Source organism: Equus caballus, chromosome 14, assembly GCF_041296265.1.
Source record: "Equus caballus isolate H_3958 breed thoroughbred chromosome 14, TB-T2T, whole genome shotgun sequence".
In the NCBI taxonomy this organism is placed as follows: Eukaryota; Metazoa; Chordata; class Mammalia; order Perissodactyla; family Equidae; genus Equus; species Equus caballus.
The window spans coordinates 77,158,903-77,447,260 of record NC_091697.1 but is presented as its reverse complement, the minus strand read 5'-3'; the positions used below and the strand labels follow the sequence as shown (position 1 = coordinate 77,447,260).

At 38.1% G+C, this 288,358-nt stretch overlaps 1 protein-coding gene across 2 annotated transcripts; it reads left to right on the top strand.

Annotated features, from left to right (window-relative positions):
- Positions 1–85,926: 85,926 nt before the first annotated feature.
- On the top strand, positions 85,927–256,163 carry MAN2A1 (mannosidase alpha class 2A member 1). Of its 2 annotated transcripts, XM_001504585.5 has the most exons (22): positions 85,927–87,121; positions 114,364–114,618; positions 116,922–117,066; positions 135,897–136,068; positions 154,943–155,070; positions 162,093–162,266; positions 165,030–165,216; positions 169,070–169,247; positions 175,030–175,229; positions 178,298–178,480; positions 182,555–182,663; positions 183,953–184,020; positions 212,359–212,524; positions 213,847–214,065; positions 214,810–214,932; positions 218,325–218,439; positions 232,685–232,818; positions 235,610–235,751; positions 237,331–237,464; positions 242,642–242,836; positions 251,669–251,779; positions 253,427–256,163. In XM_001504585.5, the coding sequence occupies exons 1-22, from the start codon at positions 86,987–86,989 to the stop codon at positions 253,577–253,579; spliced, it is 3,426 nt and encodes a 1,141-aa protein (XP_001504635.1). In that variant the 5' UTR covers positions 85,927–86,986; the 3' UTR covers positions 253,580–256,163. The 2 variants fall into 2 exon arrangements, 1 of the variants encoding a protein (XP_001504635.1); XR_001378333.3 differs by lacking the exon at positions 237,331–237,464 and having other exon boundaries at positions 85,962–87,121.
- The last annotated feature ends 32,195 nt before the right edge of the window (positions 256,164–288,358 follow it).

The window sequence follows — 288,358 nt, the reverse complement described above, 5'->3', positions numbered from 1 at the left end:
ATTTGTCAACCTGGAAACATTAAAGAAAGTTTGTTCTTTTGTGCAATCATTTAGCAATAAGGTAAGGCTTGCCAGCTAGATTTATTGGGATATTGGATTTTATGTTTCTTGTATCGAATAATATTTTTTACATTGTTTATGTCTAAATAAATCTGTCTTCTATTTTACATTGCCCTGTTGTATTGCTGCTTACAGATAAAGGGTTCAGGTAGCATAATTTGCTCTGCCCTTGGGACATGCTGCCATACATTAAAACCCAGTCACATGGTGACTACAGCAGAGAATTTCAATGCGCTCTGAAAAGTTGCACAGAAATAGTGAAGGAATAATGCCCAATGAGAAGATGTGGCTTCTGATCTTGATCTCTCTAGTCTGTGCCTGGCAGACACTGATTATCAGCAGAATTACCACCACACCACCTAGCCAGTCCCTAAACCCAAAGATGATAATTTCAAAGTAAAAATTATGCCCTAAAAACCCCACATACAATCTAGTCCTTTCAATGGCTGTTTTGTAACACCCATGGCTTTATGCCCATCAATACCTACATTATTTTAATTATTTTTATGGTATATATATATATATATATTGATTTGAACTAGTAAGCAATAGCAAAAAGAAAAAATATGATGAGTTTAAAAATAACAAAATTTTGCAAAGGAAATAATGATTACTATGAGACAAATTAATGTAGACCCTTCTTTGTGCTTATAAAAGGACTAGAAATGTGCTCTCATTTTGAACAGACAGGATAAAATATGTCCATTTGTGTTATAGTCTTTATCTGTTAGTCTGCTTTATGATTTGATTTCGTGTTTTCATTGTTCCAAAGCAATTTTCCAGATTGAATCTTAAAAGGATTATAAACCACAAAAGTCATTTTAAATTCTACATGGAGTTAATACACCTACTGCAATTCTGTGCATTTGTCTTTTAAATTTTATAAAGAAATTTGTTGACACTTTCCCTTTTGTTTCTTACAATATATTTTGTGCAAAAATTTGTCAAACACTGATGCCTGTATTATTGATATGTTTTAAAATATGCCAGCCAATCAGCATAATTTCAAATGTCAAATATGCTAGTTTTAAATTTTTTTCTATATTAAAATACTACCCCAAACTGAAATCATTTGGTGATGCAACAGAAGTAAATAAAAGCCTAAGTTCAGAAAAACAGTCGTTGAAGATTGCTTTTTTTCCTCTCTCTCTCTCCTATGTCTTCTTATGCCAAGAGGATGGTTATGTCTTTCTTTTTCACTCTAAAATGGAGTCACTCTTGATAGCATTGAGGAACTTAACGGATCAGTCTTCTTGAACACCTTTGAAAGACAATTTGTGTTTGAAATGGAAAGGGGAAAATAGAAAAGCAATGAATCCTTCTATCTGGAGAAATAAGAGCAAGTGTAATAGTTCTTCAACAGACTGAGAACGTTTAAGCAAGTAGGCTAACAGGGGCATAATTTTTCAATCATAAATTTCACCTTTTCAAAATAAGTAGCCAGTATCTCCCTGAATTATTCTCTTCTTCATAATTCAAGCACAGGAGATGGTTCTTACTGTTTGTCTGAGATCCCAGTGTAAGAACCCAGGCCAGGGATACCTGGGGGATTCGGCCATGTCCAGGAGGTGGGTGGGCCTTCCAGAAGGAATAGAGGAGCTTCACGGGAATAATTTCATTGGGAACAGACAAAGGATAGAAGCTTCATGGGATGAAATTTACTCAAGGAAGTCAGAATTGAGGGAGACACATCACCTCTAAAGACAATGAAATAGAGCATGTACGCCATCCAGCTTGTCCTCTGGCCTTTCTAGCTCCTACCTCCACCTCTTTCTATTCTTGGGATTTGTTCCTCAGGTCAAGAAAGGAAAGGCCCAGAGAGTACAAGGCAGCCCCACCCCTGGCCCAGGAAACAGAGGGGCACACAAATGGGTGCGAGGAATTTCATCCCTTTCAGTGAAGCCTGTGTTGGGGGATAGTGAAGTAAGAAACAGAGCATTGGCTATGAGTTCAAAGCAGCAACAAACTATGTCTTTGTAGTGGCCAAAGGTCCACAGAGCCAGTGTCAGAGGTAGAGCAGGCCCACAGAGCCTCTGTTTCATTTTAGAGCTACCTATTTACATCTCCTACTCGATTGTCAGCTTGGTGGTCACAGAGAAGTAGTAAATTAGACAAGTATTCAACCCGCACTCTGCAGTTCTCCAAGCCAATATCTCACAGGAGGAATAAGTGGGCTTTGGGCATGGCTAGTCCATTATAGATTTCTGTTGTACTCTATTACCCTTGGAAAGAAACCTATCAGGAATAGTGTTGGTTTATTTGTGATTTTATTGGCCTTTATTCAGCCTTTAGCTCAAAAGACAGCAATCAGCTTTAGGCATAACATTGATGCCTGATTACTGACACAATATCTGCATGTTAATACTGCTGTGAGAGTCAGGGTTGGGAGAAATAATCTGTACATGAAACAATTAAAATTTTCCAATAGACTAGAACAGACTTGTGTTTTATCCTCCTGCCTCCCCTTCTTTTTTAGCTTTTAATTATCTAACACCACTTTTGAATGGTGGTGTTACTGCAGCCCATGTGAGAGAGTGCACTTCTCTGATAGTGGGGGCAGGCAGTCATCAACTTCCGAACTGACACTCCAGTCCCCCAACACAGGCCGGAAGTGGGCTTTCATCCTTTCTTGGAACAGGTGATTCCAATTCTTCCAGCCTCTTTGATGGTCATTTTTCATACCACTGCTACTAATGGTATCCAAACAAATTCCAAGAGATTTGCACAACTGGAGAGGCAGGGGTCAGAATATGATAACCCCATATGTGTTTTTAATCAGTGCTGTTTCTGTACTTTGAATTTGTACCTACTGATAAACATATTGGTGGTTTTTTTCTGCTTTTTTCCTCCCCAAATCGCCCCAGTACATAGTTGTATATATATATTTTTTAGTTGTGGGTCCTTCTAGTTGTGGTATGTGAGATGCCACCTCATTGTGGCCTGATGAGTGGTGCCATATCCACGCCCAGGATCTGAACCGGCGAAACCCTGGGCCGCTGAAGCGGAGCACGCAAACTTAACCACTCGCCTACGGGGCTGGCCCCCAAACATATTGTTTTTGTCAGATACTAATCCAGCGACAGATCATACCTCTGTTGCTTTAAAAATAAAAAGTTAAAAAGACAATTGTAAGAGTAACCTTTTTGCTAAGTTTTCATAAAAGATAAAATTTTTCTAGAAATGTGAATATGCAATCAAAATCTTGAATTAACTACTTGCTTTCCTATACTCCTGCACTATTCCACACATGTTCACAACTTAAACTTGTCCTTTCTCCACAGGGCAGAACGAAGGGCACTCAGTAATCTTTGTACACTCCCTGGTACAGACGATGAGTGAACCAAAAGTGAAGATATGCTGGGGGCATGCAATTGCCTCTTGGTTGGTTTTGTGTCACTTCCCTCATTCTCCATTGCCCAGCTGCCAGTGTGAAAGCTGACACTTGCAACATTGCAGTCCCAGGACTACTGGGAGGCAAGCCTCTGTGCAAATGGGGAGACAATGAAGAGAGTTGTTCCTGCTACAGTTAGACACTGAGGAGAGCATGTGGCTGGTATCTCCTGCGCAGTTAGGAGACCTGAGCTCACTCTGCTTTAGACGTGGGCTACAGAAGGAAACCAGTTCACCTTAATGTAAGAAAGTCATTCTTCACCAATTAGCAGTGGTCTCATTTCATTTAACATTTGAGAACAAGTTTGTGAATATTTTCCAGGAGGCAGAATCATGCCCTGTGGAGTTTCCATGGTAGAAACCACATGAATAGACAATAATTTGATCGTCCAACTCCCAGAGGCATCATCATGCTTAGCCTTTTCCAGGGCTAGATGGCTATCAAAAAAGTATCTTAGGGGCCGGCTTGGTGGCGCAGTGGTTAAGTTCGCATGTTCCACTGCTTGGCAGCACAGGGTTCACTAGTTTGGATCCCGGGTGTGGACATGGCACTGCTTGGCAAAAGCTGTGGCAGGCGTCCCACGTATAAAGTAGAGGAAGATGGGCATGGATGTTAGCTAAGGGCCAGTCCTCCTCAGCAAAAAGAGGAGGATTGGCAGTAGTTAGCTCAGGGCTAATCTTCCTCAAAAAAAAAAAAAAAACAGTATCTTAGTATAGGTAGTGTTTCAGAGCCAGGATGTGTGAACAAAACTGGGACAACTCTCCCTGGTCTAACAGGTGAATCTAGTAAGCGAGCTGCATAGGCATAAAGTCAGTACAAAAACTCATGCTATCCTGTGAAGCAGCCACGCAGGCCATTCTAAGCCTTATAATCCTACACCTCATGACTGAAGACGCCAGCTGGACAGATCCACAACAGGAGAAAATAAAGGGTATCTTGCTCTCCCATTTCCTAGCTGCATTTCTTAGAGATTGATGGAAAAAGTAACAACCCTGGTCCTTGCCTCCTTCCATACATAGATAACACCAACATTACAAACCTTGTTTGATGTATAACCAAAAAGCTTTTGCTTATGGTATCTTTAAAGTATATGAGTATCAGATGTGTAAGCCCTTTCCTGCACGTACATTGCTTTGACTAAAAAACAAACTAAATAAACTGCACCCAGATCTGCAGACCTTGGAGCAGTTCCTCAGCATACTCAGTTGGACTGTTTCCCAGGATTCAAGCTCCTCACACTGATTATTGAATAAACTCCTTTATTTAACTGTTACCTAGACTCTTTATGTCAGTCAATAGATGGAAGGATCTTAGAGCTTATCTGGTCCTATCTCCTTATCTCACATCTGAAGAACCTGAAGTCCATAGAGGCTATATATATATTGATGATTAAATAATTTATGTAGCTTACTTGCCACACTGCCTAACAAATAAGTGTTCAACAAATATTAGTTATTATTATGCTGTTCTTCAATTTGCTCTCTCTTTAAATATATACTCAAGAATACATATCACAGACTTATTTTTAGATCTATTTCATTCAGTTATATGGATATATCACTATTTTTCTATGTAGTTGATGAGCATTTAGGTTATTTCTAATGTTTTTAATTTCAAGCAAGGTGCAATGAACGTCCTTAATGATGTATCTTTCCATACCAAGGTATTATTTCTGTAGGCTAGATTCCTAGAAGTGGAATTGCTGAACGTGCATATTTAAAGTTTAAAAACTATTGCCAAGTATTTTTCTAGGGCTATTCTACTAATTTCTATTCCATCAACCATGTGTATAAAGATTTCCCAACAACCTTGGCTGCATTGGATGTGATCAGTCATTTAAACATTTTTTCCAATCTGGAAGGTTAAAAAAAAGATACTTTGGTATTGTTTTAATTTGCATTTCTATTATTATTGAGATTGAGCCCCTTTCCATGTATTTGCAAAGATTTGCATTTTTCTGTGTATTTCATATCAAATCCTTTGCTTATTCTTCTATGGGATATCTTTTTCATATTGATTTATAGAAGTTATTATTTTTTGTTTGTTTTTGAGTAAGATTGGCTCTGAGCTAACATTTGTTGCCAATCTTCCTCATTTTTTTCTTTTTTCCTCCCCAAAGTCCCAGTACATAGTTGTATATCCTAGTTGTAGGTCATTCTAGTTCTTCTATGTGAGATATTGTCACAGCATGGCTTGATGAGTGGTGTGTAGGTCTGCACCCAGGATCCGAACTGGCGAACCACAGGCCACCAAAGTGGAGCATGCAAACTTAACCACTCGGCCACGGGGCCAACCCCACGATTTATAGAAGTTATTTATTAATTCAAAAAATAGGTACTGAGCATCTTTATGTACCAGATGCTGTCCTTGCACTGAGGACGTAACAGTGAGCAATGGCTACAATTTATTGAACATTTACTAGAAATCAAAGACAATGCTAAGTGATTCTCACAAAAATGTTATGAACTGAGTACTATTGATATCGCCATGGGCCACTAAACTGAGATTTATAGAGGCTACGTGACTTGCCCAGTGTCACGTAGCTTGTAAATGGCAGAGCCAGATCTTCAACCCAGACTTGGTTAACTCTCTTCATGATACTAGGAACTGTGGAGAAGGATAGACCCAAGAACTCAACCAGAGGGATGATGGCCTGAGAGACAAAGATCCCTGAAGCAAGTGCCTCAGTTTGAAATTAATGCTGGGAACCATTAGGGAGTCATGCCAAGGATAGTCCAATTAAGAACATTAACTCTATGTTTGTTACAAGTGTCACAAGTATTTCCTCACAGTTCTATTGCTTGAGAGGTTTTTTGCAGTTTTGGAATATTTTTGGTACAGGTGTAAATTAAAAAATTGTCATCATGTCTATCAGATATTTTCCTTTATGGCTTCTGGATTTTGTTTCTTATTTAGAAAGGCATCTCCCCAATCCAGATTTTCAAAATTTATCTAACATTTCATTTTAATACCTTATTACTTTGTTTTTTTAATGCTTAGATATTTAATTTATATGGCATTTATTTTGGGGCTGACTCTAACTTCAGATAATTCAAATAAACCTTTTCTAAGTAGAAATGAGTTTCATCTCATTCACTGCCTTTATTACTTGTAGTCATTAAGTTATTTGTAAATCCACCTTATAAGGTAAAGGATAAGTAAGATAATGTGGGGGGTAAATCTAGCTCAGTACTTGGCCAATAACAGATTCTCAATAAATATTAGTTTTGGCTATGTTTACCATGTTTATTGTCATGTTACATATAATTCAGAAATTTTTGTCTCCTAATTTTACCAGATGTCCTCGTCAATTAGACAAGGACATCAGCTGTTCCACACTTAATCAAATAAATGGTTTCATACATATATTTCTTATTTAAATGACAAAAAAAATCAATAACAACTTAAAAGCTCTGGTGCTGTGAACAATTAGCCTAGTTGACACATATGTAACAGATGTAAGGGAGGAACCCATTAGGAGAGAGGCATCAGCTAAGTGGTGAGGGAAGGAAACAAAGACTTTAGGGAAATAAAACACATTCCAAATCATATTGTTAATTTCTAAAGTAACTTCCAGAGATTCATACAAAAGCTAGATGCAAATGACCATATCCCCAGGCATTCAACAGACTGTACCTAATGGTGAGAGGCTAGATAATTTGTCAACTAAATGGAAATAGAGTACATTTAAAGAGAAACAGTTGGGGCTTCCACTTTCACCCAGTATAAAGTAACAGGAACCAGATTCTCTCCCACATGAAACAACCAAAAAAAGGAACAAAAATACATGAACTGATGGCTTGCAAGACACTGGAAGTAAGGCAATAAAGGACAATAATCCTGGAGAGATGGGAAGCAAATAGGTGAGCCCTACAATTGACTCAGCTTACTGGCTTGAGGCTGTTTTCAGGCTGTGGTGCAGGCAGAGAAAACCCAGATTGATCCCAGTGGCCTCCTAGAGTTGAAGAGATAGAGCTGGGTTTCCAGGGACATCAAGGTGGTTAGTGGTCACAGGACAGAGTATCAGAGAGGGAAGAGTTGCACAGAGTGAGAAGTCCAGAGATCTGCAGAGGGTCGGCCTCAGTTGAGGTCTGAGAAGAGCACGTGTGTGCAAAACTACTTAAGTCAAGAGAAACATTCAAACAGATTAGGAGGGGGCCAGCCTGGTGGCATAGTGGTCAAGTTCACGCACTCCGCTTCAGCGGCCTGGGGTTCACTGGTTCAGATCCTGGGCACAGACCTGCACACCACACATCAAGCTATGCTGTGGCAGCGTCCCACATACAAAATAGAGAAAGATTGGCACAGACGTTAGCTCAGGGCAAATCTTCTTCAAGCAAAAAGAGGAATATTGGCAACAGATGTTAGCTCAGGGCCAATCTTCCTTACCAAAAAAATAAACAAAAAATAAAACAGCACTTAAAAAAAAAAAGATTAGAAGTAACACTGTCTGTTGCTCACACCTGGCTTGGAATAGTGTCCGTTCTTCCAGCCAGATTGGAAAACCTCCAGATTCACGGGGAACTAAATACAGTACACAGAAAAGTACTGCCTCAGTAGTGGGGAATAAATACCCTTAGAATGAACATTACTCTAGTTCTGTCTAACAAATCTTAAAAAAAAGATCCAAAAGGATCAAACTATTTCCAAATAGCTACATTCAGGAGTAAAGCTCAAGTATACTTGTAGGCATACAAAAATACACCTTTTACCACAAATGTAAAATTCACAAGGTCTGGTGTATATATAAAAAAATTACCAGGGGCGCTGGCCCCGTGGCTGAGTGGTTAAGTTCACAAGCTCTGCTGTAGGTGGCCCAGTGTTTCATTGGTTCGAATCCTGGGCGCGGACATGGCACTGCTCATCAAACCATGCTGAGGCAGTGTCCCACATGCCATAACTAGAAGGACCTACAATGAAGAATATACAACTATGTACCTGGGGGCCTTTAGGGAGAAAAAAATAAAAAAATAAAATAAAATCTTAAAAAAAAAATTACCAGGCATGCCCCTGGGCACTTGAAAAGATGTTCAACATCACTAGATATTAAGGAAATGCAAATCAAAACTACAATGAGATATCACCTTACACCTGTCAGAATGGCTATAATTAATAAGACACACAAAACAAATGTTGGAGAGGATGTGGAGAAAAGGGAATCCTCATACACTGCTGGTGGGAATGCAAACTGGTGCAGCCAGTATGAAGAGTTCTTAAAAGATTAAAAATAGAAATACCATATGATCCAGCTATCCCACTACTGGGTATTTATCCAAAGAATATGAAATCCACAATTCAAAGAGATTTATGCATCCCTATGTTCACTGCAGCATTATTCACAATAGCCAAGATGTGGAAGCAACCCAAGTACCCATTAAGGGAGGAATGGATAAAGAAGATGTGGTATATATATATATATATATATATATATATATATATACACACACACACACACAATGGATTACTACTCAGTCATAGAAAAGACAAAATTGTGCCATTTGCAACAACATGGATGGACCATGAGGGTATTATGCTAAGTGAAATAAGCCACACAAGAAAGACAAACACTGGATGATTTCACTCATATGTGGAAGATAAACAAACACATGGATAAGGAGAATAGATTAGTGGTTACCAGAGGGGAATGGGGGGAGGGCACATGGGATAAAGAGGCACATAAGTATGGTGATGGATAAAAACTAGACTACTGGTGGTGAACATGATGCATTCTATACAGAAACTGATAATATAGTAATGTACACCTAAAATTACACAATGTTATAAGACAATATGACCTCAATAAAATAATTAAATTTAAAAAATACCAGTCATACAAGGAAACAGGAAAATATGACTCATAATAAGGAGAAAAATCAATCCACCTAAACTGAACAGGTATTGGAATTAGCAGATAAGGACATTAAAACAGGTATAACTGTATCCCACATGTTCAGAAAGTTAAGCTATAAAAAAAGAGCCAAATCAAATTTCAAGAGATTATAACTACAGTGTGTAAGACGGAAAATATGCTGGATGGAATTATTGGCAGATTAGACATTGCAGAAGAAAAGATTAGTAAACTTAAAGACACAGCAATAGAAACTATCCAAAATGAAATACAGAGAAAAGATAACTTTTTAAAAAATGAGCAGAGCATCAGTGAGCCATGGAACAACTTCAAGTAGACTAATATATGTGTAATTGGAGTCCTGAAGGTGTTGGAGGATAAAAATATTTGATGAAAACTATAAATCCATAGATTCAGGAAGTTCAATGAAGCTCATACACAAGAAACATGAAGAAAACAACACCAACGCACATCATAACTGACTTGCTCAAAAGCAGTAATAAAGAGAAAATATTAAAGTTAGCTAGAGAAAGAAGTTACATTACATAAAGAGGAACACAGATAAAGATGACAGAGTTGTCACTGGAGACAATGCAAGTGAGAAAACAGTGGAGCAATATATTTAAAGTACTGAAAGAAAAAAAAAACTATCAACTTAGAATTCTATACTCAGTGAAAACACCTTTCAGAAATAAAGGCAAAATAACATTATTTCCAGATGTACAAATGCTAAAAGGATTCACCAGTAGATGTACCCTAACTAAAATTTTAAAGATAGTGTTCAGGCAGAAAACAAATGATACCAGATGGAAATAAAGATATACAAAAGGAATGAAGAATACCAGAAATGGTAATTACATGGGTAAATATATAAAATGTATTTCTTTATTATTTAAATCTCTTTAAAAGAAAAAAAAACTTTCCCAGATAAACAAAAGTTAAGGGAGTTCATTGCCACAAAACCTCCTCTTCAAGAAATGCTCAGGAAGAACCTCATACCTGAAAAATCAAAACAAGGAAAGGGGTTACAAAACCCAGAAGAAAGGAGATAAGCAGAAGGACAATAACAGAAAGTAGCAGCTCTCCATCAGAACAGGTTAGCAAAAGTTAAATAAAACATTAAAGATAAACGGAAGGGAAACACCAAGAATAAATACAACCTTGTCATTTTAACCACAAACTCACAACACAAGAAGGAAGAGAAAAAAAAATCTGACAACAACAACCTAGAAGGGGAAGAGAAAACGGATGGAACGTTTTAATTTAAGGAAATAAGAGGCTATCAGAAAAAGGACTATCTCATCTACGAGATATGTTATACAAACCACCTGGTAACCACTAAACAAATAACAAGAATAAAGGCACAAATTACAAATAAGAAGAAAGCCAATACAGAAATTTACCTACCTGAATTAGGAATCCAAAAATCATGGGCCGAGAAACAAAGGAAATGCAAAAGAACCGGAAAGCAAGAGATAAAATGGCAGCAGTAGGCCCCCACGTTTCAATAATCACTCTAAATGCAAATGGATTGAACTCTCCAGTCAAAAGACACAGAGTGGCAGGATGGATCAAAGAACAAGATCCAACAATATGCTGCCTCCAGGAAACACACCTCAGCCCCAAAGACAAACACAGACTCTGAGTGAAGGGATGGAAGACAATACTCCAAGCTAATAATGAACAAAAGAAAGCAGGTATTGCCATACTTACATCAGACAAAGTAGACTTCAAAGCCAAGATAAAGAAAGACAAAGAGGGGCAGTATTTAATGATAAAAGCGACACTCCACGAAGATGATATAGCACTTATAAATACATATGCACCAAACACAGGAGCACCAAAATTTGTAAAGCAACTATTAACAAAACTAAAAGGAGACATCAGCAACAATACAATAATAGTAGGGTACGTCAATACCCCATTAACACCAATGGATAGATCATCCAGACAGAAAATCAACAAGGAAATTATAGAATTAAATGAAAAATTAGACCAGATGGACTTAATAGATATATATAGAACACTTCATCCACAAACAGCAGGTTACACATTCTCCTCAAGTGCACATGGAACATTCTCAAGGATAGACCATATCTTGGGAAACAAAGCAAGCACCAATAAATTCAAGAGGGTTGAAATAATATTGAGCATCTGTTCAGATCATAATGCTATGAAACTAGAAATCAACTACAAGAATAAAGCTGGGAAAGGGGCAAAAATGTGGAGACTAAACAACATGCTACTGAACAAACAATGGATTATTGAAGAAATTAAAGAAATCAAATATTATCTGGAGACAAATGAAAATGAAAACACGACATACTAACTTACTTGGGACGCAGCAAAAGCACTCCTAAGAGGGAAATTCATTGCAATACAGGCTCATCTCAATAAGCAAGAAAAATCTTACATAAACAACCTCAAACGACACCTAACAGACTTAGAAAAAGAAGAACAAACAAAGCCCAAAGTCAGTAGAAGGAGGAAAATAATAAAAATTAGAGCAGAAATAAACGATATTGAAACAAAAAATACAGTAGAAAGGATCAATGAACCAAACAGTTGGTTCTTCGAAAAAATTAACAAAATAGATAAACCCTTAGCCAGACTCACCAAGAAAAAAAGGGAGAAGTCTCAAATAAATAAAATTAGAAATGAGAGAGGAGAAATCACAACAGATACCGAAGAAATACAAGGGATCTTAAGAGAATACTATGAAGAACTATGACAACAAATCAAATGACCTAGAAGAAATGGATAAATTCCTAGACTCTTACAACCTCCCCAAACTGAATCAGGAAGAAATAGAGAATCTGAATAGACCAATCACAAGTAAAGAAATAGAAACAGTAATCAAAAACCTCCCCAAAAATAAGAGTCCAGGACCAGACGGCTTCTCTGGAGAATTCTACCAAACATTCAAAGAAGATTTAATACCTATCTTCTCAAACTATTCCAGAAAATTGAGGAAGATGGAGCACTCCCTAACACATTCTATGAAGCCAACATCACCCTGATCCCCAAACTGGATAAGGACAACACAAAGAAGGAAAACTACGGGCCAATATCACTGATGAACATAGATGCAAAATTCCTCAACAAAATTTTGGCAAACTGAATACAGCAGTACATCAAAAAGATTATACACCATGATCAAGTGGGATTTATACCAGGGACACAGGGATGGTTCAACATCTGCAAGTCAATCAACGTGATTCACTACATTAACAAAATGAGAAACAAAAACCACATGATCATCTCAATAGATGCAGAGAAAGCATTCAACAAGATCCAACATCCATTTATGATAAAAACCCTCAATAAAATAGGTATAGAAGGAAAGTACCTCAACATAATAAAAGCCATATATGACAAACCCACAGCCAACATCATACTCAATGGACAAAAACTGAAACCCATCCTTCTGAGAACAGGAACAAGACAAGGGTGCCCACTTTCACCACTCTTATTCAACATAGTACTGGGGGTGTTGGCCAGAGCAACTCGGCAGGAAAAAGAAATAAAAGGAATCCAAATAGGCAATGAAGAAGTAAAACTCTCGCTGTTTGCAGACGACATGATCTTATATATAGAAAACCCCAAAGAATCCATAGGAAAACTATTAGAAACAATCAACAGCTACAGCAAAGTAGCAGGGCATAAAATCAACATACATAAATCAGTAGCATTTCTATATGCTAACAATGAACTAACAGAAAAAGAACTCAAGAACTCAATCCCATTCACGATCGCAACAAAAAGAATAAAATACCTTGGGATAAATTTAACCAAGGAAGTGAAAGATCTATACAACAAAAACTACAAGACTTTCTCAAAAGAAATCGATGATGACATAAAGAGATGGAAAGACATTCCATGCACATGGATTGGAAGAACAAACATAGTTAAAATGTCCATAGTACCTAAAGCAATCTACAGATCCAACGCTATCCCAATCAGAATCCCAATGACATTCTTTACAGAAATTGAACAAAGAATCCTAAAATTCATATGGCGCAAGAAAAGACCCCAAATTGCTACAGCAATCCTGAGAAAGAAGAACAAAGCCGGAGGCATCACAATCCCTAACTTCAAAGCATACTACAAAGCTACAGTAATCAAAACAGCATGGTACTGGTACAAAAACAGGTGCACAGAGCAATGGAACAGAATTGAAAGCCCAGAAATAAAACCACACATCTATGGACAGCTAATCTTTCACAAAGGAGCTGAGGGCCTACAATGGAGAAAAGAAAGTCTCTTCAACAAATGGTGCTGGGAAAACTGGAAAGCCACATGTAAAAGAATGAAAATTGACCATTCTTTTTCACTATTCACCAAAATAAACTCAAAATGGATCAAAGACCTAAAGATTAGGCCTGAAACAATAAGTATTCTAGAAGAGAATATAGGCAGTACACTCTTTGACATCAGTTTCAAAAGAATCTTTTCAGACACCATAACCCCTCAGACGAGGGAAACAATAGAAAGAACGAACAAATGGGACTTCATCAGACTAAAGAGCTTCTTCAAGGCAAGGGAAAACAGGATTGAAACAAAAAAACAGCCCACTAATTGGGAAAAAATATTTACAGGTTATTTATCCGACAAAGGGTTAATCTCCATAATATATAAAGAACTCACACAGCTCAACAACAAAACATCAAACAATCCAATCAAAAAATGGGCAGGGGACATGAACAGACATTTCATGACAGAAGATATATGGATGGCCAATAGACACATGAACAGTTGCTCATCGTCACTAATCATCAGGGAAATGCAAATCAAAACTACACTAAGATATCACCTTACACCTGCTGGAATGGCAAAAAGATCCAGAACCAAGAGTGACAAATATTGGAGAGGTTGTGGAGAAAAAGGAACCCTCATATACTGTTGGTGGGAATGCAAACTGGTGCAGCCACTATGGAAAACAGTATGGAGATTTCTCAAAAAGTTAAAAATAGAAATACCTTATGACCCAGCCATCCCACTACTGGGTATCTATCCCAAGAACCTGAAATCAGCAATTCCAAAAATCCTATGCACCCCTATGTTCATTGCAGCATTATTCACAATAACCAAGACATGGAACCAACCTAAGTGCCCAGCAACTGATGATTGGATAAAGAAGATATGGTATATATATACAATGGAATACTACTCAGCCATAAAAAAGGACGAAGTCGTCCCATTCACAACAACATGGATGGACCTTGAGGGTATTATGTTGAGTGAACTCCAGACAGAGAAAGATGAACTCTGTATGACTCCACTCATAGGTGGTAGTTAACATATAGACAAAGAGAACTGATTGGTGGTTACCAGGGGAAAGGAGGGGGTGGGGGGAGGGCACAAAGGGTGAAGTGGTGTACCTAAAACATGACTAACAATAATGTACAACTGTAACTTCACAAGGTTGTTAACTATCATAATCTTAATTTTTTAAGAAAAGATAATTGAATGTTTAAACAAAAATAATTACAATGTAATGTGTAGCTTATAACATACGAGAAGTAAAATGTGTGACTTTAGCACAAAGACCAGAAAGGAAGAAACGGAAGTATGTTGCTGAAAGGTTCTCATATGATATGTGAAGTGGTATAATGTCAACTGAAAGTAGACTGTGACAAGTTGAAGATGCATACTATAAACACTAAAGCAACCACTAAAATAAAAAAATAGGGAGTTATAGCTAATAATCCAACTAACGAGATAAATTGGAATCATAAAAATTTTAAATAATCCACAATAAGACAGAAAAAAGGAAAAAGAACAAAGATATGGGAAAAATAGGAAACAAATAGCAAGATGATATATATAAACCTAATCATACCAATAATCACATTAAGTGCAAATAATCTAAATATTCCAATTAAAAGGCAAAGATTGTTGGACCCAAATAGTCTACAAGAAACTTACTTTAAGCATAAAAATACACATGGATTCAATTTAAAAGGACAGAAAAAGACATACCAAGATAAAACTATATAAGGGAAAGTTGGAGTAACTACTATTAAGAGAAAAAGATTTCAGAGTAAAAAATACTACACTGGATAAGAAGATCACTTTGTAATAATAAAAGGGTCAATTTACTGAGATGACATAACAATCAAACATTAATGAACCTAATAACAGAGAATCAAAATACATGAATCAAAAACCATAGAACTTCAAGGAGAAATAGAAAAATTCACAGTTATAGTGGATATTTCAATACCCCTCTTTCACTAATTGATGAAGCAAGATGACAAAATTCAGTGAGCATTCAAAAGATTTGAAAAACAGTATTAACCAACTTGACCAACTTGAGTGACATTTGTAAAACAGCAGAACAAACATTCTTTTCAAGTGCACACGGGACATGTAAACCACATTCTGGGCCATAAAATAAGTCTCAATAAAGTTAGGAAGTATTCCAGGCATATGAAGTACATTCTTTGACCACAGTGTAATTAATATTAGAAAACAATGACAGAAATACCTCTGGAAACTCCCCCAAATATTTGGAAATTAAATAAGACACTTCTAAATAACCTATGGGCCAAAGAAGAAATCAAAAAGAAATCAGGAAGAATTCTGAACAGAACGAAAAGGAAAAAAAACACATTTTAACTTGTACAATGCCACTTATGGGGAAATTTATACCACGAATCATCTATGTTATAAGAGAGAAAGGATTTCAAATTAATGACTTCAAATTCTATCTTGAGAAACTAGACAAGGAAGACAAATTGAAACTCAAAATCACAGAAGAAATAACAAAGATTAGAGCAGAAATCAATGGAAAAGAAAATAAGAAACAATAGAAAAAATCACTGAAATCATAAACCGTTTCTTAGAGGGTATCAATAAAATTGATAAACCTCTAACTCAATTAATTAGGATAAAAAGAGATTAATCAGTGAGTAGCAATTACCAATATTAGAAATGAAAGAGGTGACATCACTACATATTCTACAAATATTAAAAGAATAATAAGGTAATACTATAAACAACTTTATGCCAATAAAGTAAGAAACTTAGATAAGACAAATTCCTTGAAAGACAAGGTATTCCTTTACCCAAGGAAAAAGATAACCTGTACAGCCCTATATTTATTAAAGAAATGAAGAAATAGATTTGGTAATTAAAAGCCTTCCCTCACCCCACCCCCTAAATCTTCAGTTCCAAATGGCTTCACTGGTAAATTCTACCAAACATTTAAGGAAGAAATGATGCTGATTCTATGAAAACTTTTTCAGAAAACTGAAGAGGAGGTAATACTTGCCAACTCATTCTAGGAGGCCAGCACATTATTTTGATTCTAAAACCAAAGATATTGCAGGAAAACAAAACTACAAACCCATATCCTTCACGAATATGATGCAAAAATTCTAAACAGAGAAAATCAAATCCAACAACAGATAGACCTAAAATGCATCATGATCAAGGGAAGTTTACTCAGGAATGCAAGCTTGGTTTAGCACACAAAAGTACTTATCTTTTTAATGAACTTTATCTGGGTCACCTCAATAATGTAGAAAAAGTATATGATACAATGCTGCATCTATTCCTGATAAAAAAAACTCTTATGAAACAGGAGTAAAAGGGAACTTCTTTAAAGGGTATCTATGAAAAAATCCACAGCTAAGGGTGAAAGACTGAATGCTTCCCCTCTAAGATCAAAAGAGAAACAAGGATACCCTCTCTCACCATTTCTATTCAACATCCTACCAGAGGTCCTGGCCAGTGTAATAAGGCAAAAATAAAAAAGCATATACTGCATGATTCTGTTTTTTAAAGGTTCTAAAAAAATACAAACTAATCCCTGGTGGCAGAAAGCACATCAGTGATTGCCCAGGATTCTGCCTGGGACCATGACAGCTAGGAAAGAGGGACTACCAAGGAGCATAAGGAAAATTTATGGGGTGACGGACATGACAAGTTCATTAACTTGATTGTGGTCATGGTTTCAAAGATGTCTATATATGTCAAAACTTATCAAATTGTATGCTTAAAATATATTCAGTTTACTGTATGTCAATTATACCTCAATCAAGTTGTTAACAAATAAAGAGATGGACGAAGAAGGAAAAAAGAGAAAGGATTATAAATTCAAGGATCAGTGTATGGGGTAAATTACTCATAGTCTGGATGAGGAAACACAGAAATGAACTTATTTATTAATGACTTATAGATTGTCTCCAGGGTCTAAGTAATTTTCTAATAGGAAGTTAGGTGTATAGAGTTGAACATTATCTTTTTTCTAGTCATCAGGGTGCCATTTAGTGGCTCTCTAGAAAACCAGCTATAATTGCAGCAATGCACTAATTTCCCAGAGTGGAGTCAGTGACTCCCCGGGGATTTAGTACAGCTCTCAAGACTCAAAGCATCTGATGCTGAGCCAGAGGTCTCAGCAGCATGCAGAGGGAGTGACAGGAAATCCTCAATGTCCTGTGCTAGGGAGAACCTGTCCTAACTCAAAAATACCACCAATTTCCCAGGTTTTCCACGTGTACCTGAGGCCATTTCTAAGAACGCCCACCAGGCAGAACTAGCAATAGTGAGAGAGTGGGCAACAGCAGTCTTCACTGATCAACACTTACTGAACACCTGTTCTGGCCCTGTGCTGTGCTCAGAGCTCAGAGCGCAGCCCCTTCTGCATACGCACAGGACCACAGATAAAAGTCTCTGCTGCAGCTTCCAAGCAGAATATACTCCTTATCACAGTAGGTTCCGGGTACCTTGCAAAACTTTTCCCAGCCAGGTCTTTCTCAAGGTTAAAATATGGGAGTACCAAGCTTATCTCCTTATCTCAATATACCTTCCCCACTAAATTTGACTTTAACTTTTTTAAGTTTTAACACAAACTTAAACTTTGTGGCTGTTTCTATATGTGCATTTTAGACAATATCTACTGAGTTTTTTCCATGAGTCAGACACTGTTCTAAGAACCTCATGTGGATTAACACATTCAATCCACGTAAGAACATTGTGGGTAGATAGTATTATTATCATTATTTAAAGATGAGGAAACTGAATAGCCAACATCATACTCAATGGGCAAAAATTGAATGCCATCCCCCTGAAAACAGGAACGAGACAAGGATGCCCTCTATCACTACTCTTATTTAACATAGTACTGGAGGTTCTGGCCAGAGCAATAAGACAAGAAAAAGGAATAAAAGGAATCCAAATAGGGAGGGAAGAAGTGAAACTCTTGCTGTTTGCAGACAACATGATCTTATATATAGAAAACCCCAAAGAATCCATTGGAAAACTCTTAGAAGTAATCAACAACTACAGCAAAGTTGCAGGGTATAAAATCAATTTGCATAAATCAGTAGCATTTCTATACTCCAATAATGAACTAACAGAAAAAGAACTCAAGAACACAATACCATTCACAATCGCAACAAAAAGAATAAAATACCTTGGGGTAAATTTAACTAAGGAAGTGAAGGACCTATATAATGAAAATTACAAGGCCTTTCTGAGAGAATTGGATGATGACATAAGGAGATGGAAAGACATTCCATGCACATGGATTGGAAGAACAAACATAGTTAAAATGTCCGTTCTACCTAAAGCAACCTACAGATTCAACGCCATCCCAATCAGAATCCCAATGACATTCTTTACAGAATTAGAACAAAGAATCCTAAAATTCATATGGGGCAACAAAAGACCCCGAATTTCTAAAGCAATCCTGAGAAAAAAGAACAAAACGGGAGGCATCACAATCCCTGACTTCAAAACATACTATAAAGCTACAGTAATCAAAACAGCATGGTACTGGTACAAAAACAGGTGCACAGATCAATGGAACAGAATTGAAAGCCCAGAAATAAAACCACACATCTATGGACAACTAATCTTTCACAAAGGAGCTGAGAGCATACAATGGAGAAAAGAAAGTCTTTTCAACAAATGGTGCTGGGAAAACTGGAAAGCCACATGTAAAAGAATGAAAATTGACCATTCTTTTTCACCATTCACCAAAATAAACTCAAAATGGATCAAAGACCTAAAGGTGAGACCTGAAACCATAAGGCTTCTGGAAGAAAACGTAGGCAGTACACTCTTTGACATCAGTATTAAAAGGATCTTTTCAGACACCATGCCTTCTCAGAGAAGGGAAACAACAGAAAGAATAAACAAATGGTACTTCATCAGACTAAAGAGCTTCTTCAAGGCAAATGAAAACAGGATTGAAACAAAAAAACAACCCACTAACTGGGAAAAAATATTTGCAAGTCATATATCTGACAAAGGCTTAATATCCATAATATATAAAGAACTCTCACAACTCAACAACAAAATATCAAACAACCCAATCAAAAAATGGGCTGGAGACATGAACAGACATTTCTCCAAAGAAGATATACGGATGGCCTATAGGCACATGAAAAGATGCTCATCATTGCTGATCATCAGGGAAATGCAAATCAAAACTACACTAAGATATCACCTTACACCCATTAGAATGACAAAAATATCTAAAACTAATAGTAACAAACGTTGGAGAGGTTGTGGAGAAAAAGGAACCCTCATACACTGCTGGTGGGAATGCAAACTGGTGCAGCCACTATGGAAAACAGTATAGAGATTCCTCAAAAAATTAAAGATAGAACTACCATACGATCCAGCCATCCCACTACTGGGTATTTATCCAAAGACTTGAATTCAGCAATCCCAAAAGTCCTATGCACCCCAATGTTCATTGCAGCATTATTTACAATAGCCAAGACATGGAAGCAACCTAAGTGCCCATCAACAGATGAATGGATAAAGATGTGGTACATATATACAATGGAATACTACTCAGCTGTAAAACAGAACAAAATCATTCCATTTGCAATAACATGGATGGACCTTGAGGGAATTATGTTAAGTGAAATAAGCCAGCGAGAGAAGGATAATCTGTGTATGACTCCACTCATATGAGGAATTTAAAATTATGGACTAAGAACAGTTTAGTGGATACCAGGGGAAAGGTGGGGTGGGGGGTGGGCGCAAAGGGTGAAGTGGTGCACCTACAACACGACTGACAAACATTAATGTACAACTGAAATTTCACAAGATTGTAACCTATCATTAACTCAATAAAAAGAAAAAAAATAAAAATAAAGATGAGGAAACTGAGGCCTACAGGGCTAAGTAACTTGTCCAGCTTTTCAGAGTTAGTAAGAAGTGATAGAGGCAGGATTTGAACCCAGATGTTTCAACTCATGAGCCCACACTCAGTCGATCATAAGACTAATGAAACTGAGTGAGGGTGAGGATATGATTGGCTGTGAGCCAATCTGCTTTGCCAAGTGAAAAACATTCTGTTCTGCGGTCACAGATTCCTTAAAATGTTTGTTTACTGGTGACAAGCGGTAACAAGCGAAAGAAATAGAATAAATAGAATAGCTCATTGTAAAACCATTCTGATGATTTGAAAAGCAGCCCACAGCTCAGTGAGTGCCAGCAATGTCATCTCACTCAGAGTGCTTGAGTTTTCCTCCCTCTCATCTCTGCCCAGACTTGGCTCTTGTGAGGAGTATGGGCCAAAGCGTCAGTGAGAAAGGAAGGTATGGGAGCACAGGCCAGTGGAGAATTGCTGCCCATTTCCCAAAGCTGTCAGAGACAAACGGGATAGGGCTGACTCTTGCTCTCTGAGCTTCTAAACGAGAAAGACACAGGAATCAGATTTCAAAATATGATAAGGAAGAACTTGAAGTGGTACCTGGAAGACCTTGAATAGACAAATGTCCAGATGACAACTATATTCTTCCTTATTTTTAAATACCAACTAACATCCTTGTTCTGCATGCTTATTAGACCAATACCAAGAGTTTCCAATATAGGGACTGAAACTGTTTTCTCTTGGACACTAGGTCTCAGCTTCCCTGTTGTCCGTGCTGGTGTCCATTCTACAGAAGAGCTAATTTAGTCCAGCTGCGGCCAAACTCTGGTCTGTAGGTCTTGTACTCTCATCCATGTTGTCTCTAGTGACCCACAATGTCTTGAGCCCAAAAATCAAGCATGTGACAAGAACTCTCATTCTTCTCTGACTTTTGTCTTGGTCCAGTGGGTCTGAATGATGGCCTGTCTGCCTGGTCTTTTCTGCCCACAGCCTGTACTACACAGTACTCCTAGGGCTCAGGGGCAAGGGCTGCAGATCTCTGCTCACTTGTCTTCCTCTCACGTCATAATCATCACTGCATCAGGCATGCCCATCCCCAGCCTGTGAGTGGCCCAAGGCTGGTGCTTCCCTTTCATATTTCTCTCACTTTCTGTGTATAAACATAGCATGTGCTCAGTAAACAGGCTGACCAAGGAGATGTTTGATCGCTCTAATTTTTAAAGACCTATAGAGTAGCAGTTGTTTTCACATAACGTGACTCTAGGTAGGTAGATCCTGAAGGGAGAGTGGAAGCTCTAAATTTCCTTAGTTATGCCTCTGCATAATTTTTGTGCTATCAAGTTTTTTTCTGCACCAAAGATTCCACTTTCATTTAAATTCAGTGAAACCTCAGTAAAAAACAAAGGCATACAGAGACACACACCAGAGAAGACTAGAAACAGTCCATGACTGTAAAAAAGAAATTATCTTTTTTTCTTCTCATATTCTATATCAGAGGTAAACAGGGATGACAAGCAATAGCAATGTTAATGAGATTGGGTATACATGATTAACTATTATGAACTATTATTGTGATTTGCATGGTTTTACTATTGATGTATTAAGTAATGTTTAGCAATTAAGAGATTCAAACTAGATCTCAACGATAAGGTACTGGGTATTAAGGAAAAAATCACATACAGGAAAGCAGTAGAGAGCAACTAAGTTTTAAAATTGTGGGGGGTCTTTGAAAAGGTGTGCTTGCTAAGGAGTTATGTACAACTCATACGTGGGTAGGTGCAGGATTCTAGGAAGAGAGACAACGTGGTAGAGAGTCTTGGTGATGCTAAACTGTAGAGTGCATTGAACACTACTCTTCCCATCGCAGGAACAGAAGTGAGAGGTTCCTGTCCTCAGCCTGCATCATCCTCATCCTCCATCTTTTGGCATCCTGTGACCACCTTGAAATGCTCTCTTCCTAATTCACTTTTTCCTTCTCGAATCATACCCCTTCCTATCCCCATTTCCTGCTGTCTGCTTTCCTTTCTCTTATCCTTGAAATACAGCTCCTCACCATGCTGCTATTCTCAGCTCTCTGCTGTTTTCTTTCTCTACTTTCCCTCAAAGAGCTTATTCACTATCACAGGGTCAACTACCACTTCTAAGCTGTTAACTCCCAAATCTTTATTTCCTCCCCTAGATCCTCCTTCCAGGCAAGGGCACACATTGCCTACATGACTTCCTACTTCATTTCCACCTGTTGAATCACTTAAAGTTCAGGATGCTTCCAATTACACTCTGCCCAAACTACCTCCTTTTCCCAGTCTCTCTAAGTCAGTCATCAATATTCCCTTAATTCCCAGCTGTCCCTCACACTTCATAACCAATCAGCCCTCAAGTCACATGCCTTTGATCATCACACTTCTCTCATCTATCCCATATTTCCATGCTCATTTGCCACTGCCAAAGGTCAGGATTTTATCCTTATTTATACCATTAAAACTGCCTCCTAATTGATCCCCCTGCCCCTAATCTCACATGGCCTCATTCCATCCTAAAATCTGCTATCAAATTAACTTTTCTTGAATGCTGCTGGGATTGTTTCATTCCTTTACTCAAAAATTCTTATGGCTCCTCATTATCTACTGACTACAGAACAGCTCATCCAATCATTCATCGAACAAATATTCATCGAGCACCTACTATGTGCCATGCACTTGCACGATGTTAGGGATTCAGCAGCGAGCAAGATAGAAAAGATTCCAGCTTTCATGGCCTTTGCCTTCTACTGGGAAGACAGGCAGTAAACAAGTAAGCAAAAGAACAAGATAATTCAGTGGTATGAGGGAAAGGAGATGTAGTAATGAGAGTGAGTTGCTGGGTAAAGAGGGAACTACTTTAACAAGTTGTATAAGGTAGACATTTTGGAAGAAATGACTTTGATTGAAGACCTGAATAATGAGCAGGACCTGATCATCTGGAGATCTTGGGGGAGGGCATTCCAAGCAAGGAGAACAGCAAGTGCAAAGGCCCTAAGGAGGGAAAGTGAATTATTTGTCATTCTTGGCCCTCTACCATGTTGACCCAACTAGCTATTTAATCTAATTTCACATAACTCCTCCATACAATACTCAGATTCCAGCCAAATTATTATTCTTACTGTTCTCTAAACATGCCTTCGTGTTCCTGCTGCCATGTTTTTCTCCATTTTTTCCTTTCATAAGGAAAGTCCTCCTCTTGCCTATCTATAACTATGGAAATCCAGCAAAACCCAGTTCAGAGGTCACCCTTTCTGTGAAAGCATCACTGATAACCTCCAGCAAAAGTTCACCTTTTCCTCACTGAAATCTGATTACATATGTTGGGACCTCTCGTCTTACTTGCCACAACGAGATAGTTATAGAGGGGGCTGCGTTCCTGGAACAGGCATTGTAATGTGAAATACATAAGCCAAATCAGAACTTTCTTACGGAGACTGTGTCATGATGATGGTTATCCTCCCAGTTAAGGACCTGGTCTCTGAAGTACAGAGAAATGTTTTGAAACAAAAAATTTAAGAATCTCTGTCTAATATTTTATCTCGGAACTATTCAAACTTTATTTTTAAGCAGTAGCACCTTGCCCACCAATAATATATACCTATATTGTCCACTATATAAAGCATAAAAGCAGAGCTGGTCTGGTTGAATCAGGGAAAGGAGATCCAAGAATCTCCCTGTTCAGCTTCTTTGCCCTTCACAAGGGACAGATCCTCCATCTCCAACTCACACCTTCACTCCCTGAGCCCCTGAGATGTGGAACCCTGTAGCTTCAGGAACATGATTTAATAATGAACAGCCTTACCCAATGCACAGCATATGTAAATCAATTCGATTAACCTCGTATTTTTTATTTCTTTAGAAGAATGCTGATGGAGGCTTTGAGGACAATGGGGACTGGGAGAGGCCATTGCTATAGGACTCACAGAAAAGAGCCAGCTAGAGTATTCACAGGACAGAATGTCTGTGGTCCCATCTCCATCCACCTTTGTTTAGCCAACTCCTTCTTTTCCTTTGAGTCTCAAATTAGGTGTCATTTCTTCCAGGAAACCTCCCCTGACCCCAAGCTTGGGCTAGATCTGTTATGGACTTGTACCTCACCCTGCACTTTCTTAACCACAGCTCCCTATTATACCTGCTTGTTCTACAGTAATTGCAACAGTGGCTCCTCCACTGGTCTGTGAGCTCTGTGTGAGCAGCAACTGTGCCCATCTTGTACACTCCAGAACTCCCAGTGCCTTCAATGCATGGCACAAGGTAGGTGCTCTGGTATCTGTTGAATGAATGTATGGATGGATGAAAATAGGTAAGGTGCAATTCAGGGCAGGAGAAGACAGGAATGGGGCCTTACCAGCCAGAGTTCACCTGCAAGCACCCTGATGCCATGTAGACAATGAAGAACCTGCTGTAGTGCTGTAAGGAAGTGGTTGGGTGCCTCACATGGTGGCCCTACACACCCGTTTTGCTTTCTTTTGAAATTGTAAGCTTATTGGGAGGCTCCAACTATGGTTTACATCCATACCCCTTTAGGGAAAATTTGATGTTTGCTGCCTAGCATCCATCCCCTCTTAACAGTCCCTTTTGGCAAGTACTCCTGCACCCTCCTCAGACAGGTGCTGTCAATGGCTGACCAAACTCCCAGTTCAAGAATGGGTCTGAATCACTTTAAGACAATCAGCATATCATGTCCCCAGCAGCCCACAGTAATTGGTTCAAGAAGAGGCATGTAACCCAGTCAGAGTCAATGAGCCCTCAGTAGCTTTTAGCTGGGGCTTCTTGGGAAGGGGGAGTTCTGCAAAGAAAGTACAAGCACAAAATTTAGCTCCAGACTGGGTTGGAGTCCCAACTACATGGCCAGCTAGCTAAAAGACCTTGGAGATATTACTTAACCTCTCTTCGTCTCTGTTTCTTCCTATGTAAAATAGGCATGAGATTATAGTAGGGAGTATATATACACACATACTTAATTGTAGTGAATATTTTACAAAGTATACATACATCAAATCACCAACTTGTACATCTTAAATATATACAAGAAAACAAAGAAAAGAAAGGCACCTGACACACAGATCAACATATAGTAGCCGCTGTTGCTTCCATTGTTGTCATTGTTGTTATTATTCCACGGGATATGGTGGTATGTAGATATGAGGCTTTGGTCTGCAGCCATCTTGCTGCCTCAAGGGAAGCCGGTCAGAGGGTGAGGCCAGCACAGAGGGCAACGGTGCCTAAGACACAGAGAAATGAGCTCAAAGACATGAGTTGAGTCTTTGGATTAAGCCATGCCCGAAATCAACCTTATCCCCAGACTTTCAGAGATGTGAACTGATGAATTCCCTTTCTTGTGTAAGCCACTCAAAGTTGTATTTGCTATTATTTGGAGTGAAAAGATTCCCTGCTGGCTCACTGTTCTTTGGTGGCAGGGACCTTACCAGCCAGAGCTCATCTGCAGGCAACAGAAATCCAATTTTTTGAGTACAAATGTCGGCAACCAAGTGATCTGTTACCCTCTGTTAGTCAGTTTTACACGTGTTATATCACTTACCCTTCATTATGACCTTTAAGATAGATATATAGGATACTTCTTTCCCCTTTGTATGAACGTGGAAGCAGAGGCTTAGATGGATTAAGTGATTTGCCCAAGGCCTTAGAGCCAGTCAGGGGTGGATCTGAATCCTCTACCCTCTTCTACCAAGGCCTGTGTTCTTTCCACCTCATCCTTTACCTATTCCCAAGGGACGAAGAACAGATAGGGCCCCAAATGATAAGTACTCCATATTTAGGTACTTGAAAAAAACTTGGAGTGAAATTCAGTTCTTCCTAATTTTGATACCACCTCAGTATCATATAATGACTCAATCTCAGGGACAAGTGCTAGTTAGCAACCAAATGTTTAGAGAATCAATAATCCAATTTTTAAAAAGGGAATTAATGCCATACTTAAATTTGTAGGCTATAGATCTCATTTCTTAGAGCCACTTTAAGCTGGCTGAGCATTAAAAATAGAAAAGATCATGAAATTAGTGTGCAGAGGTTTTTTTTTTTTCTTTCCTACTTTTTAACCTCAGGCTCTAGATGGGTGGCAATCCTAATTAGGAAATTATTTCCTTTCAATTAATTGTAGACGGCAACAGTCATACTAAAGACTGCAATCCACAGCTCAATATTAGTACCTTGGGCCAAAATTTTATGTTGGCAAATGTTCCTGTGGTGAATTGTGATTGTCCTGTTTTCAATAGTTATTTCCCTCCTGTTCTCTGTAGAATTAACCTCTTGTGAATCCACTTATAAACTGTTAGCAAGAAATTTTAATTGCGAAGAAAATTACATGGATTCTGGGCTACTTCCTGACACCTACTCTGCACACACAGTTCTTTGCACGGTGATGTAGGGCCCTCACTGGTTCGCAAAGCTCTCACTCACACAGTGGGTTGAAGGCTGCTAGTGATAAAGAGGGAAGTTTGCAGTAATTCTAACTCTCCCATGAAAAATCTCCAGGATTTCTCCCACTACTGTTTTGCAATTCATTATTCCTGATGTCATCTGTAATGTTTCATTTTTGCCAAAGCACAAGTTGCAAAACACTCATTTATTGCTAGTATAAGTTCTTTATCCTACGATATCCCTAGCAAAGGAAAGATTATTAATTAAAAGTTGCTTTCTGAAATGAAAACACTATGAAAGAAAACATAAAGATAATTTTTAAAGTAATAATTTATAAGAAGGAGTATTGATATGTGCATCTTTTCAAGGATGTACAATTAATTCAGCACACTTTTTCTGATTATATTTTATTTTTAATTTTATCTATGTTTGTGGTTTAAAATAATTGATTTGTACAAAAAGGCAATGGGAGAGGAAGAACTCTGTCCCTGAAGTCTCTTTGAGGTATTTATTTGGAGATAAATTGGATGATACTTTTAGGAAATAATGTTTTTTGTTTTTGTTTTTTGCCATAATCAGAATTCTTATCTAGTCCAGTGCAAGGCAGTGAAGGTTTATCAGGCAAGGTTTGTATGGAAACTTGTTGGAGAGGGTTCACAGATATTTTATATCACTTTCTCACCTAGAGTCTAGGACAAAGAATATCACTTCACAGTGAAGCCTTGGGAAGAAGGAGACCCATAGCGTGAGGAATCAGGCCTTCCTCCTCCACGTTTGAAACTTATACCTGGGGGATTGTGCCCTGGATGAAGCATCATGTTTAGGAAGCAATTCCAATGCAAATAAAAATTGCATGGTTTTATCATAATCTGCTGTTTGTTCATTGAAAGCCAGCTTGTTATGCAAACTATGTAGAAAGGTACTGGAGCAATACACCAGAAAAGGTAACGAAAGGTAAATTTGTTAAGTTGTGCTCCCTGTGCCCTGCAAGCATCCCTTATCTGGCCAACTTCTCCCTCTGTCAGACACCTTACACTTACATATGCCCACAGCTCTGTAATCTGGGCTTTCCACCTCATCCAAGGAGGGAAGCACATGGGATGGTCAGATGGCCTTCTTTACTGGACAGTGGATTGGTTAATCCTTCATGGCTTGTCTTCCTCCAATTTCTAATCTGGAAGAATTGAGTGTGTCTATAGACCAGGAATAGGTGTGGGAGGGTCTATAACAACAGAGTGGTTTATCCTATCCCCCAGCCAGGCAAATGTGACAAAGGATCCCTAAAATTATTATAAATTCTTTACCTTAGATTCAAGTAATGTAATCTACTGGACAGAATCCAACATGTGGTAGGGGTCTCTAGTCTGGCCAACTCGTTCCTTTGCCCTGTCTGTAGGCATGAGGACACATTTCTAGCCTTTTGGAGACTGCACATGTCCACCCTATCAATTTCTGGCACATTCTCCATGGAGCCCCTCCTTTACATTCTTTTAACCTTTTCTCCACCCCCATTCTAAGCATCTGCCCCCTCTCCTATTGTGTTTTTCTGGTATAGGGTCTGGTCATTCTCAACAACAGAGCAGAAGTAGGTACATAGGATTCAGAGCCTGGAGAGGGAGTGGGTCATCAAGTTAGGATGAAATATCTTTTTAAAAATCATATTTTTCAGATGTTTTTTCCAGCCATTCCAGGCTGTTTTAGCACACAAGCATATTTATCTTTGTACACGTCCAATTAGCAGTGACCGTCTTCGCATGTTTCTGCTGCTATCCTGTAAGTGTTCCTATTTATTTTCATTTGTAACTGTCCCATTTTCTTGCCTGTGTATTTTATTCCTTCCATTAGATTTCACGGTCTTAAAAGGAAGGGGCCATATCTTCCATTTCATTTTAATTCTCTAAATTCTCTACAAACAGCACTTAATAGATGCTCCTGGCTTCCTTACATGCCTTAACAAATAGCTTTGATTCTGCTGGTGCCCTGGGCTCTTCAAAGGAAGCCTGTCACGTGGAGGTGCCCCTTTCGACCTTGACCAAAGCTCTAAATCCTAGTCATCTGCGTTTTCCTTACATCATAAAAATGCTGCTGCCAAGAAGGTGTGGTCCAAAACAGACTCAGGAATCAAACTCCAAATTTAACCCTAATGTCGATATTGAGGACAAGGGGACAGCAAGTCACACCCTGGACACTGGTATTTTGGCTCTAAGGAAATTGTGTGTAACTAATAGTTATGCTGATACAGATTCAACCACTCTCTTCCTCTGAGAACAGTTTGCCTGACAGGCTTGTGATGAAATTCTTTTTGTCCCTTTCTTGTATTCTAAAAGATAAAAACAAGGCCATCCGCATAATAATGACACCAAAATAATACGAAGCTTGTGAATGAGCATAATGAATGCAGAGAAAATTGCTGGCAATTAAGGCTGAAACAACGTCCCTGTCTTTCTAAGCACAGCAACGCCTTTCCCAAACTGCTTTCTTCCTCCTCCATCCTGCCTAGGGTTTTTGAGGACATTTAGACATTTGGTCATTTTAGCCTTTGCTGTGTTTTGGGATTTTCAAAGAGGATGTGAATGATCCCATAAAGACAATGTTTCAAAAGCTCCTAAATTGACAGATAATGATGACTTTAGGTGAGCTGGTAAACAAAGAAAGCAAAAATTAAGCCCAGGGTCTGGGGAAAATTGACATTTAAAGCTTGATAGAGAAATCAGAGGTCATTCGATCAGGCACTCAGAAACCCAATATGGGTTATAGTGCCAAATGATGAGGACTACAGGTCAAGATACAAATGGCATCATGCTTGAATGACAATTGGGAATATATATTGGGTCGGATGTTTTTATTTTGACAGATTACACCTTGTGGCCAAAGTGGCAAATGATGGACCTTACTGGTTAGCAGATAAACACTGTCAAAGAAAGTTGGAGACCACGTTCCTTTAACTCTGACTTTGCCTTCAGATTATGCTCCTGAGCTTCACTGGCTGTTAATCCACTGGAAAGTGATAGACACCCAAAGTTTTAATTTTCTAATTTGTTTAGAAGAGCTTTGCTTTCTTTCTATACCTCACTTCCAAATTCTCCTTTTCATTGTAGTATAATTAGCTTCCCCTTGTTTATGTATAATCATAAAGGGAAATTTAGCATATATTTATGAGAATCAGTTCCCCCAGTAAGGAGGAAATGCACACTTTATGTTATTCCAGGCCAGAGAGAAGGAACCTTGAATCAACTTCAAATCTCATTGCTCTTTTTTTCAATGTATGCTGATACTCTTTGACCCACTTCAAATTCTTTTTTTCTTTCCATGCCCTTATCTGCTTTGACATGACAAGTTACGCTTTTGATTTCTTTTGATGCCCCTAAAGTTTAACATTATGCTGAGAATCTTTACAATTTAATAAACAGAGAAATATGATGCTTTTACCCTGTATCTGTAGATGTGCAGGTCTGTCTCACAAAGAAAATTAATTCATCTCTAAGGTTCAGGGCTTCCCAAATTTCAAAGTCATGAGTTCATATGCACTGATGTGACTATGTACACAAATATCCAGGACTTAAGAAACAAAGTCTCCTGCGCATCACTCCAGCTGGGATTGGGGACTAGTGAAAATGCAGCTGGGAATTCTTTTCAATTCATAATGGGCTCTACTCCAAGCTTCAACCGTCACACTGCTTGTTCTGAAATACTTATTCAACTCCTAGGGAACATAGAAATGCCTGCAGTGGTAGTGAGGAAAGAAGAAGGTACAGTTCTGCTGGCCGAGGTCTAGAGGGCATAAGCCATTCTCTCCTGAGGGATGAGTTAGGGCAGAGGAAAGAGGGAGGCATTTTCTTCATTTGTCCCACATTTACCCTCTGGCAGTTGCTAAAGGCAATACTGCAAGTTGGTTGAAAGTAAGGAGGAGGGTTGGAGAAAGTAAAGTTGGTTGAAAAAAACATAGTTTTGAGTATTTGGTATTAATAAAGACATCCCAAATCTTTTCCACTGCATTTCCATTGCAAAGAAATGAGTCAACCAAGAAAGGACAGTTAAGTTAGTTTGAAAAGTTCCCTTCTAAGGGAACAGAAATTTCAGACAATGAGAGTGAAGTAAATCCCACTCTTAAATTGAAGCACCAAACTATAGGGCTTTTGAAGTTACTCTGTTCTTAGGATGGGAAGATGTTCTCAGTATGGCAAAGGATTCATCCACAAAATGTCCTTCCCCTCCCTAATACATTTGGGTTACTTATAAAAGTAGATGTCAGAAAGGGTTTATGAATGTTATTTTTTGCTCTGAGTACTATAGCTTCTATCTGCCCAGGCCTCTCTTCTTTTCTGACCATGCCTAGAGTCATTGGTCAGGAATGCCTCACCAGCTTTTTAGGGAACAGCAGCCAAATTGGGCAGTGTCTATGTGTATATGAACATAAAATTCAAGTATTATTGTTAGCACTAAAGTTTGAAAGGATGAGAAACTGGCTCCATGCCCTTTCATGACTTGCAATTGGTCTGTTGATGCATAAACTTCGGATGGAGGAAAACAGGTCCTCTGATAATAATTCTGAATGTTAATTTTAAGCGCTGTTCCATAGATTTATTTAACTTCCAAAAATACCATGCTTCAAATTAATGGTCCATTTATTTGAACAGAAAGGATCCAAAAATGGTGAGGATAATACTCCAACTGTCAGCTCAGAGACAGGGCTCCTGGTTACCTGTCTAGGTTATCCTGGGAAGTGGGGAGAGTATAAGCAGATATCAGTCCATATTCTTCCCCCTAGAAACAGAGAAATGCAAGTGCCTGAATCAAGACAAGTGATAACATTTTTTAAGACATAAAAGAAAGATGTGTTTAGAGTTATCTTTATTTTTAAATTTTTTAAATTTTTAATTTTTTTGGTGAGGAAGATTGGCCCTGAGCTAACATCTGTGCCAGTCTTCCTCTCTTTTGTATGTGAGATGCCACCACAGCATGGCCTGATGAGCAGTGTGTAGGTCCGCACCTAGGAGCCTAACCTGTGAACTCCAGGCTGCCAAAGCAGAGCACATGAACTTAACCACTACTCCACCCAGCCAGTCCCAAGAGTGATCTTTAAATAAACTTACATTACAATAGCTTTACAGGGCTTATTTTATTTTTTGAGAAATTCAGTGTCTCCCCACCTATTCTCCCTGTTCTCCAAATTGAATATAAGAGTTTATGCTAAGAACATGATTTTCTTATCCTGATTTAGGAGTGATCTTTGATGACAAAACTGTTCCTCATTCTTTCATTCAATAAATATTTATTGAATGCAAATTACTGGGCAGTTTCTGTGACAGGCAGGTAGGCAGGGTAAGGATATAGCAGTGAGTAAGACTCAGTCCTTGCCCCACAGGGAACTTAGAGTCTTGGGGGAGAAAGACAAGTTAACAGGTGACTGCAATACTGAAAGATAAGAACCACTCTGAAGATTAATAAGGGACACTTGGGAGCACATGGAAGGGAAATCCAACCAAGCACGCTTGGGGAAGGGGTCAGGAAATACTCTCTGGAGGAATAGATGTGTAGGCTAAGACTAGAAGAATCAGGAGTTAGGGGAAAGGAGTGAGAAGTTGGGGCATGTGGGAAAACTTTTCAGGAAGACAATGTGTTCAATCCTGGCCGACGGGGAGGGATGAGTTTCTCATTAACTAGAGCAGCCAAACTCCAATCATTGTCTTTGCTCACATTCTCCAATGTCAGAAGAGGTCAATAATTAATATTTCCACATAGTTGGTAAATGTGCAAGGGGGCCATTTTGCCTTAAGATGGGATTTCATGCAGGGTTCTTACTTGCTTGTTATTGTGACTATTTTTGACAACTGGCAACAATAATGTGAAAGATTATTTTTTCATTTATTTATTTATTTTTTTGAAGATGGCCGACTAATGTCTGAAAGAACCATATATATATATATTTTTTTATTTTTCCTTCTTCTTCCCAAAGCCCCCTAGTACATAGTTGTATATTTTAGTTGTGGGTCCTTCTAGTTGTAGCATGTGGGATGCTGCCTCAGCATGGCTTGATGAGCGGTGCTAGGTCTGCACCCAGGATCTGAACCAGCAAAATTCTGGGCCACCGAAACAGAGCGCATGAACTTAACCACTCAGCCACAGGGCCAGCCCTTCATTTATTTTTTGAGTGTTATATACATTCACGTGATTGAAAATTCAGAAAGAACCAAAGGGCAACATATCACATATATACCTTGTTTTATTTCCTTAATAATATATCTGAAGATCACCCCTAATCAGTAGGTTAAATAGTCCCCTATGCTTTTTAATGGCTTCATGGTGTTGTTTTATGGACGTACCATATATTGGTGCTACTATAAAGACATTTAGGTTTATCCAAATTTTGATCTTACAAATAATTCTATAGCAGTAACCTTGTATATTCCTGCAGGTTAAATTTCTAGAAGGCAAATTGCTGAATCAAATGCTATGTGCACTGTAACTTTGTTAGATATTGACAAACTGTCTTCCATAGAGGTATGTCAGCTTACACTCCCATCAGTAATGCATAAGAGTTCATGTTTCCCCACAGTCTGAAAATTTTTAGATTTTTACCAATCTGATAGATTTAAAAAATGATATATCAGATTAATTTTTATTTGCATTTTCCTTATTATAAGTGAAGTTAAGCATTTTCCATCTTTTCTAAAGAGCCATTTATTTGTATGTCTTTTTTTTGTGAACTGCCTGCACATGACCTTTGACTGTATATCTATTGTGTTTTTACTTTTTTATTGGTTTGAAGGGGCTCTTTACATAGAGAGTTATGATATGTATGACAAATAGTTTTCTTATACTCTGCTTAGTGTGGGCCTGAATACTTTTGAGGCCCAAACTTAGTTTATGCTCCAGTGTCGAAAATGGGGTCTTAAGCACTGGTTCAAGTGATACAAGGAATTCAGAACTGCTTCCTACTAAATATCTTGACTAGGATTTCAAATTCTCCTGCCCTTTTACATAGATGAGAATATGCCTTATTTTCATCCTTATCCCCTACTCACCTACATGGTTTCCAAAGCCAATGAATTAGCAGTGACAAGATGATTTCATCCAAGCCCTCTTTAGAGAGCAGAACTTGGTGCAGCTAATTCCAGCTTCTAGAAAGAGCTGTTTGAAGGTAATATCCTCAAGGTCTGAGGTGCGATGAGGTGCAGGGATAATCCTACCTGTTTACTCCCCTAGTATTGCATTCTGAGTTCTGTCTCTGCATCATTTGAAGACCTCAGGGCTACACACTAAAACCACAGCACTGCAATCTCTTAAAGAACAGCCTTCATTGTAGTGACGGTTTCAAGGATGTACATGTATCTCCAAACACATCAAGTTGTATACATTAAATACGTATGGCTTTTTGCAAGTCAATCATATCTCAGTAAAGCCTCAATAAAGTTTCTTTTAAAAAAAGAATTGCCTTTACTTTGTCATCAAGCATGAGAATTTCAGAATTTGTGCCAGGAATAACTCTGTTTCCCAAAGCACTAATTTGTTTCCTCCCCTTAGGGAATAAAGTTTGAATTCTACCACCCCAACTCCTTCTATTTAAATTCCTTTAATTATTATTATTTCTGTTTTTGATTAATTTTTTTGGAGAGGGATGATCAGGCTAATTAATAGCCAACCAATTCAATCAGCATTTTTCAGCACAATCTGCACATTAAAATCACCTGGAGAGATTGAACCCTCTCTAAGTCCCAGACAATTCAGTTAGAATCTCTGGGGGGTGGGTGGATTTAGAAGCTGCCCAGGTGATTCTGATGCTCTGTGAGGATTGAGGACAAGTGAGCTAAGCAAACAGTTAGGTGAAATTGCAGCAGCAGAGCAGAAACTGCCCAATGAAATCATTATTTCCATTCTCTGTGTGATTAGTAAAAATAATAATAGCAATTAGGTACTGTATTAACAGTGATAAGTTTGAAATGGCATTGGAGGTGGAGAGCTGGCCTCTCTCTCTCATTCATCTTGGAATGAGGAATGGTGAAATTCTGGAAAGGAAGAGTCGTGCAGTACTTTCCTATAAACAAGAAAATTTCCTAGAAAGTTTGACCAAAGAGCTAATATTGTCCTGGACTTTTTTGAGGTGAGATTTTGGCATTTCATCACCCGTCTACTCGGTAGAACTCATTAAGGGCAAGGATAGTGTCTTAACAGCTTTGTATGCCCAGTGTCCTACATGTTGCCAGACATACAGTTGGTACTTAATGCATGCTTGTGAAGGGAAAGAAGAAACTAAGTGTAAAATTGTTTCAATTACCCAGGAATATATTGAATATTCTATAACTGTTTTGTCATTTTATACTGCATTTAATCACTCAACTGGAAAGTCTGTTATGAAAATGATCTGCTCTTTAAAAAGAAATCACCTAAATAAATATCGTATGAAACAAGCATTAAAGTATACACAAAATAAAGACAGGATCAGTAATTGTGTTGCATATTCCATGATGCCCCATATATGTATTTATCCATTCTATCTCTTTCTCATCTCTTTGATGTTCATCTCCGTAGAAAGAAAGTGAATCAGTGTGGGAGGAAGGGTTTCAGAAAGAGAAAGAGATCAGGGTGGAAAGAGAGATGGGGAAAGAAAGAACAAAAGGAGAGGGATAAAGAGAAAGAAACAAAAGTAGAAAGTGAGGATTAGTTCTACACCACACGCATTTAATAGTTTAAAGGTTGAAAATAACATGCATGAGATTTTTCTATAGGAATTGATCCTTCAGATGGAGATCAGGGAGGAGGTGAAGACAGCAGGAGAGTGCAGTAAAGGGCTCTTGCCGTATAGAAAGGGTGCCCAAACCAACTACACAGATAGCATATCATTAAAAGCTAGTTCCACCAGTGTCCCTTCCATTATGGTTCCACAGCCCACCCCAACTCCATTAATTCAGTAGAAGTTCATTGAGTATTTAGTACTTTCAAGACATGGTGCTTACTTGAATATGAGGAATATATCAAGATGATTGCAATAGGAATCCTGCCCTCGGGGATCTTATGTCTGACCTACAGCTATAATTTAAAATAGAAAGTAATATTTGCCATAAAAAGGTACAAATATTATGGAATTTTATAAGAGGGATAGATTCTCACACTGATTCCCATTAGCAGCCCTTTGGATGTTTCCTTTTCAAAATAGTATCATCTCCAAATATCTTAACTTCCTAGAGTCAACCTATTGTGCCTAAAAGGAACTAACTTGTTATTCTGAAGTTATGGCCAAGGTACCTTCCAATTCTTGAATTCCACATCATTATCATTAAATGGTGATTTCTAAGTGGCCAGATACATACATCATAGCTCTAGACTGTTAAACACAGACAGTCCTTGTCTTTAAGGAGTGGAAAATCTCGGCAGGACATCACACAACATGTGAACACACATAGGCAGTGTATATATGATGAAGCTCCTTGATTATTTACAGGAATGAAGAAGTGACATAGACATCTCTAGAAGTTCTTCTATTATTAGGACCAATCATTTGGAGTAAAATAGGAGAGAGTTAGAGCCAGGTTTGATACCAAAGAATATCTTATGAAAGAGCTTGGGTTTCTGTTGCTACACAGGGTGGGCCAGAGCTAACTCTGAAGTGCCAGAGGACCCCAGTTAAGTAAGATGTGAAGGTTCATGTTTGGGGGAGATGGGAGAGAAGGACCCCTAGTTCAATACCTAGATTGAAATGACATCCAATATATTTGTAGAATGTACAATTTGTATTTTATGATTAATGATGGATTTGAAAAGGGCTTCTCCTGGGCTTGTCTTAGGAATGCACTGTCTAAGAGAAACTTGGGAAATGAGTGGCACCAATTACCTTGATGTACGGCAATCATCTTTTCACATTATCCAAAGAAACAGATCTCTGTGGCCAGTCCAATAGGAAACACTAATTCTGAAGCGGAAAAGGCCGGACAAAGGTCTTAAACTTGTCAGGTTCTGTGCTTTGGTACTTGTCTGCTCTTCACTTGGTTTTCAAGTGAAAAATTCCTTTTGAAAAAAAAAAAAAAGGATCAATCTGTTCCAGCAAACCAATGGCCTAGGGATGGACTGATTGATCTCATTTCAATTAGCGCAGTCAGGGAGCATTATGGTGCTCAAGGTGGATGTAGTGGTGGCAGCAGCGGCTGCCTCGGCTCAGCCTCTCAGAGTCTACAGGGCATGGATAGAACTAGAAGTGATAAACACACTGGCTGAATGCAGGAAGAAGTAAGGACACTGACTTCTCTTTACCTGGGTCTATTCTTTGTCAAATGGCCAACACTAAGCTGACCTGGGCTAGGAGAGTGAAGAAAGCCTTAAGAAGAGCAATTAGAGGTGGTTAGTTAATCAGAGCATCTTGGTCAAGGACTTAACACTGATGTAGAACCAGGGTGACGGTGAGCTCTAGGGAGCTGTTGTTAAGGAGAAAAGCAACTTGGTCAAGGAGGGGAGAGAAATCCTCTTGGCAGCAGCATGAACCTTTATGAAGCAATCTCCTAAGGCAGAGCGTGCAAATCCTGTGAACTGCTGCTGTGAAGCCAGTTGAGCTCGCTCCTAGCACTTCATATTGTACATGTCATTGTCAATTTGGTAAACCAGGCAGTGACTGTAGCCACCATTTCAGGAGTCTCATAAAGTGAAACGCCATTATAATTTCAGCCGTGTTAAGAGAAACTGAAGGTTTCAACAAAATGAAACTCTGTAACTATAGACATGAAGCTCTGTCTTCCCTGAAAGCAGCTTTATAGCATATAAAACCAACCTTCCTTTCTGCAATTAAATCAGAACAAGATAGATGTGTCTCATTCGTTGATGTAATGGCCTTGAAGCATCTTAATGGAAACACTCTAATAAAAGTTTATCTCAAACACTGACCAAAACCTTAGCACTGGCTGCTGTGAGAATGGTGAGCAACATCCCTGAGCATTCAGGCTTATCGAAAAAGAAACTTCTATGTCAAAACTTGGCAATGAAGAAATAAGGATGAATTGTGAGAACTGTGAGGATGAGAAAAATACAATTACTTCCGGACCAAGCCCCTCACCTCACAATCTCAGAGAAGTAATTTCTGATCTCTCAGTCACAAGGTCTTCGAAAGACCTTCTCATACCTCCATCAACTCATCTCTAGTGGCTGGGAGATGAATAGAATGGCCTCCCAGCTCTCTTTGCTCTGACAGCCATGTGAAAGAGAACAGGGTGTCACTGTACTTCTCACACTGGAACTGAGCTCTTTAAAAATAATATCCCTTTTTAATCTCTAAAAGAGAGGAAAAGAAAATCTCTGAGCAGCCATAAAGAAAATCCTATGGCGTGTTGACAGAGAAAAGCATTCCTAAGAAATCCACCTCTTGGCACTAATAATGACACTTTCAACATGGATGGGAACCTGAATTGCATTTCCCTCACAGGGTTTACCATTTCCATGGGAATCATGATGTTTCCAAGCTTTGTCTCCCAAATGACTGTATTTCACAAACTTGAGGACCAATTCTCGTGTATATTCCACTCCCCAAAACCTGTCCCTCTGCAGGGTAGCTAGAGATGGACTGATCCTCATTTCAGTCAGTGCAGTCAGGGGACTAGATGGTGCTCAAGATACAGAAACAAACGATAACCAAGCCCCCTTAGTCTAAAGGAAGCTATGAAGTTCGGATATGCTGGGTAGTTATTTTCATGTCCATGAAGGTCACTTAATATCTTAACTTTATTTACTAAAGGGGAAAGCAGGCACAGTTCACACTGAAATTTAGGAGCCACAAATGGAATTCAACCACTAAGTTCATTTCCTGTTGTTCACCTTTGCTTGGAAATACCACCTTGTACTAGTGCTGTGATCTGACCAGAGTGCTGGGAAGAGCCATCTCTATTTAAATGACAGCCACTATTCTTGCTCTTTAAGTCAATGGTATGGACTTTCCAGTTAGCCCCGTGTGAGTTGTTCTGCGTTTGAGTTTCTGTCTCACAAGCTACTAGCTATGTGACCTTGGGCAAGTTATACATCTCCCAGCATCTCAGTCTTTTCATCTGTAAAAAGGCAGCTACTTCATAAGTGTGTTGGGAGGAAAAATTCAGATAATGGTTATAGACAGTGGTGTCTGGTATCTGGTAAGAGCTCCATAAATGGTAGATGTTATTAGTAGTAACAGCATTGCTATTATTCAGTTTCTCAGGCCAAAGATGGATAAACTAGGCAGAATAAGCTGGGGCTGAAATATTCAATGTGTCTTTAGTTTTGTTTTGCTTCTTCTACTTTCTGGCCATGAAAGGACATCAGCGAAGCTTTTGAGAAAGTAGATCCAATGTTTCTTTTTTCTGTATTCAACTGGTGCCCTCTTTGTTTGGCCATGAACACACTGCCACTGTGAATAATTAAAATTCTATAATGTTTTCACTCAACTTCTGCCTCTTGGCAGCCATGACCAAAATCACCCTGCAGCTGTCATTTACAACAGGGATCCCTAGCCAGTCGCTTGCAGCCACCCTGCTGTGAGGGGCAGCTGCTCAAGAGTATTTCAAGCAGGAAAGTGACAGAGCCAGATGCTATCAGGAATCCCTCAATGAGGTCAGGGTATTAGAAAACAGTAAGCCCCCGGCCCCCCGAAAAAGGATGAGAACTCCTGTTTCCAACCCATGCTGGCCAACCAACCATACGATTTTCCTGAGATCTTGTTAATTACAACAAAACCCTAGATACCTTACCTCGCTTGGAGACCTACAAAATTAGGAGGAAACGAGTGGAGCACAGTGATAGTTTCATGGAAAGGTGGTCTGTTACGACAATCCTTTAAACTTTTCTTGTAGGATTTCAGAATTTTAAAATTCAATTATATAAGAAGTGATAATAATGCATAACTTTAACTTACATACAACTCTTTCAAATATAGAAGACACATTCTCTCCTTAAAATGCTCTGAATTCAATAACCTATTTGGGAAATCTAAGATCTTAAGGTTTTCCTTGAATTCTTCCTCCAGTAGAATAGGAAAGATGTTCAGAAAAGCATTTTTCATTGTTTGTTTGAGAAATGCTAGTTTTTTGGACTGTTAACAGGTGTTACACAAAAGGTATGTCTAAATTTATCTGAGCGAAATAAAATTAAACAGGATTCTTCATCAGCAAACACCCAGAGCTTTTAATGCTGATGTACCCTATGTATAGCATTTTCCAAATATATTTGATTAGAGAGAGAAGCAACTAGGAACTAACTACAGGAATATGTTTTCTCTGCAAGACAGTTTGGGAAATACAGTCCCAGACTATAAGCAACTGAGAACAGGGACAATATTTTATTTTTCTTAATTTCTCCTTAACCCTAGCATAATGCCTGGAATGAAGTTATGTTCATTGAATGAATTAATAAAGGCTAAGTCAATTCCTCAAATTTATTGATAAATGCTTACGCAGCACGGAGGAGAAAACAGTTTCTAGTCAGCCCAAAAGAATGGATGCTAAGATGTGTCATCTGATGAAGGCCACAATTAATCATAGTAAAATTTAGAATAATTCAGAAAAGAAAAAAATTGAGATGTCATGGAATGAGAACATAGTAAATCACATGTCTAGTAGAACAGAGAAATTATTTTAATACAGGAAATTCAATAAATGATGCTTTTGCAAATGAATTCTATAGAATATTGTCTTCTACCTGCCTTGTGCTCTGGTAATGGGAAAGAGTAACCTGAGGCCAGCCTTGCCCCAGGGCAGAGTATCTCCTTGTTCATCTTCTCTTATTTCACCTGTAGCACATAAGAAAGGTACAGCAGTTTCTGCAGGTGTGGTTGCCCTATAATTCTGTAGGGATTAGATGAATACATGCTGGTGGGAGGAGAGAAAACAGTCTGAAGTAGGTACATTTCCCCACCTGAGCCTCCCTTTTATGGCCCTGACACACCACAGGTCCGACACCACACACCCAGCCACTGCTGAACCATCCCCAGCCCTCCCCTAACCCACATAGCAGTGGGATGACCATCTGGACCACTGCTTGAAGGCAGTGTGGATAATGAGTGCCCCACAGAGTAGCTGCAGACATGATAAGGAACCCCACATCAGCTGCCAGGATGCTGGTTGCCAAGTCTAGCACCTGCCTCCCATGGAGACTTACAGGGATGCTGGAGAGGAGAGCTGAGGACCTGTTCACACCTGGCAGGGTAGTTGATACAAGGAGATAATGATTTTTCACCTATCAGACAGGAAAAGATCAAACAGTTTGCTCATCAACTGTGCTCACTCATTTTCTCAAAGCCTCATATTATTTATTCTGAGAAAACTAGTCTGGTCAAGAATTTTTGGTAGACTGGTAAATTATCTGCATTTTGTGTTGAAGGCAAAGAAGGTGCTATTTGCATAGAGAAAGATAATTCAGTTGCAATTCTTCAGTGTACAAAAATACTTTGAAATCTCTGCCAGAATATCTATAATCAAGCAAAGTCTCCTCTTCCTATGCCAGTAGCTGCTGCATTTTAAGTGCTTTCCTAGGGATTCTATGTTGCCAAAAAATACAATTACTTTTCAGTTACTTAAGAAAACTTTTAAACAAACTGTAGGAAAATGTCAGAATCTGAAATAAGAATCTGCAAAAAAACTTGTTTCAATCACATCCATTTTGGCTATGAGGTGCAAGCTTGGTGATTCTATCTTGATAGATTGTGTTTCATTTGCCTTGTAAGCACCGTGTAATTTATGTCTTGGGTTGAATTCTATCAGTGGAAATCTGAGCTCTGCAGGATTTTCTGTCAGGTTGCTCTGTGTGTAAGTTACCGTGTAAGGCCTCAGATCTGTCTTCTGGTTGAGCCCAGCGTTCTGTTAGATCGGCTGCACACAGGGCGGTAAGGACAGTCAAGTCTCCAAATTGATCTCATATAATTAAAAAGTGACAGTGGCCATTAGGGACTTCTAGCAAACTTTTAAAATTTCTGAAATGGCTATAGACTTCTATTTTCTATGACTATTTTAAAACTAGAAGACCACTGTCCCTAATAAAGCAAAGGGCTGTGCTTAAGGACCAGACTGTCCCAGGGCCTTAGCTGATCTCTGGAAAGGAGGGGAAGCTCAGATTGATTGAGGGCCTACTACATGCTATTAACATTACTTCAAAGGATGACATCTACAATCTTTTTATTTTTATTTTTTTAAAGATTTTATTTTTTCCTTTTTCTCCCCAAAGCCCCCCGGTACATAGTTGTGTATTCTTCGTTGTGGGTTCTTCTAGTTGTGGCATGTGGGATGCTGCCTCAGCGTGGTCTGATGAGCAGTGCCATGTCCGCGCCCAGGATTCGAACTAGCGAAACACTGGGCCGCGTGCTGCGGAGCGCGCGAACTTAACCACTCGGCCACGGGGCCAGCCCCTGACATCTACAATCTTATTTAATACTGGCAAACCCCCGCAATGTTGGCATTTTTCTCCCCATTTTCCAAGATGGGGCACTCTGGTACTAAGAAATTCATTTGTGTCATACAACCAATGTATTACGTGGCAAGCTAGAATTTGTCTAAATCCAAATTCCAGGCTCTTTCCACTAAATAACCAAGAGAGACTACATTAACTTGGTCAGTCCATTAAGGTGGTATTTGAGATGCTCCTGAGCTACTCTGTTCAATACAAAGTTATCAGAACAGTTTACTGACTCTCTTACTACGCACATCCCTATCTGTGGGCCAGGCAAGAGGAGAAAGTGTACAGGGCTGTTCTTGTGCACGTGATTCTAGTACTCATACACCTTGCAATGCAGGGGCTGGAATTTAGGCAGCCTCCACAAGAGACCACCTTGAAGCAGAGAGTTACATTGGCACTGAGAAAATGTGACCCATTCACGTGAAGCTCATCTTTGTATTCCATGCAATACCCCATTGAAATGGGACGGATTTCTCTCAGCCCAGCTGGTCCTCACCATGACCTGCCTCTCCCATCAACTGTCCTGTTCAGCTGCCAGGAGTATGGACTGCTTAATCTCACTATCAGAGGAAAGCAAACACTAGTTGCAAATGAAGAACGTGTCTTCCTTGTCCCCTTGGAGCCATGGAGATCAATGGCATGCATAGTCTTCAATAACAAGCACACGGCCACAGTGGCAGAACCCGAAGCTCATGTCAGGCCTGAGGCTGGGGCATCCTTCCAGAGGAGAGACTTGAAACATCTCAGAAGAAAGTGAAAAGGATGGAGGGATTCATTAACACATACTTTGTCTCCCCAACAACAACTGCTACTCTGCTTTACCTGGAATCAGAGGGGATCCAGTTTAGCATAAAACATAGTCCCTCCTGCCTTTTAAAGAGCATCTGGGCACTTTGATATTTCTGCTACCCTTTATTAAAGTATTTATTTATTACAAATACTATGTGCCAGGTGCTGTTTGAGGTACTTAGTGGATATTTGACAATGAACAAAACAACAACCAACCACTAAAAGACATTCATGAAAATAATCAAAGTAATACAAATTTGGGTATATGTTTCAATTGCAACTATGTAACATGTGTATGCCTCAGGCTGAAGAATGCAACAGCAAATGCACCATTCAAAATAATTACACTGGTATCCAGGATCACAGTTGATTTTCTTATTTTTCCAAAATTTTCTTTAATATTGGTTTTATATTAATTTTATAATTTAAAGAAAGTAAAAAAATAGGAAAATAGTTAGACAGTAGAGTTAACTTGTTTGAGCTGTATTTTTTTGTGGGTCTCTGATTCTTTAGTGTAGGGTTTTTTCCCCCTAATGTTAATTAGGAACTTAGATTCCTTGAGTATTGAAACTCAGTGTCATTTGGGATAGGAGTTGGGGATGGTGTGGCAATAAATATATAAAGAAAAGAAAAATCTAGCTTCTAAAAGAAGCACCTACTAAATCTTGATATCTACTTGTTATATTGTCAAATTCTAATTCCCAAGAATAGGAAGAGGAAAAAGAAAAGGAAGTAGGTCCTATAAGTAAGAATTAGAAAATAGGGTTATGCATTGAAGTATATTCACATACATTTTGTCCAAATTAATTTATTTGAGAAATTATTTTAGAAACCATCACAGTTTGCCCCAAATTTCCTACAATGTATTGTTTCAGAAGAGCCTGTGCGTTATATGTTAGTTGTACCATTTATCCAGGTGAACATTTTATGTGGATGCTACTGGCAAGTAGATGGTGACAAACTATTGTAATGAAATGTTAATACCATTAACGTCACAGTGAAACTGCTCTTTCCCTCCTTCACCACCATCTTTTCACCTGTGTGAAGAGCAATTTCTGTTACAGATGGGGGATCATCCATGAGGTGACCAGGTTAAATCCAATCACATCCACGTTGCTGGTCTTTTTTTTTTTTTGGCCATTATTTATCAAGTCGAAGTCTTAAAGTACTGAGTCATGTTTATACATTCTGCATTAATGAAATAATTAAATATATCATCACAACCAACTCATTTGACCAATTTCTCATTATAAATTTGCAGCATTTTCTGATTACCAAAAGCCTTCAAGCATTACATAAATAATTTCCAATTGAGCAGGTCTTCAGGAACTTTGATGTTATACCAAACATCTCTTATAATGTTTTTTCTTCCTTAGGTGGCCAGAAAGTTTTGTACTATCACTGAAAGGCAATCTGGTGGTTCACTTCACTGCAGCTAGAAAGAATTCAGTCTCATACCGTGGTTAAAAAAATAAAAAATAAATAAAATGCACAAAATGAGAAGCATTTCCATGAGTAATTTCACATATGCTGCTAAGTACTACAGAGTATTGCCAAGACTAGCCTTTAATCTCTATGGGAGCCATAACAGCTGTAAACTCTTATTTGCTGTCAAATGTCTTCTGTGAGGTTATTAGAAAACATAGGAGGTAAGAAATCCTTCCAAGTTACCTTGCTTTATTTTTTGACCTGCTTTTATTATCCTTAACACTTTATATCTGTTGATAGCTCAAAATGCACATATCTCACCAGCCCCAGGCAAAATTATGAAGGATTCATGAAGCTTTGGTGTTTTCCCCACTCTGCTTTCTGGGTTCTCACCTATGTTCTCTCCCAGCAGGTTTCTTGCCCCCTGAACCCAGTTCCTGATCTCTGTCCAAACCACTTATTAACAGTTAATTTTAAGGCCATATTCTCAGCAAAATACAGACCAGAGCAAACTACTGACCCGTGTTCATGGATCACAGTGCTATATCTCTCAGGTAAGGATCTTCCATGAGAAAATGGGCCTGAAAGGATAAAGGCTAAGCTGTGAGGGAGTCAGACTTACGAAATTGTCCATGTCCTAGAATGGGGGTACACTTCTAGATCATTAGCAGGCTCTGAATGTGCTCCAGCTTTTCTTCCTGGAGAGCTCCACAGATATGCCTTGCAGATATCAGTATTACTGGATTTCCCTGTCTTCACTTATGTCACTCTAGGTGAAAACCCAAGCTACCCTATAGTTTCCCAACTTTGATGGTACCGTCCTAGTGCTAGAAACACACTCCTAGTTCTGGAACCCTTTGGAATTTGTAAGAAATAATAATTCTTACTGTTAACTATACGAGGGTAGGGTGGGTGAGGTGGGGGTAGTTTCAGCAGTGTGCTGGGCCTGGAGAGCTTACTGTTACATTTTCAGGAATTTTGTGAGCCAATTGACATCACTGTGGCAGTTTACAATCAGCCATAGGTAGGAGTACTTACACCATGAATTAGCAAGCAACTGCTTACAAATTGGCTGTCCCCCACCCCCAGCTGGTGTGGAAAGAGCCAGGATTGGCATGATTAATAAGCAGTGGTGGTATTCCCCCACGATACGATGAGCTCCACGTGTCCAGGTGCCCTGTATCTGTATTGTTCACTCTTGTATCCTCCTTGCTTGGCGCTGCTAGGTATTCACTAAGTACTTGTTAAATGAATGAATGAATGAGTTGGAGACAGGAGAAATTTTTTTACACAGATGTACAGTTTGTTCTGGTTTTTGTTCAAATGTCAAAAAAGTCTAGCCTATTCCCTCCTGGCCCCTCTTTGACTACCTATTTAGAAGTTCCTACAATAATTGCCTCCTAGTCTATTGATTCTGTCATTTTTATTCCTGGAACTGGAGCTCACATTTGCTCCACCCCCTACCTTACACCTATTACATCACCCATTTCTTTTTGTCACATAGGTTCATGGATGTCCCACAGAATAGATTCTTTAAAAAGTTAGGAAGAAAGAATAAAAGAACATTAAAGAATATAGAGATTTATATAGAGATTTTTATAGAGAACATTAAAGAATAAAGAAACATTTAAAGAATAAAAGAACATTAACTGTCTTAGTCCATTTGGGCTGCTATAACAAATTACCACAGATTAAATGACTTATAAACAATGGACATTTATTTCTCACAGTTCCGGCGGCTGGTAAGTATAAGATAAAGGCACCACTAGATTCAGTGTCTTATGAGACCTCATTTCCTGGTTCATAGACTGCTGTCTTCTCACCGTGTCTTCACATGGTGGAAGGGGCGAGAGACCTCTCTGGGGTCTCTTTTACGAAGGCACTAATCCTACTCATGAGGGCTCCTCCCTTATGACCTAAGCACCTCCTAAAGGCCCCATCTCCTACTCCATCACATTGGAGATTAGATTTCAACAAATGAATTTAGGGGAAACATTCACTCCATAACATTAATTTTTCAGAAAACCTGGCTTCTAGTCTCAGTTTGGCCACATAATATCTGTGTGACCTTGGAAAACATGTCACCCCTCAGATCTTTGGTGTCTTCACGTGTCGGTGAGAATGTTGTTACTGGCTACGCCCACCTCAGTGAGTTCATGAGGATCAGAGAAATTGGTACATGTGACAAGGCTTTGTAAACTGTAAAGTGCTCCATAAATGTAAATTTTTGTTAGAGGTAGTCAGATTCAATAAAATAACCATTGATTTCAGAGACAACAAGAATTAGATTTGAAATCCATCTCTGCTCTTCCTACTTCTGTGACCTTAAGAAGACTGTTAACTTTCCTGAGCCCCTGTTTCTTCATTCATAAAATGGGAATAATGATACCTAACAGGGTTGTTGTGAAGATTAAATGAAATCATGTAAACCAAGGGCCTGCCTGGAACAGTGTCCCAATGTCTCTTCCCTTTTCCAATTTCCCAGCTCAAACGTCTTGGGATTATATTGTTATCAGTGCTATTAGTCCATCACTAATGGTCCCCTTTTCTCAAGAAAGAGTCATTTATATCATATCGGTTAAGAGTGAGGGCTCTGGAGCCAGATCACCTGGCTTCAAATCCTGACTCTGTTACTTGGTGAGTCTGTCATCTTGAGCAAGTCACCTAACTTCTTTGTTGTTTTTCATTTGTAATAGTACCTACCTGGGTACTGGCCAACCATCCCAGTTTCCCCGGGACTAAGGATGTTCCTGGGATGCAAGACTTTCAGTGCACAAACCAAGAACTTCCAAGCAAATGGGGGTGAGCTGGTCACCTCTGTAGCTACCTCACAGGACTGGAAAGAGGGTGAAGGGAGCTGTGTATGCAAAGTGCTTAGAACAGCGGCCTGTAGTTGGTGAGTATCACTTAGGACTTAGTTCTCACTATTTTTTCTCTAGATACATTTCTTTGGTTCAAAGGTTGAGTAAAGAGATTTAAGGGCACAATGACAAACTGTGGTAGGGATACTCACAGATAGAGGGGCCTCCTCAGAATCACTTACCTAGGCTGGACTCAGCTGCCTACCCAGGGCCTGCTGCTGACAATGCTCTGAAACGTCCTCAGCTTCACAGAATGATAGGCAGAGGAGAGCCTCCTCAACCACTACCCCTGTCTGCTACTGTGACTCTCCTTCTGGTCACTTTGAATCTACTGCTTGAAGGGAAGAGAGAGGCTGGAGAAGAAAAGAAAACTACCTGATTGTTTGATGCTTCTTGTGAGGACTGACTAAGGCCTGGCAGGGAGGAGAAGGGAAGTAGGATTTCAACTCCCTGCCTTTTCTATCCTTCCTCTGAACAGGCTCCAGCAGGGGCCCTGGACTATTTTTTGGTTTTTTTTTTCCCTGTGGAAGATTCACCCTATGCTAACATCCGTGACAATCTTCCTCTATTTTTTTAGTATGTGGGCTGCCAGCACACCATGGCCACTAACAGAACAGTGTAGGTCCGTGCCTGGGAACCCAGGCCGCTGAAGCAGAGTGTGCTGAACTTAACTACTAGGCCACTGGGACTGGCCCCTTGGACTGTACTTTTGATGTTGTACATTGAACATTATTGTGGGATTTGATGTATCAAATCTGAACATCTCTCTGGGCCTGAAATCAGACTGCCTGGGTTCCAGTCCTGCCCTTGTTAGGTGGGTGACTTTGGATAAGTTATTTAACTTCTCAGTTCCTTCACCTGTGAAACAGGAATGATAGTAACAAGACCAACACTATGAAAGTGTTGTGAGAATCAAATGAGATAAGCTTTGTAATAAACTTTTCTCAGAGCCTGGCCTGGCATATAGGAAACTCTCAACAGCTGTTCCTCTCAGCACCCATTTACATATGGGGGTACTCAGGGGAAATGATGACTCAATGATGTTGTTTCATGCTATGCTTATATTTCCAAATACTAAAATCTTATTTTTAGCTAACTAAACTTATACATGATTTATTCACTCACTTTTAGCACACCTCTGAAATTAGAATGTTCAAATTAAGACTAAATATTTTTCTAGGCCTAATGCTAGTTGGAATGGAGATCATGTGTGGTTTCTCAGCTTTATGAAGAGTTTTTTGCTTATTGTCAATAACCAGTAAGAATTTAAGATCTGAGCTTCCAAAAACTTGTTCTGGAAGTTAGGTTTTAATCTGTCATCAGTTCTCCCAGAAAGAATGCCAGAAATGAACATCAAGCAATAAAGTTATATCTTGCCTGTTTAGTTGCTTACATGTTTACCAAAATCACTCCTTCATACTGATAAAATTCCCAATCCTCCCTCTTATCAATGTTTCAGAGGCAATTTTAATTGTGATTAAAAAACCAAACAATGCCTTAAATTCCTGGTTCCATTTTTCCTTCCTTAATGCTCTCTGGGTTTGCCTTTTTGGTATTCTTTGGTAATTTTCCATGCAGAGGATCCTACTCTTGGAAACATGGCACAAGGCAAGTCTTTTTCCTTTAGACACACTGGTGCTGGCAGAATTCCCTGTGCTGCTCCCTCTGCTATTCCCTCTGTATATGACAGGACTAACTAAGGATCTCTATTAAAGCTTTGGGGCCTAGATCACACCACTGAGAGCAGCCCCCTGCACTCACTCTTATACAATCCTAGTCCTCCATAACAGGCCTTCAGGACATATCAGTGGAGGGGATGAATCACAAAAGGAAAAACTCTTCTGGTCTCATGATGCATGGTCTTCCCAGAGTTCACTGATGTGCATAATTAATCCAATGTTCCAGCACATACAATCAAAAAAGAAAATTAAAAAAATTATATATTGTGACCCTTGCTTAAACTCTGTCAATGTAGCTCAAAATATATTTTAAAGGTAATTTTAATAATCATGCCTATTTATGCCAAGTCTGAACTTCTTCTAGTCCTGTAGATGCTCAACTTGCCACTTGAAGGTCAATGACTGTGCATCTCTGAAGTTTATGGCATCTTAATTTTAAGAACTGGATGCACTCATCAGACTATAGACCAAAAATCTGTATGTGCTACCCTATGTAAATTTAACCTAGTTTTTAAAATAGGAAAAAAAAATGTCCCAGAGAAATTAATTCAGGACCTCTTGGTGATGGGGCCTGGATATGGGTATAGTTTTCAAAACTTCAGACGATTTTAATGTGCAATCAGCAGAGAGAAACATTACCCTTTAATATAGGAAAATTAAGAATGGTTTGGGTGCAGAGTTTGGGCACTCCTGCAATATCTGTGCATATCTGCATCTCCTAGCACTCAATTCCTACCCTCAACTTCTAATAGTATGCTACTGAAGCTTCAATAATGCAATTCCCTTCTAAGCTGGCTGTGACCCCTTTCCCTTCCCCACCTAAAATTTGTATTACTATGAGTTTCTGAAGGGTATTTATGAAGTAGCAATGACACCAGCATCTCTTCTCTCATTTATCACCCCAGAAAGGACATTTGCCTTATTGTGAGATATCAAAAGGTACAAAAAAGTTGCTTATTCTGTTCTTTTGATCAGGGAGTAAAATTCTTATCTTCATTACAGTATAATGAGTTTGGATGTCCCCTTTTTCTTGCCCTGCTCCCCTTTCTTGTCAGCCACAGAAGCATTATTCCATGACACACTTAGAACTAAGAAGAAATTGTGAGTCTTACACAGGAAGGGATGAACATGTCCACCACAGACCACAAAGAGCATGACTGGCAGCTTCCGGTGCCAACCGAGAAACCTGAAGTGTGGCTTGCACTGGGAATGACAGAATAGCTTATATTTCTTCCCTCTGTACCCTACTGGCAGAATGTTTTTCTAAAAGATGACACTGATCATCCCATGCCCTTGATCAGAATTTTCCAGTGGTCCTATTGGTTGCAGGATAAAGTACAGCCTCCACAGTCTGCCACTAAATGGCCTTACTCTCAGGTCCACAGCTGCTAATTCTAGCCTCATTTTCCACTGCTTATCAGCACTACTCTTTGTTGTTCCCCAAGCAAATATTTCCCTTTCCACCCAACTTCCTTCCCTGTGCCTTATCCCTGGAACATCCTCTCTCCTATTCAACCAAACCTTGAAGTGACCTTTTCCTCTGCTGAAAGTGTAAGACTGTGTTCCTGTTAGAATGAATATGGGCTTTGGACTCAGACAGATCCACTTTAAAACCCCTTGACCTTCAGCAAGTTTCTTCACTTTTTATCTAAACAAAAAAAAACAAGGACTGATAATAATACCCTTGGGGGAAGATTGCTCTAAGAATTATATGAGATCATACGTGAATGCACTTAGATGATCAATACATATTTCCCTTCCCTTTACCACTCAAATAGCATTGCTCTCTATTGTGGGTTTGTGAGAGCATGTCTTACTGTCTCCACACAGCCTAGGGTCCTTGAAAGCGAGAGTCTTTTCTTAAACTTATTTGAATATTCTCTAACATTAAGAAGAGTGCCTTGCACATAGATGTTCTCCATAAATATTTCTGATGGCTGAATAAATAAATAAATAAATTTTCTGACCCTCTGTTAAATAAAAGATAATGGCACAGGAGGAGATGTGAAGGAAAGAGCCAGCCTACTTAAAACAGAATGCCTTGACAAAATGTTACAATGATTAGCATTAACGTTAATCATGGAAAATGCATTAAATAACTTATCCAGTCAGATTGCAGCCTATGTAGGCTACCTGGGCATGGACACGAGGATTATAACTTCACAAAGAATCATTGAGCTTATGTTCCACACAACAGCATAGAGGTACCCAGGATCACACAAAAATACATTCATTGACATTTGATGTTCTTACACTTGCACTATAAAGAATAAAATTGGCTCTTACAGTTTCCTATTTAAAACTTCCCTTTAATAAACTGCCCACTACTGTATAGTCCAGATGGCTGTTTAGTATATCAATGTAAAAGAATGCTTTAAATTCCATGGAAATAGGGAAGAAGCACACAAAAGTGATGCTTTATGGACCGACTAGGCAAGGATAGTTTCTCTTTCACAACAGAGACATAAGACATCTTTTTAAAAGATTCTGTATATAGAAAGGTTATTGCTTCATTATGAGGTGAACTGTTTGACAAAGAGATGATAACAGAGTTTCCATTCCTTAGGAGGAGATATCTTTGTCTTGTCTCAAGAGAGAAAGAAAAGAGAACTAGATGTGATGCTTTTGAGTGTTTACTGCTAACACTGCTAAAAAAGCACTCAAGGTCTTATTAGATGACACAAGAACAGATTCAGTTTTATATTGCAAGGTAGGAATGAGCCACTTATTCATGTTTAAGATCCATCAAGACTTGCAGGTAAATTGAGACTCTTGACAGATGACCTTGAAACAAAGCAGTGCAATGTGATATTTCTCTACCACCAGAAAGAAAAGACATTTTTGACAGCTGAGAAATGGTGACCAGATCTTGAAGTCATTTTTTCCGCTTAAAGAAATTTGAAATATAAAACTTAGGACAGAGTTCACGTCTTTGCTAGGCTCTACAAGAGCTTAAGGTAATATCAAGATCCCATAGATAAACAATGATTTCTAATCAAGTTTTTAAGGAAAAATAAGTGATATGATTTAGGGAGAATTAAATTTAGAGCATAGTTTAACAAACACCTCACAATTTCACAAGGACAGATATTTATTCAGTTGAACCTTCATTGCCCTATCTAATATTGGTGGAAAAAATATTATGTTAACCTTAACATAAAAACTACTTGATGTAAATGCATAATAATAGTAATGTGGCTATTTCCCCAGTTAACATTCTCTTGGGTAATAAATATGACCAAAAGTTAACAATGTTGCGTTTTATTAGCACCTTCAAGCCTTTTTTAAATCTGACTTATTCTTTCAGGTCTCATAAAACCACTTTAAAGGAGGGAAAAATCACTTTTCACATTAATGATTGATATTATAGCTAGTGGATAATCGATGGCATGTGATTATTTTTCTAATAGGTTAGATTTAAAGCCAGAAAGAAAGTTGAAGGGAAACAAAAGAATGAAATTTAGGATCTATTACTTTCACCAACATACAAAAGAATTAACAAGAATCAAGTTATAAACAGTAATGTTATTGTCATCTTCATTATCAAATATGTTAATGTTAGAGATTTTTTTCTACTTTCTTTCTAATGTAAGTCTGACTATGAAATATAAGTGAAGAAAAATATCCCACAATTATTTATTTTACTTTCTTATTGGAAGAAAGCTTTTGCTGACACCATTTCTGAAATGGATACCCTTTTTGCAGCATAAGCTATGCTTCTGAACTTTTACCTTATGATGTGCAAGCATAGTAGACTTAGTGAAAAGATAGAATACAAAATGGGAATTCATATTTTAATGTATGCGCTTTGTCATATTTTTCTTCAATGACATAACTGTCATTTTGAGACCATATTTTTTCCCTAATCAATAAAAGTGCAGGTGGAAGAATTTTCAAAAAATGTTCTACCCAGAACTGATCAAAATGTATTAGTCTCTGTTTCACCCTAATTATCCTAAATCAATACCTTTGTCTAGAAGTTTTTATCTTTTTTTTCCTTTTAATCTCCCAACTACTCTCTAATTGCTTCCTCATTGTAAAGAATGTGAATATTGTCATGACAACTAAGAGGAAACTTTCCACCAGAAGTTATTCAAAATACAATAAAACACCTACTGTTGGGCTTTCTAGTGTTGGCTGCGATTATAAAAATGTGCTTTGTGCCTCCCACCTCAATCTAGATCAAAGTATTTTGGTCTAATTTGTCTGCTTACATCAGGAAAAAAGTGTTTGCTTTTAATTTTTGTGTGGGTTTAGTTGAATATATTTTAGTTATAGTAATGATACACTGAAGAAAAGAATGTTTAAAGCAACAAAACAATAACTTTTCATTAGGGGAAGGTAGTGAAAATTAAGTGGGGTAAGCATGCGGCCTATCTTAAACGACATACGGCTTCAAAAACATATACCAAGTTAAAAAAAAATGGGCAAGGCTAAACTACAGGGTCTAGGTTTGCACTCTTGGGTGATAAAACTATAAAGCAAAGCAGGCAGGGGACAATTATAAAGGTCAGGTAGTCGTTGCTCTTAGGGGACGGAATGGGTGAGGTTGAGACAATTCACATGGAGAGGCTTTTGAGATGACCTGGGAGGTGGTTACTAGGATGTTAGCCTTGTAATAATTCATTAAGCCATACATTTATCTAGCTTTCTGTATCTGTTTTATTGTAAATAAAGAGGTTTTTAAAATGTTAATGCTATGTAGCTTTAGATTACAAGCATAACTCTGTAGGCTATTTATAATCTGGAGAAGGTTTCTTGGGCTTTGAGCAATGCCTCTTTCTTTGTTTGTCTCAATATTGTACAAAGAGAGTTAGAGATCAAAGAGAAAGATCAAGAAGAAATGTCATAAAGAGAAGAAAAAGAATAATTATTTGAAAATAAGATTTTTATTTAGAATTGCCTTAAATTATTACTAAATTATTCAATGTAATAACAGTATTTTTCCAAATAGACACATGCTGAAGTATTTACAAATGAAATGATATAATATCTGAGATTTCCCTCAAAAATAATCCAGTGGGGATGGGGTATGAAAAAGTGGGGTTATAGGCAAAATCAGAGTGCCCATATGTCCATAATTGTTAAAGCTATGTGATAGGTGCATGGGGATCATTATATAATGCTCTCTACTTTTGTACATGTGTGAACACTTCTATAATAAAAAAAGTTTAAAAGTAAAATAAATTCTAAAGTATATAGTGAGAGTATACGTATTTTATAAAATGCTTTTAGATGTTGTAGTCTTTAGGGGTTTGTAGCATTCCAATCAATTTTAAGTATCTGAATACGACTATTTTAAAAATTCTAACAGAACTATCTTAAAGAATAGCACTTCATTTGGGACTAGTTCAATTACAAATTAGTGGCTTAAAATAATTGCAATGAAATGGCCCTATAACTGAAAGAAAACAAATCCAGGTATATGAGTAGGTGGGGAGGTTTGCTGTTCCTGGCGTTCAGAGAATCTCTGCATTATTGCTAACCCACAGGGAGGAGAAACAGGGAGACACAAGCAGAGCAGACTGTGCACAAGCAAAATGGAGTAGAGAACTGAATTAATTCCTCAGATAACTCAAAGGGGAAAGGACTAGAGGACAGCAATTGTTTCTGAAGAAGCATTGTAATTCTTGTTTTTTTTCTTCTTGAGATACTATACCTGTTCTACGGAAAGTGAACTAGTTAGTTTCCTCTTACATACTGTCATTTATTTAACGTAAAATGTTAAAGCTATAAATAAATTTGCTATAACTCACAATCTTATATTCTTCCTGTTAAAATTTTGGTCATTCTTGAGCTAACAATTCATCAGTGTAAGAAAAAATATCTTCTCCCGAATCAAAATAGTACTCATAACTAGCTTCCTTAGCTGCTTTCCTAATTTCTGCCATCTTGTGCACAGATCAGTGTCCTCTGAAAGACAAGGGAACAGTTCACTAAAAGAACACTGATTCCCAGACAGGAACCTTTCCAGATGAAAAAGCCCTTTTCTTAGAGCATCTTTTCCAGACATACAAGAGACACAAACAGGTCCCAGCAAACAAACAAACAAAAATATCCTTTTTATTTGGAAATAATTTCAAACTTAAACAAAGATGCAAGAACAAGATTATGGAAAATACCAATATTCACTTTGTCCAGATTCACCATTGTTAATATTTTATCCCATTTGCTTTATTATTTGTGCATTCTGTCACCTATCTATGTACAGTGTGTATATATATATATATATATATAATATTTTTCTGTGAACCATTTGAGAGTAACATGTATGCATCATGCTCTTTACCCCTAAATATTTTAGTGTACATTTCATAATGTTAGGGATTTTCTTTTACATAAATAATCACAATATAGTTTGTCAACTTCAGTAAAGATAACAATGAAACAATACTTTTATCTAGTCCACTATCTATATGTCAATTTTGTCCATTAACACAACATGTTTATAGCATTTCTTTCCCTCCAGTATGAGATCCAGTCTAGGATCAAATATTGCATTTAGTTATCAGTCTTTCATTGGAATATTTTCACAGGCTTTCTTTGTCTTTCATGTTATTGATTTTTTTTTTTTGAAATATACAAAAATATACAACAATATGCCTTATTTCTAGCTGTCTGATATTTCCTCGTTATTTAATTCAGGTTATACACTACTGGCCAGAATATCACAAGAGCAATGTTGTGTCCTTTTCAAGGTATCACATCTGGAAGCACGTGATATCCCTCATTGGTGATGTTAATTTTGTTTACATGGTGAAGGTGTTGTACTACACATTTGTTCACTATATAGTTATTATATTTCAACAATAACTAATAAACAACCTACGGGGATTGTTTGAAGACCATAAAAATATCCTGCTCTCCATCAAAATTACCCCTTTATTTAGAATCCATTGGTGACTCTTGCCTGGACGAAGCTTTGCAAATTGGTATTTATCCAAGGCTAGCCCTCCCTCTACATTTGCCATTTGACTCTCAGCCTTCCACCCTCCTTCTCCTCTATAGATTTATCTATGTATTATCTGTACAAATATATGGATTCCTATCTTATAATTGGTTTATAATTCATTACTGTACTCAGTTATTTTGGCACTAAAATTGTCCCTGATTTGGCCAGTATCAGCCCCTTCAAGCTGGCTTCCATCATTTTTTTTTTTATCACTTCTTTTATTTCTGGCACAGCAAAATATTGTAGGCTCCTCTTTTTTCTATGCTGCATCAGTCTTGGAAGCAGCCATTTCTCTAAGAAGCCCTGGTTCCTTTTTGTAAAAGTATATTAGACACCAAAATAGGCTTGCTAGGTGTGCTCATTGCTACTGTGGTCTCTTTATTTCCAGGTGCTTTCAGTGGCCAGGGCAAGGAAATATATGCATGTATGTAGACATAATCAGATACACATTTGTATACATATATGCATATACACATGCACTTAGATATGCCTAGGCACGCAAATACACATATTTTAGAAATCATGAACTCACACTGATGCCTCCAATTCTAATTCATCACCATGGGGTTCTTTCCTGTCTTTCTCAGTTCTATATTTGTGGCTCTCTTCTTTCGTAGGAAGAACCCTGGCTCTCAACAACATCAATACATCTATTTACTTGCTTAATTCTATAATGACTCTAAAATGGTTCCACATTACTTTGCCCATATTACTACAAAACAAATAAAACTAATAAAGAGAGGTGAGGATTTGCTTTCAGTACTCTCCCCATCCCATCCTCCAACAAAGTCTGGGGGTATATAGTTAAATACAGAGTTTATAAATTACTTGGATTAGAATTTCCCCCCTTTAGTATAGTTATGGCATATATTTGAAATATAATTGCATTTGTTTGTTGTAGTTTGCTTGACATTTTAATTTTTTCTCCCTTTCTGCTATGGTTGAATTAATTTTGTTTTCAATTTATAGAACATTAACATCCTTCTAAAAGTCAAAACTATGCAAAAAGCTATACTGTAATGAGAAAAGTGAAACTTCTTCTCGTATCCCTCCCACTCCATTTCCCCTCCCCATTATAAGTAAGCAACTTCATTGTTCTCTGGTTTATCCTTCTGGGTTAGCTTCTAGGGCTGCCCTAACAAAATACCACAGACTGGGTGGCTTAAACAACAGAAAAGTATTTTCTCACAGTTCCGGAGGCTGCAAGTCCAAGATCAAGGTGCCATCAGTGTTGTTTTCCTATGAGGCCTCTCTGCTTGCCACTCTCTTGCTGCCTCTTCGTATGGGCACCCACCCCTCTGTGCTCAATTGCTCCTGGTGTCTCTCTGTATGTACTCATTGCTTCTTCCTATAAGGACTCCAGTCAGATTGGATTAGGGCCCACCCTAATGGCCTCATTTTAACTTAATTACTTCCCTAAAGGTCCTATCTCCAAATATGGCCACATTTTAGGTACTGTGGGGTCAAGGCTTCAACATATGAATTTTGGTGAGAGAGAATTCAGTTCAAATACCTTCTTACGTCTCTTTTTGTAACGATAAGGAGATACATGAATGTTTTCTTATTTCCCTTCTTTCTTACACAAATGGTAGCATAGTATTTATATTCTATTGTACTTTCTGGCTGACTTTTGTCAGAGGCATTTTTGTTAAACACGGTTTTGAATTTTAGTATCCATTATGTAACATCTGTTGCATATGTTCAATAGAATTTCAAGATTCAAGAATTTTTATGCATTCTTAATACCTGCATGGGTCTCAGCCTCATGGAAATTGTGTTTGGACAAGACATGAGGAGTCATTTTGGATTTGGGGCCTACCAAGGGGTCCTGAAAAACAGTAATTTCTAGGTACAGTGGCTTAATCCATTAAGATGGATATGAAATAATTAAATAGTAAAATTACAAGTGACCGGAGCCAGGAGGTATTTGATGTATGACATAAGAAAAAGTATTATAGCCAATAATTCTTGCTCAGAAGGAGAATCTTTTTCAAGTATGAATTAATATGTTCTCTCCAAAAGCTAGAGTGGTCTGAATAATCCTTCTCACTGTCACAGCACAGCAAAGAGAGAAAGCTCAGAAATATAAAAGACATCTCTCACCCCTCCCCACAATACCTAAAAGCAATTATGCTGCAGATTAAGTTTGGATCTATACAATAGCAAATTAGGAACAGCAGTAGCTAATGCAATAGAAATATACCTGCTAAAGACCCTATACCTAAAGCCTGAACATACATCATTGAAACAGAGAGACTGAATTTCTGTGCCAGTAAAACAACCTGGAATAGTGAAAAGTATGCATAGGTTTTGGAGTCAGACATCTGCATATTTGTCAAGTGTCTTTAGCCATCCAGCCAAACCACCTTTAGGTGTTTGGAGAATCTGCCTCTGTGTGTATGAGACTATCGGAAGTCAGGACCTAGACTCCCATGAAGGAAGAAAAAATAAAGAAGCTGATTCACCACTATGGACTGAATTACGTGCCCCCCAAATTCACATTATGAAGCCCTAGCCCCACTGTAATTGTATTTTGAGATAGGATCTTTAGGAAGTAAATAAGGTTAAATTAGATGATAAGGGTGGGGCTCTAATCTAATAGTACTGGTGGCTTTATAAGAACAGGAAGAGAGAGAAGAGTGTGTTCTCTTTGTTGGCACACAAAGAAGAGGTCATGTAAGGACATGGTGAGATGGTGGCCATCTGGAACCCAGGAAGAGAGGTCTCACTGGAACCTGACTTGGCCAAACCTTGATCTTGGACTTCGAGCCTCCAGAACTGTGAGAAGCAAATTTCTGTTGTTTAAGCCACCCAGCCTGTAGTAATTTGGTATGCAGCTGAGCTAACCAGTACACTAGCCCAGACCCAGGCAGATGCTTTCCATCCTTAGCTGCTTTCTTTCTGGAGCAAAGGATGCAGAGAAGGCACAGAGGCACAGAGCTCATGTTGATTGTGGCAGCAGAAGCAGTGACAGAACCCTAACCAGACTCTTCCTCTGGCATTTAAAAAATTGTGATTTACTACAGGTACCACACATAGACACAACTTCAGATAAATGCAGCAATGTAATCATATGCACATGGTGTGTTTTATCAGTTTTTTTTCTTTTTCCCTTTTTATTTTATTCCATCAATCCTCATCCTGCCTCCTACTCTCACCCGAGCCAATCACTTCTGGTGACAGCCTAGAATATATTCTTCTATGATTTTCTCCATATCATATATTCATATGTGAACACACACATATTCATATATGTATATACAAATATGTAGGTTTTGTCACATTTTACAAAAATGGGATTTTATTACAAAAACTTTTCTGCATATCTTGCTTTTCCTACTCAGCAATTCCCTTGTGGAAATCTATCCAAGGTACCAGGGAGAGCTCTATTCATCTTAATTAACAGCTGCATTATATTCCATTAATTCCCTCGTAATTTATTCAGCCATTCTCCTTGATAGCCATTCACTGTCTCCTTTTTTTTCTATTATGAACAAGTGGCATGACTTGGGCTGAGCTCCTGATAATACCCTTTTTAAAGGGAAAAAATACATATATATAATTTCTGGAAGGATACACATGGAGGTTCTGATCTCTCTGATATCCTTCCAATAAAATACCGTTCTGCTTTATGTTAACCAGAATCTATAGTTTGCAACCCAGAACCCTAAATGGTATACCAGAGTTTTCATCTTAGCTTTGACAACTATTAATCATGCGCCTTGTGTAGTTATAAGAATTTGGAAAATACATGCAATGTAGTTAGTACATGCTTGACATATACTAGGTTCCAAATAAATGGTAACAAGAATCATCATCAATAATAATAGCTCCTTAACCATTAAAGGACATGTATGAGGATCAGTGGAATGCATGAAAGAAAGTGAGGATCCAAACGGGACCAGGGTCAAGGCTTCATCAACCCTTTAATGAGAAGGATTTGGGTTTACTGTAGAACCATACCATGTAGTATTTGCATATCTATTTATAATCCTGTATATTCAATTCCCAGTGTGGATTCAGACACTCTTATTTTGCCCTTTCCATTGTCATTACAAAGTTTGGCATTACAAGAATCCCCTGTGATATTAACATGAATACTGAAAGGAGTGAGGCAGTAGACACATCTGATAATAAAAGGCATGATTTGGCCCAGAATTGGTAAAGCAAGGAAGCAACTCTTCTTACCCCAAAGTCTATCCTTTGCAAGTTCCACATGTTAAATTACCATTTGACACACTCCAAAAATGTATATATCTCTTTGAGTTTTTCTTTATCACAAAAAGATATGGTTGCAACAGCTATTGCAATGAAAAGAATCTCTACATTTAGATGTTGATATTTTAGGTGGGTCATGAATTAAATTTCCCTTCAGTAGTGAACATATGTTGACAGTGCATGGCAGAGCTGTGTGCGTGTGTGAGTGTGGTTAGGAAGAAGGGAAGAGGCCTTCTGTCTTTAAGATGCATATTCATGAGGAAACTTATAAAATTCTTTGAGAAAAGTTTCATTTATATATTTTATTTTTGAAAATTAAAGCAATGGACTGAAAGGTAACCCTTAGCTTCACAGTTTTGTTTGTAATTTAGTGCTCTTAACACGTGGCAACTAATGTGTTTAATGTATTGTTTAGTATTTATTTTCTGGTTATTTTATTTTAGAATCATGAGATAAATTTATTTCCATTGAAAATTATTTATCTCAGTTTTTTTGACCAAATAATCATTTCCCTTTATTAAGTTATCAATTTTTTCTTTGAGATTCTGTGTATCCTTCCAGAACTAATTATATACACATGTAACTTCTCTTAAAAAAGATATGCCTATGACGCCATTATGTAACTAGAATTTTTTACTTAATAGCTATCTTGAATATCTTTCCATATCTTGAGTATCTTTATATATATTTCTTATTGTTCATGGGATTTCTGTAAAATATTTAAATACATTTTTGTGTGTATATGTTATTTTAATCACTGACTAGTATTCCATTGCATTGGATGTACCTAATTTTTAGTCTTCAATTCATGAACATTTAAGACATTTTGAGGTGTGTTTTTTGCTAGATTACTTTTAATAAAATGAGCGACATCAATTAAATTGTCCATTCTATTATTGAGTAATGGACATCAACTGACCAGAGGACAGACTTGAAATTCACCAATATCCAACCTATGCCAGCCCCTGTCCCAACAATGATTCATATTCTGCAACTCTAGCAGTATTCTGGAAACCAGTTAGCTAAAGCAATAACCTTCCTAGAAGCATTACTTTTGTCAGTAAAATTCACTCACACTTTCATTTCTGGGTGAGAGTTTGCTAAGATTTAAGAAAGTTGATTATTTGATGGTCAAATATATAATTTTCTTTTTGAAGACAATCAATGCTTACCAGAAAGATAGTGTATCAGTAAGATCTTGGTTGAGCCTGTGCACATTGCTTAATCGTTTGTGTGGTTCTCATAGGAAATGCAATCATAGCAGCAAGAAAATTCAAAGTGAAAAAGAGGATTCAAAAATTCTCCTACACATGTGCCAAGTGCTTCCCAATTATCTCCTATATTTTTGTAGAGTTTTTTGTTGTTGTTGCTTTTGAGTGTTTAACAATTTTTTTTAAAAGATTGCAATTGATTTCTTACTTTTCTATTCATGGGTAGATTTCTCTTTTTTTTACTTGACACCTCCCATTTTGTGGTATCTATCAGCACTAAGTTAATAGTCAAAACAAACAACTTTTTAAGTTTCTGAGTTTTCTTTTTTCTTCTCTCTCATTTTCTTAATGGCTTCAATTTCATAAACAGTCCCTTTTTCATATTTTTATTGTTTCTTTATTTCTATTTATTTCTAAGTCATCACTATGGCACATAGCCCATGATACATGTGTTACATGCACTCCTTTCATTCTTTTCTTGTTTTCGGTGAGGAAGATTGTCCTTGAGCTAACATCTGTGCCAATCTTCCTCTACTTTGTACGTGGGGTGCTGCCACAGTATGGCCTGATTGGCGGTGTGTAGGTCTGCGCCTGGGATCAGAACCCACAAACCCTGCACCGCCAAAGTGCAGTATACAAACTTAACCACTACACCACCAGGCCGGCCCCCATTCTTTTCTTTTATATTATTCTCATCTTTACCTTTTCTATAAAATAAATGATTCCTAATGCAGGATATTCCTATGCCTCTTGGAATGGGCCCAGCTATTAAACATGGATTGGTCAGGTATTCTCCAGTCACTTCTCTATTTTACCATGAGCTCTGAAAAATGCATTATCTTCTGTTTCTTAACTATTCCTCTATTCCTCTGCAGCAACATGTGAAAATCCTCATGCTGTGGAAAAAAAAGTACCCTATCAAAACAAAACCCAATATTTTATTTAAACTGACTGTAAATTTTCAAGGTGTTTTCTTCTTTGTGCTCCCCGTACCTTCAAATAGTGCCTGGTACTTAGTAGGCAGTCGATAATTGTGCATAAGGGGATTTATTTACTTTTTGAATGTATCCAAACTGCTATAACTGCAAAATTACATTTGATGATGGACAAAATCAAAAAAGAACATAGAAAAATAAGAATTGATTTGTTAGGGTGTGGGAGTAGTAGGTGCTTTGCTGCCATTTTTATCATTTGGTATTATTACGCTGCTGATTGAACAATAAAAATTTCCATTAGAGTTCATCTGTTACAGGTCTGTGCCTGAATTCAGCGTTTCCTCTTCTTTTACTGAGCACATTGTGGCCTTCCTCTGACTCACCCCCAACATTTTTCGACACAGTAAATTTGAACTGAAAAGAGCATCCAGATCAGTGTTAGGAATAATAAAAACAAAATCCAACATTGCTTATTCACCCATGGGCCAAGCACAGTATTTAGCACCTAGCTTGCAGTACCTCATTTAATCCTCCAGAGAGCCTTAGGAGGTATGATTATTATTGTCTTTCTTTAGAAATAAGGACGCAGAGACTCTGAGAAGTTAAGTAACTTATTTGGGAACTCTCAGCATTTTAGGTTGGTGTCCAAAGTCCTTGCTAGTAACAGTAACAGAGCCTGAAATAAGCAGTTTAGAACAGACAGCTGGCAAGCATATCTACTTTGCTCCAACAGCGATTAATGGATTGATTGACTATTATTCTTTGTTCAAGGATTGTGGTTGCTGCCTCAGCTTTGTTTACCCAAGACTCAGATAAATCAGAATATAACTGAAGAACAAACAGGGTGGACCCATCGAGGGCATTATTTGCCTCTAAGACAAAGGTGTGGGCTAGGAAAAAGAAAAAAAATACGGAAAACAACGATAATGACAACAACAAAAACCACATTCTTCTTCTTAGTAATGAGATAGTCAAGACTCCAGGTTTGATCTAAGGGTAATGACTCAGGCTCAGAGGAAGGTACCTGCCCAGACCCATAACAGTCAGTCCCTGGATCTGAGGCCAATGATGCTATAAGCAAGGAACGAAGGGGCTCTTTCACACCATCTCTCTGAGTCTTTGAGAGCACCACTTTCTGAGCCACAAAACAGATCACATACAGACCAAGGAGTAGAGAGTTGGGTGAGGGACCCATTATACTGCAGCCTTAAGAGTTTGGGCTGCAGGAAGCCAAAGCAAGCAAGAAAAAAAAAATGGAGATGACTCCATTCATGCATTCATGTGAGACAGACCTAGTGTTTATCCTTGGGCTGCCCTCCAGTGTTCAGAACTACCTTCTTTCCCTCCTTGGCCTTCTGACTACTTCCGTGAGTCATGCCCTACTGCATGAAGGTCAGCTCTTACCAGAATTCACTATACCCAAGGGACAGAAACATTTTATTGTTTTTGTTATTAAATATTGTTGTTCTAAGAAGATGGTGAACTCTTCAAGGGCAAGGAAAATATTTTTTGTCTCTCCTGTAGGGCTTAGAACAATGTTGGGCAGAGCAAGCAGTTGATAACTCCTGATTAACTTGATTTGACGTTAGTTTAGTTCTTATTGTTAGCAGCTGTAAACCGTACAAGGTTGGGAAAAGGTATAAATGAAAACAAAAAATCCCTCCTTCCTGGCTATCACCAAGGACAACACTGCTTGGAAAGGATTAAAACATTTTATATCTCTACCAACCATTTCCCTGGGAAGCAAAGCAAAGCCTGTAATGCTGATTAACAATGTTAATGTTCTTCTGTAGGCGGACAGGCAGCTCAGAAGCTTGCTTCTCACCTTCCCCCTCTTCCTTAGATAGAATGACTTAACTCCTCTAATTTTCAGGGAGAGAGGAAGAGAGAGACTGAGACTTATTTACAGCTATGTAGACTCCACCTGGTATACATATATCCTACAGGAATTCAGGAAGCAGTGAACTTTAAACTACAACAACACAAATACTCTATGCTTGACCCCCTCTACTGTACCAGAATAAATTAGAAACCAAGAACTGAGAAGAGACTTGATGCTTTAGGCCATTTAAGGGTGTTCTCGCTGAAGCCAGTGGAGGTTTCAGTGTCAGAAATAGCTGCAGTCTCTAGATCTCAGTGACTGTGAGAAAAATAAAATACCACAACACACCTGGCAGATTACAGTCTTTCAGTTCAGTTGTTTATTTATACTTCACCATGCACGTACTTGACTAAGAGACTCCATTTCTCTCAAAAATTTCATTGCCAGACATCATACATGGCCAGATTTCCCTCACAATGATTGGGTGCTTGTTAGTTTGTTTGGCCTTTGACAGAAATTAAGTGGTGGAATGACTTGTGGTTACAACTAAGTTTGATACAGCATGTTTATCCACAGCAACAAGGAGTGAGCACTGGTCCATAAGTCAACAAATTTTAGCCTATTCCTTTCTGACCATCAGTAAGAAGCTCATTTTTCTGGGCCCCATTTCCTTACCTGTAAATGAGCAGAGTGGACTAGATGATTTAAAGGATCCTTCCCAACTCTAATGTCCTGTGCTATTGTCTATGAGAGAGCAGGGTATGAGAGAGAGATAAAACCAGAAGAGGTGGCTTTAGGTCCCTGCCTTGCCATTTAACAACTCATTAAACCTTTCTGAGCCTTGGTTTCTTTTGTCTGTAAGATCTATGATTTTTATGATATTGCTTATTGAGTCTGAAAATATCATAAACATAAGGTCTCAGAAATTACCTTTAAGATTTTCCTACTACACAGATTGTATCACATAAACAACTCAATTTGATTATCAACCACCAGCATTTATTGTGCAAGCAAATGGTTTATCTGTACAACTGTGCAGGGGTGAGAGGATGCATATTTTACAAACACTATTCAGTAGCAATGGTTTTACTTGCCATATTGTAACTGAATTTAAAATCACTAATAATTTTTAGCACTAATTACCACCATGCTATCTGGTTTTTATGAGGTTAAACACAGTTAAGTTGACAAGTTCTATATTCTTAACACTCTGGATTGCCTGCTTTCTATATAGAATGGTGCCACTCACAAACAGCCAAACAAACAGATTGACACCTTCATACAATTGACCATTGGAAAACTACATGCCCACTGAGGTGCTTACATAGCCTGCTTCCTGTAGTAGATTCCACTTTAGGGTTTAACCAACTCATCTCCTTCCTCCTCCAGAGAATAAAGTGTCATTTTTTGTACCAGCTTGATTATGGCTGGGTGGTTGTCTGAGCTGTGAGAGTGCACTGAGCAAAGAATGGCTGCTTCCAAAGAGTTGGCTGGAAGATGCAGAGGGAGCTTGCACTGCTCTGGGGCACTGAATTTGTGCTCATCATTTTCCATTCTGTCTTACTAGCTTTCCTCTAAAAGCCAGAAACAAGTGCTGGCTGCCAAAGACGGTTTGAATCTTTGTCTGGCAGCTGCCACAGTCAAAGAAGGAGGAAAAGAGGTGGAAAATAACATTTATTGAACACCTCCTGTGTTGCTGGACACTGCTTAGCTCATTCAATGCTCATGAAGTGACATCAGACATGACAGAAGCCAGGGGCCCAAACAATGTGGTGAGGACTCTGATTGTCTCCATCCACCAGTTCTGCTTTTCCCTGCTTGATTGTTCTCATAGTCTCTTCATACAGTGGCAAGATGACCGGCAGCAGCCCCACTCTCACATCCTCCTAGCTTAGCAAGACCATGGGTGGAAGATTTCTCCTTCCCATGTCTGTAGAGCAATCCCAAGGAAGATTCAGATTTGCCTTACTATAGCATGTGTTCATGATTGAACCAACCCAGACCATAGCGAGCCGTTCAGGAGTCAGGGTGGCACAGTGGTGGACAACCCCAGCGTGGAGTCAGGGAAGAATTTCTTTAAGGCATCAAAAGGAGATAGGTGGTGACCCTTGCTAGACAGACAAAACCTCTGTCTGTCCAAATAGCTACCCTAGTCCCTTGCAATGAGATACTTAAGAATAACGGTGTTTTGAGTTGTCAGTTTGAATGTATTCTCCAGTAGAACTGAATCAAGAACCCAAAGTGAAAGTTAACGGCAGTTTACCAAGTCTCAGTGGACATATATATATCAATATACACTTATCAGACAAGCTACATAAATCTGTCTTTTCTCATCTTTTGATGACTCTTCTGCAGAAATGGCAGTTAACTTTCTCTTGGATACGTATGCAGTCATCTAGATTTAAAGGCATATGGCCTTTCTTGGATTGCTTACAGATTGCAAGATGGCTCTGAAGCCAAACTTGCTGCTTATTTCATGCCCTGCACATTTAATTACTGCTTGATGTGAATGAAGCGTTTTATCAGAAGATATGCGCTGCTTAAATTTTAGCTGGGTTGAGTCATAAAACAGTTTCCGACAGATTGAGGCAATCTTAGAGGAAAGTTCGTGAAGAAAGTTGGCTTGAACTATCTCACTGTAAGTCGTAAATGTTTTGAATCAGTCTGATCACTGCTGGCTAAGACGACAAATTCAAGTGTTCCTAGTTTGGTACTCCCTAGCTACTTGTTTCTTTTTGGGGTTATACTTTACTTTTAGATGGGTGAAAACTAATTTCTCTGCAGCACAAGTTTTCTTAGTTCCACTCTTTATGCCTTTATGTCAGTTAAACCATCCCTCTGGCTAGTCATTTTAGGTAGTATTAGCCTGGGTCAGAGAAGAAGCAATCACTGGGGAGACTGTGTAACCTGCTGTTTCAGCAGATAGATAAAGAGCTCATGAGTTCATCTTGTTCGTCTCATGGGTTGCTCTACTATGTCTAATTATGTAAATACAAATGTAGGGAAATAAAATAATGCTAGTAAACTGCCAAGCATGGTATCTGGCATATCCCCTTCATCTAAACTGCCTTCCATATTGTTGTTATCATTCCAAAGCTGCTGTCCATGTACATTCTTCACATTGGAGCATTTGGTGGGGAGGTGAGGGGTAGCTACCAGACACTTCCGGCTCCTGCATATCTACTCTGAACTATCCTCTGCTTTTTCCTTCTCTACTGCCTTCCCTCTGTGCTGAGTACTTGGACGAAATGCAATAAAACAAACAAAAATTACCCAAGCTCTGATTCTAAGAAACAGAATGGAGAAAGTAATTTTACTGACTTCTTTAAAGTCCTTCAAAGCACGGCATGATCTCTCCCCTTGTGCGTCTTCACACAGGCTCTTCCTTCAGTCAGGAGTATTTTTCCTCTTATATTTATTTCACAGATCTTCTCACAATCGAAGCCTTAGTTTAGATTCCTCTTTCTCCAGGAAACTGCCTGACCCCTGCCCTGAAGCCGGGGTTAGATGTTGCGTCTTCTAGGTCTTCTACGCCTCCTCGCATGTTAAACCTCCCTTATCACAGCAGTGCTCACTCTGGTGACTGGCTTGGGCAGATACTGTGAGTTCTGAGAAGGGCAGAGATCATATCTCGCTCATTGATCTGTACGGATCATTGTACCCTCAGCACCTAGCACAGGACCTGGCTGAGAGTAGGCATTCAATAAATGTCCTTCCTTGGAAACACGTCAGTTCCTTTTCTGGAAGGGATTCAAGGATCATTTACCCTTCTTCTATATCTCCTCAGTTATCTGTCTCCTGGAACAGCACTGCTATTATGGTAGGCATGTCCCATAGCTGTGCTGGCTACCAGAGCAAACACTAGCCCCTACAGCTCTTGAGCATTTGAAATGTGGCTGGTGCAACTGAGGGGCTTACATTAATCTAATTTAAGTAGCCACATATGCTATCATATTGGCCAGCACAGTTCAAAAGCCCGAGGCTTAAATTTGTTTCCAGGAACTGCAACTCTAGGAAGTTTCACTTTTTGGAGGGATACAGTTATCACAAAATCTAGAAGTTTGGCAGTAACACTCAAGTTTAGTCAATGTTTGGAACCAAGTTCCCCAATAACACATACATTGTGTCCCCTGTTGGGTGATGTAGAGCATCTCAGTTTTAGGCAGAGGAGTGAAGTGCCTGGGTTAGCACGCCTACTCTAATACCTTCTAGCTGTGTGACCTTGGGCAAGTCACTTAACATCTGTGTGTCTCAGTTTTCTTATCTATATAATGGAGCTGATAATAGTTTCCTACCTCACATTGTTCAAGGAGAATGGGTATGCTTATGAGAGAGAGAGCATGAGTGTAAAAAAGGGCTTAGTGTCTAGTACATAGTATGGTCTCAAAAATGTTAATCGCTATGGTTAATTATTCCATTCTTCCACGTTTCTAAGTCAACATGGTATTTAGATATATACACACACACATACACCTCTCCCCCCAATATATCCACTAACTCTGCTTCATAAGTTTTGATCAGGCAGATAAGAATGTGAGTGTGAGGTGCTAGGAGAAGGTTAGAGGACAAGTGAAACAGAATGTTAAACTGGACCATTATTAGGGAAGGTGACTTATTTTAGAAAGATGAAGTATCTTTAGATGTTATTTTAAAGAGAAGCAATGTTTGAGGGAGGGAGTAGAATTCTTGCTTGCAGGAAGGCTTCGCTGCAAACGTTTCTATTCTCCTTCCCCATTTGTGTCACCTGTCCTTGCCACCCTTTTGCCATCCTTTCAATAAGGAAAATGTTTATTGGGCAGGTGCCTTGTACCACCCACCAAGGGGGATGAAGCAAGCTGAAGCAATGAGTCTAAAATCCAACCTTTGAGTTTTGCTATTCAAATCAATGTGCTGCATAATGTTTGTGTATTCTTTGTGGCTCCTTAGCCCCATCAGGAAACTGTGGTGAGTAAGGGCGGGAGACAAGGAGATTGTTCCCAGAATCAGTAGCTGATTTGCAAGCCTGAGGAGTTTGCATGAAAGGAAGCAGTAAAAGTCAGTCATCAGCTCTGATATTTATAGTGAGAGGAAGGAAAGAAAAAAGAGAAAGCCATGAAATGTTATTAGGAAGTCAGAGAAATAGAGCTACTCAATATAACTCATACCTTACTACCTGTTCTTCATTTAAAAAAAGTTTTTTATGACATATATGTGGGGTCTTTTATTAAGAAATGGAAACAAGAAACTGTTCTCCCTCTGATCAATGATGTATGGTAAGTTACTATATTTTTTTGACGAAAGAAATTTGTCTTACCACAAATGAAGAAGATGACATCTAAAAAGCAATATGAGGTTTCCTTTATCTTTTCCCCCTTTTTTAGTGTTAGAAATTGGGAATCATGCTGAATTTCAAATAATCTGCCTGGTCCCAATACCAAACTGTTGCATATTTCGCAAATTGAGATGCATTCTAAAAAACATTTTATAAGATACATTTTGTACAGTGAGAAAGAAGGAAAAAGCAATTCTCACATGATATTAGACGAACATCTAGTGGCTTGCAAATAAGCAACAATACAGTATTATACAAACAGCAGGCATTTGTTTTATTGTCAATACTCACAAATAAATAGTAATAATAGGGAGTCTCAGATGCTTTGAAAACTGTTGGAACTACTGAAATGCCATAGAATTAGGCATTTTAACATGCCCTAATAAACTGTCACTATTGTGTGTCCAGAATTATCTAGACTCATCATTTGTTTTCATAACTGATTTATTATTATCCTGAGGAGATCAGACAATGGTGCTTGGAATTCTAAATGACCCTCCACACCTGAAGATTACTCCCTACAGTATCTAGGAACTGAAAAGTAGGCAGGCATTTTAGGGGAGAACATGCTCAAATATAGAGTAAAGTGAAAAACCCATTCTTTAAATGTCTTCTTGGGTCTTTGAAAGGCATTCATCTTAGCACTGCAACTGCTCCTTGGATTAGAATTAGGACCCTTTGGGAAGACATAAAAGCATTCACCTTTGTGAGGCCACTGGGTTTCCACTGCAGTGAGTTAAACAAACCGGCAGCAATCACAGAATGTTACATTCTAAAGGAAGAGCGGCTCTTTCCACCTCTTATTTTGCATGTGAGAAAACTGGAACCCCAGAGGCTGATGGCTCTGCCCACCCTACACACTAGTCAGGGGTAAGGCTGGTCCTATAATGGCACCTCCTGACCCTCATCTAGTGCTCCTTCGACCACAGCATGCTCCCTGGAATTCTATGGTACCCAGCACCTACTCCAATGCCTGGCACATAGTAGGCCCACAATAAATGTGTATTGAATAACTGAATGGCTTGAGAACCTTAATATTTTTAAGAAATCACTTTAAATTAATTAAAAACACTGAACAAATCTGGTCTTTGGAGAGGCTAGCCAATTGCTAACAAGACCATTATGAACAAGAAGAGGGGCTACTGAATAATATAAAAACAGGAAGAAAGAATTCAACTACAGCCTACAGTAACAAGCTGAAGTTTATCTCAAGATGGGGAAGAGCTGGAAAAGCTGGTAATCTGTGACTACATCCAAAGTACTAAAACATCCTTGGCAGTGATGGAGAAAAACATAGCATGAGATTCCTTTGCTTTCTGCTGCTATTCAAACAGCAGGTGTACGTTCAGAATGGTTCTTTTAGGGAAAATAGGGTAAAATTTTGACATCAAAAGGTCTTGAGATAACCATAGTAATGAGAATGACCACTGGGGGAAGAGCTTTTTTATATTGAGTTAGAATATAGCTATTTTGAGCATTTTTATTCAAAAAAATATGGAAATTTTACTTAATTTCCATTTATCCTGTTCTACGTCTACCAACCCTGCAAAGCAGAGGCATGATTGATCTTAAAATGTCAATCTCTCACCTAAGGAGAGGAAGAAAAGATTTATTTAAAGAATAAAATGTCATAGGGATTCTTAGGAGAAAAGCTTCTGGGTTTGGATTTTCTCTAGACAGCCAGGCTTCCAGGTGGGTAATTTTCCCTCTCCATCCATCTTGCAGCAGCTCCCCAGATAGCTATGAGTGCAGACATCCAGACTGGCAAATGTTTCCATGTTTTAGGCTCCTTTTTGGCAGTTCATCCACTTGGGCACTGACTTTCAGTAAAGAGTTCTCAGTACTGAAAGAAAAAAGTCCTCAGGACTTTGGGGAGATGATAAAATCCTACTTCTGAATATACTCATCCCAGTAAAAATGCCTCTACTAGGCTGGGGTTGGGGATGAAGGAGCTGGAATTCAGTGTCTTTGATTTAGTCTTAGGATCAAGGAGGCAAGTGAAACCCATGATTTAAAGAGCTTATTTGAGTACAGTTTAAAGTATGAGTGGGTACAGAAAATGTGAATGGATTCATCAGAGGACCCAAAGAATTCTCAGCATCTGTATGCAGTCTGCACATTGAAGGTTTAATGTCCACGTTATGTTGTATTTCCAGCATCTACAGCAGGACCTGCCTGGCACGTAGTAGATGTCTAATGATTATTTGTTAAGATAATTCTGTGTTAAAATTAGAGAAAATCTCCCACTGGTTTGGGATGTGGACATACATTTATATTGTTAGTGAAAATTTATCCCTTGTTTTATGACCCTGAGAATTACAAAACAAACAAAAACATGAGTTTAAAGACACCTTGAGGTGTTATCTAAATTAGCCTCCTGTTTCAGAAAGAATCTTATTCAAATCACCCTAGATTAATGAATTCTGTTTCTAAAGACCTTTAGATAAAGAATGGCTGTATACAAAAGTCCACTGATTGGTGTCTCGGTTTTCTTTGTATGATGGTAAATAATTCCTGTTCTTCAGGTTTTCTGTATTTTCCAGATGATGGGGAGGATTAATGGTGCCTTTGCCTTTGCTGTGGACTAGCTGGAGGGATGTCTAGTCATCCTGACAACATGGAAAACTAAGTCCCTCACCACATCCTTCCTGTCATTACCAAGGAGCAAAAGGCAGAGAGGGAAATCCCTGTCATTGCAGAAAACCAGACTAAGGAAGGACCACTCTAAAGGTAGGAATCTGCTTTCACACTTAGGGAGCCTGAGGAATGAGTCAGACTCTACAAGGACCACCAGGCTGCCAGAAATGAAAAAGTCTTATTTGTCCTCTTAAGGATGGGGAGGGACAGAGGTGACAGGTGAGAACACAGCCATAGTTGGCCATTCTGAAACTCTTTGGAGAGCTTGGCCCCAAGCAGAAAGAACAAAAGGGGAAGGGGGCCTCCTATGGTCTGAATGTCTGTGTCTACCCAAAACTCATACGCTGAAATCCTAATTCCCAAAGGTGATAGTATTAGGGGGTGGGGCCTTTGGGAGGTGCTTAGGTAATCAGGATGGAGCCCTCACAAATGGGATTCGTGACCTTATAAAAGAGACCCTCACAGAGCTCTTTAGCTCCACCTGCCATGTAAGGACACAACAAAGAGTTTGCGACCCAGAAGAGGGCCCTCACCCAACCATGCTGGCACCTTGATCATCTGGCACCCAGATTTCTGGCCTCCAGATGTGTGAGCAATAAATTTCTGTTGTTTATAAGCCACTTACTCTATAGTTTTTGTTATAGCAGCCTAAACTAAGACAGGGCCAAACTGAGAATGTTCCTAGCTAATTCTTTAAAGAGTGAGTCCACCAGGAAATCACCTATTCCTAGTTTCCAGATAATACAAGGTTCATTCATTTATTTATTCATTCAACAAATAGAGCAGCTCAGAGTAATATTATGGATTGACTTGGTAAATATTTTTGTTTCTTGCCAGACAATCAAGCAAGAAACTTGTATGTGATTTTGGATTGTTCTTCTAAATTTCTGTGGGTTACACAGTTACATGCTTATGGTTCAAACATACCAAGGACAAAAGGAATGCTCTCAAAATAAAATCACCCTTCAAAAATTACTAAAAAGGCCTGGAAGATTTTAAATTGAAGAGAGAGCTTAGAATCAAGTCAGAATCTGAATGTACCAGAACTGCTATGTCTTAGCAAATTTACTCCCCGAGGGGTAGCATAATATACATGAAACTGAAAATGCAAGGCCTTCAGTTCCCCAATGGCTGTAGGGAAATACTCTAATTTATTTGGAATATGCCAAGAAAACAGTTTACCCTTTCAGTTATGTCTCATTTTATGTTTTTGAAATTTTAATAAGTTTTATTGATTCTCGTTGACCATTTTCCTATGACACACTGAGAAAAGTAAATTAAGTGTTTCAGAATTTTCTCTCTAAACACCCTCTAAAAAATTTAATTATATTGCTTTCATTTATATAATTCTTGGAAGCTGTTTTCCCCTCTTCATGTCAATGACTCACCATAGGAAAAAAAAGTTTCCCACCCATTCCTTACTTGGTATCTATATGGCTGTAAGTGAAGTCATTGGCTTTATCCACAAACTGCTGTAGTCAGATTGTTGCAGAAATATGAATTAATTACTGCAGAACCAACAAAATGCTGTTACCAGGAACCAGAGAGTTAAATTCAGGATCCAAAGCAATACTCATAAGTGAAAGCCGTTGGGATTTGTATCTGAATCATGGTGGCGTATTAAGGTGTAAGAGGGAGGGTGGGGTGGAGAGAGAGAAAACCTCACTACAGCGCGAGGAAGCTTCTCCTTAGGAGAGCCTTGTGGCTCATTGTGCCTGTCAAGTAGGCTAATGTGCCTGTAAATTTCCTCTGACACAAAACACATCACAGCAGCAGCACCAGAAAACAACACAACCAAACTGTGGCAGACTGAAAGCCCAGTGCTTTCAAGGGTGATCAGAATATAACAGAGCAAAAAAAGACAAGGCATTGAAAATAAACAAAGGCTAGGAAGAAATGAGATCACTTTCTAAGAAAAAAGCATTTATCATTTATAGGCCAAAGGAAATGCTTCTCCCACGGCCTTTTTTTATATATTATTTGGCAGTCTCAGTTCAAGGTCAAAAATATCAGAGGGCAAAAGGAATATGAGTAAGGTTTAAGATTTGCCATGACTGGCTTTGTAATTGCATAAATATTAAATACGTAGAAATAATTGTAAGCACATTATCTCCACACGTTCCTTTAATTTTTAATGTAATCTTTTATCCGCCTTTTCCTCAGCTGGCTGTGGGTTTGTGATTTGCATAGCTAGAATGATCCGGTGCCATCAATTTAGTAATGAAGTCACTCATTGAGCAGAAGAGGCTTCTAAAGATTATACAAAGCTATAGGGGAGAAGAGAGTGGAAATGAAACTTTATGTTTCAGGTAAATGGGAAGCTTATTTTAGAGCACATTTTCCTATTGTAAATTTAATATGGCCACTTTAAGATAAATTTGGAAAACAGAGAAGAGAGAAAAAAATCACCACATTTTCACATCCTAACTTACCAGAGTTTTATATTTTAGTCTTTTATACCTATGCATATATCTTTTTAACTAGATGTAATCATAATTATATGCATGTGTGTGTAATTTTGCATCCTGCTTTTTTCTCTTATTATTATGGCTTTCATAACTATAACTTTTATGACTATAAAATAATAATAAAAAGAAAGGTTCATAATTTACTCACCCACTAAGTTTCTGGTGGCTAGCACAGCAGAGTGGTTAAGCACCAGACACTGGAGCCAGATGGATCAAATACCAGCTCTGCTACCTAACTGTGTGGATTTGGGCAAGTTAGTAAAGACAGTGCCTCAGTTTGCTTATCTCTAGAATGAGGATAAAAATAGTGCCTCTATTAGAGTGTTCTTGCAAGAGTTAAGATAAATAACATGCGGGAAGCACTTAGCCTGGTTCTATCATATAATAAGTACTAAAACTAAATGTTATTAAAGACAAGAAAGTCAAATACATTACATTGGGTTTCAAAAGTATTTTAAAAAGAAAGCTTAAGTCCTACAAAACTGTGAGTTTCCTGAGCCATTGCCATCACCACAGAAGTCCCCATGTGCATTTTCCCAGTAACAACTCCTGGCCTCCACCACTAACCAGACTTTGATGGTTAACACTTCCTTGCTTTGCTTCATACCTTAACATGCAAGTATGAGTCCCCCAAAATACAGCTTGGTTTTCCCTGTTATTGAAGTTGATGTAAATGGAATCACATACACACACACACGATATAACTCTGTATTTAGGAAGCACACAATCTAAGGCTTGGTTTGTGGTGATGAAAAAAGCTTTGGACAGGGAGCCAGAGAACTTGGCTTCTGGTGCAGTCTCCATGAGATCTTGGGCAAATCTTTTTACTTCTCTGGGCCCTCCATGTAAAATGTTAGGATGCGCTAAGTGTCTCTGAAGCTTTATAGCACTAAATTGTTAAGCCCTTCCTATTTGAGAACTGTGTTGGCATATGAGAATGAGAGCCAAAGAGAATCCAGAGAAAGGCCTGGGGCCTGCTGGAAATAAGCCTCCTCTTCCCCCAAATAATGCCAATAACAATGTCAGCAAACAAAGGCCTATAGAAAAATGAAAGTGATGATCCTACATCACAAATAATTTCCTCATGTCTGATATGTGCACATTTAGATATATTATTGGCCTTAATTATCACGTGCATAGAGGATATTTTCCTCAGGATAAATCATAGCCATAAAGATTTTAAATGTCAAGAGCTTGGAGTTCAAACAAGTAATCACGTAGTATAAGTTTTCCTGGACAGAGTTTTAACCCATTCTCTCTATATAAGTATTTGTGTTTCTCCCAATACTGCCCATGGTAAGTACTGCATGTTGGCTTGCTCAATATCCATGCCACCCTCCTCTTACAGCAGCTTTCATAAGGCAGAGACTAGAAGCTTAAAACATTTTCTAGACTTGTTTGCACTTACAGCAATGGATATGAACTAGGTCTGTCAATTAGATATACTCATGCAAGATTTAGAAAACATAAGAGAAGTTGGGGCATCCTCCTGACCACTTTTGGTTGTATTTCTCTTATAATTAAGGTCATAGAAACATTTTTCTGCAGCAGTGTTCCGTGGTCCATTAATCCAGCCTCCTGGAAGACAATGAGCAGTTGTGGCAGTTGTGACAGCAGTAGCTTTTTGACTCCACCTTCTATCATAGGGTTATGTTATTGAGCCCAGTATTCCAGTATTCCTCAGCAATAATAGCTCCATTGAGAGGTAAACTCTGTATGGTACTGGAATCATTCATTCTTGGAGGCTTAGTCTATAACTCACTTCTCCAATCCTGACAAGGATTCTTGTAAGCCTCTATTAAATACCTTCCTACTTAAAATACCTAGAATTTTTTCTATTTCTTTACACTTAATCCTGACTGATACATATCCTAAATGTTATTTGGAAAAGCTATTCACTGTAACACAAAGTATAAAGTATCATAGCTATATAGAATGCTGTAGCAGAGAGAGAAGGAGTTTTGAAGCCAGAAAAAATAAGCTGTACCATTTAGTGGCTATGTGTCCTAAAGCAAGTTATCTAAGCTCTCTGTATCTAAGTTCTCTTATATATAAAATAGACATTAATATACTAATCTTGCAGAGTTTTGAGAATTAAATGAAGCAATACAAGTAAAGCACCTAGCATAGACTGGTCACTCACTGATACAGTGTTCACTTCTTTCTGTCCCCATAACGGACTTCCTTTAGTGATTGAGATGATTAGTAAAATAATTTTTTTGGGAAATTCTCTTTAAAGGACTTAAAAAGAAACCTTATAGGAATACAAAGATTTAGTGCTGATTCAAAAAGACAAGAGGAATAGTTTTAAATGCAGCTCAAGAGCAAACAGACTTCTATTATGAGCCAGGGAAACCCATTATGAGTACTACCAATTAAATCATCTGGTCGTTCAGGGCCCAGATAATCATTAATTCATTCAACAAATATTTATTAAGCCTCGATATTGCTAGACACTACTTTACTTATTAAGATACACTGGTGAATCAAAAGGTCTCTGACTTCCAGGAGCTTCCATTCTATTGGAGAGACAGACACAAAATAAGTCAATAAATAATTTCAAATAGTAAGAAGGACTATGAGGAAAAGGCACTCCCTTCAGCTCTCTTTCTCTTACCTTCTCAGCAGTTTCTTATGTTACTTGACTCATCCTTTCTCTCAACTTCCTTTCATGGGAGGAAAGGAACAGAGAGGTGAAGATTATGCCAACAATGTGGAGATTCTCTTAAGTAGGTGAGTAGTTTCAGGATCTTCCAGCAGAAGACATGAGATGCCTGGATTAGAAACAAAGGAACATGTCAAAGCAGCAAGAGTGTGATGTTGATGCTAGTTTCCCATGTCCCCTAAATCCCACAGGTTCTAACAGGAGGGGCTGGGGGGTGCCACATACTCATTGAATTTCTGTCACAACCAAGGAATACTGACCTTAGGGAATTTACTGCTTTTACAGTGTTTGGTAAGCAAGACTGCTCTTTGTTTGGGAGAAGGTATTACTTGCTTGCTCAAGGTTGCTCGCTGCAAATGCAACCCTGAGAAATGACCCAATAAAAGACTAGTCAAGGCCTAGCATTCTTGGCATCCACAGAAATAATGTGTAGAGATGCTCAGAGTCCTTGGCCAATTGCTTTTCCCAACAGGCAAAGGGAGAAAATGATTGAACCCTCCATCCTTTATAGTTTTATGCAATCATAATTGTAAAATTTTCTAAAGTTCTTAGAATTTGGTCCCTTATCCCCTTCCAACCTTTCACTTTAGATATTACGTATTTAGGCAATTGAAGATTAGACTTAGAGGAGCAGTTGACAAAGGAAGAGACAGATTTTCCAGTTGTTACCAAGTATAACATGAGGCTCTTGTAAAGGTACAGATCCGCTCATCACTAGAAGCATGGCACCATACCTCACGCCTTCCAGAAACCTCACCTTAGGTTCTTTTCCTGATCAAGATTACCTTGAGCGCTCATTTTAATAAATCTCCACTGCAAAAATATATCTATGTGGGTAGAGAAAAGGACAGAGTATGATATACTCCTAGCCCTGACCACTCCTTGCACGGCCATTGTTCCTGCATCCTAGTAGAAAGAGATCTTTCCTGGCTCATCCTCACAGCCCACTTTCCTTGGACTCTCACGCCATACTTCAGTGTCATGGAGAGAAAATTGTATACTTGCTCTATGACAAATCAGTGCTGTCCAGTGATCCATGTGGAGTCTCATCCATTTCCCATAGCAGCTATTTCAAACATTCTCTACCCTATTCAGCCCTTCATAGAGCCCATCTTCCCCTTTCCCAGAGAAAATGGAGGGTATCTTGGAAATGCTCTCCTAACATGTCAGTTGTTACCTCTTGTAATCCTACAGCAATGCTTAAAAATAGCTATTACTATCCCAATGAGGTATATTGGAAAATGGAGCTTTGGAGATAATTATATAATGTTCTCCAAATCACAAAGGCTGTGTGTCCTGAAGAAGGAACCAGATTGAATTCTTATGATATGGGCCTTGCCCTCATGCACTTGCTACATGTGGGAAAATAAAACTTCCCTGCATTTTTCAGTGTTTGTATAAAAAGCTCTGGCCTCCTAAGCCACAGAAATACACGCACTATAAAGAACGTTTCCTTTCACTTTTCCTACATACATTTTCTCATACCATAAAGATCAGCTCTGTAGCTGTTGCTTTCCCCAATGACAGAGCTAATTTCTCTGATCCAAAGGGTGAATGAAACGTCTCTTATCCTCTGCAAAGCAAAAGATTATATCCTGGGATAGGCGCCTAGCTTAGTTCTGGATGTGTTAGAGAGACCGAAGTGTCATCTTTCTTGCTACTTAAATTAATCTAGAAATGAGGCCCTGGAGCTTGGAGACAAGCTGGACTAAGGAGAAGATCCTTTCAGGAGAGTTGCGGGACATCTGCCACCTGCACATTTACAAGCAGAGAAAAATCATCTTTCCTTATTCTTGCCTATAGACTTGTCTGGCCACTCCTGCAAAACAATTTCCATTGGCTTTCATTACATCGCTCTATGGGTAAGGCCTGGGGCAAGCTGGGAGAGGGGAGCATGCAGTTCCTATTTGCTGTGAGATAATAATAAGTCTGCCTCTGATCCAGAACACTTCATGTGCTCATTCAGGATAAAATGAATAAAGATGAATATTAAAAACCCAACACTAGACCATTCAGAGGAGGGATAAGAACACAAATATTTCCAGGCAATGATATAAGTAGTTATAAGAAATATCTCGTAATATTTGAAGTCATATGGTGTTTGAACTTTGTTGTGTGGAATGAGTAGGAGTTGTTGGTGGTGGACAAGGCAGGTGAAGGACATTCCAAACATAAGGACTTATACCAAGGATGTGACATGCACCTGTATTCAAGTTTTTATAAAACTGGCCCTTTCTTCAAGGTACTTTACCTCTGTATGTCACAAAATTGTCACATTATATTAATTTTATTAGAACAAGACACTCCACTGCCATCTTGCACAAAATAGTTCTAATGACTACACAAATTGACAATATCAGCAATATGTATGGCACCTCTTAGAGATGTTCAACATGTGGTCTGTACAACCATACATAGTGGCCCTGTCTGCTTGGCTCATCAGGGAGAAAGCAAGTTGTTCAGTGTAACCAGAGAGAATATTATATGTGAAGAGTGGTAGGAGACAAGTCTAGATAGAAAGGCAGAGGTCAAACTTGGAGGGAGTTAGGGTCCATACTAATGTGATTAGAATCAAACTTGAAGGTGCTGAGAAACTACTCAGGGATTATAAGCAAGAACACGTGATTGACATTTTAAAAATGTCACACACATGGAGTATTGAGAAAGTGGTGACAGTAGGGCAAGATTAGTAAGGAGACCTGGTAAGAGATAGACAAGAAGATAATGGGGGCTCCGTGACAGGAAAGGACAGGGAGAAGGCTGATTTCTTCAGTCTCAGTGCGGGGGAGGGGTCTTCTTCCTTTCCAGAGTGATTCTCTCCACAAGAGCTATCAATCCCCATGACTCTATTTTCTTCTCTACCACCTTGATCTTTCAGTTAACTCTTCTTTTTTCCTGTCTTCAACTCTCTCTCCACTTGCTCTATCCCTGCAGCCTTTGGTTGCGCCAATATGTCAAAGTCTTGTTTCTGCACACCCCTATTTTTCTGCATGAGTGTTTTCCACTGAGTAGGATGGTTTATTCACCCTTCGGGTTATAAAGACCCTACCCTTCTAAGTAACAAGGGGTCAAGCAGCCCCTAAGAAGCAGTGTGGTGGCTAACGGAACCACAAGGATCACTACAGAAGCTACTAGGCTGGCTTGCCACACCTCCAGAGATTCAGCCAGCAAGATGACAACAGGCTCAACTGGATTCAGACAATTTATTATTTACACAGCAAAAGCAACATAAACAAGGTGTCACTTCCCCACATCCCTAGTCCCACAGGTCAACACTGAACTTGAGGGACCCGAAGATAGAGACAGGAATGATGGGTTGATCTGTTATCGAGAAGCCACTGTAAACTATAGCCAGGCAGTTTCTAGACTGGGACAGAAGCTTGAAGCTGTATTTGAAGGGGGGTTGAATGAAATGGAAAGTCCTGTGCTCAACTGAAACCAGGGAGATGGTTGAGAAATGGTTTTATGGCAGTCCTGCAAGCTTCTTCTTGGCACTTCCTCATAAGCAGCTCATCTCCCCTTGCTCCAGGAGGAATTGCAGGGCACTCCACCAAGACTCTGGTCAGACTTTCCTGTCTGGCTTATGTGAAGACATGTAAGGTCATGTAGTGGCAGAGCTGTCTCCCAATAACACTACCCCTGACCTTTGATGTGTCCAAGTAACAATTATTTTCAGGAGTTTAGGTCATCCTTTAGATGATGTAACCAACTGTACTGATTAATTGTAGAAGCCTGGACCAAATCTTTTCTTTTTTGTCTTAGGCCACATCAGATGAGAGTGACTTCTAGCAGGATGATCAGGCCAACTTGAAGGATAAATTGTAAACAGGCTCCCCATCCAGAGCCAAGCCAGCCAAGTATGTCTCGGGTGCTGTTGAGATTGACCTTAGAAAGCCATACTGCTTTCTCTCTAAGGTGAGAGATAGATTGTTCCACCTTCTCTGATTCATCAATCCAAGTGCAGCACTTGTTGGTATTTGATTATATTCTACCTTTACTGGAAGCAGGAGGTCCAGGACAATATGCTTGTCTATAACCACTCACATTCGAGAGTTTAGAGTGGTTTGTGTTTGTTAGGCAAGTAGAGGTCTAATGTCCACATAAGAAGTAGTACCCTACTGGGGGCATAAACTGTATTAGGAGTGTAAGCATCATTTATTACAAAAAGGGTGAGTCAATTTTGTGTCCTTTGTGACGGACAAACTCCTTTATTAGAACTAAATAATTCCTGCAAAGCAGGCTGATGTGCTTCTGCAGAGGACGATCTGGCCATCATAGCCAACCAGCCTAGCCCTTACTGTATGGACCACTCCTGGTGAACTAAAGTCTGCTGATAGGTTTGTAGTGACTTCAGCAAAACCATTTTGCTGACATGGGGGTCAAGGTTTGATTCTTCAGTGTTCAAAGGAACAGCTTAAATTTTTGTCAGTAAGGTCAGGAGAGAGTGATAGACACAGCAGAGAAATGCAGAGCAGTGGCTAAGGTCTATGGAAAGCACATAAGAGAATTTGTTTTCTTCTTAGATGGTATAGAGAGACCACAAAGGACTGACAATAGTATCAGGCTAGGGGATCTATATTAATATCTAGAAAACTAAGCTTGTTCTGTCATCTCAGGTGGAGGTCATCCACCCAGAAGGTCAATAGTCCCTAGTTTAAGATCCAAGGAATAAGGATCTAAGTCCAAAGATCTAAGGATCTAGGATCTAAGTTAAGAATGGATATTCATGGTTACCAAAGCATTCTGAGATAAGCGACCAGGCCAGGTGTCCTACAGGTAAGTGCCAAGAAAGGTTAATGATTCTTCCCCCAACTCCTGACTTTCCAGGGTTTATGGTATTCCTTTCCTACCGGCTGGGTTGTTGCTTTCCTTCCATGCCACATGATTTGTCTGGACAGTCTCTGCAGCTCTCACTTCACTTTTTTCCAATCCCCATTATTTATAACCCACACCATTTACTTGGATTCATCTCTCAGTGGCTTCTCCCTTATATAGCTTGTACCATCCTAGGACTTCTCCTACCCCTGAGGTGTGGGTCTTGCCGGGACCACTTTAGAGTGGTCACTGCATATTCATGATTATCATCTCCTGCCCTCTAGTCCAAAAGTGTCTTACCAAGGCATCTAAAATACTTACTACTACCTGCTCATCAGAACCAATCAGCAGAATGTCATTATGAACCACAAATATGAACCAGTGTGATGTTTTGTGGAATGTGAAGACGATCAACATCTCTGTAGACTATATTTAAGGAGAACTGATGTACCACTGAGGCAATACTGTGATGGCATACTGTTGGCCCTGTAGGTAAAAGCAAACTGCTTCCAGTGGTTTCTATAAATAAGTATAGAGAATATGGTATTAGCCAAGTCAATAGCTGTATACCAACTGTCAGGTGCTGTGCTGATTTGTTCCAATAAAAATACTGCATCGGGGACAGTAGCTGCAATTGGAATTACCTCAAGATTAAGTTTATAATTGTCACATTCATTCTCTAAGATCCATATGACTTCTGCACGGGCCAAACTGGTGAGTTAAATGGAAATGTGATAGATATCACCACCTTGTTTCTTTCAAGTCTTTTATGGTGGCATAATTGCTTCTAGTTTATTATCTTGGAAGAGAGTGAAAGTTCTAGGAGCTTCCATTTAGCTGTTCCTACTTTAATGGGCCTTACCCCTTGGGTAAGAAAGGCAATGTGGGGATACTGTCAGCTGCTAAGTATGTCTAATCCAGTTCTAGAACTGAGAAAATAATCGTACAGTTGGTGTGTGGATCAAATGAACTAACAGGATCAACTGTGAGTTGGACATGAGTTAAAACTTCATCTATCTACTGACCAAGATTAGCTTCAGCTTTAGTTGGAGGGTCACAGTGGTGTTTTGTGTCCCCAGGAATCAACATCAATTCAGAGTCCATGTCTAGAACACTTCAAAAGATCTGCATATTTCCTTTTCTCCAGTGCACTGTCACTCTAGTAAATGGCCACACATCTCTTTGGTGAAGGCTTGGAGAAACATCTGCAATGTGCACTGTGGCAATGGTGCAAGGTCCTTCCTAAAGGGGACAGAGACTCTTCTTCAATCAAGGGATTCTGGGTCTGTGAATTGATTTATGTCCAAAAACTGAGTAAGAGGCTGTGACTGTTCACTGTCAGATCTTGGCTACCTAACCTAGAGCTTTTCCTGTTATAAATATCAAGCGATAGTCTATTAGGCTACATATAAATTTTGTTCCTAGGGCATCTCTGTGGGCTAAGGCAGTCTGATTGCATGTACACACTTGCTGTCCTTTAAGGTAGATGTACCCACATTATCTTTGGTGGTTAAGTGCTGCTTGGACTCTGCTATTCTAGGATCCTGTGACCCTACTGAAATCAGGGAGCCCATCTCAATAGCAGCACCCTTTATAGTCACACATGGCCTACAGAGGGGAACATCCACAGAGATTTTCAAAGATGCTTTTCTTCTTCTCACTAATGTATTCCTTAATTCTTCAGTTAAGAGAGTATCTTCTGGGCCTTTGCATGGAACACAGTTGGGGAATGGTATGAAGGTTGCATATAAGTTCAGTATAACATTTCCTTAAACCTTTGGATTCCCTCTTCCACATCATGTCAGGGAAGCTCCATCATTTCAATCTCACAAACTGTAGGCCACCACTGAGTCCAAGTTTCCATCAATCAACCAAGTAAGCTGTTAGAACCACCTCAAGCTGCATGAGCTAACACATACAACTAACACTATAGTAATAAATTTGGCTCAATATAGTGTTACATTCCATGTTCCATGGTCTAACACCCATAGAATCCACTCCCACACATGTTCTCCAGGCTTCTGACTATATATTAGCAAAGTCTTATAGTTATTTTGGTGTGTAAGTTATTCCTTCCTCCATGATAGTGTGCACCTATCCCCCCCAAGAGCATGCTGAGATAAGACCTTAGTTACAGGTATAGTGGCCATAGAGGGTAATTGTGGTGGGTTTTGAGGAGAATGTGAATTCCCTCTCAAGGCATCTGCCCCAGGTTAGGTTGTCACAGGTTTTCAAGGAGAGGAAGCCTACCTCCTCAGGCACAGGAGGGCAACCTACTTCCAATGGTAAGAGAGGCTCAGAGTGACTTGGAGGTTCTAGATTGTGTTTCTGGGTCCAACCCATTCAAAGTTTTGATATCCTATTATTTAACAATCAACACTCTAACTTTTACATGAGAAACGTGGCAAATCTGTGAATTCAACAGTAGGTATAATTCAATAAACTGAAAATTAAAATTTTGTGTTTGATTTTCAGAAATATCACTTTTGATACTACAATAAATAAGACCTTCTTTTAGAATTATTATGGAAGCTCTCTGGTTCTCATCCCATAAGACTGAACTGTACTTGTCATTTCTCTTTGTAAGCAATCAAAGGAACTCAAAAGAATCCATCTCACACCATAGTTCTTAGAGTCACCTTAGAGTCATACAGTCAAATGCAGTTGCCACTTGGGCCCCCAAGGTATGTGCGTCAGCTGGTACTTCATCACAATCAGCCACAGGTGACTGACTGATGAACTGGGATGCCCTGTGAGCCATGAATTACTAGCATCGTATTTCCCTTTGGCAAGGAGCTCAGCACTGAGTCCAAGCCCAAAGGCCCAAGAGAACCAAACTCCTAATCCCATCTTCGCAGGTGTATCTTTTGGGACTACTCCTGGGACAGGTAAAGCTTAAAAAAATTATTATTAATTATAACAAGGGATTAGAGTAATGAAGGACTCATCAGTGAGAAGAAAATCTTGGAGAATATAGATATAGGAGCTATAAAGAGCTAATGAAGAGCTCCCCCACCCTCTCTAGAGCGAGTAAGAGCCAGACCTTATTGGAGAAGGCACAGCCTGCCTCACTGAATGGCAGAGAAGTCACTGTGATACCACATCTGCAGAACTTATTGAAAATCTGCCCTCTGGAACTTGCTACCAATCTTGTCTGTTGGGTGCCTGGAAAGCTATTCATGGGGTAGTGTCTTACCATAAGGGCCTTCCACTACAAAGCCACTAGAGTTGGGGATGTGGGAGGAAACTGCTGGCCCCCCATAGGAGCTTGGCACTGGAGAAAGCCAGGTATACTGAAAGAGCCTACCTACCAATACACGAAAACCAGAAAGCGAACCCCTTTTCTTCCTGTAATGTCTCTTCAGTGCCCTCTACTGACAAAGCTTCAGCCCCAGCTCGCAAAGGAAAACTTACTTAAAAAGGCCCAGATCCATTTTCATAGTGCAGTCAAAAAGGGTGAATTTGGAGTTGAGTACAATAAATCAACTGGCACAAGCATCACTTCTCAGGTTCCTCTCACAGATTTTGCAGCCAAATGTCTACACCTGCCTGGAGGGTCCTTTGGTGGGCTCCCTTCCCCGAGGTTTCACCTGGAAGTCACCAAAAGCAACGGAGGAAAAGATGAGTCCGAAGAGAATTCGCAGCCCCCTTCTCCTCATTCCTTTCCTAAGGCTCCTCACCAAGTTTCCCACCAAGGCACTATACGCCCCAGTCCTCAAGAACAGAAACTTAGGCAGTGAAAAAGAAGTGGGGAGAAAGCTCAGCCCCTGTGGAACGTGGGCTGCTGGCGCCTGGCCTTTGAGGGCCTCAATTCCAGCAACGCTGCCTTCCAGGTCACAAAACCTCCTGAGGTCTTCCCACCGCCTGGGGCGCAAGGAGGCGGGCCCGGCGGGCGACGCGCTGTGATTGGCCGCCGGGGAGCCCGCCCCTTCATCCCGGTGCGTCGGGAGGGGGCGGGGCCAGCCGCCTGCTCGGCTCCGAGGCTGCGGGCGCCTATTGACCCAGCGGCTGCCGTGCTGCCGCTGTCTCCTCCTGCTCGTGGCAGGCGGTGCACGAGCGCCGAGTAGCGCTGGAGAACCGGCGCTTCCTTTCGCAGCCGCCGCCGCCGCCGCCGCCGCCATCTCCACGTTTGCGGGGCGGGAACGAGGGAGGGGGACTCGCGGCTGCAGCTGGAGCGGGCTTCTCTCCGGGGACGGTCCTCCCCTTGCTCTCCTTTTCCTCCTCCTCGCGCCGTCGTCGCCCGCCCCCTGCGCCCTGCCCGCGCAGCCCCGGTCCGAAAGGGAGAGAAAGAGGCGGCCGGGGGCTGGAGAGGCCGGCGGGCGGACGCGCGCTCGGAGGAAACTCCAGCCCGATCAGTGCATCCTCGCGCCCAGGGTGCACCCCGACCCGGCCTCAGCGGCGGCAGGAAGGGGCTCAGTCGAGGGAGGCGGGGGCAGCGCTGCGGGGGCGGGCCCGGCCGTCCCGGCCCTAAGTTGTGGGGCTCGGCTCCTCCCGACCTGATTCCTCTCCCCTCGGCTCCTCGGACGGAGCTTGGCGCCGCCAGCCCCGGAGCCGCCGAGCCCGCGCCTCCTCGGTGAGGAGGACACGCCTGCCCTCGTCGAGAAAACTTTTCCTGCCGACTCGGTCGGGCGGCGGTGGCAGGAAGTCCAGGCAGCGACCTCTCCTCTGCCTGCCCCGCGCACCCTGCCTGGTAGCGGCGCAGAGCTCGAGATCAAGTTTGCGGGGCCCCTTCCGGGCTGCAGGCGGGTCCCGCCTCAGGAGGGACGCCCGGCCCCAGGGAGGGCGGCGGCCCGGGCGAAGGCCGAGGTCGCCTAGTGGCGCCGGAGACAAGGTGCAGAGTGCGGCCCGGATCCTCACCCGCCGCCGAGAGCGCGGAAAACAGGAGCCCGGGAGCAGGGAGCCTTCGGCGGCCGCTTCCAGGAGTCCACAGCCCGCCTCGTCCTCCGGGTGAGGACAGTGTCCTGGCCCCCAGTCTCTCGAGGAAAAATGAAGTTAAGCCGTCAGTTCACTGTGTTCGGCAGCGCGATCTTCTGTGTGGTGATCTTCTCGCTCTACCTGATGCTGGACCGGGGTCACTTAGACTATCCCAAGAGCCCGCGCCGCGAGGGCTCCTTTCCCCAGGTAAGGACGGGGAGAGCCGGGCGCGGGGCTCCGAGAGGGTAGGCTTGAGGGCCCGTCGTTACCCGCCGCTCGGCGACCTCTCTCTCCCGCCGCGGCCCCGCGCCGGGGGAGGGCGAGGCCGAACTGGAGGAGCGTCTGAGCCGCCTCCAGCCCGGGCTCTGCGGCGCTCCAACGGCGGTGACCGCGACCCCGGAGCCTCCTCCTCCTGGGCGCGCCGAGTTAACAAAGTGCCGGGCGGCTTGCGGTGGCTGGGTCGTGCTCAGGGGAAGTGGCCATGTCCCCGCACTCGCCCCCGGGCCTGTCTGGGTGGCCTTGGGCACCTGCTGGCCGGGGACCGGGCGCAGCATGAGGCGCTCCTTGGCCAGCGTGGGTAGCCCCTCGGCCCGCACAGGGTTAAGCTGCACAGACCGACTGCGCGCACCCAGTCGCGGAAATGGATCAAACAGACTCCATCTGAGCGGTTTTTTCCCCCTCACTGTTTCTTGAGAGATAAACAAAAGTTTATTTTGTGTTGCAGTCCACTTAGATGTGAATCTGTTGGGTTGATTTTGGTGTCGTCATTCGTCAGCTTTTACATCGGGTTTGTTTGGAGCAGACGTGGGAGCCTAACGGGGAAGCGCGTGTTATACTCTGGCCGGAAGCTGTGGGGCGCTCAGTCTTGCGCCTAGTGGCCAAATTGTCAAACGAGTTGGGAAAACGACCCGTCTTAAGTCTTTTATTTAAAGTTACTAAAAATAAGCAAAAGGACACGATCGGTTTTGTTTGGAAGGATACCGCGCCCTGTGTGCAATTTCAGTTTCAAGTTATTTTCCAGCGACCGGTACACTTCAGAAATTTTAGTAAAACTGGGTGTTGTGTAGTATCCTCTGTAATGAATGAACCCGAAGAACTCAGAATCCTCACAGGCCGATCTAACGATTACTTGACTTAGGGATAAAGAAATGTAGGACTTGAACAAGCTGACGTTTTAATGTGTTTTCTTTTGTGACAGTTTAAATAAACAGAATATCCTCGCCATTTGTTCTTGTGATATGCTACAGCAAATGGCTTGAGTTTAATTCAAATTAAACTACAAACTTTACTTGAATTATTATGGAAGTGAAAAAAAGACCCCTTGGTAGCTTTCATTAATATAGAGCACTCAAAATATTTTCCTGTGGAGGTATTAAAAATCTTGTTGCAAACAGATGCATCAAATTTTAAAAGCCTTCGCTTCTCCTGGGTAGTATGATAGAGAGAAATACGGTGATATAAGCTGTATGGGATATCTTTAAATGTTGAGTTTAGAGTTTGTCCAGTGCTCGTTGATGAGATTGGATAAAACAGTTGAAAAAAATAAACTCTGTGAAGCCAGAGCAAAACGAGTTCTAAGGTCTAAGCCTGGTTTCATCTGTTGTATAATTTGAGGCCTAAACTTGCTGTGATTTCTTTTTGCCAGTAACTCCATTGTCAGAATTTTCTCCATTACAGGAAAAATCATAAAAGCTGATATATTTTACTTAAAGTGTTATCTTGAATAATGTCCTTTGGCTATGGCTTGGTGATCACTTGGACATGATTTATGCAAACATCTGGGGCTGGAGTTCTCTGGCAACCTTGACATTTTACTATTTCTAAAGAAGTGATTCATTCAGTTACTGGTAAATTTTAGGCAGAGTTAATTTCAGTATTTTAATATCCAGCCCTAGTCCTTGTCAAGGGGCTGAAGTTCTGCTTAGAGTGTAAGCATTTGATGGAAATTGACAGTGGCTGCTGGAAGAGAAGGCCCTGTGTGTATTCTGTTTTTGTGCAAGGGGAGAGGGTTTGGAAGGCGGAGCTCTTTTACCTAAGGTTGCTTTTCTCAGATTGTCAGTACTGGATTTGCCGTCAGGAAGATGAAGGCATCCTTTGCTAATTTAGTCTTGGGAAGCCACTGAATCCCCAAGCAGGTGGACGGGATTAAACGCTCTGTAAGCCTAACTTTTCTATGTCAGCCTATGTATTACACAAATAAAGTCAGTTTCTGAAACCACCACCCAGTAGGTGAGGAAACTGAGGCACAGAGAGATTAATTTGCCTGAAGTTACACAGCTAACAGCTAAGATTTGAGCAGGTGGCCTTTGGAGTCTAGGCTGTGAGCCACTACGCTGTACTGCCTCTTAGTAATTTTTTGCCTACTATTTAGGCCTGAGTCGTCTTTGTAGAAAGATCTGTTGTAGAAGATAGAGCATATTGCTCTGTGGCTCCTTAGCTTATGACTTTTCTTTTTTTTAAGGAACTTTTATTATCAACCTCTAATGAATGTGTTCCTTTTTCTGAAACATTTAATGCTTGAGATTTATACCTGTCCCAGAATGTCTTCTAGCTCACTTTAGAGCTAAACATTGTAGTGAAAACCATTATGCAGCACAGCATCCAGCATTTGAGTTGAATTTTATTTTTCTCACTACTTCTAACTCCCATGAAAACCTTATTTTGAGGAGAACACCAAATATAGCAAAACTAGGTTGCATTATACTGTATTTCTTTGGTGTGTTTGGGTACTGAATTCCTTAGTTTTAATAGAACCAAGCTAGTCAGTCACTGTATATCATTTTTTGGTGTCTAGTAGAATAATTTATCTAGAAAGGGATTGATTTCCTCTGAATTGTCCATTTTAGTTTCTTTCAGTTAATATGGAACCTTCAGAAAGGGATATGGTCTATCTTGTAAGCAAGATAAGTTTTAAAACATTCCAAGATGGAGAGCAGTCTATTTGCTAGAAGTTATTCTGGCTTTCATTCTTTATCTCTTCTCCCACAACTCGGTTTTCCACCGCTTGGCCAGACTTTAGGGTGGAAGTGGGTCCAACTCGGGGGCTCCAGTTTCTCTCACCCTGGAGCAGCTGCCTGCCTCTGAGATCGCCTTTAGAAGGCTTTCCCCTGTGCTTCTGGGAGGAATTCCTTTGAGCCTGGAGGCAACAGGTGGCCTTGTCTGTTTTAGCTTGTGTGTATATTTTAGGGTTAATAAATCTCAGCTAGAAAAGTTAATAACAGTTCCACTCTAAATGAGAGGCTGGCCAGGGCCTAAAGCCCTGAAGATGCTTTGAGGTAGCTTGTAAGAATTTCAACAGATGGAAAGGAGAAACATTATTAAAGTCTTCCTGAAATTCTGTATCACTTCTTCAAGCTGATTTCACAAGTTGCTTACTATCTACATTGTATACAATAGGATGTCTTATTAATGTCTTATGTTTGCATCTGGAGAATTAAATTAATGAGTCAGGTTTTGTATGATGAATGATCCGTCTTTAAATAGCTAGTATAGCATATGACCATAGGGATTACTGTTAACTCTTGAAGGTCTCTTCAGAGATTGAAACTGATGGAAAATATGACAGTGAAGTTCAGACTTTAACTTTATGCCCAGATAACACTTATCAAGTGAGTAAGTGAGAATGTCTTTAAATAAGTATTTGATTGAAAGACATTGAGAGGTGGGGGACTTTTATGCCTTCTGTTTTTTTTTAGCTTTTATTGTGAAAGGTTAATACATGTAGAAAAATATGGTGAAATGCTTTACATCTCTGTTACTTTTTAAGGAGTCCAACATAGTTGATCTTTAATGAAAATTGACCTCAATCCCCGAATTGTTTTTTCTCTTGCTTTCTGAAATCTGTGCATGTTAAGAATGATAGAAAAATAAGATCTTGCCTGCTTCTTCACACTCCAGTGTACTCTATTTATAAACTATAGCACTTGTTGCTGGGGTTTCCACAGGTGTGTATAAGGGAGTTTGTTTCATTTCTTGGAGTATAATGTTTGAGATCTGTGGCTTTTGGGAAATGATGGAACTTTGACAGAGGTGGCAATCAGGCATTTAGGAGGATTGCAAGGACGTGAAAGCCTCTGGTCTCCTCCACTCCCTCCTGAGTCCAGCAGTCCTACAGGACTCCTGCCCAGCTTATTTCACTAAGACCCAGGCTTATTTCCTATACATCGATTGGCACAGACACTCAGGACTTCACCTGGTCTGAAAGCTTACGTTTGTTGTTTTTTTAATTGAATTGAGTGTGTTGTTCCCAGATCAACACTATTATTAGGGCCTAAACAAATACTTTTGTTGGGGAGATGTTGCAATCCTCTTTATCTGAAGGAGATTTTTTTTTTGTGACTCATTAATTAGCGTTAAGGGATGTCTGGGCTGTGAGCAAAACATTGACTAAAATTACCACTTTTATTTGTTGTTTTTACTTTGAGTCAGCTATTGTTTTTGTGATAGCTGTTAAAACTTTGGCCTTTTTTGACAGATGGGAAGAAGTGTTGCAATTTTCCTAGAAGGAGTGGTTGAGTAGCTGCTGTTTTTCCCTGCTTTATTCTCAGCTTCTTGAGCCCAGCAGTCTTAATTTTCCCTTGTTGTTCCCTGACTTCCATAGAGAGGGAACAACATCTTGCGTCTTTAAGAAAATGGGAGGATGTTCAACACTTGGGGTATGATCTCTGGTTGTTGGGTTGTAAAGGCCTCAGTGGGCTTTTGGCCCCTTCTATCTTGGTGGTCAAGTTCCTGGTAACATGGGCATCTATATTACTCATAGAACGAAGGAGAGGAGGAACTAGTCTAAAAGAGGGAGTTTTGCTTCTTTTCATAGTTTTGATAGTAGGTTCATCAGGAGAGGAAGTAAAGCATTTTAGCTAAAACAGGTTTCTGTTTCATTTATAGATTTCAAGCCAAATTGCTAATTTTAAGGTTGAAACCATGTTTAGGTTCAAACAACTTTGAGAGTTGATTGTACTGAATTGGAGTTCAGACCTCGTGCTTGAGTAATGCTAAATTTGCCTTGTGATGGGGTGAAGTGATCGTTTGATTTAAATGAATGCAGTCTCTTGAAGTCATAATGTAGCTTTTCTGTGAGATAGTATATTTAGGGTTATGTTGTTTGTACTTCTGTGCAGACAGGTGCATAGTAGGTATCCAGTAAATATTTTATGCTAAATTTGTAAATCTATCGTTTTCTAAAGAAAAGATCAACCTAGAAGCACTTTAGTTTAAAACTGTACATGCTCTGTCTTTGGCTGCCTCTAGCCCCGGGTTTCGCTACCTTGTTGCTATTGACATTTCGGCCTGGATAATTCTTTGGTGTGGGGGCTGTCCTCTGCGTTGTAGGATGTTTAGCAGCATCCCTGGTCTCTACCCAGTACATGCCAGAAACACCTTTCTCCCTCCTTTTCCCCCCATTGTAGCAACCAAAAATGTCTCCAGAGATTGCTAAATGTCCTCTGGGGGAAAAGTCGACCCTGTTGAAAACCACTTTGGCTGCATTCTAGCCAAAGGCCTATTCGTCATACCCATTGCAGTTTGTTAGCATTTTGCATTTTGGTAAGGAGTGATCAAAAGGCTTAATTCTAATATTCAAAAGGATAAGTAGCATTTTTTGATCATAGAAATGAATCCTTTCTCTGGATGCCTAAAATTCACTTATGTTTTTAGGATTCTCAATTGCAGTATGTTACAAAAAATACAAAGATAGATTATGTTCATATGCAAGTCAAAGAAAAAACAGATTATGATGATGAAAATTAATTTTAAAAAATTGGATATACTTAGTATTCTGAGAAAATAATTATGGTCAGGTGATAGTAAGTAGATCATCTTTTACTTTCTGCAAGCTCAGTTAGAAGTTGGCAGTAGTCTAGATTTATTCCAGGTGCCTTTTAGCACAGGAAGATAAGATGCATTGATTAGTAATAAGGTGGTATAAAAGTCATATGCAAAAATAATTTGAGATGTCTGAAATTTTCTCAGGCAAGCTATTTACTTTCTTCAGTATATTTATTTCTGTTAATTCTGATGATTCCAGTTACTGCATTTTGTGTTGCTTCTTGAGATGAGAAAAAGCAGGGAAAGAAACTGGAAAATAAAGTGGATGGGGACTCCCTCCTGTTCATTTCATTTTGCTCTAAATAACCTTTTTTAAGATGGGGGATGGATGTAGGGATGGAAAAGAATAAAGTTCGTTTCAAATAGCCTCCTTCCTTCGCTTTTTGTCCCCAAGGCCTCTGGTCTTGGACTCTGCCTGTCAGCTCACTGTGGGCCAAATCCAGCCAGCCACCTGTTTTTGTAGGGCCACAAACTAAGAATGGTTCTTATGTTGTTAAGTGGTTAAATATCTCATGACATAGTCACTCTGGCTGCTTTTGTACTACAAGGGCACAATTGAGTAGTTGCAACAGGAACTGGTCCAAAAAGCCTAAAATATTTACTGTTTGGCCCTCTACAGAAAAAGTTTGCCAATTCCTAGTTTAATCTCTATTTCTGTATTAGCATTGGAGGCAAATAGTGTGGTTAGATCTGATGAGGCAGAGGTGGGATCATTAAGAACAAACAAAATTCTCATAAACTGGTTATTAGATAAGTATTAGTCAAACTTAGTTTGTGTTTTGAGAGTGTGGTTTAAAACTAATGATATCTACATGTTTCATAGATTTCCAAGTATCCTTGGGGAACTTCTATGCTAGAGTGTGGTCATGCTTGACATGTTTAATTTGTTTCCTTTCTATCACTTGAAGGTTTCTCACTACAGAACTGCTCTGGGACCCAGGGTTCTGGGGCATGAACTATGCAAAATTGATCCATAGTCTCAAGGTTGAAAATCTTGACTTTATTGTATTTTGGATTTGCTGTAATTCACAGATGGGCTGAATTCTGAACCTAATCTGACTGCTTGGGTTAGTAAGTACTGTAGAGGGAGAGACTGGGTCCAAGTATCTTCTTCATAAACTGTAGATCTGGGCCAGAACTTGGCAGTCCTCTCTGGGACCTTGAAGACTACTCAGCTTGGAGGCGGAGAACTACCAGGATGTCCTTAGGGGCACTGGACTGCTTCTCTGCTTAGCAAAGAATAGTTAATTCCTGCCAATTTTGTTCCTTCTTCATGCTTATTAAAGATTATTTGTGACTTTCGTCATTCCTTATTTCACAGGCCACCGTCCCATTTGTGTCCTCAGAGATTTTGCTATCATTGTTAAATTGCCATATACCTAGTCTGAATAAAATGGGTGTAATTCTCATTGAGTCGTATTGCAGTTTTTAAGAATTTTTTTCCATTTTTAAATCTATTCATTTGTGCATTTTTCACATGTAAAATGGATTTCCCACTGTTTTCCTTTGCTGGTAGACGGCTTTGGAAGTCCAGAGAAATTAAATGCTTTTTCCAAGGGCAGAGCAGGCCCTAGATGTGACCCTATCCCACCAGTGAACCTCGTTGTTCTGAATCAGGAGTCTGGAGAGCCGGAGAATTTGCCAATGATTTTTTTCTCTTAAATACATGTTTCCTCCACTGACAGTGTTTAGTTTTGTGATGGGAAGCTCTTCCCCTTCAGGATGAGGCTGTACTTTGGGGCTGAAGATGTACTTTGCAGCAGTTCCCTTCTGTTTCTTCATACCACAGGTGTGGAAGAATGTGGAATGTATGGGTCCTGGCCTTTGTGGTAGTATTTTTACCTCTAGAGCATTAGAGGATATCATTCTCAGAATTATTTTCTAATTAAAAAAGTCCTCAATCTGTGTTTTTAGAATCCAGTGAGTACCCCAGAAAAGTCATTAATATGAAAAAGTCAAATATAGAATTTTAGTAATAATAGGGAGGGTTCTTCCAGGTCAGGTAATTTAGTCTTTGATTTTCCAGATAAGGACACTGAGCCACATAAACTGGACTTTAGCCGTTTGCCCCAGATCCTGTCACCAGTCATAGCATACCTGGGACATGCATCCTGGTCTATAATTCAGTGGCCTTTCTGTTGTACTATACCCAACATATATTTGAGAACTTACTGTTAGGTACTATGGCAATTATGATAGACATGTTAGATATGTTACTTGCTCTTAGTTATTTGAGGGGACACAATTGCCATTTGTGAGACAATTAGAGACAGTTGAGTGTTATTTAATTATTCGTTAAAAGAGTTAAAGAAGTTAGAACAGTGCCTAGTACATGGTAAATGCTCAATAAATACTAATTATTGCCAACGACCAGAGATTTAAGGGGTACCTACTATATACCAGGCACTGTTGTAGGTTCTGGGGATACGGAAGCTAAGAATTAAACACGAGTCCGTGATCTGAATTTATATTTTTGATATAAGGGCAAACGCCTTAAAGGGAATTCAGAAACAGAACTAAATTCTGGTAATGGCCTAGGTCAAGCTGACCATAGGACATGGGAAAGAAGCTAGGCGTTTCTGATTTGGTGGGACTTTGAAGGGAGAAAGGACATTCCTAGTGTGAAGTACAATGCTTCTGAAGGCCTGACTGGAGTCATGAAGGAGCTTGGCCTCATGAGAAGAGGTAAGGAGATTGCATTTAGAATCTTTGGTGCTTGTAAAGAGTAGTTGGGAAGACAGGGTGGGTAGTCTGGAATCAGATTGTGAATTGCCCTGAGAGCCAGTCTGAGGAGTTATGAGTTCGATGATAGTGAACCATTCGATGTTACGGAGGCTACCAGAAAGCTGCTTGAGAAAAGCAGTGTTGGAGAATTAATTTCATAGAAAATTTTAGACCTGGAAGGGAGCTAAGAGAATATTCAATCTAGATTATTCTGGTAGCAGTGTGTAGGAAGACTCAGAAGCAGGAAGGAGCTGAGAATCTGTTTGAGGTAATACAGACATAAGGCAGTAAATCCCTGAACCAGTATTGAATTGGCTTGAATCAAGAGGAGGAGGAAAAATGTTGAGACATTCTGTAAAAAGCAGCATCAGGGCTTTCTAACAGATTTGATAAAGGGTAATGATGGGTGGCTTGAGTGAAAAAATTTCTCCCACCTTTTTTCTTTGGGGCGTTTGGAGACTGCTTGTACTGTTTGCAGAAGGGGATCGTTTGAAAAATAAGCTGGTTTGGGAAGTCAAGTGTGGTTTCATTTATGATGAGGTGGAGGTTAGTGGAAATAGCCAAGTGGGCTGGAGTGCCAGAGTGGGAGATCAGAGAAGGGAGATGCTGATCTGGTTGTCATCAGCTTAGTCGAGAATGAGTGAGCTCGCTGGGGACTGTGCTTTGTGAGAAGACAGCAGAGAGCCAAGAACATTTCTTATAGCCAAAAGCTACGCTTCTTATATTAAGATGATTGTGTAGCAGATGTTAATAAAATGAAGCAGCCTGTATTCAAATTATCAGAAACCAGCTCATTGATCAGCATACCTAAGAAAAGATAAGACTATCATAAGGAAGGATTTCAAAGAAACATTTCAGTAGGAAACTAAAAAAGATCTTTCTCATTGTTAGCTCAAATTATGGGGCTAAATTAGTTTTTCTAGATTGTTAGAACAGAAAATAGATAACTGTGTATTAGTGTTGGGGAGAGGTGGTGGAGAAGGAGAGATGTTGATTAAAGATAAAAAAGCAACACCTCAATTAGGGCCTCATAGCTCCATGTTGTTCTGAAGATCAGAGAAATTTCTGAGAATACCTCCAAACAGCCTCTTATCTTAAAGAACAGCCCTTCCCATTTGATTATTGGCTGACCCCCAACAAACTGAAGAAGTAAGAACTGTCTTTGTCCCAGGGCCACCTCTTGAAAATTGTAGGGCCAATTGAGGGCAAAACTTGAGATGCAAGATATTTCTTGTGACTTTTAGGGAGAAGATTTAACCGATAATTGTTTAAAAGGAAAAAAAAAGACTTGAGAAGAACCCAAGAAATTTGTATCCTTAACTCATCTTTGAAAACTGATGGTATGGTATTTAGAAATTTGCTTTTCTTATATTCTTGTGTATTACGTTGTGCCTTACTCTTATGTTTGTTGTTTCTGTGGCATTCACCATGCCCCACCTTCCCCTTGTAGATCTACTGGTTCAGATGGATTTTTATAAAGAAATTCTGTAGGAAAGGATTTGTGAAACTTTAGAATCTTCGGTCCTTGCAAAAAAAAAATAGCTAGGAAATTCAGAATTTATAATCATTCAGACAGGGTTTGCTAAATACCTGTCTTCTGTCAGTAAAGAATAGAAGGGGCTTATTCAGAAAGTGACTAGTATAAATAAGATTGAAGGCAGGCTGATTATCTGCTTAATACAACCCTGCCTTCAGAGGCTCCTCCAAACTATTTCTGCATGAAAAACCAGCTTAGACATGTCAATTGCATTTATTTTAAGAGCTAATACTGTTTAGATTGATTTGCTTTTTCCATTATTCTCAATTATTCTCTTTTTTGCATTAAAATTGTGTTTCTCAAAATTACTTGTGTAAAATTATAATATGTTGATGGAACTATTATCAGCAGATACGGTATATCCCATTCATCCATGGGGAATGAGTTTAGGTAGTATAAATGGATAGTACATAATAATCCTTGTGTACAAAGGTAAGCATATGTCAACACATGTAAGACAGATTACTAACATAGACCAGCAATCATTGAGCCGATGACATGACATCATAACCCTGGTTCCCTGGGAAGTGCTATGCTACAGCCTCAAATGTATCCCATGAACTTTCATGCATGTTCTTGAGTGGGATACACTTTTGACATATTATCTCAGAGTGCTATGTATAAAAATAGAAATGCATTAAAAACATGTTTTAGCAGAACAATCAGTGTGTTTTTAAAAGAATTTTTTTTGCAGAAAATATAAAGAAAAGTGGTATTCCATAGAATAGTTTGGGAAACACTGACTTAAGGAATTCTGTTAGTCAACACTTAATTTGCTTAGTGCCACTTACTTGCAGTTATTAAATGTATCTGAAAATAATAAAGCTGCATTGTATGAAAATTATTTTTTATAATCCACACATTTTGCCCTGCTTACAAGCCCTTCTTCTAATAATCATTTTTAAAAAGATACTTGGTTTGCAGAATCTTGCTTTGTGAACTAGCTTGGTGCCTAAAATGTTACCTCAACAGGACGTGGTTTCTGTGCAGCTGCACTCGGCTGGTGCAGGTGGGGGCCATATGGTTCTAATCTAAATTTACATCTGGAAACTCATAGGGTGGATATGGAGCTGTGTCCTGGAGCCTGGAGAAAGTGCCAGCAACTGGAGTCCTGACCACACTTTTGGAATTGGTAGGAGGTAGGGGGTTTAAAGGTAGGGAAAACTGGTGTGGCCTGTTGTTATTCCAGGTCAGGGCTGGGATTCTCTACAGTGATTCTGGCAGCTGCAGTTACCCAGGTGGGGCCACCAGTCCTGTGGGTACCCTACTGGGGCAAGGGATGAGCTTGGAGCCTCAGCTCTTCTTTTGCAGTCACTTGGTTCTCTTTGTCATATACCTGCATCGGAGTAGCCTCTGTTACCGTCACACCTAGGCAGGTGTGAGATTTATGAATAGTGATTTGCCAGGGCAAAGACTGCATTGCTCCTGTGTTTTGGCAAGGTATTATGTAATTAGATATTCTTTATGCTCACATGGTGAGGGCATTTATTTCTTTGAATGGACAAGTGGAAGCACAAAGACAATGCCTTGGAAGAGATTCAGGCATAAGCTCCAGGTCTGGGAAATACCATTAAAAGGTCATTTGTAACTGTGGTTTGTGGCTTATTGATGGTGAAGTAGAGTTACATATATAAATGTGGCCACAGCCCCAGATCACGCTCTTTTTGGCCTAAGCACTACGCCTCTTAAGGGGTGGAGTGGTTCCTTGAGAGGTTGCTTGTCATTTTATCAAACCAAGGTGCTTTCCTGTTAAGTGCCTGAGATCTGACTAAATAGGATTTTCTATGGAGTTGAATAGCGGCTGACTCGGAACTACTGCAGTAACGGTGACATTCTGGCTGGAAATACAGACTCTCTTTTAGCAAATCACTGTTCCTATATTTATCTTTAATGCAGTGGTTCTTAACTGAGGATGTGTGAGAATCACCTGGTGAGCCTTTTACAATTATAAAAGGCGGATCTGTGCTCTCTCTCTAGGTAATCCATTCGTTCCCACTGCTTTAATTCATTTTTATACTGACCACTCAAATTTATATATTCTCTTGACTTTCAGACCCACATGTCTACCTGACACCACTGTTGTGCTAATAGTTCCAGAACAGAACCTTTGGCCCTCACTCTGCTCTTTCCCCAGCATTCCTTGTTTCCCTCAAGTATCACCCACCAGTTGCCCCAGCAAAAGACATCATCCTTCCAGTTGCCTAAGCAAAAAGAGAAGCCATTTTTCTTTTTTGCCTGTCTGTCCCTTTCCTACTTCATCTGTCCTGTCAAATGCTTTCACATTCTTCCACCACTGCTGCCCTGGTCCAAGTCACCACGGCGTTTACCTGGTAAACTGTGGCAGTCTCTTATTCCACTTGCCTCACCGTAGCTCCAGAATAGCTTTAAAACACTTTTTATCCAAAAACTGTCGAAGATGAAGATGCTGATTTTTTTTCCCTGAACGGTATTTTTAACCATAAAGTCTTTTCCAACTTCCTTTATTCATAGATAGGTGTGTAGCCTTTTTAGACTAAAATATGCCTGTGGGAAAACAGCTTATAAAGTCATGTGATCTCACCCTCCATTGCTCCGTTGCCTGGGCTCTTTAGGTTCATAGCAGCTCTGCAGCTCTTCTGCTGGGAATTTGGGCAGATTTCCTCTACCAGGGACTGCAGTGTAAGGATACTTTCTAAGCTTCATTTATATAGGGTCAACGCTTTGCCAGGTATATTAATTTCCTGTTGCTGCTGTAACAAATCACAACAAACTTAGTGACTTTAGACAAGAAAAATATATTGTCTTACAGTTTTGCAGGTTAGAAGTCTGAAACAGGTCTTTTTGGACTAAAACTACGATGTTGGCAGGGCTGCCTTCCTTCTGGAGGCTTTAGGGAAGAATTCGTTTCCTTGCCTTTATCCAGCTTCTAGAGGCTGCTGCTTTCGAAAGGCTCCCTTCCAGCATGGCATCGCTCTGACCTCCTCTTTCGTCTTCATAGCTCCTCTGGCTCTGACTCTCCTGTATCCTTCTCTCCCTTATAAGGACCCATGTGATTACACCGGGCCTCCCTGAATATTCTAGGACAAGCTCGCCATCTCAAAATCCTTAAGTTATTCACATTGGCAAAGTCTCTTGCTGTGTGAGGTAAGAGATTTATAGGTTTCAGAGGTTAGGACGTGGACATCATTGGGGAGCCATTATTCTGCCTACCACACCAAGTGCTGTTTAAACTGATTTGCATATGCTAATTTAACACTCATAACCACCTATATTAATTATCCCCATTTTACATATGAGGAAACTGAGACACAGAGAAATTATGTAACTTTACCAGGGTTACATAGCCATTAATAGTGCATCCATAATTCAGATTTGGCTTGGCTTTATTTCTTTATTTTCCAGCGTTATTGAGATATAATTCACATATAACATTGTGGAAATTTAAGGTATATAACGTGTTGATTTGATACACTTAGATATTACAAAATGATTACCACCATCTTATTAGCTAACACCTCCACCATGTCACATAATTACCATTTCTTTTTTATGGTGAGGACGTTTCAGATTTACTCTCTTAGCAACTTTCAAGTATGTAATAACAGTATTATAAACTGTAATCACCACACTGTATGTTAGATCCCCAGAACTTACTCATCTTTTAACTGGAAGTTTCTACCCTTTGATTAACATCTCCCCTTCTCCCCCCACCCAGCCCCTGGTAACTACCATTCTGCTCTATGTTTCTATGAGTTCACCTTTTTAAAATTCCACATATAAGTGATAGGATGCAGTATATGTCTTTCTCTGATTGATTTCACTTAGCATAATGCCCTCAACATCCATCTATGTTGTTACAAATGGAAGATTTCCTTTTTTTTATGAGGAAGATTTGCCCTGAGCTAACATCTCTTGCCAATCTTGCTCTTTTTTTCTTCTTTATGTGAGCTACTGCCGCAGCATGGCTGCTAACAGACGCGTGGTGTAGGTCTGCGCCCAGGATCCAAACCTGGGCCACCAAAGTGGAGCACGCCAAACTTAACCACTAAGCCACCAGGGCTGGCCCTATATATTTTCCTTATCCATTCATTTGTTTAGACACTTAGGTTGTTTCTTTTTCTTTCTTTTTTTTTTTTTTTTTAAAGATTGGCACCTGGGCTAACATCTGTTGCCAATCTTTTCTTTTTTTTCTGCTTTATCTCTCCAAACCCCCCTGTACATAGTTGTATATCTTAGTTGCAGGTCCTTCTAGTTGTGGGATGTGGGATGCCACCTCAACATGGCCTGATGAGCGGTGCCATGTCCGCGCCCAAGATCCAAACCCTGGGCCGCGGCAGCGGAGAGCGCGAACTTAACCACTCGGCCACAGAGCCAGCCCGAGACACTTAGGTTGTTTCAACGTTTTGGCTGTTGTGAATAATTCTGCCACGAACATGGGAATACACATATCTCTTTTGAGATCCTGTTTTTATTTCCTTTGGAAATATACCCAGAAGTAGGCTTGCTGGATCATATGGTAGTGCTATTTTTAATTTTTTGAGGAGACTCCAACTATTTTTTATGGTGGCTACACCAACTTACATTTCCACCAAGAGGGCACAGGATTCCCTTTTCTCCGCATCCTCCCCAACACTTGTTGTCTCTTGTCTTTTTGATGACAGCCATTCTAACAGGTGTGAAGTGAGATCTCCTTGTGGTTTTGTTTTGCATTTCTCTGATGATTAGGGATGTTGAATATCTTTTCATGTACCTGTTGGCCATTTGTATATCTTCTTTGGTAAAATGTCTGTTCAGTTCCTATGCTCATTTTTTAATTGGATTGTTTGTTTTTTTACTATTGAGTTGTATGAGTTCTTTATATATTTTGGGTGTTAACCCCTTATCAGATACATGATTTGCAAATATTTTCTCTCATTCCATAGGTTCTATTTGCTTTTTGTTGATTCTTCTGCTGTGCAGAAGCCTTTTAGTTTGATGTAGTCCCACTTACTAATTTTTGCTTTTGTTGCTTGTGCTCTTGGTATCATATTCAAAAAATCATTGCCCAGACCAGTGTCAAGGAACTTTTTCCTAATGTTTTCTTCTAGGAGTTTCATGGTTTCAGTTCTTATATTTAAGTCTTTAATCCATTTCAAGCTAATTTTTGTGAGTGGTATAAAGTAGGTGTCTAATTCATTCTTCTGCATGTGGTTATTCAGTTTTATTAATAGCATTTATTGAAGAGAATATCCTTTCTCCATTGAGTATTTTTGACTCCCTTGTCAAATATTAGTTGACCATATATGCAAAGATTTATTTCTGGGCTCTTGATTCCGTTCCATTGGTGTGTGTGTCTTTTTATGTCAGTATCGTACTGTGTTGATTACTGTAGCTTTGTAGTACAGTTTAAAATCGAGAAGTGTGATGCCTCCAGGTTTGTTGTTCTTTTTCAGGATTGCTTTGGCTATTTAGGGTCTTTGGGGATTCTATACAAATTTTAGGATTGTCTTTTCTATTTCTGTTAAAAAATGCCATTGGGATTTTGATAAAGATTGCATTAAATCTATAGATATCTTTGGGTAATATGGACATTTTTATGTTTAATATTAATTTTATGGACAGCGTTAACTCTCCTGATCCATGGATACAGGATATCTTTCCTTTTATTTCTACTCTAATCTTTATTAATTCCTAACTTCTCCTGACTTTGGGCTTAGTTGTTCTTTTTCTGGTTTCTTGAGGTGTAAAATTAGGTTGTTTATTTGAGACCTTTCTTTTTCCTTAGTGTAGGCATTTATTGGTGTAAACTTTCATCTTAGAACTACTTTTGCAGCATCCTGTAGTTTCTGGTATGCTGTGTTTCCATTTTCATTTGTGTAAAGATATTTTTGATTTCTTTTTTGATCCATTGGTTATACAGGAGTGTGTTAATTTCTACATATTTGTGAATTTTCCAGCGTTTCTCCTGTTAATTGATTTCTAGTTTCATTCCATTGTGGTGGGAAAAGATACTTCATATGATTTCAGTCTTATAAATTCGCTAAGACTTGTTTTGTGACCTATCACATAATCTATCCTGGAAAATGTTCTTTGTATGCTTGGGAAGAGTGTATATTCTGCTACTGTTGGATGAAATGTTCTCTATATGTCTTTTAACTCCATTTGTTCTAAAGTATGGCTCAAATCCAATGTTTCCTTGTTGGTTTTCTGTCTGGATGATCTATCTATTGTTGAAAGTGGGATACTGAAGTCCCCTACTATTATTGTATTGTCTAATTCTCCCTTCAGTTTTGTTAATATTTGCTTAATATATTTAGGTGCTCCAATGTTGGGCACATATATATTTATGATTGTTACATCTTATTGATGAATTGACCCCTTTATCAGTATATAACGGCTTCTATATCTTTTTACCTTTTTTGGCTTAAAGTTTATTTTGTGTGATATAAATATTTTTACCCCGATTCTGTTCTGATTTCCATTTTCATGGAATATCTTTTTCCATCCCTTCACTTTGAGTCTATATCCTTAAAGCGAAGTGAGTCTCTTGTAGGCAGCATATAATTAGGTCTAGCACTCTGTGTTGTTTGATTGGAGAATTTAGTCCATTTACATTTAGCATAATTATTGATAGATAAGGAGTTACTAATGCCATCTAATTAATTGTTGTCTAGCAATTTTACAATTCCTTTGTTCCTTCCTTCCTCTCTTGCTGCTTTCCTTTGTGACTTGATGGCTTTTTGTAGTGATATGCTTTGAATCTCTTCTCTTTATGTTTTGTGAATTTTCTGTAGCTTTTTGCTTTGCAGTTACCATGAGACTTACATGAAACATTTTATAGATATAACAGTCTATTTTATAATGTTAACAACTTAACTTTGATTGCATATGAAAATTTTACTCTTTTACTCCTCCTCTCTTTTATGTTTTTGATGTCACAATTTACCTCTTTTTATGTTATATATCCGTTAACAAATTATTATAGCAGTAGTTATTTTTAATACTCTTGTCCTTTAACCTTTTTACTAGAGTTGGGTGGTAATACCATATCATGGTATTAGAGTATTCTGAATTTGACTATATACTTACCTTTATGAATGTTTTGTATATTTTCATGTTTCTAATTAGCATGTTTTCATTTCAGCTTGAAGAACTTCTGTCAGCATTTCTTGTAAGACAGGTCTTGTAATGACTTCCCTTAGTTTTTGTTTGTCTGGGACAGTTTTTCTCTCTCCTTTGTTTTTGAAGGACAGCTTTGCCAGATAAAGTATTCTTGGTTGGCAGTTTTATTCTATCAGTGCTTTGAATATGTCACCCCATTCTTTCCTGCCCTATGAGGTTTCTGCTGAGAAATCTGCCATAGCGTAATGAGATTCCCTTGTATGTTACAAGCTTTTTTTTCTTTTACAGCTTTTAAGATTCTTTTTTTGTCTTTGATTTTTGACATTTTTATTATAAAGTGTCTTGGAGAGGATCTCTGTAAGTTGATTTGGTTTGGTGATCTGTGGGCTTCATAAACATGCATATCCAAATCTCTCCTCAGATTGGAGAAGTTCTCAGCCATTATTTCCGGGGTATGTTTTTGGTGGGGGCAAGGGAAGATTCACTCTAAGCTAACTACCTCCTCCCGGCACCCCCAAAGCCCCAGTACATAGTTCTGTATAGGTGTAAGTTCTTCTTGTTCCTCTATGTGAGCCGCTGCCACAACAGGGCTACTGACAGATGAGTGGTGTAGTTCTGTGCCCGAGAACCGAACCCAGGCCACCGAAGCAGAGTGACTCAACTTTAACAGCTAGGCCATGAGGGCTGGCTCCAGCCATTATTTCTTTAAATAAGCTTTCTGTCCCCTTCTCCTTCTCTTCTCCTTCTAGAACTCTAAAATTTGCAAATTGGCTCTCTTGTTGGTATCCCATAGATCATGTAGGCTTTCTTTACTCTTTTTCATTCCTTTTCTTTTTTCTCTTCTGGTTGGATTATTTCAATTGATCTGTCTTTGAGCTCACTTATTCATTCTTCTGCTTAGTCAAATCTTTCATTAAAGCTCTCTATTGACTGCTTCAGTTTTGTCATTTTATTCTTTGGTTCTAAGATTTCTATTTGGTTCTTATTTATGTTTCCATTTCTTTTTTGAACTTATCGTTTTGTTCTTCTGTTATTTTCCTGATATTGTTAAATTGTTTATCTATGTCCTCTTGTAACTCTCTGAGCATCTTTAGAACAATTATTTTCAAGAATTTGTCTGGAAATTCCTCTATCTCCATTTCTCTGAGGCCAGTTACTGGAGGTTTATTGTATTCCTGTGGTAGAGTCATGTTTTCCTGATTCGTTGTGATCCCTACAGCCTTGCATAGTGTTTGTGCATTTGAAGAAGCAGTCACTTCTTCCAGACTTTATGGACTGACTTTGGTAAGGGAAGCCTTTCACCTGTTGGTGGGGGCGTGCTGGAGCATGCTGTGACCCCAGGTCTAGTGGTGCAGGGCCCCAAGTGCAGGGGCATGTGACTGCATCAGGTCTGGGGGCAGTGTGATGTCTCTTCAGCTCAGGCTTCTGGGGTCCACAAGACAACTGTGTGCTTCTTTGTGAATGATGTAGGGTGTCTGCAGTGGTTGCAAGAACTATTTGAGTTCTCAGTGGTGCCTCTCGTTCCAGTGGACAGGGCAGACAGTGGTGGTGGCCAGAGCCTATGATGTGCCTACATTTGGCTGTGGGGGTCAGCTTCAGGTGCCTGTGTTGTGGCAGGAGCTGGTTGCCACATACATATAGTGGTGGGCGCTAAGGCAGGCAGCAAGGGCTGGGGCTAACTGCAGGTGCAATGATAGTTGCAGGGGCTCTGGTTGTTGATGTGTACTACCACGAGTGCTCAGTCTCACCGTAAGTACATAGTAGTGGAGGCTGGTGACTGTGATTGGGCTGGGGGATTGCAGGTGCAAAGCTGGAGGGTCTAGCTGCAGGTGCATGTGATGGTGCAAGCCAGTGACAGAGACTGGGCCTTCAGGCCCACAAGCAGCTGCAGGGGCCCTGGCTGTAGGTGTGCTCTCCCACGGCTACACAGTTTCTTCCTGGATGTGTATAGGCAGTGGAGGCTGGTGACAGGCGTCAGGTGGGCAGCATGCAAGTGCATAACTGGAGAGGCTAGCCCCATGGTAGTGGAAGTATAGGCTGGAGTCTTGCACTCCTGCATCCATAGAGGCCTGAACTGACTGCTAGTGTGATTTCTGGGCTCCAGAGGGGCTGGGGAGGGAGGGGCTTGGGAGAGACACAGGTGGCTGGCATCAGCGAATGTGAATATATGTAGGGTGAAAACTAAAGAAATCTGCAGGGGTCCTGTGGCAGCTGTGGTGGCCGTTGGTTCCTTCTGCAGTGGTAAAAGCTGCTGAGTTTATCTGTAGAGCAGGGCACTGTAAACCATGCTCACTTTCTCTGCATGACTGCTCTTGGTAGCCTCTGCTTTTCTTTCTTGTTCCAAGCTCTGTACATCTCTTTGTACAGTGCTCCAAAAGGCTAGGGAAGCGTTGCTTACCCCGCTCTTCTTTCTCAGAAAAGGAACTCTTTTCTAGCTGGGGAATTTCCTCTTGGCTTTGAGCAATTTCTGTTTAGGAGATGGGATGACACAGGCAAAATGAAGCTGTCTTCCTTCCTTTTTTGTGCAGTTACTCTGAGGTTTTTTGTTCCACTGTGTTGCTGAAAGTTTCATAAGTAGACTCCAGAACTCTCCTAGAGCTGTTTCGTTCATGGAAAGCTGTCTAATTGTTGATGTTTGTGGGAGGATGGAGGCTGGGGGTCTCCCATGCTGCCATTTTGCTTGATGTCACTCTCTTCTCTTGACTTTAGAGTCTGCTGTTAATCATGATTATTGTACCCTTCAAAGTGGTTTTAGAAAGCCATACTTTTATTATAGCAGCAGCAGCAGCAGCAGCAGTACTGTCTTCTTGAGTGCTTACTTGGTGGCAGGTTCTGTGCTAAGTTCTTTTACAACCATTCTAAGCAATGGGTATTAGTACTGCATTTTGCCCAGAAGGAAACTGAAGCCCAGAGAAGTTGTTACTTCCTCAAGATCACAGTGCTAATAAGTGCCAGAGCAAGGTTTAGAACCCAAGTTGTTTGACCCAAAGCCCATGTGCTTAACCATTCAGCTAAATTGCCTTTACTTTTATCTGGTAAAGGGAATTGTTAAAAAAGAAAGGTAATCATTATTTGCTGTTATTAAAAATAAAAATGTAGTGAGGGGGCTGGCCTGGTGGCGCAGCAGTTAGGTTCGCACATTCTGCTTCAGCAGCCCGGGGTTCTCCAGTTCAGATCCCGGGTGTGAACCTTTGTACCGCTTGTAAAGCCACACTGTGGCAGGCGTCCCACATATAAAGTAGAGGAAGATGGGCATGGATGTTAGCTCAGGGCCAGTCTTCCCCAGCAAAAAGAGGAGGATTGGCGGCAGATATTAGCTCAGGGCTAATCTTCCTCAAAAAAATAAAATAAATAAAAATGTGGTGAGGTATAATATCCTAGAACAAGAGATGGAGAAATCTGGTACAAAGGTAATTAGGAGAATTATTATCTAGTTAAACAGATTTTCAAAGGGTACAGGTTTGTGAATTCATGTCACCCTATAGAAGAATACAGGTGTGATTGCCAAATGGCTTATTCTCAGCTGTTTCCTCTTAGATATTTCATTGGCTGCATGAAGTTAGAGACATAGATCCCAAACCTGGCTTATCACTGGAATCACCTGTGGAGCATAAACATTGCAGTTTCTGGGGCCCTTCCTGAGATTCCAGGATGGATCCCTAGGATTTGTAATTTTGAGCAGCCTTTTGGATAATTCTGATGGTCACCGTTAGAGCCTGTTCACCCAAGTGTACTTGGTATATGGTGGGCAGGTTCAATGACGGAATGCAAGTTCAGAAAAATCTTGATGTGATGCAGTTGGATCAAAAATATGGATGTGATGGATATGCTTAATTTAACAAAACTAGATTTGCAGAGTAGAAAAAAAGTATGTATGAAAGGTGGTGTAGATCTGGAGTTTCAGATACGTACATACACGCATTGGGGTGAAGTTTTGTTTCTCTTGAATGCTGCCATTGGTGGTTACATTACAAACATGTAATAGTATTTCCTGTACAATTCTCTTAACTGGAAATTTGATTTGGTTGACTAAAGATCTTATATCATGGCCATGATAGGAAGGAGTCTGGCATCGATTCAGGGTTCTTTTTCCAAACTCCCTCCATCCTCCACACCAGTTGAGAATCATAGCCCATTGAGCCATCGTTATTGATGGTAGTGAAAGTTGAAAACCTTTGATTGGACGGTACAGAATCCATAGTCTTTGCCCTAGAAAAGGAGCCACGTATTTTACTCTACTCATGAGGTCATTATTATCACCCTGTGGCCAAACATGGGTCAGTTTCTACATGATTTCCCAAACAATCCATGAAGATCACCTTTTATTTAGGACTTTCCTTCTCATTCTTTTCTTACCTACTTTTTGGGTTATAGTAAAGATATTTTCTGGATTTTCTTTCTTAAAAATTGTTTATTTTATTTTGGTGTAGATTTATTTGCCAAAAAAACATTTAATACTTCCTTGTTTTAGAAAAACTGTTACACACAGTTTTTGTTTATGTCCTTTCTTTCCCCCTGGTAAATATATGCAATCTTAATTGTGTGCCAGGCATTGTGCTAGGCATTGGGGTACAATGGTGAGTAAAACAGCTATAGTGCCTGTTCTCAGTTTAGAGATTCATTTATGATGAAGATGGGGAAGCAGTACATGAATAAAATAGATAAAAATGCTGTGGAAGAAACAAAAAATAGGTTGACATGGAGTATAGCATGAGGAGACCTATTTTTAGATAGGATAGCTGGGGAAAGCTATGCAGAGGGGACATTTGAGGTGAGAGTTGAAGCATTGTGTAAAGAGAGAACATCTACCAAGGTCTTGAGATGGGGTGGGGAGGAGCTGGCTTAGAACTGAGATAAGATCAGGGTGAACCTAAGTTGAGGAGAGAGAGAAAGGGGAGGGGAGATAGATATGCAGGTCCTTACTGATTGTAGTGTAAGGTGTTTTTATTTTAAGTGCAGTAAACCAGCACTGGATTGTAGGAAAGGTGCAGCATCTGAGTAGGGCATGGTTGAAAGATGTGGATATGGGAAGTCGGTTAAGAGGCTCCTGTACTAGCCTAGGAGAGGTTGTTGGTGGGTTGGACCAGTATGGTAGCAGTTGAAAGGGAGAGAGTACCTCCAAAATACTTAATCAGCGATACTTGTATTTTGGAGGTAGGATAAAAAGCGCTCAGACATAGGTTGGATGTGTAAGTAGAGTGAGGAAGGAGGAAGAATCAGTTATGCCACCAAGATTTTGAGAGTGACCAACTATCTGGAGACTAAAGCTACTTACTGAAGACCTAAAGACTTCAGAAGGCTTTTTTGGAAAGGTGTTTTTTGGACTTAAGTTTGAAACCCAAGTTGAAAAGTCAGGTAGTCATTTGGGTATATGGGTCTGTTTTTCAGAGAAGAGATTTCAGTTGGAGATATAAATATGGGAGATAACTGTACAAAAAATGGAACTTAAACCATAGAGTGGATGAGAGAATTTAAGACAGTATAGAGAAGGTAGAGGGCTTAGGAGCTAACCTTGAGGCCCTCCATCATTTAGATATTGGGGAGAGAAGGAAATTGATAAATAGTTGGCAGGTGGAAAACCAAGAGTATATTGTGCTGGGAATGAATGAAGAAAATATTTCCGGGAGGAAGGAGTGGTCCTCTGTGCCAAATGCTCCTTGAGGTGATAAATTTAAGGATGAGGGTAGTGTTTGCCCATTGGGCTTGACAACATGGGAGCCTCTGGGGACTTTCCAAGGGCAGTTTTGGTGCAGTGTTGGGCAGAGGAGCAAAGGGGAATTTGTAAGGAAAGGGGATAATAAGTATAGACTGTTGATAATCCCTGTATGTCTGTGAGGGGGATGGGGCCCTGGAAGGCAACGTGGGGCTGAGGGAAGCACTGACATTTGATTTATTTTTTTAGATAGGATATAATGTTAAGTTGAACCGTAGCAAATTGGTGACATTTGACTATTTTTGACTTCCGAGAATGGCAGTTTCGTATAGTTTGACCTAATAGAACATGGTATGTTATACTATTGAGAATGAGTTACTTTTAGGAGAGTTTGATGAAGCAGTGTTGAGAGGGTTTAACCACAAGAGTACAGCCTTTGAGCAGTTGAGAGAGAATGGGATTGGAGCTCACCAGCAGAGTGTTTGCCTTTGAAGTGGGGAGAGGGAAGGCACACGTTTTTTCAATTGTAACAGGAAGGAAGAAGAAGATGTGCAGTTTCAGCTATGCGTCAGTGATCATAGTGATACCAATCCCAGTGGCTAGTGTTTTACCTGGGCAAATAATTACATAGTAAGTTCTCACATTTATCTGTAGATGTACATTGATTGATTTTGTTCATAGGGCTGAGTGGTACTGATCCTATTTTGCCTTGTGGTAGGCTCTAAATTTTCTCTCTCAAAAGTCTTTGATATCAATGATTTTTTTTGCTCAATTTTTCTCTTTCATCAAAAGCAGAGTAAATCAAATATCATGACCTCCTTCCCCATTCAGCAGTGCAGTACCGTGGCCTCCCTATAGCACTGATTAGCAAATCAAAGAATAAAGTGGTTTTCTCACAAGTGATTTTCTTGCCCTACAGAAAATTGTCTTTTTCAATATTACCATCAGTATTCTTTGACTTGTCAGCATAATTGAAACATTATCTATGATTTCTGTTACTTTAATGCAGACCACGAGTACATCCTTTTAAGGTTATACCACTCTCCTCTGTTGTGTGTCTAGAATTTGCTTATGAGGTGTGTGTATTTCAAAAACTTCAGCTGTTTGGAGGGAGACTTTATTCCACTGCATAATATAGTTTAAAAAATGATTTTCATTAGACCATTATGCTGACGTATCTCTAGGCCGCAATTTTCTCCATGGACTTAATTCAGTACAGAATTCCAGGTACTGATCATTAATTGTATCTTTAAAGCTTCAATGAGATTGAAAGTCACTTTAGTGCCTGCAGGATCCTTTTTTATGAAACATCCATCTCTTGTAATGTTTACTTTGAATAATACTCTCATCCATGGGTTATGGAACCAGGGCCATAGTAAGAATATTCCCATAAGGAAGCCGCTTTCTCACTGTGTGTTTGTTGAGCTATAGGCAGCTTTGCTGTGTGCATGGCTTCAAAATTATCTTTTCCTGAAAGTATAGAGAGATCTGGAGAAATGCAGGCGCCCGTGTAATTGATTTATACACTGTAAGTGTCCGATAAAACATGTGGCATCTTTAAAAGCTCTAGGATGGTGGTATTTTAGACTAAGCTAAGGTTTTCTTTTATGGAAGTGTGCAGCTTTACTACAGGCAAGATGAGTCAACATGTTCTAATTCTGCTTGAGATCCGAGGAACTTGATTTACTGTTACCTGCTGCAGTAGAAATTGCAAGCATCTCTGAAGTATACTTGTGTCTTCAGTATTGAAAATGTTCAACAGAACTCATCAGAAGTGATTTCAAAGAGCTGCAGTCTGTGGTGTTGTGATAATGAGTGAAGAAAAGTTTTTCCCTTATTTCAGACAGCCTTTGATGGCATGTCTGTTTAGGAAAATAAATACAGGTTAGTCAGCTGTGCACCTGACTCAAATCGTTTTAGCTTCTTTGTATGAACTTTGGGTTATGCCAGGGGATCCACTTTGGTCTTTCCACTGAGAACCACTCAGCCAACATCGATGTGAGCTCATCAAGAAGGATTTATAGTGTAATCCTGCTCCACAGCTTTGCTGACCTGGAATCTGCATGGTTCAACTAGCTTTTCTTTGAGCCCTGAACTAGTGTTGCACTGATCCATCAGTTTCCTTTGCTTTGCCATTTCTAGTTGTGAACAGATCCATGTTCTCTTTCTTGCTTTTCATTAGGGGAAATGGGGCTTGTCTTGCAGGATAAGTTCTGTGCTAAAACCTTGCACTTCCTGTTTCTGTATGCATTGATAAACAGGCTTCAGAGTTCTGCCCTGTGGAGAACATACCTCATCATTCTAGAGGTGACAGTTGCCTTAAAGGACTATAGTTTTGACATGCAGGGGGCAATTTCTGTCATATGTGTCCAAGAAGAGAGGCCTGTGAGTGCATCTTTCAGGTCTGAGGAGCTACATGGCCGTCTTGTGCTCCTCTTCTCTCCAACAGGGCTTTGGGTATTCATCCTCAGTGTTGTCTCTCCCCAACACTTCCCAAGATAATTTGCTGCTGATTTGCTTCTAATTTTGGCTACTTTTTTTCTTATTCCAAAATATCTTCCCTAGTCCCTTCAGACTACTGTCAGTTTTCACACAGTTTGTTGAAATGGCCATCTCTTGGTAGATAGCAGTCTGTTGACTTCTCTCCCCTTGACCTGGCCAGTAGGAGTAGATTCCTTGTTTCTGTTGACCTCCCCATTACAAAACCAACAACTATTCATAACAAACTAAAGAGGAATATAAATACCCATAATTGGTCTTTACCATCTCAATTATGGCTTTCCATATGTATTTTTTCAAAAGGAGATCATGTCAAACATACTATTTTTTCTCATACATACTATTTTTGTACTGCTTTTTCTCCACTGTATCTCCTGAAAGTACTTTCTCATATATTTTTCTTTTCTTTTCTTCTTTTTTTTTGGTGAGGAAGATTGGCCCTGAGCTAACATCTGTTGTCAGTCTTCCTCTTTTTGCTTGAGGAAGATTGGCCTTGAGCTAACATCTGTGCCAGTCTTCCTCTATTTTGTATGTGGGATGCTGCCACAGCATGACTTGATGAGTGATGTGCAGGTCTGTACCTGGTATCTGAACCCATGAACCCCAGGCCACCAAAGTGGAGCCTGGGAACTTAACCACTACACTGCTGGGCCGGCCCCCATATATCTCTATTTTTTAAAAATTTATAATTCTAAAATTTCACTGACTGAAAACAATTCCATGGTATTAGATATACCATAGGACCAGTCCTTTACTTTTGGACATTTAGGTGTTTTCTCTTTTCCCTTTTGTGTTCCTATTATTTACTGGTGATAGAATTTTTGTTTCTGGTCGTTCAGAGTTTATTTGTTCACTATGCATATAATTATTTTATATATTTTATATTTTAAGGTTTAATTATTAAACCTTAATGTGGACTTTTTGGGGCACGGGGGTAGGCTATTGCTAGTTACAATGTCACCTTGTGTGTTCAGACAGAAACTTATATCTTATGCGTATCTGCCTTCCCAGCATGTAGCATTATACCTAGCACAGTGGGTGTTGACTAGAGAATTATTGTTGAGTTCCAGAAATAAGAGGACCATTTGACAAATATATAAGTATTTACTGTGTATTTGGAACGCGGGGTATAGGAGTGAACAAGACAAAGATTGTTCTTGCTTTCATAAGCTGAGGTATTATTCTGTAAAACAAGGTTTATTTTAGAGAGACGGCAGGCCTCTTAATGTGAGGGTCAATTCAGAAACCTAAGTCACACAGTATAGTAGAAGCAGTCTAAGTGACTTAACAGTGTGGTTACTTAGGAGATGTTCCACCAGTCTTTTTCATGCATATGGCTAATTAAGAGTTGATTAATTGATTTTTCTATAGATGAGAGTTCTTATTTACGATTGTCCACTAGTACTACCAGTTAAGATGGAATGATCTTTTTAAGGTTCATACCTTTTTTTAATTTTTTAATTTTTAATTTTATTATTTTTTTGAGGAAGATTAGCCCTGAGCTAACATCTGCTGCCAATCCTCCTCTTTTTGCTGAGGAAGACTGGTCCTGAGCTAACATCTGTACCCATCTTTCTCTACTTTGTATGTGGGACGCCTGCCACATCATGGCTTGCCAAGCGGTGCCATGTCCACAACCAGGATCCGAACCAGTGAACCCTGGGCTGCCAAAGCGGAACATGCGAACTTAACTGCTGCGCCATGGGTCAGCTCCCAGGTTCATACCTTTTGACCCTTATGAGTAACTAGAATCAATTATACTTAAATTCAAATTTCAAACCTGGATATAATATGCTGTGTATTTAGTGATTTTGGAGACTCAAAGGACTTTTAGGGCTGGGTTTAGTGTAATAGGAAATATATCCCAAAATACAAATATTTTTGGTCTTTTTGTGGCGCATTCTAAAATATGATTAAACAAAGATTTCAGCCATGGAGAAGATTTTCTGCTGTAAATTGGTGTTTCAACCCTGCCAGCTATTCATGCTTTCTGTGATCCCACTTATAAAAGTGGAAAGTGAAGGGTGAGTGGCTGCCCTCTTGGGCAGGCACATAATTTAAAAAAAAAATGTGTGTGCCTCAGCAGAGCTATATTAGAGTTTCATATGGCTGCCTTTTTCTTTTTTATTGTAGGGCCAACTCTCAATGTTGCAAGAAAAAATAGACCATTTGGAGCGTTTGCTAGCTGAGAATAATGAGATCATCTCAAATATTAGAGACTCGGTTATCAATTTGAGTGAGTCTGTGGAGGATGGTCCGAAAAGTTCACGAGGTGGTTTCGGCCAAGGTGCTGGCTCACCTCTTCTGCCGTCAAAACTGTCACTTGAAGTCAACCCTGAAGATTGTCTGTTTGCTTCACAAAGTGGAAGTCAGAAATCAGATGTGCAGGTAATGTATACATTCGTTAATAATTACTGGGCTTTGTTGTTTTTGATCTGGTATCTGTTCTTAGTAAATCACTTAAACTCTCTGGATCCTAGTTTCTGTTTTGTAAAGTGATTTCATTAGTCACTTGATCATTAATGTTCTTTTCAGTGATAAAATTCCACAATTCTGTGTTTCTCCCATTTTTCTTGTTATTTCATACTTTATGAATATGGCCTTTTTTGTATGCTTCTTAGGTCTTATTTTCTATAGTAGGTGAAGACCTTTCCAGCTTTAAATTTGGCCAAAGAGATTTTCTTACCTTTCTTTGGAGATTACAAGAAAAGCCCTACTCTTATTGTATATTTGTAAAAATTATAGGTTTCACACAATGCAGAGTTTTATTCTTTTTTGCTGAATATCTCTTTGTGAGAGGGAGGGGAAATATTCTAGAGCTTTGCTGTCCATTATGGAAGCCACTGTCCACATGTCGCTCCTAAGCACTTGAAATGTGGCTGGTTTGAATTGAGATGTGCTCTAAGTATAATATACACACAGAGTGTTGAAAACTTAGTATCAAAAAACAGTGCGAAATATTCATTTTTATATTGATTACATCTTGAGATGGTAATATTTTGAATATATTGGGTTAAACAAAATATGTCATTAAAATTAATTTCACCTATTTTATTTTACTAGAAAATTTAAGATTGTGTATTTGGCTTGCATTATGTTTCTCTCTGATAGCACTATCTTAGGGGGTTATGGAGTTGAAAACTAGGGCAGAAAGGACTTCTGTGTTTCTTAAACTTGGGGTGTGTCACTCATATTTGCTCTGTTCTGCAAATTAGCAGAGAGCTGTGTTTAACCTTGTACTTGAGACGAGAAACTGGAACTTGGTGAGAGAACCCCAATGGGTGAATATTTTAAAGTAGAGTAAAATGAGTTGGCTCTGGCTTTGCTTCAGAGTAGAAGTTTTCACTGACTCCTAGGGACAGAGAACATGATATGATCTTGAAGCACGCCTCACAGGCCAAGTCGGAAGCTGGGGACAGTGGGGCTGGTCTGGCCTTGTGCCTGTGACCTCATCAGCTAGTGTGTGGCCAGGTTCACATAGGATCAGAATCCTGGGCTTTGAAGGGATAGCTGTTTCTGTGAGGCTTGGCTATGTTTAGGTTTTAATTAGGTATCTTTTAAAGGGGAACAACAGAATTTTTTTTTTTTGTCTAAATCTGGGCTGGATAGAGAGAAGCTGCCCAGCAGCCATGGAGGGCAGGTAGAGTGAGGCAGCAGGGCGCTGGGAGAGCTGCAGGGCCAAAGAAAGAATTGGAAGGAATAGCAGAAACTGCGAACACATCCTTCTGTCCAGCTGGTTCCCAAGGATTTGTTGACTCAGTATTTTATTTTATGTTTAAAGTCATAAATTCCTGAGTGAGAGATACATAAAGTTCTTTGGATTCACTTGTATATAATTTGCTTGATATCTTTAAAAAATTTGTTATAACCCATGTATACATTAGGATGTGATTTTTACATAATTTAAATTTTACTGAAGGGCAGTTGTGTTCTTTTTTATATTTAGTATTATAAAGAGTAAGAGGAATAAAATTGTTCTTTTTTTGGCAATATTTTTTCCTTTGTGTCCAAGTAAATTATTATCTAGAAGGAGTACTCCAATGGAAACTTAGAAAACATTTGAACACTTAAAAGCTAAATCTCAATTTAAACAAAATTCTTCCGTTTTTCATTGATTACGCCTAGTTGACCCTAGTGTAGTGTTATTCTTAAAATAAAAAAGATAAACGTAGCATATGCTGAATGAAAGAATAGCTATAGGTGCATTTCCATTCAGATACAGATTTTAAAATGTATGAGATTGATTATAAAATAAAGGCATCTCAGATAAAGTAAAAAATAATTTACAGTACTGTGTTTGAAAATACTGAAATATTTGGTCATAATCAAATTCTATCAGAAAGTTTTTTGTTTGCTGTACAGTTCCTACCAATTTCTATTACATTGTATTGGAAGTAAAGCAGGGGAAGAAGGAATTGAATGAGATTGTTTTTTATGAGAAGCAGATTGGGGAGGGGATTATCAGTATAGTTATATAACACAAGTAGCATTTTAAGCCTTTGGATGGTGATTAAATGATTTCTGCTTTAAACTCTTCAGTTAATGCCTACAAAAATAATTTTATCTTGTGAAATATATATGCAGAGTACAGCAATGAGTAGTTTTGAGCAAATATTTTCAAACATAAGTTTAAATTAATAATGGTTATACATAGTTAAACTTACTCTTTTTTTTTTCTTTTATATTTTTAGATGTTGGATGTTTACAGTCTAATACCTTTTGACAATCCAGATGGTGGAGTTTGGAAGCAAGGATTTGACATTACCTATCAAAATAATGAATGGGATACCAAGCCTCTTCAGGTCTTTGTGGTGCCTCATTCCCATAATGACCCAGGTAAAGTTTGCATTTCAAAAAAACTAGACGTTACTAAGCCCCTGTATGCACAGAGTATTTTCATGAGAATGTGGTAGAGCCCACTTCTCAAATTTTTGAGACATTATTCTCTGACTTTTAACAGTAACATATTCCTTTTATATGTCATTATATTTTGAGTTCTCATTTTATCAATTTATGTGCCATTCAAGAATAGTACTTGTGCAGTATGAAAGAGTAATAGACACGAGAAGGTCTTAGCTTTCGGGGACAAAAAGTTGTCTGCATTTAAGGTACTGACTGCATTTTAATTGCTTCTTGTAAAATATTGTATGGAAGAATTATTCTGTGTCCGTAAACTCTACATTTAAAAAGGCAGAGTGCTCATGGGAAAGTTTGAATCTTTAAAATGGAGAAGCAGTGTAAAGTGGTTAAGAGCCGTGGTGTCCGGCAGACAGGGGTGTGAGTCCCAACCCCAGCAGTGTTAGACAACTTTAGGCAAGTTACTTGATCCAAGACTAAGGCTTTTGCCTGGTGGCATCAGAATAATGTATCCACTTCATAGGGTGAAATGGAAAGGCATGGTGCATGGCCCGACAGTAACTGCTATCGTTATTGTTGTTGTTATTTCATATTATGACTTCTGTTATTTATTGGGGCCAGAGATCTTTCCCCCAAGGTAAGGGGAAATTGCTAAAATTATAATGGGAAATATGATTTCAATGTGTATACTTGTTAGTATATTGGGCACAGAGTAAATGCCCAATGAATTTGATTGCAGGATGTTTTTTGGAATGTTCTTCCAAAGACTTCTTTTGAAGCACTTACTTACCCTTCTATTTGTTTTCTCAGATTCTCAATTTCATCATTTCTGTCAGAGGCACCACTACTCACCTAGTGCTTTGAAGGCTTTTTCTTTAGTCCCTACATTGCTATCTCCTACTTATATTCTTTCCCACTAGTTTATTGGCATGTATTCCTTTCTTTCTGTTTCTAAAGCAGCAGAACTTGTTACTTTGTCTGGACACCTGATTTGGTGAAGTTGTGTGTATATGTGCTGCTTTTGGGTGTGAGAGGTATTTGGGGAGATAGCCTGCATGTTGAAATGTTTGAATTTCCAAAATACTTAAATATTTAGAATGCACAGAGGTATAAAATATATGAAATCAATATTGCTCTGGAAATTGGTGAACAGTTTCCACACATCAGCTTCTGACTTGGTTTCTCTCTCTTTAGTCTTAATGTGTTTATCTTTTCCTGCAAGTACTTATTTGTCTTATTAACTTTTCCTCTTAGATATTTTGCATCATCTTCCTTCTTAATCTTAGCCTGTCCCTTCAAACCCAGACTCGAGGATGGCTGGGCATTGTGGAAAGACTGCAGTGATTGGGAGCCAGGCTGAATGAGGCAGGTATCCTGGCTCTGCTGTGTGCTGCCCAGGGGTCCTTGGGCATGCTTATTTGTGTATCTGTAAAAGGGAGATCATAGAGGTGGAGTAGCATCTTAAGCAGGAGTTAGTTATAAAATAAGTACAAAAGGTGATGAAAATCACATCTAATCAAAATTGCTTTTGCTGTTTATTCACTTGAGCACCAGATTAAATAGTACATTTGCATTTTGGGGAATTCATATGAAAAACACATATCTTGTTTATGTGTTGACTCACACTCAGTGAGGTGAGGTGCTCACACTTCACAGGTGGGATCTGAGTCTGCCTGTAGGACCGCAGCTATCTTTTTCTACAAATCTCATTCATTCTGAAATATTCCCTCACTGAGTGAAATAGTGGCAGGGCCACTTGCAGTATTTAAACTGTTCTCTCCTTCTCTTTTCTGTGCCAATCATGTGTAGTTTAATTCTGGTCACTTAATTGGGTGTGTGATGTCGTTCCATTTTATACTATTCCTTGTAGGTTTATAAATACACTTTGCAGTGTATTTTACAAGTCTTCCTCATGTGAACCCTTCTCTCCTCCCTTTTTGATTTTTTGAAGACCTTTATTATCCTTTCCCCTTTTCTGCCATCCTCAATTTCTACTAGTCTTGTTTCTTGTTATTCTGTAACACAGGCACTTAACTGTAATAATAACATTTGTGGTTTACCAGGCAGTGTGCCAAATGTTTTATAAACATCTAATGCTCACAATAACCCTTGAAGGTTAGTGCCACTATTCATGATGAAGGTGTTACCAACTTGCCAAGGTTACACAGGTAGTAAGTGGCACCAGATCACTTCCCTGTTAGTTTACCTGGATCTCCCACCAGAGTAAATGCGAGTAGCAGAGAACATGTCTCTCCTGTTAAACTCAATCCTCATTGCCTAGCCCAACTCTTCGCATATAGTAATTGATAAATATATGTAAGGCCTTCTCTGACCTGTCATCATGCCCCTCCACAGCTTTCTCATACAGTACAAACACACCTCCATGCTTGCACATACGCACAGACGTAAATATTTACAACACTTTTGCTTGGTCTCCTCACTAGAATGTAAGCTCAGTGAAGGCTCAACTTTGTCTTATTAACCACCGGGTTGCTAATGCCTAGAACAGTACCCAGCACATAGTACAGACTCATTGTGGTTCAGTTAAATAAGTTAATGAAGGAATGAATCTAACTCTGCAGACTCAGATGAAATATTTGACCTTGGCCTACACTTCCTCCATCCTGTTGTCTCCTTATTTCTAGTCCTTTAAAAAATATATTATTTAGAAATGCACTTTATCATTTTAAATACCAACAATAGCAGACATTAAGCTCTTCAAGGGCAGGAATTGCCTCTGCCTTTTAGATTTTGTTTGTTTGCCTTATGGTTCCTGCTGTGGTTAGTATGTTGTTTTGAGAGAAGACATCCCTGATAACTGTTCAGACCACAATAAATGAATCTGTCTGTTGGTATCCTAGCAACCACAGTAGAATCGTTTTGTCTTAGTAAAAGATGTTAATGACCCTTACCCTCAGGTCCTTCTCCACGTGAGGAAAAAATAATGGTCAGAAACAGACTTTTTAAAACTAAAGCGATTTTTGCTGTCAAGCAAAGTGCTAGAGAAAAGAACCCGCTGACTTTTAATAATTTTCACTGCTGCTTAACAAAAGTAGAATTTAGATAAACTAAATTATTCTGTGAAAAACTGAATCATTCAGATCATGAAAAACCACTCTTTCAAAGGAGGAAAAGAGATACGTATGTGCACATACATTGCAAGTCAAAATCTGACTCTGTAATGGGAAGTCTTTGTGTAAGACTCTTAAATGAATGCACAATTAGGCAATTTACTTTCTAAATGAGATTGATAAGAGATTTGTTTGCATTTTCTGCAGCACCAACTTAAGCTTTAGCTCAGTAGTTTGTTTCAGCAGTGGAATTTTGTCTGTTAGGGACAGAGATATTTGAAATAGATTTTTAAAAGATTCCTATATTTAAGTATTTAAATACTTAATTCCCATCTTCCTGTATTTAAGTCCCCTAACTTAAAGAATTATGTTGCTGTGTTTCTGTATAGGAGCTGTGTTTCCTTCTGGACCAAGTTGGTAATATCTCATAAGAAAGATAAATTTCAAATTATGTTTGTATTTTAATAAAATTCCTAATTATGTCTTCTTCCAGTCCCTAATGACATGTAACAATTGTCATACAATATTTTATATGGTTTTCATGAGTTAAAACAAAATTGGAAAGGAATTGTTAAGTAAATGCTGATAATTTTGTACTGTTATGCTTTTGAAAAGTTTTGAATCATAGACCATGAAATTAAATGTTAGTTGATTGATACATGTTCATGTTCTATTTAATAAGCTGATTAAAATACAATTACAGCACCTTTGTATCTACAATCTTAATTCTTTGCTTCCCGCTAGTTAACCTACTGAAATATTTAGTTAATTTTCCTTCAAAGAAATCACAGTGTGTACAGAGAAGATAAGGTATACTAAATGGAAAGTTGGACAGCATAGTGTTAGTTAAGCAATTTGTAAAATGAACATTAGAAAATAATCCCCATGTGGTATGACTCCAAAATAGAAGGAAGATCTAGGCCCAAGAGTCACACTGGAAAATAATTTTCTGTTGTGTATTTGCAATTCTTTTTAAGAATTTTTATTGACTCAAATGAGTGATTAAGATTTTTTTTTTTGAAAATTAAAAGAACAGATTTATGCATTTAATGTTATATGATAATTTGAAATGAGTTTATGTATCCTTATTCTTAAAACGTTTGTGAAAAGGAGCAAAAACTTGTGAGGAAATCACAGTGTTATGTTGTTTTTAAACTTTTCTGTTCAAATACTATTAAGCACAATCAGACGAGAACAGCTCTGGTCAGCCATACTTGGGGAATGCCCATGCAGGTGATGGGCGGTGGGGAATTAGAATGCTGGCTGCCAGAGGCACCTGCCAAGTGGGATGAGATGGTCAGGAGCGGGAGAGGTCTGTGTGTGGGCATAGTTTGGGGAGCACTTTGTTGTGTTTAGTTATTGTGGGTTAAAGTGAGTTCTTTTGTTTTGGCTACTCTGATGGGAAATTTGAGTTTCTGAAGCTGATAGTGTGAGGAAGAACAGAGAACTGGCGTTCGTTCCTGTCCTGCATCAGGGGAGTGTCAAGTATGGGTTACTTCATGTAATGCATTCTGCCAACCCTGAAAAGTGGTAAATTAAGCTCATTTACCAGGCGAGGTAGAGTAATTTGTTCAAGGTCAGTCAGTTATAAGTTGGCAGAGGATGATGAATTGAAGCTCAGATTGCCTGGTTCTAAGATCCATGTTCTTTCCATTTACCATATTGCCTCTTGAGATACTTTATTTATATTTAGTTCTAAAGATTTCTATTTCTTTTCTTGCTTTATGGGCTTTAGCTAATTCAACAAATTTATCTGAGCTTTGGGTTAATAGGGTTGCTGCATTTAGCTGAATAAAAAAAATCAAAATAAACTGCTCAGTTAAATAGAAATTTCTGATAAACAATGAATAATTTTTTTTAGTATATATGGGTCTCAAATATCCATTACTGCTCTTGGCAACTTTATGACAAAGGCCTGATATTACCCTTATTTCACAAATGAGAAAACAGAAGAGAGGATAAGTAGTGTGTCCATGATAGGGCTGAATTTGAACCCAAGTCCTCTGGCTCTGGAATTAGGACTTGTGACCATTAATTCCCTCCTGCAGGTAATGCTCCTGAAATCACAGGCAGAGCATCTAGGAGGAAAGTCTTTTAGGTGTTTTCAAGCTAAATGTCTACTTTAGTATTATTAATCATATAAAACATTTTTTTTTAACGATCTTGCAAAAGTAAACACCTTGCTGCGTTGTTTCCTATCCCTTTTTTCTTCTGATCTATCCTTATTGAAATGGATGTCTGTGTTCTTAAATACTACATTAGTACATGAGATGGTGAGTGGTTTTCCTCATTGCTACATATTTTACAATTAGAAAGTGATTTAGAAGCAGTATTTTCCAGCTTTTAAAACGGTTTCTTCCAGAAACGTTGATGATTTGCCCAATATTTGCCTGATCATAAAGCTAAGTAGCCTTCTCACATATCCTAAGGGTAGCTCCTGAAATGAAGTCGGTCTTTCTTTTATTTATAACGATGTCTCTCATAGTAGGGACACTCTTCATTATTGCAAACAACCAAGCTCTGTTTGGGGGAGACCTCATAGGCCTGAAGTGTCCTCATTTGGTGTGAGTAGATGCTCATGGATGGAATCTTAACTAGGGAGGGAAATAACTCTAGGATAGATTTAGAAATTGTTTTGGAGGTTGATCTCACATTTGCAGGTATCAGGTATCAAGGTATGCAGGTCTTTTAAAGGGCACTTAGAAAAGCAGTAGAGTAAGGGGTCACAGTTGGACATTAAATAGCTGCAGGATGAACAAAACCCCACTGTCCTAACCGTAATGCAGATGGATTCTAGTGGTGTGGGATAGAATTTCTGGTGACAGCATCTTACAAGGGTGCAAAAAGTGCTATATCTCAAACAGCTTAATGGAAGTGAAGCTGATATGCTTTGAAAACTATTAGATGACACTGAAGCACCTGGAGAAAAGATCAGGTTATTTTGGAAACCTGAGTTCAGAAGCATTTAGAGGAATCAGCAGGTCTGTAGGTTTCCAAAAACTCATAGGTCTTTGGAAATCCTCGGCTTCATCTTTGACTCTCCCTCTACTCTGTCCTGGAAACTTTAGTTAGTTACTGAGTTCTCTTCATTTTGCTTCCTTGGCCTCTTCTTTCCTCTGTCTGTTCCCACTGCAGTCTGTAACCATTTTTTAGCAGAATTATTGCAGCAACCTCATTTCCTGTTTCTCTTCTACTTTAGCTTGTTAGTCTATACTTTACACTCACAGTACAGTTATTTTTGAAAGCACAGATCAGAAACCTTTAACTTCCTTCCTCCGAAGTTTGGAGTAAGAAACAAGGATTGTTTAGAAGCTTTTCAGTGATCTGATCCCCACTTCTATTTTTATTTCTCACCGTTCTCGCACCATGGAAGCTGCAGTGCAGCCATACCCAGCTGCCTTCTGTTTCTTGAAATTGAGGCATACCTTCATGGCTTAGTGTCTTTTCCATATGCTCTTCTGTCTATTTGGAACTTTTCTCTCTATGCAGATGATGAATAATCTCAGAATCTCTCTTCTGTCCTTCTGGTAGGAATTTACCCTTTCTTTATTCTCACAGCATTTTGTTTATATTTTCACTGTAGAATCTATTTTCATTTAGCTTAGCTTTATTGCTTTACTTTCATTAGATGCTTGGTTTGTGTTTAAATGGATAAACCAGAACAGAACGTTAATTAAAACTCTTTAACAGTTTATCAGGAAGGAAAAACAAGCTTAATTTATAATGGAAATGTTGGAATTAAAATTAATCAGCAGGATATTTGAGCTGTGACAATACCAGTTAAGATTGTGTGTGACCCCTTAAGTGTGAGACTGGATGTTGCTGTTGGGTATTGAAGGATTTGATAAGTGATGGAGGAAACCTGTTGATCATTTGTTGGTAGAGAACAACTTAATTATTAAAGTAAAGCTTTCTTTTTTTATGAGCCCTATTTGTATTTTAAATTTGAGAATATTATGTTAACATGGAAATAACTTGAAGCTTAGCTTGCGTTTTTTAAATGTTTATTATCTGGATATAATTATTTTTGACTCAATCTTTTTATGTTTTCTTAACAGTTGGTACCTATTTAACTTTTGAGTAGAATTAATGTACTCATTAAAAAATCATTATTATACCAGTTAAACCATAATGGTGTAACAATGATTTGAGGGGCATGCCTTCTTCGGGATGTGTTTTAAATCATCTTAGGACTTGCAGAACCTTTTAAAATATAAAACAGAGACTTAAAGATATTGGTCAAAACTTATTAGATTAGCATCAGAACAGATAGTGAACATATTAGAGCTAATAGTGTGTGGTAACTTTCACGTTTGGTTTCATTTCTAGTTGAAGTAATAAATTTGCCTTTATACTCCACATACCTTTTTTTCAGTCCTTTTGGCCATACGTTTCATTCATCTGTTGAGTACTTAGTGAACTCGTGCTGTTGTAGGTTTCATACCGAGTTGGTTCATGAGAATTGACTGATTTGAAGTTCGGTTGTAGGTATCCAGGCTGGCTTCTAAAATTTGCAGGACCTGGGGCAAAAGTACACGGAGGCTCTCAGAGCCTATTTCTAAACATTTAAAAGTTACAAATCAAAGTAATACGTTTCCTCCTGCCTTAAGAAATAGCTTAGTGATCTGGAAGGCCAAGTGTGAGTTTAGATTGCCCCAGCTCCATTGCCCCACTGGAGTGTGGTGATGTATGTGGGGAGAGCCAGGCTATGGGGCAGTGCAGTCCCCTCTTCTCCCAGACCTGGCCCTGTCCTAAACCAGGAGGGGCCTTGCTTGCAGACACCTTCGCACTCTGCCCACACGCCTACAAACTGCAGCTCCCTGGCCACTGCTCAGGCTAGGGCTGCAAGGGCAACTGCCCTGACAGGGAAGGACCTGGAGAAGGCACGGTAGGCTCTGGAAGCCGGCTCTAGGCTGTTTGGACACAGATTTCTGGGCCCTGGAACTCAGAAGGGCAGGGCAGGACAGGCTCTGGGGGGGCAAGTTCTTTGCCCTGTGGATTTATCGTGTGGAAGGGATGTGGTCAGAGGAAGAATAGGGAGATCCCTTGAGAGTCCAGAGCTCAGGGTAGGTGACGATTGCCCAGGTCTAAGTTGGTGCTGTGTATGCCCCTGAATCAAATAAAACTAAGTGTTCCTTAGGAAGATGAGCTCTCCACAAAGTCTTTAGACTTCAAAGCTAGATTGAGTCCAAATTTAAAAAAATAAATTATTTCGTCAGTGAACAGTTACTAGGTGCTTAATTGTTCATGCATGTTAAAAATAAGCAGTAGAGTTTTCAACTTTATTAGTTTTATATTTTAGGACTTAAAATTTTTTCTGTGATAAAATAGTGATATCAAATTTGGAATAATGCCTGCTTTATAGGACTTCTACTTATGTACTCTTTGTTTTAAATATTTCCCCACTTATTTAAAATAGCAGTTAGCTGTTTTATGGGTGAGAGTTAGAGAGAGAAAGAATAAATTGAAAGGTATTCTTAATGCTAATCTAGTCCTGGTTAATTTCCAAGTGTATTCAAAGGAAAGAAAAAGGCTGGGAATTGACCACTTAAGTAAATCAGTTTGCAACTCAGTGTCCTAAGATTATTAAATCTAGAAGTAGGAATATAATTTTATGTCACAAAAATTCATCTCATACAACTTTTTGTAAAATACTATCTTTCCGATTGGTCTCATGTTAATATACAGTTGTAGTTTTACAGTAATTTAGAGAAAGAAAAAGCCCATTCATTGTAAAGGGAATACTTGATTACTCTATTGTATAAGAGCAATAAAAGCTAATTTGCTGTTATATTACTCAATGTTGAAAGCTGAAAGAGGCTATCTTTCAGTTCATTCTTCATTAATTGTGCTATATTGCGGTGATATGAGTACCTATTATAGATGAGTTTTATGGAAGGCTTTTAAGTTGACATCTCTGAGCTTGTATTTTGGCTCATGTAAATATCTTTGACATATTTTCTGCATGATTGTTGAAGGGCGAATGTAGTGTTGAAGGCAAAGTGGATTAATCCATCACTGTGATTCCTCTATGAAAACTCCTGTGATAAACTATTCTTTGAAGTGGTCTTAGTTCATAACAAAGTATAATTGATGAAAAAAGCAATTGTACTTGAAGAAAACCTTTTACTAATTAATCTTCATAAAGACTGTTTCTTCTAAATTTGCTTTTTATGCTAGATTACTAGAGTTTTAATAATAAATTAATTTTGGAGACATTCCACTGATCATAGTTCTTTTCTTTAATTGAGTTAATAGCCAAATAATTAGATTCATTTTGACCTTTGTTAAAATTTAGGTAAAAGGTATATGTGATGTCTTAAAGACAATAATTCTGACGGAGCCGTTTAAATAATTTACATTATCCTTATGGCACATATGTAATAATAGCATGGTACAGAAATAAATGTTACTTACATATTTGATTTCAGCTCAATCTTGCAATATGGAGGTAGATGTATATTAAATTAAATATTATGATGCTACTTGGTAAAATAAATTCTCCCCATAGTACAATCTTTACTTTTTGAATGGTAATAAGACTAACTTTTGCTAGGGCTGCCATAACAAAGTACCACAGACTAGATAGCTTAAACAACAAAAATTTATTTCCTCCCAATTCTGGAGGCTAGTAATCTGAAATCAAGATGTCAGCAGCGGGGCCAGCCCTGTGGCCGAGTGGTTAAGTTCACGCGCTCTACTTCGGCGGCCCAGGGTTTCGCTGGTTTGGATCCTGGGCGCGGACATGGCACCACTCATCAGACCACGCTGAGGCCGTGTCCCACATGCTACAACAAAAATATACGACTGTGTACTAGGGGGATTTGGGGAGAAAATGCAGAAAAGGAAAAAAAAAAAAGATGGGCAGCAGTTATTAGCTCAGGTACCAATCTTTAAAAAAAGAAGATGTCAGCACGGTTGGTTTCCTCTGAAGGCCTCTTGGCTTGTTGATGGCCATCTTCTCCGAGTGTCTTCATGTGGTCTTCCCTCTGTGTGTGCCTGTGCCCTAATTGCCTCTTCTTATAAGGACACACATTGGATTAGAGCCCACCCTCATGACCTCATTTTATTGGTAGTTACCTCTTGGAAGGCCCTATCTCCAATACAGTCACATTCTGAGGTACTGGGAGTTAGGACTTCAACATATGAATTTTGAGAGGACAGAATTCAGCCCATAACTGGGACATAGAATGAATTCAATGCAAACTGAAATTTTGGGTAACCAATATGTTTAAGATGTGGATCAGTTTATTTAAATATTTTAAATAAATTGTATACTCTTCAAAATCAGATGTTAGAAATATCTTTTATTTCCCCTTTTATCTGGTTTGATTGTAGAGATGAGGACGGGGCAAATAAAGACTGAATATGATGATGATGTTGATAATAGCAGCTAATACTTGTCAACTGCTATGTTAAATCCTGGGCTCTGGTCGGAGCGCTTGATGTTTTTTTTGTTTGTTTGTTTTTTAATTATTTTATTGAGTTCATAATAGTTTACATCAATGGAAGATTTCAGTTGTACATTATTTCTTGTTTTTTTTTTTTTAAGGATTTTATTTTTTTCCTTTTTCTCCCCAAAGCCCCCCGGGTACATAGTTGTATATTCTTCCTTGTGGGTCCTTCTAGTTGTGGCATGTGGGATGCTGCCTTAGCATGGTTTGATGAGCAGTGCCATGTCTGCGCCCAGGATTCGAACCAACGAAACACTGGGCCGCCTACAGCGGAGCACACGAACTTAACCACTCGGCCACAGGGCCAGCCCTTGTACATTATTTCTTGACTGTCACCACACAAGTGCTTCCCTTCACCCCCTGTGCCCGCCCCCCAACCCCCTTCCCCTGGTAACCGCTGAACTGTTTTCGTTGTCCATGTGTTTGTTCATATTCCACATATTTGTGAAATCACGTGGTGTTTGTCTTTCTCAGTCTGGCTTATTTCATTTAGCATAATTCCCTCCAGGTCCTTCCATGCTGTTGCAAATGTGATGAATTTGCCTTTTTTTATGGCTGAGTAGTGTTCTATTGTATATATATACCACATCTTCTTTATCCAATCATCAGTCAGTGGGCTCTTGGATTGTTTCCATGTCTTGGCTGTTGTGAATAGTGCTGCAATGTACATAGGGGTGCATATGTTACTTTGGATTGTTGATTTCAAGTTGTTTGGGTAGATACCCAATCGTGGGATAGCTGGGTCATGTGGTAGTTCTATTTTTAGTTTTTTGAGGAATCTCCATACTATTTTCCATAGTGGCTGCACCAGTTTGCATTCCTACCAGCAGTGTATGAGGGTTCCCTTCTCTCCATATCCTCTCTAAAATTTGTTATTTTTAGTGTTAGTGATTATAGCCATTTTAACAGGCGTAAGGTAGTATCTTACTGTAGTTTTGATTTGCATTTCTCTGATGATTAGTGATGTTGAACATCTTTTCCTGTGTTTATTGGCCATCTGTATATCTTCTTTGGAAAAAGTCTGTTCATATCCTCTGCCCATTTTTTTTTTTTTAAAGATTTTATTTTTTTCCTTTTTTCCCCAAAGCCCCCCGGTACATAGTTGTATATTCTTCGTTGTGGGTCCTTCTAGTTGTGGCATGTGGGATGCTGCCTCAGTGTGGCTTAGATGAGCAGTGCCATGTCCGCGCCCAGGATTCAAACTAACGAAACACTGGGCCGCCTGCAGCGGAGCACGCGAACTTAACCACTCGGTCACGGGGCCAGCCCCCTCTGCCCATTTTTTGATCAGGTTGTTTGTTTTTTATTGTTCAGTTTTGTGAGTTCCTTATATATTATGTGGAGATTAACCCCTTGTCAGATATGTGAGTTGCAAATATTTTTCCCAATTCGGTGGGTTGTCTCTTTGTATTGATTCTAGTTTCTTTTGCCTTGCAGAAGCTGTTTAGTCTGATGAACTCCCACTTGCTTATTTTTTCTTTTGTTTCCCTTGTCTGAGAAGACATCGTATCCGAAAGGATCCTTTTTAGTTCCATATCAAAGATTGTACTACCTATATTATCTCCCAGGAGTTTTATGATTTCAGGATTTATTTTCAAGTCTTTGATCCATTTTGAGTTTTTTTGTGTATGGCCTGAGATAATGGTCTACGTTCATTCTTTGGCATGTGGCTGTCTAGTTCTTCCAACACCATTTATTGAAGAGAGTATCTTTTCTCCATTGTATGTTCTCGGCACCTTTGTCGAAGATTAGCTGTCCATAGATGTGCGGTTTTATTTCTGGGCGTTCAGTTCTGTTCCATTGATCTGTGTGTCTGTTTTTGTACCAGTACCATGCCAATTTGATCACTATGGCTTTGTAGTACATTTTGAAGTCAGGGATTCTGATGCCTCCAGCTTTGTTCTTTTTCCTTAGGATTGCCTTAGCAGTTTGGGGTCTTTGCTTGCCCCATGTGAGTTTTAGGATTCTTTGTTCTATTTCCATGAAGAATCTCATTGGGATTGCATTGAATCTGTAGATTGTGTACGTATGGACATTTTAACTATGTTTATTCTTCCAATCCATGTGCATGGAATCTCTTTCCGTCACTTTATGTCATTATCAGTTTCTTACAGTAATGTCTTATAGTTTTCATTGTATAAGTCCTTCACCTCCTTGGTTAAATTTATTCTTAGCTACCTTATTCTTTTAGTTGCAATTGTAAATGGAATTGTATTCTTGAGTTCTCTTTCTGTAAGTTCGTTATTGGAGTATAGAAAAGCAACTGATTTTTGAAAGTTGATTTTGTACCCTGCAACTTTACTGTAGTTGTTAATTATTTGTTATTTTTCTGATGGATTCTTTGGGGTTTTCTTTAAATAAGATCATGTTGTCTGCAAAGAATGAGAGTTTCACTTTTCACTCCCTGGTTGGATTCTTTTTATTCCTTTTTCTTGCCTAATTGCTCTGGCGAAAACCTCCAGTACTATGTTGAATAAGAGTGGTGATAGTGGCATCTTTGTCTTATTCCTGTTCTCAGGGGGATGGCTTTCAGTTTTTGCCCATTGAGTATGATGTTGGCTGTGGGTTTGTCATATATGGCCTTTATTATGTTGAGGTAATTTCCTTCTATCCCCATTTTGTTAAGAGTTTTTATTATAAATGGCTGTTGGATCTTGTCAGATGCTTTCTCTGCATCTATTGAGATGATCATGTGGTGTTTATTTCTCAATTTGTTGATGCGGTGGATCATGTTGATTGATTTGCAGATGTTGAACCATCCCTGAGTCCCTGGTATAAATCCTACTTGATCGTGATGTATGATCCTTTTGATGAATTGCTGAATTTGGATTGCCAAAATTTTGTTGAGGATCTTTGCATCTATGTTCATCAGCAGTGTTGGCCTGTAGTTTTCCTTTTTTGTGTTGTCCCTGTCAGGCTTTGGTATCAGAGTGATGTTGACCTTGTAGAATGTCTTAGGAAGTGTTCCATCTTCCCTAGTTTTTGGAATAGCTTGAGAAGGATAGATACTAAATTCTCTCTAAAAGTTTAGTAGAATTCCCCAGGGAAGCCATCTGGTCCTGGGGTTTTATTCTTTGGGATACTTTTGATTAGTTTCAATATCTTTCCTTGTGATTGGTCTATTCAGATTATCTGTTTTTTCTTTTTTTTAAATTTTTTTTTTTAAAGATTTTTTATTTTTTCCTTTTTCTCCCCAAAGCCCCCCGGGTACATAGTTGTATATTCTTCGTTGTGGGTCCTTCTAGTTGTGGCATATGGGACGCTGCCTCAGCGTGGTTTGATGAGCAGTGCCATGTCTGCGCCCAGGATTCGAACCAACAAAACACTGGGCTGCCTGCAGTGGAGCGTGTGAACTTAACTACTCCGCCACAGGGCCAGCCCCCTATCTCTTTTTTCTTGATTCAGATTTGGGAGGTTGTTAGAGTCTAAGAATTTATCCATTTCCTGTAGATTATCCCTTTTCTTGGCATTTCATTTTTCATAGTATTCTCTTATAATCTGTTGTATTTTTGTGGTGTCTCATGTTATTTCTCCTCTTTCATTTCTAATTTTGTTTATCTGAGCTTTCTCTCTTTTTTTCTTTGTCAGTCTGGCTAGGGGTTTGTCAATTTTACTGATCTCCTCAAAGAATCAGCTCTTTGTTTTATTGATTCTTTCTACTTCCTTTTTTGTTTCGATAGCTTTTATTTCTGCTCTGATTTTTATTATTTCTCTCCTTCTGCTGACTTTGGGCTTTGTTCTTCCTTTTCTAATTCAGTTAGGTGTAATTTGAGATTGCTTATTTGGGATTTTTCTTGTTCATTAAGATGTGCCTGTATTGCAATGAATTTCCCTCTTAATACAGCTTTTGCTGCATCCCATATGAGTTGGTATGGTATGTTACCATTTTCACTTGTCTCCAGATATTTTTGGATTTCTCCTTTAATTTCTGCAATGATCCATTGCTTGTTCAGTAGCATGTTGTTTAGTCTCCACATCTTTGTTCCTTTCTCAGCTTTTTTCTTGTAATTAATTTCTAGCTTTAAAGCATTATGATCAGAAAAGATGCTTGTTATTATTTCAATTTTCTTAAATTAATTGAAACTTGCCTTGTTTCCCAACATATGGTCTATCCTTGAGAATGTTCCATGTGCGCTTGAGAAGAATGTGTATTCTGCTGTTTTTGGATGGAGTGTTCTGTATATGTCTACTAAGTCCAGCTGGTTTAGCTTTTCACTTAATTCCACTGTTTCCTTGTTGATTTTCTGTCTGGATGATCTATCCATTGATGTGAGTGGAATGTTGAGGTCCCCTACTATTATTATGTTATTATTAATGTCTTCTTTTAGGATTATTAGTAGTTGCTTTATGAATTTTTGTGCTCCTCTTTTGGGTGCATAGATATTTATAAGTGTTATTTCTGCTTGATGGAGTGTCCCTTTTTCATTATATACTGCCCCTCTTTGTCTCTCTTTGTCTTATCTTGAAGTCTACTTTGTCTGATAGAAGTAGTGTGACACCTGCTTTCTTTTGTTTGCCATTAGCTTGGAGTATCATCTTCCATCCCTTCACTCTGAGCCTGTGTTTGTCATTGCAGCTGAGATATGTTTCCTGGAGGCAGCATATTTTTGGGTCTTGTTCTTTAATCCATCTTGCCACTCTGTGTCTTTTTATTGGAAAATTCAATCCATTTACGTTTAGGGTGATTATTGATGTATCAGGGCTTAATGCTGTCATTTCATCACTTGTTTTCCTATTTTCCTGCATTTCCTTTGTTTCTCATCCTGTATGTTTTAGTCTGCCCATTGAATTATGTAGTTTTTTATGATGTGTTCCTTTGTTTTCTCCTTATTTATTCTTTGTGTCTCTGTTCTGCTTATTTGTTTAGTGGCTACCCTGAGGTTTGTATTCAGAATCTCATGTATAAGATAGTCCATTTATTGATGGCCTCTTACTGCCTTAATCTAAACTGATTCAGTCTCTTTCCTCCTCCCCTCCTAAGTTGTTTTTCCCATCTCTTATTCCAACTTGTGTTGTGAGTTTGTGGTTAAATAATGGGATTATCTTTGTTTTTGGTGTTTTCCTTCCCTTTAGCTTAATGCTATACTTCAGTATTTGCTTCTTCTTCTGATTCTGTCTACCTGTTTATCTCTTTACTCTGTGTTTTGTGACCCCTTTCTCTCTTATTTTTTTTCAGATATGAGGGACTTCTTGAGGATTTCTTGTAGGGGGTGTCTCATGGCTACAAACTCCCTTAGCTTTTGTTTGTCTGGGAAAGTTTTTATTTTTCCCTCATATCTGAAGGATATTTTTGCTGGATAGAATATTCTTGGCTGAAAATTTTTGTCTTTTAAATATTTGAATTTGTCATTACATTCTCTCCTAGCTTGTAAGGTTTCTGCAGAGAAATCCACTGAAAGCCTGATAGAGGTTCCTTTGTAGGTTATTTTCTTAAGCCTTGCTGCCCTTAGTATTCTTTCTTTGTCATTCATTTTTGCGAGTTTTACTACTATATACCTTGCAGTAGGTCTTTTTACATTGACATATCTAGGAGATCTGGAAGCATCTTCCATACAGATTTCCCTCTCTTTCCCTAGGTTTGGGAAGTTCTCTGCTGTTATTTCTTTGAACACACTTTCTGCTCCATTTTCCTTCTCTTCTCCTTCTTGAATACCTATAATTCTTATGTTGCATTTCCTAATTGAGTTGGATATTTCTCGGAGACTTTCTTCATTTCTTTTTAGTCTTAGTTCTCTTTCCTCTGTCTGGAGCATTTCAACATGTCTATCTTCAATTATGTTGATATGCTCCTCTGTTATGTCCTCTCGAGTGTTCAGGGAATCCATATTTTATTTTATCTCTTCCATTGTGTCTTTCATCTCTAATATTTCTGATTGGTTCTTCTTTATAGTTTCAATCTCTTTTGTGAAGTAGCTCCTGAACTCGTTGAATTGTTTCTCTACATTCTCTTTTACCTCATTCAGTTTTTTGGTGATAGCTATCTTGAATTCATTGTCATTTAGATTACGTATTTCTGTGTCCTCAGGACTGAATTCTGGGTACTTGTTGTTTTCTCTCTGATCTGGAGATTTGATACAGTGTTTAATATTGCTAGAGGAGGTGGGTTGGATCTTATGCATCCTGATGTTATTTGGTTGCAGTTACTGCCTATCGCCGCTGGGTGGGGGTCAAGAGCTGCATATTCTGAGCCCCCTGCCTTCAGCCGAGATTCTAGGCAGTGGAGCAGGTGTGAGGTGGGTTGTGGGAGGGACGCTTTCTCCTGTGTGCTGTCCGGGCTTTCTTGCTCTACTCTCCCTATATCTAGTCTCCTGGGGTGTTGGCTTGATGAGGTCACCCCCCGTGAACGCTCTCACCCCAGTAGAGGTCTTCCCTCCAGCCTCTGCTGGCCCTTGGGGGTCTTTGATGTTCCCATGAACGAACTTCCCCTCCCCTGTTCCTTCCCTCATGGAGCCTCCCACCATCTGGGATCACAGTCTTTATGGGAGGGAGCGAAGTTATCTCTTACCCTGTTCCAGCTCCTCCGAGGGGGACTCCAGCCCCTTTGCTCTCCATCTCATGGCTGCCTGTGTCTTCAATGTTTTTATGTTGTGTTAGGATGTCCTCTGTGGGAGTATGGATGCCCCTTTTCATGGTATGTTGGAGGGGAGAGAGTCCTGGGCAAGTTCATTCCCCCTGATGGTGACTGTACTCTCCTTGATGCTTTCTTAATCTCAGGGGTATTGGCATGGTCAGCAGCGAGATAGGGCATCCTCATTAAAGGGTAGGTTGGATTTTCTTTGCTTGTCCCTGGGAATCCAAATGTGTGTCCTGGCTCTGCTCTGAGGCAGGGATCCAGGTTTGTACCTTTGTAAAGCAAGGTGGGAGTCTTTGCAAAGCACTATTTCATGAGATATCTTTGAGTTTTCTATAGGTGCAGGCTTTTTATTTAACATGGAAAACTTGCCTTATCCAGATAGCATTCCTTGGTGACACACCAGCTTAAATGTGCCCCAGATCAAGAAAGTCCCATAAAGAATATTTTACACTGTATTCCTGTCTGGCTCATAGATTCATACCTATCACCTTGTAGGTGCTTAGTGAATAAGCATAGAACGAATGAGAGATTTCAGTTAAAGCAAAAGGGAGAAATACAGTCACCATGGCAGTTCCCTTTTCAGAAGCTCATATTTGCATTGTCACAGTAGTTATATTGTCTTCTGTGCCCTACCAGATTTTTGTCAGCAGATCTAGTATACATTAAATTATACTTAATCATAGACGGACAGAAGAAATAGCCAGTTGGACCTCTTATATTTTAGTCCTCTCATATGTTTCATATATGGAAACAATAGAGCAGTTCAGCCTGGATGTATACAAACTCCCTTCCCTGTAAGATTGCATAGATGAGAAGTTATTCTCCAGAGGGTCTACTTTGCCTCCCACCAGTAGGTGGAACTGGCGGCTGTGCACGTTTTTGCCTCAGCCAGTCATCATGTTGCTTTAGTACTCTGCCAGATGGGGTGATGTTTGTACCTACGAGTCTCATTAAAAATGTTTCTTATAACCAAATTACAAGTGTCTTTAGATAAAATTTCCAGGATGTTTGGGAAGTAGTAGAAAAAGTTAGAGAACGAAGTTGTCAGCATCTACAATTCTCTTTTGAAAAAACTTTACATGGGTGTAGACACGTTTGTTATTTGATTATTGTCAATTTGTGCTTCCAAAGACTGGAATAATCAACGGGCTTTGGAAACTAATGCCTATTTTTGGCGGAATTCTACTTTTCAATGTTCATAATTGTGCTGTAATTACCTTCTTGCTCTGCTGCTGGCTTTTAGATATGGTTTATACTTGTGGTTTTCTTTTTCTTAGTTTAACTTGCTTAATGGCTGAGGGGGTGGACCTTTAGATGTGGCATGAGAGGATGAGAATTTGATCTCATACTGTGAGAATAGTCCTGCCAAAGTGTTAACAATGTTCAGATTTTTAAAATGAAAAAAAATTCTTTAAATTAGAGATAAATTATAAATAATTGAATTAGATACTGTCATTGCTAAATATTAAATAAATGCTTTTTGACCTTAGGTCATCTTTCTTATTTTTCTCATTTCAATGTTAGTGATTTTTGAGTCTTTTGTCCATTCAAATGGAATTTCATTAATTGAAAACGTTTGTTAAATTTTTAAATATGTCTTTATGTGAATGAAACATCTAAGGGTTTCCAAAGGTAATACAATAGAATGTGACTAAGTGGAAATCAGACATATGAATCAGACCTTTGTGGTGTGCTTGTGTCTTGATTCAGGTTGGTTGAAGACTTTTGAGGACTACTTTAGAGAGAAGACTCGGTTTATTCTTAATAACATGGTCGTCAAGCTGAGTGAAGACTCACGGAGGACATTTATATGGCCCGAGATCTCTTACTTTTCAAGGTGGTGGGATACTATAGATAGTCAGAAGAAGGATGCTGTTAAAAGGTTTGTTTTTAAATTATTTTTTTGAAATTTGGTAAAATTAAACATTAATTTCACAGTGAAAGAAATGTTGAATTTTTAGAAAGTGAAAATTCTTAGCTTTATGTTTGAAACTTAAGATGTTTCTTCACATTCTTTTTTACTTACTTGATTGTGGTTGATCTCTGAAAAAGTGACTTTAAACTTTCCCATTGAAATTCTTATGTTCTAACTTTGTCCCAGAAATGGAATTACTAAGTCAAAAGGGCTTAATATTTTAAAGGTTTTTTGAAGTATATAGTCAAAGTGACCCCTGGAAAGGTTATTTCAGTGTATTCTTCAGTCTTCCATGTAGAAATGTACCAATTTTTCTGCCTATTGGCCAACAATATAATTTTTTCTAAAACTTTGACCAATTTGATGGTTGAAAAATATTTTAACTTACATTTTTGATTAGTGATAATGTTGCATGTTTTCTCGTGTATACAAAGGTTTTTGTGAATTGCTTGACTGTGTACTTTTTCTTACTGATTTGTAAGAAGATTTATACACATCAACCCTTATTTTTCTCAAATTTTTATTTTCTGCTTAATTATTGGTGCTTGCTATATAGACTTTTAACATGCACCTGAAATCCAAACCCATGAACTGAGCCAATGAAGTGAAACATGCTGAACTTAACCACTATGCCATGGGCCTGGCCCCCAGACTTTTAACATTTTTATGTAGTCAAATGTATTAATCTGTTTTCTTGATATTGACCTTACAGTCATATTTTAAAAGGTTTTCCCTAATCTAGAGATCAGATAAATAGTCCTTTTTCCCCATTTCATTTTTTTTATTTTTCTTTTTTCTCCCCAAAGGCCCCCGGTACATAGTTGTATATATTTTTTTAGTTGTGGGGCCTTCTAGTTGTGGCATGTGGTATGCCTCCTCAGCAGGGCTTGATGAGCAGTGCCATGTCCGTGCCCAGGATCCGAACTGGCAAAACCCTGGGCTGCCGAAGCAGAGTGCACAAACTTAACCACTTGGTCATGGGGCTGGCCCCCCTTAGTTTCATTTTTTATTGTTCACTTTTTTTTCGGTGTGGAAGATTTGCCCTGAGCTAACATCTGTGTCACTCTTCCTCCACTTTGTATTTGTGGTGCCTCCACGGAATGGCTGATGAGTGGAGTAGGTCTGCACCCAGGATCTGAACCTGCAAACCCGGCTTCCAAAGCAGAGTGCCCAGAACTTTAACCCCTCTGCCATGGGGCCGGCCCCTGTTCACTTTTTTAAATCCTGAAATGTATTTTTTTAATGTGGCATGGTGGGAGATTTTGTTCCCCATGTCTCCTTCCCCCCTGCTCCCAGAAGTTCAGGGATTATCTTAGCATGAATCACTTTCTTTTATTTATTTAATGTCACATATTCAGTACTTAACTGTTCTAAGCACTTTACAGTGGTAACTGATAATCCTCGCAACAATCCTGTGAAGTAGGAACAGTGACTATCCTCATTTTACAGATAAGGACACTAAGTCATCCAGGGTCACCCAGCTGGGATGTGCCATGCTGGTCAGCCATCCAGTACAGCCTGTCCAGCCCCACAGGCTGTTCCCTCACACGCTGTGCTGTGCTGCATCCCTAAGATTAAAGTAGTCTGTCTTTTTCTACTGATCTGAAGTGTCATCTTTATTGTATTTAAATATGCATTGATTTCTGAGCTTTCTGACCTTTTTCATGGACTTTTCTGTTTGACTATAATTGTTGCAGCTTAATGATATGCTTCATTAACTGACAGTTTAAATCTCTCCTTCTCTTCCTTTATCGAAAAATCCTTTTAATGAATGACCGCTTAATTTTCCCAAAAAGCTTTAGAATTACTTTGTTAAATTCTTCCTATCCTATCAAGAAAACAGAATTTTGATGGAAACTGACACAGACATTTAAAGGTAATTTGGGCAGAATTGGTTTTCCATCATTATCCATCAGACCTTTTTCTTTCCTGCCAGCACACTTCTGGATAGCATGCTTACAAGACTGGCCAGGAACCTGCCATAGCTGCCGGCTCTGGGGGTAGTGGGATGAACCAAGAGTAACTGCCACACCCAAAGGGGTACCACCCTTCCACTCCAGCCAGGTGTGGCCATAGGAACCTGAGTTGTCAGAGTATTCCTCCAATTATTCAAGACAAGCTGGAATTCTAAAATGTTACGTAAAATATCTTGACTTTTTAAATGGAAGTGTTAGCATCTAATTTAGATTGGCACACACATAGAGCCAAACAGAATCCTTGGTTTAGATTGAGCTGCCTCCTAGTTTGCAACCTTTTAAAAATTAAGAACTGTCCTGTAAAACCCTGTGGAACTGATGTTTGTCTTATATTAATTTTTTAACAAAGTTTAAAGATTAAAAAAATATTTTTTATCTGTCTAGATCTGACGTTACTCCTTAAGTACAAATAATGTTTCGCATTTTCTTTTTTTAAAGATTGGCACCTGAGCTAACAACTGTTGCCAATCTTTTTTTTCTTTTTCCTACTTTTTCTTCCCAAATTCCCCTGGTACATAGTTGAGTATTTTTTTTAGCTGTGGGTCCTTCTAGTTGTGGCATGTGGGATGCCACCTCAACATGGCCTGATGGGCGGTGCCATGTCTGCGCCCAGGATCCGAACCTGTGAAACCCTGGGTGGCCAAAGCGGAGCGTGTGAACTTAACCACTCAGCCACAGGGCCGGCTCCCACATTTTCTTAAATTATAATATTATGGAGATTTAACTTAAATTGTTCAGATTTTGTCACAATTGTGGGGTTTTTTTGCTTTCTTATTCCTTTTGGGAATCTGATTTTTTTCTTCATCTTGATTAGATCTTCTGAAGCTTTTATTATTTTTGTTGGTTTTTGCACCCCCTCTCACCCCCAAAAAACTGTTTATATTTTACTGGTTTTTACTCTCGACCTTTCTGCTTTTATCTTGACTAATTCCTTCTGCTTACTCTTAGTGATGCTAAATGGGCCAGTGCATTTATTTTAATAAGGAGCGTGTCTCCATCGATGTATTTGCCTTTTAGCACTGCTCTAACTAGCTTTCACATTTTTATGTTATTTTTTCATTATTGGATTTTTTCCTAAACATTCTGTAAATGTACTTATTGTTTTACTCTTTGACTTGAGTATGTTAGGAAAATTTTCAGTATCCAAGTGCTTTTTTTCCCCAGTTATACTTTAGATGTGAAAAGCTAGTTTTAATGTTTTATAGTCGGAGAGTATGGACTGTGCAATTTTTATTCTTCAGAATTTTTTCAGGTTTTCTTTGTAACTTAATATGTGATCACTGAATGAACCTTCTGCTGGTCCTTAAAAAGAAGGTATTTGTAGCACACAGAGTTTGATGGGTGTCTGCTAATTCAGTATTTTACAATTTCTGTTTTCCTATGTGTATAGTCAATTCTGCTGTAATGCTGCATACTTCTTCCTAAAAACCACTGTATTATGCAGAATTGTTCAATAAAAAACAAAGTTTATGGAAGAAATGAGATTAGGGCACAGCATTCAATAACTTCATTAGTGACGCACGTGAAAAAGATGGGAACCTTGTAAAGATCCTAGTACCGTTTGACACAGGTTAAATGGTTAATAAAGACATAAATGCTACAATACATATGTCAGTTTACCTTGAAAAAGACCTAAAGTTTGCTTTTGGAAGCAGGCGTCAGAAAGGCTGCAGATCGCGAGTTGTTGCAAAATGGTGGAAGGGGGGTTATGGGAAATCTGACAAAAAGTCTTCCAGCGTGTGTGGATGGGAGTGGCTCACGAGACCTGCTGTGCGCACAGGCAGTGAACTGAGGTAGCTGGTAGATCTTCGAGGTGTGTGCCTGTGTCTTGTGTGTTCCTAACTGGCTCAGTTCACCTGGGTGCAGTTTTCTGCCTTCATCTGCTGTTTCTCAGGGGCGAAATTTCACATGAGCAGTGCAAAATTTTCTCCCTAATATAATTAGTCACTTTGGGACAAATTTTTGTTTTTGAAACAAGCCTTTATAGCAGAACTAATTGTACCTATTTTTTGCTACTGTCCCCCTGTCTGCTTCCTTTTATTTTTAGGTGTTTTATCATTTTTTAAATTCAGTACATAAGGATTCATGCCTGATCTTTGTCTACTTCCTTATTAGCTCATTCATTCATTTATTCATTCCTTCTACAGCTGCTTCCTGAACATCTTTTATGGAGGAGGGACTGCAAAGTTTGGGTACCCCTGGGCTGGGTATTTCTTTTTCTTGATTATAAATTGTATCTTTCATCATTGAGAAATTACCGTCTTTTCTCCTTTTAATGACTAAAAGTACTATCACGGACACTCTATTGTTGTTGTTCATTTGTTTGGATTTGCCTAACTGTGCTGCCTTTTTTACTTCAAGGACAGTTAATTTAGAGTGATAGTTCAACTGGCTGGGCACTGGATCCAGGCTGCATGGGTTGAAATCCTGGCAACTCTGTCTGCTGTGTGACTTTGGGCAAGTTACTTAACCTCTCTGTGCTTTATTTGCTTCATTTGTCAAGTGGGGATAATATCAGAACCTACCTTATTTGGTTTTTATGCAGATTGGATAAATACAAATAACGTACTTAGCACAATGCCTGGCATACTTTAAGTCCTTAATAAATATTAGCAACTCTTATTATTTTAACTTTTATTTGCCACTTTGAATATTTCTCTTGGACACTGAATATAGTTTTTAGTTCTAAAGTCATCCTGAGAGTAGAGTCTTCATCTTTTAATAGGAGAATTTAACTATAAAGTTTATATTTTCTATCTTAAAAAAGCTTCCTTATATAATGCTTCAGTGAAGATAACCTTTTACCCCCTCTGCTCAGATGTTTTTAGGATTTTAAAAAATTTTATCCATAAAATTCTATATTTTCACCATATATTTAGGTATAACAAGTTTCCATCTATCAATTCAAGCATTTCTTCAGCTTATGTTTTCTGCTCTTACTGATTAATTGCTGTCTTTATTTCATTTGTTTTAGAATTTAATTATCTAGTTATTGAGTCTCTAGTCTCTCTTTTGCCTCTGCATTTTTATTTTAACATCTTGGTTATATTTACTGCATTTGGGGAGGTTTTTCTCAAGGGTTTTTTCCTCCTCAGACTTAGTTCTCTGTGGTATGGAACTTGTTCTTTTCCGGCTTTCAATGATTGGTTTTAACTGTGTTTTTTTAATTACCCTTTAGTTTTGTGTTTTTTATATTGTTGTCCATAAGTCCAAGTATGTTCCCCCTTTCTTCATCTTTGAGCAATAACGGATGTATCTACACCTGGAATTTGTCCCAAAACAGAGAGTATAACTTGCCTCGAATCCATTCCTTTTCTAACTGAATACTTTGTTTCCCTGCTGTGGGATACTGGCTTGCCAGCATCCATTCCAACCTGCTTTCTTTGTGGGAAATGTTGTGTCACACAAAGAAGTCAGATCCTCCATCTTCCTGGCCTGGGTCAGACAGGCCAGCTACGACCTGAGCTCAGCTAATCAATATATTATTTCCTAGGGTTTGGAATCTTTAGAGTGAAGCAATGGTGGACAGATGGAAGGAAGGGAAACAGATGTGGAGGGAAGGTTGCAGGTCATCGCTCACAGCACTGGTGCATTCACAAGACTTTTCCTGTCCTGTGACGTGGTCCCTGTGGTTCCCATAGCATGGTCCTCATTTTCTTACAGCCCTTATTAAGTCCGGACTTTTAGCCTGTCCTCAATTCTGCGTGCCTTGGAGAGTCTTCCAGTACATTTCCTCTCCAGAGTCAAGAGTGTTACCTGCAAACAAGAAAGCTGTCTGATATATTTCTTCTCAGATGCTTTGTTGGAGAGCCTGATTCTGAAATTTGCATGAGCACCGGAGACCCAGGAGCTGGGGAAGATGCTCAGGTTATGAATGGGACTGGCCAAGGCGGAGAGAGGAGCTGGGGCTGTGGGAAGGTTGAGATCCATGAGTGTCTGCTCTTTATCGGGTGAGGCTGCTCAGCTGGGGCTGGCTTTCTGCATCTAGCTTTCCTTTGTGGCCTGTAAACTAGTGAGAGCTGTGGCCTGTCTGAAGGTGCTGTTTCCCGGAGTGTAGGAAAGAGCCCAGCCACCTCAGAAGGAAACTAGGCTGGCTGCCTGCCGCTTTTGGCAAGGTGACGATGCCGTGCTTGGCTCCCTCCCAGTGCGGCTGCGTAGGGAGCCGCCCTCTGCAGCAGCTGGAGTCTGGGAGTGCAGAGGCTCCTGTAGGATGGGTGCCCTTTGGGGTGAAGGATGGGACTGCCATTAGTGTCTGTCCTAAGACTCAGCTTTGCTTCAGCCCTTGGCCCTCCAAATTGAGGGCTGTAGCCAGAGTCTCTCAGAATCTTCTCTATTTGCGACTTGAGACTCCTTGCTGATTTTCAGACAAGGCCGTTGCAGCTCCGTACTTGTTGAATTCTTATAGTTTCACCTGCACAGTAGCTGTAAGAAATGCCAACAATTTTATGGCATGCGGATGGCCTCCTTCTCCTGATTCTACCTGGATGCAAGTTTTTCCCTCTCCCTTTTTTTTCCCTATTCTGTTGGCCATTTTACTTAGGTTGGACCATGTGAAATTGCTGATATTTGATTACTTTTGATCTCCCAAAGTGGCAATTTCGTGTGATTCAACCCAATATTAAGGATAGAGAATTGTAAGATGTTGAGGGGTGGGAAGGCAAATTAGAATCTAGTATTTGATCCATTGTCTTACTCAAAGTCCTTTTGAAAGCTGCTATTTGGGCAATGGGAAATATTTTGGAGTATAGGCCTGATCCTTGATAATGTCATTTTACTTGAAGAAAAAATTGTTTTATAGCCATATTAGGGCAAATGAGTTTTGCTTCTGCTCAAGCTTTGCTAAAGTTCTCTCCTTTCTAGCTATAACCCTTCACTTTTATTCATTTATTACATTTATCCATGGAACTAGGGTAATGACATTTTTTTTTTCCTTCTTAAACATCACATTCTTGGTGTTCCTTGCCTAAATGAATGTTTTTGGGAAAAACTTAATAGATATATACGTTTGCTTACATTATTTAAAATTCTGAACTTGTACTAAGTGGCATTGCTGATAGAATTTTTTTGACTGCTAATGTAATGCTTATGCAGTGGCTTGTTTTTCCCTTTTTCAAGATGAGTCTATGGATTAAATGTCTGTATCTAAATTTGCAAGCTAGCTGTTGCAGAGCAGAACCTGTTAATTCCAGTAGAGTTCCACGTAAGCTTTTATTGTCCCTGGAGAATACCAATTGATGGCGGTAACTTAACAGAAACATAACTCAAATGATCCCCATAATCTATTCTATCAGTGACTTGTTTGATTCTTGCCCCTCGTGGCAGCAGTATTCAGCTTTGTGAGCTTTTAAAAATGAAAATCTAGTTAAGTAAAGGGAGATCCATGCAAATAACATCTAGCTTTTTAATTTTTTTGTGATTCAAAGTAATTTAATCAATTATAGTCATGGTACCTGCTTGTAACACATATCCAGTGGATTTAAAAGAAACTGCCTTCCGCTAAATCGGCACATTTTCTGTCTACACTTGTTTTGTTTTGAAAATGACTGGTGCATTAACATTCTTTTTACTTTTTAGGCTTCATATTTGAATATTTTTTGGCTAACTGCAGTTAAATACTGCCTGATGTTTATAATACATCAAAATGTGAACCCTCATTCAGAGTCAAGCAGCTGAAATGTTAGCCTTAGCGTTTCCTTTGACTAGCACCCAACATGTTGCATATTCATTTTTCCTCTCTGGGCTCTGAGACATTGGAACCATTTTTACATTGGCATCAGCTCCTGCTATGGAGACCAGGGTTCAGTGGAGAAGCCCACTGAGTGGTTGTAACCTAGAACAGTTTGTGTGATCGCCAAAGTCTTGACCAGCTTCTCTGTGTTGACCTTCTCATATGAAATATGGCTCCAAGTGTGGGCTGGGAGGAAAGGTACCATCACTTAGTAAAGATACTGTATCTTCACCACATTGCTGGGTTTTATTACTTTGCCAAGAATGCAGAGTCTTTATCTCATGTTTCTACCATTCTCTCACATCTTTTTTCCTAGGTTTATATTTCAGTGAGCCTCCGACCCTATCCTCTTAACCGTCTCTGTTCGCTTATTGAAATCAGAGGAATGTTTGAGATTACTTTCTTAAATAATACAGATCCAAACTTACTGTCGTGCATTTTGAGTTTCACTAGGAAAATGTACCTTTAAAGTTTTTATATAGGTTAATTTATTATACATTTTATACAGGTCAGATTTTATGTTATTTGACCAAAGGCTGCTGTAAAATTTGCAGAGCAATGAGAAGTTACAATGTGTTTTATGATGTTCAGAGTAAATGGCAGATTTGGATTGAGTTTGAAGCCTAAAGATACATAGCATTTCATCAAAGGAATCAAAGCAATGCACCAGTGTCTAAAATAACAGCAGTTCTAATAGTTGAAGCAGTGGGGTACATTTATCTTAGCATATATTCCATCCCCACTCCCTCTGGTCCCAGTTCGTCTCCAATGAGGTGGCTTTGCTTTACTTCCAAACTTCTCCTTCACTTCACCTGCTCCCTTCGTCTTTGTGCCACAGATACTGGTGGAAGCAACGAGGGACTTCTCAGCCGCTCTGTCCGTTGGTTACCTCCTTAGTCCTCTGGAAGGATTTCTTTGCAGCACTGACGCTGACCACTCGATTCTCCTTGAAATTCTTTGCTCTCCTGTATTCTGTGCCCAGAGCTCTTTCCCTCCTAGTTCCGTTCCTGCATTGCTGAGCTTTCCTTTTTTTCATCACCTCTGATTTCCACTTCTGCTCTTTCCTAATGTCCCGGTTCTCACCTAGGGCGTAGGGAGCACCCCTGGGTTCTCCTCTTGATTTTGCCTGTTCATCCACACTGTTGTTTTAGTTACCAGGCATTTGGTCTGCTTCCAGACCTAAAGCTCCAACCTCAGGTTCTTTCTTCTTCCCTAGTTAATGGTAATAGTAACAACTAACACTTATTAAGTGCTTACTGTGTACTAGGCATGTTCTAAGCTCTTACATGTATTTATTCCGTCAGTTCTATACCATTCCTATGAATTAAAATCCTTTATTATCCTCATTCTACTGTTGGGGAAACTGAGGCAGAGGTGTTAAGGAACATGCCAAAGGTCCCCCAGCTAGTAAATGTGGTGTGAGGACCAGAGCCAGGCGACTTTGCCCCAGAACCAGTGCCCTTAACCATTGTATGCTCTGCCTTTCCGTCTGCCATTTGAGCCACATCCAGTCAGTCCCTAAGCCTTGTCAGTTCTAATTCTTTGGTATCTCTGCACTCTGGCCCCCAGTTCCATCCCCATTACTCTTGTTTCCTGCACTATGTAAACCTCCAGCTGGTCTTCCTGTTCCCAGCTCTGCCACTTCCAGGTGTCTTCCATTTCCCCAGCAGAGTTAGGTGAATCTGCCCGCTTTGCTTCTTGGCTTTAAAATGCATCAGTGACACTTCAGTGTCAAAAGGTACAGACCAGTCTCCTTTGCCTGGCACATCCAGGCGTTTGCTCTCTGATTCCTCCCTACTTGTCCACCCTGCCTCACACCTTACTCTGAGCCATGCTGAGTCACATGGGTATCCTCAGCCACATGCTATTTCCTGCTTCTTAAGAATTTGCCTTTGAGCTTAGAATATTTTTTCCGTCTGCGCACTGGGTAATTTCAATCCTGCTCATTTTTCAGCGGTCAGCTGAAATATTACCTCATCTCTGAGGCCTTCCCTTATTTATTCCATCTTCCATTCAACAAGTATTTACTGTTCTAGACTCCAGGGATACAGGAGGTGAGCAAGACTGACCTGGCCCCAGCCCTCAGGCTAGAGCAGGGAAGACACGTAATTAAACGCAATATCACAATAAAACATTCCTTCTGTGGAAGCAAGAAGGGGGTCTTGGAAGACTTCCTGAAGTAGTCACTGTTCAAGCTGAAACATGAAAGGTATTTAGAACTAGCCAGTTAAGAAGGGAGTAGCAGAGGGTGAGGAAGGAATTCCAGGTTATGAGATGAGAATTGTGATTATAGGCCAGAGATTAGCAAGAGCATGGCATGTTCAAACACCTGAAAGAGGTTTAATTAGGCTGCAACGGTGTGGGGGAGGGTGTGCATGCAGGGGTGGGATAATGGATGGTTATCAGGGAGATGCAAATTTAAACCACTGCAAGATACTATTCCAAACCCTTTAGAATTGCTAAAATAAAGAAGACTGACAACACCAAGGGTTGGCAAGAATGTGCAGCAGCTGGAACTCTCGTATATTGCTAGTGGGAATGTAAAATGGGGCAACCACTTTCTGAAAAGCCACCAGACAGTTTTCCAAGGTTAAACATACATCATGTGACCCAAGAGCTCCCTCCTAGGAATTTAGCCAAGACACAAAAAGACTTGTGTAGACATTTTCAAAGCAGAATCTTTCATAACTTCAAACGGGAAACAGTTCAAATGTCAACAAGATAATGGATTAAAAAATTGTGGCATATTCGTACAATGGAATACTACTAAGAAATGAAAAATAATAAGTTACTGAAATGGACAGTAATAGGAATGAATCTAACAAACATGTTAAGCAAAAGAAGCCTGACACTGAAGAGTAAATGTTGTGTGATTCCATTTTGTAAAGTCTAAGAGTAGCTAAACCAATCTATTGCGATAGAAATCATAAAGTTAGATTGTCTTTCTTTCTTTTGAGGGGATGAGGTAGGAACTGACTGGAAAGGGGCATGAGGGAACTCTCTGAGTTGATGGAAATAGTCTATATCTTGTTTTGAGTAGTTATTACAAGAATATAAGCAGTTGTCAAAATTTATCTGACTGAACACATGTATATTGTATGTTGTTATACCTCAATTAAAAATGCTTTAAAAAATACGGTACAACCACAGACATAATGATATATGTCTATTAACATGGAAAGATATTTGTGGTATAGTATTAAGTAAAATAAGTTGGTTAAAAAAAAACTGTGCCTACCATAGCCCCTTATGCATTTATAGTAAGATATTGGGTAAATTTTTAAATTTTATTCTTTAACCTCTTATGTATTTTCCACTTTATTTTGAGTGAGCATTTTATTAATTTTATTTTGGGAAAATGAGGTATTATTTAGTATACAGTGAAATATTTAAAATAGATCCTCTGCTTATAATAAAACAACAGAAACTATTAATTGAACCGTCTAATATGAGAAATATTCTTAAGTAAAATTTCTTGACTTTTATGCTATGGTTTTATTAGTTTTCAATACTTATATATAATGCAGTATATAGTTTAGAAAAAAGTTTTCATTTAATTTGTATTTTAATATCAGCCCAAATATATGAAGAGTACACAATGAAAGGTAAGGTACTAAACAACCACTCCTGTCTCCTTATCTTCTAGTTCTTCTCACAGGAGGCAGCCATGGCCAGAGTCTTGTTTATTTTATAGATATACAGGAAAATATATATATATGCATATTGTGCTGATTTTTTTTTTGAGTGAGTCTATTTTTTTATTGTGGTAAAATACTCATAACATAAAATTTACTGTTTTAACAATTTTGTGTGTACCATTCAGTGGCATTAAGTACATTCACGTTATGCAACCATAATCATCATCCATCTCCAAGACTTTTTCGTCTTCAAAACTGAAACTCTGTACCTGTTAAACAATAGCTCCCCATTCCCTTTCACCCCTGCCCCTGGCAACCATCATTCTACTTTTTCTCTATATAAGTTTGACTACTCTAGAAAATAAAAAAATTTAATTAATAAAAATGTTCATATAAATGTAATCATACAATATTTGTCTTGTCATGTCTGGCTTATTTCACTTAGCATAGTGTTGTCAAAGTTCATCCATGTTGAAGCATGTGTCAGTGTTCTCCTTTTCAAGGCAGAATAATATTCCATTGCGTGAATGTGCCATGTTTTGTTTATCCATTCATCCATCAATAGACCTTTGAATTGTTTCTACCTTTTTGCTATTGTGAATAATGCTGCTATGAATAGGGGTGTACACATATCGTTTTGAGTCCTTGCTTTCAGTTCTTTTGCGTATATACCCAGAAGTGGAATTGCTGAATCATATAGTAATTCTAGGTTTAGTTTTTTGCAGAACTCCCATATTCTCCATAGCAGCTGCACCATTTCACATCGCCACCAACAAAGCACAAGATTTCCAGTTACTCCACATCCTCATCAACACCTATTTGCTATTTTTTTGATAATTAACCCTCTTAATGGGTCTTGTACCATGCTTTTTAAATTTCATATATCTTGGAGAACGTTTCAGCAAAGAGGAGCCCCTTTCTTTTTAAAGACTGTATAAAAGTCTATTTAATGAGTGGACCGTTTCTTCCAATTGATGACCATGTAGTTTTATTTCTGATCTTTTACGAATACATAGGGTATATGTTCTATCTTTAGCGTATACAATGCTTTTGTTTATTTTTATACTTTGACAGGTTTTCTGACTTAATTTGAATGAGCATGGATAAAAGTATATAGGCATTTTTCAATTGGATAGTTATTACCAGGAATAGGTGACAATACCTATTTTCATACACCCTTGACATCGCAGTATGTTATACAACTTTTTGATCTTTCCAATTTGATAGGTAAAAGTGGCATCTCATTGAAGTTTTCATTTGAATTTCCTTATGGGTGAGCCAACATTTCATTTTCAGGAGCCAATTGTTTCTGAAATATCTGCTTCATATCCTGCTTCGGCTTTTCCTTTGGGTTATTGTTATTCTTTTCTAATAGGAACAGTGAATGTTAAATGGAGAGAAAGAACCATGTGATTCCTGCCCTCATGAAGCTTACAGTCTACTGAGAGAGACAGTAAACGAGACAACATACAAATGTGAAATTAAATTTTGTGATAAGTGCTATGAAAGAAGTTTTGGGTTTTATGAAATACCGATTTAGGTGGGGTTTGGATGGGAGATGGTGGCCAGGGAAGGCTCCTAATGGATCTGCAAGAACTAGCAGGCAAATATTGGGAGGTAAAACATTCCAGGCAGAGAGACAGCATGGACAGTGAACTGCAAGAAGGAGTATGTTTGGAAAGAATTGAGGAAGAGATGATGAGATCTGTCCCTAATTTTCTATCTGTCCCTCATACGCTAAATCTTTAAAGATAGGCATCAACAATATTCAGAAGCATGTGATGAGTTTCCTCAATTATTATGTGACGGGTTTTAAAACGAATTTTATTTTTACCCTCATATTAGATATTTCCCCTGAAAGGCATATGAGTCAGATAATCTGATAAGCAAATGATTTTAGGCTATTAATTGGTTCATTAGGAGCCTCTGTCTTTTTGAATTTTCCGTTAACTAATTTTTTGAGAATGAAACCCTGTATATCATCTTGTATTATTTCCTATTTCCCCAGATGTATGATTACAAATTCAACTCTTTTTCTCATGTGAAATTAATTTGTGATTCTTTAAAGCTCGCTAAATGATGCATTATTTGTTACTAAGTTTTCTGTAACAATTTCCCCATTAGGGAAAAAAGCTCTTTGAGTCTGTCTTTCTGTGTGTGACTAAATTCCAAATGTGTGATGAGTCTACAGAGGGGAGAAGTGGCACTCAGAGAAAATGATTTGCAGCTTCTTGTGCTTGGCAAAGTAAATTCTTAAGTGTAAATTCTGCATTTTAGGCAAAGTGAGCTGTGACATATATACTCAGCTTAGTTTTGATCAGTTGTTTTCTTAAGCTTTTTATACCAAATGCACAAGCAATGAAATAGTAGAAACATGGAAGTACGTAATGTCTTAACCAGAGGTTACAAGTCAGCAATTTTAAAAAGTGAAACAGGAGTGGTGTTAATTTTGAAAGTCAGTGTCTAGTTTCCTGTGTTCTGGATTTGCTGCATGTATATACTCCTCTCTTTCCTTCTCTTTTTTCTTTTGCTTCTAGATCTCTTGTTTATTAGGAAAAGTATACATGCAAAAAATTTTTTCCAGAAACCAGAGTCTCTTGGCAGAAGCTAAGCAATCGACACTAAGGGGTGGGCACATTGTTTTTGATTTTATGTTCCCCTGTCTATCGCAGAGAAATAGCTCAATTGATGCTTGTTGAGTACTGAATAAATGGAAATACTTGAAAGTACCTGTATTTGTTCTAAGTTACTTTTTCTATAGTTACAGGTATTTCCCATTACTTGATTTTTTTTAAAGAATTATTAAAGTTTTGAATGTACAGTTGCAGTCTGTCTTAATTTTATTTTCATCATTTTGCTGACAATAGCAGTTTTAAATATGGTACTTTTCTGTAGGCTAACATAGCTCTTCTGTTATTGCTTATATTTTTCTGAGTATTTTCTAAGACTGTCACTCCTACTTTTCTTACCTGTTAATATATGTTGACGATCATTGCTGTGCTTTTCCATCATTAGGTCGCATTTTCCTCGTGTTTCTTTGGGCCTTTTTGTTATTCTTTCATTTATCAGGTGCTTCTTAAGTGCTGACTTCGTATGTTCTAGAATTCCAGGGATATACATGGCAAATTTGTGCACTTCTACAGTTTCTGTCTGTGTGTATGGGGAGTTTCTTGGTTTAATTCATTCAAGTGGCAAGTGTTTTTGCGTAATACAGTGAATATTTTATGTCAAAGCAAACCTTCCTACCTGTAAGAATCTTCTGGTTTATAATCTTGTTTTTACCCTTCTTATGTGCGGACTAGGAAAAGCAAGAAGTTCATTGAAATAGGAGTGCTCACTGACCTGATTATTTGCCCAGGTGTCTAGTCATTGGCACATTGCTTCATATTTTAAATCATATTTTCTGTTTTCTTCCTTTAGGTTTTTGTTCTGCCTGATTAGAGAAACTATGCTAAGAACAAGTAAAATCTGTGTTCTTTCTAGTCTGCTATTATGACATCACTTATGCCTGTTGTGACCTACCCATGCAGTTTTCTTAAATACCCATGTGAGCGTGCTATTTCAAAATATCAGTCCTTTGGTTTCCATGACATAATATCTTGGGTTTCTTAAGAGCTTCTTTTAAATTACTCTGATTGGAGCTTTTTAAAAAAAACTATAATCCATTCTTCCCCACTAATTTAATGACTATTTCAATAATATAAAATTTTAAGAATTTCTCAACTTTATATTCTGACCCACTGATGTGTTTATTTCTGAGTAAGTCACAGTTAAATAGCAGCTTTTTTAAAGTGTAAAAACGCCTTATACCAAATGGAAGTGCAGGTTGTTTCTCATTACTCTTTTCTGGAATGTTTCAGGCTATATTCACAGATTTATTGTTTTTATCTTTAACATTTCTTATTGCCTCTATTTCCTCTTACGCTTTCCTTTTCTTGATCCTTGACTGTTTTGATTGTTTTCTCCAGACTTCCCATCCTTTTCTATTTCCTCTTAGTTTCAGTCCCCCAAACTTAATATATATATATATATGTTCTTTTGTGCATGTGAGGAAGATTGGCCCTGAGCTAACATCTGTGCTAGTCTTCCTCTACTTTGTATGTGGGGTGGTTCCACAGCATGGCTGATGAGTGGAATACGTCTGCACCCGGGATCTGAGCCTGTAAACCCCGGGCTGCCGAAGCGGAGTGCATGGAACTCTTACCCACTTGGCCATGGGGCCAGCCCGTAAAACTTAGTTTTTTATATCAGCCTCTTTTCCTAAACTTATTTTTCAGTTAGCTCCTTCTGGGTGTCTCACTGTCATATCAAATAGCCCTGTCCAAATTTATATTTATTACTTCAAAGTGACTTCCCTTCTGAACTGCACTGTGTGTGTATTAACACCACCACCCCACTAGACACCTGGAATTCAAACCCCAAGCCATATGTGCTTTAATCCTTTCTTCTATTTCCAGTCATTTCCTGATTCCCACTGATAACTTTTTCATGAAATATCTCCTCTATCTTCCTCCTCTCCCATGTTTCCTACCACCACTATATTCTAGATCATATCGCCTCATGCCTAGATTATTCAAACTGCTTTCCAGCTGACCCTTCCCTGTCCAATTTATTTTGCATATGTCTGCGAGCTTCATCTAATATAAAAACTTTATGTAATAACTAATTTTAAACTGAGAGGCTCATTCATTCATTCCTCATTGATCTAACAACCATTGGAGTGCCTGTTATATGCCCATCAAGCTTCTCAGGGCTGGGCCTGGAAAAGTGACCACAACAGCGTGTCCTCGTCTCTGCTGTCTTGGAGCTCACCTTCTAATGGTGGCAGGGTGAGGAGGGAGAGAGGGGAGATGTGTCGTGAGTTTTGGTTTGTGATAAATGCTATTGAGTGATAGAGTGTGGGGGTACAGTGGGAGTGATGATTTAGGTTGGGTGGTAAGAGAGACTTCTCTGGATAAGTTATGTTTGAGCTGAGACAATAGGGCATCTGGGTCCAGACAGATTGGGAAAGATAGGAGAGGAGAAAATAAATAGGTAAGAAAATTCTGGAAAACATTTTAATGAGTGGGAGGCTTCTCATGCCTCCCCCAAATTAATAGACAGTATAGTCTTTAAAGTAATCATTTGTGCAGGTAAGACCTCAGTACACATCACAGTAGCATCTCAGACGTCGTGGGGAGGGGGAAGGGGTAGATTATTCACAAATACGTAGTTCAGTGGCCCCCCCCCCATCCATGGGGATATGTTCCAAGACCCCCACTGATGCCTGAAACTGTGGATAGTACTGAACTCTATATATGCTGTGTTCTTTTCACTTAAAGGAGGCGCCTTACAGCTTCTCTTTGGCATATCTGAATTGCCAGTATCACTACTCTTGCTCTTTGGGGCTGTTATTACGTAAAATAAGGGTTACTTGAACCCAGGCACTGCAGGATACTGCGGCAGTCGATCTGATAACCAAGACAACTAATAAGTGACTACTAGGTGGGTAGTATATACAGTGTGGATATGCTGGACAAAGGGATGAATTCACGTCCTGGGTGGAACCGAGAGGGATGGCACGAGATTTCATAATACTATTCAGAACAGTGCACAATTTAAAACTTATGAATGGTTTATTTCCGTAGTTTTCCATTTAATATTTTCCAGACTGTGGTTAACTGCAGGTAACTGAAACTGCAGAAAGCGAAACTTTGGATAAGGAGGGACTACTGTATTTATGATTCTTCACTCAGTTGACTGTTTCTTGGAGTCCATTCATGCCTAAGGGATGGGGATTATGTACCGAAATAAAGCTGACTGATAGAAATGAAAAATTTCATCATTGGAGTGATTTTTATAATTTTAATTTTTGGATTCTTAATCTGTAGTTCCTATTGTCTCTTCAAGAGCAGCAAAGAATTTGTTTTGACCAATTTATTTCTGAAAATTTCTAAAAGATCTGTTTATTGGGATACTGAGATAAAGAAGTCTAGTTTCTATATTTGGTGGTCAGAGGATAAATCCCAAATCTGTGCTATCTCAGGCCCCCGACTACTGGTCATAAGGCATCAGGCAGGTCTCGTCTGTGGTCTGCAGAATGGAGCTGAAGCAGGCAGTCACCAGAAAGAGAAGAAGACCGAACTGTCAACAGAGTCCCGTTGACAGGAAGAGTGGGACAAAATAGCCTTGGACTTAGTTGTGTTCTTAAAGAAATGCAATTTTTAGAAATTTCCGGTTTTATAAGTTCTTGATTTGGACCTGTGAGAATCTGAGGTTTGTTGGGACACAGGTTTCTTTAGACACCGTATTGAGCCATCATATTCTTCATGTGAAATTATATTAGTTGGGGATCCCCATGGCAATACAAACTTAATTAGTACCTTTTCATTTTATGCAAGGAATTACTCATTCATTCATTCATTTTTAGAAATTGTGTCCATTATGCACTCTGTCACCGGTTATATGATCATGAATAGATTTGAATAAACCAAGTGTTGTGTTAATGCTGTGGCTTCTGTTATGTGCTTTGTGGGAAAATACTTATCTATCCTTTATGCCTGTGGTCTGCTTCAACTAAATTTGACTTGGTCCTTGGCTGTTAGCTGTAGGCATCCGGTGATGTGTATCCTTATTAAAGCTGCTTTTCTTTCTGAAATTTTACACCATTTTCTAAACTGTCTTGTTGCAAACTCAAAAGTCTGTGACATTTAAGATGTTTGCTGAAATTCTTGACTTTTATACTTCCTCCGGTGGGTCTTCAGATTTTTAATAATGATTTTTTTTTCTTCTCAAAGGAAGGTATTTTCTTGTAACAATTCAATTTTCCTGGGCTGGGGATCTAGTTACCTTGGTACTATGGCAAAGGAGTACCCAATGGACACATAATGATGATATTAGAGCCTTTTATTCCATAATGAAAAATAGACTGTATAGCCTACATTTTAATTGAATTTGGAGCAAAGTGCTCTATAATGTTTTCTATATTCCCAGAGGCATGTAATATTTACTAGCTTTACCTTTATTATTACTGCTTTTGTGTAGTTTGTGTGATTAACTTATTAGTGTCAGAAGAACTAAAATAAATGTTGACTTTTCAATATAGGTGTATTGAAACAAATACTGTGCTTAAAGTGGCAGTACTCCAGTAAACACCCATCAGGGATATACTTTGAGGAAAGCACTTTGCTTGGTGCTCTGCAAGATTCAGAAATAAATCAGATGTGGCTCCTGACACCAGGAATCGTTGAAATTGTGCTATACCTCAAAAAGAAACTTCCAAAGTGACCTGCCTAGCTATGCCTGGGGAGGGAGGGGTCACCTCAGACGCTTTACTAAGGATGCTTGATCACCAGGATCCCAAACCTGAATTTCATTTACTGGTTTAAAAAATTTTTTAACAGCTGATACAAATACTGGTTATATTTAAAGGCTGTACCTAATGTTTATGCTATTTTAATTTTTTATTTGAACTTTTCTTATATATGTTAATGTGAACACTTGTATTATTTTCTCCCTAGGTTACTAGAAAATGGTCAGTTGGAAATTGTGACAGGTGGCTGGGTTATGCCTGATGAGGCTGCTGCACATTATTTTGCCTTAATTGACCAACTAATTGAAGGACATCAGTGGCTGGAAAAAAATCTAGGTACGTATTGATGTCTTTCTCTTTCACAGGGACTATTTTGGGCAGTTAATTTTGGGGAATGTGAGATGAGGCTCTATTTTATTTTTTTAAATAACTAATTTTCTCAATACTGGTTTTTGTTGAATAATTTATCCTTCACTAATTTATGATGCTTCTTTAATCATAAACTCAGTTGCGTAGATATAATACGGTCACTTTTAGGGTCATCTACCTTGTTTCATCTATTATTTTATCTATTATTTTTATCTGTTTTTTGATTAATTGTAGCATAATTTTTTCCTAAAAATATCTTAGTGGGATTTTACTTATGTATTAGGTAAGACTCCTGATCATAAGAGGCAAAAACCTATTTACTAGCTTAAGCAAAAAAAAAAGAAAATTAAGAAAGAAAGGTATTAATTTTGTCATCAAGAATTCCAGAGAGATGGTAGTAGCTTCAGGTAAGGTTGGATCCAGGGGGCTCAAATTTTGTTGTCTGGGCACTGTCTCTTTTGGCTCTGCCTAGTTTTGCATGTCTTCAGTCTTCTCCTGGCTCTTACCTCATGGTGAGTAAGATGGCTCTAGACAACTGGTACTCTCATGTTCCTAGTCTAACAACCAGGAGAAGGAGTGTTCCTTAATACCTTACCTAATTGGCCCAATTTGGGTTCAGCACTTAATCTGTGAGCCAAGCCAGTTAACTAAGGCCAGAGATGGAGGCACTGAAATCACTGAGGCCTGATGAGTTTGGTGGAAATGGTCATGAGGTAGTAGGCTTTGTGGAGCGCATGGTTCTGACTCAAACCATGTGAATGGGTCCTCCATGAGGAAGAAGGATCCTCTTACCACAAGAAGTGGGAAAAAGGATACTGGACTGATAAAATCAGACAGTCATGTAACTCATAGGATTGTGAGACTGACTAATCAAAATCTTTGCAATATCTAATATTTGCGTTCTGCAACACAGTATGTAGTTCTTTTCAAATATTTCGTATCTCTCAGTACAATTTTGTAGTTTTCTGTACGGTAAGTCTATATGTTTTTTATTGAAGTTATTTCTAGATATTTTATTATTTTAAAATATTCTGTTAGGGACAACCTCTCCATTAATTTTTTCTTTACTTTTATTTTGGAATAATTTCAAACTTAAAGTTGTAAGTATACTATGAAGAACTCCCACAGACACCTCAACCACATTCACCTGTTATTAACATTTTGGCACGTTTGCTTTTTTCTTTTCCCCTCTTTCCATATTGTTGTTATTGTGATTGTTATTATTAGAATAAGTTGCAGATATCATGCCTGTGTAGAAACGAGTTTAACATAGCAGGTCTGAAACTGCTCTCCTTAGAAAGGATTTGGATTTCTGAAATGAGAAATGAGTAGCTCTCTCTGTTTAAACTGTTTGTAAAAGCAATGAGTTTCTGCTAAACACTGTTTTCCTTCTCGGAATCTGGAATCTTAGTATGTACTAGGCAGAGGATGCCCACATGAACAACCCCCAGTAAAAACCTTGGACACTGTGTCTCTAATGAGCTTCCTGGCTGACAGCATTTCATGTGTTGTCACAGTTCGGTGCTGGAGGAATTAAATGCGTCCTGTGGGACTCCACAGGGAGAGGACTCTTAGAAGCTTGTGCCTGGTTTCCTGTGGACTCTGCCCTATGCTCCTTTTCCCTTTACTGATTTTTCTTTCTATCCTTTCACTGTGCTAAATTGTAGCTGTGGGTGTGACTGACGCCAAGTCCTGTAAGTTTTCTTAAGAAATCACCAAACCTGGAGGTGGACTTTGGGACCCCAAGGAGTGCCACTTTTCTCAAATATATAACCATGTTCTAAGCCAAGAATATTCATTTTATAAACCTCAGTTTTTGCGGATTTCTTACGTTTAGCTTTTATTGATGTGTAATTTACATGCAGAGCAACATCTAAGTCTTAACTATAGAGTTTGAGTTTTGAGAAGTGTATATACTCATTTAACCCACATTTTCATCACCCCGGAAAGTTCCCTCATCCTCCTCAGTTCTCCCCCTGCAGCCAACTGCTCTCTGATTTCTATCACTGTAGATTATTTTTGCCTTTATATATGTGGGTTTATATATGTGGATTTTTATATATGAGAACTTTATATATGTGGATTAACTCTTTTGGATCTGACTTCTTTGCTCAGCATAAATTTTTTTCTTACAACTGTATTGTTTCACATATCATAAAATTCACCACTGAAAGTGTGCAGTTTAGTAGTTTTTAGTATAGTCACAGAGTTGTGCGACCGTTACCACCATCTATTTTTAGAACTTTTTCAACATCCTCAAAAGAAACCTCTTACCCATTAAGTCATACCCCTTTCTGGCTCCTCCATTCTCTGCTCCAGGCTCTGGCCACTACTAATCTGCTTTTTGTATATATGGATTTGAGTATTCTGGACATTTCACATAAATAGAATCATACAATGTAGCCTTTGGTGACTGGCTTCTTTCACTTGGCATGATGTTTCCAAGGTTATTCCACGTCATGGCATGAATCAGTGCTTCATTCCATTTTATAGGCTGAATAATATTCTGTTGTATGGATATATCATATTTGTTTATCCTTTCTTCAGTTGATGGACATTCAGATTGGTCCCCTTTTTAGCTACTATGAATAATGCTGCTATACACAATTGTGTAAGTTTTTGTGTAGGCATATATTCATTTCTTTTGGGTATATACCTAGGAGTGGAATTGCTGGGTCATATGGTAACTCTCTGTTCAGCCTTTTGAGGAACTGCCTAATTGTTTTCCACAATGGCTGTACTATTTTACATTTGCACCAGCAATATACGAGGGTTCTAATTTCTCCACATCTTCAACAACATTTTTTATTGTCTGGCTTTTTTATTTTAGCCGTACAAGTGTGTGTGAAATGGTTTCTCATTATGGCTTTGATTTGTATTTCCCTAAAGACAAATGATCTTAAGTATCTTTTCATGTGTATATTGGCTATTTATATATCTTCTTTGGAGAGATATTTATTCTTTGGAGAGATATCTATATGCCTGCGTTTAAGATTGGGTTCTTTGGGGGCCGGCCGGGTGGTGCAGGGGTTAAGTGCACACGTTTCGCTTCAGTGGCCCAGGGTTCACTGGTTCGGATCCCGAGTGCAGACATGGCACTGCTTGGCAAACCATGCTGTGGTAGGCGTCCCACGTAGAAAGTAGAGGAAGATGGGCATGGATGTTAGCTCAGGTCCAGTCTTCCTCAGAAAAGGGAGGAGGATTGGCAGATGTTAGCTCAGGGCTAATCTTCCTCGGGAAAAAAAAAAAGGTTGAAAAAAAAAGATTGGGTTCTTTGTTTTTTTTATTGTTAACTTCTGAGTTCTTTATATATTCTTGATGCAATTTCCTTGTTGGATAATGATTTGCAAATATATTTTTCCATTCTGTGAGTTGTCTTTTCATTTTCTTGATTTCACCTCTTATATTTAGATAATGACCACACTTGAGAATATGAAGATTTTTCTTGTTGTGGCTTTGGCTGCATCTTTTAAATTAGAGTAGTGTTCTCAGTTTTATTTCCTAAACAGTTTAGAACAAGATGTTATTTTGAAGACTTTATTTTTACATTTGATTATGGGATGCTTTTTAAATGTTTTAGTCTTTGGTTGTTAATTTCTACTTTTATGAACTTTATACAAATTTGACTATTATAAACTTGGTTTGAGTTTTTAAGGTTATCTTTTGCCCATAATATCCATTTTTGTAACTGTTCTCTGATTCCTCTTAAGCGTTAATGTTAAATGTACTTGGAATAATCCAATTTTATTAATTATATTGTTCATATTATCATGTTCTAATTTTTAAGCCTCTTAGGTTTGTCAGAAATTGAGTGGTGTATTTATTCTTTTTGATGATTGTTTCCCGTAATTTTTCCTAACAGTTTTTACTTTTACATATTTTGATAATCTTAATTCTTGCATGATGGCAAAAAATCTTTTCCATGACCTTTTCTGATTTTATTGGCAAATGTGCTCTCTCTATAAAATTTTGGGTTTTTCTTATACTGCACTTTTCCTTAAATTTGCCCCTTACCTCCCTTTTAAAAAATATTTACTTACACCAAGGAAAACCCTAGTGGGATCCTAGGTTCCTTCTCTAGGTCTCTCCCTAGCTTTCACCTTCTTTCATATCAAAGTTTTAAGAAATGTAGTTTACATTGTCTCTTTTCTACAACATTACCATTCAGAGATTCTTTGATCCGTTGCAGCTAGATTGCTACTCCTGTGGATCAAGTGGTTTTGATACTGAAAAGATCACCAGTAATGCTAAAATCTCAGACATAACTGTAGATTTGGTGTTGATTTTTACTCGTTTGTAAACTTATTCTGCACTTGTTATTTGGGACAACACATACTTCTTTTTTATTTTGTAACTTAATTTTGATATAATTTCAAACTTCATGATAGTTCTTGGGAAAGACTCCTGTATATCCGGTGCTTAGACTTATATGCATATTTTTCTGAACCATTTGAGAGTAAGTTGGAGGCATCTCGTCTCTTTGTCTCTCAATACTTCATTGTATATTTCCTAAGAAATAAGGGCATATTCTTATATAACTGGAAGATAGTTACCAAATCATGAATATTAGCAGTGATACAAATACTACAGTCTAGTTTACAGGCTATATTCAGATTTTATCAGTTGTCTCAATAGTTTTTTTTATAAAAGCTGCTTTTTTTCTTCTCAGTCCAGGATCGCACCCAGGGTCGTGTATTGCATTTAGTTGTCATGTCTCTCTAGTCACCTTTCATCTGGAATAGTTCCTCACGCTTTCTTTGATTTCTTGACCTTGCTATTTTTGAGCAGTGCAGACCTCTGTTGTAGAAAGTGTCTCCATTTGAGTTTGTCTCTTCCCTCCTGATTAGCTTCAGGTTATCTGTTCTTCCTATCTATCTATCTGTCTGTCTATCTATCTATCTGTCTATCTACCCACCCATGTATTAATGTAATCTAACCTATTTAATTTGATAGAGTATCACTGCAGTGATGTTCTGCTGTCTTCAATGCATCCTTGATGTCTCTCTCTTCCAATATTGGTGATGCTAGCCTTGATCAGTTGCTTAAGTTGTGTCTGTTAAGTTTCTTCACTCTTCTGTTACATTTTACCCCTTTCTAATTAATAAGTAATTTGTGGGAGATACATTGAGAATAGGTAAATGTTTTGTTCCTCATGAAACTCTCATGTTTTAATTTTAGGATCCATTGATGATTTTCTAACTTCATCATTCCTTCTATAATTGTTAGTTGGCATTCTCTAAAAGAGAAGAGCTTTCTTTTTTATTTCCTGTTCCTTTATGGGCTCATGAATGCTTATTTTATTCAATGGGTTATAATCTAGTACTGTCATTTATTTTGCTGCTCCAGTTGTCCCAAATTTGACCACTGGAAGCCCCTTCAAGCTGTCTCCTGAGTTATTTTAATATGTTCTCATTATTCTTTGGTCATTTCTTTACTTTATGGCCCAAGAATATGTGCCAGGCTTATTTTTGTGCTTTCCTGACCTCAGCCTTAGAATAAGCCATTTCTTTAAGGTTATTTTTAATAGAGCATGGTGTTTAGAGGTCAAGGTCTGGGAGATAAGATGTGCTCATTGGTACTGAGGTGTTATTGCATATAGGCCCTCTTGGCGCTCTGAGCTAGGAGATGTGTGTGTGTATATAAAACCATAAGTTAATATCGATATCTCCTATTTCAATTCACTATCATAGAGTACATTCCACTCTCCCACATTTATATATTTTTTAGTTCCTTTTATTAATAGTATAAAACCTGGCTCCCTTGTCCTTGGAATACATGAGAGGTAGTTTCAGAATTGTTAAACCAATACCACCACAAAAAACAAAATTACTAAATAGAGTTCAAAATTTCTTTACAATTTTTGGAGGTAAATTACATATGTGAAATGCACAAGTCTTGTGTGGTCAGTTCTTTGAGTTTTGACACATACTCTTGGTCCTTTGAGAGTTCTGACCTTTCCTTCTCAGTCTCCTTTGCTGCCTTCCCATCTCTGTGTTAATCTTCAGTATTGTTCTACAGAGTTCTTCCCTTTGCTGTCTTTTTTGTTACTCTGTGTTACACCTATTTGCACGATAGTCTCTGCAACTAGAGTGGGAATTAAGATTAACTCGTTTTTGTAATTCTAGGGCCTCTCATAGTCTTAGGTATATGGAAGGTGCTAAACAGATGTTTGAGTGAAAAAAATGTGCATAATATTATTACTTATGCCGATTTACAGTTTATATATAGAAGCCTTCTTTGAGAGTCCTGAATAGATAAAAGATAAGATTTGTGTAATGCCAGATGAATAATCTTACTTCCTTAATTCGAACATATCCATTTTTTATTTTTTACATTTTATCCTCTGTGAAATTGAGATATATCTTTAGTTGATGGCTCTTATAATTGGTGTGAATAAGGTGTGAAAAATTCCATTGACCCCGTCTATGTAGAGAGAAAGCATCAGCATCAAAATATCTTGATTTAATGAAATACAGTGTAGTTATTTTGGCCAGTTCTGCTACTGCATAATATGATTTGGGCCTTTTGTGAGTTGTAAAAGACAGTCTAAAAATCTGTAAATGTTGGGGTTGGTGAGTACAAGTTGAAATGAGTTAGATTACTTTTCTTTATTACATAACAGTGAGTGAGTTATCTAGCTCTACAAAAGACAGGACTGGAGATCCTAGAGGGCCGGGACTTGGTCTGTTCCTTTCTCCAGCTCCATTGAATGCCAGTAGCTTTCTAATATCTACAGGATGGCAGAGTGCTTATTTCAGCTTCAACTGATTAACTTCCATGTGATTCCCCTGTCTGAGAGGACATGGCAGTGGCAGAATCTTCCCATGAGGGAGTCCTCGTGGGAGTGCTCCCTAAAGGGTGATGCTGGGCAGCTCCTTTATCTTAGAAGCCAGCAGACCATAGGACTCTGGTGGGTCTGAATGTGTTATGACTTCTTTTTATTTTGTTTATCTGTTAAAAAAGATAACTCTTATTTTCTTTATCAACAGGAGTGAAACCTCGGTCCGGTTGGGCTATTGATCCTTTTGGACATTCACCAACTATGGCTTATCTTCTAAAACGTGCTGGATTTTCTCACATGCTTATCCAGAGAGTTCATTATGCAGTTAAAAAACATTTCGCATTGGGTAAAACGCTGGAGTTTTTTTGGAGACAGAATTGGGGTATGTAGGGTTTGATGAAAGTTGAAGCTCTCACTTGATCTAGATGGTATTTCACAAGGGTTATGAACTCATGCTGTTACGGGTTTTATTCAGAGTGTCAGTCTTGAAAATCAGGTTGCCTAAAGATAACACATTCTTATAATTATTTTTCCCTTGTATTTGTGTCAAGATTCTTTTAAGCATTGGTAAAGATATTTATCTATAGAATATTGTAGATTCTTTTTTATGCCTAAAGGAAGTAAAATATAAAGAATCAGTGTTCTGCAAATAATGCTTTCGCTTCTATTTTTAAAAGCACCTGTTTTATCACAAAGTTAAATGTGCATTAGAACTGATATTCAGTCATTTATCTCATATGCAGCCAGTGTTTCTTCCTTCCATCTTTCCTGTCTCTGCATCTAGTAAGAACTGCCTTTTAAAACTTTAATCCTGTCCTTCTACAACAGCCCTCATATTACCTATATTGCAGTTTACACTGTGTTCTGTGGGCATCTGGATGTTCCAAGGACATACTTTTCCAGCTCTTTGCGGGGGGAAAGGAGATGAGATTTAGTCCTTTTGGGAGTCTTTGCCTTTTGCAACCCCCATTTAATTCAGAACACCTTATTTTTTATTTATTGAGTCCTTATTATGAGCCATGCATTATGTTATATGCTTCATATCCACTCTCTCATTGAATCTTTATAATTCTCCTTTAAATTATGTTTTATTACTAGCCCTTTTAAATGGTAGAGAAAGGGAGGCTTAGATATGTGAAGCCGTTTGCCAAAAGTCTTGGCAGGTGGTGGATACAAAGCTGAGGTATGAGTTCAGTTCCATGCAGTTCTGAAGCCCAGACACCTAACCCCCCGGCATACACTGCCATCCCAGTATTGAGTTCTCAGCAAGATTTCATCTGAAAAAAGGATTCTGTTGCTAAAACAATGTACAGAAACTACTGTATTACGTCATACTTGCTTTCCTGTGTAATCCAGACCCTCTTGAGTGTTTTGGAAAAGTCACTTGTAAATCTAGACAGTAACTTTCTTGTATGTACTGCTGTTTTTTCAATAAGGAAAGAAATTAGCTATATAATTTTTATTCTGGAAAATTAAACCTGTAGGGAAAACAAGAACTTGTACGGGATGGTACCCTGTATAGTTTGATCAAATGAAAAGGAGTATATTGATTTAAAAAAATGACTATTAATTTGAAGAAGCCCTACTTAAACAATTGCCTACATTCAAATTGCCCATAAATATCAGTCAGCGAGAAATTACTGAGTATTTTTATGTACTTAATACTGCGCTAGGAAGAAATATAGAAAACATCCTTGCCTATAAGAAAATTAAGTCTAATTTGATAAAAGACAACACTAAATGCCCCAGATAAACTGAAATGTGTAAATGAGCTGCTAAATAGTACGGTGTGAGGAGAAGCAGTGGGGTTGAGTATGGTCCTTGATGCGTAGGAGAAAGGAGAAGGAATTTGGCATCAGTTCTGGGACGTGTGACAACCTCAGTACAGATAGCACGCATTAGTGACCCGTATCTGTGTTGTCACGTTTGTGAATGTGATTCATTGAAACTGACAGCACAGAAATATACAGATTATAACAGCTTTAAAATTTGGAAAAGAACTGGTAATTATTTTAACTAAATGGAGTATGAGGTAAAAACTGGAATATTTTAAACATTTGATAGATTTGGACATGTTGCTTTGAAATTATGTTTTAGAATTAAGTTCTTTGTGTATTCTGGTTCTTTGTGTATTCTGGTTCTTAATGAAGCAAATATTTTCATTTTCTTAAGTGTAAATGTTGCTCTTTTGTTTGCCCTTTTGTCTGTCTTTATTATAAAAGCAATGCATACCCATTCCCCAAAATTTGAAATCCTTGCATAAATAAAGGGAGAGAGGTATTTACAGGTCAGGATTTTACAACGTATATTTTACAAAGTATATTATACAAAATAACCACTTTTAACTACTAGTTAAGTCCTCCACTCTCACTTAGTGTTGGCTTCAGACCTCTCAAGGGCAAGGGCAGTAGTATCAACACATACTAACATTGAAGTTTTAGTTAAAAACAAGTCTGCATCAGGAATCAATACTTGTTTTCCATATCTTTTTTGTTTGCTTTGTTTTTATTCTTCTTTTTGGTCTTGAAAATTCCTTTTACTTTTCCTGTGCTCCCTTCTTGGTGAAGAGACCCCCTGGCTGTTTATTGGTGAACGTCCAGGGGACTCCATGAACTCTGCTGGTTGCCCTTCCTTTTCCTCACTGCAAGTAGACAGGAATTTGCAGGGGATTTTCACAAGCCCCGCCTTTGGTCCTTTGTTCTTCCAGTTCTGCCTTTTGCTTTCTTTCTCTCTTCTTCTTACCCAGCCTCTGCAGTGAATGCAATGGTCTCTCTCAGTGTGTCCTGTTAGCTGAGGTGGGAACAGATGGGGCAGGAGCTGGCAGCCAGGGATGGACACGGATGAGCCGGTTATAACTTTTGCTTCTGCTCAATTTGTATCCTTCCAGCAGATACTGGTTCATAACAGGGCTTTTCTGTCTCAACCAAGTGTAGATAGCAGAGGTTGGTAGAGACCTAGATAGGAGCATCTTTTTTCAGTCTGGCGGTCATTAAAAGCTGTTGGGATTTATGTATTATTAGTAGTTTTAAGGGGTTGTTGGTTTAAGGTAGAGTTTGCATTATATATATATAAAGTACTGGCATTTTGAACAGTTTTGGGAACAAAATTTATAAATACAGGTTTGTCTGTTGGCTCTTTATTTTAGATCTGGGATCTGCCACAGATATTTTTTGCCACATGATGCCCTTCTACAGCTATGACATCCCTCACACTTGTGGACCTGATCCTAAAATATGCTGCCAGTTTGATTTTAAACGGCTTCCTGGAGGCATACTTGGTTGTCCCTGGGGAGTCCCCCCAGAAACAATATTTAATGGAAATATCCAAAGCAGGTATGAAAATATGCATTTCATAAGACAGCATCTTGAACAAGCAACCATTAGTTGCTTGTTGCTGAAAGGTTGAATAATGGGCTTCAGTAGCCAACATTATCTTTGTTCGAGGTATTCATTCAAACCAGATCTAAAGCAAATTAAAAATACCAGAGCCTGACTATGCCTCTTATGTGTTATAACTTAATGGAAAGTGAACAATAGTAGATCAATATACAATGGATAACCTATAATACACTGTTATTACCATCTCTTTTGCCCTCATTATAAAAGCCTTCTACTGTGTTTGATTGATTTTGTGTACTTTTGTTGGTAGTAAAACTTCTGGTCTCTATTGTATAAATTGGTAAGAAAAGCAACCCAACTGCAAAAACACATTTATTGAAATGGAACACATAAAGAGTGTAATTATCTGTTCCCTTAATAACAATTTCAATAATAGTGAATGCTGCCCAGCTCTGATGAATACACATCTTTGCATCTTTCTGATGTTTTTTGCTTACAGAAAACTTTAATTAGGAATATTTATACTTAAAGATGTTTAAATAAAAATCAAAGGAATGAATCGTTTTTTTTTTAAGAAGAAAATTGTGCTAATCTCATTAAACAAAGTTACCCATAGTTCTAATTTGAGTGCTTTTAAAGTTTAATTTCTTCACTTAAAAATTAGTGGTGTATAATGCATTAAAATAGAACATTGTATTTTAATATAAACCACTCACTTCTTCTAGAAAAATAAGATAGCCTTTTAAATAAAGTAAGATCTTTGCACTGTGCTTTATCAAATCTATTTATTTTAAAAAATTGCCTTTAAAAAAAATGTGCATGAGGAGGAAGGTGAGATTGGGTCTTGAGTGAGTCCTTGTGTTCATAAAGAAAATATTCCAGTGTCAGCCTCTCACTGTGGCAGACACAGAAGTATTTGAGCATGGCAGCTTTCTTGAAGCCTTGGATCCCTTCTATCAAAATCGGACTTTCATAGTCGTTTTGAAAAACTGTTCAAGATTAGGGATCAACCTGGTTTCATTTTCTTGGTTCCTGCAGCAATGAGAATCAGTGAGGAACACTGCTTTCCAGGGTTAGGCTAGTTAGCCATAAGAGAATAATCCAGTATATTATGTAGCAAAAGATGTAGTGAAAATGAAGAGGTGAGGGGGAAGAGGTAACCTTACCTGTCTACTTGGGAAAACAGCTGTTTGTCCCTGAATCAGGTATTTACACTACTCCTCCCAGGGCAGGTGGTCAGGGATAGGGAACTTCTGGAAGGGTAGCCAGATGCTTCAGTTGAGGAGTCCCAGTGCATCCACAGGTATTGTGAGGCCCCTCCTTTTCACTTTTGGGTGCTACTGAGAGTACCCAAGAACCATTTTGTGTAATCCTTTTGTTGTGTCCTGTAACCCTTCAAAGATTGCTCCCCAAGGAGCATGCATTGTGCTTAGTCAGTTCCAGTGATTCTGAAAGTGATTTCCAGGTACCTGGGGGCATACAAGTAAATGAATCTATATAATACTTAATGTAGTTTATTGGGTTTTTTTTTGCTGAGGAAGATTTATTTGCTGTGAGCTAACATCTGTTGCCAATCTTCCTCTTTTTGCTTGAGGAAGATTCTCTCTGAGCTAACATCTGTGCCAGTCTTCCTCTATTTTGTATGTGGATCATTACCACAGCATAGCCACCAATGAGTGGTGTAGGTCTGCGCCTGGGAACTGAACCTGGGCCGCCAAAGCAGAGTGCGCCAAACTAAGCACTAGGCCATGGGAGTGGCCCCTTAACATAGATTTTTTAAAAACTTCTCACGAGTCTTGAAATCTTAACTCTACTGGTTACTTCACATCCAGGTATCACCTTCCTTTTGACTCTGTGATGAGATTAAACACAGGCATTCCAGCTTGATGGCACTTGATTTTTTTTTAAACCCTAAAGAAAATGAGATTTAACTGTCATATACAGGTAACGTGTTTGATACTTTCAGTTCAGTAGCTTCCTTTACTTTTTAAATAAAGAAATACCATTCTCCGTCAAGTTCAGTTTTTGGTCTGTATTTTACGTATGATGATGATTTACATGTCAGATGATTTGATGTTTCAGGGAATTTTTGTTTTGTTTTGTTTTAGTTAAGTTGACATTTTTTACCTGGTAGAATAAGTGAAGAGCAAATTGCAGTTGCACGTCCTCAGATGTGATGTTGGTCAATTCATTCCTCATTAGTTTCCTGTATAGTTAGTGAGTATCCACTACTGGCCAGGTGGCATAGGTTGGTCCCTTGGCTTTCCCAGTGTTAACAATTTCTGAGCAGGAGCTTGGGAGTTAGGATAGAAGGTGAATAGAAAATGTTTATGTTTATAATTTAATTAATGTTTATGATTTCTTTCCTCTTATGTGTTTTACACATATATGTGCAAGATATGGTATATTTAGTAGTAAACCTTGGGATGCATTTAAATCACATATCCTTTTTTCCTTTGTTATGGTCATTGCTTGTAGGATCTAGTTGGATGCTCAATCATAGTATATCGTATATCCGTGATTTATATATTTGGTTTTTCTCCTCTTATTTCTTTTGGTCTTATTTATCTTTCTATGTGATTAATCTCGTATGTTTTTTAGTTCTAAGTAATAATGTAAAATTGTTTTTGGTACATGTGGAATATTAGTAAATTACTAGTAAAAATTCAGTACTCTACTGAAAGCCAATCTTGGAAAAGTGTTATATGTTACGTAAGAATATTGTGGTTATATTTTACTAACCAAGTTATTAAATTTTTGCTAATTATTTAATATTTGCAAAGCAGTTTCAGAGACTAAAAAGATCTTATGAGATTCTAAATTTAGTTAAATGTTTTTTCATAGTTTCTATAAAATACCTCTTTCTATCATTGGTGTTCTTTGAGTTTCTTTCATAAGTTTTTTGTTGTGAATTGGAATTTACTTCTGAATAATCCTTGAAGTGAACGTTGGAAGACTAGGTAAAAGGCATTTTGGTCATTTAGCACTGATTTCTTAAGCTTTGGCCTTATAAACATGGAGAACTTCTCTGGTTCTTCTGCTTGTTTTATTTAATTTTCACAAGCCCTTCCTCTTAGGGTATTCTCAGACTTCCTCAAATGGTGCCCCAGTTCAGCATTTCCCAAAGGGTTTTCTGCAGAAAACTAGAATATGAAATGTAAAAGCATCTGAACACATTGTGTTTAGCTGACCTTTTGAGTCATAGGTTAGAGCCGAGAGAGGTAAAGACCAAAATAGGTCATTCACCTCCTAAGCTTTATCTTTTGATCAGTATTGAGAAGAACACCATGACACAAATACTCAGATTATTGATGGCAGGTGTTAAATGAGTTGATTTTCTTCCTTTAGAAAAGGAAATATGGTTCTATAATTGGTTTGGTTCCAAATATTATACTTTTTTATGTTTAATCAGGCAGTTTTAGATTAAATTAGAGAAAGAGGGATTAAGTCGAAGCAAGCTTCAAAGTTGATTTAGATGAGAAATCCGTATTGTTTTCTTGGGCTAAATTAAAACATGGGCAACCTGGGATCTAATCTCTGGTGCTGACTTTTAGGAGGGCATTGATACCCCCAGTAATTATGTGCCACAGTTGGTATGTGACTTTATTTCTCTAAGGATAATCCATTGGAAAGCTATGAATTTTCCCTTTGATAAGAATTTAGGAGTATTTTAAATGGATAATGTAAATAGTACAGTAGTTTAAAAAAATGTGCCTTATAAATAAATTGCTAATCTAGAATACAGGTAAAATATGCAATAGTTTCTATTAATATAATACACTTTTTAATGAGTTGTCCCATTGTCTTTTTCTTAATACTATTCATATTTTCCCCTTTTCTTCTGTAGGTCTAGGCTGCTTCTAGATCAGTACCGAAAGAAGTCAAAGCTTTTCCGTACTACAGTTCTCCTGGTCCCACTAGGAGATGATTTCCGCTACCGTGAACACTCAGAATGGGATTACCAGTTCAAGAATTATCAGCTACTTTTTGATTATATGAATTCTCAATCTAAATATAATATTAAGGTAATGAGAAAATATTTAGTTATGATACTGTATTCGAAGTTGAGCCTTCATTTTTAAATGAGGCTAAAACACAATATCTTTAGTTTCTTTGTCCTGCATCCCAGTATTTCTTAGAATATGTAGTTCTTAAGTAAAAATGTAACTTATTAAGGGGAAAATTATCTTATACTCTAGTTGCATTTCTAAAGTTGTCCCTTTCTTACCACTCCTTAAGGATTAAAGAGGCGTTACTTTTATGTCGTTGAAACATGCACCTACTAGGTTGTGATGTTCATTTTTCAGTGATGTCCTGTTTTTCTACCAGCGTTGAAAGTTTGCTTCTCTCTGACAATGGCATCCTTGTGATTTAGTAGTGTGACTAGCAGGTGCAGATGAACATGTCATGAATTTTGCAAACAAATGTCCTGTGTCCAGAGAAGGTACTAGCATTTTTCTTAGATGAGAAAACTTCTAAAATTAATCATTTGCCTGTAGTTTTTTATTTTCCCCATGGAAAATTTAAAAAGTACCCTAGAGTTTTGAGAATAACAGAAAATGTGCCCTAAAGTTTTGAGAATAACACAAATATCCCGCTTCTCCCCATATCCATGACTCAGCTACAACATTCATCAACTTAAAGTCACTCTTGCTTCAGCTGTACCCCCCTGTCATCTCATCCATCTCCCTAGGATTATTTTGGAGCCAATCTCAGATGTCATGTAGTTTCATCTGTAACCATTCCAGTATGTATCTCTAAATGATAAAGGACTCTATTTAAAAATATAATCTTTTTTTTTTAGATTTTATTTTTTTTTCATTTTTCTCCCCAAAGCCCCCCAGTACATATTTGTATATTCTTCGTTGTGGGTCCTTCTAGTTGTGGTATGTGGGACGCTGCCTCAGTGTGGTTTGATGAGCAGTGCCATGCCCACACCCAGGATTCGAACCAACGAAACACTGGGCCGCCTGCAGCGGAGCATGTGAACTTAACCACTCAGCCACAGGGCCAGCCCCTAAAAATATAATGTTGATAACATTATCACATCTAAAAAATTAACAGTAATTCAATAGTATCGTATATCCAGATAGATTCAAATTTTCCTGATTTCATACAAGCATTTTTTAAACAGATACTTTGTATGAGTCAAGATTCACACAAGAGTCATATATTAGACCCTATATGAGAAAATTAATTATCCAACATGTTTACTATATTCACATGGTAACCTTTAAGACAGTAGAAGATCTGTGAAAATACTGTAGAAAGGAAGGGATGTTACTGTGTAGGAAATTAGAAAGCTGATGATGGATCATATTTTATGTAATGAGAATTCAAGTTTATTAAGTAAACTTGAATAATATCAAATAGATAAATAAATAAAATGTCATTTATTTAAGATAGTTACCATTGAATTTCTACCACGGTGTGAGCTCTGAGCATCAGGACTGTGTTTAAATCATTTCTATAATCTCAAAGATGAAGCTCATACATGAAACCTTGATTAGAGGAGGGCGTGCGTGTATATGTGGGTATCTTATCTCTAAATACATCTTCCTGGAGAACGGTTTGAGGTCCATAGAAGACATTACTGCCTGATTCTGAAGAATTAAATCCTGATTTTACTATTTTACCTATTTCTTCCTTGTTTGCCCACTAGAACAACTTTTTGAAGTAATTTTAAAAATTGAAGTATCACGCACATAGGAAAAGGGCACAAATCATAGTTGTACAGAGATTTTTATCAAGTTTAAGAGCCCCCATGTAGCTATCAACCCGATCAAGACGTAGAACATTTATAGCACTCTGGAAGAGTCCCTCAGATGTCCTCCGAATCGTTACTAACTCCTGCAAAAGTAACCACTATTTTCACTTCTATCACCAAGATTAGTATTGACTGTTTTTAAATTTATAAGAAAGAAATCTTAAGTGTGTGTTATCTTGTGTCTGGCTTTTTTTGCTCCATGTTACGTTTGTGAGAATCATCTATGTTGGATGTAGCAGTGGTTCATTCATTTTTAATGCTGTGTGTATCTTGAGTATCCATTTGATAAATATACCACAACTTACCCATTCTATTCTTGGTGAACATTTAGGTTGTTTCCATTTTTTTGTCTATTAGAAATAAAGCTACTTTGAACATTTTGTGCATGTCTTGGTATACATGTGTATAAGTTTATATGGGTCTAAAATGGGATAGGATTTTTGGTCATTGGATATACACATAATCAACTTTAGTGGATATTGCCAAACAATGTTCCAAAATAGATGCACTAATTGTTGCATTGTATGAGCATTTCAGGGGCTCCATTTTCTTACTCACATTTTGTGTTATCATTTAAAAAGAAAATTTTATCCTTTGTGATAGATTTGATGGTTTTATTTTGTGTTTCCCTGGTAGTTAATGAGGTTGAGCCTCTTTGTAAGTTTGTGGCTATTTGGGTATCCTCTTTTGTGAAGTGCCTGTTTAAGTCTTTTGATGAGTTTTTATTAAATTGAGTTGTCTGTCTTACCATTAATAGTTCTTTTATTTATTTTAGACTGAGTCTTTTTTCCGTTAAAAGTTACACAAATGTTGTCTTTCACTTTGTAGCCTGTGTTTTCTCTTAATGCTGTCTTTTGATGAACAGAAATTTTTAATTTTAATTAAATCTAATGTAACAATATTTTCCTTTATGGTTAGTGCTTGTTATGTTCTGTTGAAGAAGTTTTTGTTTACCCCATGGTCATGAAAATGCATTTCTTATGAAGCTGCCCTCCAGAAGCTTTATTGTTGTACTCAACATTTAGATCTACAGTCTGTTTGGAATTGATGGTTGTGAATCATGTGACAATAGAGATCAAAATTCATTTTTGCCCATATGGATATCCAGCAGCCTTTATTGAAAAGACCATAGTTTGCCCATTGCACTGCAGTGCCATCTTTGTCATTAATTTTGAGTGAGACTGTATTTGTGTGGATCGGTGTCTAGACTCTCCATTCAGTTTTGTCTATTTGACTAATCTCATGCTGTCTTAATTACTACAGCTTTATGATAGAACTTAATATTTGATAGTATAAGTCCTCTAATTTTGTTCTGCTTCTCAAGATTACATTGGTTATTCTTAATTCTTTGTAGTTCTGCATTTGCTTAGCATCAACTGGTAAATTTCTACACACACCCTGCCTGCCCCCACCACCAAAAGCTGAGATTTTTTTGGGGGATTGCATTGAATCCATGGATCAATTTAAGTACAATTAATTTCTTTTCAAATATTAGGCCATTTAATCCATGAACATGATATATTCTGTATATAAAAGTACAATTGACATTTGTTTTTTAACCTTGTATCCCATAACCTTGATGCATTTCCTTTCTTTCTAGAATGTTTGTCCCTCAAGTCCTGGCTGCTTTGATTGCCCTCAGATATCTTCAAATTTTTTTTTCTCTGTATAGTTTATCTAATTATATATATTCTCTGGGATGTTTAAAGTTACTTTGTCTAAGCTGTAAGCATAAGTTTATTATTATTTTCTTTTAATGAAAGTGAGTAATTGAGTTTAGATGGCTAAAAACTTCACATTGGATTAGCCAAGACAGCCAGTTTGCCATTGATCACCACTGATTTAACAATTTGTGTAATTTTTCCTATGTGTTGTCCTGATAGAGGAGTTTAAGATTATCTTTAAGATTGTTATGTTTAAGATTTAATTAGTTGCCTTTTAATGTAAAAACCATTTAAATTTTGGGGTTTCTTTTTTTAGGTATCCCAAATATTTAGTTTATTTGAACTACCAAGAGACTCCATGACAAAGAATTTACTTGAAATAATTTCTTTTGAAACTACTCTAACATAGATACAGGATTATATTTGAATCCTTTAAGATTGAATTAAGTTTGTGAGAAAGCCCACTAGGCTTCTTACATAAACTTTGCTCTGGGAAGTTGCCAAGAAGGAAGTATTTTCATCCTGGTTAATACCAAAAATTAATTGAAATATATTTAAAGGGTATACTGATTGTTAATATCAACTCTGTAGCATGCCATAGTTCCCTAAAATCTGAAACTGAAAGGGATTTTTTTATCTAATAGAAATCTCTTATATAGATCAGCAAAGTGAGACTAAAAAATATTTAGATCGTTCACTATTTTGCCACTATACTATGTATACTTCCCTGAGCCCATCCGTACCTATTGGGTCTGAAGTTAATGCCATTTTTCCTTATATTTGTGACCCTCATTTCTTGTATGGTTACACATATGCTTATATTCTGCTTCTTTGTAATGCAATAAATGAATAATAATACAATATTAGCTAAAATGTATGAGTGCTTATTATTTGCTTTAACTTTTTAAAGTGCTTTACTTTGTTTAATTCTCTGAACATATTCTGGTAGGTACTATAATTATTCCCATTATAGATGAGGAAGCTGAGGCACACATAGATTAACTTGCCCAAGACACATGTATTTAGTGAAGCCAGCATAAGAGTAGATAATATAGTTGAAAATTGCTTTTCTTTAGTGTAAACAGGATTTAAAAATAATCATCTATTTTGCTGTTACAAAATTTATCGTATCTTAATTAGATTATAATAGCATATTTGTCTTGCTAATACCATTGTTGTTTCCAGTTGAAATTTTTTTTGCCTTTGCAATGGAGAAATAATAGTTAAAACTTACCCCATTATTTACCGGTTGTGTTTCTAAGCATTTTACTTAGAACCTTATTGGCTATAACACAGAAAGACACATAGACATTATATAGTATGCTCAAAACCACAAGTTAGTAGGTGGTAGAGAGAGAAGTCAAACCCATGCCATCTGGATCCAGGTTCTGGCTGCTCTTAAACACTCTGCTAGAGTGCTGCTAACTGTTTTTAACTGCTTTTAGTTATTTTTCTGACATGTTGAATCCAAATGGCCTTCAATATCTTTGTGTGTGTGAATGTGTATGTTTACGTATGTATATATAAGGTAGGAAAATACAAAATTAGTGTCTTACTATTAAAGGGAACACATTCCCTATTGAATTATCTGTTTCTATCTAACAACGCTGCCTTTTAATATCTGTTTACAGGGTCTGGTATAATGCTTCTTTCTTCTTTTGATTTATAGACTAGTTTAGGCTCATAAAGGTGGATTTATGTACTGGGAATTTAAATCATTAGTCAGAAAGACCTTTCATTTGAGCAGTCAACCTTGCAATTCTTGTCTCTCTTTGTGTTTTTCTTCTATTCAGTGTTACCTGCTGGTAGAGAAAGTGCATTTTTTTTTAATGACCTGCTATTCTTAAAGTCTCTCCTTTCTCTCTTGTAAGAACTTAAACTAGAGGGAAGGAGAGGCCAAGGGAGGGTATGTGCATATGATACATGAAAATACTTAATGACTAACAAAACTGTTCTTCCAGATTTCTAGAACATTTTGCTCAAAATGTCTTTGATTATTGCTGCTTCCTCTGTCCTTCATTCAAGTCTGTATTATTCCATGCCCTGATCCTTGCCCTCTTTGAAATTCTAGAGATGTGTAAGGAGTTTTCAGATCCACAAATCTGTAGATTTAAATAGCTCTTCTTCTAAGAAGAGCTTAAATGTACACGTTTTCTCTTAGTTTAATTTGGTACTTGATGCAAGTCAAGAAAGAGTCACTGAGTATTTTTTCCCCTGCTTTTGAGTTTTGTAAAATCTAAGCTATATATTCATCTTAACTTGGAGGCAGCATCTTAAATATTTATTAGTAAATTTTCCTTTCGGTGCTAGGAGAAATTTTAAGGTAGAGATAAATAATTCAAATGTAACTTTTTTTTTTTTTTTTTTTTTTACCAGATACAGTTTGGGACATTATCAGATTATTTTGATGCAGTGGATAAAGAAGATGCAACCCGTCAGAATAGCCAATCAATGTTCCCTGTTCTGAGTGGAGATTTTTTCACCTATGCCGACCGAGATGATCATTACTGGAGTGGCTACTTTACATCAAGACCCTTTTACAAACGAATGGATAGGATATTGGAATCTTACTTAAGGTACATTTATCTTTAGATAGCTATGTTTATTTATGCACTTTTTTAATGTTATCATAGCGTTTTTGTAGAGTTCTGCATAATCTACAACATTTATGCAGTATTAGGATGTGCTTAATGTGATTGTGAAATCTTAATGCAATCAGAAATATGTCTCCAAAGCATAATAAAATTATTACGTGGGTTTTTGTTCTGGAAGGAAAGGCAATTATGTAATTAGATTTTCTGGGAGTTGTATTCTGTGTTTTCTATTTTTCTAATTAACACCTGTATTATTTGCACCTCATGATATTATTCAGTGACATCGTCCTGTGTGTCTGCAGGTTGTTATTCAAGCAGGCTGAATTGTTGGAAACAGGGGCAAGGGTCAAAAGGAGCAAACAGGGCCTCTCAGCAGCCAAAGCGTGGGCCTCAAAGTACATGCTCTAAAGCTAAACTAATGTGGGAGAACTTTAGAGGCTCCATCTCAGTTCTTATTTATTTATTTGAAACACATTTTTATAGGCATGCTTTTCTACTTAAAGAATAAAATTTGAAAGAGCTGAGAACTGATGGGGGCAGAGTGCTTGGTTAAAAAAGTAAACTGACATGGATAAGACAGAAAAGTCAATAGAAGACATAAAATCAGGCTAAATTGGCATTATCCAGTAGAGCTTTCAATCACTGTCCAATAGAACTTTCTGCAGTGATAGAAATATTCTATTTCTATTTCTACACTGTGTTATATGATAGCCACTGGCCGCATGTAATATTGAGACCTTGAAATGTGACGAGTGCGACTAAGGAACTGAACTCTTAATTTCATTTAATTTTAATTAATTTAACTGTAAATAGCCATGTGTGGCTAGCAGCTATCACGGTGGAGACTACAGTTCTAAGTAACAGAGTGTGATTGCTTTTTGTTTTAGGGACTCCTGAGGCCTTTTCCAAGTGTGTGTAGCCTGGGAGAGTAATTTCTTTTCATTATGAATTTATTTTCAATTCAGTTCAAATCATGAATTCTTGATGATTAATTTTCATGATGATTACTTTTCATGGTGAATCTCGGTATTAAAAATAAGTTGTGGGGCTGGCCTGGTGGCGTAGTGATTAAGTTCATGTGCTCCGCTTTGGCATCTCGGAGTTTGTGGGTTCGGATCCCAGATGCAGACTTAGACACTGCTCATCAATCCACGCTGTGGCAGTGTCCCACATACAAAACAGAGGAAGATTGGCACAGATGTTAGCTCAGTGACAATCTTCCTTAAGCAAAAAGAGAAAGATTGCCAACAGATGTTAGCAACAATCTTCCTAACCAAAAAAGAAAAAGTTGTACTTACCCTTTTCTGTGTACCAGTGGAAATTGAGTACATTTCAGAAATCCTTTTGATAAAAATCATGAATTTCTTCAAGAGTTGGGCTTTGATATAGTAGGATGTGTTCTTATTTTTACTGTTGTGCTGTTATCATCTTTTCAAAAGCCTAACCTTTGACTGGTTTTTTTGGGGGATATTCACAAATATGCCAAATAAACACATAGTATTGTATTTATAATAAAATGGTATTTATATATTATAGAGTTTTATGCATTCTTACCTAATAGAATGTTAATTAATTATCTATTACGTTATTCTAAAGTGTCACTAATAAAAACAGAGCAAGTACTAAATACTGTAGAGATTCTTTTGGACCCCTGCATGACTTTTAAGGGTCAGGTATTTTTTAGTGGCAGAGCTGAATGTTGGTTCAATGTTACTTTATTCAACTTATTTAAGGTGAAATAGTTATTGCTGGTAATAAATTTTGAAAATTCGACTGCTTTAAAATAAACCAACAAAACACCATATAATAATTATCAATTTCAAAATGTAATCAATTTATTTGAACATAAGTTTATTGTCTCAGAATAGTGATATTTCATCCTAATGCCCATTTGTAAAAAATATGGATAAAATAGAAAAGTATAAAGAAAATATTCTTAAAATTCACTTTTCTACATTTTGAGGTATTTAGGTGTATGAGCACTCTTTTCAAAACTAGGATATTTGCTATGGATGTATGTGAACAAATACACACAATTTCCTTAATTCAAATTTAGCAGTTCTCATGCCATGAATTTCGGAAGGGTTAGAATTTAAAGGTGGAGATTATTTAGTATTTAATTATTTCAGCAATTTAAGGAATTCTTTTTTTTTCTTATAAATACACTTTGAATTTCTCCTTTTTCCTGATATCTTGATACATTTTCAAGCTGCTTTGATTTTCTCCCTGTTGTCCTTAACATGTTTGGCATAAAGAACCTTCTTTTATTTTTTATTCCGTCAAGCCTTGTCTTTTTTTAAAGAGCTTTTTTAGAAACCTATCTTGAACCATATCCTCTGATGAAAAAAGGTGAAAATCATAAACCCCTTTATTCTTGCTCAAAAGCTATTCTTAGACTAAAGTATTTTTTCTTTGCTTTAAAATAAATGAGAAAAGACAGCATATGTTTTATCATCTTTCAGTTTATGTTGTTAAATTCTCTATAATTGTCTGTTATCATTCAGTACCTAGACTAACCCTTGTCACTCAGCCAGGGGGCCATCATTTTTTGCTTCTCCTTTACATTTAGTCTACTCATGTGACCATGCATTTTCTGCCACCTCTCCTCTTAAAAGTACATGTATGAGAGTAAATGGCTTTCTGGTGATGTCCATGGTATATGTCTGCACTGCTTTTGGAGAGAAGAAAGGACAGAAACATTTGTCTAGTTCTTACTACTGTGTTGAGGTATTTTTTCACTGGGTTATACATAAGTAAACCCATCTTGCTTGCCAGTAGGTACTGGCTTCCTTCTAGGACCATCTCGAACAAGGGCCCCTTATATCAGCATAGATGTGATGTTCTTTGATGATGAAGAATTTAGATATATTAGATGGATACCTTGGTAGTTTTATAGAAATGTTTGTTATCAATATCTTTCTTATAAATTGTTTGTACTGAAATTGTGGATTTTTTTAAAAACCAAATTTGAAAATGTATCAATGTCAATATTTTAAATAGTAAACGAAAATATCTTGAAATAAAAATTAATAACTGTTTTATGCAATTAGGGCTGCTGAAATTCTTTACTATTTCGCCCTGCAACAAGCTCAGAAATACAAGATAAGTAAATTTCTTTCATCATCCTATTATATGGCGCTGACAGAAGCCAGAAGGAATTTGGGACTGTTTCAACATCATGATGCTATCACAGGAACCGCAAAGGATTGGGTGGTTGTGGATTATGGTACCAGGTAATATAATTATTGAAAAGTGATCTTAAAACAACATCTTTTTAAATTTCAAGTTGTAAGCTTGTATCTTTTGATGAAGTTGTTAATGTATATCAGACCACATTAGTAATGATATCTCTCATAAATTTTGCTGTAGAAAAACACCACCAATGTTCAAAGCGTTTTTCAAGAAATCTGTTGACAAAGTACTAGCTGTCTCAACTTTTTATTGCAGTGCATTTCTGCAAGTGGAGTAGTAAAACATTATTATAGAACTGATCCTATTTTCTCTTAAGTACAGTGTGGTAATTGGGATTGCCTTCTTGACTAAGGATTTGGTATCAAATAAATCATGGTTATAATCCAGGGAGCTAAAGAGCCCTACTTCATTGTATAGCAGTTTAATTTCATCTTATTTCATAGCCAGTTGTTCTTGGATACCTCTTTTTTTTTTTTTAGAGGGACATTGACAAAAAAGTATTAGTGTAGAAGCAGAGCCAGGAAGTAGAACCTAGGAACGTTGTCATACATGGATAATATGAGAAATTAGGATGAGAAGAGATGGCCTGCGTATGATATCAAAGCCATCTTCAGCTCTTTGAAGACTTGTCAGATGAATGAAAGGGCAGAAGCTCAGTTATTTTCGGATTGCAGAATTGGGAACAATGAGTACAGGTTTTGGCTCAGAATAGCAGAGGACTTTGAAAATAGTGCTTCCCCATAATGGAGAAGCTTACACTTTGCCATAGTGGGACTTCCATGTCATGCCAGAGTTCAGATTACCATTCATTAGGATCAGTGCAAAGAAGATTCCTACAGTGGGGAAGGAGTTTTGACTGTTCTTTTACTATAGTTTAGATTATTGTTTCTTCCATATTTTTCTCCCTAAGAACAATGGTGTGCTTTGATAGTATTTTAGAATTATTAAAAATATGCTGTGGTTTTCTTATAGATTTAAAAATGAATCTCTTTTTATAAATATTTTCTTCTGAAAGTGTACACAGCACGTAAAGTCAACATTAAAAAATTGATTCGCAACTGATATTACCAGTTGTAATAAGTGTTAATTAAATTTTTAGTTACAATATTTTGACTGCCTTTCTAGAAATTAGGGAAAAAATATTCTTGAGGTTTCGTTAACTGACCTGAGTCCTTAAAAAATATATTCAAGGTAGTATCTTGAATATCTTCCAAATATTCTTGTGGCAAATGTATTTGACATCCATCTGTTGAAATTGAGCTGGACTTAAAGTGGAAAACACTCATTGAATGATAATGATGTTGGTATTTCTCCCACAGAAAGCATTTTTGAAAGTAATAGCTCCATTTTTTCTTCTCACTTGCTCCTGTCTTCTTAGTTTATTGAGAGTTTAAAGTGAGGCTGCTTAGAATCAGAGCAGAGCAGAGCTCCTAAGAGAAAATACAAAAGTCATTCTCCTACACTACCTACTTGCTCTCCCTCTCTGGCTGCCATATTGAAGGAGATTTGGATACAGGTCATTGAATTTTTGCTACAGAACGTTTTCTGTCTCATAATCTTTCCAGAAGGCCTGTCATTAATTTCTACAGATGTTTGTATTCCTTTTAGCTTGTAAAAACATCCCTGTACAAAATTGCATCTTAGAGAAAAAAGACAATAATTCTCAAATTGTACTGGACATTTGTAAATTTGCTTTGTGAGCACTTCACACTTCATTGAAAAGTAATAAACAATTATCAAGTCATTAGCATAGACATTTTAAGTAGGAAATTTCAAAACGCAAGTTAGAGAATTATAAACAGAGGCAGTTAGCATTGGGTGTTCTCTTTTCTTGGACTATTGACTACTGTTTATTCAGATGTTGGCATAAATGTTCCTGTGTACAAGTGTATGAATTAGGGGTTGCATTTGGTTGCTAGTAACAGTGACCCAAAACAGGATAAATCCTATCCTGCTTATTTTTATGCCATATGGAAGAAGTCTGCAGGCCACTGGTTCAGATATGACAGCTTCACAATGCCATCAGCACTCCAGGCCCTTCTAGCTTTCTCTTTCCATCTAAGGATGACTCTTAGAGTCATGCTCTCAACAGTAGATTGAATGTTTGTGTAATTATAAACTGAAGAGTGGGAATGCATCATGCCATATTTGGAAATTCTAATCATAGCAGAAAAAAATGAATTAGACTGGGACAGTGTTTGTAATGGATATTCAGCTTAAAAGTGGATAACGGGGCTGTGTGGATGAGAATAAGATCAGTTACAGAAAGATTTAGAATTTTGCCAGTTCTAATTAACTTTTAATTAAGGTAGGTAGGAGAAAAATGAACAAAGGGTGAGTGTGAGGGTCCCAACATGTAGATCCAACTATTGAATGACAAACGTAATGACATCTTGAAACAGCAGCAATGATAACAAACTAGAAGATTCTGATTCCTAAGTGATCTTCCCTGAACTGTTCCATAATAACAGGATAAGGACATGTTAGGAAATTAGAGGCTCTGAGAAATCTCACATTGATGAAATGTTGAAACATTTAAAATTTTGTTTTACCCAGTATTTCCCAAACGCACTTACTGTGTTTAGTTTAGTTTTAAACAAAACAGCTTTCTATATCTTGAGATAGCTTTTGGGGAATGCTGTGCTAGTCTTTCGTGTTCATCTCATTAGTAGACTGCATGTGTGCCTTTGGGGTGTGAACATTGATTCGTGCATTCGCTCAGTTTAATTAGGACTCTTTAATACGCTATAATACATATAAGGTTTTAGCTGTTGGAGAGCATGACTTTTATTCTGTAGGTTCAGAAGACCTAATACAGATAGCAATGTAGATAATAAAAATAAACTTAGATTGAGGGATTTGTTTCCATAACTGGATTGTATTCATTCCTATGGTCTTTTAGTCTGATGAGAACACTAGTTATTATCTAGGGAAACATTTGAATAGACTGAGAAATTTAGCTGGAGGATGACCTGAATTCAAGTTCATAAGATTTTAACACTATGTTTATAGATTTACTATGTCAGTTTATTTAATTAATAATTTATTGATCATGATCATATACATCTTTGAAGATTATGCTCTGCAAAAACAAGTGATTTCTAATTCTTTTACTAATTTTTTGTTGTTGCATGCCAACCAAAATGTTTTTAATGCACAAATCCAAAATTGCTTTCTGTGTTGGGCAAAATAATATAGTCACTCTGTAAACATAGTAGTTTCAGTCTGGTGGTTAATTGAAAACATGGTTAGCAATGTTTGTCTACAAATTTCTCCAATATGAGTTTACTTAGGGATGCCTTCCTGCTCTATAAAGCTTTAAAGAAACAAGATTGAGCTTGAAGAAAACTTTAAGCAAATTCTTTTCGCATGCGTAGTACTTCAGCAATAGCTGATAATGTACCAAGATTATATCCACGAATTGATCTTGAATCACTTGATTCATAAACATCCCTTTGGTTCCTCAGACATAAAAATACAATTTGAATACAGTTAACAGTTTCGATGACCAAGAAAAGTAGCAAGGACAGACGATTTCCTTATCCAGACCTGTGAAAAACTTTCGTTTTTCTTATTCTCTTCAACAAGAAAATGAAATTAAATTCAATGAAATAGCTGTTTGAATTCTTGGGAATTTGAATTCTTTGAAGTGTTTATACTGATTGAATTTTCTTGTGAACAAGCTGATCTCATGTCTTCTGTTGTTGTTTCAATGCTTGTTAAAGACTTTTCTAAAGTAAAGTATCAAATCTTTACTTTTTGGTGGAATGCCTTAAAGCTAACAAAGTGATTATGCTGGACATTCTTAGTATTTGGAATAATATTCAGAGAAAGTATAAATAGTTTGAATAAGTGTATGTGTTTCAGGTGTGTCCAGAAAGTTTTCTGTTTTAAATGAATCTTTATCAATGATATCTTCTGATAAACCACTTTTTTCTAAGTACATAGTTATGGGCAAAAAAAAAAAAAGTCAATTCATTATAGATTCATTATAGGTTTCACTTAGAATACAGGACGAAGGTAATGGTGGTTTCAGCATTATTACAGAAACTAAGAATATTGTGTACAGATGTTTGAATTACTTCTCAGTCTAGTAAAATTTTTGTTTTTCACAGACTCTTTCATTCATTCATTAATTTGAGGAAGATAATTGGGAATTCTGCACTACTACTTATCTTGAAGGACAAATACTCATATGACTCTACTGATACCGTCCTAGAAATGGTTAGTTGATATCTTCTATATTCATCATAAAAATGTGATTCTTTTGTTCTTGGATTGGAAAAGGGGATGATAAGCTTAATGAACAGAAACATTGAAATATAGTTATTTCTTTTTATATTATTTGAAAGAATTTGTATCCGTTTATATAAATTACCTGTGTGTTCTTCTTTCCTCTTAAGTGTATCTGTTTGATTTATAGTGTGTCTTTTGTTCTGACTAAATCTAAGCATGAAAAATAAAACACTGAATTTATTTCAGGGTATGTGGAATGTAGAAGCTTTTAGAACACTGTTTAGATGATATTGTAAGGTAACTGGACATTATACTTAGTTATTTTGCTTGGCTTTAATGAGAAGCCCCTTGATATTTAAACTTCTGTAAATTCTTAATGTATTCTTGCTAACCTTCAGTTTGAATGATCCTAAATTGCTTTCTGTTTTCAGGATGAGTCCATGCTGTGGGCGGTGCTGAGATACGTGTAACAGTAGGGCAGTGATGGAGGAGTTAGGAGATTAGCTGTTAGCTCAACCTCTGCACCTGATTGTGTGCGCCTTGAAACAGTGGCTTCACATCTCTGAGCCCTCATTCATTTATCTGTAAAATGGGACGATAATATCTCCATGGCTTATGTCGCTAATAGGATCAGATGAGGTAGTAGAGCAGACTGCTCTGTAAGGAAGAACACGCTGTTCTGCAGCAAGAAAGAACAGTTGAAAAAAATGGTTGATTACCATCCTCTTCACACTTCCACTTGGCAACTCAGATATTTTAAAATTGTAATTTACTTATCATTGGAATCTATTGTGAATGATAGGCTTTGAAATTTTACATGTAATTTGAATTTACACATCTGGAGTCAGAGATACAGCTTCAATATTTCTATAGACTGCTGCTTATAATCAGACTATGATTATACGTTTTCATATTAGAGTAAAAAATACAATAAATGGACATACATTTCTTAAGGATATGAAACATCATATAAAAGTAAAGTAGTAAAACTTTTTGCAGAATTATCTCTAGAACCCTGATTTATTTGGTTCATAAGAGGAACTACCCATTATGGACTCTAGTCCCTGTAGCGTATCTGCACTTGGAGTGTAAATACATGTATACACATGCACACACACAAGAATTATCTATTTTGAACTTTGATGGACTTTATATAGCTGGAAAAAGGATTTTTTTTCCTGTGGTGCCCTTTTCATGATTTTTGCAAGGTATTATTACGTAAATAATTTTGAAACTAGTTTTAAAAGTAAATTAATAATTTTTGTTATTTTTTATAGGATTTAACACAAAAATCACAAAGTTCTTTGCCACGAAAAAGTGTAATAAAGCTGAGTGCGGAGCCAAGGTAAATACATGATTTCTCATAAACTTTTACCACTTTTCTGCCTTGACTTTTTTGATTTTTATGATTTTATTCTGTAACCAGCATATATTTTGAGGCAGTATTTCATTTAATCAATTTATTAATTTAAAACATTTTTCTGAAGAAATGAATTTTCCCTCATGAGTGTGTCATGTTCAGTGCTAATAGCTAACACAGACCTTGGTGCACTGATGGCCGAATAAACTATTATAACAGTATTACTTACAGATATTTGATGTGAGATGGTAAATATGTAACTTTATGATAAAAAATTGCCTTATATTTATAATATTGATTACTTTCAGAGTACATTTTTTCTTGATTAACTTTTTCTTTACTTGCTTTCATTAATCCCTGATCCTAAATTTTTAAATGAAGAAGGGAACTTAATTATTGTCAGAAGATAAGTGCTTTTACTGTAAATTATTTACTAGATAGCTGTCATTGTGCTGGTTGACCTGCCTCATTTTAGCACTATTGATTTATGTTAAGGTAAATGAGAAAAGTGTTCAGTTAACCTAAAAATGGGACATTTAATTGGTGGCTGTCTCAGATTTGCAAAGAAATGTTTTATGTTTTTATTGGCAATTATTTAACCAAGTTACCTGTTTTTAACGATCAAATATCAGTCAGTTAGTATCCAGTGTACTCCCAAATACGCAGTGTATTTTTTTAATATAACTTTTTACTGTCTAAATTGAGAAATTTCTTATCATCTCTTCCAAATTGCAGGATAAAAGAATAATTGTAAGGAGTAATTTGTGGTTTTAACTAGGTGTATTTTATTAAAATTATTTTAAAATAAGTGGAATTAAAGTATTACAGAAAATGTACAGTTGCTAGTAAAGTTAAGATTTCAAGCCTTAGCTGACTAAATTTCTTCAGTAAGTAGAGACTTAAAACGTATACAGCTCATACTTTAGAACAAGAAAAGTATTTTTTTAGCAATAGTAAAGTATCACTAAAGTAATAGTAAAGAAATTCTACGTCTCTTTCTTTTGGCCAAAAAAGAAGGGATTAACTTGAAAAGAAAGTTTTTAAAGTCTTGCTGAAGTCAAAGGCTTTCATATTGCCAAGCCGTAATTAGGATGAAAGAATAATGATACTGCAATCACCAAATGTTTTCTTTGTCTTAAAATAAGTGACGTTTCAATGCATGTGGGGTTATATGGCTGTTTCTTAAATATCATGTCCAAGATAGACTGCAGGGTTATTTGGCTTTTTCTTAAATATCATGTCCCTCGTAGACTGTGGTGTTAGTAAATCTGTTTGGCTTAGGCATAATCCTCTTATCTTTTAACTTTTTTTTACCTTTTTCTATTTTGGTGGGGGGAAGATCTTTGTTTTTGCTGACCGTATGAATGGCTTATGCTTGCTACAAGTAATTCATGTCCCATGCCTACCCCAAAATAGTCTTCCTGTGGGTGCATCTTAGGGTGGGTGGGGTGCAGAGGGGATGGGGCCATGATGGGTCAGAGGAAGAGATGTGCCCTGTGGTTTCTCTTCCTCCTACTGTCCTTACCTTAGTCAGCAGTAAGTGATAATTTAGCCTTCCTTATACTGGAGGAAGAAAGTTAGGAGATATAGTTGTATTCATTAAGGAGAAATATATTTTGAGCTTTAAATTAAGTCATTTTAATTATAGATAAACATAAATAGTCTATTTTAAATAGGCTATTAGTAAAATGATCGCTTTTTGATATTTCCTTTTAACAGTTTGTATTTAAATAGTGTTTTTCATCTTAATATTATTTCTTCACAGTTCCTTTTTACCAAATATCAGTGCTACCATTTCCACAGTTAGGTGAATTGGGAATACATATGATTATCAGATTCTTATTTTTACCTTTACGATCCGTTTTGTACTTTAGAGCCTCATGAATAGAACTACTTATATTTTTGGTTTTAAGATCTATATTTTATCTGTTAGTTACAAATTATCTGAGTTACTGATCTCTCAGTAAAACCAGGGGAGGATGGAGGAATGATGGTGGCCTTTAAAATGGAAGAATTCATTGATAGTTTTATTTAGCAGATACTGAGCTGTCTTTAAATTGAAAGTTTCGGAGATGTGGCTGAGATTCTTTCTCGTGTTCTTCATGGGTCTTCTATGATACTCTAAGGCTTAGCATTATTTTGATTAGTTATAAGGGTAATTCTTATTTGAGCAACAAATTATTAATTTAAATAAAACATGCATTCTCAGTGTGGGAGATATCCTCCCCAGGAGGGTAAAAATTGGTTCTTGGGGCGGGTCAAAAAAACTTACTCTTTTTAATATATAAAACACAGATACATACTAGTACATAACAGACATACATTTCATGTGTAGTATTAAAATTCTGTGGAGGAATGATGAGGAAAAAATGTCTAAAAGGAGTCTTTAAGGAGTTTCTAATGTAAAAAAGGTTGAGAAACACTGATCTAAACCTATACAATTTAAATAGTAAATGTAAATGAATTTGATCATGCTGTTAATAATGTTAATTATTGTTAGAACCTAACAGTTTAGTTTGTGAGTATTTAAAAAGTAGTCTGTAATCTGCTGACAGTGAAGTAGTACATGTCGATGTTCCTAATTTAGTTCACAAGGTTATGAGAGCTGTGTAGTGTATGCATTCATAGTCTTTATACAGAAGCGGGTACACTTAAGAGTTAAAAGTTAGGGTACCCTGAACAAGTCATAAATTTTCTAGCCTTAAATAATCCTTAAACGATGTTTCTGTTTCTCTCTGCGTTCATAATTGCCTAAGGAAAGTGATTGTAAAGAAAGTTAATGCAGAGACTTAGAGGATGAGGAGCTTTTAGGACACCCAGGCTGCAAAGTGAAAGGCAGACAAGCAGAGATTTCAGTCTTCTTTCAGTGTTCCGTCTGTGCAGAGTGGGCATAAATGTTGCCATAGCACAGGCCACGAAGCCACGTGGTTTGACAAGGTGTAAAGGAACTTGTTTATAAGGTGGAGAATTCTGAATGCCAAGTATATTATCAAAATTACATTGAGATAGCTTCTATAATTCTGAAAATTTAATCTTTCAAGTAGAAACGTTTTTAGTTTGAGAGTAATTTATTCAAACGGCTATTGCAAATTTACCCTTCAGTGCTTATAATTTTTAGCAAGGTGTTTATTGGTAAGGAGTCCTACATCTCTTTTGGCTGGAAAAAGAAGGGATTAATTTGAAAAGAAACCATTAACTGTGGAGACACAAAGAAAGTCAGTGTCTTCTGGGCTTGGGTGACTTCAGAATATCAGCTGGATATAAAAAGTACTTAATTCCAGAAAAGACACTTGATACCCCCATTGCCATGTACTTGTTGAATGGTTCTCTGTGGGTGGCCTCCCAACACCACTAAAGTAATTTCCTCTGGTTTTCTCTATAGGTGCTTTTCTTTTGGATCCCAGTCTTGATTAATAGCATCATTCTCTTTTTAGTTGTCTAGGTGCTGAAACCCCAGAACCACTTTGACTTCTGCCTTTTCTTATTCCTTAAGTTTCATCAAGTGGAGTCTTTTGGATTTTGCCTTTCTCATCTCTAACATCAATCATCTCCTCTTTTCCTATTACTTTCTGGTTTTGAGCCATCCTTTATGTTTTGCTTGAACTACTGCAATGGCTTCTTGCCCTTTTATCTTCAATTTCACTGTGCCCCTAATTTATTCATGTAGTTATCAGAGGAATCTATCCAAAGCAGAACTCTGAGAAAGTTACCTGGGTGGAAACAGCAGGACTTCTTAGGACATAGCCTCAGAAGTTCTAGAAGGTCATTTCCACTACATTCTGTTAATCAGGCAAGTCACTAAGGTCAGCCAAGATTCAAGGGGAGAGGGATTATTCTCTGTTGCTTGATGTGAGGAGCATGTGCGGGAAGCAAAGGGAATGAAGGCAGTCATCTCTGGAGACTGTCTACCATAGTTCACCTGCTGGCTACCACAATTCACATACCTTCCACGTCCAAAATGTTCCACCCTCCTCCCAAGATGCCCACAGTCTCATCGCATTATCATATTGGCCCCAAATTTTCATCTAAATCACTTCCAATATGGTTCACTCGTATGGCTGGGAATTGGTATTGGCTTATTTCTGCCAGTATGATTATTTGAAGTTAGTCCTGCTAGATTGTAAACTCCTTGAGGGTAGGAACTATTTCTTTCATTTATTTCCCCCACCATGCTTGTGGTATTATATTCAACATAGTGAGAATTCAATAAAGATTTGTTGAAATACATTTAATTATTGGTTGAAGAGAATATTAAACTTCACACACTAAATATACATAAAACACAGTTCACATTCTATGTGAAAATGTGGTGTCTTGGTATATATTTTCCCAAAATACTTCTTTCATCTAATATTTGAAAATTTGATGCCAGAGGGCTTCCTAATACACTAAATACTACTACAAGTAAAAATAAATTAAACAGTAATTCAATAAAGCTTAGAATTTGCTCAGCATTTGAACAACTGCTCATTTGAGATTTTAGTTTCATGCAATGAGGCTTGAAAAGTTTTAGGTTTCATCTCAGCATCATCTCGTTCTTATACAATTAAGTTTGTTGAGATTGCATTCTTGGGGGGCTCTTCAGAATAAATGAGTTCAAAAGATATTCCCAAATACCTGAATGAGTTGGCCTTATCAGATCAGTTTTATACGTTAGACGTTTTGTTGTTGGTGTTGACATAGATTTGCCTCATTCTACATTTTTTATTTTTACTATTGTTATCAGAAACAGTTCTTTCTGGGAATAATTATCTATTAGTGTATTGGGATTCAAGGCTTTAGATCATTTTTTTGTTGGTCATCATGTCATCAACATATTTTTATACCAAATCAAAATGTACGTAAGAAGGTATCTGTAGCTCTACCAGTTGTTTAAACATAAGTTTTAAATGAAGAAACCAAGCTCACAGGCTTCTTTTTATTGTTTGGAAATGAAATTTCTAGGAAAACAGAGTTCTAACCACTCAGATTCTGGCAGTATTTTTTATTGTAATCTAAGCTTGGTAGAAGTGTTTGTAGCTCAAGAACTGAATTGAGATTCCACGACTTGAGCCAAGGTGGTTCAAGTCTGAGAAACTGGAGTCTGATGAGAGGGCTGTCAATGTCAAGATGGAGCTTGCCTTGTGCTTGGCTGTTTTTCTTTGAGAGAGATGGCGAAGTGTTAGCAGTGATGATTGGTGTAAGAACTGTGCTTGTTGCTCATGGATTGTATGGTTTAAGCTCAAATCTTGTCATGTACTGGAAAAACTAGTATAGAAATGTCTTCATATTGGTTAGCGAAAAAATAAAGGTACAAAGTCAGGAAGCTTGAGACTTTCACTTCTTGAAAATGCTGGCTCACATCTTAAAATTATCCCAAGGGAATTCGAGGTAATAAGAGAATACATGATTTGACTGGGATTTGATATTCTTGGCCCTCCCCAGATTCTATTATTTGAGAGCAGCTGAAATGTCCTTTCCTTTTAAAGCTACATTAGAACTTTTCTTTTAATGGGAAAATTCTTAACTGGCGGCACTAGAGACTCTTAAAAATAAAAAACTGAACTATTCTAGTTTTAGTATAGGTCTATCTGGGTATTAATAGCATAGTGTGTTTATGAATTAATACTCATTACTAGACTTGAAGGATGAGTTCCTAAACTCATCTCTGAGATGCTTTTCTGTTGAAGTATTAGTTGCTTTTGAAAGGTGTTTCTGTATTTTCATCTACATTCCATCTGAGTAATACTGTGTTATCTTTGACTTTTTCAAGATATAGATTGACCTGTTCTCTGATTAACCAGAAGCATGTTTCAGCATATCTGTAATCTGGGACATTTTTAGAAAGGATGTTTTACCCAAAAGACTAAGTAGAATATAGTACATTATTTAAATAACGAAAAGTTTCTTAGGGAACTGAAGATACTTTCAGTATGATACATTAGTTAATTTTATGTTAAAACTTCTTTGCCTAGTGGTTGGAACTGGTTTTAGAGTAATCATTGTCTGGGTAGCAACATAAAATAATCTTATCTGGTGTTTGCCATTCTAAATCAGTCATTCATAGGCTTCCATTTTGCCTAATTTTTCAGAGAAATATAATGGCTTTGGGGGAGGGAATAGGAGGAAAGACTCCACCTTCCCACAATATTCTCCTTACTCCTGACATTTCTATTTATTTTATATCAGGAATTATGAGTATTAATTCCTGAAATACTGTTGCAACCTCACATTGACTTTCATGAAATAACACCTATATATTAAAAATAAGTTGACACTTCTATTTTATGTGATGGCTGACTAGGAACCCTGAGCCTGACTCTCAGTTTCCTATTAAAACTCATGAAAACATAGAAAATGATGAACAATCAGAGGAATACCAAAACCTTGGTCTTATAGCCTATTGCCACAATCTGAGATATCCACAAACTATAAAGCTGATTGACTGGACTGAGAAATGCAGTTATTCACCAGCCAATGGTAAACAGAAATAAAAGCAACATGCAGGTCTCTAAAGCAAGTATGGAGATTGATTCCTTTTCCTTTTCAAAATGTCTACCCCTAAGGTTTTGAAATTCTTCTACTTTACCAACTAGAAAAGTGGGCTCACATTTTAATACAGGTAGCGTGCTGTTTTTTAAGATTGCTAATGAAATAGGTAACTATTCTTTTCTTTTCATCCTCTCTGTCTAAGAATTCTATTAATCAGTCTCCACTTAATTGGCGAACTGGATCAACTGATATTCTCCATTCCTTTTCTGTGCCTGTGGTACCCTGATCTTGTCACTAACAGGCTGCTAGCTATGGAGAATGGCATACTTCTCTCCCTCCAGTATTTCAGTTGAGTTGTGTGATTATCATGAATCAATTATTTATTCCCATATGAGTTATTCTTGGTATTTTTCTCTCATAATTTGATTTTTATTAAACTGATGAATTATGCAAAAAAGATTTTTTTATATGAAGTTGAGTGCTTTGGAAATTTTCAACAAAGGTGAATCACTGATAAATATTGGCAAGATGTCTACAAAAGATTTGGGAAGAAATCATAAAGATGTAGAAGCAGTTTGTATTCAGATTGCTTAATATTCTTTTAAGTGTTGAACTTCTTGGTCTAGTTTAGAGAAACCTAAGCTAAACACTATAGATGATTTATCACATGTATTGTTACGCAGAAAATATGACATAGGACTCCAATTAGTGGTCCCATAGTCAAAGCAGAAGCTTTGCTTTTACATTAGTAGATTAGTAAATGGATACATATTTGTATGTTTTATGGTAAAGTATTAAGAATAAATAAATATATATGTATTTCTTAAAGATGTCCTACTTTAGCTTTTACTTTCAAGTCAACTTTAACTCTTTCAGTTAACAGGTCTATTGCCAGCCTTAATCACACTGATAACAGGGCTTCCACTGTGTCTGTATTTTACAACTAATTTGGAGACTGAATCTGCCAGACATAAAATAGGCAGGGACAAATGGGGAACTGATGGTAGAGCCTTCATCAGGGGAAGTGTCTGCTCTAGGAAATTGCTGTTGATGATGGCATGGGCCAGAAGAATGCCACGATCTTCTTTGTTGTAGAAAGAAACTCTGTTCATTTTGAGCACCAGAGCTGGTATAGAACACTACAGGCACAGCCACCTTGGACGGCAGCCTTTTGGGAACTTGCAGTCAGGCTACATCAATGCATGTGAACTTATTTTCCACTCTTTTCTCCATCACTGCATCTTCTTTGCATCCTTCAGGCATTATTAACAAACTGGTTATTTTATTTACCTTTTGTTTTCCATCTCCTTTGCTGAAATGTTAGCTCTATGAGGACAGGGAACTTGTCTGCTTTTGCACCCTCTGGCAAATACCTGGCACATTATAGATGATCAACACATACTTGTCAAATAAACTAACTAGCTAAGAGGGGGACTTCAACCAATACCAAAATAAAGACCAAGGGTACCTTTGGCACACACAGGGTCTGGGTGGGTGTCTACTTCTATGAGGGTAAGTTAGTGAAAAGTTATCGGAGGACACCTATGAGAAATCTCCACAGAACAACAAAAAATAAGGATAACATGAAGACGCAGAAGCACACCTTAGATCTTAAAGGGATTCATTACAACAACCAGAAAAAAATTTTTAAAAATCCTCTTTGAGATTCTCAAGAACAGTCAGGATCTCTAAGGAGTATGAAACAGAAACCAAAAAACTAAAATGACATGATGACATGGAAAAGAGGAGGCATGAGGTAAGGAAAGACTGGTTGGGGGGTTAACAGAACATCTTCATTAGTGATACTGCGGAGTGAAGCGGCCATTGTGAAAGAGTTTCAGTGACATGAAAAAGAAAAGAAACCCATGAGGTGCTTTTCAAGAATACAGAGAAAAGAAAGACGAGTGGAAACCATAAGAAACAAGATGATAGTTATGGAGGACAAGATTCCAACAGAAGAATTATAGATTTTCTCTAGGAAAAAACTGGAGCAGAGGCAATGATCAAAGATATAATTGATGAAAAGTTTTCTGAGCTGAGAAGGCCTTGCTTTATAGATGAAAAAGGCTAAGTTCTGGGTAATATAAATGAAAAGAGAGTCACCCCTAGTACGTCTTGGTAACTTAGTTCAATTAAAAGGAAAAAGACGTATTGTAAAAGTACCCAGGCAGAAAGACAGATAGTGTATAATATGGAACAAAGGCTAGACTGACTTAGGTTTCTTCTCTGTAACAAGAAGACTGTCGAGTTTTGAAATCATCTTGTACTCCGAGTTATCTTTCATGTGTGAAGGCAACAGCAAGTTATTTTCAAATATGAAAACAGTTATAAAATATACCACAGATACTCTTTTCTTTCTAAAAGTTTTCTTAATGAAGTAAACTCAGCTGACTAATATATGAATCAAAATTAAGAACGCATTGGAAATAATTAGACAGTGCGAATCCAAATCATTATTGTAAATTTGATTACCAAACTGAAAGTAGAAATGTCCTTCCAGTTTTGGCAGAGCTCTTATAGTGTAAAGATAGTTTACTAACAGTAATGTAGGTCTGTAGCTTCAGATAATGTTACCGTCTGAAAAAGGAAAGTCAGGAGCATATAGGAGATCTTAAATAAACAATTGTTTTGCCTCAGGAAGATTTAAAGACAGAAGCTTCTAGTGAGAGTGATATTACTTACTCCATTGCCTTTATTAATTGTCAGTATACTGTTGACTTCCAAAATATATCTCTGCTGAGAAAAATCTCTGGAGTTCTAGACCCACACGCCCGCAGGCCAGATGAATACCTCCATTGGAACCGCCCACTGGTACCTCCATCTCAGTGTATTTAAAACTGAACTTCTTTCCATTCAAACCTGTTCTGTGGTGGTCCTAAGCTCTTTAATAAAGCTTTATTATCGTCATCTAGTTTCCCAGGCCAGAAGCCTGGGCTTCAATCTTAGCGTGATCGTGTATTCCAGTTTTTCATTAGTGTCCCTCTTTGCGCTCAAAAGTGTGTTTGTTTGGACAGTAAATTATAGGATTACCCTGATTATCTTTGTCCCTTCTGTTTCACCTTGTATCCAAACAAACACCAGTTCTTTTTGTTCTACTTCTTAACTGTCTCTCTGTTTTGTCCACTTCTCCTCATCCTCGATGCCACTACCCTTCTTCAGGCTGCTACTCTCTCTCCCCTGAGTGATGCCAACAACCCTGTGACAGGTGTCCCTGCCTCATACATTTGTTGGAGGAATTAAATAAGATCATGTGTATGAACTTAATCATATAAAATCTAGCACTTAGTGGGCACTCAACAAATATTAGCAATGATATTGTAACTTCTCTGCTGAAAACCCTTCTTTTCTCCATTTATCCAAGGATAAACTCACAGACTCCATAACTTGACCTATGTGTCTGCATTTTGGTTTCTGTAGCATCATCTTTCACAGCACCCCAGCATGCACTGTGTACTTCAGCCCTTCAACTATCAGTTCTCTGATATGCCATATTCTCTCTCACTTCCAGACCTTTGCTGCCTGGGGGGAATAGAAAACCTCCCAGGCACCCCATTCCCAAACACACACATACACACAATTTCCCTGGTTGATTCTTGATTATCTTTTAGGACTCAGCTTAGTTGTTACTTCCTCTGGAACCTTTCCCTGAAATCCTTAAGTCAGGGCTAGGTGTCCCTCCTGTATGCTCTCGTGGGACTGCGTGTGTACCCACTATTGTCCCACTTGCCTCCTATTTAACCTTCCTCTGAAGGGACTTGCTATAAACCCTGTGAAGGCATGGGCTGGGTCTTGTTCATCATTCTAACATGACACCTAGCAATCTTTCAGGAAAGTGACCTACTGATATGTGCCAGGAGCATTTGAACTGGGCATTGCACTGGAAGAAATCTATCTTGCAGAAAACAATCGTATTTGGAGATGAAGAGGACTGTGGACAAGGCTATGTCTCTCAACTTTATTTATCATGTGAACAAATGCTTTAAGATTTAAATGTTCATCAATGATAAGCATCAATGATTTGATCAGATATTCTGTGTTCATAAAATTCTATATAAAGCTAAAAAATATGATAAGTTAGCATTTCTTTTTGTAATAAAATCAAAATTCTGAGGTTTTAACTTAAGTTTTTATGAAATTTGCCTTTCAAGTTCCATGGAGAAAATGAAAATGACTTGTTTGAATTAAAGAACTTATGAATAGTTGAGTGAAATAAGGAAGAAATGCTTAGCACATAGGAGGTGTTTGCTGAATTGATAACTGAAAATTGAGATGGAGAGAGTGAAAATTACGAGAAAAAGTTATGTGTAATATTTGATAGGCAGTTAAGGACATACTTAAAAATAAGCAACCCTTTAAGGAAAAGTATGTCAATAGTGATGAATCTTTATGAGAACATTTTTTGCTTTGGGAGAATCATCTTGTATTCAACGTTCTCTCCTTTTAAGATTAATATTAAGTTTTTGGTACTTTTTGGCTTCCCTGTGTTACCCAATATTTCTTGTGTGTATGGTACTTTACTTTGCATTGCATTCAACGGCACATAACAAAAACCTTAGTACATTGGCTTCACAATGAAGCAGTTAATTTTTCTTATGAACAAGTTTCAAGGTACGTAGTCCAGGACTCATGATGTGTTCCATGGAGTCATCAAAGGACCAGACCTCTTTTACCTTTTAGCTCTGTTGTCCTTAGCCTGTGGCTGTTGTTTCAAGATTGTGCCTGCTTCTCCAGACATTGGATCTGTGTCCCAGCCACAAAAGAGGAGCCAAGAATAAAACTTCTGCCAGTTGAGTCTGCTGACTTTTATTAAGTTGGGGATGTAATAGCTTTCCAGGAAGCTCCCCTATTGAATTCTAATTACATTTCATTGGCCAGAAGTATGTCACATGGCCACCCCAAGCATGGGCATATCAAGGCTTTTGTTTGTTTTGATTAGTTTTTTTAAAGCTTAGTACTGTTGTCATCCCGAGTAAAATTGGGTTTTTGTCGATAAAGGAGAATGTGAGAATGGCTATTGTGTAGGCAACTAGCAGCATCTACTCATTAGGGTCATCAGCTAGACCCCCGAGCAGCTACCATATTTTCTGATCATTGGCTACTCTTCCCTGCCTGCTCTTCCTCAGACTGCAATCGTATTCTGTACATGGTTGAAACAGATCTGTACCAAATAAATCAGTCTTGGGTGCTAGAAGCGTCTTAAAAACCTGTTCTCAAGATTTCCTTTCAGTTAGGTAGAAAAATCATATCCAAGCACTCATAATACTAAAGAAACAGAGATTTTCTGTTTATTCCAAAACATAATTGGATATTGCAAAATTAAGAATTGAGGAAGATATAAAGTAAAATCTCATAGAATAAGAGCAATATGTTGTATTGGGATTTAGAGTGTTCTCATATTAAGAAAATATAATATTCTTAAACATTTACTATTTCTTGGTGACCTATTTAGAACCATGTTAAAATATACTTATTCCTTGGTTCAGGCAGTCAGTCATTCAATGACAAGTGTTATTTTACGTCCATGCCTTAAGCAGCACTATGCTGCGACGTGTTCATGTTTTCTCTCCCCTTCATTTCTTGGTTCTTTCTTGCTCAGGACCTACACAGGCGGGGTGTCTTCTATGAGTAGTCTGTCACTTAGACTCTACCACATAGCCTGCTGCTAAATACAGGTCCTCAATCCTTTATCTCAAATCTTCAGAGCTAGATATATTTGTGAATTCAGAACTTTTTAATTTTAGGAAAGTTAATATGTATATATGGCATATTACATAATACTTTATGGGGTAGGACTCATCAAATACTTTAAATTTTCTGAATATTCAGATCAAGTGGGGTAAACAGTTATATGTAGCTTCATGTCAATTCAGTTTAGGTTTTGCCACCAAGTGAGTTTTGAAGAAATCTTGATTTTTCAGAGCTTTTTGGATCTTGCAGATATAGAGATTGTAGACCTGTAGAGTAATGGTTTGGAAGAATTGTGAAATCATTTAAAGTAATTAGCAAGTTCTCTAATAAAGACACAGTACAGCAAAAACCACTTGACTCTTCTGACTGGCATCAGATTGTTATTAGCATCACGCTTGGGTGTGTCAGCTTTTCCTCTCTGTCCTGATCCCCATCTCTTTCAAAAGTCTTTTGGCAAATATCTGTCTCTCAAGAAATCTTGGTGAGTGGAGCAGTGCTGACTTCACCCTTCTGTATCACATGCCCTAAGCGTGGAGGGATTTAGGTGTTGACTTTTTCTTTGCAAGAGTCCTTTCCTTGACTCAACTGAGTTCTCTAGCTTCTTGACTGTACTTCAGGCTTCCTCATTATCAGATTTTTTTTTTAAATTTCTTCTTCCATTCTTGCATCTCCTGAAATAATACTTTTTACAATTCTTGCATTAGGCAGTTTAAAGTTTATGATAGACTACTTAAAATAATATAATTGTGTATTAACTATTTATACATTTTACTCTCATTTAGAAGTTTGAAGAAAATGTTTGTCAGTAGGCCACTATCAGTCTGACATACCGATTTATATTGTGGAGTTTGTCTCCTTAGTACTTTCAAGGCATGGTATCATAAATCATTCTTTTCATCAATTTCACTTGAACTCTAAAAGAATCTTCCTTCCCATGCCTTTATAGTTAGTCTGCTATGATTTTGTTCCTAGGTACAAAGTCATTTTAGATTTTATTAGATTTAAATTTTATTTGTGGAAGTGGTTGAACAGACTGCATTTTAAGTGATAGTTTTAAGTTTTATTTCTTGAAAGCAATGGCAAAGTAGTTATGTATTCAGTGAACACCTGCTAAATTGCCTGGTTAGTCTATGTTTTAATTGCTTTTTTATTGTTTATACTTTAAATCAAACTTTCTTAACTAGCTGTGTGGTCCTAGTTTATTGTTGTCAGATTATTATACAGTGAATTAAGTTTACACTGAGTGTTTCAGTTGTATGGTTTGTCTAATGAAATTAAAACGATTTTGCTTGTTGCTTACAATGTCTTACAATTACCCCATCAAGGATCATAATCAGGAAGTGCAGAAGATGGGGAGGAAATATATGTGCCTGTATATGTGGGATTATGATGAGATATTTTGATACCTTACAATATGAAGGCAAAGTTAGCGTGGAGACTACCACCTGTAATCTAGGAAGGATTATAGTAATTTCCAGTTAAGATGTTTGGAAATGCATAACTTTACAGAACCTAAGAAAAACTTTGGAAAGGAGATGAGGTAGTGTCAAAGAAGAGCTGGCATTAATTTTGGTGTGTCTGCCAGATAATGCAAATTTTGAATGATTCTCTTCTCTTATTGCCATAGCGCCAAAGTTTTTCCCCTGTTAGTTGGAGTTACATAATGCACTATGACAGTGTTAAAGTAAATTAAATATCTGGTATATGAGTGATTTTTTAAAAGTGATTTGTATTGGGGTGTGGGGAATTGACAATTATATGTGAGAAATTCCTTAGTTTATTTTTTCTAGTTTCTTGCACACTTAGTCCTCTGCTGTCTCTCTTTTTTTCCTCCCAGTGTCCATCATGTCTTCTGAAATTGCTAACGTAAACCTGATTAACTCAGAGCAGTTCAGAGCATAGACTGAAGTGATGTGGCATATTTCAAAGTCTTCCATTCTTCTGAACCAGATTTTTTTTCCTTCTAAATGCAGATTAATAAAGCGTGCACTACAAGAGGAACAAGGAAAAGGATTTTAGTGAAGGTATCCTGATCCTGAAAAAGTCAGGGAGGGCTTCAAGCCCATCTTGGACTTCAGAACACTTCACAACTTTGTGGTAAAAGAAAAATTTTAAATAGAGCCTTTGGACTTATTTATTTCATCCTTATCTGGAGAGTAGCATTATTTTATTTTATTATTTTAGGCAAGAAAATTTGTGTGAAACTGGGCTACTTTTCAAACTAAAACATAGCTGAGTTTCAGATTTTTTTGTAGGTACTTAATATCTACTTCAAGTGTTATAGGTAGTTGGATAGCTTGTATGTTTTTCTTCGAAACATGTTCATATTTATCCCCTGTGACATCGTGTTTGCCTTCACTGTGAGTGATGTTTTCTCTAGTGTTTTGTATCTTCTTCAATTGGTTCATTGGATTGTAGAGTAGAGTGTCTTTCCTGGGAGCAATATTGTGTCTAAAAGTGTTTTGAAAAGAGAAGGTGGTTTGTGTTTTGTTGTTTTCATATTTCTACCTTTTATGTGATGACTCACTAACATGTAGAGATGTAGCACCAATAAAAAGTTGTTTTTTCCTTTCCTCACTTGAAAACCCACACAAGATAGATATCAGTTGTCTACAAAGATGTACAAAGTGAATACAAATGTATTCACTATTTCTCTCTTTAGCAACAAAACAACCTTATTTTATTGCATTAACTTTTAAGGTCTTTTTATTTGTGAAAATCAGCCTGTTTATGTACCATGTGTTCCTCCAAAGTTACAGCGTTATAGTCAGTGGAGAAATGAAATTTTCTTCCAGTAGATGAAAATTACATTTTGATTGAACATCATTCCTTATGCAGTCACCCATAAATATAATATCTTTTGCTGTCTTTTCAGAAAATGGCTACAGATGTGATTTCTGAATTGACAAGAAAATAGAACATCTTAATGTTTTAGGTAAAACAGATGGTATTTTTGTTTTAGGCAAAACTCTTTCAGAATGAAAGCAACTTAATTGGTGACAAGACTCTTGGGGTCGACCAAATTAAGTACAATTTTTGTGTCTGTTTCTTTTTATTGCTGTAGTATCAAAAGTTTTAGAATAGTTGGAAAGGAATATTTATCTTGTTTATTGACTTGCTATTTTCTGTTATATACTAGATATAGTTGTAAGATTTTTCAGTCCTATTTTGTTTATAAAAGATATAAAATTATTTTGATCCTACTTTGGTTCTGTTTATGCTATTAGAAATGCTTTGTCATTGTGGGAAAGCCCTGAAATATATAGTACTTTTGAGAGTTACCATTTTAATTTATAGTATTGAGTTGCATTTGCAGCTATAAATTCTGATAACATTTATGATACTAACTCTTTTGTTTCCATACCATTGAGCTTTGAGCGGATCTCACTGTCAGATGCCTGGAAAGAGCACAGTTTTGTGAAGGGAGCCCTGGACTGAGTCAGGGGACTCATCCCAGCTCCACCACTGTCACCAACCAGCTTCCTGTTTTTGAAACTTGAGTCCATTTGCTAGATGTCTTGGGAAAGAGGGGTGAAGGTAGGGATCCCCAAGGTCACATCCAACTGACATTTGGTTTTCTTGTCTGTTAAAACGTAAATCAACACATCAACGGCCAGCCCAGTAGCATGGTGGTGAAGTTTGCGTGCTCTACTTCAGCAGCCCAGGGGTTGCATGTTTGGATCCCAGGTGTGGACCTACACACCACTCATCAAACCATGCAGTGGCGGCATCCCACATACAAAGCAGAGGAAGATTGGCACAGATGTTTGGTCAGTGACAATCTTCCTCGAGCAAAAAGACGGAGATTGGCAACAGATCAGCTCTGGGCCAGTCTTCCGTACCCCAAAAAACCCCCAAAAACAAACAAACAAAACATAAATCATTTATAAAGCAGCCATTTGGATAAACACCAGGAAAGGAAGTTTTGGGGTAGAAAACTCAACTCTGGAAAATAATCAATTTTGTTCTATAACTGGAACATAAGAAACTATTTTCTGAAATACCACTAATATTATTATATAGCAATTCTCTTCCCATCATTCCTTACAAAAAGTAAGAACTTACCGAATAAAAAAGCTTGTGTTGTCATTATAGTAGCTAAGGGAAGTCGCCTCACCTTCAGAATCACCTCAGAGAAGTCCCCTTTACCCCAGTCCAGCCATTGCCGGTGGTTGGAGGCATTCAGAGTGAAGGCTCTTTGCTGGGGTGGATATAGAGCTCTCTGATGGAGCAGGATTCGGAGAACCTTGGGGAGATGGGGCTCTGATGAGGCTGAGTGCTGCAGATACTGCATCTGTGCTTCTAGCACATACCCCTTGAGTGTCTTACCCACTGGAGAAGAGCGGAGCCGCCTTCCTTACCTCCAAGATGCCGTGGAGTCGGACTGCTTGAGTTTGAATCCTGGCTCTCCCACTTAAATGGCTGTGTAACCATGAGCAGGGTTCTGAACCACCCTACACATCTGTAAAATGGGCATGATTTTAGGACTTCATAAGTTGGTTAAGAAGCTGAAAGGACTTAATTCAAGTAAAGCACATACTATATGCTATGTGGTATTCTAAAGGCTCCTTAAGTGCTAGCTTTTGGTATTATTGTTATTATTTTTGTTGTTTTTCTTACCATTGCATCTGAAAAACTCTCTACCACCTGCCAAGTCAAATTTACTTTGAATCAAAAAATGGAAAAAAATATTCTAAGATACAATTTTATTTTTAACTTACTGCTTTGTGTATTAGTCTTCTAAACAAATATTCTTTACTCAAAGTAATATTTTCTAAAATAGCTTTCTAGAATATTTACTTAATAATCTGTACTTCACATCTAAACTAGGAACTTGTGTTAGTATTATGGAATTCTTAGATTCGAGGATAGTACAGTGTTGTCAGAAATTGCATACTCAGTTGAGCAGTGTTAGGGGCTGTATCACACAGTGCTTCGTCAGGGGCAGCCTTCCCTCAGATTCAATCACAGATGCAGGGCACTCGTTTACTTTCTTTTTGAATTTTGTCCTGGGACAAGTGACTCTCCAATGGATAATAGATTCTTAATATTTTTGTCCATGAATTTTAAGTTATTTCTCCCAAACATTTAAAAAGAAAGGTGAAATAAACTTTCATGTATTATGAAGGAGAGGTAACATTTATACACTATTATATTCAAATAAAATCCTAATCTTTATTGCGGAGAGAAAAGGTGTTCTGTTCCTCAGTGTTGAATCTTTTTCTTCTAAGATGAGGCCAACCTTGTTACTTAATCAACTGGAAGCTTCAGAAAACATCATTTTTTATTTTTTCCTTTGCAAATAAAAATCCTAATATCTGGTAGTTGAAGATAAGTGAGATTGTTATTCTATAGTTTCTAGAGAGATTTTTAAGGGGAAGCAGTTAAATGTTTACCTGTTTAAGAAGGCCTGCTTTGGGGCCAGCCCCATGGCGCAGCAGTTAAGTTTGCACATTCCGATTCTCGGGGTTCACCGGTTCAGATCCTGGGTGCAGACATGGCACTGCTTGGCAAAAAGCCATGCTGTGGTAGGCATCCCACATATAAAGTAGAGGAAGATGGGCATGGATGTTAGCTCAGGGCCAGTCTTCCTCAGCAAAAAGAGGAGGATTGGCAGTAGTTAGCTCAGGTCTAATCTTCCTCAAAAAAAAAAAAAAAAAAAAAGCCCTACTTTATAGTAATAGAAAGTTTTTAAACTGGAAGGCCTTAGAACCTGTATGAAAAATTTTGTGCACATGTACATTTCTCCAGTGAGTGGAGTCTGCATAATGTATTCAAAGATTATAAAATAGGGGCCAGCTCTGTGGCTGAGTGGTTAAGTTTTTGCGCTCTGCTGCGGCAGCCCGGGGTTCGGATCCTGGGCGCGGACATGGCACCGCTTGTCAGGCCATGTTGAGGTGGCGTCCCACATCCCACAACTAGAAGGACCTGCAACTAGGATATACAACTATGTACAGGGGGGTTTGGGGAGATAAAGCAGGAAAAAAAAAAAAAGAAAGAAAAGATTGGCAACAGTTGTTAGCCCAGGTGCCAGTCTTTAAAAAAAGAAAAGAAACAAAGATTAGAAAATAGAATTTTTGAAGGTTAAGAATAACCACTTTGGTCAGTGTAAGGACTATCAATCATTCACTTTTTTTTGTTTGTTTGTTTGTTTTTTTAGATTTTATTTTTTTCCTTTTTCTCCCCAAAGCCCCCCGGTACGTAGTTGTATATTCTTCGTTGTGGGTCCTTCTAGTTGTGGTATGTGGGACGCTGCCTCAGCGTGGTTTGATGAGCAGTGTCATGTCCGCGCCCAGGATTCGAACCAACGAAACACTGGGCCGCCTGCAGCAGAGCGCGCAAACTTAACCACTCGGCCACGGGGCCAGCCCCAATCATTCACTTTTTAGAGAGTACAGGTTTGGGGGTTTTTTCATTTGCTTTCTCTGTTTTTAGCTGTGGTCTCTTGAACTGGGACGTTGAGAGTTTGGGCACATCAGGCCTGGTAGCCAGCACATGAGGAAGTGGGAGGGAGTTCTCTAAAGGAAAGGGAGTCAGAGGGCTTGACGTACTTCATTTCAATCTTTGCTTGGGCCCAGTTCCGAGGACCCGAAGCTCTTCTCACTGCTCTTTGCCCAGCCCTACCCCTGCCTCCTTTTCCAGGACTGAAGATTTTCTTTTATGTATTTGGTGGCAAAAAGTCTTCAGTCTTTGTGATGTGAAACCAGAGCTTAGTCCTCATTTTCAAGAGGAATAGTGTAATATTGTTGGCAGGAGTGGCTCCTTCTGGAGGCTTTGAGGGAAGAATTTGTTTCTTTGCGCTTTTCATCTTCTAGAGGCCACCTGCATTCCTTCGCCTGTGGCCCCTTCCACACATACTCCAGACCCTTCCTTCTGTTGTCACATGACTGTCTTCTCTGTTGGACCTTCCGGTATCTCTCTTATAAGGACCCTTGTGAGTAGATTGGGCCCACCTGGATAATCCAGGATATCTCCTCATCCCAAGATCCTTAATCACATCTGCAAAGTCCCTTTTACCATGTAAAGTGACATATTCCTAGGTTCTGGAGATTAGGATGTGGACATCGTGGGGAGGGGGGGCATTGTTCTGCCTACCATACTTAGAAACCTGATTTTTATATTTCCACTGGAAACATGGATTCTGAGTTTCAGTTCATTAATTTAGGAGCATCTGGATGAATATCTGTGGATGTTCCTCAGGCACCTCAAATTTGCGAAGTGTCAGTCTGGATTTATCCCCTTTATCTTGAAGCCTCCTCCCACTATCCGTTCCTAGGTGGTCAATCTTGGTTGATGCTACCACCATATCTATCCCACCCTAACTGGAGACCAGGAGTTGTAGAAAACTGTCTCTTCTGTTTTACCACCCATCCTTCTCCAAGGAATTCAGAAAATCTTACTGATACGATATCCCACCTGTTTCTTGAATTTGTTCTTTTTGTGTTTCTACCACTCTTCTAACTTAGGTCTTCACCTTTCCTCCCTCTGGTTGATTTAATCACCTGGACTGGTGTAGCTATCTCCTTGGTCTTCCTTCTTTGAGTCTTGACTCCTTAAATCTTTCCTCTACTTGGCAACTAGAAGTATCTATTAAAAATGAAAATCTGACCATGTTAAACCTTCCAGTCACTCTCCATAACCTGTATAATAAGAAGATCTAAGGTCCTTGTAATGACTTAAACGACACCCTACCCGTCACTGTGACTTGAGGTTTATCCCCCTGTCTAGCTTAATATATTGGCATGTTAGAGGTGCACTTTACTATGTAGATTCTAGTGGTATTGATGGCCTGTATGTCCTAAAGATAGCATCCTTTTTCTTATATCTGTATTTCTTATATCCTGTATTTAAAAAGATTCTTCAGGGTCTGGCCCTGTGGCCAAGTGGTTAAAGTTCCATGTGCTCCACTTTGGTGGCATGGGTTCACAGGTTCAGATCCCAGGTGTAGAGCTGTTCTGCTCATAGGCCATGCTGTGAGGCATCCCACATACAAATTAGAGAAGATTGGCATGAATATTAGCTCATGGGTAATCTTCCTCACCAAGAAAAAAAAAATCCTCATAAGTATTTAATGACTATTAATATTCCAGCCCATGAGTATACTTTTTATTAACTATCGTGTTCCCTCAATTCAGTCAGTATGTTGATTAGCTATTAAATATAATCTTTTGAATATTTTTATTTGGATACTTTAGTGTTTTCCATAGAGAAGCACAGATGACTTAATATAGTCTAATTCAAGTGATTACTTTTGTGTTATTTTGTACAGTTGATATTCATTTATGTTTTCTCATAAATTTAATCCCCCTTTGTGCTCTTCACTTTTCCCTACAGTTCCATGTTTCCCTCTGAGATTATTTTCCTTCTGCCAGAAAGACTTGGCATTTCTTTTAGTGCAAGTCTGCTGGTAGGTAACCACTTCTCTCAGTTTTTGTTTGCTGTCTTTATCATTTTTTAAAGAAAACTTTTCTGGATATGGATTTGTAGATTCTCGGTGTTTTTATTTTTTCCTCACCACTTTAAATACGTAACTCCATTATCTCTTGGCTTCATTCATTTCTGTTGATATGTCAGCCAGTGATCTTATTGTTGTGCCTGTGACAGTATTATCTTTTTTTCACTCGCTGCTTCTAAGATTTTGCCTTTTGGGTGTCAGAGAGGTGGGAGGAATTAACATGATACACCATGGTGTGTTTTTCCTCCATCTGGGGCTCACAGAACTTTTTGTTTCTGTGGGTTAATCTCTTTGATTAGTTTTAGAAAATTCTCAGCTGTTCAAATATTTGTGTTCTACTGTTTTCTCTCTTATCTCTGTCCACATACATCTTCTTCCACGTGTTGACCTTTTCACCATGTGGCCCATGTTCCTAACACTCTTTTCTGTATTGCCCATTCCTTTTTGTTTTTTTAATTTCAGTTTAGGTATTTTTTATTGACTTCTGCTGAGTCTATTCTGTTGTTAAACACATCCACTGAGTTCTTAATTTCAAATATTTATCCTTTTGGAATTTCATTTGTTTTTTTTCTTAATGTATTCACTTTCTGTGGTGAAACTCTTCATCTTTTAGTCTACTTTATTCATGTTTCCTCTTTCCTTGGACATGTTAGTCATTATTTTAAAGTCTTATCAGTTAACTCCAATGTATGGTTTATGTGTGGTTCTGGTTCTTCTTTTGTCTTTTTCTTCTTGGTGTTTGGTCTTGTGGCTCTGTCTTTTGGGACATCTTGGAAATTTATGTTAAGTGCTAGACGTTGTGTATAAAATTTATAGAGGCTCCAGAAAATATCTTCTTCTAGATACTCCAGTTAAGGACTATGCTAAATTGAGGCTAATTCACTCAATGTCTTGTTCATCTAGCTTGCCAAGTTTCTAACTAGTATATTCTCTAAGCCCTGCTTCCTGTGGGTTCTGAAATCTTCTGAGATGCCTCTGCTCTGTTTTTCAGAAGCTTTTGGTTTAAGTTTTAAGCCTCTCTTTCTGTGCAGCCCCTGGTATTTGGCACATGTCCTGGTGAGAAAACCAAATGTATACTTGAAGCCCCCCGAGTCTTCACCGGATGCCCTTTTGGCCTCTTTGTCCCCAAAGTGAGCCTCCTTTAGGCTTTGTACTGGGTTTTGCATGGAATTCAGCCTCTCCCAGCTGAGAATTGGCATGCCCCAGGCGAAAATGGCTAGAGACAGCTCACTTCTCTGAAGTACTTTCCTCTCCTCAGCAGTTCTCTGTTGCTTTCCAGCAGCTGATCCTGTATTTTATTGGTTTTTCTAGATGACCAATAGAAGTGGGAGCTCTTGTCTGTCACCGGCTACTCCATCTCTCCTGGAAGTAGGAGCATCATTTATTTTTCAACTTCAATTTGATAAAAGAAAAATGCTCACTTTTTTCTACTTTGTTTATGTTTCTGTTGATTTGTAAGAGGACTTTACAAATTTCCTGAATTTGATTTCCTTTTATTTTTATTCTTTAATCTTATTTTTTTAAGTTGGAAAAAGTTTTACTTTTGGTTATCAAATTTACCATCCTTTTCCTTTACTATAGTTTTCTGTTATGGTTAGACAGATTTTTTTATACCACAAATTATGTATTTATTTTTTCTACTAATTTTTTATGTTTTAAATTTTTAATTCATCTAGAATGAGTGTTGGCATATTGTTTTAATGCATCTGTTTAACCATTTGTCTTGTCCATCTATTACTATAGATATATTATTGAATTGTTTTTCCCAGGTTAGGATCTTTTTTCTTCCCTCGCCTTTTTCCTAACAAAAGGATTTCAATGGGATTTTAGTTGACATTGCATAAGATTTATGAATTAATTTTGGGAGTGTTGTCTTTTTGCACTATTTTAGTTCTCTCACCTAGAAAAGTATGTCTCTCCATTTATTCACTTTTGTGTCCCTCAATAAAGTTTTATCATTTTCTGTATATACGTTCTGCTCATTTCATGTAAAATTAGTTTTCTATTTTGAATTCTCTCCTAATTAATTCTTAATCATCCTAAATGCCATTTTTTTGTGTGTGTCACAGGACACTCTGTGCATACCTTTGTCATATTACCTATCCTATATATTGAACTTAACAGTTACTGTCTGTCTCTCTCCCCTTCTAGACTATAGGTACTTCCCGGACAGGGACTGTGTAATCATGTTCAAAAGTTTATAATGACACATGCCAGGAGGTGTCCTTTTCTCTGTCCTTTTCTTTTTACTTTTTAATTTAGCCATCCACGTGTAATTTTTTGTACATGTGAATATTCTATGTACCTGTGCATTTATCCCCCCATGTTATCTGAATTCTTGTTTCAGGGTCTCTGTGTTATCACATGTGTGGTTTTGTTAATTTCTTTCATTTAGATTTATATGTGCCTACACAAAAAAAGACATTTAAGGCGACTGGCCCAGCGGCGTAGTGATTAAGTTCGTGCACTCTGCTTCTACAGCCTAGTGTTCGTGGGTTTGGATCTCTGGTGTGGACCTACACACCACTCATCAAGCCATGCTGTGGCAGCATCCCATGTGCAAAGTAGAGGAAGATTGGCACAGATATTAGCTCAGGGCCAATCTTCCTTACACACAGACAAAAAGGCATTTAAGGCAGCTCAGTGACCTGGGTTAATTAAAACATTCATTCCACCATCTGGTGTGATTTATGTACCAGAGTCCCTGGTCAGGACACAAGGAGGGTCTTATAAGAGAAAGGAGAGAAATTAATTGCTATTGAGATTATACTTTGTGCCAGGTCTGAGCTATGTGATTTTCCAAACATTTTATCATTTAATCCAAACAACAATCTTGTCTCCTGATTTTCTGATGATGATATTAAGGCTTGGAGAAATGAAATAACTTGTCCAAAGCCTCCCAAATTCCAAGTGCCGTGGTAGGGCTTTGAGCTTGAACATGTCTGGCTGCAAAGCCCAGGAATCACAAAACTGAGTGTGATTATTGAAGACCTCCAAAAGCCTCCCTATGTTTTTAGTATCTTGACTTTGTTTTTCTCCTGGCTAATATGGTAAGAATTATGTTTGAAACCTAAAAAGCTAGGTGGACTATATCAAAAGGACTCCAAATCTGGAAATTGCAATTTTCATAAACATATAAATCCATATATTTCCATGAAAACTATATATAGGTTATACTATATATATATTTAGAATACTATATATAGGTTAATACTCTTCTTTAGATTGTGCTCCACTAACGAGGTTACTTAGAGAAGATGAATATATTCTTTTTTGAAATGATTTTTTTAATATACTGTCATTAAGAATCAGCCAACCTCAGCTCTAATCTTTGTTTTTACCTATCTCTCTGATCTTGGATCTGTCATTTCCTCTATCTTTGCAAAGGGATTAATTATATGTCTTGTTGACCTTAAAGGTACTTTTTGAGGAATTGAAATATCAAAATAAAAGTAATCTGATAAAACTATAAAGCCCCATTCTAATAGGTATTATTTACAAATGGTACATTCTCCTGGTGGGATTTTTATGCATTGCTCACTCATCAACTATTTATTGAATGTTATTCTATTCCAGGCACATGAAGTTAGAATTATTTTTCATATAACCTAGTGTCTGCTTGACAGGTTTTAAACTACGCTTACAGGGGACTTACAAATATTTTTCATTTTTGTCTTCCTTTCACCGTCATAAAAGTATGCAGTGATTTTTAAATGTTTCCTTGAATATTGTTCTAGCTTACCTCATGCAATGAGGTCATAAGATGATCTCCTTAATATGTATCACGAGATTGTTTCTGTTTCAATGTTCCAATTTATAAATTTTCTTTTGTAAATATAATATACATGAGATGTAAGTAGCTTTTTGTTCAATCTGAGCTTCTTCAAGAGAGAGGCTCTGTGGAGATCTTTGGCATCCATGAGAAGAAAGTTTTTCATGTATGAATTTGGAACTAAGGGAGTCTCTACAGGAAACAACACTTGTCAAAAAGTTTCCTATACACGTGGCCTGTGAGTGAAGTGGTTAAGAAGATGGCTTTAGGGGTGAGATTGAGTTCTAAGCCCTGATGTGACACTTGTAGCTGGGTGAGTTTTGGCGACATACTTAACCTTTCTGAACCTCAGTTTCCTTATCTGTCCAGTGGAAAGGATGAAAGGATGTGCCTTGTAGGTTGCCCATACAGGCCTGAAGACTTGGCCTGGCATACAGGAAGCTCATTCTGACCAAGGGCCTATTCCTTCCGCTTTGCCCTTCATCCAGTCCTGGAAGGAAACCCATGTGGTCCTATTCTGTTGTTTATAGTGGGTACTGATCAGAATTACCTCAAAGAGAGAACTTGGATTACCACAGTTGTCTTTCTTAACATGACATAAATCATTTCTACAAAAGGTGTGAAGGAATTCTAAATATATTCATCCTCAGAATTTTCAGAACCGTGTTTATAGTGGGATTCTAGTTCTTCCATAAAGTGATTCCCAGTTTAACATAATCGTACAATTATGCTTCATTTTTCTCCGTTCCTTTTTATCCCAGCCAAAGTAGATCATCTTCTGCCCTCTAATTTGATTGACAGGGAGCATATGAGTGCTTTGTCTTCATGAGATGAGAGTTGTTCTTGTACATAGAGAGTTGAAATAATTGCCCGTAACCCCAAGCTGTGGGTGTTTAGTGTCATGAGAACGAGGAGGTTGGCTATGACTTTGTGACAAGACGATAGGTAGGAAGCTAATGCAAATGTGTAGGAAATTGGGGGAAAAAAGTTCTGAGCTTCCTATATAGTTACTTCCAAGGTAAAGTAGAAATTAACTATCCGCATTTTCAGAACATAAATATCACTCTTTTCTTTTGTTGGTGTGCATCAAATATTAATGTTCAATAAGTGAGTATGATAAAATGATGTCGTACTGAAACCATTGGTTCCCTTCACAAGTGACAGTTTTAGAAGAGCTCGTGTTTGGGGATACTGGCAGTATAACAAATGTTTGCCTACCAAACATGATGATGGCAGTGAAAATTTAGTTAATTTGTGGTAATGTACTTATTTCCAAAGGAAATATAATTTATATATGATCAGCTTTCTCTGTACTGTACTTAAAATGTACATAGGGGTTTGTGTGTATGTCAGACACATTTGTGCTGTGATGCACTTGAAGAACATGCTGTGAATCTCTAATTATGTTAAAAAATTATTTTCTTAGAGCAACATTGTACTCATATACTCTACACATGTAGTTTTTTGAATAGATTCCTGGCATGATAATTACATAATCATTCAGTACAGTAGAAACATCATTATGGTCAAATACTAATTAGCTACTAAAATGAAACAAAACAGAACCTAGTTCACAGCTTATTATAAAAAGTGTTTAATATTGTATAAAACCAAATGTATGGTTAAAATTATTATTTGCTTTAAACGTGAGTCATTTTTTTCCCCCACGGCAAGGAATCAGTGTTCTGGATGCTTATTACCTAATTGATTGCTTGGGCACATGTTACATGTTATTATCAGAGCCTTTGTGATTAGCTCTGTGTAGTGGAGTGTCCAAAGAACTTGCTAGTGGGATGTCCCCCAGGGCTTCTGCAGAACTAGGAGACTGGCCTAAATCTTCAGACCATGTCTTCCACATTTCTTCACGTGCTCACTCTAAGCCTTTGGGAACATGAGATTTCAGTAGTAAATCACTCATTTCTAGAATGCTGGGTTGGACATCTTTGGTGCTGAGGATGAGTGATTCTCAACTGTTTTTCCTCCCCAGGGCACATTAGGAATATAGTGCAATCCTGTCTGTAACTGAATCCTGGCAGTTGTGATTCTCTAGGTGTGTTTGTGGTGGGACAACAGTCAGGTGAAGTATAAGCTCTGGTAGAGGGCACTGGGAGTGCGCAAGTAGGTTGACACATCTCTTAAGTAAGTCTGTTGAGCACACCTCTCAAGGGTGTGTTACCCTCAGTCTGGTTGAAAATGACTTCTGTGGATAAAATGGAGTTTATTTAGTACTCGGCGGCTTCAGTACCCTTTATGAATATGTTTTTGAGAACATGGCTCTAGCTTCTCTTCTCTCGTATACATAAGGAATCTCAATGCCCGTAAGTGATGTTAGGTCTTGTGATCCTGAGGCATACTATAAGCCTAATAGGAATTAGAGACATTCTTATTTTCATATTGTTACCTTTGGTGTCTCAGAATATTGTTTCAATCATAAGTGCTGCTTCTGATAAGCGGTTTGTAAGTCAGATGTTTTGTAGGTTTTATGCTACATTCTTTCTTTTTCTTCGTGTTTTCCTATTGTCCTTGGCTTTAGTTTTGGCCACTGTATGTATTAATTTTATTTCTTAATGAATGGTTTGTAATACAGTTGAAATATACAGGACACATATGTAGGATAGAAGACCACTACTAGGCTTCCTGATGCACTAAATAAACGATGCCAGCTTGCTTCGCCCATGTCTGATATAGCTACTGTGGCTCAGGGGGAGCAGCAATTGCTATCTGACCATTCAGTTCTGTGTTCTCACAGTGAAAAAATTGTATAGGAAAACAAAATACTTCAGATTGTGAAAATATTCACTAATGAGTCAGTAAGTTATATTATTAGTCGAACATCCTCTGAAGTACTCTTTGATTTAATTGAAGATAATGTGATACAAATTGATTATAAAGTGAAATCATAAATCTTGCAAAGTATGTGACATGATGGTCTAGAACATTTCTACTCACAGGCGAAGGCATGAAACAATGAGGATCTGGCAGAGTTATGCTAATGAGAAAACCAAGGATGTTAAGTTCTTCGATTGAGAATTATTTGAATATCAAAGAATTACGAGAGTACTTTAGGAAAAATGATAAAGTCCTTGACTATTTTTTACAAATATAGTTATGTTTAAAACCATCTTGTAAAGATTAAATGTTACATGAAGGATATCATAATGTGCTAGTGTAAAATATTGTTAGAAAAATTCTGCCCAAAACTCTAGTTCATTCATTTTTTTGTTCATTCTTAGAGTTGCATACAGTCGCAAATATTGCCTAAACTTGTTTTAGTAGTTTTTATTTTCCTTGTTCTAGCTAAGTCCCAAATCTTTTTTTTTCCCGTCAGTATTTATTATAAAATTTTAGCCCCTATTTTAAGGGGATTCACGTCAAATGGCCTTTTTTCTAGAACCAGCTGTCTTGGATAATAAGAGCCTTCTGTATATAAAATAAATGTATGAATTATGTGATTCTACATGGATAGCTATACATTTTCACTGTGTTTTAGTGGTCTAAAATGAATGTCAGAATTTTAATGGAAATTAATTATGGCTAAATTGCAAACAGATAATTTATGTGTTTTTTTATTCAGCGAGCTTAGACCGGAATCTGGATATTAGTTGTATAGGTCTGATTCTTTTAGACAGATCAGTTAAACCATATGTATATAGATCACTTTCTAGGAGATGGAAATATTTTTATTACAGTTCTATTAATAACTTCCATTTGTATAACATTTATTCTTAGAAAGTGGATAATTATTTCATTACCCTTTGTACTGTGTGGTATTTGTTGCGATGAAATTGCCTGTTCTCCAAAAGTTTTACCAGACTATTGCTTCTAATTCTTCTCGACATGTTGACTCTATGACCATCTATGAGCTGAGATCTTAAAAACAGTGTTAAAGAACTAAAAAGGTTTTGAGATCCCAATAGTAAAGCAGCTGTTTTTGCAGGTATCTTGTGATCTATAATCCTTCAGAACAAGACCGAAAATCGATGGTCTCCATCTGTGTGAGTTCCCCCACAGTGCTGCTGTCTTCTGCTTCAGGAAAGCCTGTGGAGATTCAGATGAGTGCAGTGTGGGATACAGCGGATAATATTTCAAAGACAGCCTACGAGGTAGGTTCTTACCCTAGAACTTAAAGAGGCATCATAAAAGAAAAGCATGGGCAGTATAGTTTATATTTATGTATACATGTCTCCTTGAGCTGTCAAGTTGGTATATGTGAAGTGGTTAAAGTTGTAAATACCAGAAGATTTAACTGACCAGGTAAATGACGCTAAATGAAAATAGATTCTGTTTCCCAAAATATTAATATCTTTGTTAGTATGTATATTGCATGTTGTTATTAGCATGCTATTAGTATGTATATTGTGTACCTTTGTAGGTATGTATATATTGTAACTTTTTCCTGAACTAATGAAGTAATCATTACTCATAAAATTTTGAATTTTTTTGTCTAACACAATTTAATGACAATTACACGTATTGGAATTGAGATAAATACCACCCTTCTAAATAACTTTGGATACTTTCAACTTTCCATTGCAAAGGTGACATGAAAAACTTCCTAGAATAAGATTTTTTTTCCTGAGATATAATTATGGGAAATCTGGGTTCATGTAATAGACATTTTGGGGGAAAATTTCTTAAAAGAAGCAATATTAAACTGAACCCCCAAATGACTAGAAAGGTTGAACTTTTAGAGTCTGGAGTGTAGTTTAAACTGTACTTCTGAAGGCACAGCCATAAGTTAGGAACTCTAGAAGAGAATTACTTCTGCTTGTTAAAAGCCATTGCTGGTTACTCTTCTAAACCCATAATCCTTTACATAGAAAGGAAAAGTATAATGCAAGTTTTGGTCAGATTTTACAGGAAACACCCCATGTGGAAACTGGAGCAGTAGCTCCTGGGAGGCAGGGGTCGTCTCTTCCAGTGTGTGCATCGTCTGTGCCTCCTTTAGTCTCTGCTAGACCCCAGGCATTTGATGGCTGGTGTTGACTGAACCAGTGTGCTTAATATTTATATTATTACGTTTACCATTTTTATTTTTAATGTACTGACATATCATAGTATTGTAAAAAGATCCATGATTATTAGGAAAAATTGTAGTTCATAGTAAGTCCTAACCTTCATCCAGAATTTCCCGCTCTGAGCATCTATTAAGAGCACTGTAGGACAATTGAGGATGGTCACGTAATTTCATATATTGGATGAAAACATTAGTGCCTTTGATAATCCTACTGACTTGAAGTTAGCTTCCGTGGATAAACTGAGATGTGGATATTCTATCCTATGTTATCAAAACATATTTATAGAATGGTATTATATTCTCTTTTCAAAAAATAGGGTAATTTGTTGTTTTCACTAGGAGTGTAAATGGTTTTCCTTCAGTAGATTACATTTTTCTTTAATAAATTCCTTCCTCTATTTTTTAAAGATCTCTTTTCTAGCACAGATGCCACCATTGGGACTAAAAGTATATACAATTTCAGAATCAAGAAGCTCACATTCACATTTAGCTGAATATGCCCTGTATAATGGTAACATAGAAGATAAAGGAATTTTCAAAATGGAGAATATAAAAAGTACTGAAGAAGATATAACTCTTGAAAACTCCTTTATTAAGCTTCAGTTTGGTCAGTCGGGGCTTATGGAGGTATGTTCTGGTTAGTTCTGAAATTCATAGAAGCCTTATCACTTTTATTACAATATTACATAATATTACTTATGCAGAGGAGAAAAAGTCGACACAAGTGCTCTGGGAGAAAGGATGGATGAGCTCTATGTACCTTTTTGTGGTCCGCAGTGACCACTTCCTCCTCACCATTGTGTTCTGTGGGTACTGCTGCTCTGTGAAGTGTTTGTTACCGGTCCTCAAGATAAGGATGGAAGCCATGGCTGCTGAGAAATGTTTATGGAAATGTTTATGGAAACTTTGAAAGCAATTTGACACAGCACATTTATGCCTATTGAATCGAGAAATAAAAAATTTGAGTATATCTTTGGTATATCATTTTAAATATAATTTTTCTAGTAATTCACTTTTATTGTACTTTACAAAAATATTGGTCCATGCATATTGGACATAAAAAATAAACCTGCTTGTTTACTACAGAAAGTTTTAGAAACACCAGTGAAGATTTCTTAATTTGTGTATCTCTTTCTTCCTTGATGAACTGTGTTCAGACTTTTTGTTCCTGATGTGAAGGTTTCAAATCCTAAGGATAAGTATAAAATGTGGATGTTCATCCAAGAATTGTGAATATTAGAGGCTGAACAGTAGCAGTTTTCAAACTATCCCCAGGTAGTTTTTTTTTAAATTGACATATGCATAGAACCAGATGCAACATTGTCAATATCTTAATAGTGAGTTGCCTTAATTTTTTTTTTTTATGCTTAGAAAATGATAAATAAAGAAGATGGTAGACATCATAAAGTACAAGTGCAGTTTTCATGGTATGGAACTTCGAGTAAAAGGGACAAAAGTGGTGCCTACCTCTTCTTACCTGATGGAGAAGCCAAGGTAAGTACTGGTGAGCTGAGCAGTGAATAAGCACTTATTGAAAGAGTAAAGAGGAAAAAAATAAGTGCATCTCATTGTTTTGTCATCTATTAGGACCCGATAAGTGGCTCCACTATTATATCTCCTTCTTGACACTTAGCAATTTGTAGTTGAATGTTAGATAAATAATTTTTCAGAGTTGGAAATCAGCACAAACACATGCTCTCCACGGAAAGAAGCTGGATTTGATTTAGGGTTAGTGTGCGTTTGTGGTATTATGTACGTATGTGGCACAGCATGTATTTAGACACAAAATATCCAGCCATGTGGGAAAATAGATTGCCACTGGGCCATTTTTCTCCTTAACATTAAGCACTTTAAAAAACAAAATTTTGGGGGCTGGCCTGGTGGCGTAGTAGTTAAGTTTGCGCGCTCCGCTTTGGTGGCCCAGGGTTCACCTGTTCAGATCCCAGGCACAGACCTGTGCACTGCTTGTCAAGCCATGCTGTGGCAGGCATCCCACATATAAAGTAGAGGAAGATGGGCACAGATGTTAGCTAAGGGTTAATCTTCCTCAGCAAAAAAGAAGAGGATTGGTGGCAGATGTTACTCAGGGCTAATCTTCCTCAACAACAACAACAAAAACCCCCAAATTTTGGAGGCCAGCCCTGTGGCTTAGTGATTAAGTTCGACACTCTCCACTTCAGCAGCCTGGGTTTGCGTCCTGGGCACAGACCTACACCACTCATCAGCAGCCATGCTGTGGTGGCATCCCACATACAACATAGAGGAAGATTGACACAAATGTTAGCTCAGGGCTAATCTTCCTTAAGCAAAACAAAGAGGGAGATTGGCAACAGGTGTTAGCTCAGGGTGAATCTTCCTCGGGGGGGAAAAAAAGTTTTCCTTACACTCGAGTATAAAGGTAGAATACACAAATTCTGGCACATTTTAAAAATGGAGAAAACTGTGAAGAAAACAATAAAATTTATCAACTATTCCACAAGCCTGTGAAAATCATTGTCAGCATTTTGATGGATTTTTTATTGTCTTTTATTCTATGTATATCCCTTTTTCCTTCGTTTTCAAGCTTTGTCTTCTGCATGTACTTGTTTGATTTTTTTTTGTTGTGACGGTGCTTGCAATCTGATGATATGTTCTTTGAAAACACAACTTTAATGTACACTGTTGTGTTTAAAAACTTTCAGCTATGAGATGAATAAGGTCTGAGGATCTAATGTATAACATGGTAACTATATAGAGTTGATAACACTGTATTGTATAATTGAAATTTGCTAAGAGAGTAGAACTTAAATGTTCTCACACACAAAAATATATGTGTGTATATATATTTGTGGAAAAAAAGAATTTCCTATTGTTGCATATTTAAATTTTCTCCCAATACTTTACTACTGTAACATTGTGATAGGCTTTCCTTGTACTGTTCTTTTCATATAATGCTGATTATTTCCAAGGAATAACTTTCTAGAAGAGTTATTTTGTGTCAGTGAATTGGGCCTTTTGGGATGTACTCCTTATTTTCCCATTAGAAAGACTGCATAAATACTCACTCGCACCAGCATTTTTTGAGAGTAGCTCTCTAATATACCATTCCAAGCACTGAGCATTAGACATATTAAAAGCTTTACTTATAATAATAGGTGAAAAATATTTTACTATTAAGATTTTTGTGATTATTATTGAGGTTAAACTTTTTTATAAATTGATTTATCTCATATTTCTTTCATGATTTTCCTATTTAAGTTCTTTATCCATTTTTCTATTGTTATGACATTAATCTGTAGCTACTCTTTATGGAATGTAAAAATGAATCCTTTTCCATATATATTGCAAAATTTTCCCTTAATGTGTCATTTAATTTATTACTTTTTCTGTTAGAGTGATTTTTAATTTTTGCAGGGTCAATTCTGTATTTTTTTTCTTTAGAGTTTCTTCCTTTGCTTTTATACTGATACAGCCTTTCCTCTCTTCAAGATAAGTTAAATATTCTCTATATGTTGTTGCCTAGGGACCTGTCTCTTGAAAAAGTTACTTTTGTTTTACAATTTAGAAAAGCCTGCTAACCAAACTCAGAGATTTTAAAAAGGGATTGTGTTGGCCACACTAAGGACTCTAGTTTTTTGTTTTCGTTGTTTTAAATCAATGAGAAATTAAAGATAAACTATAGCTCGTAGGAGGCATTCCAGGACAGGCAGCGGATCCTGAGTATGAGCTATGTTCGCTTTTTCTCACTTAACATAGCTTTTGTCCTGGAACAGGGGTTCCCTTTTGGTTGATTGTGCTTGTGCTTAAAACAAAAGTAATTGTGCTAGGGAGTATTTTGCATGGGCGATAGGAACGACTTTACTTAAAATTGTATCTTTAAATAGCTCTAATGTAGATAGAAAGATAAAGAGAATTATTATATGTTTAGAAAGAGGAAATAAAAGAACATCAGGGGAACAGGCAACTGGATATATCAGAAAAAGGCCAGAGTCCAGAAATCACCATTCCAGGTTTCATCCCCCTCCGTTAACTTCCTAGCTATACAGTAATTAGGTACGAGAACTTGGTATACCAACTATAAAATATTATGATAATTTTAGAAAATTTTTCTCTAACCAAAGAGGTAAATTTGGAAGAAAATTACACGGTTCTGAAAATCTTATGCTACTTAAGTAGTTCATATTGCAAGCCTAGCTTTTTATGCTATTGTTGAGCTTTTTAAGGTGCGTAATACTTAAGAAAATATAATTCTTCATAAATGCTTTCAATTTGTTCCTATGTCACATAAGTTATACGTTTGATTCCATTTTTCTTTACCTAGATTCTAACTAATGAAAACTAAACCAGTGATTGCCTTAGTTTTTTCAAGTTTGTAGATTTGCTTTCTATTCAGCTGGTTCTTTCCAGTAAAAGGGCAGGGTGTTTTATAACATAGTAAACCTAACTGTGATTGAACCGTGTTTCTGGATCCTGCTTCCTGTTTGCTTAGATGACTCCCTGTGGTCATCCTTGCCACCTGCCCCGACTCCTGAACATTAGGGGGCCATGGTTACAATAAAGGTTTGCTGGGGAAAATGTCACTGCTGTAGAATGATTACTGTTTCTAATAAGTGACATATGGACAATATAGGAGGATTTTAATTAGAAATTTTTATAGCTGTGGGGAAATGTTTGTAGATCATCCAGTCCAATCAAGTTGTGAACATTTTTATTTTCTATTTTCAGCCATTTTTGTCTAATGAAAAATCTTATGTTCAATTTTTATAGCATGTGTGTAAAGGTTTGGTTTCACTTAAAATCGCAAATATCAGATGATGTGTGTTTGTCATTTTGGAAACTATAACAAACATTTCTCAGAAAAATTAAAAGCCAAAATATTTTTCTTAAAAATGTCATTTCCTCCTCAGCCTTATGCTTACACAACACTGCCCCGTGTCAGAGTGCAACGTGGAAGATTTTATTCAGACGTGACTTGCTTTTTTGAACATGTTACCCATAGAGTCCGACTGTACAACATACAGGGTAAGACAACAGAGAAACACAGTTGTGAAACATATGTATACTGGTTCTTGAGATCTTGCTTTTCTTGTCGTTTTTAGTAAATTACTAATTGGATTTTGGAGATGATATCATAATCTGTCTAAACTTGACATCATGTGTATTGTATGATTTAAAATATATTTACTCTTTGACAATCAAAAATGGTAAAACATGGGGTCAGCCCCTTGGCTTAGTGGTTAAGTTTGGCGTGTTCCGTTTCGGTGGCCCAGGGTTGGATCCCTGGTGCAGACCTACACCATTCTGTTAGCAGCCATGCTGTGCTGGCAGCTCCCACACTAAAAGTAGAGGAAGATTGGCATGGATGTTAGCTCAGGGGAATCTTCCTCAGAAAAACAAAAAAAAGGTAAAATATTTAATTCCTTACATATCCATGTTCTTTTTTTCTGTATATCTTCTCTTTCCCACTGCAATATTTGTCTTTGTCATGAGGTTACTAACTGGAAACTTTACTTCTAGGAGCTAAAAACAGTGTGGTATTTTTTATTTTATAAAATGGGAATTATGTCAAATGTGGCTTCCTGTTAGTGGATCACTGACTACCTCTGATACACGGACACACACAGTCTGCCCTAAATATAGAATGTATTGCAATAGCATGTTATCACTGGAATTGAACTTTAAAAGAAAAATGTTCTAAACTAGTTCTGTTTGTTTACAACTCGTTAGCTGTTAGAGTATAAAATCAGGCAGTTGTTTATTGCTTTTAGGACAGTATGGAGCAACATCTTTATTAACTGAGTGACAGCCTTTGATCCTTTAGGAACTTAACCATGGGCAATGGCACTGGTCCTTCCATAGGGTCTGGGTAGAGCTGTGGTTCCCAAACACTCAGAATTGTGCAGTTATGTTGACTGATTTTAAATTCAGCGTTTTTAGAATGGAGTACTTTTCCAACCACAAATTTAATCCTAGTAACCAGACCATTTACCATGGTATCAACTCTTAGAAAAGGACCTCATGAAAACACCACTTTAAATTTTTCTTGCTGTTTGCTTTAAATTTTTCTGAGCTGAAAAAAATTAGAAGAGGAAAAATATTCTTTGCCTGAATTTTCATACAGGTAGCAAATAAAGCACTTCACAAACTAATGATAAAATGGATGGACAGGCACTCTTTACTTTTTAGACATTGTGAGGAAGGAAGGGATACTGTGTTCAGGGAATTTCTTAGCTGAAGTTCAGTATCTAAATTTAATTTTGCTTTTAATTAACTTTTTTTAACTGCACATTTCATTAATGTTTACCTTTTGTTAGAATTTCAGATGTGGACAAACTTTCTCATGCAACTTCTTGGGTAATGATGTAATATGTTTTCAGAATAACCCATGATTCATAGGTTAAATCAAGAAGTAAAAGATTTTCTGGAAGGTGGGAAAAATCATACTAGACGTTAACTTTGTGTCCTAAATGTGACTTCTACAATTATCTGCAGTTACTTTGCTACCTACAAGAAAGTTTGTAGTTCTGAAGTAATCTTTTGTTGAGTTTCTTAATACCTCTAGTAAGTCAGAAAGAATATTTCTGACCATCCCTTTGTACTCCTGTATAAGCCATTGTTTAACATCTCTGAGAAATCTAAAATTACATTTTCAGCTGTGGGAAAAGGTTGCATTTTATGAGTAGAAAATAACAGTATCACACAGGAGGCGCACTTAAGTACTTTTAACTTTGCTTAAAACTATTATTTTTTTGATGGAAAAGTTCTTCCTTGAGTACAACATGGCACACACTTTGGCACAGACCTGTGTCATCAAGCTTGGTTTACCACTGTTTTTCATCAGTTATATTTGGGGATAGGCGGTGTCTCAGAGTAAATGCTGAAGCTGCTCATCAGAAAAATCCAGCTTCTCAATAAAGTGTAATTGCTTAATTGTTTTTGCTATTATTTGCTTCTGTCACCAGTACAGCAGCTTCTGATTTTTCTTGGGTTGTCCAGGGGATCTGGATCTCATATCAGAGCATGGTTTCTATAAATTAGAGGGCCCTCTTCTGTTGCGGTGGCTGTAAGCTTACCTTGCTGTCTCTGTATGTTAGCTTGCTGTCATTCCTCAGTGGTCGATTTGGAGATTAATAGGCTCTGACTTGCCTATTTACTTATTCCAACAAACACCCACTCATCAGAAGTAAATGCTAGGGCCTGGCCCAGTGGCTGAGTGGTTAAGTTCATGTGCTTCACTTCAGCGGCCCAGGGTTTTGCCAGTTTGGATCCTGGGCATAGACCTAGCACAACTCATCAAACCATGCTGTGGCGGCATCCCACATGGCAGAACCGGAAAACCTACAACTAGAATATACAACTATGTACTGGGGGACTTTGGGGAGATGAAGAAGAAAGAGAAAAAAGATTGGCAACAGGCATTAGCTCAGGTGCCAATCTTTAAAAAAAAAAAAAAAGAAGTAAATGCTTCTCTTTTCTCCTCTCGTCCTCTCTGCCTGTCCCTGACTGGAGATGAGGCCACCGAGATTTAACTGACTCTTGGTCCTCCAAGATGGAGTGTTGACTCTAGTTAGTCAGATAAGGAAGAGAGATTGTTCTGAACAGGACACTTAGGAGAATTAGCTTGGAGCCATCCCAGTGGCACAGCGGTTAAGTTTGCATGTTCCACTTTGGTGGCCCAGGGTTCACTGGTTTGGATCCTGAATGCAGACCTATGCACTGCTTGTCAAGCCATGCTGTGGCAGGCATCCCACATATAAAGTAGAGGAAGATGGGCACGGATGTTAGCTCAGGGCCAATCTTCCTCAGCAAAAAAGAGGAGGATTGGTGGCAGATGTTAGCTCAGGAATAATCTTCCTCCAAAGAAAAAAGTATTAGCTTAATAAAAATAATAAAAAAATAAGTATGCAGACTTCAGAGTGCCTTCTGGATGTTTCAGTGGGTGGAATAAACTTGGGCTGAAGCATTTTTTTCCTGATATTAGATTTCTGTAGTTTGAAACCAGAAACCTTCAAAAGTTTGTGAGAAATGACAGATAAGTAAGTTAGCTATAATACGAAGTTAAGTCAGAGTGCTTCTCCAGATGAATTTCACTGTGCTTTCCTGGATTGAACCTGAAACTTTTCAAAGTGACATATCAGTCTTTCTTTTTGCTCTCTCAAGCCTGGAGCATTTATTTTTTTTCTAACATGAAAGTAGTTGGTAGGAGATGGAGACACCAAATCACCTGAAAGGCTTTCTCCAAACTGTATGTTCTCCCATGTTTGTATGTCAGCCCTTCTCAACAAATCTCCCACCTGGAAAAAATAAACCCAATTGTGGAGACGGAGTCTTTTCTCAGTAGCCCTTATGACCCACTTCCATCTGTCCTTTTCTTTCATACACCATTGATGAGGGCTCAGGTTGTCTGGATCCTGGCTCTTTGAAGTTTTAATTAAATCACTAATGGAGACCTAGGACAGAGATATAAAGTTTTCAGGGTGTATGACGCTAGGTGTTCAAACTACCTGAAAGGGCTTTGGTTATGCTGCTCCAAAGAATCTGTTCTGAGAAATACTTAAAAACTCTTTGATGTTTTAAACTTTGGCCTCCTGTAAACCAGGCATCTGGGTGATTGATCAAAGTGCACAGACAGAATGTAACTTTTCGTCTTAGGTCCAAAGAAAACTTTAGCTAACTTCCAAGCTTTTGTAGATTGGCTTTTATTTAATATTTCTTAAAATAACAAAAATATCTGTTCTCAAATTGAACTCATTAAACTATTTTTGAATAATGCTAATCTTGCCTCCCTTACACTGACCAGATGCTATTATTTGAATGAGTATTAATGAATAGAGCCTATGTATTGGTAGTACGAAATTATAATCCAGAAAGAAGTAGGGGTTGGGGGAGAGAGATGATTAGTACTTTACGATTACATACTGTAATTATATTAGTTTGCTAAACCAGTTGATTATACGAAAGATTTTATTATCTCTCAGGAACAAGGGTAAAGAAACAGAAAATTAGTTAATATTATGGATTGTCTGTCTTTATTGTGTCTGTTTATATAAACCTCCTTTCAAATTCAGTTTACTCAAAACATTCTTTTAAAAAACTAAAGTATTGCAGACCTGACAAAATATCCTTAAATTTTTTAATCTCTTTTTCAGTTACTGTTTGACTCTTTTCTCCCCAAAGTAACTTTTCTCCAAAATTAAGCTTCAGGAGAAAACAAAATCAAGAACGAAGATCAAACAACACTTCCCAAGTTATGTAAACTGTGTGGTCATTATTGATTCTGAAACAGAGTTGAGAGGCCTGGGTCCAACACCACTTCTGGTCTTGTTCTTGCTTTGATATTTGACTTTAGTTTCTCTATTTGTGTTCTCTCCTGATTCTGAAAATAATAAGAGGTGCAGTTTAAGGTCTCTCTCTTAACATCCTTTAAGCTGTTAGAAAACACTGTGTTTTTCCTTTCATATTGTTCAGACATTACATTCAAAAGAGTTCTAGAACTATTAAAATACAGGAAATCTTGTGCTCACTAGCTTTAAAAGCTCCGAAAGATCAGAGTGGCTTTAGAGATTTCTAATGAAACATAATGTTTTGCCTTTTATCAGGTTAAATAAGAAATCCGTTTTATAGCAACCATAATTTAATGAAATGCCCTTTTGGAACTATTTTATGATTTCTAAAAATTACTTAGTTTGTAGAAAATAACATTTTTCTGAAGGAAAATGTGGGAAAAGTGGGGATTAATTTTTCTTATAGTGTAATCATCTTTCATTAGATTGAAGCTTTGAGTGTTGCCAAGTAGGCTACTTTAGCTTTTGTCCTTAATCTTGGATTAGAAGATAGAATATGATACAAGCAGAAGCCTCTGTATCCCCATGTGTTATATTTGATATTGTACCATCACAGAAAATACATATGTTGCAGTGATGTAATGATCAATAAATGACATTTGCTAGCTGTGGCTTCATTTGTCTTCAGAGCTGTAATTATTAGACTTTGGTGCCCTAGTTTTCTGACATCAGCAGCTACTTTGAAGAATTAGGTTGCTATGGGTTACCAATGTGTCATGTACATTTTTACTGGCAGAAGGTTCAGGTTTCAGGTCTGTTATAATATATACCTTCAAGGTCCCGCCACCCCCACCCCAGGACTGTGTTCTGCTAGGCAAATGTTTCTAAGTGAATGAGTATTAGTGTGTAAACCATGTTTCAACCCTTAGGAGAAATGTCTTAAATGCAATACTTTTGCCTGTTTTCCACCAACATATGTAATGGGTCTTGCTAAAAGAAAACAAGAAGCCTGGAGATAAAATGTAATGAACTGGCATCTAAAAGTATGGGAGAAAAGACATTCATTTGGCTGATTGATAGTTTGCGAGGGCATATCTAGCAATCAAAGAGAGATTACTTCATTTTTTCCTATTTTGAGTATATAATCTAAATGGGTTCATAACATGACCCTTTTTAGAAAGCCAAAATGAACTTCATGTAGTTAAACATATAAGAGCATCATATTGGGAATGAGAGATCTGAATCCCTAATTTAACCTCTCAGTAAACTAGAATGACTTTGAGTTTGTCCTTTAATTTCTTAGAGACTTGATTTCTTAAACCATAAAAAAGACTAAGTGGTCAATTCAGTATAACCATCTAAGTCTTCACGAAACTTAGCATCACATAAAGTCTCTCTGGTGCTTGACTCCCTGTTTCTAAATTCATCGTCTAAGGCGCTTGAATCTGGGGCTCCCATCCCTTGAGACCTCCCACCTGTCAACAAGGTCTCAGAGCTTCACTGAAGTTGTTTTTATTTCCATAAAAAGATTCATGAGGATATTAAAATGGTTTGCAATCAATCTCTCATTTTTTTTCCCCAGGACTACATTCCATATTTAGTTTGATTTAAGAGTAAAAAGCATTAAGTTAGTTATGGCTAGGCAGACTTAGGTAATTAAAACATTTTTGGAATATCATAGTATGCAATTGACTGCTAAGGATTTTTTTCCTGTTAATTGGAACTTTTAAAAAGTAGCTATGTGTCGAATCTGATTATTCCCAACAGGCATGAAAAAGGTTATTTTAAGAGCCTATAAGCACATTCTGGTTACACAAATTCAGAACTCAGAGGTTATCTTGGGGGCTGTTTGACAGCAGCTGTTGTGTTGAAGGTGTAGCTTCTTAGCAGGGAAATGGCATCCCCCACAAATGTGTGTTGTTCTAAACTCAGTTGAAGGACACAGGGATGGGAAACACCAGGGGACCTGTGATGGTTATCTGTTCAGACTCTGGAGTCAGCCCACCTGCATTTCATTCCCAGCTTCCGTCCCGGCACTGCCCTTACTAGCTATTTGACCTTGTGCAAGTTATTACCTGTCTGACTTTGGTTTCATCATCCTGAAAATGATGACAGTAATAGAGTCTGCCTCCTAACTGAGTTAATATATGTAAAGCCTAGCACATGCTAAGTGTTGTGTCTCCTTAAGAGGATGTGCGAACCAGATGAGTTAGATGATAAGTATTTCTGAGAGAGAAGACTCGTAGGGCTGGGCAGTTGGGGAGATCTGATAAAGGAAGTGACTTGTTGAGATTAACAGGTCTTGGAGAAATGTCACTTCAAGGGGCAGAATGGAGGAAAAGACTATCACAAAGCATGAAGAGGGGTTGTTAGATCAAATTCCCTTGTTCCTATAAGAATTTGAAGAACTCTGTGTCCATTACATATTTTTAAGTTGACATCTAGTTTTTCTTTGTACACTTAAATAATTGCAAAGGATGTAATTTTTAGTATATTGTAAATATTGCCATTTTAAAATAAGCATATCCAATGGATAGTCATTTAATACTAAATTATGCACTTTTTAAAAACCTGAATGAGCTCTTCTTTAACAGTCAAATTTCACGTCGTTATTTTCTCCTTGAACTATTTCCATTCTATTTCCCCTATGGAATTTTATCTTAATGTAATAATTTTATATTTGAGAGTCTTCTTATTGGTCAACTTTTCATTACCCTTTGGAAAGATATATGTATATAAATTTAAATTTTAAAATTCTGTGATGCTAAAACTCGAAGTATTAAGTTTCTTCTGGATTGAGTTATAGAAATTATTAATAGTATACAATTGATCAAAACAATCTATTTGTATTACCATTTCGATCATTTATTTTATAAACTTTAATGGAAACATTTCTCTCAACGAGATGGGATTACACCCTTAGTATCTCTAAATGTTCACGTATCCATTGCTGAATATTACTTATTTGAGGTTGGTTTCAGCGTCGATTTTATTCTTACTTTTTATTTTTATAAATGTAAGGCAAAGGAGTGTTCTTAAATAGGTGAGAATTGAAGTTTTGTTATAGGAATGTCATTCAATTTCTTGAACTCCTTCTGAGTTATGTTCCGTAAATCAGAGTGATCTATTGTCAAACATTTATTTTATTCAATTACGTTTAGTGATCTACTGCTTGACAACTTGATTAGGTACGTGTTCAATTTTGTTGAAAGCCGACAATTGGAAACCATGTCTTTTACAAAAATATTTGTTCCCCAGTCATTAAAGTTCAGTCAGACACCAGTATTTCAAATTGTCTTTGTTCAGCCCCCACTGGAGTTGGGGGGGTTAGGGTATGCTGCTGCTTTTTTTTCTAAGTTGGGAGGGGGACAAAGTGTGGTATAAAAAGAAAAGGAAGACCCACATGCCTCCATGGCAGGTCTGTTTCAGGCAGATCAGCTTGCGGAATGAGAATGTATAGAATCTGAGTTTCCTGCCTACAGGCACCTTAGAAAAGAACGTGTTTGCCAGAACAGAAAGTAGTAGCAGTAGTTGAGAAGGACTGTCAGTGTGGAGGGAATGCAGACAGACCACCATGATTAGTCCTGCACTTTTCCCTCCCCTGTCCCAGACCACCACAAGCCTGTATTGCAGGGAAGGTGACAGAAAGCTCTGGAGTCGTGAGCTGTTTTATTCACCTCCCAGGGGAGGGCTTTAGTTAGACCTTGTCTGGTTTGGATTTAAGAAAATGTTACTGATGTAGATGTTATGTTCCCTCCAAAGCAGAGCTTTCAAAAAATCTGTTGTTTCGTAAAATCAGTGTTTATTAGGGGAAAAAAAGATTTCTTCCCAGTTTTGATGTATATTTTTCAGTTATTAGCCTTCTTCAAGTATATTGTGCTTAATTGGTATAGTCTTTTACCAAAATTTGTAATCCATATGCTCAAAATGCTATACCTTTCCTATTATGTATTTACTTTTGTGTCATTGTGAGAATTACTGAAATGAAAAGCATAAAATATATAGACTGGTGTCTAGCTCATAATAAATTGATCAGTAAGTAGTGGTTGTTGTTTATTTAGTGCTTTATAAATAAAACAAAGTAGTTCATCAGCATTTTCTTAAATCCGGGACTTGGAATGAAATTTACTAAAATTTGTTTTCATGAAAGATGTTAATTTTTTAACTTGTGTAGAAATAATCAATGTGAAATTTACAGACCTGTAAATCAGTAAGCAACTTAGAGGATAAATTAGATCTTATAACAGATGATAAGTTGAATAAGTTAACATGGAGAAAAAGGTCATCTGGTTGTGGGAATTATTGCCATTTTTATTCTTTGTACTTTCAGATGTGAGTACAGTTTTTAAAAAATATAGTCATGATAATACAGTCGTCCCTCAGTATCCAAGGGAGATTGGTTCCAGGACACCCTGTTCCCCCACTTAAAACCAAAATGCATGGATGCTCAAATAGTTTATATGAAATGGCATAGTATTTGCACATAACCTGTGCACATCTTCTTATATTTTAAATCTCCAGATTACTTATAATACCTAGTACAATGTAAATGGTATATAAATAGCTGTTGTATTGTTTAGAGAATAATGACAAGAAAAAAAAAGTCTGTACATGTTCAGTACAGATGCAACCATCGTACACCTACTAAATTTAATATTGTGAGAATTGTCATTTAAGTGTATGTATTGAACTAAGTGCATGTTAATTAATAACTGTAAGTGTCAAATCCTAGTTAAGTTGGATAAGTTCACAAAAACAAATGCTGCAAAAGTGAGTACACATAATGGGAAAGGTATTTTTATATTTTTGACGATTTAAATACAAAACAAAATACTCCTAAAATTTCAGGGGAGATATTCAAAATTAGAAGCCCTGCTTTTCATGACAGCTGTTATTGTCCTACATTTGCTATGCATTGATGGCTCAGTCACCCTCTCTGTTTAGACACAGATTCAAGGGAAGGGGATGAGGACAACAATTAGATAGCAAGCTTCCATTATTGCCTGAGAGCCTGCATTTTAAGGACACTCACTGAAGACCTTGCTTTGAATCTCAGATAGGTTTTCTGAGGATTTATTTTATATGATTTCATATCTATGTCAAATTTCAATTAAACATTTGTTTGAAGACTTAAACACCTCTCTTAGGATTCTCACCATCACTTTTAATTTTCCAGGGTGGGTGTGGGCCAGTTACTATTATTCCATCGTGATCTAATAACTTGTCCTAATCACACACTGAGTGCCACTATAATAGGATATTGGATTCTTGCTGGGGTATGAGTGAGGAGGCTCTCTTTTGCTCTTTCTCCCAAGCTGCTGCCTCTCACTCCTGTAACCATTTGAGTGTGGTGAGAGTGGTGTCTGATTTATCAGGTACATTCCTTGGAAAAGTATACTTTGCATTTCAGAATTGCTGGAATAAGGTGATCTAGAGAGGTGGAGAGGGTTGGGCCCTCTGAAATTCCGCAGTTAAGGGTTGAATTAGGCTGTTCCAGATAGATTTTATAGTGATCTGACAGGTGATGAGAGTAAATTGTACAGAGGAAATGACACCTAGGATTCTCCAGAGGCCATCAGTTGCTGCTCAGAGCCATGACCCCAGGCTTTCCATCTGCATCACTCAGAGTCATTTATACCCTCCTGGATGTTTCCTCCACCTCTTCTTTCAGACATGGAGGAGATACCCTCCAGTTTTTCTCTCCACTTGAAGGCGTATGCTTCTTGGTTTCCTTAAGACTGGTGCTAAGCAGCAAAGTTAAGAGGGTGATGCCTCCTGACCCTGACCCCTTGCCTACTTAGTTTTATTTTTTCCTAAACTTCTTAGAAAATATTCTTCTTTTAAAAATGCTTAAAATTATTTTTGTGTATACAAATGCAAATTACACACACACACACACACACACACACTCTTTTGACAAAAATTTTGTACATTACAAATATAAGGAAAACCCCCTGGAATCTGTGCCTGGCCTCTATCCACTACTCAAGAGAGATAATACATATCCCTGCTCTCTCACTCACACACACACCTGTAGAAATGTATAGTATTATGTTTCTGTCTGTTTCCAGCGTAAAGTTTACCATACTACACAAATGCTGTGGCTTTTTCATCAGGTCTTTCTCTGCCAGGACAGAGAGCTACCTCATTCTTTTCTTTGCTACACAGCATTCTGTAATGTGGGTGTACCTGATTTTATTATTCATTTGCCTGTTGATGGACAGCTAGTGTGTTTTCCCCTCTTCTTACTCTTGGCACTGCTGTACAGTGAACCTGCTTGTGCTTGTGATTAGTGCTCATTTTAGGGAGATAAGTGAGACAATAGGGTATGTGTCTTTAATAGTTAATATATATTACTTTATTGGCTTCTAGTGACTGTGGCATTTTAGAGAGATTTTTGGGTTGTTTTTAAAGAAGTTTGGGGTTCTGGCAAGCCTTGTCCCTTAATTTTATTTCACTCAGTGAAGTAGCTCTTACAGCACATCAGATCCCAGATCAGTGCCCTCTCTCTTTTTTAAAAATAATCTGGAGTGTCTCTCTACTTAGAGTTACTGCAAAGCTTCTTTCAATCCTTGGTCCCAAAGTAACTTCGACTTTCTCCCGGAGTTGGTCTGCCAGTGAAGCATGATGGTGAGAGATTTAGTCCTGGTTCTGCCAGCCTTTGCCTGGGGCAAGTAATTTCCTCCTAGGCTTAGGTCAGGATTGAATGAGTTGTTATATGTAAAGCATATAGTAAGCATATGGTACATAGTAAGAACTCAGTAATTGTTGGCTGTTGTCATTCCCCCATAGAGCTGCCACCCTTCATTCAGCAGACACTTGTCCTGTTATGTGCTGGGAATAAAGATAAATAAGACCTGGTCCCTATCCTTGAGCTTACATCCTAACATACATGTATTTGCTCAAAATGAAAGTACTTGCTCCTTCATCTTTCCATCTATTTGAGCCTTATCCACAGCCCAGTCTGCTTTCCTCCCATGTCACCTAACTTCTGTATGATGAGGGACAGCCTCTCACATCCTCACCAATTATGTTTAATCTCGATTCAGCACCTACCACATGCCCAAACCATTGTAAAAACTGGAATGTAAGGAGTATGTAAGAGAAGCTAACAGGCTCTAGAGAGGAAAAATAAAGCTCCAAGTTTTTGAAAGACTATTTGGCTTCTATTACAGCTTTTCACCTGTGGACTGGCTCAATTTTACCTTGCATTGCATGTGTCAATAAGGATAGATAATCTCCATTCTCTCCAAGGGGACAGAGTGTGAGGTGTCGGCAGCAAGAGGACACTTATTTCTCTTGTTGAAATCTGGAAATAGCATCACCTCCCACCGCCCCCATGGACTGCTCTTGTAAAGTAGGAGCTATTTTCTTTCCCAGGATTGAAGAAAAACCAGAGGAGCTTAGAAAGCTCTGGCCATCCAGGCACAGGTGGAACCACTTTGTTAAAGTACCTTTTGCTGCCACGTACTGCAAAGATCCAGCAGACTGCAGGGAGCATTGGGCTGTACCCTGCTTCCCAGGGAGTTCTCCCCTCAGCCCCGAGAGCTTCTTTGGAAACAGCACACCTTGGGAATTCTTGACCCAGCATCGGACAAGTTAGCAATCCTCTATCGCCCTCACACACATTCTTCTTCAAAAAGTAATACATTCTCTTTGAGAACTCAGGGGTACCTCCTTGCTTTTGTTACCATTACAGGTTTTATTTTGTTTGTTCATAGTAAGCATATTAAGGTTGATCTTATTTTAAAAGGACTGTCCTGAGACAGAATTTAAATTTATGTCTTGCTGAATTGTGAATGGACATAGAGGCTCCTTTTAAGGAGCTTTAAGGATTTGTTGCCACAACAGGATCTGAGCATAATACTGAGCTTGGGAAAGATGAGTTTCTCAACAGAAATAATTTATTGTTGCTAAAGGTAACGTGAAATTATTAATTTTTTCTTGAAGTATGTTTTTTGTAAATGAGTTCCAGAGCTAAATGACTTGAAATTATGATGCTCTCCTTTATTAAGACTTTATTTCACTTCGTGTATTCTGTTGACCCTGAGAGAATATCCAAACTAGAGAGGAGAAAACTTAAAGTAGTGTTAAACACCCTACAAATGGTTCCAATAGATTAGAGTTTACTGCTATTCTCCCTAATGCTCTGTGACTACTCTCATCCCTAATGCTACATTTTGTGTTCTGAGGCATCTTTAGTTCATCTGTAGAAGCTTGTCTTAAAATTCCATATACATTTCATTTGGTTTTAGAAAAATATTCTGGCTATCGTAAGCATACTGAAAGGAAAGTTTGCATTTAAAGCAACATTTCCTCGTTCAAAGAAGATACTGTTGTTCTATTATCAGTGTATGTGATTTTTTTTAACTTCCTAATAGTAGTGGAAATATTTGGATCAGCTATCTTGGCAGGTTCTTCTGGTAATTCTCTGAAGGAAATATATGTGTGTATTTAGCAGGCAGAGGTTAGTGGTTCTGACTATGGCCATAAAGTAGGGAAAAAAAGGTACTCCCTTCCCCCACCCATGGGGATCATTCTCATCATAGCTTTATTAACAAGTAAGGAACTGAAGTCAGCTCTGATAGAGGTTGCTGAATTGGAAGAGCAGCATATACCAGAAAAGAACTTCCATGAGCATTCTGAAAATTCTGTTATGGTGGCTTTGGCCTATGTAGTATTGTCACCATTTTGTTACTTTTACAATTTCCAGTGTCCTTTTCACGTACACTTGTAGTGCCTAGACCAGCTGCATTTACATTCTTTTCCACAAATTCCACAGATTCAAACTTCCTTTCTTTAACTATTTGCTTTCACCTTCTAAGCTCTGGGGATTCTTCTTGGCTCCTACAAAAAGTCTTCCCTACTCTCTATTCTTCCCCTCCCCATTTTTTCTTTATACAGCCCTGTTTATCTAAAGCGTATTCTGGTTATCAGCACAGAGTGACAGATTGTGTGAAGAGTAGGGAGAGGTGGGTAATAAATAACAACTGCAGGTAAGTCCCCGAGGTTCTTGGACCCTCAAAAATCTTCAGCTGTATGAAATAGGATAGGGCCAGTCTTTCTTCTTTTGACAGCTTTCCTAACTGCTCTCTTTCTCAAAAGATCCTATAGTATCTCTTACACACACTCGATCTGTATTGAGTGTTGGGTTTCTTCGTAACTCCTCTCTCAGTCTCTGAAATAGACCCAAGGCTTCACTGAGGACCTGAAGATATAGTTAGGGTAGCATGACAGACAGAAATTAGTAAACACTTTAGGGTTATCCAAAAAAAAAATGTTTGATACGTCTGGGACTTTTTCAAGCTGTCCTGTGCTTTATATAGCAAAGGGCAAAATGAATCACTCCACAATAAGCGATCCTAAGAGATACCAAACTCAATTAAAATTGATTTAACTTCCGGGGAACTCTCCAGATTATACTCCGAAATACTAATATGGTAATACCAGTTTCAGCCATAAACATCTCATTGGATCTCCTGTCTTTTTCCTAGATGTAGATCATGGGCAATAATACACTGTCTCTTGAACCAACAGACTATAAATTTCACTGCTCTAATTTCCAGCGTGGAAGGAGAAAATGGTGAAAAAGTAGGCTTGAATGGCTCTGCTGGAAATGGCAGTGTATACCAGAGATGGACTGGCCTGTAGTGGGGCTGACCTTTTCTCATTTAATGTCCTCTTCCCCCTCTAGAACTCATTGGAGAATCATTTGCATGTTATACTTCATCTACTATCTCACCCCTAGCTCTTCATCCTTCTGTCAAGTTATATGTGCTCCTGAATAAAGGTTATCTACTATCTTCTACTTAAAAAAAAGAAAAGGTGAATTGTGACATCATTTAGCGTATGAGAGATGGTAAAGATAGAAAGTAGAAAACAGGAAAATATATGTAACTTTGGAAGGAGTTATGTATAGTATATTTTAGAAAAGTGGGGCAATTAATTTCTTTCTACTAATATATGTATTCTTTTAAATTTAGGAATAGAAGGACAGTCTGTGGAAGTTTCCAATATTGTGGACATCCGAAGAGTATATAACCGTGAGATTGCAATGAGAATTTCCTCTAGCATAGACAGCCAAAATAGATTTTATACTGACCTAAATGGATACCAGGTAATTTTCCTTTAAAATGTCTGAGTAATGGTTATATTAGTGTGTAACTTTTATGTATGGTAATGGGCCAGTTAATTTTGGATCCTTTGAAAAATATGCTTATGGTGGCAAATTATTTCTAAAATAAAACTGAATTTTAACAGACATTTATAGGTTCTGCATTCGTAAGATTTTCCAAAGTTAGAACAAATATTTGAGGTACTGTTTTGTAAAACATCTATTTGTAAGGATTTATTTTTTCAAAGGAAGCTTTGGTGACCATTAGGCCTGTTAAATGCCTTAATGTAAAAATATATGTGAATTTGTCTAATAGAAAGGAAACATAGTTAGGAATTGACGGATTATATCTTTTTTTCCTCATAAGGAATTGTTCTATGCGTGTATAGTTTATTCTATGTATATTTCTAAATGTATGATCTAATAGTGGGTTCTTTTAAATTTCAAGAAAACTCCTCCCCTCTCTTTATCAATATGTGTGTATGTTTGTGTACTTATATGCATACACATGTGTACATAGACATACAAATATAGACATATCTATTTAGAAATATGGATAGGTATATATTTAATAAAAATTTTCACAAAATAGTTTGAAATAGTAATGAGAAAATTGATTCATAAAAATTTTTCAGATTGTCACTTCTCTAGTTTAATGAGTGGTTTTGGTTGTTGCCTAAATCTCTGCATTCGAAGTGTTTGTGTGTGACAACACACCTTTGAAATAATACTATTAAAAGCATTAGCATGATTTTGAGACATTTGCATTTTTGAAATTTCTGGCTATGAATAGAAATAATTTCACAACAAATGCTTTAACTTTGTCTGATTTTCAACTGGGATGAGTGGAAAGGATTGTGATAATTTTGTCTTCTACGATTTCCTGCAAAAGTTAAATTTAAACGTTTCCCAAAAGCATAAAAATTGCACCAGACATTTTGAATTAACATGTTAATTCTACTACAGCTGTTTGGTTTTCAAATGAAGCCCCGACTTTATGGTGATTCATTTTCCTGTGTACAAAAGAAAAGCTTTTCTTAAAATCTTACAGAAGCAATTACTTATATGTGTGAGTGTAGGCATGAATGAGAAATACTTAGTAAGAATGAATAAAAATGTGAATTTCAAGGATTGAGTATTTGAATAAATAAGAAAATATTCTTAAGTCTAAACTCTAAATATTTCTGCTTTTGAAGTAGGCCAGTTCTTAAGCCTTGGAAAAAGTAATACTTGATAGAAATCTAAGCCCACAGGTGGGGAGTGAGGTAACAGCAACACAGTTGTGATGGTTTTAAGTGTCCTTTTTATAAGTATGTCAGTTAATTGGAGTGAGAGAGTCAGGATTGGAAAGGAGAAATGGAGAAGTCTTTCAAACTAACTTTTCTTTCTTCTTTTTTGAACATTTTACAGTTATTTCTTCACCAGTTTATTAATATTCTAAGGCTGTGATACAAATTACCACAAACTGAGTGGCTTAACACAACAGAAGTTTATTGTCTCACAGTGCAGGACACTAGAAGTCTGAAATCAAGGTGGCATAAGGGCCACACTCCCTCCAAAGGCTCCCGGAAAATTGCCTCTTCCATCTTCTGGTGGTTCCAGGCAACCCTTGGCACTCCTTGGCCTTGTAGGCATATCACCCTGATCTCTGCCTTTCCTGTCACATGTTCTCCTTGTGTCTCTATCTGTGTCTCTCTGTATCCAAATTTCCTTCTTCTTACAAGGACACCAGTTATTGGATTAAAGCCCACCCTAATCCAAAATAACTTAATTATATCTGCAGAGACCCTATTTCAAAATAAAATCACTTTCACCGGTTCTGAGTGAATGTGAATTTGGGAAAGACACTAGTCAATACAACCATTAAGTTGAAGGACATAACTGCAGGATTGTTGTAAAGGTTGAAGATCTTGTTTGTGAAATACCCACTACATACCTGGTGTTAATGGGCACTCAGTATATGTCGACTATTATGTTAACTTTGTATTTCTCCTTTTCTTGAATTACGTGTCAAATTTGCATGAGTTTAAAAGAAGAGATGGCATTTTTATGTGATATAAGAAAGATTCCTGATAACAGGGTCTCTGTTTGATGTCTCCTCTTGAGGTTTGAGTGAGTCTCCTTGACCCAGACTAGCTTAGTGCGTTGTCAGTCTCTCTCAAAAAATAAAGTTAGAGTTGTATTTCATGCGTTCAGATGCTAGACCAAGAAAAACAGGAATTTGAAACTATCTACGTTGAAAGTAAACAAGAGTAAACATGGAATAGTTTTTAAATATGAATATACATTTGATTATTATAATGTAATATATTAGAGGATTTGATGGAGAGATCTGTGGTATTTATTAAAACTGATTCAAGCATGATAAGAGATATTTCTTGAAAGGGGATAGAGAGCTATTATGCTTAGCATTCATTACACAAGCAGGATGTTAGATTTAGATGAAAAATGAATACCTAATACCTTTATAATTTGTTTTATGCAAATATTGGAGAGCCAGAAGACTTTTGGTAAGGATTTTTATTTTGAATTTAAATAGGAATGCCTCTTTTAAAAATCTGGACAAGTTCTACCTTTCTCACTTACAAACTGTTTTCTAGGATTCTCATGATTTTTCGTCATAGTGTTTTGAAGAATGTTTTAATTTTTAAATTAGTTCTTCCCTTGGACAAGAAAGCAAGCTGTACCTGTTACTCGTTGGAAGAAAAGTCATCTATAGTCAATACTAATTTTTTTAAGTACATGTGTAAATATCACTTGATTTTTTTTTAAAGAGAATTGTTTGGTCTTATAGATTCAACCTAGAAGGACCATGAGCAAATTGCCTCTTCAAGCAAATGTCTATCCAATGACTACAATGGCATATATCCAGGATGCCAAGTATCGCTTGACACTGCTCTCTGCTCAGTCTTTAGGTGTTTCAAGTTTGGAAAGTGGTATGTATTGTTTAGACTCTTTTTTCCTCTTTTAAGTTTCAGTTCCGAGTGTGTAATTTTTCTGTTGGTCGTATGTATTAATTGTCATCTCCAGTCACTAGCTTTCTTCTTTTGAGACCCAAACTGTTGGTAATTTTGAGTTTTGTGAGAGTAACATAAAATGATGAATTTCCTCTGTCCTCACATGAAGAACGGGGACCCTAGAAACTGATTGTTTTTAAAGATAATTTACTTCTTCTGATAGCGCATTGTTTGCAGAAGTCTCTGTCATTGTCATGATTGAATGGCTATGGAAACTCAGACTCTGAAAGATTAGGTACCTTGCCTAAGTTTGAAAGGTGGGAGGTTACAGTTCAAACTTAGGTCCTTCTCTGAATCACGACCTTCTAGGACACTACTACTCAAAAGAAGAAAGGGAGTAGAGATGATACAGGTGTGTGATAAAGAGGTGACAGACACGACTTTAAAGATTCCAAAAGAGAGAACAAGATAGAGAGGAAGAGAAAATAGATAGTAGATGCTGATTAAATTTTGTAAAACCTTCTGTTGGGCGGCTTTTCTCCTCTATAATACATATTTTTAATTATCATTTACATGTCATCAATTGCTCTTCTTTCCTTACATACTAAGAGTATCTAATAAGACAAATGTCTTAAGGAGCCAGGCAGATAAGTGCAGATGCCTGGTGTATCCTTCATCACACACCCTCGTTTTGTATTAGGCGTATAAATACATTCTGTACCTCTGCACACAAAAAACCATACTACTTGTCATTTTTCTTTGTGGCTTTCATTAGACAGAATTATGAGGTCATGCCATAAAGACATGAATACAGTTATATAAATACTAACGGCCTCATGTCAGGGATCCAGTAGGGAGTGGTGGGACTTGAGCAGACTGGAGAGCAGGTTCCCCATGTACAGTGGGGCAGCCACTACTTAGTGCCAGTTCATTGTTGCCATGGGGAAAGGGGCCCAGTGTTGCCAAATTTTTCTGTTTTTGAACAGAGCCCAGAAGTCTGGAATTTTATGGAAATTTTCTAATTTGTAAATGTTGACATAACTTTAAAAAGCTCAAAACATAAAACATCTTTGTGCCAGGGGTGACTCTTGAGCCACCCATTTTTAAGCCCTGCCTTGAATTCTCAAAGTTGGCCTCTAAATCGGGGACCAGACAGTAGGACTCTAGCAGTCATGACCTATCTAGGATTATCTTACTTCCCTGCTAAAGATGAGGTGAGAAATAAAGCTCTCTTGGCCCCACTACAGACACCCAAATGCCCTAGTGTTTGGATAGCTACAAACATAAAAACAATTTTGATGTTTTGTCCCATTTTAAAATTTTTAATCAGATTTTACTACACATTAATGAAGAAAGGAGAAATACAGTCTTGTTTTATGAATTTGTACTAGCTGCTTTGAGCTATTATGGAGAGAAAGGCCATGATACAGTGGGTTGTATAGCTCTCTCTCCCTGACTGGAGGAGAAACTTCAGTCAAGACCATGCCTTGTACTTACATGATCCTCAGTGAATGTTTGTATTAAATAACTCTGGCCAGTTGTTTTGTTTGTTTGTTAGGTCAGATCGAAGTTATCATGGATCGAAGACTCATGCAAGATGATAATCGAGGGCTTGATCAAGGTGTCCATGATAACAAGATTACAGCTAATTTATTTCGAATACTACTAGAAAAAAGAACTGTTGTGAATATGGTAGGAAAAAAAATAACTTGCATGTTCTGATGTTGATTGTTCTTTGCCACCTAAATTTGAAATTATGACTTTTCACCTTTTAATTTTTTTGCAATTTCCAGTATTGAGATATCTTTATAATAGATTTAGCCTATATTCACTAGAAAGAGAAGTTCTGTTATATATATAGTGCAAGATTTGCATTTGAGTCATTTTAGTTTTGCTTATTATGTAGGTATAAAATAATGCTAAAGAATCAGTTTGGGCAAAATTTCGTAAAACTATTTTGGAAGAAATAAGAGTTCGGTTAAAGAGTAGAGCTTAGCACGTACTTAGGAGATTAAGTTTGATTAGTAAAATTTATTTGAAACTATAGTGTACTTTTTCTAGTGTTGGACCCATCAATTGACAATGGATTTACTTGTCTATCTTCTTGTTCAATTTTCATTCCTCAAAGCAAAAATCCAGCATTCCATGTTAAACAGTGTGGCAAAGGCTCCATCGGACGTGAACCAACTTGACAATTATGCTTCATCTGATGGCAAAAACGTTATCCTCAGAGTCCTCCATAAATTACTGATCACTCACGGCAGATGGCCCTTGACATGGCCCTTTTTCTCTTACTCCGCTCTGCCTCTTTCTGCACTGACCATTTCAAATCGTTTTTTTTCAACCGGTGACTTCACCATCCACTTTATGGAGGGAACAGCCCTTCGACGGGGCTGTCTGTTCTAGATACCAGCATCTACTCCTATCCCTTCCGTCTTCCCTCACGTCACAGCAGAGGTGTTTACCTTCCTGTTGTCTGAGGCCAGTCCCTCCACTTGTCTTTGAAACTTACCCCAGTCACCTCCTCAGGTTCCAGTTACTAGTCGTCCTCCCTTTTTCCCCCTCCCTGTCTTCATAGTCAACATTTCCCTAGGAAATTCTTTCTATTGGCTTTTAAACACTCTTCATTTTTTTTCCATTAAAAATAAAGACAGGAAACAGCTTTCTCTCAGACTCCCATTTGGTTTCCCCTACGCTACTCCTGTCTCCCCTACCCTCTTGAGCCAGGGCTTATGAGATGAGTTTATTTCATCGCTTTCCTCTCACACTCAGTTCCTTCAGTCTGACTTTAGCCTCCATCATACACTCTTACCAAAGTCACTAGATCCAGTGTATGTTCTAGATCATCATCTTACTTCATCTCTCAGCAGCATTCAGCACTGACCGTTGACACTTTTTACAACACTGCCTAGCCAGGGCTTCTGTGGCGCCATACTTCCTTGGTTTTCCTCTTACGTCCAGGGGAGTTCTTTCTCTCCCTCTCTTATAGTTCTTTATTTAGTCATTAAATATCAGAGCCCTCAAGGCTTGGCCACAGGCCGTCTCCTTTTCTCACTATATATGTTCCCTCTGTAATCTTTCCTACTCCCATGGCTTCAGTGACTGCCTCTGTGCAGATGGAACCCACAAATTCATATCCCCAGCTTTGGCTTCACCATACCCATCTATCTAGTTGCTTCCTGATGTTTCTTTCTGCGTTTTTAAGAGCATCTCAAGCTGGACATATCCAAAATCACTCTCGTGATCTCCCTTCCTCCCAAACCTGGCCCTTTTCCAGTGTTATCTCTCTTGGTGACTAGCACCACCTTCCAACTGGTGCCAGACACCTTGGAGTCATCTCCGATAGGCGCTTTTCCCTCACCGGTCCTTTCTCACAACAGTGATCACCAGTGCTTGGCTATCTCATTGCCTAAATATTTCAAATCTATAAACGTGTTTACTTTGACCATCCCAGTCTAAACTAACATCATATGTTTCCTGAATCTAGCCTATACACATCTACTTTTCTCTCCTCTTTCTACCGTATCTGTTCTTAACCCAGTAAGCAGAGTGTTTTTCAAACCAAATCTAACCTCATTGTCCCCTGTTACTCTGATGTATTCTCATTGCTCTCAACATAAAAGCCAAAATCCTCACCATGGCCTATAGAGCCCCTCATGATGTGGGCCCTACCTGTCCCCCATCCTCATCTAGCGTGACTCTCACTATTTCTGTTCTGGGCCCATTGGGTTTCTTTTGGTCCTAAGTATTTCCCATGCACCCTACCCCCCAGCACCTTTGTGCATGCTGTTTCATCCTGTTTGCCTAGGTGACTCTTGGTAATAGTTCAGATCAGAGCTCACATCATCAACTGCTTCTGCTTCACCAGATCAAACCCCTTTCTTCTATGTACCCTCAGAACCATGCATCTCTCTTTCATGCATGTGTGTGATTATTTGATCATTGTCTTTCTCTTCCTTTGGACCATAAACTCCTTGAGAGTAGAGACTATGTCTCTCTCTACTTCTAGGATTGTTTCTAGCAGAGGAAGCACTCTGTATATGTTGTATAAATGACTACACAAATGCATAAGTGAATGAGCTGTGATAGCAGATAGCGCCACTGTGTTTACCGTAATAATTGCTTACCACCTTGTCATCATATGAGTGTTCTCTTTCCCCTACTACATTCTAGGGACTTGTCTACTTCATTTTCATGTGCCCCACAGGGCCTCCTTGCCTGTGGTAGGCATTCTATAAATAAAATACTAGTTGATTGAATGAAATGGCAACATCTAATTAAAGGGAGGAATTCTTCCAGTATCTAGAATCTTGTAGGAAAAAGATTTTTATATCCATTTTGGACGTCAAGATATATACTAGTTCTTGGGACTCATGGTTTAAATCAATTGCTGACAAGATGGCTTAGTTTTAGGACTAAAACTGCATAGGAAAATTATTGTCTGAGTGTTGGCAGCTACTGTCTTTTGCTCCTCCTGAAAATGTTTTTGCCTTTTATGATTTTTCTCTATATATAGACACTAATTTACAAAACTTCTTTTAACTATGGCAATAAGAATTTTCATGTCAGATCTATAAAGCTTTCACTTAGAAGTTAAATAATTTGTGTATTCCCATTCAAAACTCCTTGGATAGAAATTGATTTAAATTTGATCCAATGTTTTTATAATCCTATGTTGGTTAAATTTTTCTTTTTCTCAACTGTAGATTCTTGGACTTAAATCAATAGTTTCTTTTAAATAAAAAATGAACTAGAGAAGAGAAAATACATTTTAATTTTTAGTGAGATTTATTATAAAGACATTTGATTAAATGTTACACATCATGTAACTTTTTAGATGTAAAATTTTTATCATGTAAAACTTTTTATCATATAAAATTTTCTAGAAAGCGTTTTTATTTTCAACTTAGACTCTAATGTCTAAATTATTGATAGTAGAAACTGAGGTGGGAAGATGTTCCCTGGATAGGAAGCATTTTAGTGGGAAGCCTTGAGCCTACCAGAGCCTCATGGGAGTAATCCTGGCTGACTAAATGGAAGTGAATCCTGTTCTCGAGTGTTCTGCAGAGAGGCAGTGAAAACAAGGACATGGGTGGTAATCACTGGGAGGTGTGAGGTATGGTCAGTTTGGGGGAAGCACTGAGGGTTGGGAGAACCAATTTTGGTTTGAGGAATGGTAAATATGCACACTACTGCTTCCAAGGTACAGATAATCTGTCAGGAAGTATCCCACCTGCTCACTAAAGTGTCCAGGGGTTCCTCAAAGGGCATAGAACAAAGCCAGAGGGCTTTTTCTGAATGTTTCTGGACCTGGAATGGACTTAATGCCTCCCGAATCTGATAAGGCAGGTGTTTTTCTTTCTGTTAGAATCTATCTTTTGTTAGTCAGAAGTGATTTTGTCAGCAATCCTGACCTAGATTATGAAGGCCTTTGATCTTGGAGTACATTTAAAGTGTCTTCTTGAAAATGTTCCTTCTCTATTCATGTTATTCTACAAGCTGCATTAAATTTCAATATTGTTGGAGAATATTATTTTATATGCTTTATTTAATCTTTCCTTAAGAAAAGAATGAGAAATAGATGGATTTTTTTTTACAACTCTTTCAGACCTAATATTTTTTGTCAGTATCTTAATATTACAGTGTCCCTATACTGCCTTTAAGTTTTTTTTCCTCTTGCCATGATCTGAATTGTAATGACATCTACAGTTTGCTGCTGGCAAGATGCTCATCACTCTTTGCTAACACCCTCTGTTCAATGCTAATCTGACATTCTGAATTTTAAGCTCTGTACCTTCTATAAATTCTGTCTTTTCACACAGATAAGTAGCCAAGCCTTTTATTTGAGCTCTATATTACAAAAAGGATGCAAAATCAGAAGATATCAGTGAAAGTCATTTTAAAAAATAAGATACGAAATTAAATTTGCTCCAAATCTCACTGGTGATCAAAAGACCTTTCTACATAAATTATTTTCTCTCCTTAATGCTTTTCTGTGTTTGCTTTTACACCTTAGGCATTGCTGGTTAAGGTTCTACTTAGTCATTGATTTAATTAATTGTGTATGTCATCCGCCATATGTGTATCCCCAGCCCTAGTAGACTTATTTAATGTTTGAACATGCTGAAATGCCTGTCTGTAAGTATATACCATGGCAAAGACTAAAGTATTTTTAAATTATGCTGAATAATTGCGTGCCGTGTAAATGTGTGGTAACTATTCTGTAACATATGTAACAGGTCCTGTTTTTGGAATAAAATAGAGGGAAGCAACTGACAATCACTTACCAAATTTAGAGAAAACACTCAGATGATCTAAATATACCACCTGTGTTATTTAAAAATGTTACTTATTTTGAGAGTTTTTACAAAAATCCTATCATTGGGTAACATTTATAGAACATAGCTTTGGATCAATACATGATTTTATGGTCTGGTTAAGTATATAAATGAAGCCATGAGAATATGATGGGTAAAACCTGAGAGACAAGAGATAACATTTGATGTGCAAGATATATGAACATCCCAACCCATCTACACTAAGGGTTTTGTGGTAGATTGAGAAAGAGTCTCCATAAAATGTTATACCTTGTCCTAAAATGTTTGGGGAAAATGTCAGGACTTTTAGTATTAAAGCACTAGAAAAGAGATATTTCAAAATATATAAGTGAAGTGGACACTTTATTTTTTTGCATTGCTTAGAACTAAACTTGATAATCTGTGCATTTTCTAAGATTGTTATTTATAAAATATAACATCAAAGTATTTACATATTTTTATATTTTCTATTTAAACCCTGTCAGATAATTCAGTTAATATTATGAGAACTGCAAATGTGTAACTCAAAGCGTGTTTGTTTTTTCTTGATAGGAAGAAGAAAAGAAGTCAGTCAGTTATCCTTCCCTCCTTAGCCACATAACTTCATCTTTCCTGAATCATCCTGTCTTTTCAATGACAGAAAAGATCCCTGTGCCCACTCTTCAGCTGCTTGGTGAATTCTCTCCGTTACTGTCGTCTTTGCCTTGTGACATTCATCTGGTTAATCTTAGGACTATAGAGTCACAGGTATATCCCAAATATATCTGTAAAAAATTACTTTTTGTAATGTATTTGGTATGAGGAGGTGGGAAGAAAAACATACTGTTAGTTTTACTGTTATTCGAGGAACGATTAAGAGGACTTCACCTTTAGGCAAAATCATTGTACTTCTCCTTTGACTATCGCTCTATCATTTAGAACATATCCCTGCACTAACTTGTTTTATTCTCACAAAAGTTCTGTGTGGTAAGCTGGTCGGGAATATCATCTTCTTTTTACAGATAAAGAAGCCAAAGTGGCGTGAGGTCACATAATTAGTAGGTGAGAGAACCAGGCCTTCCTTAAGATCAGCTCTACTGGCATTTTCCACTCATTTCTCATTGTTAGCCAGCGTTTCTCAGGAGATAAATAGAAAGCGTAGTGTTTAGTTATTTCTGTATCAGAGGCTTTGTACATTTGTTTGTATCTTTCTCCTAAAAATCACCGCAGCTCAAACCTTTGCATTGAGAAATATGCAGGAGAAATAGAAAGACATATTAGAAGAAAAGTAGGCCATGCTTTATTAGGTATGGAATTTTAATTCAGTTAGACTGCCTTAGTTTACATATATGCCTACATTTAAAGTTAGAGATTACATTTGAAAAGAATAAATATTGGGTATTTGACATCATTTTTATGTTTAGTAGAGCTGTTTTGATATTGTGAATTGACATACTCTTGGCTGGAAATAGTAAGTGGTTATGGATTCTGTGGGAAATATCTTACAATAAAAGGCCTGAGTATGAAAAGAGGAAAATGTTCATGTTTGAAGACAATATAAGAGGAGAAAAATGTTTAGTTTAGGAACAAAGAACTAAAGCAAACCAAATAAAATATGGATAAATGCCTACAAATTTGGGCTTTTAGGACTTTTAAAACTATGTCCCAGATAGGGAACTTATGCCTATGTAGGAAAATACATATGGCTCATAATAATGAATACAAGTGAATGCCAGAGGCCTGTGTCTATACCTCTGTGTGTCAAAGACAAGCCTTGTTTGATCATGTGGGTGAACTTGCAGGGTTTATTTCATGTCTGCTATGTGCCAGTTACTGCTAAAGGCACTAAGGATACAGTCGTGAACAAAATAGACAAAAGCCCCTGCTTTTCTGATGCGTAGATTCTAGTAGGAGTGGAAAAATAATTAAAGAAGAAAAATTAGGAGAAACATAATATGTGAGATGGTGATAAGTGTTATGGAGGGAAAAGAAGGGGGACAATTTTAGAAGGCCATGCAAGTGTGAATAGGGTGGTTGGAGAGGGTCTTGCAGAAAAGGGGATAATGGAGTCCAAATCTGAAGGAGATTAGGGAATAAGAGACGCATGCAGATTTTTGGGGTGGGGTGGTCCAGCAGAGTTAAGAGCAGGTGTGAAGGCCCAGAGACGGGAGATGTAGTCAGAATGGAAGCTGCATGCGAGCTGGGCTTTTCTTTGATTCCTTGCTGTACCCACCTGCCTAGAACAGGGCCTGCACATAGTGGGGGCTCAGTAACAGTTTTTTGATTGAGTGTATCTTGTGAGTGTTCCTTCTAGGATTCTGCTGTGGTCTTTTGTGGGTCTACTTTTCAACTCATGGAAAGAACACACTAGAGAAGGACAGCCTTCCTGAGGTAACCTGTCATTAATTCATTAGCTAAAGGTGACGAAAGGATAGAGCGTAGGGCACCAAAGACTCTGGGCCTCAGGTTGTCACCTCCAGGCATAGGTGGTAGAGGATATTAGCCACCTGAAGCATCTGAGAACTTCTGGGGAGCATGGTGGCCGCTGTTCCCTAGCTTCACTTCTAGATGACTCTTGCCCAAAATCGTTTAAAAGGAATTGTTTTCTCAAAGCAACTCCAGCTGAGTAGAGTCAGTGAGTATAAGGTTTTATCCTCTACAATCCAAGGCTAGCCCTTATTTTCCAGGTCACTTCTTTTTTGTGGTTACCTGTTCCTGTCATTCTTCCTGCTGTTGGCTGTCTTCCTGTGATACAAGTCTGATCAGGTCACAGGTTAAAAATACCATTGCCTACTAAATGGGTTGAGACCCTTGAGCACTCAGGCCCTCTACAGTCTGGGCTCCACTCACTGCTGCCTCCTGGCTTCCCATTGTTCTTCTCACGTTTGGACCGGTGGACCACCTTCATTCACCTCCTGCCAGAGTGACTGCTGACTCAGCTACTGTTTATAAAATGAGGCTGACATCAGGTAGAACTGCTTTAGGTCTGATGTGAGACACAGATGAAATAATGCTGTGAAAGTCCTTTGAAAACAGAAGTGCTTGGTACACATAGGTTGTTATCCTAATGATGCTTACAGTACATGCCAACTCAGGTGCAAACTGGGGTTTTAGCAGAGGGAATAGAAAATAATTTAACAATGTAGATATTTGGCCAGAAGAATAAAGACTGAAATGTTAATACCTAATGATAACTACCATGCTAGCACATGATCAGAACGAAATATTTGGGGCTGTTTTGCATCCTCCTATCAATTGGTGCCAGTCCCTATATTAGTCTTTGACTCTTAGCAAGTATTTCCAACGGTTGTTTAAAGCCCACTAGTAATCCAAAGGTATTGATGGATCCGTTCAAAATCGCTTCTTTAAAAGATTGCTCTCTGTCCCCTAACCTCGGATAATAGGAAAATAATCATTGAAGGAAGCTGACGTAGGTATTGATTCAAAGAAAGCTTGGTACTTAAAAGGTGTCAAGTGTAATTCCATGGTTAGACTAAAAGAAAGACAAAAATGACTCAATGAATAAATCCAGAAGCCAAACCTAAATATTTTGGATTGTGTTCTTGTTTTTGTGTACTGGTAGCTCACAGCATACAGTAATGAGTTATTTATTTGGAGATAATGAGTTATTTATTTGGAGATTGCTATGCATTTTTTCCATTGAAATAATGTCAACATAGAAGTCAGGTTCCAAGCAAGACCAGAGGTCTACATTGGCCTATATGTAAGTAAGCATTTTCTTAACCACCGCTTCACAGTATTTCCGTGATAAATCTGTCTGAGGACCACCTTGGACTGATAAGGGCACTTCTCTCTTTCTGCCTGACCTTTTCATGCTGTATGGCCCTACCAGGTTCCAGCCACTGTCTAGGAATTTAACTAGCCTTCTCCTCCTCTAGGCCCAGCCTCCAATTATCTTATCTTTATCACCCCCTTTTCTTGCGCTGCCAAGAGTTTGAAATATTAAAAAGAAGCTTCTGTAAAAGTTTGAACACTGGGGAACAGGAGCACCACTCAGGTGCACTGAATGGGAAAGCCGTGTCATCAGGAAAGGGTGTTGATTAAGGGAGAAGGGAATCTTGGTAGAGAGGATGCTGGGAGAATCTCATGGGAGGATGGATCGTGGGTTGGGGTTCTGTAGGCTAGAATGATAGGTTCACCCTGCAATGTTGACATTCCAGGGACGAGTTGGAGCTTGATTAAGCCGTTCAGCTAGGCTTCGTGGAGTCATTCTGCCTTGGTGTTTTGAACAATGATATGTAGTTCAACTATTTTTTTTTTCAGATTATTTCCACTGCTTTTATGTTCAGATATATTTTTATTTAATTTATATATGTATATCTTTATATCTACCTCTATGTCTATATATTATATTTAACTTTTTATTCTCTATAGAATTGGAATTTCTTTTTATTTGTGCTTAACCGTTTCTTGCAAATAGTTAACCAGTCATTTCAACATCAGCCCTGCTTGTTAAGTAAGATTTTCTCTTCCCACTTGTTTACACCTTCCCTTCTTTTCTTATAAGAGGCAGTTTAAAGTTTTTCCTTTTTTTGCATTTCTTATAAGAATTGATTGGTGCTTTATTGATCTCCCTAGGTTCTGGAAAGGTGAAAATTGTGGAAGAAATTTGCTTTGTTGCACATATCTAAGAATAACCATTCACCTTCCCCTTTCCTTCTGTCATGTTATATTGTTGATCAAAATAGGGTAAATGTCATGGGACATTTTAATGGGTACCCTAGAAAATGAATTTCTACTGGTTATTTCCTGTCTCAGGACTTTCAACACAGTGTACAGTTCTAACCTTTCCAGCTGCCAGAATGCACTGAAAGATTAGCGGTGTTAGGCATTTTCAAAGAATCTGAATAAGGTTGGAGAACTTTTCCTACCAGGTATTTAGCCATACCTTAATCTATCTGCACACCTCACACATCCTGTGAGGAGGGTGGGGTCACATTCCTCTTGGAGAATCTGGTCAAAGCTATGGTCCCTTTCTTCTTCTTCTTCTTCAGAAAAAGTGTATGTAATGTTTACTACGGTTTCCAGAAGTTTACTAATTTCTGAACCTCACATTACTAATGAGCAAGGCAAGTTTCTTTAGGTGTGAAACAGTAATATCACAACTCTCACATTTTGAGTTCTCATCCACTTAAGTAGAAGGACATTTGCCTATTGCTTTTCTTAGGAAAGACTGTCATATGCATATGTAATTTTCCGAATGGCCTTAAGTTTTATTTAAAATGGGATGAATGGATGGATGAACAGGTTGTGGATGGATAGAAATCACAATTTTCTAAACCCTACTTCTGAATTGATATATGTTTTGATAAATCATAGTTTTAGGCCTGCTTGAAAACATTGATTGAATACTCCGTTTATCCAGCCTCAAATCAGAGTGTTGATCTCCTTTAGATTATAGCCTTTTGTTATATTACATCACAAGTAGTCCTCCTCTTTCCCCTCCTAGCTAGATATCTGTGAGCACCAATCCATTCTAGAACAAGAGCAGGAGACTGCAACTGTGAAAGCACAGACTTTGGGGTCAGACCCCCTGGGTTTGAGTGCATTCCTCTACTTGCTGGCTGAGTGACTTAGAGCAAGTCACTTAATTCTCCGAGTCCCAATTTCCTTATTAGGAACGTGGCGATGATAATAGTACCCACCTTAGAGATGTTCTGAGGATTAAATGAGTCAGTGTTTGTCAAGCATTTAGAACAGCATCTGGCACGTAGTAAGGGCTAAGTGCCTCACACATAAAGGTTCTCAACTGGGATATTCAGTCACAAGCAGTTTTCAGTCATGATTGTTACTAATAATGAAGTAAAAGTATCGGCGCTTTTTTATAAATTGGAGAAAGTTGAAGTTTATCACCAAAGTCAATGTTGATGTCCTTTTGACTTGTATTCCTTATATACTTTTTTATTACCAATTCCTCAGATATTTCAAAACAACATATCTAAAATTGTCTCTATGCCAGGCATTTTGCCGAGTGCTTTACGTGAGTCTTATTTAGCTCTCACAACAACGCTGTGAAAGTTGGCAATATTTGTACCCCATGACAGAAGAGGAAACTAACTGACCTAGGACAGTAGGTAACTCTCCCAGGTCACACAGCGAGTAAGTGGTGGTGCTGGGAGGCACACTCTGGCGTCTGACTCCAGATCCCTACCCAAAACTACTGCCTCATGCATGGGAACAAAAGGGAGTGAAAGTACTCAAAATGTTGGGGAATACATTGCTATTTTTGTCTTGTCTACTCAGTAATAATGGGGCACCCATAGAAGGATATGCCAACCACTGGTGGGAAAAGATCATGAAGGGTTAATGTAGAGTCATTAGCGGTAATTGCTTTTTGAGTATGAGAGAGAATGCTTTGTGATAGGGGGGTGTTCCTCTACATTTAAATATAATAATGCTAACTTGTATACCACCTCAACTACTTCACAGTTGTTGTAAGATGAAATGAGCTAATCTGTGAAAAGCATTCTGCACAGGGTCTGGCACACAGCAAGTGCTCAATAAGTGTTAACTGCAGTTACTGTTATTTTCACTATGGTTGGCCCTCCATCCTCAAAGGGGTTCAAAATCACCTAACTGGTGCCTGGTGCAACCAAACCCTGGCTCCAATCCAGCTTTCTCTAAGCCTGATGGCATGGTTCTGCAAGCCAGATCGTCTTCCCCACACTCCGCCCAGTCATGGAGAAGCCTCATAGGCCCCGTTAGCTGGATGTTGGTTTATCCCCTGAAATAAGTTCTGCAGTGGGTTTTCCCTGTGCAACTTTAGAACACCCAAGCCTTCCTGGAGGGATTCAGCCTCAATTGTGGTCCGAACTGTTTTACAAAAGCACTTAATTTGAAGCCCACCTAGCACAGTGCTTGGTGTAATTTCAAAACTTGTAAATTTTCTTCCCCACACCCTCCCCTTCTTTTCTGAGGTCTAGGTATTAGTAATGCGTTATTGAATGTAAAAACAGGCCTTTAAAAATCTGTTTACTGTCTTAGAGCATTCAATGTGACTACTTGAAGGTATCTGTTTTCTTGCATGCATATTCAAGTTAAATTCACAGTTTCTCTACTTTGAAAAACAGTTTTCTTGGAAATAAAATGTCTAGACAGACTTTGAAGCTGAAAAACTGCTGCTTTGCCTCAGGTATTTTTGCTTGAAAGCTGATACTTTCATGAATATTTGATTTTTAAAAACTTGGACAAGATGATTGCTATTTCAGTTGGTGTTCTCATCCTCACGGAAGTGATTCAATTTTATTGTTTAGAGAAAGTATAACTTGTATTCCGTCAGTGAAAATTAATTTTTATGACTTTAATCTCTACTTTTGTGTTATTTGTTTAAGTCTCTTATCAAATTCAATGGCAGAATTCCGAAGGTGTTTCTCTTCCTGCTTTTTTTTGTTGCCTTCAGTCTGCTAAAGGCCTTACACGTTCATTATTCCAGGAGCAAACGTGTTGCAGGAATTTTAGCAATGCCTGCTATCAATGGTTTTTCTAAGGATGGTCTAATGAGTTAAAAAGCCCAGATGCTTCAGGGTAATAGTGATAATGCTTTTAAAACTCTAGTTAAGAGGCCGTCTAATCTGTGAAGTTTACTCAGGACTTTATGATTGTTATATTATGTTTTTTGTATATAATCTGGTATGATTTTGATGTATAATTGTAGACATATAATTTGGGGGTTTCCTGATTCCTCAGCTACAAAGTTATGATGTCTATAAAGGAAATTTATGAATAAGAAGTTAAATGAGAATATTGTTTGGTTTGTAACTATTATCAAAATAATCACAATTATTTATTTGATGGATCTTATTGATAGAAACAATGTAGCTGACATATACAGAGGGCTTCCTATGCTCCAGACACTGGTCTAAGTCCTTGTTAATGCTATTTCATTTCATTTCACCTCCATTTTATGGTAAAGACAAACCTGGTTTTACTGAACTCAGCAGCTAGTAAATTGCAGGGCCAGGATCCAGATCTCAGGCTGTCTCCCTCCCAGCTCAGGTTCTGAACCACTCATTTCGACAGCTTCTGCACTAGCACATTCTGTCCTATAACCTGGGCTACTTTACATTGTACTTTCAGTGAGTTAACCCACCCTGTGACTCCACGAAGGAGGTAGATATGCATTACCTCCATTTCACAGATGGGGAAACTGATGCTTAAGAAGAATAAATGACTATTCCAAGGTTTCACAATTGGCATGTGACAGAGTTCTCTTGTTATTCTCTTGGAGATTTTATGTATATGATAAATGAAGGATTTTCTTGTATGCTAGTTTCTTGCTATTTTGGGACTGTGTGAAATTTTTTGAAATTTCATTAGAAATCTTTATCATAGATTTAAACTTGCCACTTGTATCATGTGGTCCTGCAATGACTCAGAATTCCTTACATGACTTTTTTCTCTCCCTTCAAACAAAATCTTAGCAGTACCACTGCAAAATACCAGTGTGAAATGTCATAAAACAGGTTATTCCAGCCAAGAATCTGAGCTGAGGACAGCTTTAAATTGTTCAGGCACATTAAAATCAAATCAGTGGTGGGAATGCTGGCAGCTATTCAGAAAAGATGTCCCTATAGCACATTAAGAAATCTTACTCCCTAGTGAGGATGTTGGAGAACCTGGCGTATTCATATCTGTGGCCACAGAAGAGAAAAAGGGATCGATTCCATCACAGTGTCAGTGCCAAGCAGCATACGGCTCTCCTTTGAATAACTGTACGCTTCTTAATTTTTCCAGCAATTTTTAAATTTATTTTGCTTATTATCGTAAACATCTCCTCAGTTTAGAAAACATAAAATTTATTGAGTAAAATTATAATTTAAAATACTCAAAGACCTGAACCATTCATAGCATCGTTACTTAAATGGATGCAGAAAATTTTATTGCAAGAAAGTGTGTACTGATCCCTGTGGCTGACTTGTCTTCTTTCATATTTTTCTTTTTGCCTGCACAAGAAGAATAGCTTCTGTAATGTGAATTTAAGCGATACATCAAGCTAATAAACGTGGTTGGCTTAGCAAGTGATAAGCATAACTAATTCAATTTAAATGTCTCTTATATAAAAATAATGAACCAATACATTAAAGATTAAAAATGTTAATGCAATTAGCAAAAATTAGTATTCAGTAAAGAAGCACGTTTCAGTTTTAAAATGGATGATACATCATTCAATGACCAGATGAGGACTAAATTCAGGTATACTTTATTCAACTGATGTACATGATAGAAATAAATAAAAATGAAATGCTGTATTTGGAGAAACTCTGATGAAACAGGATGTAATATATAGGCAAAAGGAAAGCCAAGTCTTTAAGGACTAGGGAGGAAACTAGGGCATGAGTGACTTCACAAGGACCCTTAGCACATAATATCCTGACTCCTTGGGGGAGGGGAGCGGTGTATGGTAGGTGTACGTGCACAGTGACCACAGAACCTGAGGGGAAACGGATTTGCCTGACTTCACCGTTAAATAAAATGAGCATTTTCGTTTTAGGGATGCTGACATCAAGGCAGTGGAATGTGCAGTAGTGTCAGTATTTGCTTTAATGGGGCTGTGACGTGTTGGCGCTCTCTCGTTTGCAGGAGAATGACAAGCCTTCGGATGAGGCAGCTTTGATCCTCCACAGAAAGGTGTTTGATTGCCGCTTCTCTAGCAGAGACACGGGGCTGCTCTGTTCCACAACCCAGGGAAAGGTGAGCTGAGAGGTTATTTTTGGTTGTCAAGTTCGTGTGCTTTGAAATCCTTACTTTCTGCAAATAATCCTGACGTAACATAATGTTTCAGTGCCTCTTTGCTGATTCATTCTCTTCAGCTGTAAACGAACTTGTCTCCCCATCTTAAGAAAGCACTTTCTCAACCTTCAGTCTCCCCTCCTTGTCGACAAACGCATAGCCAGAACATGTGCACATTTGAAGACAGTGCTCTCATCCATTCTTAGGCCTTCCATTTCCAACTTACAGAGCACCTTCTCTCCCCGCCCCATATTTCCTCCTCCCAACATGTTCGTGTACGATCTAGTTCAGGAATGGCAAGCCTAAGTCCTCCAGGGGCCAAGGCAAGTTTTAGAATAACTAAAATGGGTTGGGGTAGCAATAGGGAAGCCACAGGGAGCAGTGAGACTGTGGCCAGGGGCATAATTGACCCACAGCCACCAAGGCAGCTGTACGTGGCTCCTGTCAGATGTTTCCCGTGGGGAAAATGCAGGGCTAGATCTTCTGATGAAGCCATATTTGCATATGAGTCCACACTGCAGGCCAAAAAATCCTCAGGCAGACCACTGCTTGCTGGCTGCCCATTTTTTATTTCTCTTCGAGCTGGTCTTGCTGACAGTTCCATCAAGCCTTTCCTTGGAAGGAAACAAACCTCTAGTCTTTGGTCTCTGGCTTTGAGTAGGCCGTTACTCAGAGAAGACAGTTGGGTTGGTTCTACCACATAGACAGGTCTGCCCCACCAGGCAGCTCAGCTGACCCAGCTCTTCTCCAAAACCTCATAGACACTCTGTAGACCAGACTCACGTGATTCAGTTCCAGCCCTACAAATTAGCATATATGTGGGATCTGAAAAGAAGAGAAAAGAAAATATGGTAGGGGGCCTAAATCTACTTAGATAACTGTCTCCATTTTTTTTTTTTTTTTTTTTTACCCTCACCCTGCACAGAGTCGGTGCCAAGAAAGCACTGATATCTTTGTTATTTTTTTAATTGTATTTGCACTGTACCTTACTGTTGATGATCTGAGTGTGCTTGGTTGTGGGCATTTTATTCAGACACTAAAGCATTGAGTCTTAAGGTGGTTGTACAAGGCAGAGAGACATTAGGATAAGATGGCAGGGGTGAGGATAGTATTTTCCAAACAACTCCCCACCTTGCAAATGGGGCTCACTGACATGATGAGCCTTCCTTGTGGGGCCCCATGTCCTGTCTCTCAGCTCTTTCGGAACAGGAAAAAATGGTTGAGAACCACTGCTATTAGAGCCGAAGTGTCGACTGAAAGAGGATATGGATGTTTTTCAAGCTTGTTGGTCATTAGATGTCTTTTCTTTTATTGAAAAAATGGCCCCTGCACATAAGTTCTCAAGCAATACAGAAAAGGAAGGCAGAGCAAGTCACTCTTGCCTCGTTACCAGCTGCTTATGTCTCCATCCGGACGTAGTCTGTAAATTCACACATGCATAGGTACATTTAATCTCCCTCCCCACCCCATGTTTTTTCCTTAAAAGGGAGCTTCAAACATACTGTTTTACTCTTTCTCATACTATTTTTCACGGAATATATAGATGCATTACTAATCTTTCTTCAAAGTTGATCTAAATATGCAAATTTTTTATCATTTACTTTTTAGATATTGGTACAGAAACTTTTTAACAAGTTTACTGTTGCAAGTCTCGTACCTTCATCATTATCCTTGATGCACTCACGTCCAGATGCCCGAAATATAAGTGAGATCAACTTGAGTCCCATGGAAATCAGCACATTCCGAATCAGGTTGAGGTGAAGCAGGCTTTCACGGTTGGATTGGAAAGTGTTGGCTTTTGTACACTTCTTGGTTTGACGTGCAATAAAGAAGCACATTATTTTAGCTTCTGGCTACTGTGAGAACACGAATTCTGTGATTTTTTTTTTTTTTTTTACCCATATAGTAAGAAAAAAAAAAAGCCATGCTATAAACCTTTTTTTTCCCCTTAAGTTCCTTCCATGAACTACCACCATCGGTATGAATTGATGCAACAAACGAAGAAATGTCTAAAGACAACCTCTCAACAGATTGTATCTCAGGTTAAATTCTGACTAATTATATCTGTGTTGGGGGTTGTGAAGAGATTGTCATAAGTGTTCACGTTGCTGATCCTTTGTTAGTTTTACAAAAATATCGATTTTTACCAAAATGGAATAAAAAGCTGGTGGGTAATAGCTAATGGCCAAAATGGTTGCAATCGTTCATACACATTAGAGAAATTTTATGTATTGAAATATGTGGAAAAGTGCAATCCATCAACCTTATGATCTACATGGGTGATTTTACACCTTTTTCTAATGTACCACTTGACCCCTTCCTTCCCACCCTTTGTAAGTATTTCCAGAAATATGGGATTTTGGATCATTCAATAGTCGAATAAGAGGCATATTTTCATTACTTGACAATGTGGGATAGGTGCAATTTATTCCATTGTCACTAAACTAGAAGAAGCAATTCCATAGGTACCGTAACCTATTTTAGGTACCACAAGGTGTCTTTTTACACAGCTCATTTGAATACAGATGTTCTGAGAAGGGGTTTTCTATTTTAAAATTACCATATCAAAATAAATGTGCCTTATTTTTTTATAAGTCTTGTTAAATCTTTTGGTGTCCATATTAGTGTTTGGGGAAGGGGGTAAGCTGTGGGGGCGGCAGGGGCTGGGTTCTTTCTATGATGCATAAATTGTACAATTTTTGCCTGACAGTGCTGGCCACATTCGGATCTGTTTCATTAAATTTGTGGTGATGTTACTCTAAACATTTTGACTATTTGAATGTACTGAGATGTCAGAAAACAAAACAAGGAAGAAAAATATTGTTAATTAAAATATGCTGCTGCCAAGGAGACTGCAACTTGAAGCAAGGATTTTGTAACTTACAAAATCCACATACTGTTTCCATTTCACAGGAGTTAACCATAATAAAGAGAGAATGCTTTAAAATAGACTCTGTTTTGAAACCCACTTATATGTGGCTCCTCATTAAAGAATATGTTTGTTCAATTAATTCCAAACTTTTGTATGTGCTAAACTCAAAGTGAAGTTTTAAGCCTGTGTGCCGTTACAATACTTTTGATAAAACTTATTTGGGATCGTTTTTAACTTGACATAAATAAAAGCAACATTAGCATCATTTAGAACATTCAGTTTAGCATAGAACTCTTTGAGTATGAAAATTCTCTTTGTGTTAATAGACTTAGTATTATCTGACTTTAAACTTCCATTTACCTCCTGTCATTCCAACATCTTTATAGATAAATTAAAACCTAATTTCTGTTTGACCATGTAGTCTGCTTATCATCTGGATTTACAATCAAGATGCAGCTCCTAAGATTATTGTTAAGTTATGTTAAATTCATAAACTTCTTTCGCCTTTAATAATTAAGGAAACATACCAGAGTTAGTAAAGATATTACAATGGAGTAATTTCATGCAATAATCACGTACTGTAAGTTTCCTTCCTCTTTTGTGGGGGATAAACAATTTAAAAAAAAAAAGACTTCCTTTTTGTGGACACCTACGGATGTTAGGATTGCCTGAAGCAAGTCCCAGGAATAAGGTCAATATTTTCATTGCATCTTAAATATAAAACCTTCCTATGGGAGTTCACTGTGTCCTGTGGTTAAGTGGGTGTGCTTAATCGTTCTGGAAATTCTGATCAGTTGAAATAAAAACTCTTGATGCAATAACAGCGGTTTTGCCACTTCCAGTTGTTTGAGATGGATCTGTCCCATGTCAGTTGGGGTCTTATTCAGTGTGTGTTGCCACCAGCTGCTCAGAGGTAAAGCAGAAATTCTCTTTAACCAGCAAGTTTCTGCTTTTTGTTTTTAGAATAAATCGTCAGGGAAATGAAGAGAGGATGCTTTTGTTTTGGGTTATGGTCAAGAACTGATTAAATAATTTAGTGTCTCTGGCACACACTAAAACCATATACTTCAGTTGTGATCTTGGTGACATATCTGTTGGCTTAGGTTTTATTACATTTATTATCGCAGATGTTCGGTTGACCAAGTAGTTCATTACTTTCTCTTAATTTTTTTAAATTTTAATTTGGGCTTCTAACTGCAGCGTTTGAGAACTCAGCATCCTTGTTTTCTGCAAATACTGATTAAAATAAAATGCTGTAAAACGTGTTGTAAAACATTGTAATTACCTTCCCATGTCTTTGTTGTACTTGTGCAGAAATGTTTTCACATTCCTTTGTCTGGAGAAAAAATCTTTGCTTTCATTTTGATTATGTTGCTTACCTTGAAATCAATAGGTTTTGATATTTTCTCTTGGAAGATTTTATATCTTTTTGGGAATATGTAATATATGATCTCTAATAAAAGATAAATCTCATCTTGTGTTTGGTCCTCTAGAGTAGTTCTTAAATCCTATTTTGTACACAAGAGATATTAAAACAGTTTGAGGGGTGGGGTGGAGTAGTGAGGGCATTTGTGAATAAATTGCTCCTTCTTCAGCCCAATGTAGTTAGAAAGGATAGCTTTAGAGGGCAAGTGGTGAGTTTCGCATCTGGGGTCAGTCACCTTTGAGGTTGGAGTCTAGGAACCTTCCCAGCAACACAGTGCCCAGGGGGCCTTCTGAGCCGATTAGGAGGGACAGATTGTGGTCAGATTCCGTATGTTCCAGGACAAAGATGAGGAGAGTAAGCCAAGACATGAAGCTAAGAGGGTCCATGTGAGCTGATACTGAGATAAGGCAGGTTGGAAGAGTGGGGTCTGGAGGCACTGGAGGTCCACCAGCCCGCTGGCCTGGACCAGCACACAGCTTAGTGGCTTTAGCGGAGTTCCTTCAAAGTCGAGAGGTTGGGGAGAGTGAAGGATAAATATCCTGGAGGTACAGGTAGGTTAGCCAGGCAAATGATACATACTAGGAAGTTTGGACTTGTTATGGGTGACTTACTTAGGCAGTAAAGAGATTAATCAAGTTGTTTTTTATATGCGTGTATATATATATAGATATATATAGATAACAAGCTGTAAGAACCTAGAGAAATATTAATAAAAATTATCAGCAGATAATGAAAATTGTCCTTGGCTCCATAACATTTGATTATCAACATGTCAAAATAATTTGAATATTTAAACTGGTAAAGAAGAATTTAATTTACATGGGCATATGTTCACATGCCTCCTACAAACTTGTGATATGAAACCAACTAAAAGTGACTGTGACTGTGAATGGTTGAAGAGGTGGCTTGAAAGGGAGACGGGAAGAACTAGCAAGGACCACGCTGCTTCCATATGTCAAAGCAGAACACAGACGCCTGAAGAGGGGTGGTAATAGACAAGACTCCATCAACTTAAGCAAAAATAGGAAATTTATTGTCGCCAGTAACTAACATTCAAGGGTAGATAGAGAGCGCTCCAAATATAGCTGTAGCCAAGTAGGAGATGATGTCATCCAGGATCTGTCTGTATCCCTTGCTTTTGCTTTCCTCTGAGTTGTTCTCATTCCCAGGCAAGGACTGCACATTTGATGGCAAGATGACTACCAGTAGACCCAGACTAACATCCAGACAGTTTAGTAACCTCTGGAAAGAGAACACCTTTATCTAATTTTTCAGCAAATGTCCTGGGATTGATGTCACTGGCTGTCATCTGGCTCAGATCCTTATGGCTGTAGCTAGGGGTAGTTAGGTTCAGCTGAATCATATGGACAAAATGGATGAGAAATAGTCCTCTTCTCCCCCCTACCCCCATAGAAAATGAGATTCTACAACCAGAGAAAAGGGAAGTGGATTCTAGGATGCTTTGAGTACTAGACAGGCAAAATAGAGTAGACATACATTACAGCAATAAAACAAATGTGTAGATTTAAAGGAAGTAGAAAGCACATCTAGTTTCTAGAAGAGGTAGACTTGAAATACTTCTCAAAAGATTTGCTTTTAGCAGGTAGAGACAATATGTGTGTTCCCCCTAAAAAAGACCAGAATGAGCAAAGACATGGTAACAGTAAGCCTAGAGAACCAGAAATAGTTTCTTCTGCCTGGACCATCACTGTTCAATAAGACTTTCTGTAATAAGGGAAAGGTTATTTATACATGTGCTGTCCAAAATGGCAACCGCTAGCCACATGTGGCTCCTGAACATTTGAAATGTGGTTAATGCAACTAAGGAACTGAATGTCTTATTCTAGTTTGAATTTCAATAGCAACGTGTGGCTACTGTATCAGACAGCACTGGTCTGGAGCACACGGTATGTATAAGATACTAATAGGAAAGACGACTCAAAGTGTAAGTTAAAGTGACGTTGTGCTAGAACCCTGCTACTTGGTGTGGCCTTCAAACAAGAAACATTGGCATTACCTGGAAATGTGTTAGAAATGCAGCATCTCAGGCCCCACCCTAGACCTGCTGAATCGTAATCTACATTTTAACAAGATCGCCAGAGGATTCACAGGCACACTGAAGCACTGGCCTAGAATCTCTTCTCCTAGAAAATATTCCATAAAATCTGTCTACTTGTCCCACTGCCACACAATTCCAAGCCACCTTCTTGTACCTGGACTGCTGCCTTTGCTCCCTAACAGCTCTGCCTACTGCCAGTCCTGCCCCTTTTAAGTTTCTTTTTTTCACGCAGAAGCCAAAAAGTGAAATTCAAAAAGCTGCTTCCTTGAAAATTTTGTGTTTCCCATTACACTTGGAATAACGTACGAACTTTTGCAATGGCCTGAAAGCCCTATGTGGCCTGGTTGGTCCCTTCCACCTACCTCAGCCTTATGGGGTGTGTTTGATGTGTTGTTTAAGAAGTCCTTTCCTGACCCAGATCAGCCTTGCTTCTGCCACTCTCCCTCTTCCTCACTGTTGTCTAGGGTTTTTGTGGGTCTCTAACATGCAAAGATTATTCCGCTTCAGAGTTTGCACTGTTGCCTCTGCTTTGAAGCTTCTGCCCTCACATCCTCCCAGGGCAGCCTCCTTGTTATTCTGGTTTGGTTCAAGTGTCATCTTCTCAAGAATCTCCCTGGACAGCGAGTTTATACTCGCCCCCTTCACTGAGGATTTTATTGTCTTGCTGCTTTTCTTCTTAACAGAGCCAAACTTGAACTTACGTAGGTTTGCCTTCTCTACTAAAATGTAAGCTCTACTGAGGGCAAGACCCCCAGCCATTTGTTCAGCATTGTACCCTCACCCTCAGAACAGCAGGGCTTCAGAAAATATTTGTTCAATAAATTAATGAAAATGTTTATAACCAGTAAATGTGGAGAAATAAAAATTGAATTTTCAGAATAGAAAGCTGCAAAGTCCCTTACATCTTGTTTTTTGTCTTTTCGTGTTACTTTCCTGCTTATAAACCCTCAGGAAGGTCTCATTACCAGAAATTAAATTATAAATGTTTCAAACCATATTCTTAATCCCCCTAAAGGATATGACCTCCCTATGGAAAATACTGTAGTCACTTATCAAGCAGCCACTGCCCCTGTGCCACCATCTTTGCTATTAAAACCCTGATTTTACTCATATATCAGACAGTTATGAGCCTCAGAAGGTGAATTTTTATTCATCTAAATTAGTTATGATAATTTCCTTCTCCAGGCTGAATGATTGATTTAGGAATTGACACGTGACACAATTTTGACCAATGAACTATTCTGGGAAGTCAGTTGGAGGCTTCCAGAAGAGGCCTTCTCCCTCCTCAAAGGGGGAGAGCATCTTCCCCTCACGCCACAGTGTTCAAAGGCAGTATTGTGTAAGTGTTGATGCTGGAGGTGCTGCAGCCATTTTGCAACTCTGCAGAAATAAGCCTGAAGACAAAAGTCAACTGGAGAACGAAGTAAAAACAGCAGAGCCTGGGTCCCTGATGATGTTGAGCTACTGAATGAACCAACTTCAACCTTGTTAGATGAAATAGTAAGTCACTTTCCTGTTGACGCCATTTTGAGTTTGGTGTTAGGTTACAAAGAGCTGCAAGTATTTGAACTGATGTTCCTCACCGCTGCCTCAGCACTACGCTTTCTTGTTTAGATACTTGGCCAAATGGGTGCGTGTGTTCTTGCCCGACTAAACCTTGGTCATAAAGTCAGTTCCTCAGAACACAGCCTCTTACTTTGTTCCTACTGCTCCCACCACTGTGCACATTTTGCTCAAAATGTTTAATAAAGCTACACTTAATTATATTGTGTGGAGATTTTTTTCATATATAAGGTGAAAAGAAGGGTTTTAAAAAATGTAAAGTGAATCAAGGATGTGTGTACTAGCAAAATTCCTGAAGATTTCAGAGTTCCTTTGGCCTGTACACTCGGAGAGCATTTCAGTTCAAATGTGGAGAATGGGGGCTGGCTCCTGTGTAGCGAGATGAACCTTCCAAAGGTCAAGCAAAGTCTAGAGGCAGAGGGGAAGAAGACTGAGGGGCCGGGGGGGAACAATGAGTCAGTGGGGGCTAGCTTCTTTGAAGTGTGTCAGCTAAGTCTTTAAATATTTTAAGATTTTTCCAAATATATATCTTTGAAGAACTATAAGTGAATTACAGAATCTCCAAACAGGCGAAGGAGGGAAATTGGAACAGTGCTATTTAAAAGGGCGTATTTTAAGGGCTTTACATGGAGCCTAGTGTTCTTGGCTCCCATGCTCTATATAGCTTCCAATTTTTTTATTCACAAGCTTAGCCTTAGGGCTCATTTTCCAGTCCCAAATCTAAATGGCAATGCTAACAAGCAAGATGTGTCTCTAAGGTCTGGGTATGTGAAACTCTTTTACTAAACCAAGTGGAGCTCTCGTTGGTTGGCTTTCAAAGCATAATATAAAGCTGGCGCGAGGCCTTTGTTTTAGTCCGAAACTCCCCCCGAAGCAGAAGATCAGAGCACTTGTCTTTCTTGGGATGGATTTCCTCACCACATGCAAGATTGAAATCATTCAGGCTGGCTGTATGGAAGTGAGTTTTCAAGAAAAACATTTGACTCGTGATTATTTTGTCTTCCTAAATGGATTTTTTAGTGCAATTAATAAGATTACTTTGAAGTTAAAATGTGTTTCCTAGGTAAAATCTACAAATTCATCCTCGTTGAATTTATGGGGCTCCCTTTAATAGAACCTGAAGGTAATCACTTTTAGATTTTGCATTGAGCTTTCAATGAGCATTAGCCAAAGTTGTCATTTGGGCAGGGTACCTGTGCTAGGCTCTGGGAAAGTAGGATTTTATTAATCCCGCCCTCCTGTCAAGTAAAGGAGAGAAGTCTTGCACGGAGTGAAGGTGCCGTAAGATCAGAGAGCAAGAGGCCCATGTTAGCATCGGCGGCACAATTGATAGATACTCGGAGTACAGAGGATGGAGACTTTGCTTCCGTCTGGAGTGATGAGGAGGGACGGTGAGGAGGTGGGAGAATTTGAGCTGAGCCTGGAAGGATATGATGTATCACCAAGTCAATGTGGGAGAGAAGGGTGGCACGACACCAACAGCACAAAAACAAGAAATTTCATGTCTGGTGGAAGTTTTGTGAAGGGAAATCATTGCAAGTTAGACTAGAAATGTTTTTGTCAAATTTAAAGGCTCCCCAGAATCTGTATCTAGACTTTGGACCCAACAGGAGAAAATGGATATTTGGTGGTGTGCACATTAATGTTGATTTGTAAATAAACGTAAAGACGTAAAAGCAAAGAAACGTGTGTATGGGACCGGACCTGTGGTGTAATCGTTAAGTTCCATGCACTCCACTTTGGTGACGCAGGTTCACAGGTTTAGATCCCAGGCATGGACCTATACCACTCGTCAGCCATGCTGTGGCCATGACCCACATAAGAAGTAGAGGAAGACTGGCACAAATGTTAGCTCACAGTGAATCTTCCTCAGAAAAAAAGAAATGTGTGGTTTTCAGGAAACCTTAATATAACTACACATAATTGCCAATAATTGTGAAGAAAAGGACACATACCTCTAAATTTGTGATTCTCTTCATTGTAGCTGTGTGATGCTTGATTAGGCAATTATGAAATGTAAATTTCTTATATATGAGCCTGTTGACTCCAGAACTCTGCAGCAATTCTGTTAGTGAAATAATAGTGTCTATCTAAGCTTGGATGGAACAATTTTACGGAGTATTGAAGTAACTAGCTCCTTTCATTAGTCCACCGTCAATCTCCTTCAGGATTGTCTCTAGGGTTTAATTTGTCAACCATAAACTCAGGAATATTTGTCACCCAGATAAGAGTTTAAAGAATTAATGAGACACATTATTAAAATACTTTTAGCTTTAGAAGGGTCTAATATTTTAAAGTTTAGTGGAACCTTGTCATAATGCAATCTCTTGGGCCTGTGTAGTTGAAGGGTAATCGCGATGAGGTTTTATAATTCAGTAAAACCTACATACGGTGAAAGACTAGCCACCTTATCCTGAATCCCACCCTGTTTGCATGAGAGAGATGAGTGAGGTTTCAACAAAGTGTAGTGCACTTCCTGTAGCTTTAACAAGTGCAGGAAAAGAGGAGCTCTTTAGAGGACAAAATTTCAAATTAGAAGGGAACACAAAGGCCAGGGTGGCACCAGCAAAAATGACTGGTCTCCAAAACTGTGCACCTGGCTTCATTAAAATCTCTAGAAATAAACAATGAAAATGAAAGCTGTTCAATATTTAAAAAGAGCACTACCTATCTGGGCACCTGGTGTCACGGAGGCAGGAGGCTGCAGGAGTTCAGGACTTGCCAGGATTCCAAATAAAAGGCAGACTGTCTGTCGGGGCGTGTGGAGCCCTGGGAGCTCAGAATTTGACGTTGCCATCTGTGTGATTGTGACAATCAGCTACCTGATAATGTTTGTAAAGCAGCAGGGGCCTCGTGGCAGTGGGAAGATCTTGATTTGTCTGGGGCAAGGGAGCAAGAAAGATCCCTAAGTGTTTATTCCTTTGTTTCTCTTCCTTTTTCAGAAGACATGCCCAGAAGTAAAATAATGGTAATGATAATAATAATTGGGAACATTTACTGAGTGTTATGTTCCAGGTACTGTAAACACATGGCATGCTTAGGTCATTTTATCCTCACAGCCACCCAGTAAAGACTGGACTATTATTATACTCATTTTATAGAACAGGAAAGTGAAGGTTAACGAAATTGAACTCCAACCTCGGTCTATCTGGGGGTCTGAGAATTATAGTCCACAGGCCAAAGCTAGCCCCCCACCTGTTTTTGTAAATAAAGTTTTATTGGAACACAGTCCTACCATTTGTTTACATACTTTCTGTGGCTGCTGTATGACAACAAAGGCAAAGTGGAATAGTTGCAACAGAGACCATTGGCCCACAAAGCTGAAAATATTTACTAATGGTCCTCTAGAGAAAAAATAGATCGCTTGCCTGTCTGACTGCAGAGTCCACTTGATGTGGAATCCCTGGAGTTGTCACTTCAGGTTATATTTTTAATTATAAAAGATAGTGGAAAATGTGGCAACACTAGTGGAAAGAGCCCTAGACTGGGAGCCTGGAAATCTGGATTCTGGTCTCAATTCTGTCAAAAAGTAGCCACGGGACCTTGAAAAAGTCACTCCACCTCCTAAGAAATCTTTTTCCTGAGCTACTAATGAAAGCTACACTGCCAAGTTTCCAAATTGGAAAGTTTCCTAAATACTTTTTCTGGTTTGCAAAATGCTGTTTCAGCAGATCAAATAAAATGCATTTGTACAGGTTCTCCATGGCAACCCTCACAGCTCTTGCCAATAACCTTGTGAAGCCCTATTTCTCCATGTGTTGGTTATGGCCACTTTGGGTAGATAGGTGTTTGAGGATGGGAATAGAATTATCTGTTTAATGCAAAAACTTATTTTTATTTGTTTTGTTTTCGAGAATGCCAGTGTTTCCTTCCACTGAAACAACCTAAGTCTGAAGCTTTCCCTAAGGAGATTGAAGACTGAATTTGAAGGGTAATGGGAAAAATTCTAAAAGGATTATTTGAAAACCACTGAGTTTCAGCCTGTGAATCAGCGCCAGCAGCTCCTACGTGCCATGAGCTTCAGATCAGTGCAAGGAGCTATGGAACAGGAGATTCTTCCATTGAAGGACTAAGACAGGAAATCACTTCAGATTTCAAGAAATCTTAGTCTTTGGTGTCTCTGGTTAAAAATCAGTTCTGATGTCACTTTATCCAGAAAGATTAAGGGAAAGGACTCCTTAGGAAAAAATATAAGCTGCCTTGTGAGAAGTGCCTGAGCTACTGTCTTATGCAAAGAGGACTTGATGAGAAGGCTGCTGATGGGGCCTTTATCTTGTTCCATGATGCATCATGGTGGTTTGAAGCAAGAAACGTGTTGGTTTGGTGATCCTGTCTTGACTATTTTCTCTTTAGAGTATGAAGATTTGGAGTGGGAGCAAGAAGGAGATAATTAAATGTACATATTCTTTGAATTCAATCTCAGTCAAATTTGAGTCTGAGAGAAGCAATATGTATATTTTAGGAACAGCAAAATGTCACAACTTCCATTTGACTAATAGCAGCTGTGGCCTGTTGGGACTTCAGTTGATGAAGCAGTGCACGTCCTGAGCCTGACCTCCTCTTAAGATACAGGCATTGGTAGTGGGTTGGATGGTGGGCCCCAAAAAGATATGTCCATGATCTAACCCCTGGGACCTGCTCATGTTACCTTATGTAGAAAAAGGGCCTTTGCAGATATAATTAAAGAATTTGAGATGAGGTCATCCTGGGTCATCTGGGTGGGCCCTAAACCTAATGACAAATATCCTCATAAGAGACAGAACAGAAAACACAACAAAGAGGAGGCAATGTGACCATGGAGGCAGAGACTGGAGTGATGCAGCCTCAAGTCAAGGAATGCCAGCTACTACCAGAGCTGGAAGAGTCAAGTAAGGCTTCTCTAGATCCTCCAGAGGGAGCGTGACCCTGCTGACACCTTGATTTCAGAGTTCTGGCCTCCAGAACTGTGAGAGAATACGTTTCTGCTGTTTGAAGCCACCCAGTTTGTGGTAATTTGTTACAGCAGCCTCAGGAAACTAATATAGTGCTCAGAATACACTTATCCAATCCATCCACTGCCCTTCTGGAGAAGCACGCCAGGGCTTTCCCCAGTCGTCCCTGGGATCCTGTCAGAATGAAGGGCTGCGGGATTATGTTGATTTGTGACAGACACAGCACTGTGCCAAAATGAAACAGGCACAGAGTTGACAAGAACCCCTTCAGCATTTGATTCATTTTGTAGGATTACTTATCCACTGGCAGTGTAGAGTACAACTTGGAATAAAAACAGGAAGATGTTTTCAGTGATTTGCCACCATTTACTGCAGAATGTTACTCATCTAGTTCCAATTTGAGTAAAGTCTTCTCAAGATGAAATCACTGGATACTTGTCAATAATAGAGAATATGAATAATTTTCACTTCTCAGGAACTTCTAATTTTTAGGGCACTTCTGATATGCAGATCAATTTTCTCTCTCGAGTCTCACAATAACTCCGTGAAGCAGTCAGACAGGTATAATTATGGATCTTTTAAAGCTGTGCATCTTAAAGCCAGGAGCTAATGAGAAAGCCAGATTGAAAGATGATTTTTTCTGATCCAATGCCCTGGTCACTGGTTTACTCTGTAGGTAATGACTGGTCTCAAAAGAGATTTGACAAATTGACACCATATTTACCTGGAAGTGTCCTTGCATGAGACTAGCAAAAAAAACGTTCTAAAGAAGAAAAGTAGAAATTTGCCCTATCACATTAAAAAACATTCAAATATAACATATGTATCTATACTATGTATGATACTATAGAGTGTGATAAAGATTGCATATCATGTTGGTGGTGAAGAGTAGATTATTTAATAAATAGTATGGTCTTTACTTGGGGAAAAATTAACTTGTGTATCTACCTCAAATGTATGCAAAAATAATTTGAAGATTAGAGATTCTATTGCAAAAATTAAGACTATGAATATAGTAGAAAAAATACAGGAGACTATTTTAATCATTTGGGAGTGAAGAAGACCTTTTTATGCATGGCATGAACTTCAGAGCTGTAAACAAAAATAGGCCGTCAATTATAAAAATTAAAAATACTGTGTACACAGATGCCACAAAGAGATTTAAAAGAAAAATCTTACACAAAGCAATATACAGTGGTAAATATTTGCAATATAAGTGTAATTCATTAACATAGTCAACAGTTTTGGAGCACCAACTAGGGGCCAGCCACTGTAGTCAGTGCTGAGAACAAAACAGTGAATAAGACAAGCACAGGCCTGACCTTGTGGAACTTGTGGTCTAGTGAGTGAGGAACCCACATTGAACAAGTACTTTTGAGTATAATGAGTATTATGAAGGTCAAGTCTGGATGCCATAGGAAAGTATAATGGGATGAGTATTGACGGATGAGAGTTAACATCTGTAATGTATAAAGAACTCATGGAAATCAATGAGAAAAATACTAACATAGAAAAATTGACCAAGGATTTGTACTGGAGATTCCCAAATGAAGAAATGTAGTTCACCAATAAACATAGGAAAAAATGTTTAGCCTCATGAATAATCAAAGATAGGCAAATCAAAATTAGATATCATGTTTTTTCCATCAGATTATCAAGGAATAAAATGAGTTACAATAAAAACTAATGATGAAATGTAAGGAGTTGGGCACTGTCATACACTTTGGTAGGAGTGTAAATTGTAGAAAATCTGATGATGCTAATCAACATTTACAATTTAAAAGTCTGTTCCTCTTTTCAATGTATTATGGATGGAATTCTTGTGTCCCCTCAAAATTCCTATGATGAAGCCCTACCCCCCAATGTGATGTCTTTGGAGCTGGGGGCCTTTGGGATGTGATTAGTGTTGGATAAGGTAATGAGAGTAGATCCCCCATGATGAAATTAGTGCTCCTATAAAAAGAGACACCAGAGAGCTTGCTCTCTCGCGCCACAGCCTCACACTGCGGAAAGGCCGTGTGAGGACATAGCATATTAGAGAGTATTATGCAGCAACTGATAGGGTGGACTCTTACACATAGACATGGGAATGTGTCTAATGACTTTTTTAAAGTGAGAATTATAACTCAATATGTATAGCATGATCCATTTATGTAAACAACATATAAAGAGAGATATACATATGTATGCAAGCATTTATGAAATGCTACATGTGCAAACTACTGTGCTAAGGACTTGGCATAATTTGTCTCATTATCTCACTTATTCCATATAATATTCAGATGTGGTAGGTGGTATTATTATCCTTATTTTACAGATAAGAAATTGAAGACTAAGATCTTAATTTGCCTAGTCTCGCAGCTAATAAGTGGCACAGCTGGAATGTGAATCCACAATTTTAAATGCATAGACGTTCAAAAAAGACAAACACCATCAGTTATTATTTTAGAGTCAGGGTGAGAATAGGAATAGAACTATAGGGGCCTTTAATTTCTCCATACTGTTTATTGTGTTTACTAGTAATATGTTGAAAATTCAGAGGTACTTCTGTTTTGAAAGAAAAAGAATGTATGAGATAACTCCAAGACTTTGTCTGTCTACCAGACAATGTTTACAGTGAGTAAATTGTTGGCACTGTCACATTAATGCAAAATACATTGAAAGCTGTCATTTGGGATCCCTTCTTAATCAATTAATTAAGCTGTTATCAGAAAACCAATTCAGTTTAAAAATAAAGGAAAGAAAACTTTAACAATGAGTTATTTTCCTAGAAAACTTGCAAGACAGGGAAAACTATAAAATGTCAAAACTTGGGGTAACCACCATGGATTCTCACGTTTGCATTATTAAAAGGGATATGATTTTCCTGCCATGTCACTTGACAGGCATAGTTGTGACTTGGTGGAAATAAGTTTACACTAAAACTAAATTTAATTAGATTAAGGATCTGAACTTAAATCTTGTCCCTGCACTTTTGCTAGCTAGGTCATTAAATAACAAATTATTTACCCTCTTGACACCTTACTTGCTTCATATTTTTTTTTAAAGATTTTATTTTTTTCCTTTTTCTCCTCAAAGCCCCCAGGTACATAGCTATATATTCTTCGTTGTGGGTCATTCTAGTTGTGGCATGTGGGACTCTGCCTCAGCCTGGTTTGATGAGCAGTGCCATGTCCGCGCCCAGGATTCGAACCAACGAAACACTGGGCCGCCTGCAGCAGAGTGCGTGAACTTAACCACGGGCCAGCCCCCTTACTTGCTTCATGTTTAAAATAGGGATGTTAGTCCCTAACTTTCTGGGTTTACGTACATTAAATCTTCTAATATACCCAGCACATTGCCAACCACTTAGTGGGTGCTTAATAAACATGGCCATATGTACAGAGATACAATTCAAGCTCTCAAGTAGAGAGTTAAATTGGTCATCTCAGACTTTTCTGTTCTCAGCTACACTAGTCCAGAAGGAGGGTGGTTTGCTCCCACACACTAGCACAAGCCGGCAACAGCACCATCCGGACTGGATGTTCATCACTATGGTAACAACTGTGTTCTCCCTGCTTCCTGCTCAGTGTTTATTCTCCCATTTTTTCCCTCTCTTCTGAACCAGACTCAGCTTTATGGCTCCCACTCAGAAGTCCTTTTGAAAAGAATAGATAAATTCTAGCAAATAGAAATTGAACATAATCTCTTCTTCCCTCAAAGTAAGATACCGCTATGGTCCAATTTTTTTTTTTTTTGGCAAAATGAATCTAACTAAATATGGTACTTCCATTCTTGTAACAACACAAAATTCCCCTGTTTGATGGAAATATAAGCAGGAGGCAAGATTTTTGATACTCACTTAATCCTCAGGGGTTTACTCACTACTCATTAAAGCCTTAACCTAAGGGCATTCCCACTGAGGGGACTGTGTGAGCAAAGACACAGACATAGGAATGCAGTTGGTGGGTCAGAAGGTCCATAGGTTGGCTGACTTTGTTGGAAGAGAAGTTGACATGGGGGAAGAGTGACAAATAAGGCTGGAGTGCTAGATAGGGGCCAAGTTGTGAAAGAATGGACACTACTAATCTTATTGGTTTCCTAAGAGAAGTCATCTCTCATTGTACCAAATTTCTCTGTAATGATCTCTAGAGTCCCGTACTCCCTATGCTTTTGTGATCCTAGCATCTGCAAGAGACCCAACAGTAAAGAAACTCAGCAATATTCGGTCTTAAGCAGTTAACCGTCTATGGCCCTAGATGAAAAGGTTGCACTTGCATAAATTATTTTCTTAGCTTCCAGTTTCCAAAAGGCAGATCTGTTTAGATAATTATTTTCATAGGAATAATATTTTTGCAAACATTAAACTGACATTTTTGCATTCCCGGAAATCATGTTGCTATGTGGCTCTACACTTATTAAATCAATGGACTTCATCATTTCACAGGAGTTTGGAACAGAGAAGTCATGTCTTGGCTATGAGTGGAAAACCGTATTTTGAAAAATTTACAGTGAGACCATAGTGTTGAAATTCAGGCTTTGTTGAGAGAGAAAAAAAGATTGTTTAAATTTGGCAAACTTCCTTTTACAAATCAAATGCTAAGCCTAGGGAATCTGGCTCACTGAATTTTACTGTAAGCCGTCGTGTAGAGAGGACTGATATATGACATTTCTACCTGAGAGGAACAGGGAAAGCCCTTCCTATGTCTGAGAGGAGGTGGCTGGGCAGAGAAAGAAGAAATATAAGTTACCACACAGCAATATCTCAGCTGTCTGGACCCCTTTGGGTTGAACTTCGTTGGAGTTTGCAGTAGAAATACGTTCCAGAAGAGTGGGCTTATCCTAGCATATATTTGAGAGCATCCCCACAGTTGGCATGATACTACATCTAACATGGTGCCAGACAGGATTTTAGAAATGGCTGAGGGAGGTGTCTAGAGGGCTAAGCTTTAGATATTACTCCATTTCTTTATATCCTACTGTATGCTATATCCCTGGCTGGGATGGGAAATGAAAGAAGCAGAGGACCAGAAGAGGCCTAGGATTAGAAAGAAGATTTCACAAGTATGACCTTCAACTAGAGCTATGACTTCAGCAGAGGATGCCAGCATGGCCTTTGAAGGAACAACGTAAGGAAAAGCACACTTCAGTGGATGCCGCCACTGCTACCTGCGCCCCAGAACAAACAAGCTACAATGTATCAGAGACCACCAAGAATCCAGAGGGCTGTACATGACCCTAAGGACATTTCATTTACTGGATGTGTCACACACAAGCTACTTTTATGTCCAGATGCCATCTTGAGCAGGATGAGGAGATCAAATTCTGAACAATCTAAGACTGCGGCATATTTAGATAGCAAATAGAGAATCAAGAAAGTTTATTTTTACTCAGAGTGTGTAACTTTTGAACTCTCTACAACGGTATTCTTAACCACATGGAGAACTTCTTGGAGACCTTCTGGGAGCATGAATGTGTGTTTAGCCAAATAACAGAGAAAAATTAGCAACTCCTGATAGTATACCTAATGATATGGCAGAAATAGAATAAGAATCATAGCATCTCGTGGTTAATGGTGATCTTTTAGTCAAACCATCTAGTTAAGCCAATACCAGCGAAAAAATGAGCCTACCATGTGCAGCCAGAAGAATGCTGTGATGTGCTAGACGACTGGAAGCTTTGTTACCCAATCGTAGTACTCAGTGAATATGGATTTCAAATACAAATACATTAATTGAGCATGCTAGTTCCTATAAATGCATTCTGTAAATGCTCGATAAATATTTGTGATAGAGTAGAGCAGGAGAGGGTTAAATTGCAAGAGACCTTAGAAGTCATGTATTTTAATGTTTCTCTGGATCATCTACATCAGAATCATCTTAAATGTGCTCAAATGCAGATTCTACCCTTTATCTCCTGAATCATAAATTTCTAGTGATGGGCTCAGGATCTGCATTTTAAATAACAGATTTGCTTTATGACCCCTACACCACTGATGTAGTTCAGCTCCTCATTTAGCAGATGAGAAAACAGGGGAAGAGTGATTGACTTGGGCTTGATCACTCCAATGGTTAGTAGACGAGCCAGGTTGTTGTCTAATAATGCTTGTCGGTAGTTCATTAATGGAAGGAGTCAGTTTCTATACACAGTATGGAGAAAGAGGATGGAAAGATGGTAGGAGTGATTGTATGAGATATACCAGGCTGATTGATCTTGGCTTGTAGTCTCATAATGCTCATTTCTTTCCTACACTCCACACCATGGCTCTCTTTAAGCTATTGTTCATATGGATGTGACTGGGTCAGTAAACTCTTTTAGCTGGGAATTGCATTCTCAGTCCAGTGACACAAGAATTTTGATGGTCAAAACATTCCAGTGGTGAGGTTCTGGAAGAACTGCCTTATTACCCAAACTCAGCCATGACTGCTTTGTATTGGGAAATCGATTTCCTGCATTATGTGGGAGGTACATGTGGCCCCAGAACCAAGACCAGTCATCCATCCACAAATGTCACCCCTTCTTATTTGAAGGGTTCACTGAGGAATGCTTATTCCACCAGTAGATTGCTCTTATTTCATTTTGCCTGAGAAGAGAAGTTAGGCTTTCAGTGCAGAGACAATTTCTTTTAAAAGACACAGCTGCTGTGAACCAGTTGCTGTTATCAGAGGCCACTTTAGTTCCATTCCTCTATTTTCTTAAATGCAATGCAGATTTTTGTCTTTGAATCTCTAGCAGATTTTCAGTTTTCCTAATTTTACTTTTCTTCCATGGAATGCTTTCTCGTTTCTAGAGTTGTTCTACAGCCTACTTTCACCTACCTGTTTATATGTTTAAGTGCATTTTATGTTACCATTGTGTTGAACAAACAGGGCTTTTAAGGAACAATCATAAAGTAGCTTATTTTTTTTCTTTTACAACTGTGACAGAAAATTCATTCCAAGGGCTGGTTCTTTTCTGTCCCCAGATGAAATTGGGAGTAGGTACCATTGGTTTTCCTTAGAAAATAAAATATCCTTTAATCTCCAGAGGAGTCTCAATTCAGTCAACTAGATGTCCAGTCAAAACTCTAAACGTTATTCAAAATTAACTCTCTTCTCTCCTCCAGCTTCAGCCTGTAAGGGCCCAAAATGAGAAGGTGAGTGGGGTGTGATTGGCTTCATTACTCTGCCAGCTCTTTTCTACCTTCCTCCGCAATCCCTGACAAGATGAGAGGGAGGGAGAAGAGGCAAAAAGCTGGAGAAGGTCTTTGTTGACTGACATAAATCTACACCATTTAAACATAGTCATTTAGAAACCAGCCCCGTGGCCAAGTGGTTAATTTTGTGTGCTCCGCTTCAGTGGCCCAGGCTTTCATCAGTTCGGATCCTGGACGCAGACATGGCACCTCTCATCAGGCCATGCTGAGGCAGCGTCCCACATAGCACAACCAGAAGGACCTACAACTAGAATATACAGCTATGTACTGGAGGGCTTTGGGGGAAAGAAGAAGAAAAACATATTGGCAATAGATGTTAGCTCAGGTGCCAATCTTTAGGAAAATAAATAAATAAACATAGACATTTAGACACTTAAAGTTGACTTTGTCCTGGGGCACTTTCCAGGGTTCTTTGGGAATACCCATTGCTGGGAATCTCTCACCAACCCTTCCCTTGATGTGGGCATATGCTCTTGCTATTCGCTTTGGCTTCCTCTTGCAGCCCCTTGGGTATCTTGTAGTGCATCTCCATCTTTGAATGCAATATCTTACCAAAACACAGCCCATTTTTCCTTTAGCCACTGGTAGGCATGCAGCCTCAAGCATACAGTTAACTTTTAGATTTCTCAGGCACAAGTCACATACTAGTCTGTTATCAGCGATCACACTGCAGCTTCTACTTGTCTTACTTTAAGCCCTCTCATTAGACTTGAAGGCAGGAGAAAGTAACATCGATATTTCTCCCAATCAGGCTCGGGGAGGGTATGGGGTGCAGGAAGGGATAAGACTTAGCACTGTGACAAATCTCTCTAAAGAAATTTTTTTTTCTCTAATTGCTATTTTCCAGGTATTTAATTTCAACCATTTAATACCCTTCTTTTGAGAAAGACACAACTGGATTTGGACCATGTCCATTACAAGTCTTGCAGAGGTAGTCTTGTGCATCATTTTGGAATCTGGGAGCAGTTTCCACCTATTGTCTTAGAGCCTCAGCCTGAACCGAGACCAAGTCCAATTTTACCTTCCTGTTGTGTTCAGCTGGAGACAGATCTGTACGATGGGGCGGTGGGATGGTGTGTACATAGCCTCTGATTGCTCATCCACCTCTGAGTTTTCTTTGATCTGCGACTTTGTCTTCTCCTCTTCCAGCTAAGTGCCTCCTCCTTCTGCAAAGTCAACCCACAGCACCTATTTCATACCATTATTCATTCTTTGGTTTTGTGATTCTTCCCAATTTGATAATTCCTCCCCGTCCCCAAACCTAAGGATTTTTAGCTTTTGTTCCTACTGTCAATACAATTCAAGCTCCTATAAATAGCTAAGGGCTTCTTGGTAAGGGAAGTTAGGGAGGGTTTTCCAGTACCCTGGGCTCTTGCTCCCCTCAGTATTGTCATCCAGTCCCTCCACAGGTTCCTGCTCTCTTCGAGAGAACTCTGCCTGCTTGTAGGGACAGAAGAGATGCTGTTGTTTAGGGTGGTATCAAGCATTGAAAGAAATCATTTTGTGAACTCTGTTTGGCAGTTGTATTTCAACTTATACATATGTACTTTGTTCCACTTTTTTACTTGCAGTAGAAAAATAAACAAAAGCAAATTTTAAAAAATGACTCTGATAAAACAGCACAAAGCAAGCATGGCCATTTTTTTTCAGACTAAAATTTTTTCTTAAGTATTTTATTTACCACTGAAAAGAAAATAATAGAAATAGATTAAAATGATGTAGATGCACAGCTAAGATGATGTTAAAATCAACACATTGCATTGCATTGTTATCAATAATTTATTTGACCACATGATAAATGTTATAAATGCTTTCAACTTTCCACTACATTCTAAAAAATAATGTTTCTTGTTCATGTTAGACTAATATAATACTTTGGAAATAACTTGAATTTAAGAAGCTAAATATTTAGAGCAATTTTTATTAAACTGCATATTAATGAGGGTTTATATAGTCACCATTAGCAATTCCCAATCTAATATTGTCAATGAGGAGACTCTGAACAGCTGCCATGTAGAATTCTAAAATATCACTCATTGATCAATGTGCAACATAAGCACCATAGCTCAACAAAATGAAGTGCAATTTTCTCTTCAGTCAGAGAAAAGAGCAAGTTTGAGATTAGTTATGCATTAAACAGTCCATTTGGGGAGGATAATTGGAGAGAGAAGACCTTGAAATAGAAGTCGTCAGAAAAAAGCTGGCAGATGAGTCTTTTTGGAGAATTAATTTGTCCTTTGTCATAGACAAGAACACCTGTGAAAAGTGCAAGTTGCCCTCATCCAAAGCCTGGTTATGCGGTTCGGAAGGTTTTCTGATCCTGGAGAAAAAACACTCAATAATAGTTCATGAGATTGTCTTTAGGGGCTGAAGCCTTTTGGGTATCAGTATTCCAAATTGGTATAGCAGGTGTGCAAATTGTGTCCAAAAAAAGACATGGGCACAAGAATTTGGATTGTTCTCTTTTCCCCAGGACTTCGCAAGGACTGAGAATGTGAGAATGAATAGAACATAAGAGTGTTAAGACAGTTGCATTTTAAATAGGAAACCTAGCACGTGGAAAAAGTATCTAAATTCTATCCGATTTAAATGTGCTCAGATTAGAATAATTCTCACTCCAACCAAATAACAATGCCCCTGGAAGCTGCCCAGTTTAGTATTACATGTTATTTTTTGTAGGACATTAATCAAGAACAAGAATGAAGTAATTCTTGTGTAAATTGTATTCATTTCAGCATCATTAATGTGCATATTTCTAGAAAATCTAGACTATTTTTTCTTAACAAATTTATGTTAGATTATCTGCATCCAGAGGTTTCTCAAAATTATCTCATAAAAGAACAAAAAAAATGTTTTGGGGAAAGGTAAGAGTGTTGATTGTCCCTTATGAGGGGTGTCTACCAGAATTAGTGATCACTCCCATGAAATATCTGTAAGCAGACCATGTTAGGCCGTCTTTTCTAAGGATTAGACAAAATGCCCTCAAGAAAAGACCAGAATCATAAATTCATGGTTTTTTTCTTAGAGCTTCTGTTTTCTGAAGAGTTGGCAGCCCAGCCCTGAGGCAAGATAGGCCAGAAGTTCAACTCTTAAACTTTATCAGTGTCAAAAACTCTCAGATGATCTATTAAAATCTAAGGCCAAGTATTGCCTCTTCAGAAAAACTAATTTTATTGTTAAAAGCTAGTTCTATTCTTCATATGCAAGTAATGAGGTTAAGGAAGGTCACTTCTGGTGACTACATAACGAGGCCCGATGAACTTGTCCACTCCTCTGGGCTCAGGGTGAGCAGTGCCTAAACACCAAGAGAGTTGCTTTTGGGTCACACTGTTCACTGCTCTTTCAACCTCTCCTCAAGTCCTTATCTTTTTAGAGGTAAATATTTAACAACTAATAAGGCACCTGCATGGATGATTCAAGTGGCACCCTGGAATAGTGCTGGAGCAGGGACCTGGTGGCCCCTCCATGTCTTTAGTTGGAAGAATATGGAGAAGCATGAGTAGGGACCGTGAGGAACACTGAGCGGGTTGGGTGGTGGTTATTTACCAGCTTGTACAGCAGAATTTCAGTATTTAACAATCCATACAGCTGTACCAGTGTGTGCTGCCTGGATAGAGGCCCTGCTCACAGCGCTATGAGGATGAGATTTTAATCTCTGTTTTATAGTGGAAGAAACTGAGACTCAAGGAGGTTAAGGAGTTTTGCTATGGCCACTCAACTAGGAGACAGGGAGGAGGCGGAACCTGACTCATAAGATGCCAAAGCACAGGCTTTTTTCCCTGTGCGGATCAATGCAGCGTCTCTGTTAGCCAGGCTCACATTCATCCAGCTCCTCAGTATCTAGTCTGATGTCAATCCAAGGTTAGATATAACTTCTGACCCGCCTTCATTCTGTGAGGTTGGCCAGGCTGGAAATGGCTGCAAGAAGACAAGGGAATTGAGCCTCTGCAAAGACAATGTTTTTGGGGACTCTACCCTCTCCGTGAGGCAGCCACAGGAGACATGGCTGTATGCAGGCTGTGTAAGGCCCCGTTCCATGGCTGCCTGCCTGAATAGAGATGCAAGTTGGAGGGACCATCTTTTCTGTGGTTGCTTTAGGAATAGGATGCTTAAATACATACCTCTTCAATGTATTTTTCCCCTTTTCCTCTTTCTCGCTGAAGATCAGTGAAGTATACAAAGGAAATGAAATTTCTTTTTTCTTTTTTTAATTCCTGTCCATTTAAAAACTGTTAGTGTTGCCTGTAAAGTTAACATATACTTATTGTAGACAACCGAGAAAAAAAAAGAAAGCTGCTTTAAAAATTACTTACATTCCTACTACCCATTATTTCATTATATGTCTTTATATACATGGTCGTTATCCATTCTTCTGTTGATGGGCACCTAGGCTGCTTCCACGTCTTTGCTATTGTGAATAGCACTGAGATGAACATAAGGGTGCACGTATCTTTTTGAATTATTGATTTCGTGTTCTTTGGATAAATACCTTGACTACATCCCTACGAATGGTGAATGAGTCACTCTCTTCTTGTGTTTCCAAGGTATTTTTGTGTCAGTGTTACAACGCTCTTTGTACTGTGGTATAACAGTGATGCACGCTTTGCCTTCTCCCCACTACCATGACCTTCCCAGTCTCAGCCTGTCAACTTCTTTAGTGCTTGTTTTTGTAATCTTTGTGACTGGCATAGTGCTTGGAACAGTAGAGGGCTCAAAAATTGTGAAAAAAAGAAGGAAAAAGGGAGGCAAAGGAGAGAGGGAGAGAAGGAAACAATCTAATACTCAACATGGATTTGTCTGAAGTTAGCACTGATGTGCAAATGCCTCCAGCTTCCCATCCTATGCTGGTTTTGAGTTTAAATTTCTATTTTATCTTATTCTTTTTGTAGTAAGAGCACTTAACATGAGATTTACTCTCTTAACATATTTTAAAGTGTGCAACACAGCCTTGTTAACCATAGGCACAATGTTGTACAGCAGATCTCCAGAACTTATTCATCTTGCATAAGTGAAATTTTATACCCATTGATTAACAACTCTCCATTTCCTCCTCCCCTCAGCCACAGGAGCCACCACTCTATGCTTTGCTTCTATAAATTTGACTATTTTAGATGTATAAGTGGAATCATACAAGATTTGTCTTTCTGTGACTGGCTTATTTCACTTAGCATAATGTCCTTAAGGCTCATCCAAGTTGTCACATATGTCACATCCAAGTTTTTTTTAAGGCTGAATAATATTCCCTTGTATATATATATCACACTTTAAAATTCATTTATCCATACTTGGCTATTTAGATTGTTTCCACATTTTGGCTCATATGAATACTGCAACAGTGAACACGGAAGTGCTATCTCTTCCTGATATCCTGATCTCAATTCTTTTGGATAAATACCCAGAAGTGGGATTGCTGGATCATATGGTAGTTCCAATTTTAATTTTTCGAGGAAACTCCATATTGTTTTACATGTTGTCTGCACCATTTTGCATTCCCACTGACACTTTACAAGGGTTCAGTTTCTCCACATCCTCACCAAAACATGCTTTTGTCTTTTTGATAAGAACCATCCTAATGAGTGTGAGGTAATATCTCATTGTGGTTTTGATTTACCTTTCCCTGATGATTAGTGATGTTGAGCATCTTTTTTGTGTACCTGTTGCCCGTCTGTATGTCTTCTTTGGACTCAGATCTATTCAAGTCATTTGCCCATTTTTTAATCAAGTTTTCAGTTTTTGTTTTTGTTTTTTGCTATTGAGTTCTATGGGTTCCCTATATATTTTGGTAATTAACCCCTTATCAGATATCTTTTCTCTCATTCCATAGGTTGCCTTTTTACTCTGTTGATTTACTCCAGCTGCAGAACCTGTTTAGTTTGATGTAGTCCCACTTGTCTAGTTTCACTTTTGTTGCCTGTGCTTTTGGTTTCAGATCCATGAACTCATTGGCAAGACCAATGTCATGAAGCGTTTCCCCTGTGTAGACTTCTAGGAGTTTTACACTTTCAGTTCTTATGTTTAAGTCTTTAATGCATTTTGAGTTGATCTCTATGTATGGTGTAAGATTAGGGTCCAATTTTATTCTTTTGCATGTGACTATTCCAGTTTTCCCAGCACCATTTGTTGAAGAGACGATCCTTTCCCCATTATGCACTGTTGGCACCTTTGGCAAAGATTAGTTGACCATATATGCATAGATTTATTTCTGGGCTCTATTTTTTTCTATTGGGCTGTATGCTTGCCTTTATGCCAGTACCATACTCTTTTAATTATTGTAGCTTTGTAACGTATTTTGAAATCAGGAAGTATGATACCTCCAGCTTTGTTCTCCTTCATCAAGATTGTTTTGGCTATTTAGTCCTTTGTGGTTCCATATGAATTTTAGAATTGTTTTTTCTATTTATGTAAAAAAATGTCATTGGGATTCTGATAGGGATTGCATTGAATCTGTAGACTGCTTTGAATAGTATGGGCATTTTAACAATATTAAGTTTTCCAGTCCATGAACATAGGATGTCTTTCCACTTGTTTCTGTCTTCTTTAACTTCTTTCATCAATGCTATGTAGTTTTCAATGTACAAGTCTTTCATTTCTTTAGTTAAGTTTATTCATAAGTATTTTATTCTTTTGATGCTATAGTAAATGAGATTGTTTTCCTAATCTCCTTTTCAAGCAGTTTATTATTAGTGTATAGAAAGGTAACTGATTTTTATATGTTGATTTTTGTATCCTGAAACTTCACTGTGTTTGCTTATTAGTTTTAATAATTCTTTGTGGAATCTTTAGGGTTTTTTATAGATAATATCATGCCGTTTGCAAACAGGGGCACTTACTTATTTCTTTCTGATTTGTATGCCTTTTATTTCATTTTCTTGCCTAATTGCTCTGTCTAGGACTTCCAGTGCTATGTTGAATAGAAGTGGCAAGAATGGGCATCCTTGCATAATTCTTAATATTAGTAGAAAGGCTTTTAGTTTTTCACCATTAAGTATGGTATTAGCTGTGGGCTTTTCATATATGGCTTTTATTATGTTGAGGTACATTCCTTCTGTACCCAGTTTGTTGAGCATTTTTATCATGAAAGGGAGTTGAATTTTACCCAACATTTTTTCTGCATCTGTTGAGATGATTATGTGATTTTTGTCCTTCATTCTCTTAATGTGGTATATCACATTAATTGATTTTTTATGTTGAACCATCCTTGCATCCCTGGGATAAATATCACTTGATCATGGTCTTTGATTCCTTTAATGTGCTGTTGAATTTGGTTTGCTAGCATTTTATTGAACATTTTTGCATCTATGTTCATCAAGGATATTGGCCTTTAGTTTTCTCTTCTTGTGGTGTCTTTGTCTGGCTTGTATATTTTTTAGTTTAAGTAGTGGGTTCTTCAGCAACCTGATTTCTATTTAGTACTTTTAAAATATTTTCTATTTCTTCATTGAAATTCTCACTTTTTTCATGCATTGTTCTCCTGATCTCAGTAAGCATCATTATCCTGGTTATTTTGAATTCTCTATCAGGTAAATCATATATCTCCATTTCATTATGGTTAGTTTCTTGAGATTTATCTTGTTCCTTTCTTTGGAACATGTTTCCTTGTTTCTTTACTTTCTTTGACTCTGTGTGTTGGTGTCTATGCATTACATAAAACAATCACTTGTCTCCATCTTCATGGACTGACCTTGTACTGGAGAATACTCTCACCAATATGTCCAGCCAGAGATTCTGGAGGCCTCTCAACTTTTGTGTGCTAATTTAACCTATTTTCTTTGATCTTAGCAGCTCACAGGCTTCTAGTATATGCCAGGTCCTATCAGTACTCCAAAACAAGTGAGACTGAAGCCACTTCCTAGGGCAGCCAACCCAAAAGTTGGATTGTTGAATGCTCTGTGCAACTCTTTCCATCCTCAGAGAGAAGCTGGGATCAGGGATTTTTGCCTCTGCTCTGTGTTGAGTTGGGAGGAGGGGCTGTGGTGACTAGTTGTGTGCTAGATCAAACTGTCACTTCTCTGTAGCCCACAGGGGTAAAATGTGTGTCAGGTCCCATCAGCGCTCTGAGATAGGCGAGACTGAAGCCAGTTCCTTAGGCAGCACTAGGGAAAGTTGGAACATTAGATGTGGGATTCAACTCTTTCCCTCCTCAGGGAGAAGCTGGGAGCTGGGGGTTGTTGCCCTTTCACTCTGTGCTGAGCTGAAGGGAGGAGCTATGGTGAGTGTCGCACACCAGTTCAAACTATTGCTTTGTTCTCTGTAATCCCAGGGGACTAGCAAATGCTGGGTCCTGTCAACTCTCTGACATAGACATGATAAAAGCCAATCCCTTGGGTAGCACTTAGAAAAGTTGGGACACCAGTTCCAACTCCTTTGCTCCCGAGGGAGGAACTTGGAGCTGGATCCTCCCTCCTGATCATATGGTCCTATTCCACGGGTGGAGATTATGGCGAGAGGAGGTTCTCTGTTTTTCCCACTGGTTTTGATGTGACTGGATTTGCACTTGCCCTAGGTGCAGGAATCTCTCAACTAGTCTCTGGATTTCTCAGAAAGGGTATTCATCCATGTGTTGCTGTTGAATCATTGTGTCTGTGGAAGGGAGGAGAGTTCAGGGCTTCCTGTTCCACCATCTTGCTAATGTCAAGAGAGCCCCAGCTTGTACTTCTAACTTATCCCTGGAACCGTCCAGGGTTCCAAATTCTGTTCCCATGGCTCAGAGTAATAGGAATGGGATTTTAAGCGCTATGCTCACTCTCCCTAATCCCAGCCTGACAGTACACTATATATGCTAATATTAAATGACACCAGATGATTTTTATTGTCAAAGCGATGCAATTTCAGGAACAGAACCATTTCCAGTTAATAGAGTGACATTAGTAGTTGATAGACTTAGCTTCAGCCTCAGGAGCTAAGTCCAGCTCACTCATCTGCCAGCGATACTGTAACTTAGTTCAAAAGGACCATTTGGAAAGCAGCGCTGCCAGCTGCTTGGTCACTGCTCCTTAGATAAGGGAGGCCCATTCCCTTGGCTTATTCTCTGAGCATAATGTGCTCACAGCATCTGTCAGGACTCATTGCTTTCAAAAGAAAAGGACTTACCTTAAATCAACTGAAGCACAAAATGAAACTCAAGTAACTACCTCATGTAAATCATACAACTAAAAAGTCCAGGTAAAGTTAAGTCAGCGGCTCAAACCAAACCATGTCACCAGAACTCAGTTTCTCTTTCTCTCTCTTTTCTCTCTCCTCATGTCTCAACTCTGTTCTTCCATGTTGGCATCATTCTTAGGTAGATCCTTTCTACATAATGGTCCCCAGCAGTTCCTGCCCTATATACCACCAGCATATTAACCCAAGCAGAAATCTTCTCTTTTCATTTTATTTTTCTCTTTACTAACAGTTTATAGCCCAGGTTTGGGATCTGAGATTCCTTGGTCTGTCTCAGAATCAGTCACTCTATCCAGGGGGTTGGAATGCTCTCATCGCCCATTTCTAGAACTTCAGAGTTCAGGTCAGCCCTGGCCCAACTATACAGATTGAGTGTGGACAATGGGTAATTCCCTAAAGAAAAGTTGAGTCATAAAGTTAAAATAGGAAGGAATGGCTGTTGGGCAGGTGTAATGATTAATTTTCTGTGTCAACCTGACTGGGTCACAGAGTATCCAGATATTTGGTCAAACATTTTTCTGGGTGTTTCTGTGAGGGTGTTTTTGGATGAGATTACCATTTAAATTGGTAGACTGAGTAAAGCATAATGTAGGGGAGCATAATCCAATCTGTTGAAGGCCTGAATAGAACAAAAAGGTTGACTTTCCTCCTAGTAAGAGAGACTTCTCTTTGCCTAGAATGCCTTTGAACTGGGACGTGGGTTTTCCCTGTCTTCAGACTTGAACTGAAACACCAGCTCTTCCTGGGTCTTGAGCCTGCTTGTCTTCAGATTGCAACTTGCACCATTGTGTCTCCTGGTTCTCAGGCCTTTAGACTCAGAACTACACCATCAACTCACCTGGATCTCCAGCTTGTCAACTCTTCTGGCAAATCATGGGACTTGTCAACCTTCTTAACGATGTGAGCCAATTCCTTATAATAAATTTCTTTACATTTATATATGTATATATATCCTATTGGTTCTGTTTCTGTGGAGAACGCTAATACAGCAGACAAAACAGTAGAAACCCTCTGCACTCTCCATTTCCTCTCTAAGCCTCTATTCCTTTGAAGGCCTATGTTCTATCTACTCGCATTCTCTCCTTCCTGTCTCTGAAACATGTGGGGAGCCTATTCCAGAGCTCATTCTTATCCTCTCCTTTAAAGTCCTCCCTTATTTTATTCTTGGAGAACTAGGCATCACCCACTTTAGTTTCACAGGGCACTGGACTTTCCTCACAATTTGCTCATTCTGTTTCCACATTGACTTCTTTAGCTTCCCTAACTTTAAGGGAGAAAGGGCATTTTCTTTTTTGTGCACCTATTACGTACAAAATGCTCTGTTAAATGTTTTATGGAATATGGATAGGAAATACCTGGTTCCTTCCCAGGAACAGGGCAAGAGTCAGATAATCATGGTCTTCTCCTCCCCTCTCCTAACCTTACTTTCTTACTTGCCTCTAATCAGTCATGATTTTTTTGTGTGTGAGGAAGATTGTCCCTGAGCTAACATCTGTGCCAATCTTCCTCTGTTTTGTATGTGGGAAGCCACCATGGCATGGCTTGACAAGTGGGGTGTAAGTCCACGCCCGGGGTTTGGAACTCATGAACCCTGGGCTGCCAAAGCAAAGTGCACAAACATACTGCTATGCCACTGGGCCAGTCCATTTCACAATATTTTTAAAGCCATATCTTGTCCCCTGCACTGCTGATAGAGTGGTAAATAGGTTCTGTGACTGGTTGCAATAAACCAGAGTGATGAGTAGAGAGAACAGTGGAATTAGCTTCAGCAGCAAGTTAGAGGTAACCTGTGCCAGAGTTGGACCCTGGGGAGTGACATCAATTAACAAATGTAGCAGTAAGAACCATCTCCCAAAATGTCTGGTTCACCTTGTAAAAGCCAATCTGGAATATTGTAATTGATCACAAGGTCCAGGGGACAGATCTGGTGCACAACTGACCTAATGTGAGATCATGGGGAGTCCACTTCATGTTTCTGGGTTTGTTTCTTCTTCTGTAACTTGAAGATAATGGGCCTTCAAGGCTGGGTCTGTGGTTGTGCTAGCTCTGTGTGGTCCCTCAGAACTCCATGCTTAGAATGGCCCCATAATTGGGTTAGTGCTATCCTGTCACTCTCTTGAAATTCTAACAGTTTTTGAATAAGGGGCCGAGCATTTTCATTTTGCACTGGGCCCTGCAAATTATGCAAATGGTCCTGTGGGCTAGGTCAGTGATTCCACAGGATCCTTAGGGCTGTTCTGTGGAATAGGGACCCTAAGTCCTATTAGTTTGGAAAAAAATGAGTTAACAACAAAGCTAAATAGGTTTCTGTGTTGAAGGACATCTTAAAGTCTTTGGTATGTCAATGTGCTTGTAATTCTCTAGGAAGAGGATGTGATAGTCGTTTTCTAAATGTATTTGACTACAAAGCCTCCTGTTTTTCAAGCAGCATCCCCTGTAACAAGTATTAGACACAATACATTTTGGGGAATGTTGACCTCAGTGTTTGCTTTAGGTGTCTATGAACTCCAGCAACCTTTACTTTTTTTATTATAACGAGTCATGTGTGGAGAGCGGAGGTTGGGGGGGTGGGAAATAAAGCTGGAATTAAGGAGTGGGCATAGTGCTATTCCATGCCTTAGCATTCTGTTGCAAGGAAGAATTATGCTATTCTAGTCTCATTGAAGCCCACACAGAGCCACCATTTTTCTTCTCTGAATATTTGCTTGTGTTGTTTTGTCTACTTAAATGCTCTGCTCCACCTCAATCTGGTCAATTCTTATTTCTTCTCCCTAAATAGATCTCAGATATATCTACCTTTGTATCTCCCAGCTTCACTCTTGTGTAAAACACTTTGTTGCAAATGGACCAATGCTGTAGTCTCCTAATTCACCTGCCAGCTCTAGCCCTTTCTCCACATGGCATTCTGACTTGACTTTTCTTTTCAAAATACAAATTGACCTCGTGCCACTGCCCAGCTTTAAATCCTTCAAAGATCCTGCTGCAATAGGAGAAAATTCAGACACCTTCCCAGCATCAAATACCTTGCAAGACCTGAACTCCACTGACTTCTCCAGCCTATTCTCAAACTGGCCTGCCCATTGTTCCCATTCTCCAGCCACAGTGACCTTTTGAGTCTTTCTTGATAATCTCAAATTCTTTTCCTTTTTAGGAACTTTTCGCTTATTGCTCACAGTATCTTGAACATTCCACCCCTGCTTTACAAATGGCTAGTTCTTCCTCATTCCTCAGATCTCTACTAAAAATTACTTCCTTAGCAAGAAATTCCCTGAACACTTTGCCAAAGTAGATACCCTGCCCCACCACCGGCACCACCGGCCCTGGTTAATACTACCAGTGCATTCTGCTCATTCAATTCTTAGTATCCATAAAAAGCTATAATTACTGAATTTGTTTACTTGCTCATTGTCTAAGTCATCACTAGAATGCAGACGCCTTGAGGGCAGGGATTATGTCCCTCTTGTATCTCCAATTCTTAGCATATGCCTGACACATGGTAGATGTTCATAAAATGTTTGTTGACTGACTGGCTGAATGAATCAATTCCTAAACGTCTGTATCAAATGCTAGCTCCTTATCCATGATGTCTTTTCTGATTTTTCCCCCCCAGAAGTGATATCTCCTTTGTCTGAATTCCTGTAGCTCTTTTACCTGTCCTCCTTTTTAGCTCTCGTCTTTGCCTCCTAGCATTATTTGTGGGTATTTTGCATGCTCCTAGTTCCTCAAGTTCCTAGAGCAGTGTCTTACTGATCTCTTCATACTTCTGCTGTGCCTGGCACAGAATAGGTGCTTGATAAGTTCTGATGGAATTGATGTGAATAATTGAAAGAGCTTTCAATAGTACAGGCAACTAAAACAATGTTAGCGAGGTTTATTTAAAAATAAAGCCACAAAAAGCACTAGACTCCTTGCCAAAAATGAGCATGTTTCCCAGCCATTTTAGAGGTCTTGGAGAATGGCCTAAGCCCTGATCGCCACTGATCCAAATCGGCTTCATTAAACACTCTCTGGGCCTGTGAGATGGATGGCGTGTAAGCCAAGTCCTGACAGGTAGGGAGAAGAGCTCTCCCGCCTCCAGGTGCTCCTGGCCCCAGTCAATGGCCCTATCATGGAAACTTTCAAGGAGGAAATTCTGCTGTGGTCATGAGACCTGAACAGTGCTTCCTTTTCTGGACCTTTCAGAAGTTTCCACTGTTGGAGGAGGAAGCCTGGATATATGTGCATGGGTGGGATTGCAATGAAGACTTGGGGAAAAAGGAAGGTGTCTGTCCTGGCCAAGACACTCAAATGTGAGTGACCATTACCACTCTGAGTTTATTTTCTTTCTATCTGTACAAATAATAATTCATACCTCAGAGGGTTGTTGTACTAATTAAGATAATATATGTCAACTTTACATACATATAGTAGATGGTAAATACCAGTTAAGTTCCTACCTCTCTTCCTTCCCATTCTAGGTGAGAGCTCTATCTGTGACCTCCAGGGTGGACCGCTTCAGGGTACATAGCTAGAATTTGTGGAAAGGGGGAAAGTAGATTGATACATGTGTGTATACAGGTATGTGCATAAGACTCAACGGTGTACATGTGTTACAAAAAGGTAAACTTATATTTGCTATGCATTTTGATGTAGTAAGTGAACAATAAAATGATGTGCAATTAGCATTTGTTACTTTTGCACCCAGAAGAGAATGTAATTGGAATCTGCATCTCAATGTGGAGAGAGATGACTTTCTGGGCTAATGTCACTTTGTAGGAGAAAACATTCTACAGCTTTAAAGGGGCAAACAAAAGTGGAATTTCCTTACTCGAGCCAGGAATAAGAATGAATTTACTGTGAGGCAGGTGGATGACTAGTATAGAAATAGAATTTCTTTGTTAAAGATTGATTAATAGCCGAGAGTGAGGGATTTCCACTGGTAGATGTGGAAGCCTTTTCAGGTCAGTCTGCATTATTCAGCAACAGAAATTGATTGTCTCATGGTTCTGGAGGCTAGGGGTCTAAAACCAAGATGTCAACAGGTTTGGTTCCTTCTGAGGGCTGTGAAGGAACGATCTGTCCCAGGCCCTTCTTGGCTTATTGATGGCTGTCTTCTCCCTGTGTCTTCAGACTGTCCTCCCTCTCTCTCTCTATATATGTATCTGTCTCCAAGTTTCCACTTTTTATAAGGACACCAGTCATATCTGATTAGGGCCCACACTAATGTCCTCATTTTAATTTTCTTATCTCTATAAGACCTCTCTCCAAATACGGTCACCTTCTGAGGTACTATGGATTAGGACCTCAACATATGAATTTGGGATGGTTGTGGGAGATACAATTCAACCAAATTTCATTACAGATCTGAAACTTGAAAGTCTCTGCTAGATGTTATGCTCCTAGCTCAGCAAAAGTTGAGCCAAATTATATTAAGATGGTCATTTTTGTGTCTCTGACAATCAGTTGTGTATACAGGTATGAAAACCCGATTACTTGAATACAGAATACTTCTAGTAGGAGCTCTCTGAAGGTTCAGGAAGTAACAGAAACAGTAAGGTTTACTTCCCCTTATCAATGTAATGTGAGAAGTTCACCTGTGGACCAAACAAAGTAAGTGAATAGAAGACCACAGAGGCAAGGATTTGTAGAAGTGTCCCCATAACAAGCTGACTTCAGTTTTCAGGGAAGGAATGTAGCTTTTGGGACATAATCTGGGTGCCTTGAGGATCCTAGTCTCTACCCATAGTATTTCCTCCATTCTTTCACTATAAATGGACAGTAGATCTAAAAAGACAACCAAAATTAAAAGAAACAAACAAACATAAAAGCCTCAGGAGCTTGTATATGCACAGGAATAATAGATGGAGTTTGAGTAAATCTGATAGCTGTCATTTAAATGATAGCTGTCATTTAAAACAGCCATCTTTAAAGTTTTGTTTAACTGACTTTAAAATGGCATGTGAACTGGATCAGCATTGCATTTTTTTTCATTTCTTGTATGATTGTAACATTTGGGAAATAAAACATGTATTTTGCTTTGCTGTTAATGAAAGCTTATTTTAAAAGGACCCAATATTGAAGTAGGAGATTCATGGGGAGAAATGGCCATCTGCCCTGACATTCAATACCATAAAAGCAAACACAGCAAAATGCTAGAGAATTGATGCAACGAGTTCCAGAACGTTAATATTTCAGAGAATTCTCCTCAACAATTGATTTCTTCATTCCTCCAACCCACTAACAGTTGCTTTAGTGGCACTAGGGCCAATTATTAGATGAGGCCATTTATTAGATGAAACAATGGAATTGCATTGGAGTGGAGACTCACTCAATCTTTGAACGAAGACGTAAGCTGGAAATGAGAAAGTGGCATTCCTAAAGATGGCTGCGTATTGGTATAGCAGAATGTCAGAAGGTCTGTGGTGAAGGGTTTTAACAAGGAGCCCTCTTTTAGCAAGGAGCAGATCACATCATGTAAAGACAGGACAGTGCCCTGTGAAATTTTCCCTGGAGCTTAACGAATAGATTTGAACATGCTTATAAAAATGGCTGCATAAATATTTTTGTTTGCCCACTTCAGAGCATGCTAATCAGAATGGCTCTTTGAAAACAATATTTTTATCTGTACCTCAAATTCATCCATACCCATTAGCTGCTCAATTAGGCGAAACAAACTTTTAGTTGCATGCCAGGGGCTTAATTTAATTTGCCTGGGATAAGCAGTTGGCCATAACTGTGAAACCCTGTGTTTTTTTTAGAAATTAAACCAGAGTAGTGAAGCGAAAAGTCTTAAAATACAGTGTGACCATACTGTGTGGAAATTCAAAGCGATTTAGTAAGCAAGTAAGCAGTACGCAGGTATGTTAGTCAGATCCTCCTGATCGTGTTCGCTTTCCAGTTCCTGCTTTTTTTCTTTCATTCTAGTCCTGTGGATTCTAACCCAGAACAACTCAAGTGACTTCAGTTCACGAAGACAAAAGAAGATTTTCGTTTGATTGTGTCTGGGTGGGTGTTTCATTCAAGCAAGAACTGAGCAAATTAAAAGTTGTCTTTATAAGTCCTCAGTCTAACAGAATTTTCTTGGATTCAAAATGTAAATTCTATTAAGCTACTTTTCAATCATCATAGAATGTACTTAAGCATTTTTAGACAGTGAAACACTTTTGGCCTAAACACAAAGGGAAAAAATTTAACTTGGCGAGAAACTGTTCCTTCGTTTTTAATCATTTAAAATAGCATCCAACACATACAATTCTTATAAAAAGACAAGTTAAAAGGTTGATTCTTTATGGCACGTAAAATAAGTATATTTAGGTTAGAAACAGCTTCCTAGAAAAACAGAGGAGTCAATAGCAAAGCCTATTTCCACTGAGTGTC

Excerpts from the sequence above, each read along its gene's own strand:
- MAN2A1 (XM_001504585.5), top strand. The coding sequence starts at position 86,987 with ATGAAGTTAAGCCGTCAGTTCACTGTGTTCGGCAGCGCGATCTTCTGT. Across the intron at positions 212,525-213,846 it reads TTTCAAAGACAGCCTACGAG|ATCTCTTTTCTAGCACAGAT; the intron begins GTAGGTTCTTAC and ends TATTTTTTAAAG. Across the intron at positions 242,837-251,668 it reads TTAGGACTATAGAGTCACAG|GAGAATGACAAGCCTTCGGA; the intron begins GTATATCCCAAA and ends TCTCGTTTGCAG.